This window comes from Trichogramma pretiosum, unplaced genomic scaffold (assembly GCF_000599845.2).
Source record: "Trichogramma pretiosum strain Unisexual culture from Peru unplaced genomic scaffold, Tpre_2.0 scaffold52, whole genome shotgun sequence".
NCBI classification, from domain to species: Eukaryota; Metazoa; Arthropoda; class Insecta; order Hymenoptera; family Trichogrammatidae; genus Trichogramma; species Trichogramma pretiosum.
In genome coordinates this window covers 56,285-306,025 of record NW_019641695.1, presented here as the reverse complement: position 1 = coordinate 306,025, position 249,741 = coordinate 56,285, and the positions used below count along the sequence as shown (strand labels likewise).

Genomic DNA, 249,741 nt, shown 5'->3' with positions numbered 1-249,741 from the left:
CAAGTTAATTTACAGAAACGTTTGAAATAAGTCGATGTGCTGTACCCGCTTTTGGTATGCGAGCTGTAAATCACGCCGTTGGCATTGATTTCGCTCCTTTGCTTAGCTAAATGAGACTTGGCACGTAAACGAGAGCCAAAATTGACTTGCCTTAAAGTTTTGATCGGTCCTTGAATAAAAATATCATAACAGTGAACATAACGGTGTGAACCAGCATTATACTGATTCACTGACAGTTTTGATGGACACTTTGCTAACATTAGGAAAAGGAAAAAGAATCGAAAGTAGCAATAATAGCCGATCGAAGAGTCACTATCATAATTTTTATCGTGAGCATAAGCTGGTGTGGGTAAGATGACACCCAATTATTTCAAATAAAATGGTCATTGGTCAAGCAATAATTTTCAATTAATCGCTCAAGCCATGAGTAAGACATGTTGTTCTATTATTGGTGCGAGCGCGGTTCCATTTATCCGTCAAAAAACTTCAAATCTTGAAAAATTACTCCGAGACGTTTTCGCGTTCGCAATATACCAGGACTGAGATCAACGCAGTACTCGTTTTTCAGGTCTCTCTCTTTCTCTACCTCTCTCTACTGTGCGTGTGTATGACATTTATAATCAAACGCAATATGTTAATAAGACATAAGCATCGTGCATCAGCGGTAGCACCAGCCACTGCTGCAGTAACAATAAATTAGATGTATTCATTATTGTAAATCACGCAAAGATCCAGCCAAACCAACTTCTCGAGAAAGGTAGCCATATCTTTGGGCATATAGCATCAGGCTACTACTAGACAACCAGAATTAATAATCAAAATAGTTTCTCTTTCGAAAAGAAAGAAGAAACTCGTCCCTATAAGTGACTATATAGGCATATTACCAAGCACATCCTTTTCGTTTTTTTTCCTTCGTAAGGCTGTGTGTACGAGTATTTATACACGCTCTGAGTATTTTACACGCGCAGCTTTGAGATTTTTTTTAGAGAGGGTCAAGTTCTTTTCAAAATAGGCGTGGAAAAAACAGAAGAACAAAGCAGCAGCCGCGTGTTTAAAAATAAATTGCACCCTGCGAGTTTTGAAGCAATTGATAATATTTGCAATGATTCGATAAATTATTTTTGCTTCAGCAAATACAGTGACTGCTTGAAAAGAGAAATCAGAATTTCTAGTAATTCGAGAACTGGTGCACGTGAGACTTGAGCTATTAGAAATAAACATCGGTCGAAATTCATGTATTACAAAAGATATCTCGACATTTTGTTGTCCTTGATTCTCTTGACAATATATAGGCAGACCAAGGATATCGTTTCATCCAAAATCAAGATTCTCACAATTTATTTCTTTAACGAACTTTGACACACTGTTTTGATCTTGATTTAGCTACATACATTTTTTATTTTAATTAATTTAGCACGGAAGTGAGCTCTGCTTCTCACTATGCTTCTTTTGAGATTCGCTTCTGCCCTAGGCTCTATGTCACATTGAAGTACGTTGTTTGCTTTTGTCGTACTTGCGCTGGGGGTCAGTAATTTCGAGGCATCAGTGAGAAAGCAGAACAAATTTGGTCAAGATTCGCTAGCAAAAATTCTCGAGCCTAGTAGCAACCCCAAAGCAACGTTAGACACATGCATAATCGAGCTCCAATTATAACTTTTTTCATTGTACAAGTCTCTTGAAAAGGTTAATCCGCGTGATTATAGCTGTGGCAATTCGCTTGATTTCTGACGTCGTTTTTTGCATCAACAATATTTGCTCAAGCGCACTTTTTGCCTCGACGAAATTACACACAGGTTACGGAAAGAAAAAGTGAGCGAGAGAAAAATAGTTATAAGTTGTGCGCAATTTAGCTTGTATATGCGCGCAGCTCGTGTGTGGTGTACATACCTCATAATGCACATTTTGTAACGCTGTACACGCAGCCTATATCGCATAATCGATGGTTGTCTTGCAATATATTATTTTATCCTTTTTTGTTTACAATGCAGTCGTAATTCATAATTGTACAAAGGTTTGCATTTTTCAAAACTGTTTCTTGATAATTATCATGTTTCTTTACTTAACGTGCCTTCTCTTTCCGATCAACCCTTGCGAGAGAGTGAAAAATTGATCGGTACGTTCATACATGTCTTTACTCTTTTATGCATGGAGCAGAATCTATATTTACATTGGGGAGAGAGAGAGAGAGAGGAAGATCAACAGATTCGAATAATAAATTCATGTATCTACCTGTGTTCACAATGTATAATAATAAATTTTATCTCAATGACTTTTTTTCTTGTGTTTGCTATCGGGTTGAAAAGAAAATTTGAATGATTCTCTGTGAAAAAGTAGCACAGTACCGAGGGTAGATGAATTAATTTTTTCGTACTATTTAGACATTGACGATCATGAATTCTATCACTTAGATAAAATAACCTACCAAGTAAAAAATGTAGATACAACGTTCATCTTTTTATATTAATTTTTACGAATCACTATATGTTCTGATGATTTGAAGAGGTGAAAGTTGCTGTATTCGAGTAATGCATAAATTCATAAACTTGAGTGATCAAAGAAGTTAATGTAGATTTATTCGAGCAAAAATTATTTTTAAATGTGTATTTCTTAATTTTTTATAAACACGTTAAAAGTGCTCATCTGCCTCGCTAGCATTAATAAATAATTCTTGAAATATCGATACAACGCCATTCAAGCCTAATCCAAATGTTTATATCGACAATTAAAATACGCATTATTGAAAAATAACGAGCTTGATATTGCAATGTTATTGCATGCGAGGAATGACCATATCGTGACAAGAAATGGTCTCATTAGCGAGCAAATCTCGAAAGTTGACAAAAGTTAAAAAAAAAAGCAAAAAGGAAAATTGCGCCTTATCAGAGCCAAAAAACCTTTCAGGCTCCTAGAACGTTAAAAAGTCTTGAAATAATCCGGTATGAATCGATCGATAAGAACAAGAAAGAAGATTCGAGCAAAGACATGGTGAATTGGTAACAAAGTCTCTACCACCGTTAAACATACGCACACGTACACATGCTCGCATACATACACGTAAAAGCGATAAGCCGAGCGCGAAAGTCAAAAGAAGCACGAGAGCACCTTTCCATATTATAAAGAGCCATTTTGATCAGTACGAGAAGGATATCGCACGATGGCATCATGCTTGCGGCATAATATTCTATAATATAGTATAAGAAAGCGAGCGAGAGAGAAAGAGAGAAAGAGCGGCGATAGGAGGAGGGATATCTTCGGGGGCCATTCTGACACATGCGATTTATTTGGCTAGACCCTTTTTTTGCGGAGCTTCGACCATGTCTTTTTCGCCAAATTGAGGGTATATTTATTTAGATAAAATAAAAGTAAAAAGAGAAGAGACCGCGCACGCTTGCGAGTGTCTTCGATGTTATGTATGTGCGAGAGTTGAACGCTCAGTATATACGTGCCACATGAGAAATGCCAACGTTGTTGTATCACATTCTACCGAGTGAGTGAGAGAGAGAGAGAGAGAGAGAGAGAGAGAGAGAGAGAGAGAGAGACAGAGAAAGAGCGAGAGAGAGACTATAAGTATACGTGCGTGGTTGGAAAAAGGAGGATCGCATGAGATATGTTTAGCCGAGGTATGTGCCGGAATAGCGAATTAGCCAGCCACTGATGGTGTGTGAATGAGAATTGGGAATGAGCCATCCACTGTATTATTGGATGATCGTTTTCAAAGAAACATGGTACCTAATTCTTTTCCCTTTTTTAACGTGCAACTTTTTTCCTACTCTTTACATTGTTGATCGTTCCATGTTTCTCAAGTCCCGCTTAAAATTATTTTATTCGTTATTATTGTGTCATTATAGTAATTGATGAACAATTTTCGTACTTTTTTTAATAGTTTCCTCGGCATTGACAGTCTTAGGTCGCTCCGAGACGAAATTAATCGATTAACCCCTCTGTATAAGTAGTTTCTTTACGAATACGCACTACGATTCTACAAAAGTAATGCATTTTTCGAGTTACATTAATTGAAAGCAGATTAAGGTTTAGTGCGTCAAATCGTTACCATATAAGGCTGGTATAAAAGGCTATACGAACTGCAAATGTTCTAAACGGTGCTCAAGACATAAATTCATTTGTTTAATGAAAAAAAGTTTCGGATTTAGCTGATGAGTAGTTCCCTACTTAATTTGTTGGAATAGAAAAACAACCCTGAAATGTGTTATTTATCTTCTTTAAGTCTTATATTGAAGCGTGCCATCTGGTTTTTATAAGACGAATATTTGGCACACAAATCTAGAACATTTACAGCAATTTAGAATTATGTAAATTAATTATACCCTGCAAACCAAAGTATGAAAATGAATTTTCTTCATTCAAAATGAACTATTATTACTTTAGAACTGAAAATAAATATCATTGCCATTGGAGCAGGTAAATTCAGGCGAATAAACGAATATGCAAACAAAACACGTAACGAATTCATTCAAGAAATGATGAATACCTAATCGCAAACGTGACTTGAATGTACCTTCCCAAACAATTAGTTTTTTATTATTGAAAAGAGTCACTGGTGTTTACTTAATCTACAGAACGTTAACGATGTGATTCGAAAGAATATGTATATAAAGTGGGTAAAAGACTCGAAAAACAAATGCATGCGTGTGTAGGATTTCAAACTCGACACCAGGGGTCAGAGGTATAATAAAAATATTTAAAAGAGAGAAAATCGGGGACAATGAGCAGCTCTACTTGCTCTCAGACTCCCCCTCCTCTCTACCGTCCAAATATAGCTTCATTTTTCACTGCTAAGAAAGCCTTTCACTGGACACAAAAATTTGATTCGATTTTCGGACACATGCAGTGTTTCAAGTGAAACGAAGCCAACCGTTTCTAAACTAGCTCTACAATAAGTTGAGCTACAGGCCGAGAAGTGTAAACATAAAAAAGTGTCGCGTTGCTAAATTTAAATAACAAATTTGCAAACCGGGTCCATTAAAATTGCAGTGTATACGTATGACGTGTGTGCGTAAAAGTGCGTAAATAATTAAGAGTAACTTTTCTCCATTCAAATATGAATGAAGTATTAGAAAACTAAGTTTTGATACATTTTATGAATTAAATTTTTTTAAATAATTTTACATTGCGTTGAAATGTTTAATTAATTCATTTTAAATTGTTAAAATCTTCTATTTCAATGTAAAGAATTTTGGAAAAAAGTTGAAATGGACTTTCATACACAAATATTTAAAAACACGTGACTAAGATTGGTAGCAGTAGTATAGGCCGGGTTGAGCCATCCGTCGGACAGAAAAATGAAATGTAAAGCTAACTTGAAGTGTACTCGTACATCGCGTGGATTTCAATCACAAATTCTTCGCTACTTTTCTATTAATTATTCCTCAGCTCAGCATTGTGGTAAATAGTAATTACATCGTAGATCGTATTGTATGAGTAAGGTTTCTTACAGCGTGGAAAATATTACTTTGGCTTTCGCGCATATAGCAGCTAGGACTTATCCACAAACGCCATCGCTCGGTGTAATAGCATACGGTAACGACTAGGCAATGCCCGTGTGTAGATTTTTTTGATAAAAATATACGTATATATGTGAAAAAGTATATTGGAGCACGTGAAAATGGCCATTATGCAGTTTTATGATGCAACGAGGCGGCAGCTGTCAGTTTCAAAGAAATGCTGGATTATTGAAAAGAACCTTGAGGCAGTAAATGTAGCACTTGACTGAAATTCTTCAACTCAGGGTTCAGTTGTGTTAATCGTTCTGCAGCAATAGATCCTTTTGAATGTTTTGTAAAATACTTTCGTTAAAATAATGCTGCATCTTCGTACAAATAGTTTTTAAAATTTTTTCATCTACACATTTATTATACCATTACTTGCGCGAAAAAGAATATTTTTATAATAATTGGTGCTTAATTTTCATTGCACCTGCTGCGAAAAATAAGCCTTACACGTGCCTGGTGTTACACGACAGTACGCAAACATGACGGGCCCATTTCAATAAAATATAAATCACATTGTGAATCGATCATATGTGTCGACGACACGTATCAGAATATCGAAATATTTGCTCGTTTGATTCGCCTTTGCAATATAACTGGCTACTTGGATATCTTCGAACTCGCTGCGAACGCGTCTCGCATATTCCGACGGTAGATGTTCGTACACCTGTGAATTATTTTCGGTTAAATTTGTTTTTCGATGTTCATTTGAATTAAAAAAATCCAAACAAATTTTTGTTTTATAATGAATTGTTACCTACAATTTTGTTCCGTGATAATGAAAATATTTACTGTAATTCAGAATTATATTTTAACATCAGAAAATATCTATTATTCAATATTTCCCATCAAGTTCTTTGAAGAATTATCAATTTTTAATGAAATTATGGCATTTGATAAGAATAAATTTTTTGGTTATGGCTCGAACTCACACGTTTACTTTTATTCACATAAAAAATGGAGTGAAAAAATGAAAGGCGAAAAATCGTTAAAAGAGCGAGAAATAGCCATGCGAAGCGACGCACGTAAAGCTAAAATTTGTGTAAAAATACGAATAAACTTCAATTAACGATCGTTATCAACGTCTCGCGTAAGAGATTCATTGCTCATTACTCAGCTACTTGCGCGTTCGAGCAAGCCATTCTGCAATTCAAATGTCGCACTACATATTATCGGTACTTTTTCTTGTTAACAGCGGCATTGTGATGACTTTTTGAAATTAGCTACCTTTTACAGTCCCTCGTTACAAATATTTTTTAATTTATTACTTATGCGCATTATGGCATTGTTGGGATCGAAGCAGGCACACAGGGCCATCCACTAATCAGTTTTATCACGAGAAATGGTGACGGCTTTCCATTGCGGAAAGCCCATTGAGTGAAGCCTACAGGCATGTACGTGCAAGTGCTGGGTATTGGCGTGATTCGACAGAGACGTACACAAACACAGACGCGATTGTTTCTGGACACATGTACGAGCGCTCTTGCATATACAGACGCGCGACCACGGAGGGAGAAAAGGCAGAAAAAACAAGGAAGAAGCAAACGAGGGAGAGTATGGCGTATTGATCTTTCTCGCATCCGACGTTGAGTTTGTATATTCGCCGTCGCTTCAATCGCGCGCATATACGCGCTCGTGAGTATACACTGTATATAGCAGGAGCCACAACGAGAATACCGAGAGCTATATTTCCCCGGGGATGGATACATACGGGCTTTTGCTATTTCCTATAAACACAATTTTTCGACTACTTTTGTATTGTTTGCGATTCGCTCCTGCTCTTGGCGGTGTCGTTAGTGACTCGTTCGATGATGCATTGAAATAACGAAATGGAACGGAGATGACGAGAAGCGCCACTGAGGCCGTTTTCTAGATAATATTCCAACATTTATACGGCTCTAATATATAATACGCACTTGGAATTGCGCACACGCTTTTTATTTATGATGATTCCGATAGAAAATTAAGTCGTGCGGTGCGTCACAAGTTTGAAGCTTGTATTGCTAAACTTGTCAGTTTGGAAAGTTTGCTATATTTTCACGAGATATGATATGTTTTCTCGATTTGAAACTGCACATTCGAATAAAAAAAACACGTCGTTACTCGAATGTTCTAAGCCGTGTAATTACAAATTGGCTCTACTTTTACAGCTGCGTAATCGGCCGTTCATGATCAAGAGCCTGTCTTATATTATAAAGCGCAATACACTGTTCAGGCGCTCGACTACTTCATACTCATACATCGGATTGTAATACAGCACATGAAATACATATTTGCTGCAATAACGAAACGAAATTACTACAGCAGAGCGTCGATAACTTAACAGTCGACTCGTTATCCATTCAACTCTCCATAACAATTTCTCTTACAAAATCTCTTGGCGGAGCAGAACACGTCGCCGCCTTGCATTAAGATATTATATACTCGACTTAATGCATTGGTATACTCATGCATATTCACACACGTATACACTGACACAAACTCGTGCATACTCATACGGCGAAGAGAAGCATATAACACATGCACTCATATACAAGAATATTTGCTTCATTTCGCTCTACTATATTTTTTGGCTTTACAACTTTCAAAAGTGTGAGCTTATACTGACTGATTTTATTACAATAAAATAATTGATGCGTAATCCTAGATTATCTTGAACGAACGATTTATATTTTTATACGAAAATTATTTGAAATTTGGGATTGATTAATCAAAAAGTGCAAGCATAAACATACATCAAACTTTCTTAATGAGTTTTATTCGGACATAAAGCTCAATACATTGATATTATAAATCCTAATGCTCCTGAAAACTCAGCAACTCCTGCGCTCGATGCACCAGAGTTTGAAGTTCGGAAAAAGCACGTGCAAACGAAAAAGACGAAAAAAATCGAGTGATAGTGGCACAAACAGTCTCGTGGAGAGAACACGAGCGCTCCAGAGAACGCCACGGCAAAGCGAGCGAGAAAGAGAGAGACGGACCGACTCACGGACGAAAAGTCACTGGCGCTTGTGTGCGTGTGCGCGAGCTAGTGGAAAGTAGGGAGCTTATACACTCGCAAGATACGGAGAAGAGGGGCTTGCGCGGGTTAGCGCCGCCTTCTTGAGGCCACGATGGGCGGGAATCTCCAAGGATTTACGAGTTGGCGCTGCTAGCGACATCTGCCGGCTACAGATCGGAGGCCATTACGAGCCCGCTATTGGCCGATTCTGCTGTGGATAGCGCACGGCTGTCACGTACACGCACTCACACACACGTACACGCATGTATGCGTTATGTACATACTGTTCTGATCAGACACGAGACTCGAATTATTGACGTTTCTTCTATATACTGCTGCGTTCATGATCTTCATGCGATGATATTATTTTGACAATTTTTACTTAAAATCAGCTAGTTATTATGACATAAACTCTCATGCACGGTAGCTGTATGATTGTTCTCGAGAAAGTTAGTGTGTATAGAAAAGCTCCAAATTAATTTAGGGTTTATGAAACATGCATTACATTTATTTAGTTTACAAATCTATTAATAGATTAATTGTAATGTGGCTTGAGTTATTCAAGTAATTTTAATAAAAAGTTTTTGAATAATTTTTCTAATAATTACAAAAATAAATGGAAGCAAAAGTCAGATAAACTGAAATGTAATGGTAAAAAATTTATTGGAGTATCAATTTAAAATTTTCTAAATTAACCAAGTATTTATTATGGTTTTTTAACAGTTAATATTTCTCATGTATGCATTTCAATATAAATGTTAATTTTCAAATTTAAGCTCATTATTCAATAAAATAATTAGTACTTGATTATCGAACTATGAATATGTAAAAATACGATATTGTTATTTTACAACTACTAAAAAAAATGTAACTGTTTTGCATTCGTCTTGGAATAGGCACACATAGGAAAAAAAGTCGTAGCACTCTTACGGCTGCTTCTTAAACTAGATCATTGTCTGTACTCGACTGAGTCACGATGGTAAGAGACGTAATTATCAACAGTAGGAAAGTAGGAATTAATTAAAAGTTTTTATCATGTTTTTTCGAATGATGATACAAAATGAATGTATTTTCTGTTGTATTTGTTGTCGAACGATTTTGGTAATTTTGTTGAGAATATGCTCTTTACAATCTATTTATAAAGATAATTAATTAGAACGCTTTTTTATTTGTGTACGCAATACTCTTATATTAAATTTTACAGTCAACACACAAAATGAATGGCCCGCAGAGCATAGCTATGACTCGAAATATAATATGCGAAATTTCACACCTATACCAAAGGATAATAAAAATCGTTCCTACTCGAAGTTCGAGAGCGATTCTGGGTCGAACAGGTTTCACTTTAATCGTTTGTTATTTTCGCGGTTCTTCTTGTGGTGAGCATATATTTACACGGGAGAGTCGCAGAGAGCCACGTGGGCCAACGTCGCGTGGTGCTTCTTATGAAGGCACTTTTACGGCCAATTTTAACGAGCGCTGTGTTGCGCTCTCGCACACGCGACTCCGCGCTATAAAGCGCTTTAGCAACACAGAGACCAATACGGAACAGTGCGCGCAGTAGGGCAGAGCAGCAAGGAGCACACACACATACACACTTACGAACGTACGTACGTACACACACACAAAACTCCGAAGCCGACTGCAGGGCCGACTTTCCCGTGCGACGTGCAAGACTAGTTTAACGGCTTTACGACTAAATTTATTATCTGTTACCCTCTTCGGTATCATAAGAGTACGGTAATAACAATAATTGTCAGGTTTAATTTGCTCGTAAATCCGCGCCGAATGCGTCCGCAAATGAAATAAAAAGTCCACGTTGTCGGGCCATCTGTCGACGCTAAAACGAATTGTGTGGTACAAGCGTGTTGCTGCTGTTCATGCCTGCTGTATGGTGCATTATGACCATTCAAATGTTGCACTAGATTATTTAGAGTGGATAAAAAGGGAGGAGTGAACATACATTACCAGCCGAGTAAAAGAACCGATGCGTACAAAGGTTTCGCTCTAGGTCCTGTAGATGGGGCTGGAGTTTAGTCACTCCTTCTTTGACCCCTGCTACAATCCTACAATTTCTAGTCCCTAGTGATTTTTGAATTGCCTTTTCGACATACTTTCGACTAAAGCATGTTTTTAGGACGTGTAGTAATCTACGGATAGATGATCAGATGACAATCAGTCGTTCGAGGTTAAATAAAATAACTCTTGAAATCAAAATCATAATCACAATTTCCAAAACAATTTTTTCGAACAGTCATATAGTTTATTATTCTTGAGCTTACTATTTAACATAGCATAATATAAGTTAGATAAGTATTGTGAAGTATTATGTTGGGAGTATAGTTATTATTATTTTTTTTTAATTTGTTAAAACTTAATGATAGTTGAATACAATTTATTAGTACTGCACTGTACGAATTTAGTCCTTAATTAATATTTTTAAGACACTTGAGAACGATATGCAGAATCTGTGAACGGAAACAAATGAATTCAAAAAAATTGAACTTTCATCCATTAAATTAAATGGTCAAAATCAACGACTATAGTCATAACTAAATTCGGTCAGTCTTCAAAAATATTTCTGTAGATCGAGTTAAAATTTAACGTAACTTTTCTTTAAAACCGTTAAAATCTATTATTTCTTGCATTAGTGTTCGTCCGCGTAGCTCATAATCCAAAATTTTCGTTTTTTCCTAATTTTACTGATGCCGAATACTAATTTTTATATGCATTGACACTATTGCTTCCAAACTTTTACATTTCATATATTTATCTAAATAGTTATTCATCTTACGCTGTGTTCTTTAATTTGTTTAGTAAAAACTGTTATGAAGTTCAAAAATATGCAAGATTCTACATGTAACCTCGATTATTAAGTTTATAGCGGTTAAAATTTTTTATAAATTGTGTTTTGAATTCAATAATTACATGCAGTTATTCTTGACATTGAACGGTAAAGATGGGTTTCAACTGAGATTTCATATTTTCAATACATTTTCATTAGCAAAGATAATTTATGTGAATATATTGTAAATTAAATGTATTTAAGTAAATGTAATTATAAATATTCATTTGCATCAAATTGAGTTAGAGCCTCGTCTAGGAGGTTTAAAGTTTATAAACCGACCATAGGTTATTCCAAAACTGTATTTACTATCCCTTAAATAGAGCATGATATATTACGTACTACAAGGCTGAATGAAATTGACGATATGCCCAAAAAAAACGTATAGCATTATATTTTCCATAAAACTTTTGAATTTGTTGAAGATATTTTACATGTAATAATGTAAATATCCCTATCGATTTTTTAATATTTTATCATAATAATCAGTAAAAGTTGATAATTTTGTAAAAACAGTTTCACTAATGTGAATAACGTTATCTTTTATTATTTAGTAGTATATATAGTATAGAAATTCTTTTGAATTTGTTTGCAAAAACAAAAAAAATTACCATTCATAGATAAAATCGTCTGTAAATAACTTAAGCGATAAGAATCTATAATCGGTACATACAAGTGTCCAATGTGCTCACCTTACCTTCTCAGTCAGACTTCTTGTACTAGTTTGTCCGATGGGTACTAGGGCGCGTTAGTGTAGTAACAAATAAAAACCTCTAAAAGTGTCATTAAATTACAAATCAAACCTCTTTTTATAGCCGTTATTACGAGCTCCATAAATTACTTGAAATGGACTTAATAAGCGAAAATAAATGTATTATCGAATACGTCAATCGTGATCTGTTGTACAACTAAACATATGAATCATAAAAATAGCTCTAAAAAAGTTTATGTCTCATTCGCTTGTCTTGTTTATGGGACGCATAACAATTCTATTTTCGTGAAGCAGTCGAAATTCTTGCAATACGTATGATGAACATTTATGACTCGTTGAAACGTGATGTCCGTTCGGTAGCAGCTCGTATTCTAGAAAAAAAAACCGAACGGACTCCGACAACTGTAAATATTAGCTCAAGTATTCGCGCGTTTTTGGCGCAGTGAGGGTACTGGTGTACGAGTGAAATCTATGCAAAGGGGGCAAAATGACATATTACGTTTACGCATGCTGCACTGTCGAAGGTACTTCATATGGGTATATCTGACAGTGACATCGGTTACATTTACGAGATCGTCAAGTATAGCGCGAGGCAACTGCGAACCCTCGAGGTTACATCATTGTCACTTTAAATCTCGTAACAAAGCTCGTAAAAGTCTTTGACGACTTTGTCTGGTTAGTTTGAGTACATAGGTACGCGCAGCAGCCCTCTGCGCCTTACTTTCTTTTGCAGTACATGCTGTATATATACGTAGGGTAGTATAAATGTTTTATACACGCACCTTGGTTATGCCTATAATGTTATAGCTCTTAAAACTAATCTCGCGACATTCATTCACGGTATTTTAAGATCATGTCTCACGATGCGATATGATGGTCATTGGCACAGTTATAAATTAGTCAAGGATTCGTGCCGAAAACGATAAAGACAGCGTATATTGTCACGTCAAGCTGTTACGAGGTGATTCGATGTTTTATAGGAAACATTTATGAACTGTTCTACGATCGTCTGATAATTGTAATGATAAAATCATTTAACATTTACAGCCATACGGCCATTTGAGGTTTCATACTCTTGTTCAATCAAATTTTACTGTTTATTAAGTGATCGTAAACTTGTCGTGAGGACATCATTGGAATTGAATATATGAATTTTCCGCTGCTGGTTTACGTTGTATTAAGTCATCGTTAAAATTCTGTGTATGATTGAATTAAAAAAAAATGAAGATATTTATTTGTAAAATTTAACTTTCTGGCTACCTCTGACTTTCCAATTCTGAAAATCAAAATGTGATTTGCATGCTAATTCGAAAGCGTTTGTTTAGTTTCTAACTAACTTTATAATGTCGGTCTACATAGACAAAGGCAAGATGGCTTAAGGTCCTTTCATTGCGTATAATTCGAGTTGAAGAAGGTGGAAGCGCGTGCCACTATATGTCTGCAAACGCGTGACTCGAATGGCATTTTTTCCCATAAATGCCCGAAAAAAAAAGAAATACAAAGGAGGTGACTTGAATAAAAAAGCTGAAAAAAATTCCATCTTGTGAGTTTTCGAAGTCGGCAATGGTAACCGGTTTTTGAGATTTAAAATTCCTCTTCGTTTATGCGTGTGATCAGTATCCAATTAAAACTCATGACGTGCCTGGAACCGTCGTTTTGTATATTTTTTGCTTTTATTGCTCCTATTCTGCCTACGCTCTTCTTTATTCAAGTGGTAAAGTATCGTAAAAATCGCAATTGAAATTGAATTATGGCATTATTAGCTTGATGCTCATTAACGCATAATTTAATGAGAAATAAAAAGGTCCGTCATTTCATTACAGGAATTAACAGTTTTTTACTAACTAAAAGATACATCAAAACTTTCTGACAAAAAAATCAAATAAGACTTCTTTTGTAAACAATACCTTAACATTTGGATTGTAAAAATGTTTTTTCTGTAATTATAGAAATACTAGTAAGATTATGGTGTTTTACTTTAGTGTTTACTGGCTAATATTTTTATATTACTGTATACAAAAGCTCAAGTCAGCTTAAGAAGCTTTCTAAAAAAAGTAATAGCCCTAAATTATAAACATTAGTTCTCGAATTTAAGAAGAGGGAAAATAAGCATAGTGTGTTTTGTCTGCAATCCATTTGCAAATAATATTATGATCAGGCAGCCCTCGAAGAATCGTAGCCCATTGGTTTTTCGTTTGTCGTACATCGTGGCATCGTTGCGCTACTGTTCAGTCGTATGTCTTTATGTACACCTACGACAGATATTACATCGGCTACAATAGCTATGGTCGCATTAGTCGCAGCTTAGAGTTATGGCTAGTTCGTTTCCCACAATGGCCCCACTAGAGACAGTAAGAGCTCGGGTGCGTGTATCAACATCAATAGTCTAACTCACGGATGAGTTGTCGAACGTAAATCGTCTTACTCGAGATCCAGTCGCATGTATGTACCGACCCAAGACAAGCTTTAAGGGTGTGTCTTGTAGACCCTTGTATATTTGTGCCCGCGCATAAAGTTCGTACTCGCGAGTGTAAAAGATAAGTTTAGACCGTTATTTTACTTCGGTTAACGGACAATGACGAGTAATTTATTTTTTTCCCGTCTATCCGTGCGTGTTAAAGTTTGCAGTACATGTCACATATTTAAATCAACTGTTATTCCAACAAATATTTTTTGCGTTTATCTTTTATCATACTATTTTCATTACTTGAAATGAATGCGAAATAAAAAATTTGTGACTCTTAGTTTTTTAAATATTTTAATCGCTGTATTATTAATTTTAATTTGTTACTTCGCTTTTTTATATTTGTCGAAATGCCACACTAAATTTAGATGTAAATCATGAATTGAATTGTTCACCTCGAATAATTCAAGGGCCTAGTCGTAGTTCAACGTGGTTGTAGGTGAGATATAACGCGTTGAATAAAAGAAAAAGAAAATTTGATTCGATGGATGTGAAAAAATACGAAAAAGCGAAGATGAACTTGGCGAAGTGGAAAGAAGAAAAATAGAAAGAAAAAAAAGAAAGAAAGAAAGAAAGAAAGAAATCCAAAGTAGCGAAGCGAAGCGAGCTACTGCTGTTCGTTCAAAAGAAGAGGCAACGAGGTATGGAGTTGGGCTGCTCTTGGGATACTATGTGTAAGGAATATAAAAGGGAAAAGTAAGAAAAATGTGTCTAACGTGGTAGCTTGGCGAAAAAAGAGCAAAAAGCAGAGGCGAGCTAAGCAATTCTTCAAGCGGAGTTGCCGCCTTAACTGTCGGACCCTGGCTGCGATTGGTTCTCCCGCGTACACCGCGGAAAAGATGGCTGACATTTTCCTCCAAGCAACAAGCCAGGGAAATGTTCGTTGCCTCCGTTACCCCCGCCTTTAAAGCTCCTCTTGTTGCAGCGCACAAGCCTTTCTAACTACGTTCTCTCCCTCTGCAGCGAAGAAAGAGGCTTCTTCCTTTCCTTGCGTCTTCCTCTCTCTCTCTTTCTTCCTGCGTTCGCTCGCACTGTGTGTATAGGACGGAGGAGTCTGCTCGCGCGCAAGGACCTCACCTCGCCTATCTTCCCTCGTTCTTCTCTTTCCCTCGCATTTCGCTAGGGACTCTTATTCTTATTAACTGTTTAATCTTTCTAGCGGCGATGTACGATCACCATTATACCCCGAGGCTTGTTTATTTCGTCTGACTGCTTCTATTTCTGCTGTATACTGATACGTCCAACTGCGCCACATTACCAGGACTGCAAAATTCTCTTCTTTATCTATAAGTATATGCGTAGCGATAATGAGATGTTTGCATCTTTCTGATAAATTTGATCCCTGCATCAGTGATGCAAGGTTATCTTTATACGAGTAAATGGTGCAAATAGCTGAGATAGAGGGGCTAAGGAAATATTAGATGATATTTTGAGTATATGTTGAAGTGAAGAACTAATATGAACGGACAACTCGTTATCTGAGACTATAATTTTTTTTATAGATTGAGGGTTTGATGGGTGAGATTGTGAATGATTAAAATGACCATATTTACAAAGCCAAATAATATTGATACTAATTTTTATTGGTAAAAAAAACTACGAATTAAAAGTCATAAATTAGTATTGATTGACAACATTTCTGATCCAATCAACGAACGAGTAGACTTTGGTGTAAACATCCGGGACACCGCGAGCGCAAGGTACGACCCAAGACGTGATACCGAAAACTTGACCATCAACTACCAAAGGGCCGCCACTGTCACCCTGGAAATAAAAAATTATTAAAATATTATGGTTTAAATAATACTTCGCAAATAATAGAACAATGTACGTACAGAGCAGACACCAACTCCGTATTTGTTGAGAGCACAAACTTGAATGTTTCTCACTTCAGGTAAGGCCGAATTACATTCGGATGCGGGCAAAGTGGCCATGTAGGCCCTTTTTAAAATTGGTGATACATCGTTTGATGGATAGTGCTGAATTCCCCATCCAGTAGTCGTTGCTATTTCACCATATCGAACATCGCGGGTAGGCAATTGAATTGGTTGTTGGTAGGCGTTAAATTGTATCTCATCGGCAAGCTGAAAATTGTTAACGGCACAATTAATGAATTTTTATTTTAAGTTTTGATTTTTTGATTTAAATTAATGAATCATGATAAAAAATCGCACCATCATTATACCGATGTCGTAGGCAAAAGCAGAATCTTGGTCACCGCGGAAATATGGGTGAACCCATGTGTTTACGACTCGGTGCGACTGTCCAGTGTAACCATAAGATTGGCTAGTACCCGTGAATACAGTTATGTCATTGTATGGGTACTGGGCCAGCCCAGATATGCAATGGGCAGCAGTGAGAATGTGACGTTTGGAAATGATTGAACCTCCGCAGTAGTGTTCCCCGTACTTACGAAGCGACACTTGGTAAGGGTAGTCGACAATGTCAACGTATTCTCCACCAACGACACGATCCCCCACGTTTTTTTTGTTTTCTGTCTCCTCTGCCGCCGATGCTAGACCTTTAAGAAAAATACTTTTTAGTAAAATCGATAATCTTGCACTTTAACTTCTAATGTAACTCACAAGCTAGCACGACTATAAAAAACAAACTTAGTACTTTAGAAATCATATTGGATTACTGCATAATTATCATTGAGATCTACCGCATTTATATACCAACGTTTTCTCTTCAAATCCCACCTGTACTTTTGTTTGCTCATAATTAGAGCGTCTATTGAAACGTCTATCGATAACGTGCGAAATTTGCACCGCCAAGTAAACATATTTTGCCGCACATGGAGAGTTTTGCAATTCAGTGAAACTTGAGTAATTACTCTGATTTGATGTTGTTTTTTTGTGTAACCGATCATTTAAAATTCAAACATTTTTTCTAGAATCTTACTTTCGGTCTAGAATAATCGTTACTAATGCAACACTGTACATTTTTTTAAATATCGTCTGAGTTGACTAATTAATTTAAAAATTTGTTATTTTTTCAAGCAATTGTTTCATACACATCATTATCAAATCTTTATCTTTTTAAATGTATTTATATCTGTAATAAATCATTGTTTACCAACATTAGCATATCTATTACGTAGTATCGCCCCACGTGTCGAATTTATTGTACTCAACTAAAAACAAAAGGTGATAAAAATGTTTGTAAATTGTGCAAGGCGCGTGTTTGATCCGTTCATTCAAAACAGTACGTTCAAATTTTAAAATTTTGAGTCGATTGTTACGCAACTCTGTTGGTCATTTACCAGTTTATACATTTCTGTTTATTATTATAGTTTTTGAATATTTATAAATAAATGCATATACATTTATGAATTTTTAATAATTTTTACCAATGAAGCAGTGATTAATTTTAAAATTTTTGCATTTTCAGGTAAGTTCCCTAATTGTGTACCTTCAAAATAAAGTAAGTTTTAACTTGAGTACATTTATGCCACAAACTCGATGACAATAATTAAAATTTAATCATATTGTCTTTTTTGGTTTATATGGTTTTTATATAATATTGGCTTTGAATATGTTTGTAATTTATTTCATTCGCAATGTTATGTAGTTTTTTTAAAATTACTATTGAAAATAATTGTTTCAACATGTAATTCATGTAGATTTCAAAACGTCAACTCACTTCTTCGTGAAAATTAAGACACAGATATTCAGCTTCAATTGATGAAAGTAGAAGACGATCAACCTCACAACGGAAATCCTTTATCGGACGTTGAAGTCATAGCGACGACAGAAACACACCGATGGTGCGCTTCCTTCCATGAACGAGATCGTAACGACGATCATCAATACGCTATTCTTAGGTGTCACTGCTTAACCAGCGTAGATCTCGATAGTGTGTACTCAAAGAAAATTCGAGCTCATAAAAAATTCCAGCTCAACAGCCTTGACGACGATCGTCTCTCGTATCTCTAGCTCAAGCGATAGAAGTTCCCTTGATCGCCAATAGACATAAAGAGTCTGACGGTCGTTAAGATCGTTGTCTTTTTTCTTCTCTCCTTTCTTCTTTTCTTTTTCTATTCTAGTATACAGGTTGTACAAAAGTTGACTTTGGCTAAGGTGTTTGTTTAATTTTTTTCGACATTGATTATAAACAACATTAATTTTTAAGAAAATTTGCAGATTAAACAAGAGAATAGACTAATTTTTTATTCTTACTTTTATTTAATCATTAATATTGGAAAAAGCTAATTTTTGAACAGTACAGAAGAGTAGAAACCGCCTGAAATAGGTTTTAATACAACTAGTCAATCGTGGAGCATACATGTCTTAAAAAATGATGTGTTAATCCACTGATTCCCTGAACTAGAAATTAAGAAATTAACGATATCGGCCGAGATCAAAAAATCGAAGAGTAAGAAAATTAGCAATTCTTTGATAACATAAATAAACGAATTTCTCATGTTCTTTGTCATAATAAATCGTCCTTTATTCGCCAAGCGGTGAAATTCTTTGAAGCTGAAGTTCGATGGTTCACAATCAATGCTACCGCACTATTTATTCATTAAAACTTATTTAGTTATTCCAATTTATTTATCGTGGGCAGAAATTTATCTGACAACATAACTTGGAGATTGGATTTAATAAACGAGCAAAAATTTTCGAATTTTATCGATAAAATTTAATTAAAATAAAAGATACTTTATAATAACAAAAACAAAAGAAGTTAGCTCATACAGACAAAAATTACTATTGGTCAATCATGATGTCTAAAAAAATAGATTAAATTTATAACACTTGATTGCAGTTGTAGGAGATATGTATTTACATTGTCTTTCTGGACGATATTATTTTCTTCTTTTAATTCATTCGCATTTACATTTTTTTCAGATATTAGTTGGAGAACCATCAATAACAAATATAAACAATAAAAATGTTGAAGATTGTACTAATTTGTACCAAATATATTTGCTACCACTTTTTTATATAGCTATAAATTACAAATACATAATTCAAATTGATCGATATTAGTTTTAAAGTGAGAAGGGTAACGTAGTGTTTAAATATTTATTCAATTTTTTAATTTTTATCCGGAAATAACACTTAAAATTGTATTATAAATAATTATGTTTTAATATTTTTGTGAGATTGTATTCGATTGTACGAAAAATTTTAAAACAAAGGTATCGAGTCTCAAAAAATGTTCTGTTTTACCCTGACTTTGGCACTTTTTCATAAACACGCCATTTCATAGAAAATAGAATATTATCCTAATTCCTTTTTTATATAGTTTTACTAATTATATGCTCTCGTTTTATCAAAGAAAGCTTGAACAAACAAAACGTCAAAAACTGTGCCCTCGCTACCTTGCGGTGGAAGTAAACCGTGGTAGGGTCGAGGAAAACATACTATTTTGAGTCAGGAATTTGCGTTTCCCGGATTAGGAAGGTATGTTTACCCATGGTTTTTTTCATGTATTGGTTGATACACTCGGCCAAAATATTCTCACGTTTCCATTGGCTAATTCACAAGTTTGCCTTTTCGCAGGCGGCCCTGTCTCAAAAAGATAAATGTATTACATTTCTGGTCCTCGCGTGAATGCGCGCGTGTATACGTTTCCGCACGGTACACTCATCGCAACGTTGACGAAAGTCTCCGCGTCGCTTCGTCGTTCAATAACTCAAATCGGGCTCAATTTTCCGAGAAGAAAGTTCGCCCGTGTCCGGAGAGGTCGTCGGGCGGCAGAGCTATAGGGGGTTGCTACTATCATCGTTGTTGTTGCACGACGCCCATAAAGTATACACGTGCAGACAGAAGCAGTGGGCCGCTGACGTCGCCATTGCTTCTACATTATGATAGCAATTCCAAGTATGAAAGTGCGCGCTTTATTAAGCCCATGCTTTAAGCTCGATTGGATCGCTGAATGTGCGCGAGCGACGCGCCGCTTTGTTTTCGAGGGGATGTTTGTGTATTCGCTGGAGTTACTCTGAAATATTTGTTGGTTTCATGCCGACGCGTAATTGATGATTCACGCAGCGTCTTGTACGGAAACGGCTGATATTTTTCATTATTTTCGTATTCAAAGAATGAGATAGTGCCAAAACATCTGAACAATGATTCTCTCAAGGTTTTCGATTGATAATTCGTATTCCGAGCATGTTGTGAGGTGCGTGAAGGGTGACTTGAATTAATTGACCAGGCTGCTGTAAAAAATGTCACGACCTCGATATGAATGAAATTCCAAATCAGAAATTGTTTTAAATTACGCTACAAAAATGAAAGCCCTCTTTCTTTGTTTTGAAGTAAGAAAAAACTTCTCCACCCAGAGTCGAGGTGCGTTGAAAGAAAAAAAGGGTGGCTTATGCATATAAGAATAAAATATCATGCGAGAGGGTCGGGATGCTGCGTGGAAATTGCCTTCCAAGCGCGTATTAAAATTTCCGGATTTATCGTTAAGATAAACCGAGAGAAAAAAGAAACAGTTGAAGAAAGGGAGGTAGCAAGAAGGAGGGCTAAAAAACTGCAGTCTTTGCCGTTATTGCGAGGCTGAGTAAACTTGGTGGTATTGTTATTAGTCAATTCATTTATATAAAAAATTATGTTTGTACAAGATTGTATTACTATTACTTATTCGTGAATTGTTATACAATTTTGGCAAAATTATTGACATTGTTCATTGAACGATTGAAAAAAAGTTGTTTGGTTTAAAAAATAAAAAATGATTATTGGACTTAATTAAAAAATAGATAATGAACTAGATGTAAAAATATAATTCTAATATCTTTTATGTTACATATAAAAATCAGTTTCGACTTGAAAGCATGAGCTCCTACGGGGAGACAACCCGGCAGACACACGTGCGTGTAAGGTTGTCGTATATGCCGGGTCGTTATAAGGGTCCCCCCCTCTTTCCTTGAATGGATCACATTAATGGTCGATTCTCGTCTTTCTCCATAGACTCCCGCATTCGTCGGCGTTTTTTACTCTCTCTCTTTTCTCTCTCGCAAATACTGGGGTCGATTCTTTTCGATTACATTCACGTGACAATAATCTACTGGCAAGCCACCCCCGTGTATCTATGCGGCGCACGATACCTTATCCGTCGACTATGCTTGGATATACAAGCGAGTTGTTCTACTTTTACATGGATAAAATGGCATATAACTTTGGCCGTGGAGAGCAGCGTCGAGTCTCCTCCTACTGTAGGCCGCCGACCGCGTTATACTACTTCGCTACTATACAACACCATCATCAGACACTCAAATGCTCGTAGGAGCGCGCGTGCGCTTTTATGCCATCGTAAAAGAGCAGTAACAATTAATAAGTATCTCGTAAAAGCGATTGCTTGTCGACACCTCTTGTATACATGTATATACGCTCTCTGTATTATAGCAAGTGCGAGCTTTTGACTGATGTATTTTCACACGCCTTCCCATTCAAAAAGGACCTGCTTAAAGAAAATACCACAGCCTTAATGCAAAGAACGGAAGCAAATTTTATAAAAATTAGAGGCAAGGTTGACCGTAAATGCTGTTTACATCCCCGTTGAACGTTACTTTTAATCTCGAGCAAATTCGTCGTTACTTAGAGTGGACGGCGACTCGTAAATCATCGTCAACAGTTTTTTTTTATTATCACTGCAGCAATCGGTGCAAAATTTCAGCTGTACACCAGACTTTCGCGAGGATGTTGCGCAATAAAGGAACTGGCGATAATCTCGAGAGCTGAGTTTTAGAGTGCTACTTTTGTGAGTAGGCGGCTCTGATGTTTGAACGCGGTGGATTTGATACTCGCACAAGGTCACCGATTTTATTAATTCCGTGGCCGACCAAAGCCAAAGAGTTTCGTACCGTCACTCGTAGATTCACTCTGGTCAGCAGCCTTATTTTATCTTACGGGATATCGTTTTCAATGTCGTGCGCGCTCTCGTGAGAATATATATTTTACAATTCATCCATTTCTACGTGACGCTTTAAATTCGTTTTAAATAAATCCATGGTCTCCTCGGATACGTGAAAGTTACATCTCGTGAAATTTCACAACTCTGAAAAAATATAAGCCATTGACCGTTATTTTTCATCAATAATTATTATTTTAAAGCTCTCATACTGCTTAGCGAGGCTTATTAAGATTGTGTATCTTGTCGCAAAGTTCGTTGCTGCTCTCAGGATGTAGCGTAACGAGGATACAGCTCCCGCGCACGCACCATTTCGCATGCAAAAGCCAAAGCTATTGCGGCTCGGGTATTTACGGCGTCGCGAACAGCAGCCCTTGGAGCAAACACAGCGACTAGATAATATTGCTCGCGAGGAGCTATTATAGAAACGAGCTTTGGACCGCAAAGTCGTGGTTTTGGCTGCTGCACGCGTTGTTGCCTCTTAATTAAGTTATACACGCCCAACAACGCGCCCCCCTGCTCTATACGCATACCCATTTTGAGCTGCACGACTGCCGCATTGCCAAGAAAGTTATATTAATTACTTTTAATATCCTCATTGGACGAGGACTTGAACCGAGTGCACGATTGTCGTGGCAAATGCATAATATGTGAATCATACTACAGTGTAGCCTTTTGAAACGAACTCACATTGTGAAATAAATAAAAACGAAATGATTCAGTGATACTTTACAGAAAAAAACTCAGCCGTGCGCGTGTCGGCACCGAACAAAGTAACTAACGGAGTCATAGACATAACTATGATCGGTATATTTCGAGCCACCCCAGTACGTACTCATCTCTTCATGAATTTTTCCACGCTAATTCAAAAGATATACGGATACTCACAATACATACATTGCCGCTCGTGGAACAAGTATAAATGCAATATCGTATTTCTTTGTTATAAAACCCGCACTTGCTGTGCTATAGGGTGAAAAACGTCGCTTCACTGTTTCGACAATGTACCTACGATTGTGCTTTACTTATACATGAGCTCGCACTCGGTATTGTAATTTTATTGAGAAATTGTCTTTTTTCAAATTCGTATGGAAATTTCAAGTCTCGTGCAGAATATTTCTGCATACATTCCAACTTCATACGCGGCCGTTATCGTTGATCATACGAATTGACCGAAAAAGTGCGATTAAAAAAATATATGTATTAAGAGCTAAATAAATTGGGTGTTACCGTAGCCATTTAGGGGGTTCATTTCGTGATTAAGCCTATAGGATTAAGGCTTGTGTTTTTTTTTTTTTTTTTTCGTAAAAATAACTTCATGCGGGTACCGTCAACAGTGCTGCAGAAGGGAATACGGTCTCGAGGTTCGGAGGGTAGAATAAGGTGGAAAAGTAGGAGGGCGAGTCGCAATAGCTTTTACGACTGAGTCATAGTATCGAACGATCTATCCAGCCATTAAGATAGTCTCGGAACGATTCGGTAACCTTTCGGGCCTCCGAAAACGATACATATACGATCTATGCTATAGACTGTAGTCCTGGCATTTTCGTGTACAATACTTTTCTCTCTATCTCATTTTTTTTTGCTCTCAGTCTCTTTTCTCTCTCCCAACAAACGCACCAACACACACACACACACACACACACACACACACATACACAGGATCGTTATACGTAACCTTTTTCCGAGCGATGCCGTTGTATTTCTTTCTTCCTCTTCTTCTTTTGCTTTTTCTTCCAAGGCAATCTTGCGGAGCTGCCTTTCAGCTAGTATGCTACTGCTACTTTTTTCCATTTTCTCATTGGGGGCTTCTTTTGATTCTTTTTTTCCCATTATCGTTAAAGTTTATTTCAAATGAGTTTTTGGACAGTTATGAGAAGGTTAAAATAATGATTTTTCTAGCGATAATTAAATGCAAGTTTTACCTCGGGCTTTTCGAGTAATTTAATGTGACTTTTAGCAATTGCAATGAAATAGTTGCTTTATAATTGCATTACAAATAAGTATTTCAGAAATTTGGCCAGTTCATACGTACTTTTTACGCCGTATTGTTGAAATCGATTTTATTGCTATCAAACTAATAACGAAGAAAATGGTAATGATGTTTAAAACGAGTTTACAGGGCTTGAACTCAGGTTGCCAAGGCGATTTACCGTTCTTCCTTATACTCGTCCTTCCTCGCCAACAACCCTTTGGAACTCAATCGAAAAGTTGAGCGACTCCCCAAGGAAATACTCCGACGCGAGGATATAGATATCGCGCGTGCAAAATGTAAAAACGACAATAGCGTATGGCGGTGGTGCTGCTCTGCGCGTGTATCGTATTCACATGCTCCGAGGCAAGGGTTGCCGCCCCGTGGATGAATACACGCATAATAAAACAAGTCAAGGAACAATTGCTCGCGCCGAATGAGAAAAACACATACACGCGCCCCGAGGAGACTGCAGTATTATGCAAGATACGAAGGAAGAGGAGAGAGACGCGGGAGGCGCGAAGAGAAACAAAAGAGGGCCGGCTGGAAAACAGCAGCGGCGGCAGCGGCGTATTTTCCGTCGACTAGGTATTTTTGCTTTTCACCCAGCTGCAAGCTTGCCTGGCGTTAGCTCGATGCGATGGTATACGCTGCTGCGGAGGTGGAGCTTTCTCTCTCACTTTCTCTCTTTCTCTCTATTCTAGAATGGGTGGGAATAGAGTTGCTGCCGCTGGAACGCGCGCGAGAAAGAGAACAAGCAGGAGGGGATGCGGAGATTGATAACGCAATTCCAAGACTGCCATTACCCCGACTACCATCCCCCTGAGAGAGTAGTGCGAGCGCGCGAGCTACTATCTTTTTGCTCCCGGCAGCAACTCGCTCTCGCTCTCTCTCTCTCTCTCTCTCTCGCTATCGTTTTCTCTCACTCGCTCCTTCCTTTTGCTGCTGCTCTACGGAGCTTGACTGGTATATATAGAGTCCAAGCGAGTTTCAGAAATGTTAACTCCATAAATGCCAAGCCAAGCAGTTAGGGGTGCAGTTAAAAAATGCGAGGACTAGCTACTATATACCAGAAAAGAGAGAGAGAGAGAAAGAGAGCGAGGCTGAGCCGCTGAGGCGGTAGAAATTAATGGCAAGGGTTGAGCGATAAAGAAATTCGAGGAAAGTTGGGAAAAGTATGGTAATGGTGCGAGCTGAGGCTTTTTCAGTCTAAGCAATTATAGAATGATTGGAATGTGTTGTGCGCAATTTAGGTGATTGCGCTTGCAAGAGCGTACGGAGAGCTCTTTCAATTTTTCAACAAAATTCAACTTTTTATTTACTGTATATCTTATTCTGATTTGAATGATCTCAATGGTATTTTTGAACCATTTAAAACTGAAAATGAATTGGAGAATGAAACAATTTTCATCTAAAATAGTTGTGAAAAACTTTTATAATAAATTTTTTTCCAAAGCTACGGAGGGATAGTTAAATCAATAAGATTTAGAAAAAATGCTTTTACGCGTAAGTCAGCCGCACCGTAATCGTCGTAAAGTATCAGGTCCCTCCAAACGTTCTCTCTCCCTGTTTTTTTTCGCTTCTATTTTTAGAAGCCATCGTTTTTCGTATTATTTCACGAGAAAAGCTCGCACGACGTACATATATACACGCGCACTTTTTTTTCCAAATCTTTAGGTAAAGAAAAGTTCCCTCAAAGCGGTGTTTGCGAAATATACGGTTATAACGATAATTGTATGTGCCGAGTGCTACCGATACTTTGCAAAAATCTTGTTTATTGTCTGCACGAGTTTTTCTACGCCGTAAGTGCGTATCTAAAGTACATTCTATGGCTTTGAAATAATGTGTGCATGGAAGTTTGGGCCATATAAAAATCTTTAATGGTATTTTGGCTATTATGATTGAATCTTTTTGTTTAATAATTTTATATAAAAAATTGACTTGATTTTATATTCACATTTTCATAAGGCTCTGAAGTCAAATTCGAACGATGAGTTGAGAAACTTTGCCTACTTACTCGTTAAAATGTTAAGAGATAGGAAAGTGTTAATCCTGGCCAGCAACTTTGCATCTACATACGCACATTGGCTCGGGCTATGCCCAGAGGATTTTCATCCGATAAATTCGGAGCTTTGTTTAAGCTTTCCACGCTCGAGTTTAAATCCTTGTACTGCAGAAGCAAGAGACTAGATTTTACGCACGTATAGGCGGGCTCGCGAGTACCTCTGATAGTCTGTCCAATGGATTTTGCGCGTAAATGCTCACAAAATAAAACCAACCACTTTTCACTGTCCTTTGTTCGGTGAAACCCTCCTAATTATTTGGACTCATTATTGACCTCATTTTCGTTGGCGCCTATAAGCTGACATTATTATTGCTTCTATAAAATTAAAAACATGGCTCGTGATATTTTTTTTTGCGTTGCGTTGGAAGGATTTTTGCGAGCGAGAAAAAATTCAACTTGAAAAATGCGAGAGCGTGTAATGGAGTTTGAAAGCGAGAGAAAAAAAAATAAATTCTCCAGGGATGGTGAGATATTGGTTTTCATCCGGGTCGTTTCAGAGGTCGTAACGTTTGATAAAAATGCACGTGTTATGCGTTCCGGACCCAACTCGCTTTGGCTCGTTTCAAAAGAGCACCCAGGGAGTCGTACAGGCGGGCTCAGAGATCATGAGACTTTTCCTTCCGTGAAACTCACTCCCACAGTGTATACATTCGCTGAGTATATGACTTTTGGCAAATAAATAATCATGGTAAAAAATGCGTTTTACTTTTGTTATTTAAAATATTTTTCATTTAAGTTTTATTCATACCCAATGCTAATATAACTAAAAATGTAAAATAACTCATATCTAAAATAGAGTTTTTCTTTGCATATGTATTGTAAAGAAGTCACTTGCTCTAGGTATAAGGCCGTTAATGACTCATTTATCACACGGATTAACATTTGAATGACCATAGGGTATTAAACGGTGGCATTCGCACTGAATCAGAGGAATAATCAGAAGCTTCAAGAGCTTCAAGCGAACTGCAGGATTACGAGCGTATTATATCTGCAACGCCCTAGGCTCTGGAATCGACAATAATAAAGGAACACGGAGGGTCTCCGATAAACAGCACATCGCAGCTATTCAGCTCCAAGTCCGGCTTTGTGCTAGAAATCTATCGTATATACTCGTACGGGCATGTTATTCAAGACCATAGATAACTCAAAAAGCTCAAATGCACATTTCGAAACTAATCGAGCGTGGATCAAGCGATAATCGAGAAAGATCGATCTTTAGCCGCTGCCAAGGATCGAAAAAGAAGATTTGTAATATAACGAGTGATCTGCACGTTACGAAATTACACGAGTAATATCGGTAGCCGACGGGGTCGCGATGCAGCGAGTTCAACCCGAACCAGTGGGCTGTACTGTGTACATATTTAACGCACAATATTCGCCCAGTGATAACGAAGTCTCGCTCTCGCACACGTATAGGCTGGCGCACACGCGCCCATACGGAATCATCCGGTTAGTGCTCGTGCACCCTCCGCTGCTATACTCGGCCAATAATTCTTCTCATATTGGTCGTTGCATATATTTCGCCGGATTGTCGCGCACTTGCAGCATTACACGGCGGGCTTTTCGCTCGAATATATAGCCTCCGGCGCTGCTGCTGCCGCCGCGCATGGTGTGCGTCGGGCGAGCTATCGCTTCGTAATCAAACGGCCCATTTTAGCCTTTATAATACCCCCGTATACAGCAGCCATCCGAGCCGCCATTTTCGCCCACAGATAGAAAATCTCGCCGCTGGGCTTTTGCGAGAGAGAGAGAGAGAGAGCGATAGCAATACTGGTACATGTAAGCGATCGTCTGCTTGTACAAGGTGTGCACGTTTTGTCTCGAGGTTACCTAGCTTCGCGTAGGTATTAGATAAGCTGACTACTGCCTGATTCTACCTCGCGACGGTCCAATTAACAGCTTTGCCGAGTTGCAAGAGAGACCGAGGGATATTTTTCGCGGTCGAATTGCGATTGTGCGCGATGATAAGGAAAAAGGCCAATGTTATCTTTCCGGTATATCGCGCGCGAAGATTCCCTGCGCGCATGTAACGAGAAGGACGTTTTATCTTTCTCGAAAGATTTCGAGTATTTCTTGAAAATCCCTTGACATATTTTATATATGTTTAAATGAGTTATAGCACAGATATAGAATTGCTGAAAAATACAATTATTTACAAATAATTTCTGAAATCAATAAGTATTTAAATACATAGGCCTTTAATTAGATAATGAATGGATATATACAAAAAATTTAACTGAAATAATGAAAGCATTTTTAAAAACAGGACAAAATAATAATTTTTAAACAAGTTTTTTTTTATTTTTACTTTTTTTTAAAAGCTTATTAATTCTTTCATTTTGGTTATATTAAGTGCAAATTTATAAAAAAATGTGTTGGAAAATGATAATTTTAGACTGGCTTTGATATTTCTTTAGTATGCCAAAAAAATGATATTAAGGCCAATTGACTTTCGATTGTGAATTAGCTAATCATGAGCCATTAGAGCGTAACAAGTAAATAATGGAAAACCTTATCTCAAGTACCGAGTCGTTTCAAACTCAATTTCAACTTTCGTAACTTGGAAATTATTCATACCTCGCTAGATTGCGATACCAAAGTCTCTTTTTACTTCGGTCCGAAGTCAAAGTTACGTGCGTGGAATATGACTGTTAGCGTTTCTTGCGTACCTACACACGAAGGACAAGAAGTAGATGTACCGCAGCAAAGTTGAGGTCGACTGCAACAGCGACGAGCGCAGCATAAGGTGGAAGCAGCAGCACAGCTTCAGCATCTGCTACCAGCTCTTATATGTTCCGTAGAGGCAAGTAACATCCAAGGGTTCGCGTACAGGGGACAACTTCTGCAAGATTAGTGGAGAGCGGAACACGTGTTCGAGTGTCTCCTTATACGCGCGTTACTCGAATCTAAGATATCATACACACACGCGCGCGCAGCACAGCGCAAAAGAAAAATAGCGCGAGCTAAGACGTCGTTGCGAGCATCTGGTGCTTGGACCTCTACGCTTCGAATTTAAACTTCTCGACGTGATTTTTGTATTCGGCTCCCCCACGGCTATTGTTCCTTGATTTTTTCTTCACGTCGTAATACAATCCAATGCTAAGCGAAAAAAATCTCATTTTAAATAATCCTGCGGGATGACTGCGCGATGTTATATTAAAAACGGGCAGCAGCAGCCGCGGTATCCAACACGTGACGCAGTTTTGCGCAGTCGATTGGCAGACGACCAAATCGAAAAGATCGGTTTTTCCTGCAGCATCAGCCTATTACCACAAAATTTTTACCTCTCTTTTTTTTGCTCGCTTACAGAGGTTTTCTGAACGCACTCGAGCTTGATACTCGTATTTAATGTATTTACACAAAAAATCGCGATTGTATATTATATTTAATATGGTATCTTTGCTTTTTTTCTATAGTATGCTTGATAAGGTTTATCCAATCAGGTGACTGTAGTTTTCTGAAACTTGCACCTGAATTTTTCGTCCGCAAGCTGTGCAAAGTGTACAGGAGAAGGGGTGTGCGCGTGGCATGGAAGCCGAACGACAAAAGTACAAGAAATCATTTCCAAAAGAACGACTCGTTTCTGGCAGTTTTCCAAATTGAAAAGCACATTCGCGATGTTTTCTTTGCTCTTTCCCTCTCGCTCTAGCGAGTACATTATATATCTAGCGGCAAACGCGCTACGGACGCAAAAGCTCGCAAGGGATGGTAACGTTGTAGAAACGATGTAATGAATCGTGGAGAATTGAGCTTGGAACTTGGGGCTGCTGCTGCTTCTCTTTCCTTATACGACGTGCTGGCGCGCGGCCGGGGGTAAGATACCATCCAATAGCGCCAGGATGGCTGGATTTATAATGAAAGTGAGCCTTAGGCAAAATTTCCTATACTTCCGAGAGGATAATACTCTACCGTGCCGCCGCCTGCCTCTATTCTTGAGGATAATCACTCCACAGAGAGAAATCCAATCTTCGCGCGTGATCTGTTAAATGGCTCGGCGAGAGCTGCGCTGTAGACACATTCGCCTCTACTCCGCTGATGGATCAAGTCGAAAATTTTCTTTTTCGCCTCCACGCACTTTGTAATTGAAAATGCCACGCTATCGTGCCGCGATCGAATTAGGATGTAGATTATTATTTTGCGTTATGCATCCATATTGGTGCGCTCCTGAGCAACGGCTACTCGATATGTCCGCCGAGAAGCGGACGTAAGGCTAATTTGGCCTCGTTTCTTTCCTGAAATTCTTTTTTTTTCTCCTTCTCCTCGGTGCGCATGAAATTCTCTCGTTGTATGGATTATCAACTTTTATGTTTATAGGGTCCTCGCTTCAATTATAGACTTAATGACAGAACAAAACAAGCGTAATTATAGGTCAGTCTCGGCGTTCGACAGGCTAGAGCGCGTAGCTTCTTAGTTTGTTCACACTTGTACGCTCACTCATTGTGCCTAGGCGCTATATCGTTTAGTCGACTATGTACACAGATGCTGTACGGCTGCAATTGAATTAGCTATTTTTTATTCGTCTACCAACTGTCAGCGGCTAATTAGGTTGTCACAGGGAAAACTTTAAGACTTATTTGTTTCGAGAGGTAAATTGTAATTGCAGGAAAGATATTAAATTCACGAAGAAGATTAATTGAGTTTCATCGAAACTTTCAAAAAGTCAATAATGAATCTATCGTTTTTAAACTTTTCAATTACACGAATGCAAAAACAATTCAAAATTTCAATTAATTCATGATAGTTCATCAGCTTTGCATAATTATAATTTTTACAATATAATTACGGTTGTTTAGTCGATTAGACATGGTTTTTAAACAAATGTAAATAAGCTTGTAATGACTTATTGTAGCATGGAAAAATGATTAAATATCTTAATAAGCTAATAGTATAAAAAATTAAATGATTCACGAGCTGAAGAGTGTAAAGCAGCAGCAGCAGTAGCGGCGGCAGCAATTTCCCCCATACGTATGATAATGGCTGAAGCGAGCGTAGGCTTCAACAAGCGCGTCACCGGTCTTATTATCAGCCATAGAAAGACAGTCGTTAATGATGGGACGAAAGTACAATTATGACCAGCTTCGCTCTAGTATGTTTCGCGCGCGAGACAGTCCCTCAGTGGCTCGTTAAGACATTTGCATTTAATTTCGCTGAGCTGTAGCTGCCTGCCTCTCTTCATATATAACGACGATGTACAATAGTTGTCTCCACCTCTCGTTCTTAACCGCCTGTATAAATATCAATGCAACATCCTCCGCGCCTGCATGTTGCTGCTGCCGCCGTCGCTTTTTGCCATTACGGCGCGCAGTGGCAGTAGCAAAGCCGCGCCCTCTCGGAACCACTTTGAATGCTGATGTGATGCTCCAAATGGCCAACACGCGCATCCAGCCAGCCGGAGATTCGATTCGACGTCCAACGTCCTATATACTTGTTTCTGCCTCGACTCGCTTTATCTAACTCTCGGTTTGCTTTGTTAAGAAATGCGATTTATGAATATTGTCCTAACTATATGCTCAGGAATATTCGAGCTCGAAGGATAGTTCGTTACTGCACTGTGTGTAGAATTCAATTCACTAACGTGTTGGCCTCTTGATGCTGATCTACTCAAGATTTTGCTATTTCGCCAATTCGATTCTATATACAAGATTTTTGCATAAGGCGCATAAGATAGATGAATACAAAAAATAGAGTTAAATTAGATTTGAAAATGTTGCATAACACATCCCGAATCAATCGAAACATTTTTCTAAGACACTAATCTCGGAAATTGTAATTAGCTCGAAGCGTGAAAAAATTATTAAAATCACTACTGGAAACGTAATCTTGAATTATAGGGCTTTGACAAGTTCTCAAGAGCGCCATAAGAATGGATTAAAGTCTAATAAGGATTTGTGTGAATGAAAGGAAACGACTGTTTGGCAGTTGTAGGAAAGTTATCTAAAGTTTCGTGCTCGGCACTGGGTTCTGAAGGTGCGCACGCACCTTATAACGAGACAAAGAAAGGGCCTCGAGACAAAACTCGAGAGAATTTCTAGATTTTACAAAGCTTAAGACTGCAAAGGGAAAATAAGTGTACAGCGCGCGCGTCGCATATCGAGCTGGCACAAGCGTGGGCGAAGCCTTTGCGAAGACAGTATGCTGCGTAGGACTGCCGGGAGAAAAGTGGCGCTACGTGTGAGAGATAAAAAGAAGTAAAAAAGCACACAAGACAGCGACGACGGTATTACCAACATGATTGCCTCTATGGCACATCTAAGGCAATCCCCGTGGCTACGTGCTCGACATACATTCAATGCCCAAATGCTTAAGCTGTTCCTCTTCTTATTCTCTCTCTCTTCCTCTTTGCCTCGCACTCGCTTATATATCTCGACTTCTTTCTTATACAACATTTATTGTAGACAGTTTCCCCATTGCCTAGGAACTTTGTAATTGAAGTTACAGAAATTCAGCTAATTTGAAGATCTTGCGAAATTCAACGAGTTATTTCTCGATCGTGCAAACGGACTGAAACCTTTAATATTAATCTCAACTCTTTGTAGTTTAAACAAGTAAAGAACGCATGTAGATAATTTTTTAAAACGTGTTGAACGAGTCTAATTAGAAAGTTTCACAGGAGCGTACTCAATAAAGTATTTCTTCGTGTGCCATACGTGTAATTACAGGGATCGATGCAATGAATCGAAAAAAATGTCAATTAATGTCATCATGATTTCTATTTACATTTAGGGTTCTTTAGCAAAAATAATCTATTGGGTTTTCAAGTATTACTAAAACTCAATTTACTTTGGTAACAACTGATTTAATTTATTCAAAGCAATTCAAAGCTGCCCAATACATGTTAATTTCTTACGATCGCGTATTAAATCGAACTAATTTACGAGTTTCCACATTTATTTATGGGTGTTGTCGCAGACGCGACTCCCTTTTCTTTTTAAAACTCGCCTTAATAAATAAATATACAAAAAAAATCGTAGAAGAATGAGCGAATTTTCTCACTCGATCGGAAATAAGGAAAGTTACTAGAAAACCATTAGACTGATATCCCTATTTTCTGGCATGAAGCAAAGACGCAGTAAAGGAAGGCCTCGTCTTGGAATTTTCGCAAAGTACGTTGGAAACTTGACTGCTGGGTTGTAGTTTATAAACGTAAGGAAAATACCCCTAAGCTATTTTAACGAAGATACGATTACGGGCATTACACATAGTTGATATGCGGCTGCTCTTAAATTGGTATATTAGCTACAGATTCGTAGTTACGACCTTTTTCACCAATACTTTACCCTCGACGTGTACGCGTACGCATAGCACCTGTGTTCTTGCCTATTGCGCGACAGAACAACGCATGGCTCCGCAGCATATTCTCCCCTACGGCCTTTAATGAAGACGTAGTCCCCAAGGTTTTCAGTACGCGTGTATCTCAAGAAAAGCTTTTATGCTTCGACGCAAAGTTATTGCTGATTTTCTGACGATAAAGACTCATTTTTAAGCAGATTATCAAACTACTGGCGGGTGTTGAACTTTTAACAGGTAAGAAAAAAGCAATTGCTACTGACAATTTTGTAATTGGAATTGGCAACAAGTACTGCAGCGATAAATTTGAATCGAAAAAAAAAACTTACGCTATTCGTGCAGCGGAAAAATGTAATCTATTTAGAGTAGAATTGATTCGGATCGTGACAAATGACTCTCGAGCAGGTCATTAAAGATAATGGAAAATGCAAATGGAAGAACAGCCGAGCGCACGGGCTGATGGAATGTTCTCGAGCTCGCGTTATATCGGAAAGAAAAGGCAAACAACAAAAAGTACGCGTGCCTACGCTCGTGCGTGGTGTACGTGTGTGCGTGCGTGCGTGCAGCGTCGAAATTGCATTTTTCTCGCTACCCAGCAGCAACGAGCTGTGCGCGGATGCATCGATTAGCATCTTGGCGCTATACGCGCGTGCTACTTTAGTCGGCCGTATGCGATAAATCTCTCGACGGTGTGTATAATGTGCAACGAGTCGATCCATTCATCTTGCCGATGTGCAATATGTATGTATGCTTGCTCGATATGCGTGATCAAATCCAGTTGCATGACGGGCTAACGCGTTCGTGTGTGTGTGTGTGTGTGTGTGTGTGTGTGTTTGTGTGTGTATATAGACGAACACGCCTACCCCGCTCACTCGCCAGACTGAGTGAGACTCCGATCGAATTACACAGGTTGCAGGCATCTCGTCGACCGACACACTATACGCGCCTATTACGCGCTTCATCTCGTTATACGTGCCAGTACGTGGCTGCATGTGTATAAATGCACGACCAGCAGAAAGGACATTATATATCAGCGCGAGCGAGTGAAGTATGACCCTTCGGTACTGCTCGGTGCCTATGAATTTTTTTTTGTTTTTATAATTGCTACTGGACCACTGTTTTCTTAGCGGAAAATGATGAATTCTTTGATTCATCCTCTCAGCCTCGGTTTAAGAAAATCTGCTTATTAATTTTCAAAGAATATAAAACTTCTACACTTGCCCCCAGGATTTATACAAATAAAATTTTTTTCTTCGCGCCGAGTAATTCATGTATATACCGAAAGCTCGTAAAGAAGGCCTGTGCGCAGCAGTGCGCGCACAGCTCGAAGTAAATCACGTCTGTCGGCATAATGAACGACTATCATAACTGCGAGCTTGTGCTCGCGCGCGCACGTCGACTCGACATTCGAAAGCGTGACAAAGCACAGTAGTATCTTTCGCTCTTGGAGCATATTACGCCTCGCGTCCCGGTGCGGGCCTGCATATTTATATACGTTCCTTACGTAAGATGCGAATGTGCGCGTGTGCGCCTTCAGCGAGCGAAAGAAAATTCATATGATATTCAAAATGGCCCTCGGCGCGCAACTTCGTATGTGCCGCCCGCGTGCCAGCGAGTCGCGATTTTCTTGGCCCTTCTTCGGCATTGCTGGTGCTGGCGCAGACGTTGAGGCACGCAGCAACGGTAGCTCACCAGGCGTTTTCATTAACGGAAGAGACTCCCGCGGGGTTGGCACGGCTTTATATGTACGTATTTGTGTGCTTCCAACGCGAGCAGCACAAGTGGAACGTAATATGAGCTTCGTGCCTCGGATGCGCGGCCGCCTTATTACTATGTGACGTCCGTTCCGCCTACAATGCACACATACTCTGCAACTAATTCATATACATACCTTGAAAATATGAAAATGATGATTTTTATAGCACAAAAAAATAATTAGATGGAATACGCTGCCGAAAAGACTTTATTTGCTTAAAATTTTAATGGCTACCTTAAACTAATTTCAAATGTTTCGAAGAGTTTGTTGAAATGCATACCATGATCGTGTAGCAGGCTATCGAGTTTCTAACTTCTTCCTTTGCCAAAAATAAAATCTTATTTCAATCATCTTTAATACTAATAATCCTATAGTCATGTTTAAATATAAAGTTAATGCGTCAAACACAAGGTAAAGATATCATAAATATGCATTTTATGTTTATTTTGAAATTTTGAATAAGAAGAATAGATGTTATAAGAACATTTCAGAGTCGAATATTTTTAAATCATCATTAAATGGAAGATAAAGTAAACTTTTCAAAATACCCTTCAGTTCTGTAGGCTTAGTTTGAACAATTTTGAACTACATTAATTGGGTGACAATGTATCTATTTTGTAATTTAAAAAATTTTAAAAATTTAAAAATTAAAAAATTTTTTTTAACTCAATCACTTCATTCTATACGCACGATATTCAGCAATCCCGTAAATTTATTTCGTACTCGTATCATGAAAGCTGTAGCCAATAAACAAATACGCTTTCTTCTTAACAAGCGCATCTCGTAACTTTTTTGCGTTTGCGAAATCGAATCTCCTTTCTATCAAAGAGTCTCGACGGCCCTTATACGCACGTTTGGTGTGCGCACCCACGCCACTAGCTTTGCGCCCACCGCTTCTTTGCCATTTATGGCAGAAACAGGTTCGTTAACGTCGTTCTTTGTTGCCGAATGACCGTAATAATTCGCGCTTGCGCCCAAGGTTTGCTACATTTGCTATTATCTCTAAAGATAAACGAGTTCGCAAATGCAGCACATAAATATGTACGCGGAAAAAAGGCAACCGCGAGTCCGTCCCTGTTTACGTTTTTTCTCTGAAAAATATATTCTTTTACAGATACGCATATGTGCAATAATTGCTTAGAAAAATGTAGCAACGCTTGTGCGATCCTCTTAAGCGAGAGGATCGAAAATTTAACGCAACCATTACGCAGAACGAGCTGCGCATTCGATTGTGCCGCCGCTTCTAGCGCTACCGGTGCTTGGCCAGGCTCGATCCCAATTCCCAGGGATGGGCTTCGCTATTACCCCTGCCCCGGTTAACAGCAAAGCCAAACAAACCTTATTTATGTCTCAATTAAAGGTTTTGGAATAGAATGCACCCTCGATGGAGCGGCTCCGGGCAATAAAGCAGTCGAATAGCTTTTGGCTAGCGAGCGCGAGAGCAATACGAAAAGAGTAGAAAGAGGAGAGAGTGAGCAAGCGAGCGAGTGAGTGAGCCAAGTCTACTTGGTTGAATATACAGCAGCATTTGAAGGGGCTCGTAGCCAGCGAGCAAAAGAGAAAGCGATAGGCGCGATAAAGGGATGAAGATAGAAAATGTTGGGCCATTGAACGTCGACCTCTGCCTACCGCCGCGCGCGTTCTCGTTCTATCTCTATCTTGACCGTTGCTGCGCGGCGTTATCCCTTTTCTCTCTGCCCGATTCGATGCGCACAAGCTTTCAGCCAACCCTCTCCTACCCTCCTAAATTTCTATCCGGTCTCGCTGGCTACGTTCGTGCGTCTGTGTACATAGCCGAGTTATTTGAAACCGAACCAAATACAAAGAGCAAGCGGGAGAGAGAGAGAACGAGAAATAAAGAGAATGAGAAAAAGCAGCAGGGGAGCGAGGACTTTGCGAGAGAGAGAGAGAGAGAGAGAGAGAGAGAGAGAGAGAGAGAAAGAGAGAGGAGATAACGAGCGAACTCGCGAAACAACCATAGATCAAGCGGCTTAATTATCTCGCTCGCACTGTCCCGTGTCTCTATATCTATATGCGAATGGTCTCTCCATTAGATGCCTCCGGAGCGAGACTCGCAGATAGCTAAGCTGATTCGGCCGTTCGTTAAGCCTTTAGCCCCAAAGGATTCCTTTTGCATTCTGTACGCGCGATGGCTGTAGCTCTGCATACACTATATATGCCAAGTGTGTTGACTCCCATGCGCTTCGCCATTCTACTTTTGGCCAGGGTCCTTTTTTTAACTTTTTTTTAATCCGATCTTCGCTTGACATATCCCAAGAGAGATTATTGTGCGTGTATATGCGTGAATATAAAGAAGCGAGGGTTTGTTCTAGTAGGTGATAAATATCTTGGGCAAATAAAATGCTTGCATTGGAAGTGTGTGTATAGAGGGTGTTGCCTCGCCAAAATTGCAAATTACAATTTTGGTAATTCACCGTATCTCTCTTTCTCTTTCTCTCTCTTTCTCCCGCTTGGTCCAATGATGATTATGAAGAAGAGCTGATGAATCATATTTAGCGTGTTTCATGGGAATCAACAATTTTTCGATGATAAAGCCAGTAAAATAAATCTGTTTAATGACTGAGCTATGCAAATGAGATGATCAGTTTCGTTGGGTTAATAAAGTTGTTAAGCTCGGCATTTTGTTTTTTAAATCACTTTTAGCCGATTCCTCCAATAAAAATCATACAAATTTTTATTCGATACTAATCCTGATTTCGATTGCAGCAGTGATCTAAGGTAGCCACAGAGAAAAAAAAGTGCTCGGCTCGTTTTTTGCCCGTACGAAATACACTTTTTATATTTTTATTCGCCAAGCATATAATATTACGCGCCATACGTAAGCAAAGCATAACACAAATAGCTAGTGCGCACGGGTAAAGAAAAACCTCGTCGTATAACGCGCAGCTTTCTTCTTTTTGCTCGAATCTCTTTCCTCCTCATCAAGTCCTCTCTTCCAGCGGAGCAAGGTAGCCTCGTTTCTTTTTATCTCCGCTGAGTTTCCACCCCATCAGTCTCACCCTATATAGCCTAGCCTGGCATACACTCGCGCTCTCGCTCGCACACGCTGGCACACGTACGCGCTCAACCCCGGCGCTGACTCGTCGGAGCTCCAAGTGCCCCTACTACCATCGCCCGACTATCATGGCGGCAGTTACGAAATCAATAAAAGTCGTGCTCATGCGCTTTAACTGCCGTTGCGTAGTCGTGGCGCGCTCCATCCCACCACCGTCGTCGCCTCCGCTGCTGCCGCCGCTGCAGTCCCCCTGTCGTAGGTGTATGTGTATTCGTGCGCTCGCAGCGACGAGCCAAGGCATCCACATATAGGTGTATGCGCAGGTCGACTTAAGGGAGAATCTGAATTCTGACGCGATGCACGCCGTGCTTTCCCCACCGCCGGAGCGCCGCAGTGGAGCCTTGGCGTTGGCAAGTACGCGTTGAATGGCGCAAAGCGCGCTCCCGACTTCTTTCCCCTTGGAACGTATAAGCGTCCACGAAACTACACCCTAAAACTATACAAGAGCCATAGCGCTGTATCGAGTACTCAACGGTGTACACCTACGCATGCGTTTGGCTTGCATGTCTGTCTCCGTGTGTACTTGAACGTGCATAAAAACGGCTTGTGTGCCCTGTACGAAAGATTCTTTAGATGAACTTTTTTGCTTTTTCTCTCTCTCTCTCTCTTCCTTCAAACGCTCAATGAGTTCTTATGTACTTTTTTAAATGGCACTCAAGTTTGCTAAAGTGTTTTTTATCGCTTCTCAAATAGTTTTTACTATACGAGACTTTTTATAAACGATAGTATTTGAGAAAAGTTCCGGAAGTCATAGAGATTTGTTTAAAATAGCTTTATCAAGTGCCCGAGTCATAGCGCGCTCGCTAAATCCTTGAACTCTCTTTGAGGAAAATTTAAATCATACTTATCACAAGAAATCTTTATCACACAACATGCTTATTTTATAAATCGAACATTATCGAGTATATCCGCATCAAACACTGGAGCTCGTTATGACTGTTCTATGCTAATTGGTACATACAATACGCTTGATTGGAAGTACGTGCTAAAAACATAAACTTGTTGGTATTTGGTCGATCGAGCATATCCATACTAATATCTAATTTCATCGCAATCCTCGCTCGGTCATTTGGCTAGTACACGTTAGGAGTAGTGTGCCGGCGGCAAGGGCAATTTGATCGAGGTCGCTGGGCATCGCTAATTTCTCACGGATATCTAATTAATGAAGCCTCGCACAGCACCGGTTACACAATAACAGTATTCCCATATGTGCATATGTATACTACATGTTGCGGTCATTAACCTACAGTGGGTATGCGCGAAGGCAATGCATGTAGGGCTATTCATCATCTACGTTGGTTTGGAACGTGCTGCTCGTGCACTTCCATAACAGTAGCTAACCAACATCAGCTCTTGATGGTAAACAAACCCAAGTTTTCTGTGGGATGTGTACTGATAGTACTATTACAACTAGTCTTTTGGTCAAGGGTGTGGGGTTGGCAGGTAATGCACGCATAATGTCTCGCATAAACTGCAGCTACTTGAGCGTGGCCAACCGAATACATACATTCGCTTGTCTATGAACACAGTGGCATAGAGAAATAGTCTGAATTTTCAGGTTTAATGTATAAAGGTCTCTCTTTATAAATTTTATAAAAATAATATCGCCGCTGCTGCAACCTGTTCAGAAAATTTGTATATTTTTCTTTTGTTTTTTTATTTTTATTTGATTTTCTGATGTTAATTTATTTTCCTGATGTTCTTTTGTTTTAAAAAATATTGAAGGATATTATTTTCAAATTTTTTTCATTTTTTATTGAAAAAAAATCAAGGTATATGTGGGGCTTCATTTTCCAAGGGTGAGGATGAATTTCCCGAATTTTCCAAGTTTTCTCAGGAAATTCGCTGGGAAAACTATTTTTAATAATTCTGTAAATAGTCTATATCGAAGAATCAGGAAATTTTTTAGCTTAAAATTCAATAATTCTGTCAGTTTGTTTTTTTGATAAATGGAGTGACCCGAATAAAAAATATCGAAAAAATGCATTTTTTCAATGAAATCGTACTCGTAGGTCAAAACTGACTACATAATACGATTCTACACACAAAATTACGTAAAAAACGTACTTTTAATGTAGATTTTACCCTCAGAACAAAGTTAGCAATCTATATATGATTGCAATTTTGGGAGCCATTTTGCTAAATTTTTGAAGCACGTTTTTAAACTTTAAGAGCCTATCGACACCGGTTTCCATCACTTTTTGGACTTCTGGAGCACGGATTTTTTCACCTCAAATCTTGAACTTTCAGATTAGCTATGAGCCCAGGCGATACAAAACATTGTTACAAAAATGGCCCGGTCTAGTCAGTATGTACTTTTGAAGAGTACATTGAAATACAAAATTGTCCAAAATTTTACAGGGGCTCAACAAAGTCAGAATCTTAAAAACTCAATATTTAAATCGAAGTTTGAAGTGACGCTGGAAAAAAGAAAGTTGGGTCTTTGATGTCTTTTTCGATGAGGAATTCAAATTTGTGACTAGGAAAAGTGACCATACCCTCTATACCCCTTAAAAATGAAGAAATAGCTTACAATTTCAAAAACATAGTTGTTCGTCTCCTTCGACTAGGTCAGTATTGTAGTATGTGTTGAAAATCATAAATGTTTGTGACTCTCTTATTTTAGTATGTGCTATGCTTGTGTGTGTGTGCGAAGTGTGATTCGTATGGTATACGCGCGCTCACGCGAGACGCTGGCCCAAGAGTGGGGATAGCAGTCCCTTCGTGCCTGTGCGCTCGGCGCTCGGCAGATTACGTCCGACCACGGCCGCGACAACACATACTCTTTTTTATTTTTTCTGTCTTATATTTATAATAATAAATCTGTTAAATATAAACATTTATATTATATTTATTTCACGACCTCCCAATAGTATGTTTTTTCAAAGAGCAAAATACAACTTCTATTAAATTTTGATGATAGTTGGACTTACAAACCTAAAGACAAAAGCTAATAGACAATAACTTAATTTCAAATTATAGTACAATTAAAAAGGGACTTATCTACAGCGTTTCAGCACGTCAAGAGCTAAAATCATTCTCTCGAAATGGAAAAATAATCAAAAAAAGAGAAACGGGTCCAGGATGTAAAAGTGATTGCCGCTTTCAATGCAATACCAAAATTATAACTAAAGAACGACAAAATGCATTCGCCTTATTTTGGGGTTAAGGTGATCGAGCAAAACAGTGGAGAACTATCAACAATTGAACTAATCCAAATAAAAAAGACAAAATCGATAAATCTAATGATAAGACAAAATCTGTTGGACACTATTTCACTTTGCCTGGGAAAGAGGAAGGGTCTTATGTGCCGGTGGGCCAAACCATGTTTTTGAATACACTTGGTACGTTGTTTGAATACAACGAAAAAATTAATTTCCGCTGGAAAGTAATAAAAAATAGTACAAAAAAATTAAGTCTCGGTCTAATGTAGATATGACGTTCTTATGCACGTGATAACTACACTTACTCCGAGAGTTTTACTATTCTTCAGAGCGCTGGGACATTTTAAGATTCTTGCCATACATCATTATTACAATTTGGGCAACTGAATAAAATTTTCTTGTTTAATTATTTACAGATATAAGTAATCAAATGATAAGAACGGCAGATTTAAAAAAAAAAGATAAAAATGAGCTTTTTAAAAGTCCAAGCTGTAGAATGGGGAAGCACAAAAATCGACCACACAAAATTTGTAACGAGAACTTAGAAGAAGTGCGTAAACATATAAAATCCTTCCCACCACTGGATTCGCACCATTGCCGCGCCACTAGTACGAAGCAGTACTTGGATGAGAATTTGAGAATTGCCAAAATGTACGAATTATACAAAACAGAGATGGCTCGGATGATGGCTTGATTATATTCAAGAAGACTGTCAATATGTATAAAAAGTGATGCATTATCCATTAACTGATAACTGGCCAGCTACACAACAGCGGGTACGCCAAATACAAGTTACATTGTGTTTCACTATTGCTTAGTAGAATATTTAAACACTTCAAATTTGATAAACTCAAATCGGAGGGTCCAAAAATGTACAGTTTCCTGGTATAGGATATTTTTAACAGTATCTGCCTTGTCGTTTTTGGACAACCTAACTGTAATTATATTTGACCAACGTTGTTGTCACTTGTTATACGCTATGCTAGCGCGTTTAAAATGTTCTCGCTCAGGCTCTCTGCTGGACTAGCATCCATATCGAGAGTTCCATCCTTCAAAACAGCCTCACCGGTAAGAGCCAGTGTCACCTGTTTGGTGACAATTGATTTTATTGTTTTTGTTGTAGTTTTTATTACTAAGTTACAGATACTAACACTTAATAACAGATACGAGAAAACCACGAGATAGAGCCCTGGTGTATCGTTCTTGGTTTGGCTAAGAGTTAGGTTAGGGGCCAACACGGGATATTAACCACATAGCTTTTTTAAGTTCTCGTTCACACGGTGTATAATTAAACATACATTTGTCGAGAGACAATTATATAAAAGTACGTCTTTTGTAGCTCGTTTCCCGTGAATAACTCCTGGATCGAGACCTTGACTTCTTTGACGAGTATGACATGACCAGTGCGACAAAGACGCACTTCTCCTGGGTGATGATGATCGCCTTCGACCCTCTTTTTGGTTTTCTTTATTATCTTTTTCGGGACTGGTACACAAAAAGGGAATGAGTCGTGAACGGTGCGCTCAGCCGGTCGAAGACGGTGACGCCCGAGGATTTTTTCTTTAAAGTTGTGGTGACTCTAGCGGCAATAGGAAAGAATACCATTTGATCTCTGATTAAAGAGGAAAGAAATATAATTTTTAGTTTTTTTAATAATAATCAGTATAAATTTTTCATGTAAAAATGATTATTAATAAACATTTTTGATAAACAATTTTCAATTAACATTGATTATTTTCAAAAGCAACACAAGCTCAATCCATTCAATACTTTTCTAAATAAGATTTTTACATTTTATAAAACATTTAATTCAATCATTCTTACCGTGTTCTACCAATAATATGACATGCCTTTTTTTGCAATAAAACCACCCACGCCTTATTTTTGGAATATGACCTATATTTATGAACATAAAGATTACATAAATAGAAATACATATATTCGCTTACAATTAAAACGTCATATCTCCGTTTTCAACAAATATAATAGATTTCAATTTTTCTAGAATTAAGGGTCCCAATCGTTCATGCTTTGCTATCGCTGTATCAGTGAAAGAATAATTTTTATCTAAATAGCCAGCTTTTAATGTTGTTGCAATCATATCTGCTACAATTTTATTCCAAGAAGATTTTACCCAACGGCAAACTTCTTTCAGATCGGGCTTAACCAAATTTCTGCGTTTTTTTCATGCTATTTTCTATATAAATAGTTATTTCTTTTCGTAATTGATCTTTGAAAGGCTTGTTGATTACAAGATCCAGTGAAAATACGACGTTGTACCAGCAGGTATTATAATTTAATCTAATTGATTACGCGCGAGAAAATCATTTATAGATATTATTTTATAGTATAAAATAAAAAAAAAGGTTTCTTACTTGATAATTACAAATAAAAAAAAAATACTGAAAAACTATAAATTATTAAAGATAGAGCAATAATTAATTTTTATAAAGATATTGATCTAATACAGCTGGCTTTTAATATTTTTTATAGAATAAATCTAACTTATAACCATTTATAACAATTAAACCATTTTTGTTATTTCTTATATTAAATTTTTCTGTTATCATCGCGAACAGAATGTCATTTTGATACAATATATGACATGTTAGCCTTCTTTATCTTATTGGCAGTCAATAGTACCCCTGGCTTAAATTTCACAGCTTATAACTGCCAACTGTTCTTATAATACAGTGCAGACTCTTATGACGAAACGTGACTCTATGCACACAATAGACGAAAGGCAGCATCACGTGGAATGCATTGAGCGCTTAGGGCCCGAGCTAAGTCTTATCCTACTCTCAGAAAGCGTATCTATACTTGTATATACAAGAATATGTCTCTCACACACGTATTATAGCTGCATTTTACACACATAACACTGGTGGAATCTTTTCTATGCGCATACCTATACTCAGCATACAAGCAAGTATATGATACATACGGAAAGACACGGGCGCTGCTGAACCGTAAGTGTAGGTGAAATAAAGTACGATCTCTCATACGAGCACCCGGAATGGCTCGTCCTCTTTTTCTAGAGAGCAAAATAGGCTATAGCGTGAATCAGGCAATAGCCGATGCAGTTGTCGTATAGGATATCGGTCTTGCAAAGCTTTCAAACATAACCGAGAGAGCTTCCACTTTTTTCTCTTTCGCGTTCTATAGAGATATTTTTATACTTTTTTATATCACTTGATTTTTCTCTAAGCCTTGGCTGTGCTGTCATAAAAACATATAAAAAAGGACTTGACTAGCGTCAGACACGCGGCGTCCGCGTATCTATAGGCTCTTTTTTTTCGTATCTATCTTGACTTGACAACAACTTTTTAACAGTTTATTAAGCAATTTAGAATGCTAGTCATGAGCATTTTATAAAAAAGGCTATTGTCTTGCAAAACAATTCCAGCCTTTCTTTATATAATTTCATAATAAGAAGATCTCTTTAATTTAACTTTTAAGTTTTAATAAAAATTTTTACCATAATTTTTAATACATTTTCATTGCTTTAACAGCAAGTGAGCTGTTGCACGAAAAAGCAAAATAAAATAGAGTCTGCCCGGCTTCGTTGCTCCGTTGGTACTACGTATAACTATACATCCCAACACTTTTTCCATCTAAGCGCAGGCATGTACATATACATTGCTCTTCTCTCCCTCTCGGTGTCTCTCTCTCTCTCTCTCTTCCTCTGCTTCTATCTTGCTCTAGCTTTCGGCGTACCACGGCGTAGCTAGAGAGCGAGAGAGTCGGGAAATAGACAGCGAGATATAGGGCTCGGGAATATTACAACGCGTGCGGGGGCGCTAACGTTTCTCGTTATTCACGATTCTCATTTACAAGATTGCCTATACATCTCGGACATGGCTCTCTACACTCACTATATGCGAGCAACCTGGTATGTGCATGTATAGGCAAGCCAGCCCGCGCCAAGCGTTTTTGCCCATGTCTGTTTGCCTGCATGCACGTATTTATGTACTTGGCTGTTCCCTGATATAACTATATTATTTTTAAAAACTTATTTATTTTTAAAATTGAGTTCTTTTTCTTAGTATAATTTAACACATTTTCACATTTAAAATGAGGCTTTCCGGATCACGCAATTTAATTATTCCTACAATACGCCTCGAGCAAAATTTGATGTGCTCGCAGCCATCATTAAAACGAAAAGACATACATTTATTCCGATACAACAAATTTTGATTATATAATAGAAACAATGTGATTTTCACGCTCAAGTACGCGTCGACGCCCTGTACAAATGAGACAGGTACTCAAATTATAAAATATTTAAAATTAGTTTGAGATGTTAAGAAACTTTCACATCACTAAATTGCATATTTTTTATAATTCTTCACTAAAAAATTTAATTTACAGTAGGTAATTTTTTTCTTTTTTGAGAAAAATATTGAAATGAACATTTGAGAGTAGAAGAAAGGTCAAAACAGCATCAACAACATCAGGGAACAATACCATAACGGTATCGAATAATCATTCCTAAAAATGCCGTTATACTTCGATATTAGTTTATGTTTACGCCGATGTCTTTTAAGAGTGTATTTGCAGGGTCATTCTCTTCCGTAAAGATATTTTCAAAAAAATATTCTTTTTTTATCTAGTATATATTTACAATTCAAGCACGCCTGTACTGGCGACAAGAAACCTGCAGAGCTAGAAATTTCAAATGTATGGAGTATCTTTTTTTGCGAAAACTCTATACACAATACAACAGAGTTTTTAATCAAAATCTAGTCAAGAGATAAGTATACATTTTGGATTTTTGAAGTATAAAACAGAAGTTGAGCGCGTGACTAAAATTTGTATAAGAAGATAATCGGACTAGTTGCTATAGATTTTACCAGATATATACGGTATATAATCAAATGCGACATTAAACCATTTTTAAGTAAAAATTAAATGAATTTTGATTGGCATGTTTTGATAATAATCCCATAGGCCTCGATGCGGCATGCTGTAAAATCTCTGCCTGACTCGATTCAATAATACGGCGACAACTCGACTATAACAAGACTAATGATACGATAAGTTTATAAGCGTACAGGTGCTCGATGCTCTCGTGAGCGTGCCCTATGAAAGATATCGCGTTTGTGCGAAATGGTGTTGCAATACTCACATTGTTCAAGTATGGCTGCAACTTCAATCACGCACGCAGTACGGAAATACGCGAGCCAAGGCACGAATCGAGGCACGTACTAAAATGCAGTTAGATTAGAGTGTCGCTACATTACTATATGCAATAGTACATGTACATCTGCTCTATAAACAGAATTTCGTTTTCCACTATATCTCCTAATGAATAATTACAGTTCCATATTTGATTCGTTACTCGACCGTGTTTTGATATTTTGGTTTTTAACTTGACACTTGCAGCTTACAAAGAGTTTCTCTTAGTGTACAAAACATACTTGTAACCTGAGAGAAAAAACACGTTTATTTCGATATAATATTCAAGGCATTACTTTTTACGAGTAGAAACTATAGCCCTACTTTTAGTGCACATCATTAAAAACTACATTGAACTAAAATATTTATTGCATAACTAATACAAAATCTGTAGGGTGTTAGTGATATTTGATTGGTCTTATGCAGTGGTAATTCAGCTTTTTTCAAATCAGATTTTCATCAAAATATTTGATTGTACTGTAAACATTTATAAATCTATTTTTTTTTATTTAATATATTGTTTTCATTTTATAATTTATAGTCTGAAATTTCGATAAACCCATTTAAAAAGTGTTGAATCACAGCACAGTCTGTCATTACCATCTTCACTTCGAGGGCAATATAAATTATTCCATTTCATGCTGCTGATAGTTTTTGTTATACATTTTTTAACAATGAAAATATACTTGAAATGCATTTCTCATTCAAGAAATAATTGAAGATTTCTGTAAGATTTAAAAAAGTCGAGAATGTGATTTTTTCACGTTTTTCTAAGCAATTGTTAAAACATGTTCAGAAAATATTCATTACTTTCCTTATATGCGTGAAATTTTCTTGACTATTTAAGGTTGTAACAGATTCATTCTATGCATAATAATTATTTGCTCGTGAAAAATGTAGAATTAATGTTACGAACATTGGAGACAAGTAAATGAATCTCATGCAGTTGTGTACATAGTATCACAATGAAACTGAGTAGTGTGCAACAACCGTGTTTGTCAGTATCCTTGCTTTCCACCTCATTTCTTCGTAACGACATCAATTTCTTTCATCTTTTTTTACTTAACCCCCTATCAGTCCCTGCAGTACTGCTACCACCGGACGTAGTCGAATATAACGTACGTCTTTCTCGAGTGACATATACTGTATACACATTTATTCCGTTGAATTTCGCATAAGAGCATTTTTATCCAGAGATGTTGTGAGATTTCTTCTTTTAGTTTACCACGAAAATTTTCTAAATTTTCCATTTTTTCTACTCAGTTATATTTCTCTCTACACAATCGTACGAGTAAAAGAGACAAAGAAACTGAATTCTTTGTCGTTACTCTGTCAAATAGCCACCACCCACTTGTCTATAGTTATATGTTTTATAAAATTGCGCATAAAAGTTCTCTTTTTCTCTATTCGCATACACAAACAAATGTGTGTGCACAAATGTATACTGGCGCATGCGAGCCCGTTGTGGCCAAAGATTCAGAGGGAAAAAGAAAGAGAACCGCTTTTACATTGATTGCGCGTTGCATGTTTTCTCGCGATATATGATACTGCTATTTGTGGGAGAGTGAGAAAATAAAATGAAGACAATGGCTACAGGGAGATTTTCGAGCGAATGCTTTCGCCCAAAATAAAATAGATATATATATTCAATGGCTTTTATAAGCCTGGAAAACATATACACTAAAAACTACAGTTACTTGAAATATATACCGTTTCGGTACTTATTTTTTTTCAAAGTTCACGATGAATAAGTTTACATATAACAATAAAATTATTTTAACAACCTATCGAAATTGAAATTGAATTGATAATTTGACGAAAAAGATACTCGCTTATAACATGAAAAGTCATTTGACGTACTTACTATTTGGCGTATTAATGAGCTCATGTACCTCAAAAAATATTCAAGCATATACTTTTTCATTTTTCGCTTATTCCCAAATGATTATTATTTTCCACGCCATGCATGAATATTAGATGTAAACGCGCCTTCAATAAACTGAATTATGTACACCAACAGTTGATGCGTAATTTAAATGCATAAAATTTGCATAGCAAAATTATTGAATTTTTAAGTAAAATCTTCACAAGCAGAAGAAAGTAAAATAAGCAAATAAATTAGATACAGGAGGGGAAAAGCCAATCAAGTATTTACCACAATGTCGCTATGTTTACTTTAAAAAAACACGCTAGAACAATATTTGCAATAGAAATTCCGTTATATAAAATTGATTGACAAAGTATTATTTTTATACAATCATAAATAGTCCGTTAAATAATTGAGTTTTCTATTTTCATTGAAGGGCTTGAATACTCATAGTAACAAATGTAGTACTGTAAATTTCTCATATGTATAAATTCTTGCTTTATTGAAGCGTTACAAAAGCTACTTTCTCTTGATTTTCAAGAGTACCCTTATACTTAACGATTTGAATCTAAAAATCTCGAAGAAAATGACGCAAATTTTTTCAAATAGAGTAAAATACTTTCTCTTAAAATTTTGTTTAAAAATTCTAAAACGTAAGATATTGCCGTTTGTTATATTGATACAGTTGTACATTAGCGTACACGCAGAATATATGGGAAAATTCCTTAGATAACTTTTACCAACAAACTGTACATTGAATAACTTCCATATTACTCTTATTGTTGTGAATTTCTATCAAAGATATTTCTTCTACTTTTTGAAAACAAGCCCTTGACTTTTGATTGTTAATGATTCAATATAGTAGTGTTGTTCATGTTTTGTTTTATGAAAAGTACAGAAGTCATAACATCGTAACACTAATCATTTCTTCAAATAAAAAAAAAGTTTTAATCCATGTCATCCACACGTACGGTCAACATTATGCGGCATCGTAAAATTACGAATAATGGAAGCATAACTTTTACATAACCTAATTCAATGTTCAATCAATGAATTCAAATGTATGTTATAATCACATTTAGTGATATTTATTTTTAAATATAATACCAACCAACATTTGTAAAAAGGGGCCTATTTTATTATACATGTATTTGCATAAATCATGTATAAGCGGTAGAAGCGATAATATCATTCACACTGAAAGCCATTTCATTTCTAAAAATGTCTATATCGAATAGGCCAATTTAACTAACGATCAATTAAAGCCAGTTGTTTTGGATGTATATAAAAGCATTTCTTGATTCGAGTATCTCTGACGGCCTCTTTCGTGTATCGTCGTGCATCCCTTCTTTATTGTGTCCGCCGCCGTGCGCATTGCTTGGGACCCACGATTTTCAACGTATGATCGCGCAGCCAAGTCCCCTCCACTCTCTACGCTCGGGCCCACAAGGCGCGCTCTTGGCCTTGAACGTGGTCCGTTCCCCTATTCGCTGGCTCCTATCCCGGCGGCAGGTATATTCGCTTCCTTTTTCTCTTACTTGTCGTGGCGGCACACACGCGTTCGCGCTCACAAATGCCAGGAGCGTTATGGCTGTGAAGGCTATTCTCGCTTCTTTTATTTCATCATTTACACCCGTTCTTTTATTTTTTTGATTTTCAATGGGCCATCTCAGGAAATTAAGTATTTCAATGGTCGTTTGGGGAATCTTTGCAGTTGTCGTTGATGTTGCCCTCTTCGTTGTCATTAGAAATTATTCCGACGGTTCACGTACGCGCACGAGTTCTGTGAAATGCGCGCGCATCCTTACCGCTCCGAAAGAGAGATAGAGAGAGAAAAAGAACTTTTATTGTGCTCTATGAATACAGAAATCCATAGGATACCATTAAAGAAATTTACGTGGCCGCTCATGGCGATTCTCATATTACCTATATTTAGCCAAAGACGCGGCTGAGTTATGTCTATATCAGGCATGCTAACCAAGCTCTTGCTTGGGACGACTTTCTTTAGTGGGAGGGGCATGCATCAATACTATAAATTCGACTTTGCACACACTGCGCGACTACGAATTTCGGGACTTGGTGCGTCGCGTTCGGCGAAATAAATAAGCGACGCGACGTTTTTACGAAGTGGAAATGGCCATCAAAGCGGGATGCTAAATTTCCAAAACAACTCCTTATTCTCGTGTTATGGCTATTCTTATCTTCTCTTTTGTATGTGAGTATGTGTTGAGTGTGCACAAACTTAAATTATTAAGGAAGCCGAAGCACTGCGAAAGCTGCAAATTACAGTCACTATATAGCTACGCGCGGGAAAATATTTCTCAACGCATACACTAGTATTATGGAAAAACATAACAATTCTCTACTCTAACTCTATAGCGCCGTATAACCACAAACGCTTGTCTTTAAGTGAGTATAATTATGTAGACGCGCGTAATCATGATGATGCGCTCATTTTTCACATTTGCCTCAGAAACATTTAATCTGAAATCGTCGTTCAAATGCTTGAGATAGAATTACATAATTGCTAATATTTTTTATATCCAATCTTGCTCACCTGAGTGAGGGTATAAGCGATCCGACGGTAGCACACAATCTTCGGATACTCTTCCAGCAACAAGAGCTACCCTGTTTTTATTTTCACGCTCGAGTTCATTGTTGATCAATAATTGGTTTTTGTATAATTATTCTTATTATTGAATTATTTATTAATAAGCAGACGAGTACTATACGACATTATAGACACAGAAAGCATCATGTTTTTGAAAGCATTTATGAAAGCCTTTATACGATTTTCGAATATTGATGGGATTTGATGTACATTTGTTAAATTCTCGGATTATTTATTACTGACGTATTCGAGTTTACATTACTGCTCTCAGGCGACGATGATCCATAATGTGGTTTTAAGTGCGTGCAATGAAAAATCTTTCAAAAGTCTATTTTAAGCACGATATTTACACGTCAAAATTATAGAAAATTGCTAGAAACTTAATGCATACGCATATAATTTTCAAGTTATAAACATAGTTTTGAGTTTTAATATAATTTTAGAATTATCACGTTTTTCAATATAAGGAATATATAGGTAAAAGCCTTTCACGCAATACAGCTCAGCAGGTAATTTACTTTTATGATCCTATCTCGCAGTACATTGTTGGTAGAAAATTACTTTTTGGAAAAGAAAAAAAATACGCCTCACACACAAGTTGAAAAGTTTCAAAGTTGCTACAGAATTCATACTCGAAAAATTTTGCGAGAGAATAAATACTAGTTTAGCGAGTTTACCGTTATAATTACGAATAAAAAAATAATTACCATTTTAAATGAAAACAGTTCGAAAATGTACATTATTAAAATGCAAGCTCAGAACGCGAGTCGAGTACTGCAATTTAGCATCTTTCAAATTCATTACATTTAATTCGTCCAAATTACGGAGATTTGGCTTGCCATTCACGACGAGTACGGAGAAAAGATTACAGGTTCCTCCGAATCACGGGGGACACAAGCTGAGATACCGAACTTTGCTTGGAATGAATAATTATGCCCCGTTCGAGATTCTTTTACAGTGGAGGTAGAAAAACGCGCCAATGCGAACCCTTCTGTGGTGCGTGCATTGTCATTCCGAGAGATTCGAAGGGAATTCATAAATGCACGTGTGTTAATGCATCCTCTTATTTATAACTAAATAATCCAGCGAGTCGGGCTTAACTAGCTCGCGGCTACTTTCCATCTTACGCTATGCATCGAGTCAAGTCGGCGACTCCTAGCAATCTCGTGCACGCATCTAAAAGGCGATATTTTCGCTCGGTCTCGGGCTGCACGTCCGCGCTATTACGCGAAGAGTGGGCAATTTGTGGATTGGCCTCGATCGGTGAATTAATCAATGACGTATCATCATTGCAGCCGCCGCCGCTGCAGGTGGACGCTCTCATCTTGAAAAACCAGAACGAAAGTGGAGAAAAAAAATGTACCGATTCACGGCGCAAAATTACATCGAGCACGAGTGGCCGTTAGTGTGTGCGCAAAAAGGGTGTATACACGAATAAAAAGTGCGAGATCGAGTGCAACACACCCTGCGCAAAATACTCGAGTTGAATCAAAAAAATATATACGTCGGCGTATCGGTCGTTGATGATGTATTCCCCTTTGATCCGCTACTCCGAAATTCGCAATATACAATAACGTGAAGTATAAAATGCCCCTGGAATGGACTCGAAGATCGCGCGAGGGAACGAGAGAGTGAAAGCCCTGAAAGCTGATTTGACTTAACGCGAGCGAGTTCGGAGCGTATACAGCACTGACGTCACGCGCGCACGGCATATCACCGCGAGCGCGTGAAGCACAATCAAGGTAAGGCAGACGCTCCATAAACATGCAGATGACGGAAGATAATCTGAATCTACGATACGACTGCATTGCGTTGCCGAGCCAAGCCGCTGCACATCAGGATTACGTTCGAGCTCGCTCGCGTGCCTCCGCTTCTCTGTGTACCCAAGCTCATAGATCTCACTGGCATGTACACCGTGCCGTATCATAATGCCTAACTTTGTTGCACTGATACGGGCACACCATCATTCTTTTCTTGAAAGTCACTTTTTCATTGTTGGAACAGAAATATCCGTAAGAACCGAGGCAAATAGCGCTGTAGGTTGGTAAATTCTGCGATTGTAAAATTCGCTGCGCGGCTGTGAGAGCTTTTTCAGAGAATTCATGCTAGTATCCGATATTTGGGACGCGTTTCCGACTCGATATTGTTTACGAAGAAAGAGTTGCGTGGTAAACCGTATAATATATCGAGATATAGCAGTAATGTAACGACCCATTTGTACTCCATTCGATCAAGTGAAGTACTAGTTTTCAATTTTATAAGATCTATAAAGTCTCTTATATAGCGCGTAATAGATATATTTTGCTGATGTTCGCATCGCAGTGGAGTAAAAAGCGATCAATGATGAAAATGGCTCATTTATACCGTGTCACACTAAAAAAACATCGTCGCGCTCGAGTATCCATTAAAATTTTTCTATACGCGAAACCATAACTCTCGACGTACATGATCCCTCCATCATTGAAAAAAACCATGGCTGCTGTGCGCACTATAAGCTCGAGAGAGAGTCAAGAGACTGTAGGGAGAGAGGATATCCCGTTTGACTGTAATCTCAGCTGAAAACCCCTGCGTATGCGCGCAGCTTGCGTGTTTATATGAATTATAAATACATTATATATGGAGAAAGAGAAAGAGAGTCGGATCACAAAAAGTCAGCGCAAAGGGCATTGTGCAGGCTTTATTTTTTCGTATAAAAGTGGATTTGAAAAGCAGCACAGAGGCTGTGTAGACGCGAGCACAAAAACGTGGAGGAAAAAAAGGGCGCGCACAAAGCGATGCGCGGAGAGGGACTCGCTCTTTCTATCTATCTATCTCTCTCGTGCTCTTTTCCCCCCTTCGCAAAGCGAGAGAGACTCGAGCAGATTTAAAGTAAAGGCGCGATGAGAGAAAGAGAATAAGAGGAAAAAAGCAAAGACGGCAGAGACGACGACGATGCGGCGTGGCTGCAGTAGCGCGAGAGACGCTGGAGCGAGCTCAGGGCCTGGGAGGACGGCGCACTCGAGATAAGCTCGCGCGAGCAAGGGAGAAGGCACACAAGATGAATATCCTTGGTACGAGCTCAGCCACGACAGCGACGGCGGCAGCGGCGGCGGCGGCCATAATGCTACGAATGCACCATCCGCATCAGGGCGCACCCCTTTTCGAGTACAACTACGAGTACGCATTCGCGCACACGCGTGCGCGTGCTCTCGCACACCTACGCAGGCACACAGACGCGAGCGACTCGAGTCGCTGCCAGCAGTTCATGCATAATACACGTCTTACGCGTTTTCTTAAAGTACGCAGCACTTCCAATTTAAGTCTTAATAAGCCACGGCGCTTCATTCTAATCCTCGGAACGACGCCCTTATTATCATAATGGCTCGCTCGACGAGTAAAGCGTGCGCAAAACGTACGATACTGCCTTCAAATAAGTGTGGAACGTTGTCGTACATTCACTTGCGCGCACGCACACCGTAGCGAAAGCTTTTTCGCGCGCAAAATAAAGTCCGCGCGTATGAAAATTATTCCTTTATTTCGCCGAAGAAATGCAACTTTCTCCATGGTAATCCGTTTTTTACTCATACGCTAACTTTATTAGTACTTACAATGAAAATAATCTACTCGGCTTTTAAAAACATCTTTTACGTGTCGATTTGATGCACTTTTTAGAATTTTCGTACAAATTAATATGCTAACGCAACAGCTGATCGCTGTGTACTTTTTGGGACGAAAGAAATCTATTTCACTATTCGTTTGTTCAAATTATACGGATTTGGCAAACAAATGGCATCAACGAGATTATTGAGCAAGAGAATGCTACTCTACGACAGGATTATCACCTTTTTCTCACTGTCAAAAATAAATAAAACGTCGTCTCTACAATGAGAGGTGAGATTCAAATAGCAATAGACGCGGATCGTTACTTATAAATCCATAAAAACCGACTGCTTACACGCCCCAAATTTTGTCATTGAACTTTGACGCAGGAGTCGTAAACCTTCGCATAAAAACGTTCTGAGTCTCTGCTCTGATCGATGATTCTTTCTATTTTACCGATAAAAATCCAAAATGCACGTTCGGAATTACACAAAAGTCGCGCCGAACAGGCGAATAAAGCGAGTTTCATTGAAAATGACGGAATTGACCTTTGCAGTCACTCGAAGTGGAAACGTCATGCCCCGCGCCATGCATAACTGCGTACACGCGCAAAGTTTATATATCAAATTTGTTCGCGCCTTCAAATTTTACGACCGTACAGACCATTATGCCAAGTGGTAGCAACTTCGCACGTTCGAGTCCAATGACTGACGCGCGCGAACTCGTCGTGTGTTTTTGCGATTGTACGCGTGTTTACGTATACGTGAGTGTGCTGTATGTGTGTAGATGTTGCGGGTTGCGGATTAGCTACTGCCGGGACGACGATACCGAACGACGTCGGTTTTATTGCCTCGTAAAACGGGCCCCTGCAAGCGAGAAGTGGCGCTCTCAAGAGGATAACGTCAAAGTCTGGTGAGCATCTGTGCGCCTAGGTTTTGCTTTCGGGACGCGGCGTGAGAGTCCAACGGAGCACACGCAAAAGGATCGCAAAAGCGCGCCCTGCCGAGATGCGGAAGATGCCGTGCACGCTGCTGCTCGCTCCTTGTCTCTTTGCTCCGAGCCGGACAAAAAAATTGATCTCCAAGATTTTTATCCTGTTTATACGTAGAAGCTCGTATAAAATATTCTCGAGCAAAAATAATGTGGAATAAAATTTAAATCATATGCATTTTGTGTAGAAATCAAAATCAACGCTAGAGACGGCTGCCGATTCAGCGAGCAGCTCGTACGTACGATGAAACAGTTTTCTTATTTTTTCTCATTTGTTTTTTTTCCATAGAAGCAAGAAAAAAAGCAAAAACTCCTGTACCATAATGTCTAGTAAAATTTATGAGCCATAATTCGCGAGGACTTCGCGTGTAAAATACGTTAGTTGCTTCATTATGATCAAGGAATGTCTTTTGATCCATCACCTGAATACACTCATACTTCTTGGAAAACATTTTTACGAGAATCTTCGCTCGCGAGAATATTACGCGGTCGAATTGAATATTATAGCGTAACGTTAACGTAGCACTGATACGATCAATCAATCGATATTTTATGAACGACGACGACGACAAAGTACCTCATAAAAAACATGGCTCATTAATTATAGAATCCGTTGCTTCCACAAGAAAACCAGAAAAGTACGAAAAACAGCAAATCCCCAAAAGATCAACTTTCCCGGTGTTGTTGCGTTGTGCGTGCGAAAAATCATAGGCCGAACTAGAACATTGAGAAGAACGGATGCGAGCTCGCAAGGTTCCATTAAGGCACAGGGCTTGAGATTTATATGTTTGAGCTTGGAGAGAAACACAAGCTTAACCAACGCCTCAAATTCAAATCTAAAGCCGTCTCGACGGATATTTCACAAGAAAGTCCCTGCGAACTGTGTATGGTATCGCGTTAAAATTTACACTCTGCGCTCTATACTTGCAGCTCCGATTTCCACGATTTTACTGGCGCGCGCAATTACCAGCGTCTCGAAGAGGTATACAACCGAACTGGAAAGTGATATCTGCACTTCAGCGAAGTAACATAAACCCACGCGGGAGCGAATGCAAGATACATCAGTGGCTCGCGGGCCAGTGGCTCTCTTTGCAGGAACGAGAGCTCTCGCTTTTTCCGTTAGCGCGGCTCTTTCCTCTTCGCGTTTATCTCTCTCTGATCCTTTTTCTTTGGCTCCTCCCTCTATTCACTTTCTTGAGATGCTCACCTTTACCAGCTTTCAAAGAATTTCAGTGCAAGCTGAATCTAGATAATGTTTCAGAAATCCTTTCGAGAGAATTATTTAATTGATCTTTAAAATTTTTTCCGCATAAATGTTAACAGAAAAATTAAGCTATTATTATTAGGGTTTTATTTTTATTTATAGAAAGCTCTGAGTTGCTTTCAACCTTTAGAGGGCCGAGATTTCAGAGGTCTTATTATCAACAGAAAACTGGCATAAAAGGTATCTTAAATCATTGATCGATCATGGGCAAAGGGTCGATTAGGGGGTGCGCCAATATATTGGTTTTCCGGTACTCTAGAGGTTAACACCGATTTTTGGAACCAAATATCGCAGGAAAATTTCAATAACATATGTAGAAAATAGAGTAAAAATTTGAAGAATTTGCAAATGTGCACATGCGTGCAAAACACGTTCTTGAGATTGGTGCGATTTACCTTTATCGTACAAGTTACATTTTTTGTTTATTTTAATAAGGATAAGGTTTTAAAAAGTTATTTAGTAAATCACGTGTAACTTAATTAGTTTTTTCATAAGATTTTCAGAAAAATTCCATGATATTTGATTTTCATCAGGGCAAGTATTTTATTCAAATACCTACGAAAAAATAATAAAAGATGAAAGTTTCCATTTAAAAAATTTTGATTTCACTCAAAAAAATATCTAAATCTCTGATTATGAAGATCCAATATAAAAAAAATTAACTGAACAGTTGATTTTTAATTTTTTAAATTTTCGTACAATCTATTATCTCGATAAAATCAAATAAAATTGAATCCGATGTCGCACATTTGTATAAAAGAAATAGATCTATAGGATATTTATACCAGTGATTGACCGCTTTCGACCAGTAAATGACCACTTTTGGATGTGATATAATTATCGTTTTTCCTTGTTAAATTATGATCGAACATAGAAAACAAGATGCATCATTCACTAAAGAATTGAATAACGTCTATACAAATGTATTTTTAATTGTTTTTCATATGATATATCCCAAAATGGTCATTCACTGGTACCCGGTCTTTGATTGGCGTGACTACCCTATAAGATAGCGTTATGATAAAACAAAATGCATTTATGTAGATCCAGATAAATTTATTTTTGAACTATAATCATACGGAAACTTTTCTACAATTTATTTTTTGAAAATTTTATTAAACCAAAAAAAATTATATTTTAATGAATCTAATTTATTTTTTCAGGAAAACTCATTTTCTAAAATTCACACTTGAGATATTTTTGAAAGCCTTGAGATGTTCATATTTACAAATTCATACGAAGAACGCAAAATTTTATGGTGAGTTTAGCCAGCTATTATTTTTTTAATTCAACTTCCTTAGTAATTTTTTGACAATCAGAGTTAAATTAGCATAATTATTACAAATGGATTTGCACTGCATTTAAAACCGTGCATATTTCTATGATATATAGATGAAAAATATACAGTATCGTAATTTTACATTCTATCACTCCTAGTCCAGTATTTGTTATTATTAGTATAGTCTTGCAACAAACTCAGAAACTTTCAAAATAATATTCCTTCATCTTTTACCATATCCTAAAGTTATAATTTTTGTTTCATTTCCTTCTCTTTCTCTTTGAGTCTCAGTCTTTCGTTCCTTGCTTGCATAACTTTTGAAGTCTACAAAAAGCATCTCGCTACATTAAACGATTCTTGCAAAGATACACTCATGACAACAATACTTTTGTCTTCGTCACAAGTCGTGAAAACAGGCAAAGAACAAAAAAATTGCAAGCTTGTCGGCAAAGATCAGACCATGTACAAGCCTATGTGTCGTACTAAAGATTGTCCTATTTTTGTTTTGTTTTCGTTTTCATATTCTATAGAATAATCGCAATAAAAGTAACGTAAAGTTTCAGCATGATTAAAAAATGACACAAATATTTTTATTTTAAGTAAGTGTTGTTTCTTTCATATATTGAAGAAAAATTAATTCTCTATGATAGATAAATAGCTTCAATTAAGATATCATTGCTGATTTCAATTTTCACTATGTACCTAATGAGCCGTGCATTTTTGTCTCAAAAACATTGCATTATCAATTTTCATACTTATACGTAATTCAATTTTTTCAATTAATTCAAATTAAAATGCATCATCCCTTCCAAAATTGCTACTATTTAGTCTGATTCAAGTAAAAAAATTTTATTTTTATTAATCGTGATATTTTTCATTTTGCTTGTAATTTCATGTCAATTATATGAAATTTAATCATGGTCATAAGGAATATACAACGAAAAATTAAAATTTTAAATTAAAAAAAACTGTAAACAATTACATGCCTCAACCAGCTCCTTCATACGCAGCGAATTGCTTTTAAAACTTATTTTATCCAATTTATCGTGCAATATTTCAACCGTTTTCATCTTTTTGATCGAGAGCGATAATCCTTTCCGTGAATACTAACATCCTGCACATTAAAGCTCCTGACGACGTCGATGATGTCGGCGACTGGGATCATCATCGTCGCCATTCACGGCTATTAAAGACGCGCATGTCTCGTTCAAAGAAAGTGAACGTTCTGTTCATACATAAGTGTTTACGTGCATGTGAAATCATCAATTGAAATTAGAGTAAATTACGACAAGTCTCGTTGCGATCATCCTCGATGTTCCGTCTTATCGAATATTAAAGAGGAGCAAAAGGTGAGTCTAATAAGAAGCGAGTTAATTTAACAGTTAATGGTGAGTATGTGTTCAGTTTTTTAGAAGAACGTATCCACTCATTTAAGACTTTAATTTTTTACCTGTACATTGTCTGTTTTAAATGTTTTTTATAATTTATTGTAAACCAATTTAAATCTCAAACTGAAAAAAATAAATTAATATAATTCATGGTTTATAATGCACATTTCAAGAAGTAACTATTGGTTTCAGCACTTCAAATATTTTTCCATTCTAAAACAGCGAAAACTGCAAGTAAATTTTATATGCATTTTCTCAGCACGTGCCATAAAAAGATTTTCTTGGAATATATCAACAATTGTATTTTCTGGAAAATCATTTCACATGGTCTAAAAACGTACAAGACCACCTACGAATTTTACGACTTCATTTATTATTGGATGCAACATTTAACAGAAGCATTTTTTTACCCAAAATGAGAAATATGGATTTTGCAATATCCATATTCGTGGTAATGGGAGAAAAATTGGTGATTTACGCAATCATGCGAGAAAAGCAAAGAAAAACCTCATCGATAACGCGAATTTCATAGCCATAATGTAGCTTGTTTGAGTTGCGATAATGAACGTTAAATAATGTAGGTGGAAGCTCGTATTGCTCATAACATAATATATCGAGATACGTATTTTGTCGGCTTGAGCAAGGGAAAAAAACTTGCTCCTTGTACTTTTTACTGTCCCCTTGGTAAAATTCGATCTATTATGCCTCTGTGGAGTAAGTTGCGCAGTTGGCTTCTGAGAAAGCGAGGATGCCAGGCTCGTGTGCTAGGATCAATTCCTGGATGTGAGCTAAATCAAAATGTCGCAGCTTTCGGGGAAATGGCTATTGCAGTCCAAAGGGCTTTACCTCCTCGATCGTCACCCCATTATACGCGCGCGTGTGTGAGTCTGTGCGCGCATAGTTCAAGAAGGAAACCTGGACGTGTTTGTTGTGCTGGAAGAGACACATAGCTCGTGGAAGGAACACTGTATTAGTTTCTTGCTCTCGATGTCTCGATTTTTCCTCACCTCGCGATAGAGAGGGGGAGTAAAAGAGACAGATTCTGCTATTGTAACTCGCTTTGTCTTTTCTTCAGAGCTATGCTTTGGATTGAGTACAGACATTTTCTGCGAGCTTAATCAGGAAGTAATGAATCTTTTGCTTTGCCGATAGAACCCTATGCGGCTATCAATATATTTACAGAATTATAGCGCCCTATCGATATTGTAGCCTTGGAAGGCTTTGTCTTAAATTAGATTTTTGAAAAGCGTTTTGTTGCTACCACTACATTCAAGAGAGGTCAATCGAAAGTCACAGCAGCAGCTCTGCGCGTCCTCGGACTACGTGCAGTGACTCGCCACAAATTTTCGAGATTTTCCAATAGCCGCAGCTGCAGTAGCGTGTCGAGGGTGGTCGTGCATGTAGCCGAGCTTTCGTGCGTTACAATACGTTCCAGCAAAGAGCATACAGCAGCGCCGCTGCGCCAGCAGCATACTCCTACACCACGCAAGCCGTCAATCAGAATTCCGCGAATTAGCGTTAATGGGCCGTTATTGCTGCGTCCATTTGGCTGCTGCTTCTACAGCAACGTATAGAGCCCATAGATTCACTATATACACAGCGTCACAGCCGAGAGAGAGAGAGAGAGCGAGCGAGTGGAATCCGGTTAGTTACAACCCGTCGTTATGGATCCAAAAGCTCCGCCCTCGCAGCTCTCACCCTTTCACGCTTTCCGTACTACGTGTGCTGCACTGCAACTTTGTACACCTATACGCGCTCTCTCTCTCTTTTGCTCTCTTGTGTACACATATATACATACGCTTGTATTGATTTACGCGAGAGCAAAAACATACGAGGCTGTTAGGAGGAGACTAACATTGCGACCTTTGCGTTATTTGCTCCGAGCGGGCTAATTAACGTCCTCTCTCGCTTCGTGCCATCCTCTAAATGGAAAAGCTCCGCGTAAATACACACGGACAATAATATATTACACGTGCGAGAGCAAAAGAGCATGTTAAATCGCACGTAATGTTGCCCCGAATAAACGTGCGCGAATACTTGCTAACTAATTTTACAAGAATGAAGTACGCATGCGCGCGGCTGCAGTATTGTTTAGTCATTATGAATGAGGAATACGGAGGTACGTTGCAAAACTTGCACTTTGTCGCTTTAGTTTACGAATTAAGGAAATTATTCGTTTTCACCGACGAATAGGAATTACGGCTAACCACATTTTTAACCAATTTTTATTTTGAACTTTCAAAACACTATGAAAAAAAAAAAAAAAAAATAGAATTGACTGACATAATTCATCGTATTAGATAAGTATAGTGAAGCAAAGGGCTCTCTCGAAAAGTTTACGAGTCGAGTAGCAGCGGCGGCAGCGTCGGCGGCAATTAATAATGCAATAAAACTTATGCAGCAGCCTCGTGCTGCACTCGCAAAACAGTTCTCGAAATGCAACTTTTAACCTCGTTTCCTGTGCGCGCGATTCATCATGACTTACGTAGGAATATACGAGAGTGGAGCGCGCACGTGCATAATAATTCGTGCCCCGGCTACTCGCATGAATCTACATCTCGCGGGAATCATGATTTCTCAATGTGTGCTGCAGCACACGGCTGCAGTGAACGGGAAAAATACATCCCACTATCTGCGCATGTACATACGTATACACAGTGTACACACATTCGCGTTTAGCCGCCGAAAAAAGTAAACTCGTTGCCGCGCCGCAAATAATCTCCGGAGAATCTCGCTCAAGTTAACTGCTATAAAGTTTTATCGCAGTTATCAATCAGTTTCTTATCTAGATTAGCCGTGCTTGCATGTGTGATTCGTCTTTTTTTCTCCGACGCCGAGCTTGCACAAAATTATAATTATTACGCGCGCGCTCGAGTCGCAGTAAATCGAATGAATTAACCGAATAGCCTAATCAGGCCGGATCGATGAGAAAATTAAATTATAAAACCTGCACGTACAACCATCTGCGCCATAAATTCAGCGCCATTCTGGTCGAACAGTTGAACACGCAAATCGAAGAAGAGTAACTTTGTAGACCATATCGTATATCTCAAAAGCCGTCTATCCTTTTTTAATTATTTTCAATGGCTTACATAGTTTCTTGAATTATGGTAACCTTTTTGTTCCTTGATAAACTGTTCAATTAACGAAAAAAGCTATAAATTACTTTTGCACTCGAATAACATGACAAAGGACAGGAGCTATGCAAGCAAAGAACCATTATCTAGTCGGCGTAGGCGAATGCAAAAATGCAGCGCGAAAAGGCGTTGCAAACGGGCTGAATCGTTGTACTCGAACGAATCCTCGTCGTTTGTATTTGACGCGTGCACGAAAAAGTGCCCTGTACGGGGCGCGATGAGGTCTCGCGATAAAACTTAGACGCTCGAACTTTTATCTAGCTCGTAAATACGAGTACACGCGAGGCTCGTGTGCGAGAGTGCACACACGCGATGGGAATAATTAAATTCATCACTTGGCTCCGCTGTATTCATACATATAGTCACTCTTCGAGCCGAGCCTTTTGCGCACACTCGACGCAAATTTTACACGCACACACACACATGTGCATAATTTAGCAGCGCCATGTGAGATTATTCTTACCAGCTAGTTGATATACCTCCCACTCTCGATCTCTCGGCTGAAAAAGCAGTTATTTTCGCGCGATTTTTCCGACCCGTAAAAATGTCCCTTTTTTATCTCGCGCGCGCGACTCGCCTCTTGTATACGTATATACAAATACAAGTTATGCCATTATATGGATTTATAATGCCTCGTGGCGTAGGTATACACAACAGCAGATTCGCTGCTGCTTGTGCTGATTTGCGGTAATGTCTCAGCCGAGCGAGTAAGCGAGAGCACGACGCATTTTCAGAAGACACAGGATTGCCTCGCGCTCGAGCGAGAGAGCAGCGATGTGTCTCGGGATGAAGCGATTATGCGAGAAGCGAGGACGAGAAAAAAAAAAATACCCCCAACTGCATTATAGCTGCCTTGAGCGACTGCAATCATAACTGATGGTTATTATTCTTTTCTCTCGCCGTCCTATGTGCCTTTACGCGCCCTCGTGCTCGTACATAGTCAAAATATCGTATTCGGATCGCTTTGATCTGCGCCAAACGCACATGTGTGTTTATATGCATTTTGCCTGCCGTTTCTTTTTTTTATCGGCTCGAGCATTGGCCAAGTGCCTTGATACACGCTTGCTCCTCTATGCGTGACTAAACGAGGCAGTTATATCTTGGCGTTATAGCGATGTTTTTGTGGAGTACACTCAACTCTTTAGAGGGTTAATTAAAACTGAATTAAGAGAGAGAGAGACAGAGCGACAGAGAGGAGAGCACGAGTAGCAAATTATACATTCAACACGCGGAAAGTGTCGCTATTAAGTAGACAGTAAAAGAGCACCTGCAACTATTAAAGCCTCATATTAAACCCATCACACGGTAGTTTGTGTTAGTCTCATCATGCACCAGCTAGTATCACTTGGATTGAATAAATGAATACATTTGAATCGAACCTCAAGACAATGTTCGTCATTCATGCGATTGTCTAATTTGCAATAACGTATATATTAAAACATGTTTTGAGCGATTTTAATGACTTTTGCTGCAAACATTGTATTATTTTTTGCCTACATTATGTATTTTTTATAAAATGTTGACTATTCGATACATTACTTAAAAAGTAAATCGGGACTCAACATTTTATCTTTGACGTTCAGTACACTGCATACTTCAATGAGACTTTCCAAAAATATTTGAGCTCGTGCACGTTTTCTACTCCAACTCATTTCCATTACTATGTGACGCTCTCTTTTCTCTCTTGACGCCTGTTAAAAATCAGTGCCAAGCTCACAAGTGTCGGTGTCTGCACTGCTGTGAGTGACGTGTACGCGCACGGACATCGTATCTCCGCTGACAAGGCGATCATTACACTTTCATTAAGGAAATCTAAAAATCTCGAACTAGAGATTCTTCGAAAATTTGAATATTCGTACAGTTTTAGAGACTACCAGCTGGGTCGAATCCGATACTTCCTGCAGGTCAAGTTGAAATGTGGTTCGACCTTTAACAGCAAAATCCAAGGGTTAAGGGAAAATACTGCAATGTGCACACATGTGTTATTGAAACCGCCATCAGGACTTACGGCCAAATATTCACCGCAGCCTCGCAGCAGGAGAAACGAGCAATGTGTAATTGTAGCTTATACGAGAAGAGCCGATGGGTCTTGAATCGTCAATGCTGAGCGTATACAGCGGGACTTTTTTTTATGGACGCTATTTCTCCGAGCTATTAGATTTTATTGTTTTTTTATTGACTAGTTTTTGAAGGCCGTTGTAGGATGAATTTACTTCACGTGGCCAGATCAAGCTCGACTACTCTCGTGTGACAGCATTCACTCAGTTGATTTCGACATTTCGTCAAGCCAACATCTACTGATTTTTCTCCGCTGCGACAAAAAAAGTGCTGTATCAAAGATAAAACAATTTTTTTTTTCAATCGTGTTTACCAAGTAAGCGCCTTTGCTCACTCGGAACGAATTCGGTGCTTGCCGTCGGATCAAGGTTTGCCTGGCTGTACTACTCGTAGCGTGTTTGCCGGCAAAACTGCGTCCGTCGGATCGCTTTCGCGTACAGTGTAATTGTTGTTCTACAAATTTTCAACGAAAATCTGTGATTTTACTGTGCGTTAAAATTTGTGAATGTGAATAATAAGTTCTTTTAGTTTTTTTTTACAAAAGTGTAAGAACTATTTAAAAAACAACCACTATTTTTACTTTTTGCAAGTGATTTTCATATTCATAAATTGTAGAGTATTGTTTAAAGTTAATGAACATTTTAATGTTGCCTAATTGTCGTATATTATAATATATATTTGTGTGTAAATTGATGAAGCTTTTATTATACTAAATTTTTTTCAACAAGCTTACTATTGATGAAAATTGAGAGTATAAAAGCTGTGTGAACTCGCATACGTATTTGCTTGGATTTACAGACAAAAATTGATTTAAAAAATAAATAGATAATGAAACTATCTTGAGATAAACTTTCAGCCCGAGTAAAAATAATAATAATAAAGTGTTTTCTTGAATGTTCTCAGACAGTCTATTTCAAAGGTATAGTGGTGAAATCAAAAAAATATATTTTTAGCGTCCACGTAGATTCTTTTAAACAAAAATCAATATAAAATTATCAAGAATGTTTTTGAATATTTCTATTACACTGCAAGTTAAACTTCTTTAAGTAAATAATTGATTACATAATAAAACTTATTAAATTAGTATTTTTCTATAGTTTTACTTTTACTTGAATTTCAAGTAAAATATTCTTTTGTTTTTTACAAATTTATTTAAAATTTTTTCGATAACAGAGAATGAAGTTACTATTCAAAGGAAATTTATATACAAAATTGTTCCTTTTTGGTATACGAAAAAGATAATTTTTTTACGTAAAACTCGAACTCATTTTAGAATTTCATTTATATCAATTTCACCTTAATACAATTGAATGAGACTTTTATATAAAATTAGAAGCTTTTTATGTATCTATATTCATTATTGTTTTTCTAGAAGCTCGCATTATAAATCTCTTGTTTTTCTAAAATTGAACGATGATAACAATTTAACAAATTAGTATTATGCGCACTTGAAACTGTTGGTTTTTGTGCGCAACAAAATGATAGCCCAACAGACATTCAATCTCGCAGAGCACATAACTATCCATCTCGAGGAAAATCGAAAGATGCTCGCTCGTCCGGGTGCAATGAGCATCGGCAGTTATCGACTATATGCTTGTTACATTTCTGCCGCGCGGCTGCAGCGGCAGCGATCTGTGCTAAAAGAAAACTAAGTGCAAAGTCGAATTTAATAAAGACCGTACAATAATCTCGAACGAGAGAATCGTCAGGATAATCGCAATGAAGTCGCAGAGCGGCAGTTGGCGTATGCGCGGGCGGGCAGCTATAATATGGCCGCTAGAAGAGAGATTTCGACGAGAGCGAAACTGAGAGCTCGTTGCCATATCAATATACCTAAGTGAAATGATACGAGTCGCCCGTAAAGCTCGACAGTAATGACGCATTAGGGGCGCAACTACGGCCCGATTTAGCTGAGAGTTCGCCTATATACCGCGCGCTGCAGTAGCTGCGAGCACGATCAGCTGAGCCATCAAACAAAGGCAACTTTTATTAGATAGCCCGCCAACATGTATAAAAGAAATAGAGAGAGAGAGAGAGAGAAGCCGAGAGCGAGATTGAAGCTAGTACATAGCACTTGACGAGAGAACGAGAGAGAAAGAAAAAAAGTCGAAGGTGTCTGAGGCTAATGTAGCCGAGGCGGCGGCGTTCAACCCTCGATGCAGAGAAGCGACGGCGGCAACATGTAGTGGCCGCTGTAGCCGGGCGTTTTATGCGTTTTATATAGGTGTGAGATACGCGTTCCGAATGCCAAGCTCACTCGCACACGTACAGAAAGTCAAGAGCTCGCGAGTAGTATCTATTTGCCGCGCGTCTGCGAGCTGCTCGCGTCCCTCTGCAGCAGCCTCGCAACGTACATATACACGTGCACGCATTATATATTTATGTGTATACGCGCGCGAATATACGCTGGCTTTTGCCCGTGCAGAGTCGACCCTTTATGTGCGCGTTGCCGCAATACTGCTAGATGATGCTGCCGCCGCCGCCGTCGCTGCTGCTTTTTCGCTCGCGCGTTTATTTATATGAATGGTGATATTGTGTGCTTGCGTATTGCTCTTTGATGAGATGTGGCCTTTTTACCAGCTAAGAGGGAGCTTTTTATGCTTTATCGCCCTTGCCTACGTGTGTAAGTGTGCGAGTGCGTATAGAGTGTCAGAATGGCAAGTTCGCGTCTTCTGCTATTTATTATGTATTATCCGACCGTGGTGTATATTGCGCATAACTCTGCAGCCTCGTGACTGATACGCGATGCTAATTGTATAAGGTGCTGATATTTGTTTGAGGCATAGTTACTTTTATTTCGTGCACGCTTGGAATGCAAGCTACCCTTTTGTATAGGTGACGATTTCACAATTTTCATCGATAAAATTCATTTTATTGCAAAGAATTGTGTAGTTTTATTCAAACAGCACAATTTCGCTATTTCATTGAATGAAAATATATCCCATCTAGCGAAGCTCGTTTCAGTAACACGAAGAGCTACGGTTAGCCGTCGGCAAAACTCTCGACGCTCCAATGCTCAATGCGCGAGTATAGTATTGCACGAGAAAATCCAATAGGCTCTTCTAAGCGTGGCCTGCGCATGCAGCCTCTTCGCTCGCAAGACAATAGAACGAGTTGCGTAAAAGCAGCTCGTAAAGTGCCTCGCGGTGTTGAAACATTTTTGCTCCTGTTTTGCGAAAATATTATTATACATTCATCGCGGCGAACAATATCTCCGCGCGGCTAAAAAGTATCCCTCTCGGCCTCGCACGCGCGCACGAGATTCCACATTTTATTCCCGGCTTCGCCGCAGGCCACATAACGATGCATACACGTATACGTACGCGCAAGCACACACACACACACACACACACACTGCAACATATTGTATGCCCGCTTCTTTTTTTCCGCTTTATTCGCTGCTTTTTGTCGTGGTTTCTTTGCGCACAGATAGCTCGCGACGATAATGCGCCAGTAAAGTACTACCACCCGAGCAATGAAACCGGTTGAGACGCGCGCTATTCCTTTGATTCTCCCTGGTTGCGAGTGTGGATTCGTTGCAGAAGCGGGCAACGAATTTCTCCGAGGATATTGGGAAAAAATTAATCAAGCAATGTAGGCGCATATTATTGCAATTCTGTCGCTGGTGGCGGTATTATTATTGCCCAGTGGCCGATTAGCGTCGACGACGAAAAATAAATTGAGATGACCTTGCCCGAGACCGAGAGCTGCTGCTGCGCACGCGTTTTTACGACTGTTTAAGAGTGTGCTTACATTTACTTGATGTCTAAATCGCCACGTTATTTTCGGCTTATGAGTTTACATCGTATAACGCGTAGCATACGAGTGTGTCTCGCTTCTGGCTCCTCTGCATGTTGTCCGCCACTGCTGGAATAGACGCTTTTGAGCCCTTCTCACATGGGAGCTTCGTCGACTGATGCAGCTTATCGCGAGTCGTTATCGCGACTCTACTATCGGAACGAGATATTCATGTGACGTATTGAATCGCCTCTTACTTCTCTTTCTTAAGGATTGCAGATAAAAAGAGCGATATATACTGTACATCTCGATAGCGCAAATCATCGAAATAGTTTGCTTTAGTCCGCAAAAGTTTCGTTACTCGTACCAAGTTTACGGTCGATACGGAAAACTAAATATATATATTTCCTTCGGTCGCGTCGAGAGCGAGCGCGATATTCAACAACGGGCTCGTAAATTATCGACTGCAGTTCGTTCGGATCGAACCATAAAAATCACATTTCGAGCATCACGCGCGAAATATCATGGCGGTGTCCGACGCTCCGAATTCGACAGATTTATGCTGTACACTGCACGCCGCACCGGAGCGCCCAATGTATTGTTTATTAATCGCACGAAACGTACATCAAATTAGCCCGAAGTTCGGACTTACTCGTGTATACGGTGGAGTGCAGTGCAGTTACACGTATACATATATGCACGATATACAGGCTCTTGATTCATGCGCAAAGTTCGCCTGTCCTGTTTGCGACGGTATAAATCGGACATGTCGCGTGCTTGTACGCCGCGTCCGCATATATACGTCGAGGCTAGTTTCTATCGCGCTTGATACTTGTTTAACTGTAACGAACAGCATATTGCTCGTGGCACATGTTCCAGCGGTGTTTTCATTTTTAATTGTACAATACATTGTACGACATTCCCAGTAAAAAATGTTTTTTCTCTCTGATTGAATTTGATTGTGTTCCGAGGATAAACGTACTCCCTAACACTTGGATTTATATCTTTGTTTGGTTAACAATAAATTTGTTTTCGTCAGTAGAAGCAATTTTATTGCATCGACTATATCAGTTAGAATTTTAAAAAGTTTCAAAAGTCCGTGAAAAGTAATTTATTTTATAAGAATAGTATATTTCTCAACGGGTACACATATGGTTTTTTAGCAAAACGAGGGATTATAGCACGAGCCGAAGGCGAGTGCTGTAACGAGTTTTGTTAAAAAACCATATCTGTACGAGTTGAAGATACTATTTTTTCCTACGAGAGCCTAAAATTAGCGGCAAAGTTGCGTATTTTAGGTTAGAGTGGGAAAAAAATATTATTTAAAAATTAAATCAATGTAAAGTATAAAAGTTCTAAAGATAATCGCTCAATTCAATTTTTAAATAATATTTTAAACTTTGTTTTGTAGATCATAATATTTGCTATCTGAATCTATTACAAATCAAAGCATAAAAAATTATTTATTGATAAATCATCAACTGTAAGCTTGTCGACCAGCAAATTTATTTCGAAGAAAATGTATTCAAACTTGTAAATAAATATTAATTACTGCCGAAGTTCTGCGATAGTAAGATCCGGAGTTGATTGGAAATATCCTAATTATAATAGTGTAAACAACGATAAAAAGCACCATTCATCGATTACTTCTCACTGGCTTGGAGTCTCAGTGCTGTATAGCGTACTCGGGGGGCTCGTTGGAGAGGGGGTAAAGAAGGGAGCAGCGTACGCCTGCCCGCGAGCCCAGGTAGCGCGTCGCTGCGGCCTGAGCGAGGCGCGCAAGCGCAAGATGGCCGCTTCTCCGCCCTTTCTCTCGAGCCCGAGACTGCCCCTCGCCACATAATCCACGCGCGCAGCTCACGAATACTCTCGGCTCCGGCGACGCCGCTGGAGAGCAGGGCTGCCGTATACCATACGCATACATGCATACACAGATACACACCGATACTCGCGTACAGCACGCACACAGTCGCGCAATCGCACACCAACTTTGAGTCACGCGCACACGCACACACACACAGACAAGCCGTTTGCACTTACCGATGAGTATTTTTAGCCTTTCTCGGCTAAGATAAGAGCACTGAGCAAGAGAAAACGAGCGAGCAACTCGACTGGAAGGAAGTCCCAGCACCTAACAGTTTGACTTTTCAAACAACTCGAGAGAGGCCCAGCGGAGAGGATTTTTCCTAATTCGAGGAGACGAGTCTGACGGATGCGCGTAGGCTTTGCCGCTGGATGCTTAAGCGTACTGCTGCGATGCCGTCTGCCTATGCGTTATGGCCGGCTTCGCAGGCTGTTTAACTTTCGGCTCTGCCTAAGGAGGGGAAATTGGACCAGGGGTGTATATACCTACAAGGAGAAACGACCCAAGGAATAGGGTCCTGATGCAAATTTCAGCAAGAATTATCAACTCGTCTAATTTTTTAATGCTTGGAATAAAATAATTTTTAGAGTTACTTCGAGTTGCCTAATCATAAATGATAACGCCCCGAACACGATGTACGAAGTTATAATACAGTCGAGGCCAAAAATAATTTTTTCATCCAAGAAATTCAATAAATACGGACTATCGCTGCTTAGTGTGCTTGCCGTGACAGTTATGCAACATTAAGGAGTCGTAAATTCTCGCAAATAGATAATAATATTCGCTCGTGAGTAGCTTGGGTTATAAACTCGACAACACGTCTGAGAGTTTTGTTTGTTTTCTTGTATTCGCGCGAATGCGGTTCGAGTTTTATTGGCCATTTCTGGACATAAAAATTATTTATGATGTAAACAAATGCAGCTGAGGCAAGTAAGAGACAGAATCGAAAGCTCGTCGATGGATTGTCTTTACATCAAACGCTGCCCCATTAATAGCGAATGCATAAATTGATAAAAAAGTTGCTGGCGCTCGCATGTGTATAAAGCACCAAATTTTATGAGCTTCACATACGACTTTATAGCTGTAGGTCAGTGACACAACCGGAAAAACGTTTTGGTATTGATTTCTTGGTTTGCGCGCCCGTAGACTCACTGTGTATAATATGTGCCATGTGCGGGGCTTCATAACTCCCTCTACAGACACTTCATTCTAGAAACTGAAATCCTTGTCTCCTCCTAAATCTGACTCTAGCGTCCAATTTATGGCCTCGAACTCGTCTGAAATATGTTTTTTCTTTTAATTTATATTTTTTTTACCTATTGAATGTAAGCGTGTATACTGAGAAAAAAAATCTAGCTTTTAATTTTTTGTTCACATTGTGCGATTGCGTAAACTTTTTAAAAATAATTAATGTGATTATTCTTCTGGCAGTATTTTTACTTTTAAGCAACCCATGCTTACCTCGATCGTATGTGCTTATATTTATTTATCAATTACCATATAAAAAATTATTCAAATCTGAGTAATCAAATAAAATGTGATTATTCATCGTATGATTGGTTATCGACTCCGACTGATTTGCCCAGAACAAAAAACAAGCGAGTATCCGTTGATACATTAAAAAGACCAAAAAATGTGTAGGCGCACGAAATAGGCATGGACCGCATCAGGGCAAGACGACGAAGGGAACAAGGATTTTTAGCTTCTACACGGATACGCGCACACAATGAAAAATGTGCACTAGTGTGCGCTTATATCCTTGTGTAGCAAGATGGCCGTTGTTGCGCGTCTCGAGCGTTCGCACAGGCTGTGGTCGCCACGCCGCGTAGCTAACCTAACTTGTCCGCGCGAAACAGAGAGAGAAAGTGTGCGAAAAGCAACGCGATCGACGCGAGTGATAACGAGCAGCAGAGATAAAAATCTTTGGATCCTCGTCGATCGTCGTCTTGGTCGTTGTTGCCGTGCTGCCTGCAGCCTCGAGCGACGATGCAGCAAAAGGACACGAAAAAAGCCACGCCGAGCCGAGAGCATCGACGCAACGAGAGAGGCGACACGCCCAGGTGAGACATACATCGTTGCCTGCAAAACATAGCCATTTTCACGACGTACTCGTTTTGCATGCATTTTCACGCCGATTTGCAATTATTTTAAGCGTGAATTATTCCAAAGATGTGTGTGTGTGCGTGTATGTGTGAGTGTATGCGTGAGCGCCCAAGTACGTGTGTGCAAGTGAGCGAGTACGCCGACGCTCGCTTAATCACGACGGCGGCGACGACGACGCCGGATGGAGTGACGATAAGGCGCTTTATGTGCGATACCATAATGCTGGATATGGCTGAGCATAGCTCCGAGGCAAACGTTCCTATGAAGATCGTCGATTACGATTTGACAATAATATTTCTTTTTTAGTACTGAGCAGCTCTTTTTCTACTAGAAATATTGGCTTCGGCTAAAAATCTCTTCGATGTGCTCTATAGTAGGGTTAACTATTGCACGCCGAGTTGTACACGTAGCGATGAGATAGTCGCTGACTCGGTAGGAGAATGAAATTATTTTTCAATGCAAAAAGTCGAGAGAAAATCATAAAGGAGAAGATGAAAAGAGGCAAGAAAGAAATGAGCAATTTAATAAGAATGTCTTTTCAGAAGCTTTGAAAATTCCTCGCACTTGTTTACAAGCTCGTTATGATCTCATAATGCATTCACGCGCGCATAAGAAAAAAGCCGGATTATATTGACCACCCCGTTGATATCGCTGCTGCTGCTGCGCTAAAAGAATCATAAACATTCAACTTTAAGTGGTGCTAAAACGATTTTACAGGATTTGTTGGCTCTTCGATTGCACATCAGCAGCCCCCGTACGCCATTGTTGAATTTTTTAACACGCTTGCGCGTGCACTCCTCGCGGCCGCTCTCGCCAAGAGAAAAAACCGGTTTGAAAGGTTTCGATTATAAATCTTATACCCGGCCATGTTATTCCCTTCCACATATCCTCAGAAATATTTTGTCCCCGCCTATGGCACTTGGAAGTCGCCACGAAAATTCACGACTTTTTTCAATCGACTTACAAACACATCCCGAATATCTAATGATGAAATACATAATAAATGACTCGGCTTTCAGATGTCTTTTTCCTGGGTACTTCCTCACTTCCATCATAAAGTAGTTGAAATTTCATGTATATAGCTTTAAAGAAAAGTTGCACAACTCAATGACACATAATGTATTTATGGAAAATCACATTAATCCGTTTTACACATACTTGATACAATTTATTTATACTCTGCCCGATTGCTGACTGAAATATCTCCTACATAAGTATATAACTATACTATTTGAGTATACATGTGAGAGAAAGATAGGTCTGAAATGAAGAGAAAGTAAGTAAGTACACCGATAAATAGTGGTTTTGGTAAATAATTGTACAAGATAATTGCATTTTTTAAATCAAAATAAATTAAAAAATAAATAAATGCAGTTAAGGCGTCTTTAATCGTAGGTTAATCAATTAATTTTTCTATCCACAAAATATTTGAACCGAAAAAGTTAGACGCTAGTTTAAATGAATCCTTTAATGTTTTATTTCTCATTAGTTTGCACTTCACAGCCATTTTGCTTCCTCTTGGAGGTGGCTTTTTTCTTTTTTATAGAATTATTTACTTGTAATTGCAAAAGTTAAAAGTGTATTTTGAGCGCTCTTTTCATGGATAACTGACACAGTGTTTGATAATTATTTAATTAGAAATGTTAACAAATCAATAAAAGTCAAAAGATATATGCTTCCTTAAACATTTAAAGCAGTAAAGAAGCTTCATACCGGCCAGTGTACATAAAACGATATCGCGTGAGAAGCATCTTCAATGGTTCGTGACTAACATTTTCTTTCCATTCAAACTTAAATCAATAAACCTCGCGATCTTTCTTCTTTCTCGATCTGAACGCGAATACGGAGAGTAAAGTTACTTATTGGCGTATCGCAATTGTCTTTAACGCGCGAGAGCCGCACGTCGGCCAACGAATGACCATGAGAGACAAGCTCTCGAGTGGATTAAATTAGTGGAAAAAAAATTGAGCTTCGTCCGAATATTCCGCATGCCGTTACCCCCTTGGAACGCGTATAAAAAAATGCAGATAAAATACTTGCAAAGTCAAGAGTAAAAAAAAAAAGAGCCAGGACGACGGTGAAAGGCTTGTGTGCGACAAAAGCGCGTCTCGAATTGCTTCATTCGCAAACAAGAACTATCTCGGCTGGAGAATCTGGATATTAATCAGCGAACTGCGCGCTCGGCTGCGTATATATAAAAATACGAGGCCAAACGTGTCCGAGTAAAGAAAAGCAGCGAGGCTTGCACACATGCGTGCACTGCCGCGCATACATACACGGAGGAAGAAATAAATGGAAGAGAGAGAGAGAGAGAAGAGATAAAGGAGAGTGGGTTGCAGGAGAGAAAGAGAGAGAGAAGAAACGTGTTTTTACAAGAGGCTTGTCCACGCAAAGCTACATAATATAGCACTTCTCCGAGCCGACGGACGCGTGTTCGGCTTACATTCCCCGAGACTCGTGTTACTCCGGCGATGAGGCCGCTTGATGAAACGTTTCGCACTGCCCACACGATATTCGCTCTCCGCGAGGCCCGAGAGAGTGTAACCAACCCGATTCGTGCCTCCACCCGGAGCCACGGTGCGCTCGTGAGCCGCGAGTCTATTGAACTCTCAGCCGTGCGCAGCGATTGTTGAAAGTATTATCGACGCCCGTGGGCCTTCCTTCTTCTCGTGCTTGCTCGCTTGCTTTTATATATACTTGCATTGCTTTTGTACATTGAAAGCCTCAACCGGGATCATTTGAATTTTATTTTCAAGTGCGTCGAGAGGTTATAAAAAACGCGCAATAGTTGTTGTTGACTCTTGCTCGTCGGCTAATTTACCCAAGGAGAAATTCAGCTCGCGCGAGAGCTTGAAATAGGGTCAGATTTGTCGTGAAGAAAATGGCAATATATTTGCCTGCCGGTGAAGTAATTCTCGACCATTATGAATTATTGCAGTGACGCGCGCGTATATTTTTCAAGAATCCCATGAACGCGCTTATACGCGTTATGTATACTCGTCGTATATAATATCTCAGGGCTGAATGCGCGAAGAAGCGGTGAATCCCTCTCGCAAGCCACTACAAGGAAACGTCGCTTCAATTATATTTTAAAGCTCTCGCGCGCCGAAGCTCGCTCATTCGCTCGCGCTTGTAACTCATCTGCCTTTTTCGCTGGAGACCCCTGCCTCCGCACACGTATATATTCGAGCGTGTGTCACCCGAAAAATTATAAGCAGCACGCGCATTCCAGTCTCGTAAATTTCATGGGCTTTTATTCGACGTTTAGCCTAAATATAAACCAGTCGACGTTCCGACGCTTAATTTTACTTCTCGTCATCGAGCGAACGGCGCCAACTCCCGCGTCTCTGGCTCTGCCTACGCGTTTGTAGGTTACACGCGCAAAAGATACCACCAGAGCTTCCGTGAAAGAGCTTAGTACGCGAGCGGCGTATCGCGCACGGACAAAAATGAAAAATTCGAATACTTTTTGCCTTCCTCTAGTAAATGAAAAAAGGCGTAGTGCTGCGGTGCGGTGCGGTGCGCGCGCGCGACACACAATTCGTTATGCTCTGATTACATCGGCGGCGATTTATGAGTATTAGAAGCGCGCGAGCGACTGGGACTTTCGACGTTATTTATTAAGCTCTACATGCGCCGCCGCCACGGGCTGCAGTGCGGGGCTCTTGTGCACGAGCCGGAGAGCACTGTTGTTGGCGCTGGCGCACTTCCACCACGCACTGCAGCTTGCGCATATAAAGCACCGAAGAGGAGCTTTTGAACTTGATATTATGCATAAAGCGAGAAATAAATCATAGCTTTTCTCGCTATACAGTCGCGTCGGTCGTTCACGTATTATATGCGCTTTGCTGGCGCTCCATTCTTACCTTTTTATTTCGTTAACGTGTGAACTTGAGCGTTGATGGAGTCGCGCTTTGAAGACTCCTGAGAATCTCTCTGAAGAAGTATATTTAAACATGACTTCATTTGTTAATCTCGCGCGTTTCTTGGGAAATTCGTTAAAATTCATCGCGATGAAAAGTGAATCAACACGCCCCTGCGAGAACGTGTAGATCATCCGAGTAACGAGATATTTTTTATCGCTTGCGCCGCGTAAAGTTAATTTTATCATCGTGTACGTTTTTCATTATCTGAATTTGCATAGCGTAAATCAGCATTTTGCAATTCTCGTGCTGAAAACGATCTCGTGCATTTAAATAAATCCGCAAAAAGTTACGTAACTTTATGGACATTATAAATTGCGCGCATAGATCATAATCATAAGCGCACATGATTTACCTGCATGAATTGTATTACCCAGTGTACACGAATCTATTTACATATCGCTTTAATCTAACCAATGCAACGTTCTGCACTATGTATGCATGTACGCGTGTGTATACGTATGTGTTTTCAGTGCAAAAATATTTCAAGCTTTGCTTTGTCCTATCGATAGTTTCATCTCTGCAGCTGAACGTGTTGCGTTGAGAAAAAAAAATAGGAATGCACATAAAGGAATGGAATAATGGATTATAATTTTTATTTTAGCCTTAAAAACTCGAAGAAATAGTTTTGAAATTGAAATGGTTTGAATCAAACTGTGACGAGCTGCGTGTAATGTGGCTTTCATTCGTCACTCGTCATTGGGCCCGACAACTCAGCGGGATGCATTGTAAAGTGAACATCTTTCGGAAATTTATCGCGGTATATTTTTGTTCAAGCACTGATACAGTTCAGGAAATAAACTACTGACTGAAGCGTAATGATATTTTGCCTATACATCGTAATCTTATGAATTATCCAAATCGTCCTATATCGAAAAAATGAAACGTCCGGCGACGTTTTTGTAATATTGCCGCTTCTCTCTGTAATCGTGGATTTCTTCGGGCCTCTCGACTTGCCTCGCTCGCTCGCGTTCGTGCACGCACACGGCGCGGCCTATATAATTTAGCGCTCGCGATCTAGAGCCAAGTTTCGGCTTTTCACTTGTTACGTATAGCCAGGGTTCGTACGTGCACGCCTTGTATATAATAGAGGGTAAGAGAAATACGCGCGAGGTTATCGTACCGACGCTGCTGCTGTTGCTTTGGTGCAGTGTGTGTGTCGTTAATGCGCGCCACGTATCTGCATTAAGTAAGTGTATGCGCGAGCCGACGCAAACGAGGGAGAATAATTACGCGTCTTATACCAGAACATGTACCTTATACCGGCCGACGTATATAGTTAGTTATATACCTTGCGAGTACTGCCTCGCAAACTCTGTAGTCAGAGCCGTCCGCGTGGTGTATCTTGCTCAGCTCCTTCTTTACTTTTTGTCAAAAGTTTTTTTTTGTTGCTTCTCTGTATACTTTCGTTTGTGCGCTCGTTTCTGTAAGTATATTTTACAGACTGGCCAGTAAATACTGCTGCTACGGAAAAATTTGATTTTTCTGGTATTTCATTCGCTCGCACGACGCGTGCTTGTATTGAAAAATCATCGTCTTAGGTAGCTCACTCAGTGCTGAAGCACAAATAATGATAATTACGTAAATTAGCTTAAAACGATTTACGACCTTGCATACTATTATATTCTCTGAGCGTACTATTAAACTAATTGAAGCTATTATGTCAAACTGTCTGGACTTTTTTGGAGGCGTTGTACGTATAAAATGAAAACAACAAGTGCCGAGGAATACGTTAATTGTCCTCACATGTCACGTTGTCGCGCGCTCGACTCTACTCACTTGTCTATCTCCGTGTCTTTGCTAGCTTTCTGTGCGACCAAGTGAACGCAATGAGAGAGCGGACACGATGATGGCCCTTTCTACGCTTCTGTCTCATTTATTCATGAGTCCAAATTTGGAAAATTAAATCCTGGACTTCTACTGTAGTCACTTGGCAAGCGTCGCTGACAACGTCCCGTTCGCGTGCGCGCACGGTTGAATGTAATTTAACTAGAAATGGCTGTATGAGATATTTATGTACTTACCTGCCCATGTATTAATCAAGAAAGTGACTCGAATCAACGTGACGTAGTTGCGTGACGTAATTGCTATTTTCATGAAAATATTATTTCGCTTATTAGCCTTTATAGTTTTACCCTGTATGATCACTTAAGCGTTGATAATATTATTTCCTATATCGAAGAGACTACTCAGGGGAAATTCGTGCATGCAGTTTTTGATTTTCATATACGAAAATGACAATTTTTCAGGTAAAACTAGGGTTATCTCGGGTTGTTTATAGTTTCGTTTACCAATTTTAGAATTTCGTGCACAACAATCAAAAATTTCTTATACGAATTTCCTCTGAATATTCAGATCCTTCCTAAATACGCTTTCGATTAGACTCTCGCTATCAGAATATGAATGGTATTTTTTGACAAATCTTTTGTTTATTTCTCGTGGGTCAGTGAACCGTTTCGTAAACGCCTACAAGTTAATATGACTGTACTCCGATGAAGTCAAAGCTAACAAAAATTATCAAGAGTTCCCAGTCACCTTAAACATCAACTTTGTCAAAGTTATAATATCTGTAAAATAAGTTTTAACATATAAAAAGACTCGAAAAAAGTTTCTTCAGTACATTTCAATTTAATGAAATTCATTGATGAGTTTACTTTGTAAATATTTTTAACGGAGTGGATTATCAGTTAAAAATATAATCATAATCTTGATAAAATACAAAATCAGGATCAGTATAGATCATGTGATTTGTGTGGAGAAGACAATATTTTCGTTTTCTAGTTACTGAGAAAGTAGTGTGTGAAAACATTTAGAACGTAACTCTACATAATAAATGACCAAATAATTCAACCGAGTCATTCAGGTATGAAATAAACTCCGCCCACCTTTAATGCGGAACGAATAAGAAAGTGGCAATGGACAATCTGTGGTCAAGTTATGATTGTAATGTGAAAAATAATGAAATTGAAATCAACAATTAAATAAAATAATTCAATTATTCAACTCGACATCTTGAATTTTTTATTATGAAGAATATTAAATAATTATTTATATATAAGTTTTAATCATAAGTATAAAGTAAACATTATAATTTAAAAATTTAACTTGAGTTTTTAATTATTCAAACTTCCATACCTTACTTGAAAAATGTTTATAATCAAATGTTTAACACGAACTATATTTTGATATAGTTAGTACGTTTTTCATGTAGCATAATAATATTATCAAACCAATGCTTTTAAACTTTTTATCAATTTTCCTCCTTCTTTTAAACTTTTTTTCATCAATATCATTATTCACATGCCTTATATTTTACCGACTAAAAGAAAAAAGACAGCCGATAAGCAACAAATTATTTGCTTAAGCTTACTACTACTCCAACTACAGCGATTTATTCGCGGCTGAATTTATGATCATTGATCCCGTGTATCGTATTGAAAGGAACAAATTTGCTGTGCAGATATTCTCAAGGTGTTAGAGAAAAAGAGAAAGAGAGAGCTCGAGACATTTATTATATATGCAATGTCTTTTGGCAAAAGTGGTGTATTGTTCGCGCAATAAATTAGAAATACGAGTATTTTCTATCTGCGCTACACTATCTCAATGCATAAACGAATATAAATCGTAATTATGGTGGTTTTGCTAAATCCATTCGTTTTCGTTTTTCCAGTCGTTGTTGCTGTTACTGAGATTATTTACGATCATGAGAAAATATTTTACCCACTCACATTACAGCCATTTTCAACAATATTCATACACCGAGAGATCGAACGAATGTAAGAAAAATCAAATACTTGTTCGTTTGCGAGTACAAGTATGTATTTAGAACTACGGCTTTTTTACGCGTTCTTATAAATTCGTAGGATATTCGTTGATTTTAAACCACTCGATTGCCTTTTTCCTCGATTTCAATGTATTTTACGCCAAGGTGATTTCATGTTTAAGGTGAATGTGGTTTAGTCATGACCCGATATTACTGAGCTGAATAATCGAGGCAAAAGAAACACATAATGGCGTTTCGTTCAGGCTCGGGACTCTATATAGATATACTGATGCCAAGGCAATTTTCGTTGCTGCTCCTGTGATCAGGCAAATCGCTAAGCATCGCTGGCGAAATCTCACACGAATGCGTACTCGCCGGCTGAAGTGCATCTCTCGTCTGCGAGTGCATCCATTATTAATCGTCGATATATTTTTACTCTCTTTGACACAATTTGTTATCCATCGGCTTGATAATAAATGCTGATTTTTATTAACGAGATCGCTGATACTCATTCATTCTCTCGTGCGATGATGATCGTTTTTATCGTCGTTGGGGAAGTAGCAAATTGTTATTTTATCTTTTTCTTCGTTCACTAATACATGGCTACTTTCTTTTCGCCATAAACACGTATTTGAGGCAGATTGTTTAGTGATTGGTCGGTGATTTTCTCAATCGTTTTTACGATCTGATCATTACTTTTTCTACGTAATAGAGCGAAAGCAATATTGATTCTTTTGATTGAAACAAAGGTAATTTTAACGCTAGATTAAATGTTTTTAGTGCAAAATATTATCTACACGAGATAAAATGAATTTCGAAACTAAAAGAGTCCGTTTCAAGATTTACGCCGCATAAAACGTGAGCCGAGAGAGATAGACTTTGGCATCGAAGAGGTCGGATGTTTCGCACATTCTCATACGCCTGATTTTTTCTTATTTTATTTCGCCTTAATAAGACTTGCATGCTTTGATACATATATGGCATGCATTTAAAACGAAAAAATCACGCCGCGCAGTCGAGTTACTTTCGGTCATGAGCTCGCACGAAGACACAAATAAAAAATAAAAAATTGAGCCCGGCTTGAATTTACGTATATGAGCTGCGTCTGGTCGGGACTTTTCTCAGTATTATTGTCATGTACAAATCCCTGTCGCTCGATGACTGAATAAAAAAATCTCCGGCAAGGGTAGCGTTGAAAAATATTCGGAAACAAGCGTAACCGCCTGTTGCCGCGCTGGTCGTTGCAAGGGGTGTCGCGCTTGTAATTCACCTACTCGAAGAAGAGGTCACTCCTTCTTTTTTTTTCTGGTTTCCTCGTGCCGGGCGTCATCAGGTAGAAATGCCGTGCGTATATATACGCGCGAGGCACAGATAGAGCACATAAATAAATTCCATATCTCAAGTCATCTCGCTCGTTGCTCGAGCGAAGAATAAAAAATGTGCCTCGTGCAACCACCGTGAAAAAAGAAACGATGATGGCGGTTGTACGCGTTACTGCTTAGCACGCAACGCCACGCTGGGAACACCATTATGTACACACAGCAGAGAGCCATGGCGAGCGAGAGAGAAGAGCAAAAATTCGTCTCGGGTCCTTGTCTAATAGAGACATTCTTCATTCGCATTGTGCACATTATATGTGTGAGTGCGTGTGTCTGTGCACGATCAGGGTTGAAAGGCGAGAAGTCAAAGAAAAGAAGACAGTCTTTGAAATTGACTCTGCAGCTCATTCGTTCGTTCGTGGATGTATTATTATTTTCTGGCGCCCCTTTTTGCATCGCAAGAGATACTACTTGCTCATCACGAGGAAGAGGAGTCCATATCTAGTTTTCCGTCTCTTTTTCCCTCGTGGAATTCCGTGAGTTACGACGACCGTGCGGCTACGCTGCGCAGCTGGTCCGTAGCAGCTCTTTCACCAGATGGAACAAATGTTCTAATTACTCGAGGCTTTATATACGTATACGATATGAACTACGACTTACTGTACTGCGCACGGAACATTTGTTAGTATGGATTGCGCTTGCACGCAAAGTCTTCGTGTTGGACTGCCTATGTAGGTTCATCCTTTTATTTCAAAATGATATAAGAGTCTCATTGGAATCAGGCGAGGGAAACAGCCGCTCGCGGCAATAGGCCAGAGCTTTTACATTACATTAGCGAGAGAGATTATTGCCTCGTGCGCACCTTATACTCCACGTGAGAATTACGAGCTTTTGAATTTTTCTCTCCAGCCGGGGACAATGATGTACTCCACAGACGGTGAGCGAGGTGTGTGTCGAGGAAACCGAGTGATACGTATAACGGCTGTTTCATGATATTTGTTTGGCATTTTTATGAGAAAATGTGGCCTTTATACAGCAAATTATTTGAGCTATACTCATGAAAAATAAGCTTCTAATTGATGTAGGGATACGATTCCGTACAACAATTGTATTGTCCCTTGCCATTTCATATTCTAATACTCGCTTTTACTGTGAATATACAAAAATATTTCTATTGCTTTCAGAGAAACAGCTACGTAAATGAGAATTATTTGCATACTTTTTTGTTTTTTCAAGCTTGCGAATTGATTGCGAAATGAATATTCACCAAACGCTTTGATATTTGCAAATGGACGAATTATTCAAAAGTTTACTCGTTTTCATGGCACTTACTACACCACATTACGATATTTAATATTTTATAAATAATAAGTATTATAAATATATTGAAAATAATTCATTCCATTCTACAAAATTCTGTGCGACAAAAAATGAAAATACAAATTTTACTCATTTTAACAGTGCTCACTGCAGTCATCAAGTGTACAAATTTAAAAAAATAAATTTTATCTGAGTTATGTTCTCTGAGTAACAAAATAGCGTTGATTCCGCACTTCCATTTATCAAGCTAACCGTTTAAAAAATATATCTGTGTGTTGTATTGAACTCAATAGTGTATACAAGCAATAATGAATCTCGTTTTTCTTTCGATTTGCTGGCCATATCGAAACTTGTTAGGTTATAAAGATTAATGATTATACTGGCGTTCCACAAAGAGGCACGTTGTCCATTTTGCTCGAACAGAAAATGCACTGTAAGCGCCGCTCGGGCTCGATGAATCTCTCGCTTCATGAATACAATTTTTTTCAGATTATATGAATACAGAAGTCAGGCTAAAAGTCACCGTTATGTTATGCGTTCGTACAAATCATCGATAATGAACAGCCAGCGGGAAAGTTGATGCGCGATAAATTTTGCGTAATGACCCTGGCGTGTATCGACGCGCAAATTTGCCCGCGCTTCTGATGCTGCTTTCGGCGTTCTCGGCACTTGTCTTCCTCGAGCCACGAACTACTAGCTTATTTGCGCCTACCCGTCAGATAAATACTTTATAAATAATTTTTTATTAGGTATTTACTTGAAAAATAAATATTGAAATTTATTTAACTTACTTGATTAAAATATTACACTTGATATATAAGTCCTTTTTTAACAATAAAAATTTTAAGTTTTTATTTGTTCATTGTTTCAGATTTCGAAAAGACTATCCAGCTGGTTGGAGAAACCTCCAAAAAACAATGGGGGTATACCACTACAGAAAGGTAATTTTTTCTTGTCATACCTATAACTTTTGCAATTTTGTTTATTTGATTTAAATCTATATGGCTTATTGAAATTTAATTTGATGCACATATTTACATGACACATTTTCTACGGGGTGACAGTTTGTGGGAAATAAAAATTACCCCTGTGTTAATAAATTGATGTAATACGTCAATACATTTCAAATTTTTATGATATTAATATTAATTATATCCTAAAAAAAATTCAACAAATTTTTTTCAGTGTTTTATAAGGTAAGGTACCTATATATATTTAATTTGACTATATTTGATTTTACATCACGATGAAAAAAAAACTTTTATCTACTCAATTGTTTTTAACGGATTTTTCTTGAAAGATACTTTGACTGTTTTAGGATTGATGGAATTTTTTGTATTTTTGTTTGTTTGGCATAATTCATAGAGAATATATAATATCTTTGACATAACTGATCATTGAAGGCCATAACTTGATTATAAAATAAAATTGAAATCTTGCTTGTCCTTGATATATTTTTTGTATTAAGCTATTTGAGTTTAATATTTGACATAACATTGAACGCGATTGAAATACTCTTGAAGAAATACTGGAGCCAAGGTTGAAATTAAAATTTTCGAACGTGTTATACGAGATTTCTACTAGGTATTTTTCGAAAAAACTATTTCAATTTATAGAACCACCAAAATTAAACCATTTACGTAGTTTTTTACGAAAAATATTCTGTGGAAATCCCGAAAAACGGGTTTGAAAATTTTTATTTCAACTTTAGTTTTGTATCACATTAAAATATGTTTTATATTAAAAAAATTATTTCGAACTATTAGTATATTCATGCATTTTTTATTGACTAGAATAGGACATTTTATCTGTAAATATTAAATTCTTAATTTTTGAAAAATAATGTTTCCAAAAAAAATTGAGATAATCTCCTCAAGATGATTAACTCTCGATCAAAGATAATCTGTCTAGCAATAAGAGAGGCATAACAATTTTTTTGTACGATTGTGGTTTCACCATAAATATAAGCGTACTTGCTAGCCAGTTCGATCGGTAAAACAGGTCTCTACACTGATCAATAAAATCCCCCGATTGCAATACGTGTACTTTCGAATTATAATTTCTTTAGCTCCTTTCAATACAAAGCGGTTCACGTTCAGATTCCTGCGGTGTTAAATTTAGTGTGGTCGGATGCTCTTTGGTCGTGCAACGCGCTGAAGTATTACACGCGTACACCTTAAGCCACTCGTTAATAAAACTCTGTAGTTCTTACATTATGTGTACATGTTCGCTTATATATCATACAAATATAAATTTACAACATGAAAATATGAACAAGCGTGAGAGATAACTTTTTCTTTTCTTGTCTAATTAATTTATACACTTTGTAAGTCTTTGAGCCGTAGAGAAAATTCTTTGAGTTTGAACTCATCTTTGTTTTTTGAAGTTTCTCTTTGCATGATGTTGCTCGGTCAAACAAGGACCTGATTACGAAGTGCGATTAGCTTTATCTGTAGAAGAATTGCGAATTTTCAGTCTTATACGTCGATTGTACGGCATGGTATCACAGTATCGACAGTGAAAACTGCAATTATTGCTATACCGTCCGTAAGATAAACCGAGTTCAAGGTGACTCCAACAGATGGCATCTAAAACAACAGCCGAGTGGTTGGGATAATGTTGTTTGAAGCATAGCTCTGTCTCATCGTTTTTACTTTTAGGCTCTAAGAAAATAAAAAATCTATTGTTACATTTTTTATATATCGTTCTAAAAATTGAAATTATACTGTTCAGCATAAAGTATAAAAAGCAAATACTCTTTACGAGCAAATGTTCGCTTACAAATTTTGGTATAGATTTCCAGCCTTCAATTAATACCTCAACATAATTATTTATCACAAGTGTACATTACAATAAATATTATCAAATTGAACTTGTCTGTTGTCAGCCACTAAATATTATTAACAATACTCTAGTTATATTTTATCATGACAGTTTTGCCTCAACTGCGTCTCAAACATTTTTATGTATCTAAGAGATTAATTGCACAACTTTTATCTATTAACTCTGAAATAATAGCAATTTAAAAATTATTACAGCAATAGAACAATTTTTATTGATAAGATTGAAAAGTGTACTTGCTGTAATCATTAGGCGAAAATAAAAAAAAACTCTGTCCAGCGAATAAAAAGTATTCCTTGAAATATTTTTTATCCACGAGTACCGCCATCACCAAAGAAAGATGATTGCTGGTTTGTGGAGTGCATTGGCCTTTTTGACTTTCACATATTTGCCTTTTGGTGGCTACGTATGCGCAGCCTCAAGGGATCTCTCTCGAAGCCCCGCTTCATTTCTCGATACCGCAGTGAGTCCTCTTTTTGCCCCTTTCGTTTTGGTCTTGTTTGAAACAAACCAAGGAGACGTCCGCCATCCATCTCTTGCTCGTCGAAGCTTTTTATGCTCTTTTTCTCCCATATGCTCTTATAACTATGGCGAATACATGTACAAGTCGATGCTACTTGTCAATACGAGCTTTTTTTCATCCATGCTCGTGCTCGTGTAACCTTGGTGGTTCTCGATCGACCACATCCAATTCTGGTCATTGGCTTGAATCATCGTGCTGAAAAAAAACATTTAATTAACGTTAATTTCTCGGTAACATGTCATACCGAGTAAAAGAACTATTCTATGTTTCGTCAGAATTAAACTATAAAAACACACTCGTTATTATTGACTTATGCCGGGGAGAAAAAAAACCCGTGCAACGCGAGTCAACGCAATGAAAGGGCGATTTGGCGACAGGCATGTTGGTGTAAATTATGAAATTGCTAACGCGTTTGAAATTATGAAAGTTATAGTTGTAGGTAGATTTAGTACGGCGTATCTATGAAAATCCATGGCATTGGAAATTCATTACGGAGCTCGCACAAACCGATTGAAATGTTCCGCAACAACTTTTTGAAATCCAGATACAATCGAGGGACGTCGCAAAGTTGCCGTACCGAGAGGTACGGCTCTCCGAACGTTTTCTTTACGGTGCATTAACTTTAACGATCTAGATATCGAGCAATCGCGAAGCGAGCCCACTGCTTTCTTTGGCACACATCTCGAAAAGTTATTTCGTAGTTTCGGCTTGGTTCAGCTTTGAGTCTGAGAAAAAGAAAACAATTTGATAAAAATTTGTCTACCAATATCGAGCTGCGAAATTACGAACAAAAGTTTTCAATTTGTGGAGTTTGCACTGCGATCCCTCGCAGTCGTGAAAACGGATGTGTGAAAGTACGTATAACAAACGAGACGCTTCGTTGGGAAGATAAATTCAATTCTTTTAAAGAAGCAAGGTAATACGCGTATACTTATAACGAACTCGAAACCATATCGTAATCATCTTAATCGCTGTAAGTAATAGAGCCGTAATAAGTGGCTCTTTCGTCTGGAGAATCAAAATCTTAATTTTCAACAGGTAAATAACACGGAGTCACGCGCTACCGTATATTCAAGGGAGCAAAGACAAGGAGGAGGGATAGAAGCGTTACCCGGGGATAGGTGTGCGTCGACTACACGAGCATAAGTCGTTTTGTGGTTAGAGACTATCATCACCAAATTGGATTGGTGCATAAAAGGCTCTTGCGCGCTTATCCCGAGTAGCCCGAGAAACGTTGCAGCACTGCTCCTTCTCTTTTTTTCTCTCTCTCTCCCGCAAGGCCGAAGCCTTTTGGGTGCACTTATTACTTATCCGTCTTCTTTGCAGCCTATCACGCCTCGGCTAGTAGATGGCTGCCTGTCGCCACCACCACCCGTACGGACTTTTATGATTCCGGCTGAAGTGCTCGTAAAACTTGGCTTTACGGCCGTCATGATTTTCAACAAACGGTCCCTGCCACCTGTCGGAGTTGCTAGCCCCACTCAATAGGATTCAGCGCAATAGCGTATATAGCTGCAATGACTACCTACTTATTGTCTGACTCCTACCCTCACGTACTACTGTACATACTCTCAACTGCTCGAGAGAGCGACATCAAACAGTTCGGCGATCTCCTACGTGTGACATACGAAACTTTGATATTGATTGGTTTGAAAGAGTTTCAAAACTTCATTTTGTTCAGCCATCAATCATCGAATATTTTTCGACGCATAATGACTTTAATCTTTTTGATGATGTCATGATTCATATACCACACTCGTATGGGAGTGGTCTGCCACATCCTCCATGTATAACGATGCAAGACTGGTCAACTGTCAAAAATGTCATTAATCACTCGAATTCGAGCACGAGTCGAATAGAGCCTTGGAGGTGTGAAAATTAGAAAGCCATCATAATTGCGGTCATCATACAGAAAATCTAATCGCGAATTAATTAAAGAGTTATAGAGTATTAAGTTTATAGCAGAGCATAAATGTCATCGATAGAGCTGGATGGGCTCATAAAATGGAAATCTGCAGTCATAAAAAATGAAAATATATCTCGTTAAATCGATTAGCATGAATGTGTCAATAAAAAGCGATAATGGCCTCTTAATGTTATTAATAAAGTGTAAAACTTGTAATGGACAAGATTATTGAGAGATAAAATGAATCTCTTTCTCTCGAGCAGCGCAAAAGTAGAAGCGTATCGGTCGGAAGAATTTTTATCGATCGTTTCATTGAAAAATCATGTGTGCGTAAACAAATGTGGCACGCGCCAAAGCAATAATCGTTCTCAGGTATATATAATAAAAGAACACGACTTTAATCTCGAAGGCGCTCTCCGTCGGCTTTAACCGCGACGACGACGACTCTTTATATATAGAAGCACCATAAAAAAATCGTAAAATCTCCTTTCTCTCGTTGAGCACATTATGTACACATGCGCGTGTAGCTGCTGCTATGTATGTATGTGTGTTTATACGTAAAGGCTGCAGATTGTGGCTACTCGAAATCGATCTAACTATGTGTATGCTCGTGTCACTTTACTGCCACTTTATAAAAAGTCAATGAGCCATCATCCGTTGAACGTCGAGTGCCACTGAATAGAGAGCGGGGCGATCGTTAAACATTCTGAAGCAACGATTAAGAGAAAGAGAGATAGGTAGCGAGTATACTACTGCCTGCCTATGCGCCCATCCGTGTGTGCGTGTCTGTTTACGAGCGTCAAGAGTTTAGCAAAACATACACATATACAAACGGTGAAGCGCCTCTTTCACGAGGTTGAAACGCTGGGTATTACTCGGCACGTTATTGTGGAATAATTTATGAGGTGAGAAATCGCGCAAGGGCGATAATCTCGCGCAGTGACATTTATATGCCAATAAACGCCAGCCGTACATATTACGAGTGAGAGAGAAAAAGAAAGGGCAATGAGCTTTTGCGCATTCGAAGCGCGATCGCATTCATCTTATTTTAATTGTGTTATGCATTGGCAAAGGTCACATGTTTATACAAGCGCAAACGTTCAGACGGCATGCGATATGTACGTGCATCGACGACGACGACGACGACGACGACGACGAGACGTTTGCGCAAGAGAAGCGACAGATATCGGCTCCGATGCTGCCTTGTGCACTTTCCTCGCGACACAAATATCGACAACTAGGAGACTCGGACTGAAAGTTTATTTTCGCAGTTTTATATTGCACGAATGAACTTTGACTCAGTGCATCGAGCGATTACATGCGCTACTTGTGTGTGCGTGCACGAGAGAGGTCTCGTTGATTTACGACTGTTCGATGTGAGAACTCGCGTGATAATTGATTTCATTGAGCGCTCGTGAAAAAGTGCAGTACTGGCGCTTCTGATAGCGATAATTATTTTAGCTTAATGATTTGTTTTCACTGCGGCCAACCAAAGTCAATTATTCATTCGCTTCTTCCTCGCACACTCGACACGATACACTTTTCTGTTATTCTTTGGCGCTTGCCACTTACTTTTCACACAATTAATTGTCCGATAATAATGTAGAGCACTATTACTCACCGCATTTATTTGTATGCATTGCATCGGATATTTAATAATTCGTTCGGTAAAAAATTTTTAGAATGCAGTCAGTATACTAAATTACTTATTGCTACAGTTGATCTATGATATTTACAATATTTAACAATGAGCGATTATTACATTGAACATAATGTAAACGACAAAAAACATACAATAATATTGATAAATTTTTAGTATTCAGTACACATGAGCATGGCATACCAAAGTCTCGTAGCTATTCAGTTTTTTCAAATTCGAATATTCTAGTGACAAAAAACCCTAGATCAGCTGAGCCGTACAATCTCCCGAAATATAGGCTTTAGACTTTTTCGAAATGAGAACCGCTGTGACAGAGTTTTGAAAGATTTTAACGCGAGTGTTGAGCGTTTAGCCGAGAGGTGTCGCTGCTCTCCAGTAAGAAGGAAATGAAGCGCGAGCCCGATCCGTGCGCGTTGCTCGGCGAGCTCCGCCCTCGCCTCGGCGGGTGGGGATGGACGGAGTCGCGAGGCGCAGTAGGGATAGCGCGTAATTGCCAAGCGCTCGTGACGAATTCAATTCCAATTGGTTCTCGAGCATGACCTCCCCCTTAGCGTCGCGAACGTCGCTCTCCCTACCCTGACTTATCGGAGCATTCGTCCTTTTCTCGCTCGTGGGCGCATACGTATAGGCGCGCATACACATACACACTCTATTATGCGTCTTATCGCCCGGCGGATTTAATACAGTGAGTGTTGCAACGCGTCGAGTTGGCCGAGTTCTCTGCAGGGGGCTCTACTTGCCGAACTTTTGGCGATTATACACAATGCTCACGTGCACGCGAGCAAAAGAGAGAGAGAGAGAAATAGGACGAGGCGAATGCAAAGGCTCGACACAGCACAGAGAATAGAGAGAATAGCAAGCAGATTGGGCGCTAAAGATCGAAGTTGCAGACTTCTGTAGTACCGCAGATCGAGTGCGCAAGCGTTATCGAGGCTTTATTCGCTCGCCAGGGGCATTGTGTGTGCATTCGTAGCAAGTGCAAAGAGCGAGAGAGAGAGAAAAAGACAAATGTATAGAGCGGTAGAGAGGGGTTGCATTTTCGGAATAAGCGAGAGAGCCGGCATAGAGCAAGTTGTGCAGGACAAACGCAGACTCGGCAAAGCGTGCAAGTTTGGAGCAAAGCTGCGCATCTACATAGGAGTATAAGCGAGCCGGGCGCACTGATAGGAAAGTATCAGCACGTATAGAGGACGACGGACGTACGGTGCAGTCGGGCTGGCGTGCGAATCGCGACTGGCAATGCTCGGCAGCTCCGCTTTTGCTGCGCGCTGATATTCTCTCCTACCTCGAGCCGCCCCGCGCGCGCGCTTCAGTCGACGCACGGCGATTGAGGCCGGTGGTGTGTGCTCGCCTGCCTCTGCTGCCTGCTTCGCCTCTCTCTACTACGTCGCCCGCGATCATTCCGTACGTAAACCATTACCGAGAGCACACACGCCTCTCGAGAGCTCGCTCGCTCGCTCGCGCGTTCGCTCACTTTTCGCCGCAGCCTAGCTAGAGCCTGTCTCTCTCTTACTCGCTACTCGCGATATTGTGTGTATCCATTAATACACATCGTCATACGTATATACGACATATACCTCTACTACTACGACTACGTTTTACTATAAACGCATCCGCGTATACGTACTTACGCGCGCACATACGACGACAGTCTGTGAAAAACTCGCGCGCATTTAACACGCGATATCTCGCGCGCTCGAGTATTACTGCTTAGCCTACACACCGCTACTTGCCACTGCCACTATTATCGCTGCTACTGCTATTTCTACTAATTCTGACACTGCTGCCGTTGTTGTTGACAGTACTTGCTACTTCTGCTGCTGCTGCTGCTCGTACTACTTAATAACGACCTTTTATTGAATTCGTTTCTTCCGACCTTCGACGATTATTACCAACGATTAATGCAGCAATTATTAATCTTCTGATCTCGCATTCGTTGACTCTCTGACTACCAGCCGAGCGAGCTTCCTCGTTATTGTTATTGTCGCTCTCAGTCCTGCTCGCTCTCGCTTTTCACCTAATCTCTCTGACAACAGACTTGTGACAGCGAGTGTGGTCTCGACGTTCTTGGAAACGGTAGCGCCTCGCAGTTTGACATTTGCATTGGGAGGTGATTTCTTCGGTATTGCCGAGAGTGACCGTAGCAGAAGTAACGTGATCCGGTGATAATCTGTGGCATCGAAATACAGTGTGACTTCATTAAAGAATTAATTGGAAAAAGTCAAGGCGGCTCATTGCTACAAGATGTTGAGCAAGAAGTGTATCCTCGCAATAGTAGGTGGCATACATTAGCGCGATTGAAATACCGAAGGGACAGCGCAACAATTAGTTTGCAGTGTTTACATAGCTACTAGCGCCGATGCCGCTACTAGTCTGCCGCACAAAGCTGCAGTCGTCTCGTCAGTGCATGTCCGAGTAATCGCGGGTGCCAAGTGTTCTTTGAGAAATTACCCGCATCAATTTTTGTGTAAGTGTGCAAAACTTGGTAAACGTCGGACGAATTATAAACAGGTCGGGTGACTCGTAACATCGGCCAGTAAACAAAAGATAAGAAACAGCCACGAGAATAGAAATTTGTTGTTAGTGACGGAAAAAATAGTGCGCGATTCGGAAGTGCGTATAAACGCGTATAGTCGCGCGTAGTGGTGAGCAGTTGGGTTGATAATTTTTCGTCCATTGACAGTCGTTACTAAAAACCGCCAAAATAGCCGGCCTGACGATGAACTCGTACTTCGAGCAGAGTAGTGGCTTCTACGGGAGCCATCATCACCAGAGCAGTGCCGCGGCCGCGGCTCAGCACCACGACCCGGCGGCGGCCGCGGCCTATCGCAGCTTCCCGCTGGGTCTGGGCATGTCGCCGTACGCCTCGTCGCAGCACCATCACCACAGCTCGGCGGCCGCGTCGAGCCTCGGGATCGGCCACCCGGGCAGCGGGACGAACACGCGACCGCCCCAGGACTCGCCGTACGACGCCAGTGTGGCCACGGCCTGCAAGCTCTACTCGTCGACGCCCGAGGCCACGGCCCACAACACCACCAGCTCATACACCAGCACGGCCAGCAAGGACTGCAAGCAGCAGGAGCAGGCCGTGGCCGCGGCGGCGGCGGCCCACCAGAACGGCTACGCGGCGGTCATGGCCGCGGCGGCCGTCAAGGATGTCTGGCAGAGCGCCTCGGCCGTGGCCGCGAGTTCACAGAGTTCGGCCAATAACTCGGTCGTGCGTCCGTCGGCCTGCACGCCCGAAGGCTCGCGCGTTGGCAGCTATTCCGGCCTCGTAAGCGGCGACGCGGCCTCAAGTCCCGGTAACAACGGCTCGAGTCGCTCCCTCACGTCGTCCTGGAACACATGCGGTCTTAACAGTTCAGCGGCTAGTCAGCCCGTGGCGACGCAACTGCATCAACAGTCAAGCGCCAACCACACCTTCTATCCCTGGATGGCCATAGCAGGTAAGCTTTTTTTCCTCCTCTCTCTCCTCGTCTTATCGTCATAGACTATCGTCCGGTGCCTCGATATCAACGAATGCCGTAGGTTATATTCGCTGACGACGTTAATAACCGCATTGACATTAGTCGCCGCATACGCACGTACTCGTCTGGTCTTGCGGTTACAACTAAAGCCAAGAACACGTGGCCTCCGCTTTTCTCTCTCTTTCTCTTGTGCATTCGCTGGCGTGCGCGCGTTTGTGTGTGTGTCTGTGCTGCTTGTCCTCGTTCGTTTACATATACATATACGCACAATGTACACGCGCTGCTGGGCCTCGCGTGCAGTCCGATGTTCCGCTCATTGTGTCTTCGAGTAGCGAATATAATACCCAACAAGGGTCACGCTGTGTCTCTGTGTGTCTATGTGTGTATTGCATTTCGTAATGAGTTTTTTAGTACCGATGATAGGGAGGCGAGGACGAATGTTTGCGGATGCCGAATTGTTTATCCGAGGGGTGACACGATGAAGTGTTAAATCGAGAGGCGGCCACGACCATTTTTACCCACACACACGCGTACAGTAGCTCTTCTTTTTTGGCCTGCGCTGCAGAAGGGATAACAATCGTGCGAAAAAAAGAGACGGAGAGAACGTCGGGATTGCCTCGTTTGCCCTTTTAATTGACGGCTTGCGGTTATTGCTAATAAAACGTTTGACTCTGCTTGCTCAACAGCGAGATTTGATTCATAGCGCAGGACCTTCGCCCAGAGTCTGATTACTTGAATCGTCTTCGGATTTTACCGTTTTAAAAATTTATTTCTTACGCTTCTCATAGCGATTCATTATTTATAGTCTTCCTGTATAGGAACAGCTAGCAACATTTTCCTATCAATCGGTAGGCCTTTGAGTCGTGGACAAAACATTGCTTGCAAAAATACAGGACCCTCCGCGTTGAGGGTTGTACGTAGGCAAATACACACTGACTCGAACAATGATAAATTACATTATTTCTGGACGCAACACAATAATAGCTCCCAACGAGTCTATAGGCCGCTCGCCATCGTAATACAAACATCAGTCTAGGCGCTTTTGCGCGCACCGCCCCGTGATTTTACACGAAGCCTCGTATGCATGTGATACACTCACACATATATACGAAATATACACTCACGCACGCACACACACATAGAGACTCGGTCGGTCGCACGTATACATTTATGCTCGCACCGGCTCCGCAGAGTTACATTCGCGCCTGCCAACGCACGGATTGCAGTTCGATTGAAATACGCACCCGGACGCGCGCTACGTACACACGAGCTCATATAGCAGGCTAAATTTTCGCTTCGTCTCTTTCGCGCGCGTCGAAATTTAACGTAGATTTATCGCCGTCCCGAAAGTAAACGTATAAAGCCAGCTCCCGCACTTTTCGAATGAATGTAGATTGTGGAGAGAGACCAATAAAGTATTGAAATCCTCTTGAAAAGTGCGTTGCTTTCGTTTGTTTCGTCGTCGTTGCTGCTGCTGCTGCTGCTGCTGCTGCTGCTACTGCCGCTGTTGTTGCTGGTACTGTGGTTTTTGTCCAACGCCTGCATATACATTATACGCATGTAGCATGCGCTGCTCGTGCGAGTCTTGTTAATGGCAAACGGTGGGTACACGTCGTCGTAGTCGCACCGATAAAGCCAAGCGTGCGCAAAAGTCGAGAATACCCACTTCCTCGCGGCGAGTCGTCAGAAGCGGCATAAAGGTCGATATAGCACCTCCACTGCCTCGCTATACAGCCAAGTCAGCCTGCGAAAAAGAAAAAAGATAATGTTACAAAAAGTTAAGTAGCTATATCGCTCGAGCTTTTTGCTTCGAGCCGTGGCCTCTGCGGCAGTTTTTACTTTCTAATGATATTCTTTGAAAGTGAAAAACTTGGTGGCTCAATTTGAGGTTGATTAGCCAATTCTTTTATGAGATTAAAAATTGAGAGCCGCATAACTTTGTTTGCTACGACCAAAAAAGAAGTGACTTTTTTTTCTGGTCGCGTAGAGACTATCGAATAGCAGACGTTCGCAAAGAAGGAAAAATCATTTCTAATGTGCCAGCTCATCGTGGTTAGATCTTTCGAGATGTACATCGCGAATCACAACATGTAGCGCACGAACGAATAAGCGAACACGCGAAAATTGGGCCCTAAGCTGCAGCCCGCACGATCGAGGAAAAAAAATTAGAAATGCGAGCAGAGAAAGAGACTGTATTGGTGGATCGCGCACGAGACGTCGAGATTTATTCGTTCATACCCGCGCACACACACATACACGCACACATTCGCGCGTGCTCGCTCAATATGAATAGAATGGCGAATCGAAAGCGTATATATATATAGGTACACGCACACACGAGTAGGCTCGCGCGCGCGAGACACATGGAAATCGCTAGGCAGCCGTGTATAGGATTTATTAGCGTTCTACATATCTCGCTCTCTTTTGCTAGCGTGCGCAGCACACACAGCGCACAGAGAGAGAGAGAGAGAGACTAAGAAAGAGAGAGAGAGAGAGAGAGAGAGAGAGAAAGAGAGTCTTTATCTGCGGGAAAATCAGAGCCTGTACTGTATTATGGAGAGTCCGGCCTTTCGTCTCGCAGTAACGCCTTCGCGCCTTGCGGGACCAATCAAGCCCGCATCAAGAGAATGAACCTTTTTTTCAGAGTTCGCGTTGAATGGGTTAAGTATGCGCTTGAATACATATTCATTGCTCCGAGAGCGTGACTGCAAAATTCAATTTACAACTCGCTAGCTCCTCTTTCTTCCCTTTACCTTTTTAATTTACGATGAATGCAATCTATCATCTTTACTACTCGGAGCGCGAGCTGCCTGGAAATTGTTTCAGCTTCGGTATGTGCGTGTACCGCTTGCATCTGACCTTTGTTGCTTCAATAATGCTCTCTCTCTCTCTCTCCTCGAACTCCTCTCCTCTTACGTAACTTTTCAATAACGCATCGATATCTCATTCTTTTATAATGTCTCAATGATCGTTAATAGCTTCAATCGATCGACAAATCCTCGCCCGGCAAAGTCATTCCCATGCAATAAAGCTGCACAATGAGGCTGTTATAAATGTCACCCATAAACAGCCTCCGAAATTCATACAGGCGCGAAAAAGGAGGAGCTGTATTTTATGTATTATATATTACATAAGAGAAGAGAAGTTGAGGGATAGAGAGAAGGAGAGAGAGAATGACGTACAGGAATAGAGTCAAGTGCGTGTAAAATCATTGCGCACAGTGAGCCAACGCACCAGTGAAAGAGAGAGAGAGAGAGAGAGAAGGAGAAAGAGAAGAGGATTTGCACGATTAGGGTTCAAGTGGTTCTCTTTCTCGCATTCGTTCCCTTTGACATACATTGAGTTTAATAATACACACGCACGTGTATGCAGAGAGAGAGAGAGAGAGAGAGAGAGAGAGAGAGAGAGAGAGAGAAACACACAGAACGAGTGGATCACCCCTCCGGAACCCAAATTCCATTTCTAAACTGTACAAGTCAGCTGTTCTCGTCTTCGGCTTATAGTATACGAATTTTGTTGCTGTGTGTATTACCCACATGAATCAACGGTTCATTCGTTTCATGCCTACTCTATATACACGTAAACTTTTGACTCTCGGCCTGTGTTACGTTCGAACGCTACATACACGTACTCGAGCACGAGCACGTCTGTGTGGAATATACGCGTACATATATATGCAAGCGATAAACGCTCTCTGGTCACCGAGACGACGGCCTGTATACTTGTAGGGCCTTCACGCCCACATTTATAAACGCGTAGTTTAAGTCTTTATCTCCTCGAACACGCGTTTAACTTACGGACTTTTCCTCCTACATGCTCAACCTGTTACGAGTTGCGTACAACTAATTCTTGTAGCGTTTGTGCGATATTTTTGTTGTTGTTTTTTTTTCTTTGTTTTTGCGTCTCTCGAATAATTGACGCGAGCAAGTGCGTATATAGCGCGGTTACGAATGAATAACAGCTCGAGAGCACCGGCTGCAGTCCTGCTATTTTCAATTAAACTCGTATTAAAATGCCATAATGTAGTGCATTTGCGTACGCTTATATGTTATTTCAATATTTACGATTCCTCGGAGTAAATAATATCGGTAGAGTAGCAGCAACATTCCGATACAGCAAACTTCTTCTACTTCTTCTTCTCTTTCGTTGCTGGCTGTAGCGGCGGTAGCAACAGCAGCAGCGGCGCGTCGCAATAAATCCAATTTATATCCATTAGAACCGAAATTTATGCGCACCTAGCAGCAGAAGCTACAGAAATTCTATTCTTATTTGGACTTATTGCGATTATGTTGCGCGCGCGCGCAAGCCTCAACATCACACAGGTGCGATAAGGACTAATTACTCTTTACCGCGTATACTTGCTCGGCAGTCGTGCGCGCGCGCGAGTAAAAAAAAGAGAGGGTGAAATTAATAAATCAAGCGGTTAAATCGGTGCGCGCTGCGGCTGCTGCGCTCTGCGAATGCTCGGCAAGCGTCGAACGAAAAATAATATTCATATACACGTGGACGCTAATATAGACAGAAAGACTGAATTATCGATCTGCGGAGCCTCGGAGTGCCGTTCCGCGGAACCTGTTCGCTCGCCAGTCCTTGCGGCTGTGCCTCGATGCGTCTCTCTGTGTGTGCATAGTTCCGAGTCATTGACCGAGCGCTTATGAATTCGCGCGATGCGTCCTTTTGTCCCAACGATTCTCGCGCGATAAAGTTAACGAGCTGCCTGCGTGTGTGTGTGTGTGGGTGTGTGTGTGTGTGTGTGTGTGTGTGTGTGTGTGTGTGTGTGTGTGTGTGTCTATAAATATACAGATCGACAGGCGCAACCGATATAGGCGAAAAATCCGGGGGAAAAATGGTTGTTCCAGGGCTGCCATGGCAGCTAGCTATAGCTAGCTAGCGCAGAATCGTGTAGAGTCGTAGTGTGCGCGGGTGTGATGTATATAAGATGAATGGCGAATGCTCGCATTACGCGTGCGCTTTCGAGTAGCTCGGGCTCTCGGGATATACACGGGGGCTATGGAAGTGCTGCTGCTGCTATATCTATCGTGCAACGCGCGCCCGAGGCCAGAGGAACTGGCAACGACGACGCGGATCGATATACTTTCTTATACTGCCGACTCCACTGCAGCGCCACGCTATACAACGCACATAAAAGTCCCGAGCGACGGATCGACTGAGTCATTATATACGACGTTCGCGCGTAGCCAAACTCTTTATGGTTTGTTTGGCTATTAAATCTCAAGCAGCTCTCCCTCACTTGCCCCGATCCCAGTGCAGGCTAGTCTGATGATGATAACGGAAGCTCGGCGCAGAGATTCGTGAATTCGCATGTCTCTGCTAATGAGTCACGGAAGCTATTTCACTTTTTTTCTTGCTGTTGCTAACATTTTTTCTGCGATTATGTCATATAACTATGCATTTTTTAATTTATCACTTTTCTTCCATAATAATTTAACTTTTAAAAAATATTCATTCAAATAAACTTGTACATTACTTGTAGATTTATCGTACTTGATGGAGAAACGATAGAACGTATCGATGAATCTATTCCTATCGCTTGATGATGGTGCTCTATTGTCCGTATTGTTATCGAGTCTAAATTATGAACACTGACCCTTCCTACGAATAAACAATATGTTTTATATGTTAAATAAAATTCATTTTCTTTCTCTGGTTTTTACATCAACATGCGTTGTAATTTGTATTTGTTTTCATCTACATTTTTTCAGTCATTATCCAAAACAGATTGTTACCATTGAATATGAAAAATAAATTAAATTCATTGGTTTTTTCGGGTCAATATACATTACTCTCTCTTTATTAAGAGACCAGCTCTTTAGGCCATCATAAGCGAGATATTTACGATAGTTCGCGCGCAAGCATCGAGCGAGAGTGGAGGAAGCGGCGGGGGTAATTACCCCGGGCGTGCGAGATTCCCCGTGCTTTATACTCCACGCTCTTATGGGTGTGCAATCTGTACATGCATTAAGTGCGTAACTGTATAACTAGGTGACTTTGGCGTATACGAAAAGAGAGTACACGATTGTGCAAAAGAGTACTTTTTCCCGCGCTAAAAGGCCACGTGTTTTGAAGGGAAAAGGAGCAGTGCTAGCGCGCGCGTGTGCGTGTGTGTGTCCATACGTGTATCTGCGGCTTATATGCACGTGCTACAGGCGCGTTATAGCAAATGTTACGTACCTTAGGGAGTAACTCGGCTCAATATTAAGTCAGCTATACCGTGTGCCATAGCATGTATGAAACGGCACCTTGTAACAGTAACGCTGACGTTTACGACGATGAAATCGCAGCTTGCTGCTCGTTTCGCTGTATCGTTGCCGCTCCCCTCCTCTCTTTTTCTCTGCTTCTCTCTGTCCCGGCTTCTCCTCTCTTTCCCTCGTCCTCGTGCGTATATTACCAGAGCCCCTGGCTTCCTCACGGCGCCCGCCCGAGATACTATAGCAGGTGTATCCCGTCGGCCGATAATGCAGAGAGCCTCGTGAAGCAGCATCTTCCCTGCTAAATTTTACGGACTTTTTTTTTAATACACTCAAACTCTGCTCTTCTCTTTTTTCCGTAGACACTTTCTTACTTACAGCTTTTGATATACATTTCTACTACCTTTTAGCTGCAAAAGACTTCTTTTTTCGTCTCCATGTGCAATCCATGAAGTATATGTCTTCTGGGCAGTTTGCGTCGATTTAAATCGCTGAACTGTAGAGCTGTAACGCTGAACCGATGATCTGTAAATTAAATAATAAAATATTTGAAGTGTGTTGAGTGAAAATTTCGACATTTCACTATTTAATTCGTTCAAAATCGAATTGGAAAATGATGAAATCGAAATTTTATTAGAAAATTCAGGTTGAGTAACAACAATCATCGGCATTGCTTTTCTATACTAATCGCAACTAACTTTCAATTGATTTATACATCATGATTTTGCGCAGGTACATGAGAACATCGATTTTTACTGTACATTTCAATCGTAGTAATTGAAAGTGACTTTTTGGGAGAGTTGGAACACAAACCATTTTTAGAATCGACAGCCTTGCATGTGAAACTGCAATTTTGCTGCAATATTAAAGTTGCCTTTTCTACTGTAATCAGTATAACAATAGCACGGGTGAGGTGCATTAGTGTATTATGCATATTTTGTATCCTTGTTGCGCAATACTCGCACGCGTTTTGGACGGTCTCGTGATATGCGTGCACTCATACACACACCTGGCCATCGACTAATTGGCTGCACAACCATTCGATACCCTCACCTCGACGTGCGCATACTTTCCTTATTGATAATTCAAGACGATTACATTTCGTGCAAAAATATTTACGTTGTTATGCAGATGAATTTTGATCTTTTCAAAGATTTTGAAGTATGAAAAATTAAAAAAAGTTGAAAATGTTTGTAATTTTGATTATAATTAGAAATTTTTTTACTTGATCCTATATTTTTAATTACTTAATAATTGTAGCGTTCAAAATATTCATATAATATAAAACGATTTTTTGAAATATCAAACTATTCATAGTATACTTTTGCTTTTAGTAGTTATTTTTTATTATTTTTGAGTTAACTGTGTATTGCAAAATTAATTTATCAATGCCGTTAATAATATACAAAAACTCAAGTTTTTTTTTTTTAAAATTTTTCATATTTATGTTTGTAAACTATTATTCTGTAATTGAGATTTTATGTATAAAAAGTTTAAATAAAAAAAGTTATCCTCCATAACAAATAATGTTTTATGTGTTTACGTTTTTGCAGTAGCTCTTGATCTTCGCATACACCCGTACGCTTCTTGCTTGCTTGTAATATCGGGTGTGCAATATAGGCGTACGTGTGGCACGCCCGCGCATGTGCGTGTTATTTTTTTTTTTTTTTTTTTTTTTTTTTTTTTTTTTGCAAAGTGTAGAAACTTAGCTGGCAAATATTTATGCTGCTACTTGTATGCACGCAGTCCACACGCTTTTGATACTTACTACAGGCTATTTTGGCCACCTACTGACCGTCCAAAAAACATGACCGGCTTCCACATATACTACGTGTTGGGAGATATGAAAGAGAGGGAAAAAGTATATGATATCTTGGCCCTCCGGGTAAGAGCTCCTCAGGTCCTTCTTAGAACATATTTCAGCGGGCATTCTATTACTTAAACTCGATATTAGAATTATCTCTTTTTTCGATCTAAGAAATTCCCTGAGAGAACTGCTGCTAGTTAATAAAAAATGTTCAATTTTCCATAGTTTTTGTATTCCTTTCATTACATTTTTGAACCACACTGGAAAAAATAATCAAAATAATTTAAATTTTGAGTTTCACGTGACAATTTCGTTTAATGAGTTACAAGAAACATATTTATTGGGTACGAAAATTGATAATGGGCAGCAACAAAGTAAAGTGATTTTTTTTCAATTCTTTCTTGTGATGCGCAACACATAATACGACGTCAATGCTCTCGATGAGAGGAGATCGCGGTGAAATCGGTGTGGGATACTGCGTTTTTGATATGCAGTGCGAGGTAGAACGTGTTTTTCTGCTTCAAGGCGTAATTACCTTTGAATTACAAGCATTTTCTTATAACCAACGAATGAGAACTTGAATTTTGACTGGTAAAAAGTTAATTTGACCAATCGCTTCCTTGAATTACTTTTTGTAGGAAAGTTTTACGCAGGCGGTAAAGAAAAAGAAACAATTCAACCAGTGTTGAATTTTGAGTTCATGGTTTTTATGGATAAAATATGCACTTCGGCTTATTAAATCTTTAGTATTGTCATCAAATACTCATTACCAAGCATTTCAACCAAGCAAATAATACCCTAATTAAAAGTATAAAGTATTATACCTTCTTTTTCGTATGCCTCTACATACACACCCGTGTAAATGAAAAATTTGCATAAAGCAATAAACGTTTACATGTTTCAAAAAACAAACGAACACGGCTCGAGGGAAAAAAGTAACAGCAGCAGGAAAGCTCGCTGAAACAACGAATAAAAGTCACCATGCGTAATTTTTTACCCGTTTCAACGAGTGCCCTCTCAGTCTCACATACCTTGTTTTATGGCAGCAGAACAAACATATACATGATTATGAAATAAAGAGTATCTGGCGAAAATGAAAGAAAAAATTTGAATCCTTGAAAATTCTTTATTTACATCTCCAACCCCATGCGTCTCATGATATTTATGAATCTAAAAACTCGTTTCATATCTTTCAGTCTTGTTTACCATCCAAACTATACCTAAATTTTTCTTTTTAATTATTAGAAAATGAAATCCATTCTTAATTTGTTTTGAATTATATATTTTTAATATATGAATATAGAAGGTTTAGCTTCTTATACTCTTTTGAGACATAAATTATCTTAGATTTTCCTACGTTAGATCTTATAGAATTCCCTATGTTAATTTAAATTTTTTTACAAATTATGCAATCTGTTTTTATGCGTAACACTTTCCAAGTATCGATGCGATGTGCGATAGCAGTATTCCACTCGTTATCGTTGACAAAATGTACACACTTTGTGTACGTTAAATGCGTATTATTTTTGTAGTGCTTCTTCGTGGCAATAAATTTTTGTGGCACTCTGAATGCACTCTTATATGATTGATTCGAGGATCTTTAGGTCAATTTTTGTAGGTAAGATAAAAACAACTTTGCTTGCCACTTAATTTAATTAATAAAATATTGCGTTTTTAGAGAAAATAAATCAAACTTTAATTGAGTAGGGAATAAAATTAAAAATAAATTCTGCAGTTTTTAGTAAACAATTTGATTGCAAATAAAAACGAGATCCGATAAGAAAATTCGGAAGGTTTTCCATTAAAAGCGTGTAATTTAATTAGGAGATCCATCTATTAATTTTTTGCATTAAATTATAATATTCGGTGCAACACGAACGCTCAAACTCACAAAGTCAAGTCAACAGTTTACATTTATACTCAGTCATAAGATAGAGGCAGCCATTACCCGCTATAGCACCTGCCTCAACAACTACTCGGACTAGCTGTCGGAGTGCGCGCGTGCGACCTCACCGCATATAATGTACATTCGTCTTCCTTGTTCTTTGCCTGCCTCGATGCATATTCGCTTTCTTTCTCTTTCTTATTACAAGCCAGTTCGTCCGTTGCAAAGCGAAGCGACTCATCTTTGCACTCCATTTTTTCTGCGTGCCTTTCTCTGTCTTGCTCGCACGCTCGCTCCTCTCTCTCCCTTCCCCTATCCCTTGTCAGTCGTAATGAGGCCCAGCAGCAGCAAGCCGAGTGCAGAAGCAACCCAGACCCTCGTAATAATGAAACACTCTATAATGCATGGGATACACGGTATATAATACGAAATTTCTTTTTCTGCCTTTTGGTCTATTATAATGTCGTAAAGTTGCGCGTAATTTATGAAGAGTTAAAGTGTGCGTCGACTCGTGCTTGCGATTTGGCAAGAAATCAAGATTAAAGATGTGAAAAGTGAATTTTTTAAATTATTTTTATTATTTTTATAAGAAATGATTCATAAGATTTAATTTTTTTTATTTACTATTGAATTAATAATTTTAATAATATTTTAAATTCTAAAAAATCTAGTAGCTTTATTAGCATTGTATCTAAAAGACACAACAATCAGAAACGATTCGATGTAAAACGTTAAAATGCATTTGAATAAAAACAATGGCAGAAAAAGTCTAGTTCGATGACGAAAGTCTCTTTATACGTACGCAAGTACATCGCAGTGACTAGCGTTCGCTGCTGGACAACGGCAGCAGAACTAGTGGCAACAGCTTTAAATTACAACTGGCACTGTTAATGATACAGGATGGACGAGCGTACGAGTTGTCTGTCCGTCTTTCTCTCTCTCTCTCCCTCTCGCTCGTCAGTTGGCCGGTCTAATATCGTTGGAGCGCTGGGATATGCTCGTGTGCGCGCGCGAGCTTTGCGATAATAAATACGTCGGCGCATCATTGTACGCGGACGTTCCGGCGTTGTTAGAGTCGTAACTTTTGCAATCCGTATAACTTAACGCCTGGCCGCCTGAGTTACGCAGCAGCTCTCCCGAGCTTTAATCGCGATACAATGCGCCTGCCCATGGTCTCGCGCATATTGATAAAACGCCGTGGAGCTTGGCGCCATAGTTTACCACTATATCATGCGCAATGTTGTGAGTGCATGGCAAAGTTTGACGCCAACTTTGACGAATATTAATGCGGACGAAACAGAAGCGACCATTAGATCAGCTAATAAACGATTGACTATCGATTCGCAGATTGACTTATCGTATACATCGCTAGGCAAATAGTTGATTTTTTTTCTAATTAATTCAAATTTAAAATAAAATAGTACGCGCGATATCGTGCACTTTATTGCTATAGTTGCGAAATAATATCACGAATTTTTTTCCGCAACTTGATTTTTTACATTGCGAATTAGCATTTTTGAATAATTAAGAAGTTTTGCGTCTAAACTGATTTATGACGATCGAAGTAATATATCACGCGAGCGCACGCATCTCCTGCGTTTGTGTATATCTATATATATATGAGCGCACGTAGAGACACGATAAAACCCATAAAAAACCGAATGATATATTCGATGAATAAAATAATACTCTAAAGTAGAACGCGAAAATAATAAGAAGTCTCTGGAGGGACGTGCGGAAAGAAGAAAGTGAGTGAGAGAGGCGAGCGAGTGCGAGAGAGAACAAAAATGCTGACAGCCGAATTACAGGCAATTGCAAAGCCCACGATACCTCCGCGGCCTTTGCCAGGGCGAAAGAGGCCGGAAATTTCTCAGATTTGTAATCGACCCATCGTTGATGCTGCCGCTGCCGCTGCTGCTGCGGATATTTCTGTGGGTTGTATTTTATAAAGCGCCGAATCCTCGTGTATTATGAGCTCTCGCACTTGCCATTTCGTGGAACATCTTAATTTTCCATTAATGTATTATCGATTTCAATGTATTATCACGAAACTCGCGTTAAATCTATCTAAAATCGAGCGATAAACAATTAGAAAAATATACTTGATTGACTTAAAAAATTGAGACCTTGAACTTGATCGAGATCATATGATCAATAAGATAGTAACTCTTATACGACAATGAAAATGTCATTTCTTACAATCACATCTGTAAGATCCATCGTGAGATGAAACAAAGTAATCTCAAGTAGCTCCACATTACTCGCGTCAGTGTGATTCGTGCAGATTCGCTCGGTCCCTCTCTCTCTCTCTCTCTCTCCACCTTGATTCCTTGCAACGATACGAGGCTGCGGTTTCGCATACAGACACACACTCGCACACACGCACGTACGCGCGCGAGAGTATGGTAGTGGGAGGAGGCATGAGAAGCAAGAGAGAAATTTGTTTGGAGAAGAGGAACGAGGGTCAAATTTTATTGCTATCAAGCTCGAGTCATTTTTCGTTGCAAGATATGCGAGTACCGTTAAAACGTTTACGTGCCAAAATCCGATTACCCCATCCCCTCATTGTAATCATTATTTTATTCAATTAGATGTGGCATTATTATGTAAAAGAAAAGATTGCAGCGATTAACCGAGTCATTTTCTTTTGTTTGTTACAGGTACTGTTCAACTATTCGCACCAACTAGTCCTTGTTCGTCATTTTTGGTAAAATTAATAGTAATACCGATCCTGCATACGTTGCGGCACATAAATTTTGCATGTTGATAACATATTGCCTTTATTGCAAGCGAATTAACCTGTAAGTACAACAAAAGCCAACACGTGTCTATCAGTTTGAGTCATACATAAACATTCGTCGACATGAGCTCCTGTATGGTACGCGTATCTATATGGAGGTGGAAAGCAAATGCTACATTGGTATTCCGAGCATTCGTTAATCGTCGATGCGTACCGCTGTATATCGTGTATATGTTTGGCTATTCTCTTTATTTTACAGTATAAAGAGATAAATTAGCATAAATCGCGGTGCATGCGAATCTATCATTGGTCATGCGCTCAATCGCATACGCAAATACCTTCATTAGATGCACATATAAACGTAGTAAATACACGATAGATGTATATACTACTCGAGCACATGCATTGTTGTACCCTGGCACGCACTGCATCGATCAGGTTCTCTCTCTCTATTCTAGGAATACTCGCGCGCTGCACACGTCGAGTGCCAGACCAGTGTTGTTTGTTCGATCGACGATTTACCTTCCATTCTTTGGACTATTATACTGCTTATAAACGGAAGCTGGAATGTCTCTTGACTGTCCATTGCGTAGGTGAAAATAGATCCAGAGTAGCCAGCATAGTCAAAGACGTGCCCAAGTGGGACTTCGGACTCTTCGTATTAGCGAGCGAGTCATTACGGCAAAGCACGTGCGCCTGGTACCACGAGCTTGTACGGCAGTTGTGCTGAGCCCGCTGCACACTTTGCCTTCTTCAATGAGAGCGCGCGGTAATTTCATAAATTATGTATGCGAAAAACATGAGCGCTCTTCTGCCTTGTCCGTCTACTGTGTCTGCGTTGCATGTATATGGATTGGAATTGTATTTATTTGAAATTGCAATTTAATTGTGAGCGAAGCGTATGACGTAAAACTGCTTAAATATGTGCACACACTTTCAAGTGCGCCACATGTCTCTTAAATGTGAAAGAGTCGTATTAAAAACAAACGTGCGGGTAATTTGAAGATGCACTTACACATCCAAACTTCATTACATAAGCATAAGTAGGTAAATGTAATTTACCTACGCTGCTTTCGCTGACGATCGTTCACCTCTTATATATTAGCATAGGTATTTTGATTTAAACTATAATTAGTAGTTTATCTATTTAAAGGAGGCATATTTGTTTTTATTTAGAAAGATTAGGTGCTCGCTTAAATTAAAGAAAATCTGTAGTGAAATTTCGTGACCATAATTACACAAAAAGCTTTGATTTCAATTTTAAACTAGATTTGACTAGAATGAAAAGTTTCTGAAATCCAACTAACAAAATTCTTGATACAAATAGCTATGCAGCGGAAGGTCAATACGATGTAAACAGACTACTCCTACAGTAAATAAAGCGATTTCACTAAGAAAAAAGAGGTGGGTCTAAAAAATCTGAGCTCGATGCTGGCTATATTATTTCTCTTAGTTAGTTCAGAGACCAGTTCTTTCGCGACTGTCGCAGCGAGACTATGTTTCAAATAAGATTCTAGAGTGCAGCCTATATATAATATATCAAATCTTCAAAATCCTTGTAGCAACTCGTCGATTTGTTATTTCATCAACACTGACGACCGACACAGTTCGTAGTTATCCTCGTTTTTCTGTTATATAGAGCATTTTGTGATTGGTCATCAGTTTGTATTCACATACAATATTCGCGTTCAATTACTGCGTTGTAGTGTTAGAGATTTTTCAATGAGACTGCTAGAGCTAGATCAGAAAAAGAATTTATGTACGGTTAGCTCCGCACTTGTATAATGAATTGAAAACATTTTATATTGGCAATATTTTTAAAGAATCAAAATTAAAAAATCATTTTCATCTCTGGTAAAAATACTTAACATTATCTGGCTATTTTTTGGTTAAGGAAATAGATTCTTGGTCACAAAAGAGTTATTACAACTGGGCATATACTAACTAAAAGGGTAACCGGGCATAGCTATTTATACTTACTTTTTACTTTTATAGAGTTTATTTATTTGGATTTTTGGAGGTACAAGCAGAGCGCGTGCGCAGTACGGTAATTCTGCAGTAGTATATACAGTTTTGATGGCTTGTTTTAGGCGCCTATGTTTCCACTAGCCTTATACATTTTGTTCAATTACACGCTGCCTTATCCGGCAATTTTAAACATTGTTTAATTGTTAAACAATAATTATGTTGGATTTGAATGATGGAAAAATTTAAGCAAAAAACCATACATGTTTTTTAAACTTTAAAACTAATAACAACTTAAAACTAGAAAACATATTTACACTCTACAATCATACTTAGTTTTAATTTCTAATTTAAATCTAGAGTTTTTGTTGATTTTCTATGCAAAACTTTTTATTTATTCAATGTAATAAAATGTGATGTGGTAGTTTGTGTTTAATTTTAAAAGGTGCATTTTTGCTGTTATATTTACCCGAGGTTTCTAAAATTTTAATATTTTGTGTTTGGTTTTCAAAAAAGTTTTTAGTTAATGAATAAATATGTGTTTTGACTAATTCTATTTTATATTGATTTTGTATATTTCTGTTCCTTGTTCTAGGCTTTGCATTTAAAATCATTCTAAGTAATTTATTTTGATAGATTTGAATTTTTTGTATGTTTGTTTTGCATGTAGAGCTTCAAACGGAAGCGGCGTACATAATCATAGGTCTGATTATTGCCTTATATAACGTAATTTTGTTTACTATACAAAAAATTACCACTTCGCTTTTTATATCAAGAATTTTTTCTACTTATAAAATCATTTTTACTTTGCCACTTGCAGATTTACAGATTGAAGTATTCGCCATCTAGCGATTTATAGTAGTACTATGATATTCAAAAAAGTTGAAAACGGATTTAATTTTTTTTTCCAACAGTTGAATAGTCATTGTTAGGTACTTCAAAATTTTCTCGATATTCATGACACAATTGTAATAAAAATATTTGATCATTGGGCTATTATTTATGTTGAGTATCTAATCTAATTAATATAAGAGCCATTGCGATTATAGATCGAATTGAACCCTCTTAGAGCCAACTTCATGTGAGTACAAGAAATATTTTAGTGTCATCTATATACGCCCTCTGTAGTTAATAATATCTTGATTGATTATTATTTTCAAAATTCATATATTAAATTACATACTAAGAGTTCCATGCGCGCGTAGCGCGCACATAGATTTCTAGTTTCTACTAAAGATGTTGAGGTGCAATTTTTTAAATAAATGTTACTGGTGACTACTCAGCCATTAATTATTGATCTTTGGTGTATATGAAATATTAAAAAAAAAATCGAGTAAAAAAAGTGAGAGAATGTAATAGAAAAAAAATTTCGATTATACGTGTGAAGCACGTCGACGAAATGCAAAAACCTGCCGTTGCGTATGTATATCAATACATTTATAATACGTGTGTTGAGCAGCTCTGCAGCCACGAAAGATTTATAACGCGTGGGGGTTTTCACGAGTGGCGCGCGGCAAGTCGGGCTCGCGCGCGATCGCAGCGACGAAAGAAACGGGTTTTGAATCGATTTAGGGTCCTCTAGGATAATCTCTCAACATCGCAGAACCCTTCGGGTTAAATTTATTTTTAGATTAATAAACCCGTACATGCTCTTGTTTACATCTGAACTTGAAGTTTGTCGTGCAAATTTAGTTTTTGACGTTTTTTGAGGTTTGAGTGACTGATCATTGTAGTGATTAATTTATTGATTTCGAATAAAATATTCATTTCCAGGACCTTTAAATATATCATTATTTTCATTCCAATTAATATTTTGTGTATTTATTTTGAGTTAATTGGAAAAATAAACATTTGAATGTAGAAAATAATAGATAATAAATAAAAAGTCAATAATTTATATTGAATTGTTAGCGCTACTTTGTAAATATAGACATATGTTGTATGATGTCGTGATAAAAATGTGCCCTTGATTTAATCAGTTGCATTTGATATCGTACGAAGCATTTTAAAAATTAATTATTCTGCATAATCCTCCGATCCATTTTACAGGGCCTATGGAGTGGCGTGAAAAGACTCGTGTTCTCAAGCCAGACAATCCTCTCTCGTTCTGGTTCGGAGCGCGCGCGCAGTTCAGTTCATCATTTGCTTCTATCGCGTACTCTCCTTCGCGCGCTTATTTCTTGTGTGCGGCTATTCTGCTTCTGCCAACGAGAGCGAAGGTGGGCAGCGCTATGTAACGGGCTGGGTGGTCCAATAAAGGCAGCTACTGCTGCTGCAGCGCAACACCTTCGACCAACGCCATTAACGCGTTGTATTTCACGTGTGGAGCTGGACTTTTCTTCCTGACACCGATGACGACCAACGGAAATTGATTTTAGTAAAATTTTCGCCCGCCGTAAATTGCTTTTGGCCGCGTGCGTGTGCGCGTTGCACTGCGGTGTACGCGGTAGTCAGTTGTAAAGATGATACATGAGCTGCAGGCGGCAATCGAGTTCGGCGATATTAATCAAAATTCGAATCGACTGATTTGAAACATTGTATATACACGCGCCAATGCTGTAATACATACGCAGTCTCGTAAATCTCCTCGACTAACTGCTGTATTACTTTTTTCATGCGCACATTGAGGAATATTTTTTTTTCTTTCCTACAAGCGAAATTAAAATTAACCCGCATTATTTGTCGAGTAATAATTGTTTTTTGCTGCATCATTTTATTTTTTGCAATTTATGAGTTTTTAAGGAGTAAAAATAAAAAAGACCGTTACCCTCTTCATATTGTATACGTAACAGTCGGAGCTGAAGTAGCGAAATTTCGGAAAAATATTTGCCGCGCATAGTTGGCAGTTGCAGGGCCGATGCGCGCGCGCGCACGCCATAAATCGTCGGTTCTCGATCTCTCAGCGCGAGCCCCTCTTAATCCCCTCGCGCATAATATAAAGCCCCGTAAACGGGCACATCTGCATCTCCGCGGGCGCCCACGTCGCGCGAAATCGCGCGCAATATTACTCATTATACCGAGTATGTGTGTGTGCACCTCTTGGATTTTTCTGTGCGCGCAAATCGTGAGGCGACTCGAGTCTCACGCTTCTATTCGTATAGGCTAATACGCCGACGAACTATGGACGCGCGACCGTAAGACTAAACGCCAAAGCACGTAAAGCCCAAAATAAAGAGAGAAAGAAAGAAAGAGAGCAACAGACTTGCTTTACTTTTTCCCTTCTTTAATTTGTACGGGTTTCTCGTATAACCAGTAATTTGCGAGCAAGTGGCTTTAAAACTGGGGCTAGACGCTCTGTTTCGTATATAATATACACGATAGCCTCGTGGATTTTGGCCGGAATGAAATGAATGAAAAAAAGACTCGCTGAACGGCGCGAGCCTATAGCGTGGCTTTAGTAATTTCACCTTGCACTGATGAAAATTGAATTTAAATGCACATAGTAAGTGGAGTTAAAAAAAAAAAACTAACGTTATTGCGTTCGCAACGAAATTAATGTGCTTTGTATAGCGTAATTTGTTATCAATTACTTACGATTTCTTTTTTATAAAAATACATTTGATTTTAAGTAACATCTGCTAGGAAAAGCAAATTGACATATGAAGGATACAATTTCCATCTATTCTGTATTTATATTTTTCTTCACACACCCCCGTTTAACGCCTCGTTTCAGCCTATTAGTGCAATCTCTTCCTTTACTTTTTAGCTGTTCTCAGCTCCCTAAAGCGTATCCCGCGCAATAGACAATGATGCAAATCAAAGTCGAAATTGCTCTAAAACGCGTTTAGCCCATATACACAAACACACTTTTATGGAGTCGATCTGTCTTGCGGCAGTAAAACGAGTTCGTGACTCGACATAATACGAGCCTGACCCTTTTATACGCCGCAGAAGAAGTTCAAGCCTCCGCTACTGCTGCTACAGGGTAATAAAGGCGCGTGAACAAACCCCATGCAATGCCGACGCGTATTAAAAATGAAAAGAATAACGCCTAGTGTGGTGTAAAAGTTTTTTAAGCGATTCAAATGTGTCTACCTTTCTACGAGTAATGATAATAAGTACAGTCAATATATATCTCTAGAAGATCTCGAGTAGACTAGTGTGAGAAGTTCAAACAAATATTGCCTTCCTATGTATCTAGTGAACCATTAAAGCGAGGGTTGTTTCACTGGGACGTGATATAGTTATACAGCGAGTTTACTCAGACTCATTATACGATATTGATAGGACTTGCGTGTGATACACGGTAGACAATTTAAATTTAACTTTTTCTAGTATTTTGATTATTAATTTTCAAATATAATATAGTAAAAAATTTAAGTTGTAAAAAATAATTTCCATGATTAATATTTATAACTAATCAATTAGATCAATTTATTTGAATAGAAGAACATTTTGTAGCAGATTAATTCTATTTAAAAAATAATACCAACTTTTTTAAAAAAATAATATTATAATACAACGCAAAAACATAAAAAATAATATCGCTACTTGATTTACCTTTGTCTCTGCAAGTCTTGTGAATCGCATATTTAACTCGAGTATGCTCTCCTGAAGAAGTGCTAGTAATGAACTGTACGCGTGTTATTCGGCATTTGTGAACCGTGTGCCGTGCGTTAATCGTGCGTACAACTATAGCGCTGACACGCAGTTTGCGCGTGCGCTGCGTTTGTAATCGCCTCCTCGATGTTTTGCAGTTGTGGCGTTGCGAGTCTTTCGCAGTCTTGCAAAATAATTACATTGACCATGAAGATTTCTTCAATGGAAAGTTTTCCCGACAAACAATTTTCTTTGTTCAAATTAAATTGTAATTTGCTTAAAAAAGTATTACTGAAATTACATTATTAAAAAGTAAAATATTTTAAAACAATTGAAGCAATACCTCTCACGTTTTTTTCTAAAAGATTAATCCTGAAATCCACCATTTTCTTGTATCCTTTATTCTCTTCCTTCTATTCGTCCCCAATTATGAGTTAATATATTATAACCAACGCTTGGAACTCTCAGATTTTAGAACGAGAAGGTCATTTTCAAGGCCATACCGGTGATTTAGCCTCTGCATGGCGTTGACTCGATTCATCGGTATTCATTGGGCCCTTGCTTCGATAACGTCGATCAATAAATTCTGCATAACGTATACAGCTGGAGAACGTTGCTCGTGATCTTCCTAGAATGATATCAGTTAATGCCAATTACTTCCTCCTACATTAAGCAATTAGTCTCGAGGTAATAAAAGTATGGAAAATCCATTACTTGGTTGAAAAATTTTAGCAATCACTTTTACTTTCATTAGTTATCATCCCAAAGTAAACGTAGCATGATAAAATATATTAGTTAAAGAGTATAAAAGTAGTTCTTTTTATGTTCACAAGCATGCGATAGAAATAAATGATATCACTTGTCGTAATGTTCATCCAACACGTAATGCGCGATAAATTCAAAAGTTTTTCTCTCGCTCTCTCTAGCTCTAGCAAGCGCTCGACGTAACAAGCGTATCAGTTTCAATTTTACCAAACTCGTCAGAAAACTCATCCATCTATTTAGGTTGAAACACACGCACACACACACACACACATGCTCGCTGCAGTTATGCAGCCACAAACGTACCAGCATCGGCAAACAAGTCCCGGCCTTTGCTGCATCATATACGCGGGAAGCGAATCCAATTTTTGAAACAACTGTTTTCTGCCTCGTGTGGCTACGATCGCACACATGCCATGCGAACACGACTTCTCGTGTTCTTTTGTACCTATATGTATGTATGTATACATGCACGCGCCGAGCGTGGAATAACATGCTGCGCATTTTCCGCTGTTGAACCTCGCAATTCCTAGTTCGTTAAACTTTATAGAAAATTTCACGTTTCAAAGTACATCATTTTTTTCGCCAAAAGCGACAAAAACTTCATCTGTAACAAAAGATTATTGAACAACAATAACCTTCTGTATTCGTATACTACTCATCGAAGAAATTGCTGCGTCAATTAAAGAAAGATTACGTATTACGTTTATTCTATCTATGTGCACATTTGAGCTGCTAGTTGAGCTAGCACTAGAAAATGAAAATTTTTCTTGTATTTTATAAAAATTACACATGAGTATGAGCAAAGGCAGCTCTCGCAATCCATGACTATGTACATGAACAACGAGGCGAGCGACGCGCAATGAAATAATTTCCTCGTTTATCAGGACGCGTCCGCACTGACAGATCTCGTTCTACGTATTATCTAATTGCTGTATTTCTTTTACTGTAATGTCTGCGCGAATAAGAAAATCATACAGTACAGCTGGTTAGCTCACATAATGTTTGTATAAGAAACATTATGAAAGTCAGCGAGCTGTGGAAAATTGCTGTGTCCGAGCATAACTGGTCATGCCATGTGCCAACGACTCTCAATCTAACTTTTAGTTTTTCCGCTTTACTTATTGTAATACAGTGTCGTTGACTGCATTCGATATACGCAGGTGTATCAATAGATTGCACCCCGTGGCAGATTCTCATACAATCTTGATCATTTCCGATTATAGAATATGGTGTCGATTTTCTATGTATATAATGTTAGAGCGCGGCTGCGTGTGCGAGCGTAAAAATGAGCTAAAAAGACTCTCGCGTCGCTCCTCGAAAAATATAAAATTGAAAACATGCACGATGGGCGCGCGCATCCGATTATCTTGCGTGCACATCATATTTCTCGGCGCAAAAGAGGCGGTGGCAGTAGCAGCGCGCGCAGCAGCAGCAACTAATCGCGATCGGACAGGATAAGAAAAGTATAGCAGTATTATCCGCGTGCACATTCGCATACGCACACACATAAGCAGACACAGCTGTGAGGTTACCTTATAACTCATATCCTTCAATCCGGCGAGGAAGTGCCTTAGCATAATTGCGAGCAGCAGCAGTAGCTATGCGTGTGCATCGACTCATCAAGACTATGTTTTACTTCTTTGCGTGCGCGTACACTCTCTGATCTCCGCATTATACTTCAACCTTCTCAAAATGAAGTGTGTCATTGGTCGTTTTGTAGTTTTTGGACTGCCCTTCGCGATTGCTTCGTAGAATTTTCAAACCTGACAATTTATGCCTACATTATCCTTGCAAGTACTCGCCGACGAGATTTTAAGAATCTTCGATGTATCATTAAAAGAAAATCGAGCGATTAAAACTTTTTTTTTATTTGAATTACAAAATCTAGCAGTTACAATTGAAGTTTTATGAGCCTGAAAAACTTGCATTTATTTGTCTGCATTCGAAGTGAGGAGTGGATCGAGGTGTTATTATGAAATATTAACAAGACTGAAGTTCGTTTTTGAGGACCGGGGGCTCTCTGGCAAATATGTACAAATAAGAACAGGGCTGCCTGGTAATTCACGGGTTCGAGGCCCTTGAGCTCCACGCCGTAGTTTCATCGCAATACGCGAGTAAAAAAAAAGTAGTTTGAGTATTGTGTTAAGAAATAGCAGTTCTAAATACGAACTAATAAGTAAACACCTCGGAAATAAATATAATATTTGCATGTATCAAGAAAAAAATCTGGATTTCGCTAAATATTGAATAAAAAATGTAAAAATTATTAATTCACTTACGTGGTTGAATCTAATATACATACCACGAAAAAAATAGTTACTTATTAATTTACGCGTGTATTTTCTCCAAGTTTGCACTACTGATACGGTTGATTCGCAGCTGCTTCAAGAAATCAACCTATCGTATACAATGTCATTGTTAAACTTTATACTAGTTTTTCATAGGTATAAATCAATCCGTGCGCCGCAAGCGATGTGATGTCTGCACCGGAATGAATACAACTCAATCGAGCGATTGTTTAATCGATGTATTACGTAGCTTTATATAGCAACATGAGCATTGAAGAAAATCTATAGCTACTCGCGAGATTTACGAGGTGCAATAAAATTCTCATTACAACGCGGCGCTTTAACCCTTCGATAAAGAGACAACTTAAGTATAAGGAAAATTGATTTTCGTCATTTGTTGAGCTATAACGGAGTGACTCAAGTCCCATTTATCTGCGCCATAAAGAAGGCGCGCGCGGTGTGTATTTACGCGCGGAGCGAGGAAAGGGGCATTTTACCTTGAAGCACGTATATGCGAGTCGAAAAAGGTATTAAATTCAATAGACGCGCATAATAGGTAAAAGGGGGCAAGTGCATATAAAACAGGATGAAGAAGGATGGAGAGCGGGAGAAAAAAACTCGTTGCTTTACTCTGTTTCGGCCACGATACCCCGAGTGCGTCTCGAACCCCCTCTCCTAGTGCTGCAGTGCGCGGCGCTGGTGCGCGCGTGTGTGTGTGTGTGCGTGCGAGGCCGCATTTGTGTTCGTGAAGAGATTTAAGTGATGTACACTCGGAACGGTTGGGAAAAACGGATTTATATCGTACACGAGCATTCGGCAGTCAGGCCAGTCAGGCGCAAGAGAGGAGGGAGTCACCTCTTCCGAAATTCGTTTCGCAGTCGATATAGACTTTATTAGGACGAAGGTGGCGCGCTGCGTACTAGCGAAAACTTCAATCGGGCCTTTCTTGCCCTCGCACGATTTATGCCGCGGGAAGTTGTTATTGGCTCACGCGTTATAGTAAATTTTTCGCGCTCGCCCGCTATATCCAGCTCCTGCCGATTGCTTTGGCGTTCGTAAATAAATACACGCTCGCAGCTCAGCACAATTCCTCAATGAGAACCGCTAGCGCTCGCGCGCGCGCATACAAACGCCAATGAGTTTACGACCTGCTTCTACTTTATTGCCAAAGTAACTTGGCAATTGATGAGCTTTTTAGGCGCATTCTATAATTTATGTGTCGCGCAGGGCTTATTGCTTCTCCCTTTGGCTTCGAGCGCTCCGAGAGAAGATTACGAAACTTTGAGTTCACGCACTTCTATTATGAAAAATTTGTTTTTTTTCCATCGTACAGCGAGCGAACGTCCAAAACCGTTTGATGTTTCTCAACGTGAGACATTATCTAATGATGGACCGCCGATTTTTGTATCGGATGTCGTGATCTCGTCCAAGGTACGGAACATTAGGGCACATATTAACTACGATAACATTACGTGTGGACGATGATTTTTCATGCTCGTTTCACTCCACACGTGTGTTGTATACATGCATCCGAGAGAAAAGAGACTGTGTACGAGAAAAAGAGTCCAAAAGGGTCCTGGATAACAATAATTTTTGCGGTTAAACGTTTAAATTGCCGCGATCCCGGCGGCTTTCTCGTCTTCTCTTGCCTGCGAGATGCATACAGCGTCTCGCATCTTCGAGTAAAGTGCATCTAAAGAGCAGAAAAAATTAACCTCTTTCTCTTTCGCGCTCATCTCTCTCTCTCTCTCACTCTCCACGTTAGCGACGAGCATGTTAAAGCGGCAGCAGAGCAACGACTCGTGCCCAGAATTTTCTTGGTTTCACAATGCATTTTTTTTTGAGCGAAGAGAGCTCCTAATAGCGTGAGATCGTATCCTAGACCAAGGTTTGCAGCTCACGTGCTCCGAGGCGATCGCACGCGGCGCGCGATGCTGCCATATTCCTTCGAAACACCTTTAAACGTATACAATTTGCAGAATATTTTTTAACTTTCATAATATGTGTTTTGCAAATGTTCATTACCCTCGCATAATATCCCGTCATTATGCGACGTTTTAGCGTTATTCGATGACGATGATAAGGAGGAATAAAATTATTCTCGCGCGGCGCAAAGGTGTGCATGCGATAGTGCAAATAACAATATGAGCAGAAAGTTTTTGTCGCATCGAGCGCAAACGCTTCGCACGAGTCCGAGTTAGGGCTCGAGCCTGACGTATCTGTGGCACTCGTATTTCATCAACTCAGCCAAGGTACATTATCATTAGGGGCTTGAGTGTTAAAGAGAAAACATTAAGAAAAAATTTTTTCGCAGGGAACAATATAATGCCGTGACGAATGACTCGTTGTGTGTTATAGAATATTGCGGAAAGCTCGAAGAATGCGAGCGCCACGTCCAACCGCAAGAGAAAGAGCGCGGCCTTTTATTCGCAAAAAACCATTCGCAAATTATGGTCCCAGCCGCATGTTTCAGAAGCGATTATGCGCCACTTTTTTCAGTCTTCCTCCTCCCCCCTCTTCCCCCACCGGAGCTGTGGCAGGCGCGCTGGGCTCCGGGTAATTCACTGCTAGCTGGCTTTTCGGCAACATTATAAAGATAGGAGTAATGGGTGCCGCGTTGAACGAATGGCTTAAATATTCGATGCGCAAAGCTGCAGTGCAGCATTAGTCGTGTTTTCTAGTTTTTCGTGCAGCTCCGAATGCGTGCGCGAGCCCGCTGACATATAGGCAACGGCGGTGGTGGCAGCGCACGCGGTGCGAGGTCACGTCCGTTCGTCGATCATATCTCCTGAGTGCGAGCGCGAGCCTCGCGAGATTATGGATAATTTAATTCAGTCAGTCATCATTAATGATTATAGAGTGCGTGTGTATGTGCGTGTGAGGTGCGCAGTGTACGTGTGTGTGTGGGTATACATGTGGCACGTCATCACAGTGCGCGCGGGGCAGTACATAACGACCACTTTTAGCGCTGTATGTAAAGCAGCCACTGTGAAAGCAAAATAAAATCGACTCAGCCCGAGCTTTTCTTCCTTGGATTTTTTTTTCTCTTTATTATTTTATAAAAGAAAAATAAAAGGTATAGTCGAGAGAGCAGCAACGTGGATAAGAAAACAATTAGGAAAGCAGATGTATAATAAGGGTTAATTTGAAATTCATGAAATGGTGCTGTTGCTGCTGCGGGATGAATGATAGGTATTATTCACTATAGGCGTTCGAGTTCATGCCGACATACACTCTGCAATTTCGTAGTCCTGTACTTTCTACCATCCTGTTTTAATGACGGCGACAAGTGCGCGCGGCGACGACGGCTCTGTTTCTGGACAAAGCAGCTTTTCATTGAAAATTCCATCGATCCTTTATAGTGCAGTTCATTTCAACTCTCTTTGGCTCCTCAATTGAACCGGACAAATTTAAATTAGATTGAATAAGTGTGTTCGATGGGTTACTTCCTCGCTTATGATTTTGGAAAAGCGCAATGGACATCCTTTATTCCGTACATATATAATCTTCGATCTCGAGGTCGTATCTTATAAATTTGCGGCGTCGTATCGTCTGGGCGCTGACTCGTCCGTGTCTGGAAAATTCATTGACTACATCGTTCGGCCATTTGGGCAACGCGCCACCTACCTGCATTTTAACGATTTATTACGAGGGACATTAATGTTCTGCTTTTATTTCGGGAGCTCCACCACCTACGAGACCCTTACAATCTACCCAGGCTGGTGCTTGTTTTGGGGTACGTCTGTTTTTTAAAGGAAGCTTTTTGTGCGTCTACGATTCTGTTTTTTGTGCCAGAACTTGATAAAGAATTCCTAGCTATATAGGAATACAATTTTTTGTTCTTGCATTTATTTTTCCCGATTTAACAAGATAGAAAAAGGAGAGCTAAAGCAATCATAAACTTAAAAAGTTTGCAAGAGGCAAAGGTGAGACCCAGCATCCGCAGCGGTGGTCTTTGCTCCTTCTCTTTTTCTTCCTTCGTTCGTGCTTGGTTCTTTTTATTTCTCTAAAAATGATGCATGGCCTGTGCGCACTAACACAAGGGTATATGACTTCCTCGCTTCTTCTTTCTCTTGGCGATATTGCGACTGATCGAGCCAAGCGTAGTAACGAGAGAAATAAATAATCATACCTGCGGAGTCTATTCATTTTCTGGAATAAACTGTAGCTGAATTGATAGTGAATACCTGTCACAATACTTGTACACTGCGTACTTTATGAATATCAAATTATTCGAGATGAATCATTAGTTAATTCATAAACTGTTTTTCTTTTAAAATTCTTCTAGATTATTTTTCGATGGGAAAAATAGCTATGTTAAGAATTTTTGATGTTCGTTATCCTCGAAGAGGGAAAAGCGGACATTGCGACGATTGGTTTTCGCCATTATAAGCGATACACGCGTGGCCTGCAATAAAGATGAGTCCGATATTATACAGGAGCTAGAACATAGCCAGTACTGTGGCAGCGACAGCAGCGGTGTCAACCCCCCCAAGAAAAGCTTGGAGCTAGCCCAAAACTCGGCGCTTGGATCGATTCCAAAAAACGCCTAATTAATTGCTTATCCGTGCAAGGAAACAAGCCAAGCTAGTCATTTCTCTCTCGATATTCGCTCGGTTCTCGTATTCATACGTTTAGCAATCTTACAATTTCTCGTCTGACCATTTTTTTTCCTCACCAACTCGGCTGAGAGATGTAGAATTAAGTCATTTGCTCGTTAATGTTCACTTCTGCAAAGACAAAGTTTCAGGCTAAACGCCGCTGATAGGTTTACACGTTTTTCTCGCGGGCAAATGAATTTTTCCAATAAGTCAGGATCGGAAAAGTGGAGCGATTCTCGGAAATGTAACGGCATCTGGAACGGCTGCACTGCGATGGTCGCGCGAGGACAGCAAATCTACTGCTCTTACCATAAATCCACGCCAGGCCTTTGCACGTGATAAATCCCCCCCGACGCGGTGTTGCTGCGATCGCGGCGGCGTTTCTGCGTCTCGTACCGCATGCACACAGTCGCGGCAGCGGCGACCCGCGCGCTGTCCCTTTACGGGGCGTTTTGTTGTTGCACTTGCAGTACGCGCGCACCGACTTTCTCGTCCTCGTCGCCGTCGGTCTCGTATTATTTATAACTCGCGACTCTACACGATCACGACAATACTCGCTCGCCGCTGCCGCTGCTGCCGCTGCAAAAGTAAAGATTCTTCGTGATAGCCGCGGATATACATATACTGCGGCACACACGGTGCGTGTGTGAGTGGGTTTAATATACATAGACTTGCTTGCTTGGGTGGTGTATATAAAGCGCGTACATTTCCAATGTAAAACTTGCAAGGCTGCCCCTTCGTATTCTCTCTTTCTCTTCTTTCTCTCTCTCTCTTTCTCGCTCTCGCGTGTGCACTTAGTAATTTCAGTCATTTGAATACGACACTTACATATACGTGTATAATACGCGCGTGGCATTATAAGCTCTGTTGCGCGCGCAAACTCGCCACGACCGACTCGAGTATCGCGTACGAGTTTATTTATAATTATACATCGATATGTGCCTAGAATACACGACCCCAAACGTATTCGCACTCTTTCGTATTTTTAGAGCTATATTGCTATCGAGATATTTAGGTCCAAGAGAGATTGTCTATTGATTATCATTGATTGCATCAAGTGCAATCGCATTCTTAAGAAAAAAAAATATTGCATATTTCAACGCGAGTCGTCATTTTGCCATGCGTGCTCGACACGGTGAAAAATACACGTTTTTAGCTCTGTAATTTGTGTCGATGAGAACTGCCTGCCCTCGAATTATACGATTCTTCTAACACGAACAGCCGCTGCAAAAAGCTCATTATGTATACTTTCTCACTTATTATTCCGTCGATGAGTTGTTTTATTTAGTTTACGTGTGTGGCTGGTTCATTACAGCGTAGATCGGTTGTGAACGCATTAAATTTATTACGTTGCGATTATGGGTATAAGTGTGTAGTTTGTATTATGCTGTCCCTGATAAAATTATTAGTTGAGTGGAAGAAAATTACGTGTGAATTCAAGTATTCATTTGTGAATAATTTGTAGTTTTTCATTCTTAAGAAGAAACATATAAAAGGCTTGGTATTAACCTAAAATTAACAGTTTTTCGATAAGTACATATTATAGTCAAGTGTCGTCAAGCAATACATACAATCGATCTAATGTCTACTAGCTTAAATAAATTGATAACCAAACTTTTCGACGTCGATATCACAGCAATTCATCGGCTTGCTCTGGGTCTGCAGACTGCATTATAAATGCGCGCGAGGCACATACACATAAGCGTTCGTGCGCATAAAGCCGAGAATATGCAGCTCATGGATGCTGCGGCTGCTGCTGCGTGCAGCTCTTTTTCCCTTTTGTCTTCTTATATACATATAATATAAATTATTGCTCTCTGCAACGTCTTTTTTGGTATTCTCTATCTCTTTCTCTGTATTTGTGTGTGTGTGTGTGTGTGTGTTGCGGGTGCGCGACGACGTGCTTTATGGGTTCGCATCTTTGTTGTGTATTCTGATGGCACTGCGCGACATCAAAGGCATTTGTGTGTATTTGAGCATGCATATACGACCAAAGTTGACTTTCTATACAGGCCCTATTTTGCTTGAAAACCATCTTCGCTCTCGCTATCCATATCCTCACGCATATATGGAACGCGTGCTATAGCCCATGCATGCGAAACCAAGGTGGAGTGGCGTTGGGTTAAAGTGCGTACATATGCTCTGACGACTCACGTTGCTAATACATAGCCTCCCTCTGACCTTTCAAGCTAACAACGGGGCTAATTTACATCCTCGCTTCTGCTGCTGCTGCTGCAACTCGAGTAATTATTCTTCTTTCTCACTGGCTGGTTATAGAACGCGCTTGCGCTGGCGTCTGTGTGTTCTTGCCTTATACTTTTATTTCGTGTGCAGTGGCTTGTCTCTCTCTCACTCTCTCTCTCCCTCTCTCTCTTCCTCCTACTTTTTCGCAACTCCGCTGCACCAAACCCTCGACGAATTATATAATACATATATCGTGCGTGGTGCGGTGTGCAAGGGGGCGAGGTTGCATGAATTTTTCTGCTCTCTCTCTCTCTCTCTCTCTCTCTCTCTCTCTTTAGCTCGCTCTCTTTCTCTGGCACACGGCAGAGTAATGGTCTAAGCAAAAAATTATTCATAACGCTGAGTAAGGACCTTTTTGTGTTTGCGCGCCCGGGATATTGTTCTTCTGTGCAAAATTTTCCGACGCGTGCACGAGAGAAGAAAATTTATCGTTAAGTATGCACGAACGGCGCTGCGTGCTGATACATTGCCGGCTGCGTGCCACAATTTTTGTCATTTCTCGCATACTTATATCACCAAACAAATGCGCTCTGATGCGATAAAAATGAGGCGACGATTCGTTTCGGCAGCGGTATCGATTCGATATCCTTCAAGTACGGTGAGACTGCATGAATTATTTATGGCAATCAAATGAAACTCCCATACATACGTGGCCATGGTCAGGTATAGGAGTGTATACGTACAACACAAGGGGTGACGGCGTGTAATTGCCCGCGCACGCCTGAGAGAGAGAGAGAGAGTACAGCCTAGCATCGAAATGATTTGCGGCTCGCGACTCCTGCGGATCACAATGAGAAAGAGGCTTACTCTTCATTTTCTCTACTCAGGTATCGAGGCCTACGTAGGCTTACACAAATAGAGAAAGAGGCTTAATGACGAGTTATTATATTCGAGTATATCTCGCTGCATTTGCGAGCTTAGAAACTTGTTGAGATGCCCTCGAGGGGGTCAGGTTATACTCCTCTCTCTATATACCATTGCTATTACTACTGTCCGTGTTGGTGTGGATGCGATCCATGACTCTCTCTCTCCTCTGTGCGCGTTCACTTTTAGCCGACATGCAGCGCGCACTAGCTGCACAGAGCTCGACACATCCTTGCAGGAAGTTCGCGCGCGCGTGTTAGTTTGCTCTACACCGCTGGATATATACTGCTCGCGCAATGAATCACTCTCAGCTGAAGTATTTTCTCGGCAAAAATAGTATAAGCCAAGGCTTTCCTTGGCAATTTCGACCATTTTGTTTCTCTATCTTGCTAAATTTTCAAATTAATTCGCAAACTTACGATTCGAACTTTTATTCTTTTTTCCTGCATCAAATTCTTGTAAAAATTCGTAAAAATAACCACGTTGAAATTTTGTTTTTTAGCGAGCTTGTAATGAAAATTCTAAAAGACGCATATATAGCTTGTGCGCTGCACAGTAGAGAACATTTGAATTATAACGAGACTAGACGAGAGAAAATAAATGAAACTCAAGCAAACGTGTTAGCGTCGAGCAAATTATAAGTCAGAGATGAAGAGTTTGCGAGAAAAGATAAAAGCAATACAGCAAAACTCGGAGAGCATGTGCAGACTTTAATAAAATAAAGGACAAGTTATCCAAGTTTTGTTGCTGTTAACAAAAAAAGGAATATTAACCAATATTTTTATAGTAAAAACTTAACGCGTACGATTATGAACATAAAGTGCATAAAAATTAAGCGTTCTTTTTGCTCAATTGCCAAGCGGAGAAACTCACCCAACTCAAAGTGCTTTTAATATTTTGCAATGACAAACGTTGAATATATACTCGTTTCATTGTGCTTGTTTAAATGCGTCACCTTCGAATCCAATAATTTGTTGCAATACGAGATCTGTTTTCTTCTAATAAAATAGATCGATCGTTATAATTTCTTGCAAACATCAGAACATATTATTCTGCCCACATTCGTATCAAAAAGAAATGCCACACATAATAGAGTCTAATTAGAGTATCGCTTACTGGTCATGAATAAAATGTAAATAAGACATCAGTCACGGCGTTTGATAATACAAAGTCTCCAGTTCAATATTGAATGTTACAAAATCAAAAAAAAAAAAAAAAAAAAAAGATGTAATATTTACATGATTGGTGCAAAATGTATTGACTATTTATGTGCATCAGGAAGGTGTGGTATTACTATCAGTAATCTTCAAATAACGCATCTGACATTAGTTAATACAGTATTTCTTGGCGAACTATCTTAATTAAGTAGCTACACGTAAATACTACAACTTATATGACACAGAAACAAATGCTGCTTGTATACATGTGTACTTCGGCTCGAATGCAGGCCATGGTATCGACTTTGACCCTCCGGGCCTTATGGAAGTCATTAGATTAAACGACCGGAAGACATTGCGAGTAGAATCTCGCAAACTGCTATAATCTGCGATCGCGCACTCGGCCTTATTAGAGTCACGGGGACGAAGAAGCTCAGAGCGGCACACGCGTACAGAGAGAGAGAGAACAGCAAACGAACAGCAGGGGCGAATGCGTTACGGGTGTGCGTTCCAAAGGGCGGGATACAAAGAAGCGGTGGCCCGGCAGACTGAAAGCAGCAGAAGCTTCTTTTTTCCCGTCGTGCTTTTATACGTGTGTAAGTGTGCGGGTGTGTTTGTATAAAGGCATATTAACGCCCATTCGTGAATGACCGAATGGCCCAATAACGCGGGCGGTTCTTGGCGACACGGCACGCTTATGCATGCACACACTCACACACATACGTATACACACAGAGGCACGCAGACAATAATGATACGTTCAAGTACGGCAAACTGGAATGTTACCGAAAGATAAGCAGCGATTATATAGCAGCAGTAGCAGTGGCAGAAGAGAGGAAAACATTATGTAAAACGATGCATTCACCCTATGTGTTTGCTGAGTAGTTTCATTCTCTTCGAGTGATATTAATAAAGCGATGATAGCGCACTCGTATCTCAGCGTTGCGACAGATTCTCGCTGAGCTCTTTTATATATGTGTGTGTGCTGCTGCTCGAGTGCATAGGCAAGTCCGTATACAAGTCTGTGTAGTCTTGTCAACGGCCTCTGTGTATAACAATTTTGTACTTCCAAGCATGTAGGACAGCCGATCGTACGGACAGTCTCGCGCTGAAAAATGAATGAATTATTCATCATTTATGCACTCGAATGATGTAATGCACTTATTTTTATTATTCTTTAAATCATATGATTTAATCATCGAGAGATAATACGTTTTTTATGAAGATAATTGAAGACACTTTTTTGGCCTTTTTTCAAATAAAAATGATATAAGTTAAAATTGTTCGATTACAAACGAATTATATTTCCCAGATTCGTACTTGAAAAGTGACTCGAGAATTGCATTCACAAACTCGAAATTTCGAATAAGAATCTATCTGCACATCTCACCTATGAATTGCTTCACCGCTACATAAAAGCGCTTATATATACGTCAGAAGCTTTAATACACGATCCGTACACAAGAAACACGTGCTTCTCTACCCGCCTTAGTGTAAAACAGTCTCGGGTGTGGCCAGACTACTCGAGCGCCACCTAACCAAATAGCTCGGAAACAGGCTTACCGTTGGACGGCCGGTAAGGTAATTCACGCTCGATCGAAGGACACCTTAGCGGAGGGCGCGACCTGCGCACGACTCCATATGAGTATTCACGAATGAAACGCGTAAATAAACTAAAATAAACGAACGGCTACCCGGGCCACTACTCGAGTTAGTTATTTGCTGTTTAACAGGTTTACCCGTGAAACAGGTGAATGAATTTTTCTGTGATTTTGCTTTACGAGAATTGTAAATTAGCTGACTCGTCCAGCAGCTTATCCGCAAATATATTATGACGATTATTATGTCTTTTTAAAAATCATTTTCATTCACTTAATCATGTCTTTTACCATCTATTTTATGTAATTTGATCTAGTTTAAATTAAGTTAATATAAAATCATTAAAAAATAAAAATGAAATATTCAATTTATGATAACTTAGTATTAGTTTTTTTATTAACTATCAATTTAGTACTTTAAAATATTAATTTGTAATGCTTACAATGAGAATTTATATTGTGAACATAACTAATGACTTAATTTTTGTAATTAAAAATTCTTGAAATAACAACTCCTAGCGCAATTAGGTCAGTTCATTTTCTACTACAGAAACACCTTGAGACAGATTTAACGGTGGGGAGAGTGAATTATGTGGGGCCTTTTGGGATCCCGACTCGTACTCATTATATCCGTAGAGAAAGTTCAAGGGGCTGGTCTAAGCATCCTAGGGTCCACCCTTCGGGCATTATGGCTGGCTCTCTTGAAAATAAAGACTCGCTTCCTGCTCGAAGAATAAAGAATCCCAGGTACAGATGGTGTAATTGTACTGAAAAATTTCGTCGGTTACAATTTAATTTTTCTACCTGGATATTTCAGTCTTCGTTCGCCCTTAAACCGAAACACTGTGTTGAGTGATTTGCTTAGATTTTTTTATCGAACCTCCATGCGTAAATTAATGCATCGTATCAAAAGTGAAACTGTGTGATTTTTCGTTGTTAATGTTCAGTTTCTCGTTGAAGTCGAGCAACATGTACGAAATGAGTAAAGTAAACGAAGTAAATAAACTAGGTGTCTTATCGGCGCGCGCGATTGCCAACTACCACATAATCAAAGGGAAAAAAGAATTCAAAAATCGCTGAATTTCCTAATTACTATAAATTAATGCTACCGCAGCAATGGTTTGGTAAATCAGAAGCGCGACTGCGCGACAAGTTTCCTAGCCGAGGACACGCAGGCCGCAGAGAACCGCATTACACAGTCAAGAGCTAAACAAACACCTAATCCAATCAGGCTCTGTATACACCCGGGCATAGAAGCAGGTCTGGCGAAGCGATAGGCCATGCTGCTGGCAGCGACATCAGCAGCAGCAACAGCAGCGGTAGCAGCTCGTGCTGCATATATGCACGGGGGCTGCTCGCATACACGCAGACCGAACGGGTAAGGAAAAAAACGTCAGAGAAATCGACATTTCGATCGGGCGTTATCAGTAGTGGGCTCCGAGGCGATCGCTCGCTTGGGAGGTCCGTTATCTAACCCCCGCTAACTATTGCCCGCATATACATATAGAGTGAGTGAAAGAGAGAGAGAGAGGACCAAACACGCGGTGGTGGACTCGGCACCGCGAAACAACAACAGCAGCAGCACGCCAACTAACTAACTGGCATTTACATTGCTAATTGCCATCCCAGTTTGCGTGTGTATGTGTGTGTGTGTGTGTGTGTGTGTGTGTGTGTGTGTGTGTGTGTGTGTGTGTGTGTGTGTGTATAAGTGTATATATACATGTGTGCACTTGCCCAGGCAGCTATACAAGCCGCTCTCTCAGGCCATAATACCGAGAGCAGTAAGGCAGAGCCTCGTTGTTGTTTTCTCTCGCGCGTTAAATGTATATTGTGTGTTGCTATATAGCTGGCGTTTCTAGCTGCTACCGACTAATCCATAGACGAACATTTTACTGAAATTAGATGCAAAGATAATGCTAAAAAATGCAACGAACAATTTAATGTCCGTTGAGCAAATTTTATTTCAACATTTTCTCGCGTGAATTCATCACATTTTATGCTTTATTGGCTGAAAAAGAAAAACAACGTTTCACGCTTAGAAAGCGTAATGAAGAGAGCAAGCACCGAATACTCAAATTGAGTGCGAGAAACAAGCGTTGATTTTTCACCATATATTTTCATGTCTCATAATTGCGCCATCAGTAACGGATAAAGACTCGATGCTGCGACGACGACGACGCCCCTCAAGAATTCGAAAAGCGACGCTCCGGTGCAGGCTGCTACGAGGAACGACCTTAGAGGCGCGTCGCGCGCGCACTAGTCCCGCAGAAGGCACATTTTACGACGAGGCGCGCGTAAATAACTTGCTGCGTATTGTGTTCTTACGCGTGTACGTGTACCTTTGATACAGGCACAAGCAACGTAGGTGTGTGCGTGTGTGTGCGCGCACGCGTTGTGTACAAAATCGAGTGTAGTTTTACCGTGAGCCCTTCCGTGTTGCAACCCTTTTCAAGACAAAACACGCAAAAGGAATAACAACATTGTGCGCGCGCGCGCGAGCAATGAAAAGGGGACACTTAATTGGATTTCTTAGAAATTTTAGCTGCTCTTCTAAGTTAATTGAGGTGCTTTGTCTCAGGCTGGTGTCAGCTTTATCAAACGAACAATCGAAGGTAAAATAGCCCGCGCTCTCTTTTTCCCTTCTCGTGTGCTCGAGTCTAGGCTCGGGCAAAGCTCCGGTATACGAAAGTAGCTTAGGCATCCGCGTTTTTCCACTCCTTTTCTCTTTTCCCTTGCCATGAGCTGCCTATATATTTTCGGGATAAAAAATTATGCGAAATTCAACGAAAAATAGCTCAGCAAAGCCGCGTAACGTTTGTCTGTCGATTTAAGGGCGATCAATTTCGATTGCAAATGAAGACTTTAAAATTCCGGGCTCAAAGTTGGAAAAGAAAGAGAGAGAGAAAGAGAAAGAGCGAGGTACGCAGCAGCTTTACGAGAACGCGTAAATAAAGCAGCCGCGACCGACAAACTCTCTTAGACAAACCCTTCGCACGCGCGCAAGAAACGTCGCGAGGGGGGTGAAAAAGACAGAAAGAGCAAAAGAGAGAAAGAGAGAGAGACGGTTCGCTTGAAGTATGGAGGACGTATATATAAAGAAAACGAAAGAGGAAGAAGAAAAAGGGTGGTTTGTGGGCGCGTCTCCCTTTCTTACCCTCAGGGCGATGTCACTAGCGCGAATAAGAGATGGAAAAAGAATTTCTCTTGCGTTTTTTTTTCGTCGATTCCACCGACGCTGTACGCTACATCCAGCCATGTGGGAAGAAATAAAACACTGCAAAGTTGGACCGGTAAGATGCTTGCTCACGTCTTAATATATAGAGATAGATATATTCGACTTTTTGCCGCTTTTGTCGTACCCAAGAAGGATATATGGCGCCAGGACATTAATGCGCTTACGGATTCAACGACTATTTTCGGTCTCTGCTCGCTCGCGGGGCTACACGATAAATTACGTATACATATTTTTGAATAAGTTGCGAAAAGATAAAGCAAAAGAAAAAAAAGACGTGACAAATTTTTCTATTGAAACAAACATTTGTGCTCGGAGTCGTTGAGGCTTGAGGCCGCCTACGTATCGAGTTCGTATATTTCAGCATGCAGTCAACAAAGCAGAACTCGCGAGTAAACAATTTTCAATGGTCTCGAAATAGCGAATGCGCCACGTCGCCAAAGTCCGCAAAGTGTCGTTGTGCCGTCGAGAGAAAGTTTTGAATCGCAATAGTAAAAGCGACATTATCGGGTTCGAAGTACATAATGCCGCGTGCGTGTACATACACAGACCCTGTACTGCCACGACTCATCGAACGACTTTTCCGAGTCAACTCGCTCGTCGTCACACTCGGCGTATGTATACTCGTACTTGTATACAGGCACCGATACATAAGTCTCTTGGATAAGCGTGTATACAAGTATGTTTATACGGAAGGCCAACTGGCGCGTGTACAGTAGCATCGGACTTTTATATTTGCTGTGCACTCGTATAGCGCAGAAGCAGCAACAGACGAGCTTTTTGTATGTGCGGCGAGTTGCCAAAAATCCTATCGATTCCACGTATATGCATATAATATACACACACCGGCAAAGCTTTTGACATATAACGTCTGCCCTCTTCGTTTCTTTTCTCCCTCTCTCTCTCTCTCTCTCTCTCTTTTATATTATAATAGATATATACTCGAGCTGGCCTGTGTATGCGGAGGAGAGTATAGTATTATCGAGAATGAAACAAGCTCTATTCAGTCTGGAGGGAGAGAGAGAGAAGAATTTAGAACAGGAGCTGCTGCCGCTGCCCAGACATTCACGACGACTTAATGCCGCACTTTTGCCAGATATATTACCCAAAGAGGCAGAAAGCCCTTTTGTGCGCGTCGTTCTGCTGCTGCTGCTGCTGCTGCCTCATGCTGTTGCTATATACGCGCCACGAGCTCGTATCGAGCCTCGAGTCTGCAAGGATTTTTGCGTTTCACAAATTTATATATGCTTTGCTTCTTCGCGCTGACCATATATTTTATGCGGTCAAGTGTGTAATATATCGTATTTGATATTCATGTTCGCTTCGCCCGATTTACCATAAAATACAAGATTAAATTCGATTTTTCCAGCTTTTGGCAATTTTCACACGGCTCTATTTGCTGAAAATAAGTTTTTGCTTTGCAATCGATCCGCATGATTTGCTCAAACGTAGTTTTGCCTAAACGACGCTCTTTGATTACTTTTCCGATTGACCTCGACTCGCGTACGCGATCCTTGTCAACTGATCTTGAAATAGATACCGAAACGGCATTGCGTATGCGCAATTAAACTCGGAGAAAAATAGATTCCGTGTGACCAAGTGCGCCAATTCATCTGTTTTTGCGGTGCTTACGCGCTGCTGCTGCTTAATGCATCGATATACAATAACTCGCGAAGTAAAACACGCGCCGTATACATATACATTTAAATCGCGAGCGATACGTGACCGGCGGCCAAAACACGTCCTAGCCATTTTCACAGCGTCACAACGGCCAGTTTGGATTTTCGTCAGCTAACTATTTTCGAATGCGGTAGGTAAAATGGAGTAAAACAACGCTGCAAGAACGTGACAATTCGCGCGACCGGAAATCGAGAGGAAAACAAAATTTTCGTTCTTCCGCGTCGAGGCGCAATTGCGGTAGAGCGGTTAAATATAATACGAAAAATTTTCCGGCAAATATTATGTAACGCGGATAGTTTAGATGCTGGAAATTTTGTAAAACATTCGTGACTTGCAGGATTGTTTGACCAATCTAAAATTAAGATTTAATGTATTGGGTTCGAATTCGCGAGTTTAGCTGCACTATACGAGTAGAGAATTAGAGAATTCGACATGTATAATGACAAGGCGCGAGATAAGAATTATTATTCAGGCGACATTATTGCCATTAAAGCAACATTTCCTTCGATTTTATGCTCCCTCTCACTTAACTCGGAAAAAGTAGCCTGATGTAAGACGTATAACGAGAAACGAAAGGGGGAACCGACAGCAGCCATCGCCGTCGACGATCTGCTTGGTCGTGGAAATTGTGCCTCTCTGTCTCTTTCTCTCGCGTCGTGGGCTTCTCTCAGGGGGTAGGTGGAGCATTAGGTTATATATAGTGTCAAGAAGGAAAATAAGAAGAAGCCGAGCGTCTGATTAAGGAGCTTCACACAGCAAGAATATTGCAACATCGCTCCTTCCTTATACATATACAAGATGTGTAAGGCGCGCGCGCCATTTATCCTTAAGGGTGCTGCTTCAGCAATTATAGCACCGAATTAAGGGCGAGGAAAATTTGGTAATTAGGAGGGGGATTCAAAATGGATAAAGTATAATACATTATGATGCCCTGCTTTTTTCCCCCGACCAATCCCTACACCCACCCAACCTTGTGGCGTACTTGAGATATAATGCATATTTATTGATACAAGTTGCCCAGGCTGAGTTACGAGCAAACTACAGATCCATACGAAACTTTATAACCGCTATTTGTCTTTTTTTTTTTACAAGTTAGATAACTTTTATCTGTAACAACTGTTATGCTAATCATAAAAATAATGCCTCGATTTATTTATTCTCGTTTGAAGGCTCCAGCTTCTGACGAAACTTTTAAAGTCAGCCACATAAGTAAAACAATGTTTTATGCATCGTAGCGCGTTTCGCTTGGCTAGCAAAATCAAGTGGCTTTAACGAAGCACCCAATCGAAGCAGTGCCAACTCTAAATCTCTCTTCCCTCTTTTACGAAAGTAAAAAAAAATAGAAGAAAAAAAAAACATCGCAACTGCTGCCACTCGCGCACTACTGACAAAATTGGTTGCTGCGCTGCATCGATCCCGTTTCTCTACCTTCAAGTCCCACACTCTCTCGTTCTCTCTCTCTCTCTCTCTCTCGCTCGCATGTATGTGCCATTTTTTCCGACGCGTCGTGCACCGTTTCACGCTGTCGATTGATCGTGTCGTCGCACCGACTGCGCCAGACTCACCCTCGTGCTGCAGCACCACACACAGCTTACATGGGGCATAAATATATTCCACCGTTACTGCGCTGCACGCCACAAGCTGAGCCCGTGTGACGAGACTAGAGGTGTCCGTCACTGTGTTTATGTGTATACGCAGCTTTTCCTCTGCGCTCGAGCGAAATCCAGGCTTGTTTTGTGCAGGTTGTACATCTCCGTTTGGATTACGAGTGCTGTTACCATTCGAGCGTACAACTCGGAATAGATGAAGCAAACGTTCAAGTGAATATTCAAGAGAGCTAATAATTTCAAATGACATCGGCTCTTGAAACTCGCAATTGTCGCAGTATCTCATGACATGTAGTGTAATTTGCAGTAATGAGTTGTAATAAATAAATAATTTATACCTCTATTACTAAAAAAACTTATATCAAAATCAAGTGAAATAAAAGGAACTTTCATGTTAGGACCATGAGCGATGAGCCAAAATTGTGCTCTCTTTGCGTGCATTAAATGTCGTAATGTATAGGGCATTATCGAGCATCGTCAGACTTTTTTCGCTCGAAACTCATGGGAGCAAAATAAATCCCGAGAACGAGAGTTGCGCCTCGCAGCGTGGAGACTGCGTTGGGTACGTGTAGCACAAGAAGAGCGGCCATCTAAAGGCAATCTTCTTCTAGGCGAAAACCTCTATCGAGGCTGCATGAGTACGGTCGTTCTCGGGTTTTGCTGCTGCTTCTCGCCCTGTCGGTATAATTTCGATTTTCCCAGAGGAATTCGATTCTCATTGCTTATGGTCCCTCTGTCTCTCTTTGGAACTGTCACAGCGAGAGAATTACTGTAAGCTACGCAGTGCAGTACAGCAAAGCTAGAAAGAGAGAGAGAGAGAGAGACAGAGAGGGGGTCGAACCTGACACTATGTAGTGCCATGGCATTGCTATCCGTCAGAGCGAGTAAACCAATAGCATAAATCGTTGGACAGGAGCAGTAGCAACAGCTCCGGTGAGCTATATTCCCCCGTTCGTTGGCTTCTCTTTGAGTAAGAAAAGTTTATGGGATCAGCCCGCTGAATTTTCCCATTAAATAAACAAGCTCTTCTTTCTGAATAGCTCCCTCTCAGTGAGCTCGCGCGTCTCTCTCGGTCGCGTGGGTTCATTATAGCTGCTGTGTCGTTGTTGCGCCACCGATGCTGCTCGCTGTTTTATGTCGTACAACAGCCACTGCACTGTCTCGATCGCGTAGGTGTACACGACATCGCAAAGCTCCTTCAGCTCTTGCTTCCCTGCAGAGGGATCCCCCAGCAAAATTTACCTCGCCAACGCTGTGTTGGTCGCTGCATGTGTATGCGTGCGCATTAAGTCGCTACATACATGTATACAGAGTAGCAGCGTCGAGCAATTGGGTGGGCTCGGTGTATAAGGGAGGCGCGTAATCGTCGTCGCTGACTCTTGCGCCTATCTCTCTCTCTGGGTGTACGGTGGCGCGGGCACTGTGCCGTGCGCGATACGTGCATGCGAAATTAAACATCATTGCCGCGTGCGTGGAGGCTCCGAGTCTGCTCCAACGGCCATGTGTAATGCGTATATGAGTGTGTACATACGCGAGGGTGCGCTGGCACTCGAACACACACACACACATGCACACATGCACACATGCCCAGGCCTGCCACTGGTCTAGCGCGAGCTGCTTCATTTGCGATACGTCACGCAGGGTTTCGCCGTGTTGCATCGCGCGCTTGCTCGGTTTATGCACGAAACACTTGAATCGGTTTCTCTTTTATTTTTGCGTTTACTCCCTGTTCTCAAAGCACTGTATACGTTGCACCTACTCAGCATTTTTCTAAACAATCAAAAAAGTTTAACTGTAGATTTTATATATTAATGCGACGCAACGTGCTGCGAAAAATTTAATTATAAAAAATATCCAATTAGAAGGGCATTGCATTAAACGCGATGGTAAGAAATAACATACTTGGGTCATTGAATTGATCGATTGAATGAAAAATCAGTATTGCAGGGTAGAGGAAAAGCACAGGGTTGCGGCTTAGTAGAAGCTCGATGGCGCTGTTGTTGTTGTTGAGCCGATAGCGCATGTGAGCTGGCAATGCATCGCTATTGTATACACATAGAAAGAGGAGCAAGAGGAGGAGGAGAGAGAGGGAGAGAGAGAGCGCAAAGCGCGTTCGGCCGCGGGCCGGCAAATGATGCAGAACACCGGTGGGAATTGCTTCAAAGCTCTCGGTGTCTATGTGTGTGCATGTGCACGCCTGAGTATACACACACACACACACAACGGGAGAAAGCTGGCTGGCTGACTATATGTACGAGCTGCGAAGCTTGCAAGCTCTGCAATCGCTCGAGCCAGCAGCAGCAGCAGCAGCAGCAGTAGTAGTAGCAGTAGTGGTAGTAGTAGTGGGTACCGAGGGTCGCACAGCCATAACTAACCCGACTGATGTACGGCCTGTTTAGTAGTTCTATATCAGCGCTCCCAGCTCGCTATGCTCTAATACACGCGCACGAGCTCAACCCTCTCTGCTCTGATCCTCTCTCTCTCTTTCTCTTTCCCTCCTCCCTCTCTCTGTATGTTTGTGTACGTTTGTATGTGTACCTTCCTCCCACTACTATCACTGTGTACGCTTACCTCTAAACCTACCCACGATTGTTTACTGTCTGTGCTCGATGTAGCGCGCGCACGCGTGCCTGTGGGCGGATTTTAAGACAAATAGTCCTAGCTCGACTCGCTCTCTCTGCATGCTTTGCCTTGGATGTACTTTCTATCTTGCTCTTTTGTTTAAATACTACGTTTCGTTGCTCTTTGCCAACTTTAAAAACATTTTAAAATTGCGATTGATTTTTTAAATTAAAAAAAAAAAAAAATGATTAAAGTAATTTACTGGAGAAAAATTCCTACGCGTACCTGTTCTGGAATCTAGTTTTACTTTCATCCTGAAACGCGAATACATGTAATACTTATAATTCTCATTTCTCGCTTGTATTTGGCCGGTTGTGCGCACACCTCTCCGCGGCATTGCGCGTCCTGCAGTTAGTTCTTTGTGCATGCGCCGAGATAACATCGAGAACATGCATAAGTAGATGTACCTGCGCAAGAGGAAAGAACGAGAGCCTATGGGAAATGTATATTTATACTCACACTTGCGCACACAGATATACACGCTTACACGTACCGAGTGCATTTTATACTCGTACCAGCATGTACGCACGAGGCTCTAATGTGAGGCTCAAAACCCCGAGAACGTAGTCCGCGCGATTATGACCCTAGAGCGTAATTCTGTCAAGAGGCCGAGGCTGTTCCTTCGTGTCGACATCTGTGTAAAGCGAGTTCCCACTAGAAAGTCCGAATATTCTCGATAATAGTGGCCGTTCGCGCGCATGATCTACCTGCATTTGCACGTACATGTTTGTGTGTATGCGTATGTATATGCACAGCTCGCGTACGCGTGTAGCAGCGAGCAATCAGATAAATACTCCTCATTTTATCGCGTGGCGCTAACGCATTTTACTGCCAGTTTCATTATACGCGCTGCAGCGCACTCGCTGCGTATACGCGTTAGCTGCACTCACACACGAGTGTTGCTTTTTTAACGCGCGTATGTGCATACAGCTCGATCGTACCGACCTTAAATACACATAAATGCTCTACTCGGCGCTCTCTTATCTGCCATCGTGTAAATCTTGTATTATTGTGTATCTAGCCGAGAGAAGCGAATAAATTTCCCAGCTAAATTAAAATGTCCACGTGCGTAGGATAGCGTCGACAAAAATCTATTATTGTCGCAATTTTGAGCGTACATCACGCGTTGCGCATCGTACGCGTCGATAATTTCGATATTAAAATGCGACGTCACAAGGACCGCATCATTCTTCAATAGACCACTGTTATAGCGACACGTCGAGTGCAGTCTGCTCGCGAAAACTATCGAAATCGCGGACAAAATTAACATAAACGAGCGAGTATCGAGGATTCACGCTTTCGTCTATGTAAATACATCAAATTCTCTTTCCCTCCCTTGGTCGGCCATAAATCAAGGGGGGCGCGCGCGCGCGCGCGTTGGTTTTCGCATTACACATACAGATTTCAAATGCACGACTATATAATACGCGGAAATCAACGTCGCGTAAAATCTGCAGCATCACGATGTGCGGATCGGCCGTCTGATCGATGATACGAGAGCGATGTTATACGAGGCTGTATTCGATGTCGTCGGATGACTGCGGTTATTAGATTATGGGCCTGATCTACGGCATATCGATATCAGGCTGCAGCGCGAGAGCATAATGTACGGCGGGAGCTGGCGAGTAGTAGGTATAGCACACTGCATGCGCGGAGTGAAATTTTGCCACCGAGCTAGAGAGGGTGTCTACACGCTAGCAGTAGCGCACCGGCATAATGCAGCTGTATTAGTAGAAAATGTGTACACCCAGCTGCACCCACGCTCGAGCACGAGAGCAGACACGTATATAGCTCGCAGAGACGTGCAGTAAGAGTGATAACGATAATGTACGATCGGCATTAGACTGCTGCTGCTGGTGGTGCGCGGCGCACACTGCGTCTGATGGATGCACTAATTATCAGCCAAGCAGGAGTTATAACCCACCGATGCAGTGCCGTAAGCTCGAGCTTTTCTCGCGCGCATTATCTCGCTTAACGTGAATATAAAGACGAGCTTTATCGGCGCCGGCCTCGCTTATGTAATAAGAGCCTCGTGCCCATTTTCGAGCCTCGACGCCAAAGACTTCATTATACGTACGCGTAGCTTGTAGCTCGTAAGAGCGATATAATAACGAATGCATCACGCAAATTATTTACCGGGTCAAAAAAAAGGAGACTTTAGCTGCTTCAAGCGATGTGTACCGGCGACGTTTTTGTACGCACATATAGTGCGTTTATCATGTATATTAACAGAAAAAGCTAACGAGCGAAACGTTTTATGTTGATGAATTCACGGAAAGCGCTAATTGCCCAGCGATATCGTGTGCTCTTTTTTCTCTCTCTCTCTCTCCCTCTTTGCAGAGTCCTGTGATCGCATTGTTTTCCGCTAGTCTCGGCTTGGAAAAACTTTCTCCTTTTTTCCCTTGCTCATTAAATTTACTCGAAGAAAAAAAAAGAGAATTACGATGGTTGTTCTATGCGTATGTAATTATCTTTTTGAACGTATCAGGAATTATGGACGGCACACGAATTGTGTATCGATGAACAGCGATTTTGATAACAACGTCATTTTTAAGATTGCAGCTACCCCCTGTAATGACCGAGAGCCAATCTCGAGGGACTATGGTAGTTTATGCCTACATGTATGTATGCATGTATGCACGCAGAGAGAAAGAGAGAGAGAGAGAGAGAGAGAGAGCGAGAGAAGAGATTAAACATTCAACGATGGCGCTCGACTCGGTACCGGGGGCGATTTCCAATATTTCGCGCTGCCGGCGTACTCTAGCTTTACCTCACAAGCTTTGATCTATGCGATGCTGTGCATAGAGTAGAGAGCGGCGATTTAACGCGCAATAAAAATCACAAGTTCCAGTTCTCTCTCCCTCTCTCTCTCTCTTTCTCTTTTGCTCGCTCCTTCCTCTCTAATAAAAAACAAATATTTGCGACCACTCGTAAATCTGGAATTAAATATCGTTCAATACGCAGCACGTGCGCGCGCGCGCGCCGTGGCTGCAATTTTTTGCTACTCCGTATACCGTGCTATCGCCCGTGCTGATCAGAAATCGTTGAATTATCGAGTATAAATGTTTCTGGTATCGATATTTCCTTCGCCGGCGCTTGTTCATATCCTTTAATTTCGTTTCGTAAAAATTGCTCAATTCGCAAATGTATACTCATGAATTTCTTGTTTGTTGCAGGTAAGGAAGATATGGCTAAGCCGCATTGGACCTGGTTGCAAGGTGAGTTTCGCTTATTTTTTTTTTGTTTAACCTGCAAACACACAGACACCAAAAGTATATGTTATATAGTACCCCAAGTCCGTTCCATCATTTTTCTCTTGGCCCGTAGTCCTTTACAAAAATCCTCTTGCGTCATATACGGCAAAAGCTGTCCAGCGCGAGCACGAAACTTTATCTTTTTCGAAACGCGCTTAATGTTACTTTAATCTCTAGCCCGAGGCAAATGAAAATTTATCGGTTTTTTCTTTGCTACTGTTACTAGGTACACGTATATATATATGCGTACACCGTACTGCGCCGGAGTAGTGGCATTGTAGTTCTCGTTTTTATATAATACAATATTATATTATTCTTTTGACTTGCCGGCAATAATTCCTTGGAAAAAGAAAAACTTACTTTTCTCTTTTTCTCTTTCTCTCCCTTCAATGCTATACTTTTGCAAATCGACGAAAAAATGAAAGCTCGGAATAATGTATACGCCGCTCGCGCCACCGAAGACGATGGAAAAATTCTTTCTTTTCGTAAAGGGAGATTCTATATACATTTCTTTCCATCCCTTACTCTCCAGAGCTTCCAGTTAGAAAAAACAAAGCTTTGTTACGTGGCAGAACAGCTGCTGTCACAGCACAAGCCATGATTTTTCGCGTCAGCTATTATACTCCTCTTTTTTTGCCGTTCATATGTAGAGTTAGATCGCGCGACGCGGCGTCAGTAGCAGAAGTGGCGATCGTCCGTATTTGCCTTTAGGGTCTGATCAATAAACATTGGTTCTTCAACGGGGGGTAGGGTACGGTTCTTTGTATATGTGTGTGTGTGTGTGTATGTGTTCATACGTGCGTGAGAGAAGAGGGTAGGTGAAGTATCGCATGACTAGCTTGCGAGAGGACAGTATATGTGTTGTGGTTGCCGCCCTGTTCGAACCTGCCGCCTCTGCACAGACAGTGTATATAAATGCGAGTGCACACATGTTTCAAATAACAAATTGTTCTTTTCATACTGAACTAATGTGTCGCTGCTCTATGTGACGCGAAAATTCCAAGTTACTCGAATATTACCGCTAAATAGATGGAAAGATAAGCGAATTATGGTACTCAGTACATTGTGTCGCATGGACAGATGAACTTTAAGGGCTGTTTAAATTTTTCACTAGTTCATTATGGACAAAATTTTTTTATTCACAACGAATATAACTGAAGCGAGTATTGAAAAGTTACTTTCAGTTGCCACTATGTAGAAAGGGAAAAATGTCAGCATCGCTGGAAGAGAGAGAGAGAGAGAGTTGCGCCTCTTGGAGCGTGAAATGACCGAGCTAAGCATCTGCACAACGAAGCCTGTGTGTATAGAATAGAATAGCAGCAGTAGCAGCAGCAGGCAGCCTTGAAGAGCAAGCGTTGATCCGTGTAAACGGTCTACCAAAAATCGTTTATTTCCCCTTAACGTGTCCCTCGGTCTCGTGCGCTCTATAAGCTCGCAAGCTCTCTGTGGATGTGCTCTCCGCGCTCCGTGCTTTCTCTCTCTCTCTCTCTCTCTCTTGAACCGGGCAGCAACGTATACGCGCGGCGCGAGCGAAATAAAGGGATTATCTGTGCGCTGCCGGGGAGCTTATGCTATCTACTGCTGCGCTTTGACTCAAGCTGCAGCCGTCGACTGAGTTTTTTAAAACACATCCTAAATCGAACCGACGCCGGATAAATAAATCCTCCCTCTCGTGTCTTTATTTTCAATTCATCGTCCACGAGAGACGTTGGGGAAAAAGATCGAGCTTTGTCGGAAAAAATTTCTCCTTGCCAATGTGTGCACGCCTGCAGTTGTATCGCGCATACGTCCTCGCTCGCTTTCAAACACTTAACGCTCGTCTCGAGCTTGCAAGCCTGTGTATATGGGTATACGTCGAGGCGCGGTTAGAGCTGCGAGAAAGGGAGAACGGGAATTCGGTTAGAATTCGAACGAGGCGCTTTTCCTTGCAGCGGGGCCGCGTATATACGAGTCGCTCGCGCGTATACACCTACGAGAAAACAGAGTATATGCAAGTAGGAAGATGCCTCTCGAAGCGTGAAATGGCCGCGTTAACCACTTGCTTGTTTATTCGCGCGAGATGGAAAGAGCCTGGATGCTGCCGCCGCCGCCGCCGACGCTACATCTCGCTACACCGAGAAAGGGGCGTACTCTGCGTATACCTTCCCTTGCGTACACACACACACCACGAGTGCAATATATGTATATACGTACGAATGTTTCGAGCGAGCGAGCGAGAAAGAGAGAAGAGCCGTATACATACTTTGTAGTAATATCGTCCTCGATCTTTTCTCTCTCCCTTTTGAGCGCGCGCATACGAACGCACGTATATACGCGCGCTCGCGCAGCACGAGTATCGCAGCAAAGAGAAAGAGAGGGAACATCTCGTGAGGTAAGAGATAAAAGTTATGCGCTACGTAGGCCAGGCGCGAGGGAGTCATACATCAGCCGATGAACGTCTGCGGGGACGTACGTGTACTCTCGCGCGCCAGCCTCCTCTCTCTCTCTTCTCTCTTCTCTTCTCTCTCTCTTTATTTTTTATATCTATATAATGTCCGACGCAAACTTAGCTATACCCGAGACAATTATCAAAAAATGCATATTTCGTGTCCCAGCTTACACAGGTCGTTGACAGTTGAATTAGATCTTTTCAGCTTGCTGCTTTCATTTATTCATTCTTAGAATCGTTCAAATATACTTGAAAATTCTGAAACTTGTAAATGGTAAAAAATAAATCGATTTTTCATCCCTATTGCTTGTTATTTTAAAGAAAATGTTAAAATTGTTTAGATAATTTTACCAGCGATCATCCATGTAAATCAAGTCATAAAATACGTATTTTTTAAAATTATTGCACATATATTGTTTGTATACGTAGAGTCTCTGCTGCGAATGTTTCGCGACTCTCCTCGAGTTTCTTCACCTACAAGGCACAAAAACAGCCGTGGAAGTTCTCCCTAGCTGAAAAAACAGCATAATTTCGACAAGGGGGTGCGGTAGAGCACATATATATATATATATTTCTCCCATGAATCATCGAGCATCGCGAGTTTCAAAGATATGAACTCGTTTTATTGTGGATTCTAACGACGTGTATGCGAGTTGACGCACAGACCGTACCTACGATATTTCGCTAATTTGTTGGTACGTGTGAGAATGCATCAATGTAAATCTTGCTGGTGCAGGCAAAAATCCGCATCGCGGATGTAAAGAAAACTTTCCATTCATCGGTAATATCTTCGACACGATCTTTTGACGCGCCCGGCGTAATAATAGGACAATAACAGGGTGTGGCGTCATGCCGAAGGACATTGTTATTATCCTTATAGTTATTACGTAATTTTTGTGGCGTATGCAGCATCGCGTGTGTACGTGTACAAATGTCGCGCACGCACTGCTGGACCGACATGAAAAACAATGAGATAGACAAGCGACTAGCGCCCGCCGTGACTGCCGTTGCGATAGTTAATCGTTGGTACGAGCTTTGTAAAAAAAAAGATTGAAAAAAATCCTTGAACAATTAGCCATTAATCATATTCGAAAATCTCGACGTATTCGGTACAATTCGAAAGCAGCAAAAAGCTTGCTTTTCAGACGAAAATACGTGTTTTGCAAGGCTCCTACGCGCAGTTTCTCCTCTTGCTGCGCGCGAAGTCGCATATCAGGGATTTTTTTTTGCTCTCCTCCGATATTACGCTCGCGCGCAGAAACGAGCGCCGCGAGACAGTCGAGGATCGATGACGAAATTCAAACTTTGCTCGATAAATCAGACCACCGACGCTTGCTCGGGCTTTGCTCGAGCTTGGGCGCGCGCGAGCGAGGAGAAACTTCTAAAGCGTTTAAGCGGAATCGATCCTAAAAGTCCTCGGATATGGAAATGATGACGACTCGGCTGCTGCTGCTGCTGCTCGGCAAAGCTCGACTATATAGCGACCTCGTACCTACAAGCTGCTCGAGGGAAAATTCGTCAAGCAACGTACTTGCGTACTTATACATGCGCACCATTCGGCGCTCCGACTCCCAGAACTAGTCTACCTCTCTCTCTTTCTAGCTCTCTTCGTTTCTCTCATTCTGCAGCGCACACGTATACACACTCGTGCGTGCGATCCTCGCCATGTACCCGCCTTTTTCTCTCTTTCTCTCTCTTCGTCTTTTATCTCAGAGGTCTCGGAAAAGTGCTGAATTTCCAACTCTGAAGGGCTATAAATCTAACGGAGATTACGCGAGGATTTACAATCCAGTGTAGAATTGCTACTGCTGCCGCTGCCGCTGCTGCTGTGCTCCTCTTTGCAGGCGCACAGGGCAATACACACACAGATACACACTTATAGCACATACATACACTCGCGTACAGTCTCTCCGTGCGCGCACAGGATCGCAGTCCAGCCAATAAAAATACATCACGGATTATTGCGACGATCCAGCGTGATGGCGCTACAGAGGACTGCTCTCATATTTCCGCAAGCTGCTGCCGCCGCCACCGCCGCATTCTAATCTTTCATTTTTTCGGCCACCACCACCAGCCAGCCCGGTTTGAAACGTGCTAGAAAAATGACTTTCTTTCTGAGCGCGGGTTTGCGTGGTAGTTGCTCTGATTCGCTTTTGAAGCAAATATACGCTCTGCTGTATACACTCACCAGGGTGGCTGGAGAGCAATTAATCGGCATGAGAGATGAGCTTATATTGGCTTCGCCCGCTCTCTCTCTTTCGGGCTGCAGCAACAGTAGCAGCAGCAGAAGGGGTTGTAGGATAACCCCCAGATGTATTATAAATGCGGGCATAAACATGCCTTGGCGTTATCAGTTTGGCGGACGCCGGGGCGCCGGATATTGTCACATCCTCCGTTTCTGTCTCTTTCTCTCTGTCGCGCATTGCCTCGCTTTCTCCGACTTTCGCTCGGGCGAGTTTCCATGTTTGCATTTGCCACCGACTTAATACTCGTATATTATATGCAATTAATGCATTGGACTGACAGTTGGAAAATTTTTTCTAATTCTCTGAGACGTCCTTTTAAAATTTTTAAAAAACTATCCATTTACTTTCGATACCAATTTGACATTGAAAATATGAAAAAGTGTACAGAGTTTTTTTTTTGAATTTTTTTACATTCTTCAAAGTTATAAAAAATGCATATAGTTTTTTAAGATCGCTGCTTTTTTCTGTCGCTGCACAGTCATACATGAGTCGCTCGAAGAAAATGAAAAAGATGTTCAGATTATTCCAAGTGTCATTGGCTGAATTGTTTCGTGGTAGGAGGGGCCGCTACTGTACGTTCTCAAACATTGCAGTAAAAAGACTCAACTTCCACTGGGTATGGCACCCCGTTTATCTCGATCGAATCAAATTGCAAAGCTACTACCGAATGAATTTTATTTGCCTATATTAGAATCATATACACTTTCGTATGCAGTGAATAGGGTGTTTATTTTTATCTATTTTTATTTTGTCTTTCTCTCGAAATTTAGCCCAGCGATTGCATACACGTGACCTCTGATTTTTTTTTCGGCTACTTTGGTGACGACACGAGACGATATCGATCTTCATCACTCTTCTTACTCACTCTGTGACTTGCTTGTAAACAGATCCGTAACATGTGTACGTAGTGTCTAAAGATACTAGCAATTACTCTTAAATCTGAAATAAACGTTTCTGCTCGTAAATCTTGGAGCCTCGTTGCATTTCACATTTGTAGCTCGATCAAGTACAACATATGGATTAACGACGAAATGTACTTCCGATAAACATACATTACGATTCTATGCATTTCATGTGATGAGCAATTTCATCGCATCGAATTCTTGATGTACGTAGTGACGTTACGCACTTGTGCAAGGCAAATCAACGCATCGATGCTGGGAAAAATTAGTAGTAGGCTCGTATATCCGGAGCTATTGACATGTATACACAGGCGCCACGCGTCGTCTCGTGTCAAATCTCAGCAATCAAACGCTCGGCGGTAGGTCGCAGCTTTCAGTAATTCCAATACACGGGAAGACGCCTTTTTTGCTTTCGTTGTTATGCGTAAAAAGAATGTAATATAAGGAAAATGTAAGAGAAATGGCCATGTTAAATCACATGAATAATAAATGCGCGTTAATTTGAGGTTGATAGAGCAAAGGCCGAGAGCTGTTCACTACCGTGCATTACGATCCAGTCGTATAGAAAAAGTAAAATTAGAAAGTCAAACGACTGTTTTCTCACTTAAGCGCGTCGTTCTTTCTCTCATTACGGGTATTAAACGGGAGTACGTGATATTATCGTTAAATGGTGGCATTTTTTCGGAAAAATTACTGCGAGTACAGTTTAAACCGTGTTACACCGATGTAGTACAGCAGTCGACTAGAATCCAAAGATGAGACAACACGCATTGTCTCTTGCTCGCCATTTGAGCAAAGTCACATGTTGCTGCGCTTTTAGCAAAGGGAATGTGTCACGATGTATGCAAAAAAGTGTGAACACGCTTAGCAGTGCTAATAGTGCGCGCCTGTGTTAAAGTGTTATAGTGCCCGCAATGACTTATATACTCTGCAAACTATTAACATGTGTTTTTAATCACACAATTTGCTAGTAATTTGTGCCAAAAATAGTTCAAAAAATGAACGACGATTCATCACGACGTTTGAGTTTCTGCTCGTCGTGCTATTCGCCCACGGTAATAACTTATCTATACGAGCAAAAAAATATTTGTGAGAAATCTTTGAGCTACGTATAATTTAGTTACGCCGCTACAATAATTCTTGTGAAAAGTCGCGTAGACGCATTGCTAGTACATATACAGAGAAAATATCCAACTTGTATTATTTACGCAGAGGAAGGCCATTTTCGCAGCCATTTTTTGTTGCTTTATTCCGCACGCAATTCCCAAGAGTGCACGCGCTCGCGATGTACATCTACTTTCTTGTCCATTGGGTGGTTGGGTAACATACACACAGTACACACACACACACACATACACAACAAGACTGGCTGACGGAACGAGCGCTCGGGGCCTCTGAGCCGATAGCGTAAATCATGCCTGCGCCCCTGCGCCTAGAATCGCGCTCGAGTAGAATGACCAAGTTTTTCGCGTGCGCTGATCTCGCCCGCCAATCTGCATTCGTATAAAACTCGATGGGCTACGATGAATCTCTCACTTGAGATTTTTTTTCCCCGCGCCTAGGTGTACCGCCGCCACCGATGCATTCCATCAGCTTCGATCGATGCGCGCCGTTGTCACGCGACGCGCGCAATACAACGCGCAGCGAATATCGCCCAACGGCACGCAATACGCCCGCGAATATCTTATTCTTCCTCCATGACGCTCAACGAAGGGTAGTATTTTTGAAAATATAAAGCCACGCTTGCTAGAGGTACTGATAAGAATCAGAATTTCTCTTCGTATTCTTTTTATTCGCTTGTAATACGTACTTTGGTAAATAATATCACTGGGAGATTCTTTGTCATCTTTTGACTCGTCGTTAAAAAATGCACGAGCGCAGTGCAAGATAATTGAGACCTTGGAGGAAGATTGGAGCGCTTACCCGCTGCGGGGCGCAACCACAAATTGACGCGGCTAAAAAGTCTCCGAAATAATCTCATTCATCTGACGGCGAATTCCTGCTGGCAGCGCGCGCGCGGCGTCCGAAGAGAACCCGTTATCAGTACGAACGGCAGCATAACTTCGTAACACGTCGTTTCATCACCCGAATCTTACGTGTACATGCAGTCGTGTAAGAAAAATAAAACGCAGTGGAGGAGGAGGAGGAGGAGGACAAGGAGGTGAGCAATATCGAGTGGTTGAGTCTTAATACACGCTGGATTGCCTCGATGTAACACGCAGGGGCTATTGGATTTCCATACGAGGAATCCGACGGCGGCGGCGGTGGAGGCATCGGGACGTTTTCTTTCTCTCTCTCTCTCTCTCTCTCTCTTTGGTTATCTTGGGCCGATCGTAATTAGAGTCCGTGCGCAGCAAAGTCTACTTTCGCGAATCACCGGCGGCAGCAGTGGTGGTGAACTCGTTCGAGCGGCAATATTACCGTCGACTGCGAAAGATATTGCGGAGCGCGAGGCGGGGCAAAAGCAAGCAAGAGGTTGAAAGGAGCTATAGAGCATACAAGCGCGCACCTCGAAAGAGTTAAAGCTTTATATAACGCGCCCGCGCGCCGCTATGTGTATAGCAGCTCGTACGAAAGGGGTGCACTGCTGCTGCTGCTGCTGCTGCTGCTGCTGCTGCTACCACTGCTGCTGCTATGAGCAGTGAGCGCGCACGACGAGCAAATAATCGAGTTTAATTGCAAAACCGTTGGCATGATTTAATTACGCGCTGCTGCTGTTGCAGCTTCGTATGTATAAATTGTGCTATAGCCGAACAGCTGAGTAAGTACTGCGCCGCCAACGTCGCGCAAACTCTGCCGTGTGCGGCAGAGAGAGAGAAAAAAATCCTGGCGTTAATTTGTTTTCTTCCTTCGTTATTTTTTCTTTTTGCTGTTTTTACAACGCCACTTTCGATACACCCTGAGCGCGCGCGAGTGCGTGCTCGCCTCTGCCTTCGATACACGTGTGTTTTATGTTTTCGAAGCCAAGTAAGTTCGCCACTCTGTGACTGGTGTAGCACTGCTTTATTAGCTTTGTATCGCCGGCCTACGTCGCATCTTTTGATAAATATATCAGAGAAATCGGCAGGACTAGTGTATTTACGCCATAAAATAATTTTTTAATTATTTTCAATTTTGGGTTTATTGTTTGAACTGTGTAAAGAGCTTGAATTCTATGTGCGAGCATCGCTCATTATTTTATGAATAAAAAAATTTTCATTTATCAGCTGAGTACAGAAAACCAAACTCTCGAACTAATTTCTATCGACTAGATTGGCAAGCCAGTGGAAAATTTCTGCCGACTAATCATTAATCTTAATTACAATCTTTTAATTATATACCGCCTCCCGTCGGTGAACCGAGTGAGGTCGTGCTGCGACAAAAGAATAGACTCAAAAAAATCGTTACGCCCGAATGTAGCTATCGTTAAAAGTGAGTACCATAGTATTTACATTGCTTTAAAAACAATAAAGAGCAATAAATAACAATGAGCATAAGATCACTGTTGAATTGGATTACACAACTATGTGCACTGCGGAGCAGCAAATAATTACAGCCGATAAAATTTTCTTCCAACTCAGTAAGAAACATTTTTTTATGCTTCTTTTTTCTCTCCTTCTTCTTCTTCTTCCTCCTCCTCTTCTTCTTCTCGTTCTTTGCAAAAGTGGTTTAATATGAAAGTCGGAGCTCGTTCATCTATGTGCGCGTGCGAATCAGTTAGTTTTCTCGCAAGAACGCGCACCCCCTATTCCACTCTATCTTATCTACTGGACGTTATATTTCTCTTACTCTATTCTCTCTCTCGGTCTATGAGAGAGCTTTTTGCGCTGCTACTTCGCTCAGCGAAACTATAGGTTTTTGTACAACTCGAGGCGACAGAGATTCTTTGCCGCTGATAACCTGCGGCCCCGACTATATGCACTTGGCGCGCGCGACGCGCTCGCACGATTCGATATTACACGCCGCGTAATGTATCGCGTGATATTATTACATAATGAATAATGACTCGGCTGCAACACCGCCGGTGAATCCGAGCGCACCTAAAAATCAAGGCTCACTTTTTCAAGCCTATACGCCGGAGCGCTGGTGGGAGTCGAAGTTTACGTATTACGTGCTCGTGATATTGCCTAAGCAAGGTGTTGATGTGCACTGGACGGACACTTATAACGTGGGAATCTTGCGTTTGAAAAATTGTTTTAATCGCTTTCTTCCGCTGCTCATTCGCTCTGCGGAATATTAACGCGATTGGCATGCCGAGTGCGGATACCTTTCATAAGAATTTTGGTCACGCTTTGTGATACCGCATCGAGGTGTGCTGCCGTAGAACGAAAAATTTTTTTCGTTTGTTTATCGTGTGAGCTACGCAATAATGTTGGATGAAATCCAAGGCGCGTTGACGCGAAAAGTAAAATAAAAAAGAAAAAGCTGGTTTGATAGTATAGAAAGAGAGAGAGAGAGAGAGAGAGAGAGAGAGAGGAGCAAGAAAGGCCGATATAAGCGTCGTCCGCCGCCGCTTGCTTGCGACTCGCTGCGAGTCGTTTTATTTTCGCACTTAATAATTTCTGCCGCTGCTCCGAACTGGCAATTTTATTCGAAAATAAACCACGCATAAATATGCATAGGAAAAAAAATTTACATCATCTACGGGAAATAAATTTATTTGAGAAAAATCTGAAGCGAGCCAGTAGTATTACAGAGCGTAGAGCGTTCGGTGGTAAAGTAGCGGGAGGTCAACGTCTCGTGACGCACATGGCGGCTGCGCGAGCGTGGCTTCTGCTACAAGCTGAAATATGGCGTGCAAAGGACATTCTTGCGCTTCTATTTTCTCTCTCTCACACACACACACACACAGACTCGCGCTCCATAAGGCATAATATTATTCCCGTCGCAAGGGACATAAATCGTAACTACGCAATCGTAAATCGGCTCTCGCGGGCGCTTGCGCCCGAGCCGGTGCGAATCCGCGTATTTATTGATGCTCTCTGTGCTCTGCTTTGGTCTGCGCTGGTGGTGTGCTACGTTCGTTGCTACGCGAACTTTGATAGCGCATCCATGCATACGTATATAATACACGTACACGCGGGAGCAGGCAGACACGAGCACGCACACACACTTACACAAATACAGAGGTATTGTGTATAGGGAGAGAGAGAGAAAGCTTCGGGGGTAAGAGAGAGAGAGAGGGGCGCCTGCACCTCATAAACTTGAACCCCCCCTAATTAACCCGACGCGCGCTACGCTACTGTTGCTTTGCGTGCTGCTGCTGCTGCTGCTGCTGCTGCTGCTATTGTAAATATATGCGCGCCAAGCTCTCGCTTTCTCTCTCTCTCTCTCTCTCTCTCTCTCTCTCTCTCTCTACAGTTCTCTAATACAAGCTGCAGCGCCGCCTGCGAGTATATCTGTGTTGCTCTGGCGCGCGCGCGTATGCTTTCGGCCGTAATATACTCCGAGAGCGCGTGCTTTGTTGTTTGTTGTTGTTATTGCCGCCGCCGCCGCCACCGCCGACGCTACACTACCACCGGCATAGCTGCAGCTTCTTACTTTATTTCCCCGGCCAAAGTGCGATATCTCACTCTCTCTCTCTCTCTCTAGGGCTTGGCATTTGGCTTATTACCGAATCGAGAGCTATACGAGCTCGTGAAACGCTCCCGTTTGAGTTTCCGATAAACGGGAAGAGCATAAAAATTCGCAACGCAAATCATCCACTGCTTTGCCGAGTAAATTTCTCCGGCAAAAGTCCGCAACAGCTTCCCTTCTTTTCACGTGCTATACGTATATACGTAGGTACGGTATATAGTACTATACGTAGGTAGCGCAGCAAGACATAGAGCACGAGTACAGCTCGCTCGGGCTAATTAAGTATACACTGGATGAAGGAGAATCGCCCGTGGGTACAATAGGGCAAAATCTTCGGTACAAGCTACTCTCTTCGCAACAATATATACGTGCCCGTATACATAGGTAGACGCGTACACGTAGAGAGCTCTGTGCTCTCTCGGTCTCTGGCTGGCTCGGGCGCGCTGTTCTGCCACGGCTCCTTATATTTATCGTTGGACTTGGCGTAAATTAACCTGCACCGCGAAACTATCCTGGTGTGCGTGTGCTGCGGCTTTCGTTCGGCCCAAGAGACACGACACTCCGTGCCTGCAAGTACCACTACTACTAGTGCCGCTACTGTACCGCCGCCGACGCTGCCAGCAGCACCACACCCCCTCTTTTGCAGTTTTGCCAGGGCCAAAATACATACGCTCTCATGCTGCTGCTGCTGCTCTTATGCGAGCGCGCGGAACTAAAGCCCACCCCGCTCTCCGTGTCGCGTGGGATTACGAAAGTTGATTGCGCGACTCTCTCGCGCGCTCGCTGTTATACGTACATACACCTCTATACCTTCTATCGTGTACTAGCTGCTGCAGCATGTATATAATACACCCACACTGGCGCACACATTTGAAAGAAAGAGGGAACGAGAGAGAGAGAGAGAGAACGCAAGTACACACGCAGCAGCAAGTTGGATCGCTACAGGGCTTAATGTCGCGCATACTGTCGCTAATCTCGTAAGCTCCGTGACTTTTGCGCGCGAGCCCATACCAACTCGAGAGAGCACAGCAGCAGCATCTCCCTCTCGTTCCAGCTCTAGCTACCCCGACTCTCTCTCTCTCGCTCTCTCGCTCTTTCTCCCCCGTGGCTTTAAAGGAGTGCAAAGAGAGTCTGAATGACCGCTTTCTCTGCTTGTCAGATACTCTGCAGAGATTACCCGAGATTACATACGCACTTATGACCGCGTTCGTTCAGTTTTATTTTTCATTTTCTTCATCTTCGCACTCGACACATTGATCACATCAACGGATGCTTACGATTTTTGGGCTTAACCGAGCTTTTCTCTGCCTCGGCACGAGATTGATTTATGCGACGTTTGGCTGCGCCGAGAAACAATAATTCCTGAAATGCAAGCTGGATATTTCGTACATGTTTCGAGAATAAGTAATCAACTTTTTTTTAGTCGACATCGGCGCACGTAAAAAGATAATTCATCTTGCAATCGGGATTTTTTTTTGCTTCTCGGCATTGATGCGCGCGCATGCTACGTGCAATAAATCTCTGCCAAATTAAAAATTATACCCCTCTGCGGAGGAATCTAACATGATCTATTACGGGGCCGAAAAAAAATCATCAATTCAGACATCACGTAAGCAAGAAGCGTTTCACCCTTCCTTTCGACGCGAGTATTTTTCTGCCTCAAACTCTTCAGAAACGCTCGAAATATTTCCAAAGGTTCTGCCTTAGCGATCTTTATCCGCAGCGCAACGCCGAGCCAACGGGCGTATAGCAGCAAAGAGGTATACACGAGCGAGCAAGGCAGATGCCACGAAAGCAGGACATTATTCGGGTATGGACTCGCTGCTCGAGCGCTTGCGAAGTGATTTATCGAGCCTCGAATCTTCGTTTGTATTGCTTTGCAGTCGTAGTCGTTGTCCTCGCGTGTCTCGCAAGTGTCACACTCTTTCGCTTCTCTCTCTCTCTCTCTCTTTCTCTCAGGCTGCAAGCTTGTATTCGCACATACACACACAGTGCAGAGACAGCCAGAGGTGCACACACACACCTTCGTTGAAAAGGCTCAAGAAACAAGCAGACATCTTCTGTGTCTACAGCCTACAGTAGTGGTAGTAGGTAGTAGGTAGTTGTCCCGGCTGGTAGTAGTATAGCAGTGGCACACACGAGCGAGTCTCGGGCACGAGCGGAATATTTATGGGCGCAGAACTGCGGGCTCTCGGAGTCGCAGCATTATGCACACACACACATACACATAGGCACACGCACACGCACACACACACGAGCCACATGGGCACACCACGAGTTCACGAGACGATCGATTCTCGGGAAGATCTTACGCGATACTATACTGTATAACGCTGCCTCGAGTCTGCGATCGTGTGCGCGCACCGACACCAGCGAGCCCTCCCTTCGCACACGCGCGTATCTCTACCTGTAACGCGAGTCGCGAAAATGAAAAATTTTATGCTGGAAAAATAAAACGAGAGCCCCCTGCTCCTCGAGCTCTCTCTCGAGTTTTCGATCGACTTTTAGGTGCTTGGTAAGTGCCTCCGCGATCGTCTCTCGAAGAGGAATAATATTTTCAAGTATTTCGGTAGCGCGAGGTATGCGTGAGAGAATAAAGAAAAAAGGGAGGAGGCCTAGGATACACTTGCATCTCTGGCTGGTGAGCTCTCGCGACCTTCTGGTGTTGCGATTATACTCGTGCCCGCGTCTAATATCAACGAAAATGCTTTTAGCATTTATCTCGAGGCCCCATTAAATCGTCTTGTCCGCACAGCCGTTAATCTTCGGGCTCATGTGACGACGAGTCCAAGAGTATATTTATAATGCTCGCCAAAGGCCTGTGCCTTGCGTTTCCTTATTATCTACCAAGCGTTTCCGACCTCTTCAATGACTTTTTTTCTCCAGCTCTCGCGCTGCCTTTTTTATTTAGTCTTTTCAAGAGCTCGAGCTCCTCTCGTGGACGGCACTCGCTCGCCGTAATGATTTCATACACGGATTTGGCGTACTCACGAGCGATGAGCCTTTTACCGTGATTGTGCCCGAATTCAAAAATGGCTCGCCTACCTCGACTCATGGCGGTGGCGGCGATGATGTATTATATCTGTCACGTTTGTAATTAATATTTATGCCATGAGAATTGTCTCTCAATTTGATTTATTCGCACGAGCAGAATACTTTTTTAGATTGTCTTGTTAAGATTTTACCGATTGCGCCAAATTTTCAAAAAAAAAAATTTACCGTGCAACTGAATTATTTTTAAAATTTCAACTTCGTACCGTTTATATTGAAATAATCTTTAATACTGTATTTTACATACCCTTTGAATAAGAATATTTGAACGTTTTAAAAACGAAATTGTGACAAAGAATACATAATTCATTTTCGAGTATTATGTTTTCTCATTATTTTTTTTGCCCTGTATATTTGCGCGGATACGCATTTAGACACATTCGTTGCTTATGTAAAAATATTCGCAAGCACTTGGCAATAAAAGAAAAAGAGAAAATGAAAAAAAAATTGTGAGAGATGTACTGAACGGTCAGAAAGAGACATCGGCATCGCAAGATTCTCAGGAAGATGGCGAAAAAAAAAGTGAAAGAAAAAGTCACCGATAAAGAAAAAGAAAACAATCGAGGCAGATGTCGTTTAGAGCGCGTCGCCTGCGTGTATGCCCACACGTGTGTGAGTGCAGGTGCATCCGATCGCAAAAAAAGTCCAAGACAGATCAGCGAACTCGAAGCGCATACGTACTGCAGTGAATGCGCATACAAGATCTCGAGTTCTCTTCGCGAGGAGTGTTGCATTATTTTGAACGTTTGCCATTAAATTTTTGCTGGATTTATGTGTGCACGCGTACATACTCGCACACAAACACACCATATGATACACGTATAGGTATATATGTAGTGGCAAAAACACAAGCGACGCGCGCACATGCCGTCCCCGCCATGACTATAGCTCGTGCTCGCGCAATGCATATCGTTTATTTCATCTTTGACGCGAATTCGATCGAATCACTCTCTAATTACTAGCACACTTTTGATTAGAAACATTCTTACCTATGCATATGACCAAGACGAATGGAGGAAGTCATCGGAGCATCCGAGAAAAAGTCGTTCGATTAGGTAAACTTGGCGTGCGCAATAGTAGGCGGGCCGGTACAGCAACACACACTGCGTTGTAGCATACAATATGGCGTGGCCCTGCGCGCACGATGCCAACAAGGACGGAGCATATATACACGGACAGGAGAAAGAGAGAGAGAGAGAGAGAGAGCCGAGAGAGAAAGGCGCGCTTCGAAAAGGAGCAAAACCGGTCGATGAAGTCGGCGCAGGCGCAGAGCCGGCACAAGCCGAGCGGGGCGGCGGGTCTGCTGACGGCGGCTGTGGCGGCGGCGGCGTTAGCGTCGTGAGGCAATATGGCTGCCGGTGCTTCGGTTCGAGCGCGACTTTCCGCGTGATTTTTTGTACTTTTCCATCGAGTTCGGGCGGTAAATTCTTTCGAGGATGAGCGAAAAACGCAGCTTCGCTCGAGGCCACGAGCTTCCTCGAGCGGGCGAGCTCGACGCGACGAGGGAAGGCCCGCTGACGACGACGCCGTCGATGATGCTGTGGCTGCGCCAACCTCCGTGTACGTGTGTGAATTATCAACTGTGTGTTTTCTTTCTGTCTCGCTCGCCTCACTAGGCCTAGATGTACCTGGTTGTTGCTCGCCTTGTTTTATTTGTTTACTCAAAGATTATGTCTTGTTTGTGTTCACATTAATTTATGAATTTTCTATCGAATTGTCAAAAAATAAGGCGAGATAATCCCTAGCGCGTAGCTGTGTCTGTGCGTATGTGTTTTTGCAGGGAGTAAACAATTATTTTGCAAATTTTTTTCCTTATTGTATTCGGATTTTCTTCAAGATCCGAATGTTCGTACGAATGTGAATAATTTCTTATTTTTTATTGCTCACGTTTCTAAGCATATTTATTTGTATAGTTGACCATTTTTCTCTCATAAATATACGTAGAATATTTATATCAGCACCAAATAAATGTTCTTAGTTTGCAGTATTTTTTGAACGATTAATTTTGATTGATAGTTAAAAGCATGCTTGAAATTCTTCAGTATTAAAAGCGAATTGAATCAGCTGGCTGTGTGTATGTGTATGTACGCTGAGCGCGGCTAACTATAGCAGCAGCGCACACAGATGCGTATTATACACACACACACACATACGTTACGTTGTTAATGGTCTGTTACGAGGCAGTAGATAAGCCACTAGCTCACTTACGAAACGAGTTTTTACAACGACGTCAACGTACATAATTATGCGTGCACGTCTGTTAAAACTTATTGCTATTGTCACTGTCAAAGCCAATTGCTCATTAAGCCGTGTCGTTTTAATTTACATCGAGACTTTTTGGGCCTTGCGATTATTACTTTGCAACGTCACTTTTGCTTAGAGGCATATTGGCTCTCGCATACATTTTATAGAGACGTTGGATTGAAAATAAAAAATGAAATGTGCTGTACGACGCGCGCTGCAGTAGGACAAAAAAATGTAATACGGAAATCGCAGTGCTTCATTGCTCAACTCATTTGTTCTGTCAATAAGGTGATTAAAATTGAATACTTTGGTCGCAAATAAAGCACGCAACACAATAGGTTGCTTTGCAAAAAATTCCTCTCGCGCCGATCAACTGTTTTCTCGCTCGGCTTTCTACGAAGCGAATCGCGAACGAGCGCGCGGCGATTTTTCCTAGGCATGCGCATCCGGCGTCTGCGCGTCCGTATATATATATGTATCCTTTACTCGGCGTCCTCGCGTTTCGAAAAGTTCGCCCATTGTTTTAATTGCTATCGCATATAAATATCCGCGCGTGCGTTTGTGCAATTGCACAAGCCGTCTGCGATCGCAGAGAGTCGCGTGCCGCAGCGCTGAGTAAGACTCGGCAGCTGACATGTTTATCGAGCCAATGCACGCGTACGGACGCATGAGATGTGGAGCTCCTCCGTATTATCCATGTATAGTGCGCATTGTCGCGCGATAGGGAATAACTGTTCAGGAATCTATAAGCGTAACAATTGCCTCGAGTCTGCACTTATCGACATTGATACGTTCGTTATGCGAGACTCGCGGCTTTCTGAGCTGCGCCTGACTCGTAAATAGCCGGCCTCTGCTGCGACAGCGCGGGAGTAGATGATTGCTCTATTTTATAAAACATTCGAATAATACGTGACTTTTTACCTCGACTCGTTGCGAACAGCACCGACCTCCGAGATTAACGCAGTCGGTCGACTTGTCTATTCCAAGCAATATTGTTAATAGCAGTCCTCGATTAATCCACGTAATAATACCTCAGTAATTATGTATTGACTATAATAACTTATACTTTAACGACGCGTTTCCTCCAAGTAAGCTTGTTGTTAAAAATTTTTAATACTTTTTGTAAAAAAGGTTATTTCATTTATAAGCTGATCGATAAAAAGCTTGATAATTTTGAATCCTCATTTCATTCTGCGCCCGCTCCTTTCGGCTATCCGACGGATGCTACACTGATAGACGTTGCGATTTGCGTATAAGCAGACGGTGACTATATTTACTTTAGAATATTTTACTGATTTAAACAGACTAATTTCTAATTTGTTTACATTTATTTTTTCAAGTATATTGTTGATCATTTCAATAATTGATTTTTTTTATAATTATCGAATAATTATGAGTTGGAGTAGGCTAAAATCGAAAAAAATTTTATTCAACTTTGAAAAATTATTTGTCTCCCCTTCTCATTACAGCTTTTAAAATTAAACAATTTTTTTTCTTCAACACACAGCCGTTTCTGTAAGCTTTTTTCTCTTACTCCGCGAGTAAACATTTTTTTTGCATTTTTTGGTAATTCATGTTTTCAAAAATTCATCTCACCTACAGAAACAGTAAAGATGATTTATTTTTTAATTTTGCGTTGTTTTATTTTTTTTTCATTATAAAAGTAGTAATTGAAGGTGACCTTTTAACTCTATAACCTTGTTAAAGCTTACGGCCGTGGTCATTGATGTTCTAAAGAAGTATACACTACCAATTTAATTTAAAAAATGTATGAATAAATTTAGTATGTTATGTTAAGTATAAGAAAAAGACCTACAGAAACGGCTGTATTTTAGTGGAACATGAATGAAAAATTCTTTTTGATAATTGAATAAATGTTTTTTTCAATTTCAAACCTTCTTCAAGCCCTTAAAGGAAATATTTTAAAACTACTTCACGCTAATAGAGATATTAAAACTGTAGATCAACCGAAAATGTAGTTTTTTACCCACTATTCTGGAGGCTGCTACTATTATTTCAACAGCGTTGGTTAAGTTATTAAGAATTAATGAAAGGGTTCGGGCTCTTTTCCCACAGCAGTTATTATACCTCCCCGCTCGTATCCATTTTCAAATCATAAGTATTTTAAAAATAAACTATTGAATTGGTTGTACCAATATAATCTATTCAAGGGAGAAATCTGGAACAAACATTCGAAAAAAATATTTAAAAAAGAATTGTTAACTTATTTATTGCGTCAACTTCGTATCCGAGCAGCAGAAAAAATTTATAGGGCATTAAAGTATAAGCTTAACACCTAGGCACGCGAGGCCCTTTTCGCAGGCCCTTGCAATCGAGATTCATACTGCCACACCATGTTGTGTATATAATTAAACTCTAGATAATGAACTCTTCGCTGTTGTATTGCGCTTTATTTTATACTGTAACGTGCATGTGTGTGGCTCAGTGCAGTCGGAGGCACCATTATCGCAAGCAGTCGCGCATGATGCGCCGCGCACTGAACTTGCTTGTAAAAATATAATTTTAATAAACCTTTTTATTTTCGATCAGTGCAAAAAATGGATTGAAGTGCCCAAGTCGCGCTGGTCTTTTGGCTAAAAAAATGTTGACACAATGTAAAATTGTTTTCTACATGAGCGGAATACAAGACGTCAGGGTATAGATAATTGAAAGCGGATGAAATTGATAGAGCTGCTACTATGTTTAAAAAAATGTATTCATTTTATTATTCATGTGCATATAAACATTGGGGGCTGTAATAGCAAGCCGCTCATTGCCGTATTCCCTCATTAATTCTAATGATGAAAATCCTACCACGTGCACAGGTTAAAACAAATAAATTGCAGATTCTCAGGTTCGTTTAATGAATAATATGTGTTGCTGCGCGGAACGTCGAAGAGGCGCGATTACCTAATAACGATTACTCGCGAGCTCTCGGCGTTCTGCAAACACATATCACACACACACACACACATATATATATATACGTTAGAAAGAAAAGCAAAAAGTAAAAAAGCAAGGCGAATCGACTCGGCGCGCATTATACGTAGGAACGAGTCTTTTTACACGAGCAGAAATCCTTCACGGATTTTGTATAAAGAACCTCCCGTATCCTCGATATATAATTCAACGCGACCAAGCGGGAATCACACAGACGCGCATGCGCGCTCGCCGTTGGCTATACGTACACATACGCAATATGATGCACGAGTTGTTCTTTTTTTTAGCGTGGGCGCCTTATAAATACTATTCTCTTCTCAACTCACTCGTCTGTGTGTGTGTGTGTGTGTGTGTGTGTATGTGTGTATACGTATAAACACACACACACAGACACACGAAAAGAGAGAACAATGTCTCCCTCTCACACTGGCAAGTCTGCTCGTGACAAGGATAGAGAGATCATGCCAGGATGGTTGTACGGATGTGTGTGCATCTCTTACAAGTACGGACGAGCAGCACAGAAAAACAGAGAGAGAGAGAGAGAGAAAGATGCATCCGCGAAAAAACCTCGCACCCGACGACTGCTCAGCCGAGGGGAGGGGTATATTATACAGGAGAGCGTACATGCCTGCAAGGCCTCTCGCCGTTCGCTCTTCCTCCGCCTTCTCTCGCGACTCGCTCTTTCTCGCTCTCTCTCTCTTCGCTGCATTGAGTTGTAAAAGCCGAGCCAAGACTTCTTCGGGTATATTTACAGTGTACCTGTATGTGTGCGCACGCAAACACGATCCGCACACACACACACACAAACACACAAAATTGCAAGCACGCAGCGTGCCGCGTGATGAAAAGATCCTGCGCTCCCTATGTGTCTTGCCCTGATCTTTCCTCTCTCTCTCTTTCTCTCTTATACTCTCTCTGTCTCTCTCTCTCTCTCTCTTTCTCTCTTATACTCTCTCTGTCTCTCTCTCTCTCTCTCTCTTTCTCTCTCTTTCTCTAGTTTGTTGATCGAGGTCTGCGTGCGCGTGTACGTGTGCAGGCACACATGCATCTTGCATCTCTGACTTTCTTTGGCTCTCTTGATTCGCTGCTACTTTTTTTCTTTGTCCTCGCGACAGCGACAACGCCAGCAGCAACGACAGTTGCTCCGCGAATGAGGAATGCGAGCGTCCGGTTTTTAGATTGCGCGCGCGGCTTCATGATTCAGGGAATCATCGGGCCGGCTCGCCTCGTCTTCGTGCTCTTTTTTTTTTTTGTTTTACCTCGAGAGACTCAGGACTGCAGCACCGTCCATGCGGAGAAGAGAAAGAGAGAGAGAGAGAGAGAGAGAGAGAGAGAGAGAGAGATACGCATGTGTACGTGCATAAGGACAGAGGGCGAGAGACGCAACGAGAGGGGATAAGAGCTCTTCTTTTTCCATCGTCGCGTGTTTTTCCAGTGGCGTCACACGTGCTTACCGTTTTCATCGCAGCAAGAATGTCGTCGTCTTCACGGTTTACACCGTGCGGCTTTTTACAGCTCTCGGCAGCAGAACTACCTGCGTCGTCTCGCGCGCCTCTACACACAATGCGTGTGTAAGGGATTCGCCGAGTCGGAGGCTTTTTTCTGCGAATAGCCGTCGTCGATGTCGACCGGCGAATTCTCCCCAGAGAGCATATCGAGCGACGTGGCCGAACTCGATCTCGAGTATTATTTATCTATCTATACCTTGACGGAGAGCAAAAAAAGGCCAAGAATGAGATGCGTATTGAAAATTAAGCTATTGTAGCTCGATAGCCGTGTTAACTCGCCAATAATTCCTCCATGAATTTGAGAATTCTTGTGAATTTAAAAAGACATTCACGCGCGGCCAGTGCTTTTGCTATAACATCACTTTGCGTTTAAAGGCATGACGTGGCGTGATTTATCGACTTCCTTCGAGAGCCTTTAAATAGATCGCGATCCGCTGTATTGATTCCATCGGAAGAGTTGCAGCAGAAATAGGTGTAATCGAAGTAGCAGGTTGAGAGTCCCGTCCTGTGGCGGCCAGTACTGATCGCCACCGCGCATCGCATCTACGTTTCTCTCTTTGAAACTCATGCATGTATTATAGTCGTGCACACTGGCAGTCCTCCAATAATTATGCGGCCGCTGCAGGTAATTACGAAAAGAAACTCGATATCTCTTCGGAATGACTCTTGAAGAGCGCGCGCTTACCTCGTGTTCACACAGGCCTGCTTCAATTTAATGCGTATTAAGTGTCCGCGAGAGAATATCCATAAAATTCATCGTTGGCGGCGCGCATGTGGCTTTTTATTTTCGTGTACCCACGTACGTCTGCGAACTCGAGCGATTAATTATTCCATCGTGTGTAGCAACACTAGAGCAGCGAGCATCTTTATCTCTGGAAACGTGTTCATCAAGCGCGACTAAACGCGTTGAAACATCGGCCTCTGCACCAAGTTCGTTTTTCCGTGAGGAAAACTTAAGGACTCGGGCTCGCGACTCCCGACCGCGCGAGTATTACGTTACATCTTTATTTTGCAACAGACACCGAGAGCCCGAGTTAATTCAATGGTTTTGGTATACCCAAAGTTATTTATACAGAGATAGCGATGTCGCATACTGATCTCTCATTTGTATATAGCGATCAAGGGGATGATCGATCTCGAATGGGAAAAATCCCATAAAAATCCAAATGAATATGTATGTAGTTGCGCGCGCCTTCTCGTGTCTACGCGCTTAGAAGCGCGGGTAGATAAGCTTTCGTAATGCAAATACCCTCGCACGGATCAATTATGCAAAGTGTATAGTTTCTTTGCCTGGCTCCTACAGAGGTTCGTGTCTTCTCGAGTAGCTTCAACGGCACAAACGTATCACTTCTCTCCACTGCCATTACAGCTGCGTCTGCATATAGTTGATGACCCATTAAAAACGCGTAAATGCATTCGAGATAGCAGTTTAATCAAAATAAGCCATGCTACTCTCCATGCTCTAATGATCGATTCTCAGCTTTGCAATACACACACACATACACACTATGCCTCGTGCTTCCAACTCCGAAAGCTTAAATAATAGCTTGGCACATGCAAAAAAACATTTCAGCGCTACATAGGACCGACTCGCATCCTGGCGTCACGCAAGCGTGCTACACTTGCGTATATATCTCGGAGCTGCAATGCAGTGCGCAGCCCGAGTTTTATTGCCTGGGATAAAAGTAAACGTAGTGCTGCACGTGTCTGCTCGATCGTGTGTGCGAACAACGCTGCAACCTGCCTCCGATGTATACCTCTCTCTTTCTCTCGCTTCGATATCGTATTTATAAGGTGAAATTGCGAAAAATTAACGAGATCGCGTTGCGCCAACCCGCAATAGGCATGGAAAAATATCTTGCACTTTTATGCACGCTTATGCGCGCGCTCATATTCGTGCGCATACTGTGTGTGTGTGTGTGTGTTTGTGCGTGTGTGTGTGTGTGTGTGCGCGCAGTATTTGGTGCAAAGAAGCGAGTAATGAAGAACCGGTTATGGGCGAGGCCCTTTTGCTGCTTGCTTTTTTTCATCTTTCTTATTATATATACACTCGGGCCGAGAGAAGCAGGAGAAAAAAGAACGAGGTGCTGTATACGGGGAAAAAGGGAGAAAGAGAACTTGACTTCTGCAGCCGAGCCAAGTATGGTGGCAAAAGAGGACGATGATGAGATATATGCTCAAAGTCTCGGAGTAGTCGGCGAACGCGGCGACGAGAGAGTGGGGGAAAACAAGAGGCTGCGTGCTTCAAAAAAGAGAGCCAGGCCAAGCATGTATCGAGAAGATTGCAGAAAAACCACACTCGAGGACTGCGCGAAGCCGAGAAAAAAAAAGAGGACAACGAGAGGAATTCATCCCGTTGCTCGCGATGTCTTTATACGTCGGAGGGTTTCTCGATCCGTCGGTCCATCTGTTGTCGCGTATACACGAAACCTGCTACTAATAATCGCGACTCGAGTGAAAAAAATCACCTGAAAATGGCCCCTGCGTGTGCGCGCGCGCCTTTTTCTACCTACTTCAGAACGAGGCAAAAATCTATCTCTGTACGTACGGTGCAATTTATATGCAAGTACAATCGTCTTTCTTTCGTGCAGAGAAAGCTACAAGTGCTGAGGCCACCGCTACCGTATCGTAAAAATATATTCCCCGCGGGAGTGCTCTCTAGCGGTGGCGGTGGTGGTGGCGGCGGCGGCGGCTAACCCCCTTCAGTCCGCGTAATGAAGAGATCGAGATTAATATAAAGCCACGAGTCTTCGTGTACGTATGTATGTATTATATCTTGTAGCGCGCGGTATAGAAAGAAACTTGTTTCGCCAACTCTACATACTTTACGACCTGTGCAAAATCCACTACACACGTACATAACGTGTAGTCGTTCGTATATATACGAATATACAGGTATATGTATATGCGCGCGATGCTAGTCACGAGAAAGAAAAAGAGATCGCGCTATGGTAATACCGCATCGAATAAATAATATTGTCGCGCTTGGATTTTCAATGAATCTCCGCGTAGACGAAAAACCCGTATACACGATGAAAACGTACGATTAAAAACTTGGAGATTCTATTGCTCGCCGCCAACTTCTCACGTTATTTTATTTGCTATTACGCGATCCATAGAAATTTTGGTCAAATTAAGGTTGCTGCGGCCTCTGCGACATTTTATACACAAAACGCTTACTTTTTTCAAGTTAATCTCATGACCGCATTATTCATATACTCGACTGAAATTTTTAATTATTCCAAATTTGAGAAAATTCAATTCTGTGATGATAAAATATGTTAATACAACTTCCAAAATAAAAGTATGGGCGTTGCTTTACTTCTGCGTTCCTTTCGCGCAATTCTCGTCCCAGCAATTAAAAATTAATCTGTATACTTTCATTCTCAAACATATTAGATTTTCATAATATAATACAGTTTACTTCAACATAAAAAAAAACGTCGAATCATCGAATTTTAGAATTTACTTTTACGATGGAGTTTCCGTTGGACTCGAACGCTCGATGGAATTATATTCGCGATAATACAAACGTCTGCAGCATAAATCAATAACGCCGTACATCGGACCTTTTTTCTATGTTTTGCAGCTGGTACGTACCATTGGTTCTTTGTATGGAATTCCGTTCGGTCTCTCACCCGAAAAAGAAAGAAAACGTCACAACGAGCGCGGCAAAGATATTCGTTAACGATTTCGCGTGTTTTCGCGCAAAAAACTCGCTTTGTCCTGCTGCTGCTGCTGCTCTTTTGCTCTGTCTCTTTCTTTAAAGCTGAGAATCGCCATTGCTGCTGCTGCTGCTGCTGGCTGGCTGGCCGGCTACCTTATCGTGTCTTTGCGAGCTTTCCGGGTTCGATGCTACAGTAACGATATATGTTGGCTGCGAAAGAGTGAGAGAGAAAGAGAGAGAGAGAGAGACTACTAGTAGGGAGTCGTCGAGGCAATTATCTCGAGGGAGAGAGAGAGAGAGAGAGACATACACAAACGGCGAGTCCCTCTCTTTGCTTGGAGCAGGATGTGAGGAGGGAACAAGCAGCAACAGGAGCAGCAATGCACCTTTTAACGAGCTCGCTTGGTTTTGCACTGAAAGCAGGCCATGCACATGCAGCAACAGCAGCAGCAGCAGCTCCCGAGAAAGAGCTACATGCGAGCGCTCTGTGTAGACTTTGTGTTTTTTTTTATCTTTCTTTCTCTTTACTCGGTACGGTACGTGTATGTATGTAAGGAAACTGACGTCGCGCTACTACTACTTCTAGTCAAGCAGCGCGACACGAGGTGCTCGTTTAAAATGGCGATTCGCACAGCAGTCGCCGCTACTTTGCCTAGCTATTACTTTAACCGACTGGCAATTTGACCCTAGACAGGGTCACCTTCGAGTCAGATTGCGTCAAACTCGCGATCGTACTCGCACTTAATTATCGATAAATAAGCATTTTTCCACCGATCTAATTTGAGCGGGGGCTTTTTTTTATGGCGTCATACGCGTTGGCTAGCGTTTACGCGCGGATTTACGCATTCGATCTTTATTCGCCATCTTATCGGATCACATATTTAACTTTATCCGCGCACCATGGCAACTATTCGCGCGCGAACCCGAGTGAATTATTAATTTTCACAAACGACTTGTTCAAGCGTGATAAATCAATGCGGCTACGCAGCCTCGCTGCAAAAAAAAACTTCCATCCCGCAGCAGCCCTCGTATTCACAATGTTTATATATCTATATAAGCTCTCAATAAACAGCGGTATATTTGTTGATGTAATTTCGAGATACAGCTTATATGAAAGCATAAATCCAGCCCTATAATCATTTCTCTCTCTCTCGCGCGCGCACGCTCACTCTTTCTCTTTATATACATGCACACACGTAGGTTTGCTTGCAGTCGCACATTATTAAGTTGGCAGCCACACGATGCCGTTATGAATGTACCACTCGCGCTCCTCTAAAGGCCCGAAAAGGGCTTGAAAATTTCGTGTTTCCGTGGCCTAATCGGTGCCGCGAGTACCGCTAACCGCGGCTGCCCGATGTGTAATTCGTAATAAGCCGCCCGTCATTAGTCAGCAGCTCCGGTAAAACGAAAGAGCGCCTGTGCCCTGCAAAACTGCCCACGTAGCGATTCATCGGAGGTTTGTAAAAGGGCCGAGGGCTCGGGAGAGCGTGAGAAAATGTTTACATAGTCGCGACACCCAACTAATATTACGTATATACGTATGTAGGTACGGGTGGCTGATTCGTGATGTCGCGCGCCACCGGAATAGCGGGTAGTACGCTCGGGAGATCGGGAGATCGGCTCTCCATACATGGCTACTAGCCTCGATGTACTCTCGCTTCGCTTCTTGCTCGACGCGCACTCGCGACTTCGGACTAGTTAGAGAGACCGAGAAAGAGCAAAAGACAAGCATCAGTGGAGTCGCTTATACACCGCTGCGATCCTTGGCTATACTGCCTTCTGCATTGGCTCGCTAATGAGATGGAATTGGAGAAGCGACGTAGGCTGCTACTAGCGAGGATTTTTCTAGAGGAGCTTGCAACTCCTTGCACGGCCTAGGTCTGTGTGTGTATGTGTGCTGCTGCTGCAACAAGCAACGCCACATTCCCGCGCGGCGATTCCCTTTGATTCGAATCATTTAATTGCGTCCCATTAGCCATCCCTCGCTGGCGTGGCTCGCTACCACTATACTGTCTGACTCGTCTTTCCTTCCCTCTCTCTCTCTCTCTCTCGTTCACTATCTTCCTCTTTGCCGATCTCTCCTCGGCACGAAAAAGGTCCCTCGTGTATGCGACAGAAGCTCGACTGAACTTTTTCTGTGGACTCGGCGTCGCGTCGTCGTGAACGGCTTTTTTCGCTCCTTTTGTTGCTCTCGTTTCGGCCGCGACGTATTGCATACACGTGACGAGCGTCCCAATGGCCGAGTATAAATATTTTTCTTCCCAAAAAGTTAAGCCAATACCGAGGAGGAGCTACCTTGATTGGCAACGAGGCAAGGCCTTTTTACTTTATAATGGTCCCCGTTGCTCGTTCTTTGTTTCTTCTGCAACGCAGCAGCAGCTGGATTGACGAGATCGCAAATAAACTCGGTCTTCGTATTCGTCGTCGTTGTCTTCGTCTTCGTCGAATGGCGGCTCGGTCGAGCTATTTCTTTTGGATGCTTCGCGCGACCGAGAAGAAAAGACGAACGGCCACCAATTCGCAACACGTAGCTCGTCTTTTCTTGCGCGTCCTTGTGTCTCTTGGCCCTTTTTCTATAACACACATGTCGCGAGGCCGAGAAAAAAAGTATTACGTGCCGCGGCGACGCTCAAATTGTACGAAAAGGAATTTCGAGGTACGATGCAGCAGTAGTAGTAGCCCCCGACCAAGCCGAAATGTACGGGGTGCGGCCGACGAAAGATGAGGACTGCTCGTTTAAACTTTTTTCCGCGCGCGAGCCGACTCCGCTCTCTATCTCTCTCGCTGGCCTTTCTTTTGGCTTCGAATTCTTTTGGTTACTTTCGACCACTTGACGGGAATGTTTATTGGATGCTTATGCGTATGGTTATTGCTACCGTTTATTCTTTTATTTTTCTATACCTAGACGCTTGTATACATAAAACGTAGATTGATTTGAGGAGGTAAACACTTCTTCACGTCTTGCATACACGCATCAAGTATACTGCTTAGGCTGACCAGCTTGATTAATTGTACGTAATAACTATTCTCGCTTGATTATAATTAAGTGTAAATTTGACAAGATGAAATGTCCGAGCGATTGTCGTTATTCTTTTGAACGCATTAAATTAGTGCATTATTGCTTTTACTGACGTTTATAGTGCGCCATTATTATTTTATCATTACTATATTATTTACTTTAGATCACGTACAAATCCCCACTTTTATAAGCTTTTAGGATTCTCTTTTATTTTATTTTTGCTATTATACGCTTATATCGTAAATAATAAATCATTGCATGAAGTTGTATGTCGCAAGCCCGACTAACGCACTCGTTTTGTTCTCTGTTTCAGGTAAGAACATTTTTACATCTTCAAAGTTTAACGTTACACATTGCGAGGTAATCGATTCCAACGTGGGAGTAAGTAATCCTGATGTGTGCTATTGTTTTTATTATGAACTACTTCGTTTTTGAAAACAAAAGGGCTTTTCGCTCTTGTTGTCGCGACTATTGTTGTCTCATATAAATAAATTCTGCTCAGCTCAGCTTAATTACTCGGAGAACATTCTTATAGTTGCATTGCTTTATACGTGAAGAAAGAAAAAAAAATTAAACGAGCCTCGAAGCCGAATAGGTACAATACGTCGTCCATGGCGTACCGAGGCAAGACGTTGTTGCGTATCTCCAATTACGCGAGCAATTTTTATCCCGAATTAACGAAGTCTCGCGGAAAACAAATGGTGACCCCGTATCCAGCGCGCGGTTATACAGTCGCGTATAGTTGCCTCGGTGACGCATGATGAATTGCAAATCTCGCGAACGAAATGAATCAAAGCGCGCGCGCACTCGCAGAAAGAGTTAACGAGTGTCTTTGGCCATATAAACTCACGTCCACCCCATTAAAATCGCTCGGCGTTCCGTCTGCTTTCTCGAATATTCCGCTCGTAGAGAGAGGCGCGTGCACCGAATACACCGTTGATTTACCCTCGACGTCGTTTTACGAATCGATCATTAAGAGACCCTCGTAAATCGCCGTCCGTCCGCTGCTGCACTGCTCCCGCAGTCAGTCGTCCAATCTCAATGTAAATCTATCAACGGAGCCTCGACGTTGGGACGACGTACTTTAAGGGTCTTGTGCACCAACGTCGCGCACAGCGAGACTGAAAATCTATAGTGTAGATTTATACACCTGGTGAGCTGCTAGTAGCTCTGCGCCAGCTAGCGGTCTTGTTTAATAGTAATGGCAAGGGAATAAGCGCGCAAAAAATGAGACAAGTAAGCATGCGCCGCAGTATCAGCAGATATCTACCGCCAGATACTCCATTTCTTTTAGCGTATTAAAGCAGCCGTTGCGAGCAAAAGATATATAATGAAATCTAAAAGGAAAATGTAATCGTGCCGCATGAAGTTTCGTGACGCGATCGTTTTCTCTCAAACTTGGCGATACACAGACTTAGACCTAGTCTTGTGTTTGTGCCCTCAGATGCTTGTTATACGTAATGCCAGCTCGTGAGGATTTTTTTTACCTTTTGATTCCGAGACTCAAACGACAATTGATTGGCCTTAAACGGCCTGACAACTCTTTATCAGTAGTAATAATTGTATTTCCGAAAATAATTGGTTCAATATTCACTATCAATAAACAACTAAAGTATCGAAAACTACAATTTACATTTTTTATAATATATATGATTAATCATTTATTAAATAATTTAATTGTTGTAGAGGTACATAAATATACGGTCCCATGTATATATTTACATAACCATACATAATTTGTATCAAAAGACCATGTATACTTACCACAGGGAAATGGCAACCTTAGCTTGTATAATTTACTGTCTCATGCGATCATTTCTCATACATCGTCAATATAGATCTCAAACGCGTTGATCACATCGCATATACGGGATTTTTCCATTTTTGCTCGTGCGCCTGCGTGCAGTGTGGGGTAGTAAAACTCGTTTTCGAACTTTACTCGCGCGGCTCTAAGATTCGCCGCTCGCAGCGCATATCCGTCCGCGCGCTCAAGTGATCACGCGAATATTGCATATGCTTGTTGCGCGCACGCAAAAGGAAGAGGTGTGCGTAGAGGAGAGACTGGAAGAAACTTTAATAAAGTCATTTTGAATGTGCGAGAGTTTCGAGGCTCTCACACGCCTGACCTACCCCTCGGACTTTCTAATTATAAGCTCGAGTCCCAGCCTCGGTCGACGCATTCGCGCGCGCATTAATAATAATAATAATAATTTCGATTTGGAAAAAAATCAGATCTCGGAACATCCCTCGGTCGGTGCAGCGCGGTTGTCCTGATGATTATCTCATCGTAAATCCTGGTATAAAGATATCGCGCTAGCAAATTGCCAACGAGTGTCCAGGCGCTGTTCTTCCTCTTTCTCGCTCGTCCGCCAAGGGCCTAGCATCATTTTCGTTCCGTTGCGCATACACACTCTCGTGCAATGGAACGAAAATAATACAAGCCGAATTGCCAGAGAAAATACTTGTGTGTAAGCAAGGGCGCGCGGGGCGGCAACAGACCAATCACGCACCGGCTACTAATTTGCCCGACTCCGAAACAGCTGCCGTTTCGTGCACTGCGCCGCGCGCGCTATGCTGTATGACCGAAACTTATATACTTCTTCTCCCTTTTGCGCTGCGAATGCTGCACTCCTACAAAGTGTGTGTGTGCACGCATAAATGCGCGCCCTCTACGACCACAGATTTTTTCTCTCTCCCGATTCGCTCGCCCGCTCGCTCGCACGCGTGTGTGCCCGTGGTGCCTCCTCTTTCCTACCGAGATTCTCATTTTCGAATACTTGACTCGGGACTTGGACCGTATCGGTACCTTTTTCCTTTTTATTGGCTTGCATCGCGATGCACTGCAAAGCGAGCCCACGTATCGGTCACATATAATCACACATCGGCGGACAAAACATTTTTTAATTGGCTTTCTCGAGACCAACCGATGTGTCGGCTACCTTCTTTCTCCGCTGTACCGTCGCTTCCTTTCTTTTCTTTTTGCTTTCTCGACTTGGATTCTTTTTTCTCGAGCACAGCAGAGGATCCAGTCGAAAAGGCCAAAAACCGGTACAGAAACGCCTCGCGCGCTCAAACGACGATTCGGTCAAAAATTCTCAAGTGCTAATGAGAGACAGAGATGGGCGTAGCGAATGTGCGACTCTGTGTCCATATACTCCACTCTCGCGACTGTCAGACAAATGAGCTGACGAACACGCGTATATACGCTATAAAAGCTATTCGTGCGGGAAATAATCATTTGTTGAAACATAACGTTAATTGCCGAAAGAGCTTCTACTCTTTCGCATGCAAATTTCCTGCCGGCGTTTATTTTCGCATAATCATAAAATACCAAGCGCATATAGCCACTGCTTCTCTGGCTCGCGCGCGCTGGTCCAACGAAGAGAGCGAGAGGGAGAGAGAGAATCGCCGCTCAAAGTTTATGATACCGATTGCATCGACGACGAGCGCGTGTCGTCGGAATCTTTTGAGATTTTTTAATGGCTGCTGACTTTGCCGCTGCCGTTGTTCTTCGAGGACAATGATTTCACACTCCGAGACAATAACGGATTATTTTTTAGAAAGCCATATTTTTCGGAAGCTGTGTGGACCTTTCACCTAAACCTAATTATATTGGCTTTTTCGTGGCCACATATAATGGTGACACTTTTCTTTGTGCTCGGTGAACGTTTTCTTTTGCCTATAAGATTGCCATTTAGATCGGTCGTTGGCATTTTTCGGTAATTACTTCGGCGAACGGAGCTTGATAAAAATACATATTCACGAAGCAGTCGTGATACAACGCATAAATATACATAGCTAATAGACAGGGTCGAGATTTAGCATGGTTCTCGCTCGTCGAGCTCGTAGCTCATTTTCTCACGATGAAATAATTTGTGGGTGCAATCGACCATTGAGTTTTTCCTCCCGTGAAAATTATCATGGGCCACTCGCGCGGGGACATACGCGCTATCGATTCTTCATGAGAAATTCAATATCGCACCTCGCTGCGGAATGTCAATAGCTCATTGTCCCTCGCGCGCATGGGCTCATATAGGTATCCGAAATAGCTCTGCGCGCGTTATGTACACAGCGTAGCTTGACTCGGTGTATTTCAGCGTCCGAGCTCGTAAAACTTGACGCAAATAATCAATTTATTGCGTTTCCGTACGCGTGCGTATGTGCATGTAGCGAGCCGCGCTCTTTCTCTCTCTCTCTGCCTCTCTTTCTCTCTAATGACTCTCGCTCCGTACTATACTCTATACTGGGCTGGGGCGAGCGGTCGAGCGGGTCACTGGCCAGTCCAATAATTACTATTGCCAGGCGTTCTTGCTGCCGGTTTCAACTCGAGCTATACTTCATTCGGATGCAGCTCGGCTGCGGTCTTACTCGCTCCTCATTTCAATATATTACAATATCTACGTGCCTCTGCGTTCTTCTACTTCTTCTTCTTCTTCGCTTTCTCTCCTTGAGAGCTGCGTGCCGAGGAACCCCCGCAACGAATGCGCGTGCGAAAAGATTCCGAGATACCAGAGATCTTCGGGCATGGTCACAATAACAGCTTAGAAGGAACATCGGAGAAATTAACAGTTTGCTCTGCACTCCGCTGCTGCTGCTGCTACATCGTCTGTATTATGTATAGGGTGACTTTGTGAGCACCAGAGGGGACGATTCTTATAATTATCACTCCGGCGCGGCCAATGTATATATATTTGCCTTGGGCCAAGCCATTACGTAAACCTCACTGCGCGAGCTGCTGCTTAATTTTGATTCTAATTTATTCAGACGATATTTAAGCAGAGTAAAATCATTAAACGTAGACGCGTGCGTGCTGCTGCTGCATTTCTCACCTACCCCTGTTGCGACTTGTTTTGGAACTCCGCAGACAAGATGATACTCATTTTCGAGGTACGAATGCTTGGCTAATCGTCAATAAACACCCTGGCAATGCATCTCTCTTATCCTACATTCTCAGTTCCACTGAAAGCATTAAACATCAATTTCTGATGAATAGCCGATAAAATGGCACGTCCCTGCAAGAATCGAATCGCAGGCTTTGGACTTTCGCTTCGGCAAACGTATAATGCGTGCGTGAACGATGTTTTTGGCTCGTTTTACTTAAAGCATCGTCCTATTACTTTTATTTTTCCTCTAAAATATGGCCAATTTCGAAAATCCTCGGTGTACACAGTAGTAGTGGCAGCAGCAGCACTGATTTTAAACCCCCTTCTCTCTTATTCGCTTTTTGCCATACGCGAAAGGAGAGAAAGAGCGCGCGAATCGATGCCTCTGCCTCGCAATCGTAATGCGCGCTATGCAAATCAATCGGCATGAGTAGAGCAGTGCACGCATTTACTTTAGCCGAGCCGAATGATTTATCCCTCGGGCGCAATTCGTTTAAGTGTATTTCGCTCTCGATTTAACAACGGTAGCAGCCACTTAGCCAAGATACGTAAATGCATGTGCACGCGGAATAGGTATTAACTCGATTCGAAGCAAGTAGTGTATAGGCAAGGAGAAGAGCTGCGAGAGAGAGAAAAAAAATAAGAAGAAGAAGAAAAGTAGCAGCGCGCGCGGAGAAACAGAGAAAGAAAGGAGCGGAGCGGAGCAGAAGCAGAAACAGTGGCGTACCTTTGTGCCGTATACTGCACGTGTATACGCCTCTTTCGGTGCGAATTTAAATATACAAGTAAAAGTTCTATGTTTGCGCAAAACGTGCAAACACACGCACGAACTGAAGGCGCTCCACACTTTCTCGCTCGTCCCTCTCTCTATGTATGTATGAATGCGCACCGAGAGTATAGACTGCGGAGCGAAACGCTATTTGCCTTGCATGAAGCTTAGTATGCCGAACCAACCCCTTTTTCTTCTTCCCTTGCACTCTTGGAACAGCTTGTGTATGTATATGCCGACAAAATATATACGTTTTTTGCTCTCTTTCGTTTTGTTGTGCGCGCCTCTGTTGTATGTGTGTGTGTCTATAATATATACTTGCCTTTCTGCCTATGCGGACTTTCTTTCTCGAGCAAGCGCGCCCGACGCCGGCGACGCTAGTTCCGTTTCGTGGGTGCCTTTAGGCGTCGCGACGCCTTCGTCAGCCACATTCTCTCCCTCTCTCGCTCTCTCCACTTCTGCTACTGCTTTATCGGCTTTTTTAAATTCTTTTTCCTTGCGCTCCTTAGATTAACGGAGCGCTCGTAATTTTCTCCACGACTTGCAGCGCCGCGCAGAGCGCCAAAGCACCGTATAGATTTATTTTCAGCCTGATAAACCTCGAAATTAAGCTTTTCTCGGCTTTATCGAAAAGTTAGGATTTATCGCGACTTGTATCGCCGTAGTATCGATCCCGTAGCGGAAAAACCTTGATGAAAGATCATTTCGGTCTGATGTCGGCGCAACCCCTATCCCCTCCTCCTCCTCCTCCTCCTCCCTTTCTTTCGTACTCGCATTGTATAAAAGCCAATTTTAACACGTGTATATTACCAGTGCAATTTTTCATAATTGCTGCGGTAATACGCCTGCACACACGAGCCGGTGAGCAATTATATATAATAGTTGTATAAATACAAAAGCATTATCGGTTGTAATTACCCAACATAATACGCTGGTACAGGCTTTTATCGTTGAATTTTCTTCTCTTGCATAAATACATATGTATTTCTCGCTTGTAATGGCAAAAAATTATTCTGTCGCAGTAATGAATATATTTTGAAAGAGAGAGTATATATACAAGAGAGCATAAACAAGTCTTTTGGCTTTCATCATTATCGTCATCATCATTATCATGATCGACGTTCGTCTACCTCGATCGATTCGTGATCGGGGCTGTTTCGTGAAAATGTCCTCTATTACCGATCGATAATCTTCCGATTATCGAGCTCATTATTTGCCGTATTAAATTTTCAACGCTCAATTTATACTTATAATAATAATTCAGAGTACATGCGCCACAATTTATCGAGCCGATGGCAAATTCTCAAATGTTCATGTCTTTCACAGAGTCAAGTCCACGTGACGAGATACAGTGTAAAATGCACAATTATTTTACTTAATATAATTCTAATCTAAAATATCTTTTCGTACTTTTAAAGCAACATTTCAAGAATTTTTATCGTTGCTAAGAACATACTGTGTAATTATTATCAAGTCAATAATGTACATCTGTAAATAACAATTCCATAAATAGCAATACCAACTCGAAAACTTGGTTTACCGGCGACATTTTTTATGTTCCTTCTTGTTGATTTGTCCAACAAGATATCCACTCGTTCTTTCGTATTTTTGCGTATTTATTCACCGCTGCATGATGAATCGTCAAGTGAGTTTCGCGCACAAACCGCAGCAAAGTTTTCCAGTGCTCGACGCCAGTTGGCGAAGCCCGTAAAACCCGCATGAATGCGAGGTGCTGAAAAGTCGTGTGTTGGTTCGCATGCAGTCCACGATATTCTAAATCAAACGTCACGGCGCGCGCGACGCGACGCGGCACAAAAGGAGGGAAACGAGTCAGTCACTCGTCGGCCGACACTCGTATACATTATGTGCTTATATTTATAATGCACGTGCTACTACTGTACACACGTAACGTCGATCTCGAGCGAGAGATAATGCGCGGTTGGAAGCAGCAGTTGAATGTTTACAAATGTTATGTGTCCTTTGTACAGCTTTGTGGTGAGAAACGAGTTACATTTTTATTAAGCCGTTTTATATGTGCGGTAAACCGCCTCGGCTCGAGTGTTTCTTTGCAATAACAAATGCGCCTTTACCCGCAATATGATAGCCTAACACCAATTTTTACTTTGTGATCCGTACTCTGTAGATGCAATTCTATTTTTGTTTCAAACACTTTATACGGAGACAAATAAAGTTGAAACGATTGATTTGCCCCTAATTCAAGGGTCCGAGCACTTTTCCAAACTAGCAGCGCTTCCTTTCACGTACAACTCGGTCCTCGTACGCAGGCCGGGCGCGCGAAAGGCACTTCATCAAATTCACCCGAACTCGGTACACCAACTTTGACCATAAACTTCCCCCTTTTCATCGATATCTCGTTCTTGACTGTCCTAGCAGAAAAAAAAGAAAGAACTTCCAATTTCATTGGACGAGTATACTATATCGCGATATCTATAGCATATAGAGAGCCGGACATTCCTGGGCGCGAGGTGCATGCACGCACACGGTCACTGTATACACGCGCGCGCAGTCGACTCCATCCTATTTCAAAAATGTCTGCCTCGACATATGGCGCTGCTATATATTTATCTGCATGCAGGCGTGCACGGCCGACGAGACAATCGATCCTTTAGTCCTGCGGAGTGGAGTATAATTGGAAAGAAGTCGTCGTGCTGGGCTCTCTCTCTCTCTCGCTGTTGTAATATCGTGGAAAAATACATAAAAAGTACGGCCCTCGAAATTTGATGCAGATCGCGCGCAGATGCACAAGTTGTCTATACGCCGCGATGACCGCACGAGAACATTTATTATCAACGATTTAACTACCTCGGCGCAGACGCTGCATAGGTCGTAAATACTCCGAATGAATGTAAGAGAAAGAGAGAAAGGAGTATAAAGGGGAGGGCTAAAGTGCTACTGTGTATATTCGTATCTCGTGTACATTGTCGAGCAAATGCACGCGGTGGGGACGAACGATCGTTGCCACCGATATACAAGTAAAGAGGGATGCACTCTGCACCGATGTATATACCAATGCAATGGCCTGACTACTTCGGTTGGTCTATATTTGACTATAGAATACCTCATTTGCGTGCAGATCGGAATGGTCGAGAGTATCAATTGTTCGAAGTATCAATTTTACTTTGTTTTTTAACGACGGTCCGATCGATCATGGGACGCACTAATAAGTGTAATAAGCATTCGGCTAGACTTTGGGCGATATAACCGGCTGGACAGAGGGTCGAGGATGGCTCGAAGTCGGGTGTGGTTCTAAGCCTTTTGCGCCTTCGGAACCACGGAGCGAGCATCAGAAGAGGATCAGTGGCAAAGTTCCCGGCCATGGCTTAAAGGATTGGCGGTTGCACGGCGCAACTTTTCCTCGCAACTTTACTCTTCCTCTCTCTTCCTCTCTCTCTCTCTCTCTTTCTCTCTTCTCGCTCCCTTCGCTCTCTGAGGCTCGTTTTAATGCTTTTTCTCGCTATGCCTCGCTTACAGTTGGCAGCGTCTGTGTTGTCGCTAAGACGTCGTGCATGCACGTGTGCACCGAGACAAGCTACGTTTGCATTCGCTTCTTTTGCGCACGAGACAGACCTGTACTCGCTACTCGAGCATTTTATCATCGGCGAGAATCGTACAAACGTACATTCGTATAAAGTACGCGCGAAGAAAGAAAGACAAAGAGAGACAGAGAGAACGCAACTGACGTGTCCCGTCGTATATTCGCGCGACGATAGAATCAAGCGTAGAGAGTCATACCAATTAAGAGATCCGAGAAGTGCTGCCGCTGCTGTTGCTACTTGCTTCGATATTCTTTCTTTCCTGCGTGAGAGAGAGAAAAGATCTTGCTCGATTCGTTCTCGCTCTTTTTTCGTTCGTCCCGTCTGGTCGTCGACACCTTCAACCTGTGTGGATGCTTCAGCTCGGCGAAAAACGCACATGCATACGCAGTATATATTCCGCAAGCTGTTCAATTCGAATCGAGAGATGAATTATTGCGCTTAAAAAGCTAAAAGTTCGTGTTTACATTTTAGCGTGTGGACGTGAATGTATGCTCATTTTGAGAAAAGCTCTTAACGCCATTAGACGCAACAAATATATGCCGCTTGTATATAGGCTCGGCAACGGAGTAATTTTAACCAAAAATCGCGAAACCCTTCGTCATACGAGCTGTCAGCGTCGGCTACGAATGTGTGTAAGAGCCAACGCGCGTGCATACGTTGGAGGTTCACACCGGAAAAGTGTAAAGTATGACTCGCGGGGGCCGTTGGCGCAGCGACGAATCAGACATTTTAATTTGCATCCTATATACATATGCGCCGCAGCTCTAAGTATAGCATCACGATGGCAATGGCGTGAATTATGCATCGCGAATCCGGTTCGGAATATTTTATTCGCACTCGGCAATAGAATTCGCTTGCGCGCGAGCGCCGAGAAAAGTCGATGCTGCGCGGCGATACCGCGAGCTGCGCTCGAGATAGAATCGCAGCAGCTCGGCGTTGATGAAGCGATATCTCGACTCGCGCAGAGAGTCGACTTGCACCCACGCTACACCCGTTCGACGGGTCGAGAAGTCGTGAGCCAGCCGAGCCACGACTCCTCGGGCAAGAAGTTGGAGCCGATCGAGCCTACGACTACCCTCTCGACTAAGCAGACGTTGCAACTACTGCTCGGGCTTGATTTTTTGCCTCGTATCATATATATAAACTCCGATCTTGGCGTTTACCGATGCGGTTCACTGCACTTTTTGATTTAAAGTGGTCTTCGGTTTATTATAAAATACACGCAAAAGCTTTTAACTTTGTGCGTGACTGAACGAGAAAATAAAATATGTTCTTATTTCTTGGACGTTGTCTCGAGTCGATAAAAGGAGTCGAAAATTCCGCGCTCCGACGCTTTGTATATAATGTAAAAAGAAAATGGAGCAGTCTCATTGTAATAAAGACATTAATATAAGCGTCGGACGTCGGCTGCATGTTGCATATCTAGATTTGCGTTGCTGCTCGACCGACTGGCTGCGGCTCTCCGCATGTTGTATTGCGGTAGTATTCCATACAACTGCAGTAGTAGGCAGCATTTAAAAAGCGCAACGCTCGATACACACGTGAGCCGTGCAGCCAGAGACAGAGCGAAGCAGCTCGCCGGACTGCGGCTCGACTGCACGCGAGTGCTATACGAGCCACAAGATGCAAAGAGGAAAGAGGTACGTACGGATTATATACAACGAGTAGTGCATCGTGTTCTACTCCGTGCAGAGAGAGAGAGAGAGAGAGAGAGAGAGAAGGAGAGACGAGAAATAGAGGGAGAAATCACGTTCGGGTATAGATTAGACCGTCACGACTATATAAAAAAAAAAGACTCGGAGCTTGCAGTGCGCGCACAGTACAAGCCGCTTGAAAATCATCAATATTTATATACGCGATGCATGTAAGCCCATAGCGCTACACGGCGCTGCTAGCAGCGCAGAGTGCGAGCCCAGTGACTTTTATAATGAGCCTTGATGTATTCATTTAGATAGCCATCGTATTACTCGCGAGGCTTTGTATGCGCGCGTGTTTTCTCTCTTTCTCTCTCTTTTTGTATTATATATTGTGAGCGGCAGCGAGTTTCTTTCTATACCTCCAGTAGTTCTCTGTCACGCTCGCTGATTTTTCTCCGCCGTGCTGATTTACCTTTCGTTTTCTTCCTCTATAGCCTGTGCGCCTCGCTCCCATTCAAAGTGCAAAGCTATATGAAAACGTCGATAATACTTGCGCGGTCGAATTTAAAAAATTGAAAATTATTTAACAAATTCGTAATTATGGGGATATGCGCGCGTGCTCCAACTCCAATTCTAACTTTACATCATCTCATTTTCAATTTACTGCTGCTGAGCGCGGCAGAAAAATCCGCCGAGTCAACGATTCGTAGCGCGCGCGTGTATCACGTTGTTTCGATCGAGTCTGCTTTATACATCCCGTCGCATTAGGACGCAATAACTCAATCTTCTTGCGCCTCCCTCGCATCCACATAGGCGTCTTTCTCTTTCTAATTATGGCCAGCACGCGACTAGCTTCTCTACTTTTATTGGATCTATACGTGCTCTATTTACGCTTTGCCGAGCCTTTTGCACGTTCGCATCTCCCCTAAAAAGTCGGCAAGCAGTCGCAAGTCGCGCGTATAAGCTGCGAGTACGCAGCTTCTGGGCACTATCCTCTTTTTCGGAAAGCAGATGTTGCTCCGCAACGAATCCCCTCGACAGTGTCCGAAAAAAATTGAGACATAGCTGCGGAATATCGAGTTACGTGTAGTAGTAAGCATTATGGATGACGATTTTCCATCCTTGCCTGTAATTTGAATCGGCTGCTCCCTCTCCATACGTATTTCTATATATTACACATATACATACCTAAGCATACGTGCTTTGGGCTTTCGTCCGCGTAGCCCAACGAGTTACGAGGAGTTGGTTCAATTTGGCCAAAAAGTCGTAAAGCATACGAGTCCGTCGTCGGCGCGCGCTCCCATAGTATATGGGGTGGATCCGCGCGTATAATACACTTTCATATCGGCCATATGCGTGCATTCGCTGATGCACTTTCATCCCTCTCGCATCCACACACGTACACTCGTGTACACCAGGCACGAGTCGTGTATACTAATGGCGGCTGCGGCGGCGGCGGCTGTGCGTGCCGTGGCTCATGCGCTCTTTTGTCATCGGTCGTCTATTCATGCGCTTCGCTGGCCTGTCTATACGCGCGCGCGCTTGCGGCACGATTGCAATTCCGTAACCAAATTAATCTGTTCCTAGGTCATCAATAATCTCGAGTTAATTTGCTGCGGCTGGGCGCAAACTCGCTCCGTTTCTCTTTCTCTCTCTCTCTTGCTCGCTCGCGCCAAAGCGTAGGAGGGCTGTTCGCTGATTACCAGCTCGTGTACGCTGCATACAACAGCCGAGAGGTACGCGTTAATTTTTCAAAGCCAAACACGAGTGATTCGTTCGTCAGCTTTTTCCACGAGGGAAAAACTTTTTGTTGAAATCTTAACGAGTGTGATGCTATGATTTTCGACTCATTCTCTCTCCCCGTATGTGTGTGTACTTCAGGTGTACATGCATGCGGGAATACACGTTTGTACGTGTATGTACGTAGCACGGAGGAACATGAATTATCGTTTTAGCTTAGCTTGCAGGCGTATAGAAACCTTTTAATTGCATAAAGCTAATTATCATCAATCTTTGACGCTCTTCGTTATAGAGATTATTACCAATTGTAAATGTTATTACGCATCTTGTCCGAAATAACGACGCTCGAGTTCGAGATTTATTCGATTCCGTATGAAAACAAATGAAAACACCGGTAATTGGTCATAATTCTTCCGAATCATTGAATTTTTCATCGGATTTTTTTTGTCACACCACCTATATCGAGTCAGACAAGAATTATAATTTGAAAAACAAATAAAATCGACGCAGGCAATTTTGCTGAAGTCGGAAAATTCATGGCAAAGACAACATGGACCCATTTTATTTTTCGATGCCTAAAAAAGGCTAGCATTACAAGTGCGGGCGGAGGTTGGGTGCCAATTCGTGACCAATGAAACAAGCTTTGGGATGTTTGGCCAGGCGATGACGCTCGTGTAGGCTGCATCGGCTTGATTATACGTCTCGAAGCTCGTCGTACAATTACACATCATCGATCCTCCGCAGTCCGCGTACAGAGTCAGGCATTGGGCGAGCGGGCTCGGCTGCTCGTAAAGCCTCTCTGGGGCGCGCGTGTGCCTTATCTCTCTGTCGCACACTCGGCTGCTGCTGTTGCTGCTGCTGCTGCTGTTGCTGCTGCTGCTGCGCGCGAATCCCGAGTCGAATATTCGCACAGCACTTACGGCTAAAATTAATATCTGTTAGTTCCCAATATCGCATTTTCGCCTCGGCGTTCGTCTTTCTATCGTGCGACAAATGGGCAGACAGAGGGGCCACACGCATATATATACTGCAGAGGCGGTAGTAGTAGTAGCAGCAGCAGCCGCAAAGGAGCTTTTCTTCCTCGCGAGATGCGTATACTGCTGCGTAAGGAACAAATTACTCTCGTGTATACGTCGGCGGTTTATGTACACGCCTCATGCGCCAAGGCTGCGCGCCTCGAGCTTTATTAGACGACGTGACTGGAATTCATACTCTTATTCTCTCTCTCTCTTTCTCTCTGTTTCTCTCTCTCGCTATACAACACTATGTGTGACTTAGACGACGAGTACATATACACGCGTATATTCGCTCATATACAGCAGCGCACACATGCACAAATACAGATATGTGCGAGTATACGTAAGCGTGACTTTATTCTGCTTATACTTTGCGTGCACGCGTCCTATCTCCCGAGCGCCATCGGCGACGTGTAAGATTGCCGCGATATTCGGAATCTTTTCGTTATGTATAAAGGGTCGGCAATTTATGGCTTTATGCACGGTATAATCTCAGCTTTATTGCGTGCGCGCGCGAGTGACAAAAGTAGACAATGCGCTATTTGAGGTCAGCTACGACTGAAAGAAATATCGCCTCTGATAAAAAACCTTCTCCTCCTCCTCCTCCTCCTCCTCCTCCTCCTCCTAGTCTCTTGCTTCTCTGTAACGTATATCTACGACTTATTGAAAATAAGATATTGGATTTTGGATAACGCAAAGAAAGCCAATTCCACTGTGAAGGCAATGCAGTTCACTCAATGGCAATCTTACCGTGCATGCGTTTATTTATCCATTGCCCATCCGTACGAGTCCATCCACTCCCTTTGACAAGCATCCGCAGCTGAAACGCGAGCCACTTACGTCGCTCGTTTGCCTTCCGTTGCGCGTACGGCCATTTACTAATTTGTAAACTCTTAGAGGACTCGAGCATCGATTAAATTTGCCCGCACGGTTAAGGTCTCCTCGCTATGGCCCCGTATACATAATGGCCAGCTCGTTTATTTGTGAATTTACAAGCGATATACACACGTACTGCGGAGACGAGCTGCGGAGTAATCATTTTTTAACGAACTGCGCAAGGAGCAGCATCGACTTTGCAATTCATCGGTTCGTTTCAAAGTATAAATGTTACTCCTTGACAGCTTTTCCACGCGGCAACTGCGGCAGCAAATGGTGAACGCTGACGATCCGCCATTTCAGTTGCTACTTGGGAGGTCCGCTCTTTATATTCCTCTTCTGCCCTCCCGTCATATATACGTATTTATATGTGTGTGTGTGTGTAAGTATTTTCTCTCTCCTCTTTCTCTTTCATCATCCGCTCTTGCTATTCTTCTTATACCGACGCGAGGACGCATACTCGACTATGGATACGCTTCATATAGGTATATCTATATAAATATTCTACACGAGAGGGACAGAAGAACAGTCGGACTGAGAAAAAGAGACCAACCCTCTCTGTATCTTGCGTCCTATATCTGAACTTACTTTTCGCAATCCATCTCGGTAGGTTGTGTCTTTATTCGTCCCTTATCTCTTTCATAAGCATATATGTACTTCTATGCTCATTCGAAAACAACCCATAGCCGTTCTCGTGGGAGTTACGAAGTTTCGGAATCTTATTTGTTCGTTTTTTTCAGCCTATATAAATTATTTATCATGTATTTTTATCTATCGATGTATGCCCGATTATCTGTGAAGTAGAATGTTCGAAAAAATTTTTTCTGATAGTATTAAAAATTTGGTATTTTTCATACATCATACATGTTACCAAATTTAATTGGAATTTTTGGAACTGTCTATAACCCTTTTTAAAAGACTTGAAGTTGGTGTTTTTCCGAAATCCATGTTTATTGTGAATATTTCGAAACTATCTAGCTCAACAGAGTGGTTTTAGGAAAAAAGTGTTTCAGAGCTTCTTAATTGAAAATTCTGTAAACTTTTCAAAGAAAAGATTGCGAAAAAGTCTGAATACGGTATAAACTTGCTATATAGAGAAAAACATAAAAATTAAAATAAAATCAAGATCGATTCTTGAAGTATTAATGAGATCAATAAGTTGAGTCAAACAATTATTTACTCGTACAATTTTTTACAATCGAAAAGTACTTACAATCGAAGTTAGATTATTGTCTTAATACATGAATTGCACCTACACGACACATCGTAAAGTAGTTTGGCGTGAAAATGAAATAATCATTACGGCAAATTATACCTCCGATTGATCGGCAAAAATGTACGTTAGTAAGCGATTTTTTCAGTTCAAAACGTGAGTTTCAACGGCGAAATTCCGTATAAAACTCAAAATGTACGTCTGAGGCTGTGCACGATAGCGAGGAAATTTATTCGCTATTACGAATCGATCATCGTCGATGCTCACGAGTATAGCATTATCTCTCTGATGTGATGCACATGAAGGCTGTAGTAGTAGCAGCAGCAGCAGTAGTGCATCAGCGTTGCCAAGCTATAAGCCACAATATGCGCACAAGCGAGTGAGAGAGAGAGAGAGAGAGGCAAGGGCGGGTCAAGCGGTCGCCCTGTGCATCGATAAACGTGCACATTCGCGTAATAACCGACAATTTGCGAGGTGGACTTTTAGTTAGGCTTCGCCTCCCGATTGCCCGCGCGGATATTGGACGTCTCTCGGGCGCGAGCGAGCGAACGAGCGAGCGAGCGAGCTCGTAATTGCGCCAGAAGGAGAAAAATGACTTTCTCGATAGCCGACACACAGAAGTTAAAAAGTTGCGGGCATGTAACACAAAATTACAGAAGTATAATTATTTTGCGGGACACGAAGAAAAAATTAATCGTTGTCCGAGCTCGAGCCGCTCCGTACGATATACTCTAGGGCGATATAAGATCACACGCGGTGATTGGTCGTTAGCAGTGTATAAAATTCTTCGCGCTTGTTCGTTTCTAATGAGCAATAGATAGTAGAGAGAGAGAAAGAGAGGTGCAACTTCTTGTCGACCGGCATTGAGTCGCGAAAATTACGCGTTCGATCGAATTTGGAAGTTTGTTTTTACAGCGATCCCAACGCGTTTGGTGTGACCTGATTATCGCAACTTCTCGACGATATTGCGCTTGAGCAAGGAAAGAGTTTTTAAATTAACTGTGATATAAAGCGTGCGAATTTTCGTGATAAATTAGTCGGTCGACTTTTTTTTTGCAAAACGTTCATGTCAAAAGAATTGCTCAAGGTGTTGAAAATAAAACTTGCGTGAGTCACCGCTTCGCACAATCGAGTCCATATATATTTTCGCTTCACTTCACCGCTATACAGCTAAAACCTCAAAAAAGTCAACTTTGCGCATGCTTGAAAATATTTTCTTTTGAAATGCATAAAACTAAGCCTTCGTTAAATTATTTTCTGCGCAGAGTACGTGAGAGAGTCTCGAAGCTGACTGGCACTCGTTATTGTTGAGGGACCAGATAAAAAAGCAACAATAACAATCAAGCGCGCTATAAATAGAGAGTTGCAGGCGCCACGATCTCGTGAAGCGTACAGCCGCGAGTCGTCGTTAAATGTACCCTTTCGCGCTGCGCACACCTTGCGCCACGCCGCCGTCGTCGTCGTACACCCTATTATATAACAATAATAAGAGAGCGTATTAAGCATCGAAGCGAAAAGCCAAGAGCACGCGCGGCTCGAGCAAAAAATGTTCTCTCGCTCGCTCGGTGCGCACATGTGCTCGCGCGCGCGCATACCTCGCGTACTTTTGATATCAAAATGTATAAAGACAAAGTATAAAGTCTATACTGCCGCTGCCGCCACTACCGCGGGAAGAAAACGGAAGGTAAAGAAGTTAGCGATGGCGACGTCATGGCGTCGTTGATAATGAGCGGCGCGGACGGGAGATTGCACACGCACTCGCACACGTACGCGCGCAACGACGACGACGACAACAACAACAAAAAAACAAGCAGCAAGATACACCGCTTGCTACGCACTTCTCAGAGATCAAAGTATATAATATAACGACGGGAAAAGAGCGGAGCGAGTCGAGCGCTCGGCTGTATAATGCGAACTCCGGAATTTGTGCGTAATGAATTATTGATTCATGTACGCTCAGCCGTTGCTTCTGCTACTGCTGCTGCTTGCGCGCGCACATGCATCAGAGCTAGTATTTGCATTGCTTCATTAAAATCCCGCATCGAGCTTTCTTTTAAATCGCGTAGATTTTGTTATTGCCTTTGACTTTAATGAATTGCGTTTGTAAAATTTGCGATTTAAAGACTCGTACGGTACACGCTCCCGATAAACTTGTACCGATGCCCGTGCGATTCGTTGGCAGCAGAGAGTAAATGAGTCGTCGGAACTGCGCAAGTTATTTATCACACACGTATATATACGACGCTGTAATGAAACAATTAAAAAATGTATCTCTTCGATCGTAGTAGCATGAAATATCTTTATAAGGTGCAGCGCTAAATGTACTGGGCGTGGATAATATAATAACTACCTATCAAACGAGCATCCTTGAGCTTTATATATTATATTGCTTTACAAGCACTGCTGCTCATCCTTCCACATTTTTCGTTTGCTTTACGTAGCGCGTATCATACAGAATGTCTTAATTTTTATTTAAAAAAACTGTTTCGTCACTGAAATGTCATACAGATTTTCCTGCAGTGATCCGGCGCACAAAATCGTTAGTTTGAAACGTTTGTCCTGTATCTTTCTCCCTTTTTCATTGATTATTCCTCGATAACGAGCAGTACATTTTTTTTACCAATAAGTGTGCATTATTTTTCAAGACGCACTGCTTGCGAGCTGCACACACAAAGAAAGTTTATACAACTAGAGAAAAACTGGAGTCTCGTGGTACACTTATAACGCGCAGAGTTTCGCCTCGCGACTGAACTAATGAAGTATCATTAAAAATATAGAACGTGCGCAGGGTCGTTAAAGAATTCTTCGAACGCCTTTAACGTTGGCGTATTTCAAAATGGCGTCTTGAACGATCAATGAGCAAAAAATAGATGCGAGATGCTGAGAGGGGCCACATATAAAATACATCGCGAGAGATAACAAGAGAGACGAGAGAGAGACGAGAGTGAAAGCAAAAGAGAGAAGCTCGTCACGCAAAGGTAGCACTGCTATCGACTAGCTCTACAGGGAATACTTTTTCGCTCTCTTTCTCTTTCTCTCTCTCTCTCTCGTATCCTCTCGTTTCGACCGAGTCCAAGTGAGCACACGAGTATGTGTGTAAGTGCTCTCGACACGGCGACGTCGTCGTCCACCTATTTCTCATAAATTTGAATGAATTTACATGAATTTGAATTTAATTCACCGGCTTCGTGCTTTATCGACGCAATTAAGCTTTTAAGCTCGCATTTGCATTAATCCAATGTTTACAATTATAGCACGAGCAGGAACTGTACCTGGAGTAGCTGATTTTCTCGTAACGTGCTTCCTTTTTTATATTCTCTGCTTCTGGCGCACTTGCATCGAAATCGATCGTAAATCATTTTAAAAATAATCCATAGAACTCGAAGCGTATGCTCTATGAATAAGTCAAAGCTCTGTCTGTCACGAATCAAGAGCTGTATCTGCAATACAAACGCGAATTCGCTGAAGAGTGCATGAAACCTAGTCTTTCGCAGTGCAGTTGCTGTCAAAAAAGAAGATGTGGGCACGCGTTTGAAACAAAATGCATATAGGAAGATTGAGGTAAAAGGCAGATATTATATAGCTGCACATCGTACAGGTTATATAAAATAAAAGCTTCGGCGGAGCGCGGGCAAGGCACGAGTTCGTGCACGCTGGTAAAAATAATAAGGTGCTTGCGTACATGTACACACACTTCGGTGTGCACAAGAAAAGCAGAGAAAGAGAGGAAAAACAAGAGGGTATCTATGCCACGATCATCGAAGGTCAGCGTCTTCCACGGGGTCAAGAAAAAGAACAAAAAGGGTCCAGCGAGAAAAAGTCCATTCGACTGTGTGTGTGTGTGTATGCTACGTATGTGTGTGTATGCACGTGTATACGGCTACGTAATGTATCGGCTTAATTAAACTTCACTCGATCTTCCAAGCGTAATTGGCCGATGTATGCGTGCTGGATAGTAGAAGCTCTCATGGGTCGTCGATGCGCCGTGGTCGCGATCGCTCACTCGGACGCAATAAAGATAAAACTTGAGAACTGCGCGTCGTCGCTGCCGTATAGCTGCCGACGACTCTCGGGCGCATCTCTCGACTGCGCCGAAGGGCTGTGGAGACTCGATAAGACGGTAAAAAGAGGGAGGACCTACCTATGTGCATTCGCTGTCTCGAGCGCCGAGTAACAAGTAGACGCGCACGTACTACCCATTAGCGAAGCGCCTATCACTTGTCTATAAGCCGAGAAATAGAAATGTTAAGCCTGATTTATCGACGACACCTATATCGTATTCGACGAGCAGACGTTTATAATGTACACTGCAACTGCTAAGATTTTCCATCATTGGCATCGCAGTCGTCGAGACAAACTTCGTTTGAGCGTGTCCCGATGCCGCATCGGCAAGACAGAGAAAAGAGAGAGATAGAGAGAGAGAGAGAGAGAGAGGAAACATCGTAAGCACGTGTTGCCCGCGGTGCAATATTATCTGTATAGGTATATGCATTTATATTGCACACATACGGAACACACTTACACGGAAGATTGAGGTTGAGCGATGTACAAAAGCAATGAAGTCTGGTGGGTGGTCGCGAACATCGAGCGTATTATATTGCGCGCGCTATCACATATGTATAAGTCTGAGTTAACCGTTTCAATATTATAATATCCTCGCTTATTGATCATTCAGAAGCTAATTTTTTTATTCATCATCGAGTCTGGTGTAATCGAAGGGATAAAAAATAATGATTTTAAAATTTTTCATACTCTGTTTCATATCAATGCGCTGAAAAAAAATTAGACATTTGTATGGCGATTTTAAATTTCTGGAAATTTATTAGCTACAATATTTAAAATTGTTTGAATACTGTTCCAAGAGTCAATTTAGAGAACAAACAATACCATCATAGAATAACCACTATAACTTAGTATGTGTAAACAATGTACAAACCATAATATGTACTGAAATATCATAATATCGGTGTATACTTAGATTTGGATTCTAAGGCTAAATTCAGTACGCGGACATCTGCCCATAGGAAACTACGACTATACTCGAGTGAGTGTTTTTTCACGGTTCGATTTTCTGAAAATTTCAAATTATTTGTATGTTTTCAACATTGTCAAACGATATCGTGAAAAACTCCTACTTTTTACAGCATTCATCATGGAGGATATTATGCAGGATTGTAACGATGTGTCAGAGATGGTGATTAATTATCTGCACTGTGAAGCAAGAAGTGTAACCAAATTAGTGTGCACTTGCGTTTGCGAAATCTGCTGTTTAGGATTTCCTGGAAGAGTCCAATTAATACAACACATAAGATATGAACATGGAAACGAAAATGTTCTATTATGCAGCGTTTGCGCGAGAGAATTTACCGACGGTAATTCGTTGAGGAATCACTATACAAGACGTCAACGTCGGTCAAAATACGAATGCGTATGCAGTGCAGTGTTATATTCAAAAAAAGCTGTGATAACACATGTGAGAAGAACACGATGTCCGTTGTACCACATGGCAATGGAAATCGCTGGCTTTCATGATTATGTTTGTGAAATCTGCGATAAAGAGTTTTTATCTGAACGAGGTTTAACATTGCATTATGATAATAAAAGATGTAGACAAGAAAAAGAATGGGAGGATGAAATTATATCGTCGGTAGATGTCTCTACCGAAAAAAAAGTTGAGAAAGTTGAAGAACGATCTGAAGCTCCAGGTTTTAACTTTTCCCGAGAAAAAAGTAACATTATGGTTCAGCCCAACACAAGTCAAAGTATTCTTCGCAATTATTTACAAGAAAAAAAGTCTGAGGAAATTGGTAAAAAATCTACTTATCCAGTGACCCAGGATTTTATTTTTCTATCAGAAGAAAATAATATGGTCGACGAACAGGATGAGAGTCTAGATTTTTTTCCTTCTTCTCTCAAAGAAGAGTTTAATATTGTAAATAAACAAGAAGATGGAAACGATCGATCGAAAAGTCAGAAAAGTACTCTTTTTTTTCCCAGAAAAGAAAATAAGAACATGGACGAAAAATCTGCTGCTGAGAAGACTCCTCCTAAATTCCCTAAAGTTGAAACTCAGTTTGACTTACTTTTTAGTGATGTTTTCCTTTTCTCTCCTAAGAAAGAAAAGAAACAAGTAATTGAACATTTTCAAAGTCAGGATTTTCCTTATCTTCCTAATTACGAAAATGAGGTTACCGCAGAAATTGTAGATGGTCCATTTCCTTTTGAAGTATTGGATGATCGTATGATTTTTGATGAAAAGAGTCCAGATGATACTTCTAGTAAAAAAAGAACTAGGAAGGACAGTTCTCCTGAAAGAGAATGTAAAAAGGTCAAGAACGACCTTTAAAGCTAAATTATTATTGCCGCTTTTTAAATTGTAACTTGTAAAAAAATATAGGCAACATTTTTAATAAAAGATTAGGTTTTTTTGTTTACTTCTTTTCGTCCACATGATAAATTAATCTACAAGATTGCACGACTGGTAAATTGTCATTGGCATTTGATTGCTTATTATATTTAAAATTTTCTGATCAAGTTTGATACATTGACTCATATAATTTGATTATAATAATAACAAGTAACTGTCAATTATAGTCGTGAGTTAAAATTAATCATAATTTTTTTTGTAGCTTCCATTTTAAATATTTTAAACTTCTTATGTATTTGTTATTGCTCAATAGGAAATGTATGTCACGAAAAGTTTTTCTGTGCTATTATTTCCGTTCTTTCTCGAACGCAAAAGAGCTTTTTGTTCAACTTTATCGGCATTGAACTGAACACTTACATCAAACTCACTCCTTTGGTCACTTGGATCTCGCACCTAAGCTCCTTTCGCATTGTCGGATCATGATTTATGCTGATTAAGTTTTGACTCTCTCTTAGCATGCTTAGAGAACACATATATATATTCTCATACACATCTAGATGGGTTTGTACGTGCATGTGTGCGAATGCAGTTTATCGTAGACTGACCAGAGTCAAGCAGTCAGACTTTCCATACTACTGGCACTAATACCAGCGCCACTGAAGCAGTTGGAAAAGCACCTAATTTAATACCAGTCGGACACTAGCTCCGATCGCCCATCATTGTAGGCTCTGATCTTGGGAGAGTTTGGTCCTATTCAGAGTAGATGATTCAGTGGTCGGAGCTGCTGCTGCAGCAGTAGCAGCGTCGGCAGTGGTGGCAGTGGAAGCAGCAACGGCCGCTCTGGATAAGATCTCGTGGTTGGAGGATACCAGTACGTGAATGTACGCGTGCATGTGTGCGCGAGCGCGGCTGTATGTATGCGGCTCGTTCGTCTTGTCCCTTCCTCGCTCTGTGGAGAGAAACACGCAAGTGTGTGTTTCTTGCGTTTGTATAAACTTCTCTTTTGCTTGCTCTCTCTCTAGGCATGCGCTTGGCTGCCTCTCTCAGCCTGTGCATTGGCAAGAAAGAAAAAGAGCAGCAATCTGGTTCGTTCTTCGATGCGTATACACGCAGATGCACCGGCTCATTCTTGTTTTCTCTTCTTGGCTTTACTTTGCCTCTCGTTTGGTACACATACACATATTTATATATGTATTATGTGTGCGCGTGTAAACTCTGTGTGTGTATATGCAATATTCGAACGGTCGAGAGTCGCGCGAGTATTTTCTGTTTTGCAGGCTGTTTACCTCGACAAACTATTCGATCGAAGCATGTGTTTAATTTAAATAGAGTTCAAAGGCGGCGCGGCGCACGCTTACTCGCTCCGCTGCTTGGATTGTTCCCGAGATCCCTATAAGAGCCAGCGCTTAAATAAATGCGCTGTATACTTTACACTTGATCCACTTTGATGTTCGAGAGCCCGTTGATGAATGCAGCGAGCTTTCAAACGAGATAGAAGTCAGCCAATGCGCATGGATTTCGTTTGGAGTGGAAATAAATTTAAAATTACGTATCAGCTGATACGTATGCAGGCTCCGGAAGCTAATTTATCTAGCCCTAAGGTCAATGTAACTAAGTCGCATTAATTAATGCAATCAACGTATTATGCGCTTTAAATTAATCGAATAAATTTAATCTACTCGGAAGAAAGCATTTAATTTTCCTTACGAATCATTCGTAATAGCAGCAGCGCGCGTGGAAGACAAAAGCCCCGAAATGAAATTCGTCGTGCGGACTCATATCTTTGAAATTTTATTTACGCGAGCGCGAGCTGCACGGAGAGTCGCGCGAGAAAAGTTACCGGTGCGCTAGTCGCGCGCACGGAACATTTTTAGCCGCGTATGCAGTGCGCGCCGAGTTCAGTTCGAGGCAGATAGCTCGGAATCGTGCAGCTGTGTGTGTGAACCAAGGGAACTGTGCGCACTCGCACACAGAGAGAAAGAGCAACCACCGCCACGCGCTGCTCACTTTAGCCGCACATAACTTTTCTGATTTATGCGAGTTCATTATTATTTTCGCGCTTTCGTGGAATAATCGTTCTCGGCAAAAGCTCGCACAGCGCCATGGCTTGAATAATGCAGAGTCAATTCTAATTTCTTCGAGAAATACAATGGGACGAAGAAGAGACGACCCACAGAAAAATACGCTCGTTTTTCCTTTTTTTTCTCTCTCTTTTCAATCGGCCACGCGATCCAGTGCCCTTTGGGAAACTGATAATCCTGGTTTCTCGCGCTTTCCGGCACTTCCATTGATTTTGCTCGTTTCTTAATATCAAATTTATTGAGTGTCGAGTAAAATATGCTGGAAAGATTTATACGAGGCATCCCGAATTCCGAGGATCATCGTCTTTCCAAAAATATCTTGATCCCAATCTCGTGGTTATTTATACGAGGCAAAGTCTTGATTCTTCGCCACGATCCCGAAACACCGAAACACCCAATATAATTTACATCCCTTCAATTATACCGTCAAAATCTGGGCGAACGTTTCAATCGAGAAAGCCTACGCTCTCCCTCCGTTTGTCCGTTCGTTTTTTTGCTCATCGGATTTTCGGACAGTCCGACTTGCAATAATCGACCATCATTATGGGCAATTCCGAGTAAAGAGTGCATCGAGCGCGCTCGGTATCGAGCCGGCTAAAAATTGTTTACGCAAAAACACGGCGCATGGACGCGCGAGCACGCCGCATACGGCGCATAATCACATATAGTTTTCAGCGTTACTATACGAGCACGCGGCGTCGTGCGTGATGGCGTCGTTGCTCGTACCACTATATATAATAAAACCGGCTCACCCCACCAGGACTACTTTTTTCTCTCTCGCCTCTTGTGTTGTGGTCTGTATACGTATGTGTGCGCGCCTACGTGTGAGCGTAAACGTGCAAGAGATGATCGAGACACGATATGTCTATACGCGAGGAGGCCCCCCTGGGGCCCGCTCGTCCTTATACGCTCGCGAGGGCCTCACGCAAACTCCATCTTTCCTCGTTTTTGCGCGTTCGGCTCGTTCGAGTCCCTCCGACTCGAGACTAGGTCTTTACTCTCTCTCTCTCTCTCTCTCTCTCTCTCCCTCTCGATACGTATGGGCCGCGTTGCGCCGCGGTACTCATTACTCTTTGCTCTTCTTAATATCTTTCTCCTGCCCGTCTTGGATGCCGCCCTCTCTCGCCCCTCGTGCTCCTCGCGATCCTCCTCCGATCTCTCAATTGCGCCGATTGACATCTATCTATCGATAAATCCTACAGCTCCAAACTTGGGGTATTCCAGCTTTTAAAGCGATTGTTTTGACGTTTTCACGTGCCACATACAGGTTAGAAGTGTGCTGGAATAAAAGTTTATTTCCTCGAGCAACACATTTCAAACGCGCTCCCGTATTCTCTTCTTTAAACTCGCGAACGCAAATACGCGAGAGCACGCGCGCCTACATTATTGCTCTTACGGTGAGTTTATTATAGCAACTCTTTGCAAGCGCCAATATAGCGATTTCTCTCTTTCTCTCTCTCTCTCACCAGTGCATATTTATACGGTAAAAGTCTATATCTCTATGGGTCGTGTTCAATCATGAGGTCGTATAGAACATGCAAGTATATACAAGAGACTGAGCTTCGTTTGATCGGCCGCTTTTGCTCTTTATATAGTTATAAAACATATCGAGCCGTGGCAAGACTCCCTAACAGGCCGCTCGTTCCTCCGCCCTCGCAGACCTTTTCTCTCTCTCTCTCTCTCTCTCTCTCTCTCTCTCCTTCTCTGTCGTGTATTATCGAATCATCTATTTATGCATAAAGAATCAACGTGATAGAGAGATACTTGTTATACGTGCATTATACACGTAACGGGTTCAAGTTGAGTCATAATGCAAAAATCTGAACGTTCAGCCCTTTTCATGCGCTCTACGATGTTGCTGTCGAGTCTTTGTCTCTTATCGTAGAAATCGAGCGCCTATCCGATTCGCGCGATAATTGTTATCTATAGCCTAGGCTGCAATAGATCTGCGCGTGAAAATGTCAGATCGACGATGCGCTCGAACGATTGTCAAGTTTCGAATGCAAAAGCAAGCCCCGAAAGCAAAAATCATCATTGACAATGCATAAATAAAGTTGGCGAGAGCCCAGCACGCGTTCCTCCTGCTTTCGCCTGCATTACATGAGTCAGACTATGTTTATTCGCGCGGCCGGCCGAACGAGAGGGAACAAGTCGCTGCCAAGAATTTACGAGCCCGCTATACATATATAGGCGTTATTTCCCATGGTGTAAATTGCCGTAGCTGTATATATATATATGCAGCCATATACTCACTCTTGTAACGCATGTGAGTCTGCCTACTCACCGATGTAATTATAATTCTGTGTCAAGCCGATACAGACGTCATCTTGAATTTTAATACCAATTACTTTTTGATTAAACTCGGCTATTTTTGCCAAATTAATCCTACGAAAATTTCAATCGGCCCATTCGTTGACTTTTTTCGTCGAAAAAAAAAACAAAAAACGATTGATAACGTGAATATTTCACTCGGAATGTCGACCGTGCGTAATCCTTGACGCCTATAGACGAACGGTTTAGAAAATCTAACGCCGAAAATAAAACTACGCATTGCGAAATCATAAAACAGAGCATGTAAAAAAACATTCATCCTCTAGCTGGAATCTCCATTTCGCAATAAAACACGCGCCAAAAAGTTTTATGTATAAGTGAACCGAGAAAATTTACCGACCGCGTGGCATTAATCCTCGTGCCTTTGTTTGGTTTTTTTTCCAAGTCCCTTTTTCTGTTAAGGATTATTTGGCTGGATCTCGATGATACAGGTCCCAAAATGATACCCACGTGGATTTTGATAAATGCAAGAAAATCGTTAAAAATGAGCGTCCAAACGCACACGTGTCATAGAAATTAAAAGCCAATGGCGAGGCTTGCTTTTCGAAACAAGTGACACGGACCGCGCGTGTATCCCTGCGTGGGGTAGGCGCGATTCGCAATACCTTGCGGGATAGCATGCTGGAATCTTCTTCGTTGTCTCTGCACAAGTTTCGTATTATGGCGAGCACAGCTACGGCCTGTTGGTCGTCGTTGTACCCCGTTCTCCATCTTCGGCGCTGTAGCTCTCTGTTCGTGCAACCAAACGCGTATGTGCCTCAACGTAAAAAGATATAACAGAAAGTGGAGAGTGTGATTTACGAGGTAAAAGATACCAGCGGCGTGATTATTATTATTCTCTTTTCCACTCGTTTTTCAATGTCATAAAATTAGCGGCTATCCACGAAAGACTAATTTATGGTCTTCTTATAGAGATTCGTTCAAAATAATTTAAAACATTGCCTGGATTAGCGTTTGTTGTTCAAAATTGTTTGACTTTGATGAGTTTGTTTTTGTTATTTATTAGTCTCCTAGCCACGCGACTAGACGATCGATGTTTCCCTGGCTAAACATGTACGATTTTCCATGCCCACACATCAAGATATTCTAGACAAAATTTTGACAGTATTCTAAATATAACCCTGCGTTCTATTTGATGGAGCAAAAAAAACACTAGTTGCTTGTTGACACAAAAGTTACATCCTCGCGTGTATACCATGAGATGAAAATAAGGCGGTCGTAAAGCATATATAAAATATATTCTGGAATTCCTTTTAGGACGCAGATTTATAGCATATACTCGAGTCTTTTTTTCACTTCTACCTTCATAGCGTCGTTGTGCATCGTTGTCGTCGTCGTCGTCGTCGAGGCAACTACTACACCCTCTGACAGGCAGCAGCTATCCTTGCGAGTATGTATTTTCGAATATGTACACGCGTACTTTCTCGCGTACAAAAGACTAACGATCTCCCGGATATATCTCTCCTCGTATATATTTGCGCGAGTTTTTCATCCCACCTGCATCACGGAATGCGCCGTACACATACTTTGCATCGTCTTCGTCTCGTTCGCGGCTTTTTTTTTCCGAACTTCGCGCGCGCTCCGCACCTTTTTTCCTTCGCTACATATATACACACATACACATACATTTTAAAACTGAGACTCTGGATCTTCTGCTGTATACACTGTTTTTGGGCATTGAACTCGTGGGCACACGCGCTCAATTTATTTTTCGAGAGAAAGCCGCTTCAAGTGCTCGAATTTCTGTAAAAAAATATTTTTTAAGTTGTTTGTTGTTCTGGCTAGTACGCATTCGTTCTTGTCTATATCACCAACTTTTTTTCAATTTTTAATAAAGTTTGCTTCGTAAAAAGTTTACTAACAGCTAAACATTTGATTTAAAATTTTCATAATACCTTCATTCCATGTAAAAAATATAGTAAAAGTACCGCAAGTATGGCGCAAAATCTACGGCGATAGCTTGGTGGTCAAATTTGCATTCTTGTCAAAGATTTTTGCCATACTTTTGCAGCACTTTTGTCGTATTTTTTACACATGGGATTTCATTAGAAAACGTATTTAAATTTTTTTTTGAATAAAGTTACTATTGAATACGTAATTTTGTATGTATAAATTGTATTTTTATATAAACTATACGTAATAATTAAGTATAGTTTTACGAATCTAAAAATATATTGAGCACACTTATTTTTTGATGTATTTTAAGATTCCAAATGGTTGGAAATATTATGTAGGCCCAGAGAAAGATCGTATTATATACAAATACTTATGCGGAATACTGCTGTGCGTATGTGACGAATTTATAGCCGTAGTTAGCTTCCGACGTTATTGGACATTGCTTAAATTATTGCATGGTGATTCACTTTAAGAATTTGAAGATTATTTTTTTAATCTATTTCTCGTTATTAACTTTCGTTCGATTTATAAAAATGAAATACGGCCTGCAACGAGTATCGAATTTTCAATATACAGTGGACGTGTGCGCGAAGTACAATGAGATCTACAGGAGAAGTGCAATTTACATTGGAAACGGTGTGAAACGCAAAGTACCTTTATATATAAAACGTAACCACATTCGAACAACCTGTTTTCGACATTTCCTTCTATCTCTCTCTCGTTCTCTCTTTCTCTTTTGCTTGCTCGCCTTACATGATGAAAGAAAGATGCGGAAGGAACCCGATACAAAATACGAGCTGTTCGTGATCCCCCTTTTGCGAATTGTTCGTGGCTGCGAGAACAGTATTTTGAGCCACTTTTTTTTGAACGAAGAAAAGGACGCGGCTTCGGTCTGAGGAACAAATGAAAATTTTGCAACAGGAAAGTGGTGCTTAAGCAGAGTGCGTTACTTTTCCGACGAAAGTTCACTAGGATGTGAATGAAACTAAAAGAAAATCGAGAGTTTTATAGAAGAGAGCAGCAAGTGCGAGCAGAACATAGATGAAAAGCGAAAGCACATGGGCAAGACGCCATCGAGGAAAAGAGATGGCCGTATTGCTTGTATTTATACTTAGATGAAGAAGGGAGAGAAGGTAAAAGAGAAAAAAGATAATGTAACGAAAGAGAGGAAAGAAGGAGGGAACGAGGTGTCGCCTTACAACCGGCTCTCTCTCTCTCTCTCTCTCTCTTTCTTTCTCTCTCAGCTCTCTTTCTCTTTCTCATATTATAAAGCGAGGAGTTCGGGCTCTTTTGCATGCCAACTTCTTCGGCATCTAGCCTTTACGTTATTTTTTTCTTTTTTTACTCTTGTGTGTAGTGCTGTTTTCATTCTTTTTTTTTGCTTCCTCTGCCTGCTGCTATATAAAAACGTTCGGTCCATCTACCTTTCATTCTTTTTTCTTCGTGCTTCTTCGATTTATCTGGTCCTTTGGGAATGGTGCTCGAAATGAACCATTAAGACGAATTTACAAACACTTATCATTCGCGCGACTGCCGAGATCGATCATAAATAATATTTTATTTTTATTTTTTAATTATTTTACTACTCTCGTGAGCTGCTTCTTGCGTGCATTGGCTCAATGGTAACCTAAAAGTACAACATTTATGCGAAGTTTATATATTTTTTATTTGTGTAACGACTCGAAGCGCCATTGCGGAACAAAGTGACGTGCTTGGAGGCAAAACTTTTTCTAGTTGCCCAGACTTTCTGAAATTTACGGCGCCCTCTGGGGAAATTTCCTTCTTGGATATGTGTGTACACGTCGTATACAGAGTTGCGTCAAGGGTGAAAAATACGAGGAAGCGAGTCGACTACATCACATCGATGTTAATTCATATGTCTATTTGAACCAGAGACGCAAACATGAAAATTCAAATATTAAGAAAAACGTCTCTTCGTTCTTACAGGCAAAATATAATTTTGTATAAGGATATCAATAATCGCTCGGTACGAGTGGAGCAGAAGCATAATTTTCGCACAGGCACACTTGGTATGCTAGTTCAGGGCAATAAGTGTCTTTGGTCAATAAACAAACGGTCTTTCTTTCTCATCCGTTTGTGCGTTACGATGAGGTGGCGCGAATAACCGGTTCGAAATGCATCGGCAACAGTAGTGCGCGTTGTCCAGTAGCGCGCGGCAAAGCACAAGATTACGAGGCGCGCGGCCAATGAGCGAAATATAACGACGACCAAGACTGTGTAAGCAGTGTATATACGATTCAACTTCTTTCACTCTCTCTTTTTCTGTTTTTTTTTTTTTTTTTACTTTTTTTGCTTCCTCCCCCACTTTTATAAATGCATTATATTATATACTTGAACAAACGGAGAGCAGCTCGAGTCATGCACGTATATATGCGAACCTCGCCGATTTTACCCTTGCTAAAATGTGTACAAAGAGTCTCTTGCACTCCTTAGAGCGGCAGATATCTTATTCAGCCAAAGCTCCATTCGTTTTTCTTTCTATACATTATGCTTCGAGAGAGAGAAAGAGAGAAAGAAAAGAGCGAATGAAAGAGAGGAGGCTACGTTCTGGGATTTACATTCTTCTGGACCGTCGTATACGCGCATAATTTTTCGCGATGCTTCCGATGAATATTATATACTATCTGCGAGCCTCTGTAGCTTATATTCGATTTTATACATCCAAGAGCGGGGGGAAGGAGAAAAAGTTCCTCGTTCCGTAGACGCTGAAAAAAATTTTCGCTCGCTCTTCCGAACTTTATTATCAGTTCCTTCGTGGTAAGAGCTGGGAGAGAGATGACGAATGGGCTTTTCGTTGTTCTTCCGCAGTTAATTGCAAAGAAAATCTCCTTCTATCGCAACGATACTTATCCTGTTTCGAAAAGCTGAAGGCTTTATCGATGAATCACTATTGATTTAATTTTCTGTTCAATTTAAACTCTCTTGCTCTCTTGTTCTTTGGTTAACAAGCCCCTATGTTGCTTCGCTCTCTCTCTCTCTCTTTCTCTGGTTGCGTACGTTCACTCGCTGTTGCGCGGCTCGCACGCGATGTGCTGCAGCGCGCGCACAGAAAAGCGATCTTACATTCGGATCTCCCGGGCGCGAAAGAAATTCACGATCCAGAATATAAATATAATAGGTGTTACACCGGGCCTTTCTTGTGTCTTATATTCCAGCCCTCGGTGTATTTTATGGCGCTACCGCGCTCCGAAGCTACCCGCTTTGTTATTGTTGCCGTTTGGCTTTTCTCTCTGTCTCTCTCTCTCTTTCTCTCTACCTTGGCTACGTTCACGCAATATTACACACACAATACCCAACTGTATGACAAAGCATCTGCTCTCGCAGATGCTTAGTATCGATAGTTCGACGTTGCTGCTGCTGCACACGGGCGCGGGAACATCGTTTAATCGCGCGCGCTTACTTGGACATTATTTTTTTTCCTCGGTTCGAGAGAGATCTAAAGATCCGCGAGCGTTGCCGCGCGATAAAATGAGGCATGCGTCGAGGTCTACCCGAGGTTTGCCCCTCGGTCCACATTCTTCATCTTTGCCATTGCGCAGTGCAAATGAATTTTCTCGTTTAATAAGGATACGAGCAATGTATCGCGCGCCCCGAGGAGCTCCCGGGAGATTTTCGTCGTCGAGCGAAATTACTTCGTCAACGCAATTACTCGCGTGTTATACGTTGTGTATCTTGCACACAAAGTCCGCCGTATACGCACACGTCTGGACGAGAGAGAAGTAGAGAGAGAGAGAGAGAGCCATGCGCACGGCTAAGTAACTCGATAATAATTCATCTCAACATCCTGGGCCAAGAGTCTCTTGCGCATGCATAAAGAGCTTAGCCCACCGTGTGGCGCTGCTACAACAGAGAGCTGCTCATAGCTCGACGAGAGCGCTCCTTACAAGATATGCTCCGCTACGAGGACACGCATTGCAAGACGAAACTCGTTCGCCTCGTACGTCCTCGTCCTCGACGTCGTCGTCGTCGTCGTCGTCTTCGTTGTCGTGTCCGGAGAACACACTCTTCTTCTTCTCTCTCTTGCGCGCCTGTCCCTATATAGCTACAAAGTCTTGTTTGTTCAAGAAGGTAGGAGCTCGCAGTAGTCGTTGTCGGTATGAGAAACGCGTATAGCGAGCTACATAGCTCGTGAACCCGTAGCTCACAACGCGACTTCCCCTCTTCCGTCTTTCTTCTGCTTCTTTCCCCTTCCTCCTTCCCCACGGCTTCTTGCTATGCCTCTTGCTCCTTGGATCTTTCTCGTTCTCTCTCTCTTTCTCTCTCTCTCCTACTCCACCTTTTAGCGCTGCTGCTGCTTCTTCTTCGTCTCGTGGACTAGCTGTGCTAGGTAATCCTCTCGGGGGCGTGAGTTATGACTCTAGCGTTTCTACATTCTTCCTATACTGTTTTCCCCTCTACCATAGCCAATTTCTATCTATAGATATATTCATCAATATATATGTATATATATATGTACACGTACACACTACTCGTACACCCATATATAATATATACAACTCGAGCTAGTTTTTCACTCGGATAGTTGTTTTTTTTCGATGTACTTCATTCAAATTTTCCGATGCAAATAATTTTGTTTAAAAATATTCTATGAAACAATATACCAAAAATATTAGGCTTTAGGACATGTAAGCTGGTAGTATAATATAATAATCAGTGATCAATAGCAAGTTTACCTTTTTCTGTACTATAAACGCGTACGTTAATATTGGGAAAATGAAGCTTCAGAGAAGTTTGCTGACATCCTTCAGGCTTGTGAAACCAAAAATAAGCGCGTCTAAATTTGACCTATTGTATTAAGGTAGACGTAAAATTTACGGGTTAAGAAAAAAAAAAGGAAATTTTCATTCCACTAAATTTGATACTTTTTAAATAGATTGTTATTTTTCGCGCGACAGTTTCTTCAAATCGGATTATAGAAGTAGTAATTTATGTTCGGCGAATCGAATCGATCGTCATTTGCCACGCTTAATCTCTTTAACGCTCGTATACGCCGTTCTGCAAAATTATTTAAATATTGATACTGGAGCAGCCATTAATCACGAGCAGTAACCTCCACCTGCTATTCGGCGTCTGCTCTATCAGAGGACATTACGCAGTAATGTAATTGCCAATGTAAACCGATCAATTTTCCATGCGCCAGTGAAAATACACGCAACACTGCCACCACCGCGCCGCACACGCTACGTTATATGTCTTACATAATGAAAACCGACGCTGCTCGACGATGTATATGCGCATCGTCGGAGCTTGCTTACAGCAACATCCTCGTCCCTGAGCTTGTCTTAATTCAAAGCCATGGAAAGAGGCAGCAGCCGCATAAGAGAGGGCTAAGACATTAGCCTAGGACGAGCTCGGTGAGCTTGGTCGATCACTCGATTTATAGGACCTTGAGCAAAAAGCAAGCAAATCCCTCGTGTACATGTACAGCGCTAGCCCCAGGCCAATTCACTTACTTTGATTTGATTGGTTCTTACGCCGCCGTAGACTTGCAATACTCCGACAACTACTCTCTACCGTACTGCCTATGATCCGCCTTATTCCGAAAAATTTTCCCTCGGGATCACTGCCGAATGCGATAAGAATGGAAACTTGGCATTTATGTGCGGCTGTTTTCGTCTCGATGCTTACTTTATTTGGTCGCACATTTTCTAAATCTAAGGCTTGCGGCTGGCTCTATGTATTAGTACAGCTAACGTCTCCCATAAGCAATCAACCTATTGGTTTGCGTTCATTAGACTCGGCCTATGAATTTGCCGGGGGTTATTTGCAGGGTTAGGGATTAGTTTCCCTTCCTCTTCTCTGAATAAGCTTGGCAGGCGTGAGGTTTCTAGTTTTTACATTTAATGTTATTTTCATTGAAGGGGTCTCAGTAATAAATGTAGTTTTAAACGATCCACGTAGGAAAACAGTGTTATAAGTCAAATTTGCCGTATAATTGATCAATCTTCAAACTTTTCGTAAGAAAATTCTGAATAATAACAGCTACATCTATGTAACTATACTAAAAATGCAAATTCAAGTTCGTGATAAAGCGATACAACAGTTGCGCAGCGCTTTATCAATTCGCATGCAATAAATTAAAAATTGAACGCTTACTCATTGACTCGTAGCTTACACACACCAACCCATTCACTCACACGTGCAGTTATCTATTCCGGTAATCGTTCGCGCAATATCAACCCCTACTCATGGTACGCAAGCATTTTCAGTGGTAAACGACCAATCGTAAAACTACATCGGAGGATGCCTCGCATTCAGGAGGCATAATGTATTTCTCCCAAACGCGTCTACGACTTTCTCTTTCTATTCAAACACGTTGCTCTAAATAAAAAAATAGTAGTAATGTGCAAAAAATGTTGCGCAGAGTCATTTTCTATCGCTATCGAACTTACTTTACGCCTCCATTTTAGACTATCGAGTCAAATTTGACTTTATCCACCCTCTCATTTAAAGCAGCTCTCTAATCAGTACCTTGAAAATGTGTACGCGTCTGCGTCTGTAAAAAATAAATATATCGATGGTTTATCGTGAGGTATTCTCTGGTATATAGAAATGAATGAGTGATACATCATAGGGGGTGCATGCGCATGCGAGTCGACGCGTTCGACGGAATTGAGTTTTTATGCTGATACGGTGAGCTGTCACATTTTCTGCTCGTTCGAAAATCTACGAGGGCTTGGCTTAATTAGGGGAAGAGAAAAACAGTCCCTCGATTATTTATAAGTTTCGTGCGATATATATAGCTCATATTCATTTCTTTTTTTTTCGTAATCGTAGGTTTGGTGACTACACGCCCCATCTAGAGTACCACTCTAAAATACACTTTTACAGATATGTCTTCGGAGTTTCATAATCTTTTGAATGTTAATTTACTTTTTTAATTTCCGTCAATAGAAGGATTAGTTTTCTTTACTAATATACATTGAAGAAATCTGATTAGTCTGTGCAATGACTAATTGATTTATTTCGAAAAATTAATACATTCCATGATTTATATAGTGAAACTCTAGTGCTATATTTTTGCGATAAAATTTTTACAAAAAATTCAAATCATTTTAAATGTTAAAAAAAAAAATAAAATAAAACCTGAAAAAAATATCATTAGAGCATTGAAGTAAAAATTCAATTTGCGATGCTCGCTCAGAAAGTACAAGCCAAAAGCCGTAGCTCAATCTCATTCTTTCTCTCTGCTTCTCGTACTCTCATTCTGGTGTGTGGGTATATATATATCTATACATACGCGTATACGTTCATCGAGTCCAGCAGTTGAATCCTTCTGTGCCGTTCAGTGCGAAAACGAAAGAGAGGCGAAACGAGGCGCTTTACGAGGCAGTAACGGCCGATAAGGTGAGCTCCATAAGCACCGGCTTATTCCGTTATACTACTGCACCCAAGTGGCTGCTCGAAATGTTAGCAGACGTACGTACTCTCGCACACTCACATCTCATTCGAGAACTACATACGTACGTACATACATACGGCCGTGTATCGAGTCTTTTTCGCACTTTTAAAACTACTGCGGCGAGCTTTTTTTATTTTCCAGCCACTTACTGCTTTGCCTTTGGTGCATGCAATACTTCAATGTTTTACACTTTATTTAACAGTTAATGGCGCTTTGCGCGAGAATGAAACAAGTCGGAATCGCCATTTTACGGTAATAGACACTCGAAAATTAAACATAATTTTGTCAAAACTACACTAAATTATAATTTTTCATGTTTTGATCACTTATGTTAAAAACGCCATTAAGAATTCAATGGGTCACTGATTTTCGTAATGGCTCGGATTAGAAAGCATATGATTTCGTTCATTTTTGAAATATGTGACAGATGACCGCGTGATTTCGGGACCCGAGAGTGGGAGTGCGCAACTACGCCACGCCCTATAAACCATAATGTCTTGAAATGATTAATTACAAAAGTGAAAGAACAACGAAATCAAGTTTGAATGAAATGATCAATGTGGACAATTTGAGGATAGCTACCGTTCCTAATAATGTAGGCACTACGCGACCTCACGGCTATAATAAATTCAATGTCTGACTCATTAACCTTGGACATTTTTATTCTATAATCGAGCACACGTGCGCACATCTACTCTCGTCGGTTGGAATCGACTAACCTGCCAAAATTTTAATTAAATGGAAAAACCTTTGATGGTTGTCAAGTCAAATTATAATTTAATCTAATCGAAATATTTTTGCTTTATGATTTTCAGGAGCGAACGGACTTCGCAGAAGAGGTCGACAGACGTATACCCGTTATCAGACGCTCGAGCTGGAGAAGGAATTTCACACGAATCATTACCTAACAAGGCGGAGGCGAATCGAAATGGCGCACTCCCTGTGCCTGACAGAGCGACAGATAAAAATCTGGTTTCAAAATCGACGGATGAAGTTAAAGAAGGAAATACAGGCAATTAAAGAGCTGAACGAGCAGGAGAAGCAGGCACAAGCGCAAAAAGCCGCAGCCGCGGCGGCGGCTGCAGTGGCGCATCAAGGCCAGGGGGGACCCGACGGGCCCAACTAGGGGTACGCCCTGCACTCGCGGAGCCCCCCCGAGCCTCATCACACGGCCAATCCGCATCACTCTCTGCTCGCTGCCCAGTGTACGCAGCTGTATTAAGGTACGTCACACACCTGTCCATCGTACCAATTCATTTATTCATAACTGTCTGTCCGTCACTCTTTTTGATTCGATTAAAAACGAGAGCAAAGAACCCGTATCGCGACAAAAAGCTTGGAGAAGCCACTGGAGGGTGAAAAATTAATCAAGTCTTGGTATTATTGTTGGCCATAAGTACGAGCGTTGCGTGATAAAGCTCGCTCTTATCTCTCTAAGGACACGCTGGCCGCGCGGAAAAATAAAAGAGGGCTGAAGGTTATAGCAATAATAGCGCTTACACGGTACAACGACTTGAAGCTCGCAGAAGTAGCCGCGTTTTCTCTCTCCTTCGTGCATCGTGAACGATTGTTATTATAAGGTCTGAGCGTGCGTTAACAAAGTACTAACTTCGACGCCCCGCGCGCGATGAAAAGAGGAAACGAAACTTCGTCACGGCTTCGATTTTTTCCTTCTCTCTCTTTCGCACTGAGTTCGTCCAAAGAAAAGGGGAGTACCACTGTGCGTGCATCAAGTGGAATATATCTTATATCGAAAAAACATATGCGGCTGCGTGAGAATGATCCAATATTAAGCGTTTATAATGCAGGCTACAATGTGAATAACATACATAATACAGAACGGAAACGAAGAAAACGCAAGGAACTCGTAGCTATACATAAAACATATCTCGCTCTCCTCTTCTGTTGTTCAACAATATAACCAGCTGAACAGAATCTTCTTTTTTTGCGCGCGCCGAATAGCTCATCGGAGTATGAGCGAAGCGAATTATGTCTACTCGCCGCTGTCGACTTTTTGTTTTCTTCTTCTAAACGTGCCTGCGCAGCGGCGCTTTAACAACGTGCTTTTAAATGAACTAGGCACTTATTTATAAACTCCAGTAGTTTTTTTCCATGTACTGGCCGTAATTAAGTATGATAAGTCGTCTTTTATTTCAAGCTTTTTTACTTTTTTCTGCGCAAAACAATAAGTTTTGATTTTATTTAAAAAGAATTCCTTATCGCAGATATTTATTTATCTACAACAAACTAGCAGCACACGAAAAAAAATTAATTCTCACTTCGGTATTACGTCAGTTATGTAATAATAAAAAATTCAACTCCTTGCGTTTTCTGTACCAAAGAAAGTTATTTTGAATTATTCCAAGCAAGATGAAAGTTTGGAATGATGCGATTGCGTGAAAAATAATATGCCCTATCTGGCGCTCTTACAAATTAACGATAAAAGTCCGTGAGCGCGGATGAAATTTCTACGTGCCAGTTGAGAATATCGCGAGTTGTTCGTTAACAATGATCGTTGGAAATAAAAGCCTGCCACTATAGCCGCGGGCGCTTTTCACTCGTAAATTTTTCGGCCGCGCGCGCGTGGGCAAACTTTGCGCACGCTCGAAACTTATGTATGGCTTTACGCTGAATATCTAATGAAGTCTAACCGCGAGCTTGCACGCGTGTGTTTTTTGTAATTTGCCAAATTATTCCAATCTCGTTTTGCGCGTTAAAACAAACAAGTTTAACGCTTTAGCTTCGTCGAGGGGAAAAATAACCATTCTCCTATTTTCGCTCGCGAATCTATCCTACTTATTCTCTTTTGCTGGCGCGCGAGTCCTTGGAGAAAAATTGAAAAGAATTCAAGATTCATTCATTCGATTCTTCGATCTTTTGGGGATTACGTTTTGCCTTCGTGAAAAGTGTCCGCCTCGCGCGAGACAGCGTAATGTAGAAAGTTTTTTGATTACATGCTTTTGCTGCTTCATCTTGTGGTTTACCTCATTGTAATGGCCTCAATGTATACATAAAACGTGTCATTGACTGTAGACTAAGTAATTCACGTCACACTTGCTACTCATTCGCCGCATTCATTAAAAAAATGTCGAGTATTTGAAAAAACCTCAGCAGAGCTGGTTGATAGTTAAATTTGATGGGTCGAGCATTGAGATTTTTTTCTTCGACTCTACGTGCTTTTCGAGAAAATTTCATCTTTTAACAGAGCTGTATTAAGGTATATCGCCTTGAAATAATAGGAAGATTATCATCCCAAAGTACGTGGGAGAGGCGATCCCGCAGAAAACGAACACCGCTCGATATTTTCCTTTGCGCAATAAAGCTTTCGACTCGAGCATTAATATTATCATCTTGTAGCATTTATACATACATACACGCATCGACATCGACACATGCACGAACACAAAAAGGGAATACATACATACGTGTACGTAAGAAAGTTGTTCAACTGGCCGATAAACATGCGAGAATAATCGATCTTTATTAAAAATAGCTGGTAGTCATAAAGTTGGCTTGGATATTTTTAATATTTGCACATGCGAACGTTTAATAACGCAATAAACATATCGTCACCTTTCATATATACCCGAGAGGCTCGTGACTGTGTGCACCGTGGCATACGTACACGTCTTGGAAAAAATCAAGTTGTAGTTATTGCGCTTATTCATACAGCAGGCAGGGGGAGAGAGAGAGAGAGAGAAAGAGCACAACTGGACAAAATATTACTCGCTCGTATCGCTTCGTTAAAATACGATATCCAAGAGGGTTTAATTAGGTTGTAAAATGAGTGACGATAATTCCGCTTATATCTCAAGCCAATGTTTGCCGCACATACAAGAGAGACTTCGTATGAACACGAGCGCATGCACATACACACACACACATAACAGCAACTTTATTGCGCGATGATGTGCTCAGCGCTGCGCTCCGAGACTTTTGAGTCCTTGAATCCCCGTCGGAAGTTCAATACTGCTAACAGATGTTTTTTTTCTGGAATCACGTGAATAACGTTGATGATAGTTTTATACCAAAGTGAGATGTAGAAAAAATTTGACGTCGCGCATCTCGCTGTTGTACCACCTGAAACATCAAAGCTTGTATGAGTTGCACAGTTGACGAAATTCTGCATGCTGCAGCGTTACTGCAATAATTTATTTTCAGAAATATAGCGGAAATCGCGATTTTTATGTATCCTGAGAAGTAGAACACATGCCGGTTTGCTGCTTTTGTCGAAAATTTACAATTTTTATTTAATATAAATTAAAGTTACTTTTTCAATATTAAAATTTTGCAAGAAAAAATTGTTATTTCACTCATTAAATAGCATTGATACTCTTGATTTACTAACAAGTTTTTCGAGAGTTGCATTTATTCTATTGTTTTTAGTGACTTTTCTTAGTATTAAAATTTTCATTGAACTTTATTTTCTTTAAAACTTGATATTTCGTTGTAAAATTAAAGTATCATCTGAAATTTGAGAAAGCTTCGAGTTAGTAATGTATCGTCGCAGATATGATTCATGGAATGCTTTTAGTGTCAACTTTGAATAACGATTCGAGATTATTTTAAACTTATAAATGTCTCTTTCAACAAAACCAATTTAATCAAAAATCGAAAAACCATTTATATGACTTCCCTGATATTTATAACTTTATAAAATGATACATTGAAAAACATTTTAAAATGATGAATTGTAAACTTAAAATTAACGACCAATTAAACCAGTCATATGTTTATTAATGGTAGTAATATATGTTAAAAATATTGTTTTTATCGAAAAGTACATACATTTTTCATTGAAAAGAATTTTGCTCAAAAAAACGATTCAGCAAAGTTAAATTACATATTGATGGCGATCATCGAGCGACGGACGAAGAGGTGGGCTGGCTCAGCAGCCGTCGCTTCTTGATCTATATGGCCGCTCTCACCGACTAGTATTTATTATGTAGCAGTACCGTACACTATTTTTCAAGGCATTAAGACTCGTTGTTTTTTTTAAATTTTTTATACTTTAAATTTAGATAATAATTTATGTTTTTCTATTTTTCAATGAAATTAGTGGTAATGACAAATTTTCAAATTATATTTCAAATTCTGATGTTAATTTCTTTATATTATTAATGAATTTGAATTCGATTAAAGTTCAATCATTTTTAAAAATTTTATGGTGTGAATAATAAAAAATTAATTCAGTTCACTTTTCATATGTAAATGGACTGTTTATTCATTATGGCACTATAATATTATGCAAAAAGATACTTCCACATGATTTAATAGTTAGTAGGAAGAAAAATAAGATTGTATCTGCATTGAAAGTGCGGATGTCTTTTATGTCTCGACTTTACGGGTGTCTTTTTCACGCACTTGCCGTCTCAACTTCATTGAATTCAACTGCAGTTTTAAAATAATTACGCGATGAAAAACATGCTGATATGAGCGCTTATGTAGCGCAATTAAGTACCTGTTTAAAATGAGCAATGACTATTTCCTGGATCGAACGTTTATTAAAATTTGTTTTCCAAAACACAAAGAATAAGTAAACAAACACACGTAATATTTCAATATGCAGACTTTTATAAATTCACTTTTTTCGAAGATTATCCATGTAAAAACAATAAAGCACCATTTGTCGCAGGAATTAGTAAAAAATAAATGGACAGTAAGATGGCTGTTAAGCAGATCATATTATCAGAGCTGCGGCGTTGAAATCGCGGCTCAATCCGCAGCTTAAGTATCATTTTTCAAAATTATCGTGTACTCAAACAAACGACAGGTACATAAAAGTCATCGTAAAACGCATCACACACACACATGTACACACTCACAGAAAGGCTACTATGGCTTATGCTTTAGCACGTGCTCGCTTGACTTCATAGCCGATTCCGGCCGGCAGTAAACACTTATGTTCTCGCAGTGCCGTGGATGCGTGCGAGTGTGTGTGAGAGAGAGAGAGAGAGAGAACCTCTCGCATATCCATACGTTATGCCCAATGCTTTTTTTCGCCATTCGCGTTATTAACGAGCCAATTTCACGGTCGGAAGACTGCCGTGCGCGTATTAAGCTTGGCCCTTATATTATTCTCTCTTTTTCTCTTCTTTTGCGCGGGTATAATTGATTCGTACAGGTCCGATGTATCAATTAACTTGGTCGCCCGGAACCTCCAGCACCTATAGTCGTAGCATTTTATAACGTGTAGCCAAGCCGCACGAGCGTACACAAGCACTATTGCCGCTGTCGTACGTGCATACGGGCTCTTAACTAAATCAGTCGACACACCATAAAAGTCGCGCCCGTGAAGATTTGCTGCTCGAGGCCGCTTTACGTTTTACGACGACGACGACGACGACGGCGACGACGGCAGCGATGACGTCGCGGCGATGACGATGAGTAGGTGGTATAGCATACACAGTATGTAGATATAGGTGCGCTGCACAGGCCATTGCTCATTGTTGGCACGCAACGCGACATCTAGCGGAGCATTAATGTATACCGGCTAGCTTAGTTATGGCTGACGCTCTCTCCCCTTCGGTAGGCGTGGCTTTTACGATCCGATGCCCGACGAGACGCGCAGTGGGGTGGGCGGGTACTATATAATCTCTCTCTCTCTCTTTCTCTCTCCCTCTCTCTCTCTCTCTATTACGTTTATATACACGTATAGCTCACTTTGACACCGTTTGCTTCGCGGCTCGTTTCTGTCGCGAGTCTGCTGCTGCTGCTTCTGCTGCTCCATAAGAGAGCTCGCGAACGACAAATATTTAGCCTCATTATCGCGTGATTCTCGAGATCGTCGTCTCTCGTTTATATATACGGGTATACACATATTCTTTCTTCTCTGGCCTGCTCCGATTCGGAGACTTCTTTTTCCTGTTTTTGCCGAGTCTCGGCCGTGGCAGGCGCGGAAAAATGCACGCCTCGGTACTCTCGTGTGTGTGTGTGCGTACTCGCGCGCGCGCGCACGATCCCACGATATACTATTTGCGAAACTTCAAAAGTTTGCCGCCGCCGCAGCGACCACTGAACTCGCCTGCTCCGGCCGCCGCCAAGCCGTGACCAGAATGTGCCTCGGCGCAAAAAGCCCGTGGACGAGGGAAATGAGACATGCATTGCTCGTCGCGTGCCCCTGCAGCAGCTCTCTCGTCCCACCGTCTTAATTGGCCTTGGCGTTCTGCCAGCAGATGGCGGCTGTTACTTATCTCCCATTCCACGGTCGGTATATATAGCTATACTGAGCAGGCTAGTTATCTACCTTGCCGACTCCGAGTATCGGTAAATCGCCGGCTCCCCGCCACCACCGCTGCAGCAGTCACGGTAGTTTTGTGTCTCCTCGCCGCGTACCCACCAAGCGCTTGACTTATGAGATGGCCGTTTCCCACTCGTAGTAGTTCGATGATTGTCCGCTTAATGCGCTTTATGGTTTGTTTTTATCGACTCTCTCGCGCGTTTACACGATGCCCTGTGTGCGCGCGCGCGCGCCTTTATATGTACGGCCGCACTTCCCCTTATTCCGCTCCGTCGCTCCGCGTCCCGTTCGCTTCTTTATACCTACTCGCTGCTCTTCGTATTTTTCCAACTTGTCCTCCGAGGATTCCCGCTTTTTTTCCTAGCTCCGTCTTTGTGCGTGCTAGACTGATTTTTTTTTTCACGAAATCCTCACTGGCATTGCTGACTCAAGCGAATATTTTCGTACTTCCCCATCGAAGTATAGCTCGGTCGTATTCTGCGTTGTATTTACTTGACTCACTGAATAATTTTATGAACTTTGTAGCGGGCTCATGGACTCGCTTCTCCATTCGCCCGTGCGCGCGGCAGAGGCTTTTTGTGCCCGAAAAAACATCTCTGGTCAACGATTATTCACTCGCGCGCTCTCGCTGTGTGCAATGAAATCGCGCGCTGCTCGCTCTCTTTGAATTTATACGCTCTCAAACCTTGCGCAAAGGCCATAGGTGAATGCCACCGGAGCAGCAGCAATTGAATTATGTCCAGGCAAAATTGGGATACGCGACTCGGTCGCAGCCGCGCGCGCCGATTGCTTCCGAGTTATTTATCGCTCATAGACGCGCATGCAGTCATTCGCTAATGGTGTGCGCTGCAAGCTTTTCTCTCGCTCTCTCGCTTTCCCTACCCCACTCTTTGCATTTTGTCCTGGACACCGCGTGAAAAGCAAAACTACGCGTGATTTGTTCGCTACGCAGCAACGAATAATCTTTTCTGAACTTCAATTATCCGTAATTCTTGATTTAATTTATTTAACTCTTCCACGCTAGTGAAATTCACAACGAGCCCGACTGCGCGCTAGCTACGGCAATAAATTTTAACTGTAATTCCAAACCATTGAGAACAAAGCATCTAAAATTTGGAAATATTTTTGAAAATGTTATCTTAATTCATTAAACAATTTATTGTTACTCTGAATCGCTTTAAATTCATAACTTGAAGGTTAAGTCCTCGAAAGCTCATTGTTCCGGTTTTATCACTGTCGGAAAGCAGAGCTTTTGCTTCACCGACTCGACATCCGATAGAGAATGCCTTTGAAAATATAAAATGACCATTAATACGCGTGAACTCATGGACTCGCTCATCGAGAAATATATATTTGTTGGTAATCGCGGCAGCTGATCTTTATCGGCTGTAAAGGAAGACATTTACGATCTATAAAGACGTTGCTTACGGCCCGGCCCGGGTGCGATCCTCTCCTTGCATGAGTATGTGTGCGCGAGCGAATAACCGTATGGAAGTCATTCGCTCTCTCTCTCTCTCTCTCTCTCGCTCTCTCTTACTTCGCACACTCCTACGACCCATTACCCTTTCCTATATACCGGGGCGTAAGCGACTTTCAAGGGCGACTACTACTACTACTACTACAACTGGCACGCGTCTGTTGCACATGTAATAGCAGCAGCAGCAGCAGAAGCAGCGGTGGCGGCAAGAAGAGAGAGAGAGAGAAAGAGAAAAGGACTTGCTGCTGCTATATACACTATATAGTAGGAGATTTACAGGTTACGCTCTCGGTAACACCTCGTAAACTTGGCTTAACGACTCTAACCGGGCCTAACTGCTTCCTTCCTGCTGCAATCAGAACCCCGCCGTTTGCCCTATATGAATCTTGCGTACTCCCTTTCTCTTTCTCTCGATCGCTTCGTTCTTAATGCCCTTCTTGCGCACAATCCTGTTACCTGCCGCCGAAAAATCATTTGCTCCGCGGTGGGTTCCGAGCTCGATGATCGTTGACCGTCGACCCGGGCCACCGTCGCGACACGTCTCGCTTCTTACGAATTTTAATCTTTCCGAGACTCGAGCGAGCACTTTAGAAACTTTCAGACATACCGATGTATCCGGGTTTATTCTTCCAATTCATTCACAACAACGGACGTTTATATTTTTAGAATGTCAGAGCTTATAAAGTTGCCGCATGTGTTGCAGCAAGGCATTGGCTCTCTGCTGACATTCGTAAATTCGTTCATAGCTCTGACGCATTAATGGCGTGAGGATTTATAGATCACCTTGGTAAAACGACCTTTTTTTTGTCCAGAATTTTAATTCAGCTGTCAAATTTATCTTTAAATTCGATTGTTTTTAAATACACACCTCATCGCTGTTTTCATTTTTGCATTAGAGTAAGCAGAAATTTCCTTAAATGCTAAACCCATTTTGTAAAAAAAAAGTCTCTTCTTCATAACGTGTAATGTACGAAAAAAAAAAAGAAAATGAAAATGTCATAAAGAATAAAGATCGTCTATACGCACTCAATAAATCGTTCAAAGCGGAATGCGCAGGCGTCCCGAAGCACTGGTTGTGTGCGCGAACGTATACATGCATACACTACTACATCAACACAGTGATACTAGTGCTGCTGCTCGCAAAAATGTTTGTGAACGCGCTTATAGTACATCGACCGCTTTATGATTTGTTTTGATTACACTTCATTACCATTTCACGGGCTTTTGCTGCAAAAGAGAGAGGAAGAGAGAGAGAGAGAGAGAGAGAGAGAGAGAGAGAGAGGACATTAACGACTCTGACAGTAAATTTGTGCAGCGTCGGCGTGTTGATTTTATCGTTGACGTTTATGAGCGTCATTATCGGGCGTGATACAACCGGCAGCAGCGTCGTAGTGTGCTACACAGCACATAATATGTTAAGGCCTACGCCTTTGCGTACACATTCTCTCATACGACTGGAGCACATGTACACAAAAGCGTAGCTTATGGAGGCGGGCTAAGATACCTTGCCGAGAGCGAGCGAACGAGCGGAAGAAAGAGAGACCGAGAGATGCTTCTGTAAGAGGTGGGGAAGTCGGAGCTGATGAGCTTGAGCGATTGACCGACAGATCGCGCTCTAATGAATGTCTCGCTCGTTTTATTTAGATCGCATTCAAGGACCTCGCAATCGGATTAACGATACGATTTAAATTATCCACTAGAAATATTAATCGTCGTTTAATTATTTTTTGAATATTTTATTCATACGAAATTGCAATATCGAGGTTCGAACGCGACTGGTGGGTTAAAACAGTTATTTATAGCCGAAAAATAGTAAAAGTGATTGCGCAGCAAGAGTCATCGCGCGGAGAAAAAAATATCTCCATAAAAAATCTGGAAAATCGCGCTAGCCTCATATTTTTCCATGCAACATCCCCTCGACAGAGAAAGAGCCGAGAGAAAACGAACAGAATTCATTCAACTTCCGTATACACATCGAACGTGCGCTCGGATCGTTCGTTTTCGCAAACTCGCTTCAGAAAGTTCATCCCGCGCGTAAAATTGTTCGCTCTATAGTCGGCCTAGATCGAGCCGCATGCACAATGTAGAGGCTATACTAAATTCCTCCTGAAATTTGGTTTTCGCGTGTATACTCTTCGCCCGTATTAGCATTTAAAAGCGCGCGCCATTGGTCTACATTTACACAACAATGAGCCGAGCTGCTGCTTCTGCTGCTACTACTATTGCCGGAGTTTCTAAAAACTCCCAGAATCCCTTGGCGAGCAACTGCTGCTGCTGCTTCTGCTGCTCTTGCTGCTCTTGCTACTGCAGAGAAAGAAAGACAAGAAGGAAAAAACGACTGCAGCTCACGACGCATGTAAAATGCATAGAAAGGAGTAAAAAACGGGAAAAAATAGAGAAACTACAAGTCACGAGGACAAGATGAAGAAACAAATCTTTCTATATAAATGGCATAGCTGGAATTCCGCTTTATTTAGCTTGTTTAGCACAGTGTTAAGATTTTTGATCAGGGAAGCCTGCGATGGCCTTTTCTCTCTCTCTCTCTCTCTCTCTCTCTCTCTCTCTCTCTCTCTCTCTCTCTCTCTCTCTTTTGCTCTCGCAAATTCATCCACGGGGAATTTTGAGATTTTTGATTCGTTATTCGAAATAGGTCGTGCTTGCGTGCGTGTGCGTGTACACGCGAGAATAAGCCCTCGTTTATATTTTTAAAATATAGCCCGACCCTCATTCAAACAATCCGCTGCCGTCGGAGCAACGGTCTTTCTTCTGCGAGCTATACAGCACTCCGCTATATACACGGCGCGGAGGAAAGAAAGATGAAGAAGAGAGCCCGTGTCTCACTCCCGACTGTATGTATATGTGCTTGTGTACATGTAAGCCACATAGCGAGATTCCGAGAAGAAAAAAATGTCGGTTCTTGCTCTGCGGCGTTGCCAAATTATCTCGCTCGTTTATAAGCACTTTATATTCGCTCGCCAAGCAATGAACCTACATATATGTATTTTTTTTTTTATGCTGTAAAAATGTATACATGTGTGATCGGCTCGATCTATCGCACTCAATTCGATGCGATTGCGAGGCTCTTTCCTCATCTGGATTCAAGCGAGACGTCGTGATAATTCTGACCTTGTTCTAATGTACATAAACGAGAGTACCGAGAGCCACACGATCAAATGTAGTTTCCATGAATTCTAATGTCGCAAGGCTTCCTTGAAGAGCTACTTGACAATCTTATAATACATCGACGTGAATTTTGCGATGGATTTATCGCCTCGCCTTTCTATTATTTCCATAAGTCATCGTTCGGCGCGAGTCGAAAAATTTACATATTCACAAGGAAAAAAGTCGCGTTCGCAATATTTTTCGTGAACTTCATTTACACTTCCTACGCAATAAATGTGCATATTAGTGCTGAAGCTTTCTCGAGCCGCGGCAAGGTCAATTTTTCATTCGTTCGAACAAGCAAACGAGAGGTCCATAGATCAGTTAAAGTCTCGTACGCGTACAGGTAGAGAAACATGCCTCGGCGCTTCTTATCAAATTGCAATCTTCTACGATTATATTCGCATAGCTCGAGAGAAAGAGAAAGACAAAGCTCGCGCGTACATACGTTTGTAGGTGTATAGGAACGAGACGTTTCTCGCTATATTCCGGCTGGACCACCCGTAGTCGAGAGCCCGTATGATACGCAGAGCACTAGCTCGTGCTTAGGCTTAAGCGACGCGAGCTTAATGCTTCTCTCTCTCTCTCTTCCTCGTGGGCCTCGCGCACTCGATAAATATAAATTCGTTTTGAATTTATTGCCCAGAAGCTACTATGTTACTCGCGCGACACGCAATTAACACGCGTTCAACCTCATCCGAATCTCTTCTCTCGTTTTTCTCGCTATACCGCGCATACGTACGCTATAATACTCGCTCCGCGCATATCGCACTTCATTCATATACATATAGGCCGGATCTTTCTCGACTTTTGCTTTCGGACAACTCGAGCTGAATTTACTGCCTGCCTGCTTACCCGATGGCCAAATAATTGCCCTACGATTTCGTTATACGATATGCAATTGCGAGAGAGAAAGAGAGAAAGCTCCGCGGCCGCTCGTGCGAGTATTCCTTTATTTTTCCCTCGGCGAATAAACGCAAGATTTCAGGCCGTGTGTTTAAAATCGTGTTTAATGTCGACTTGATTTAGTCCGTATTAGGTGCATGTAGAATAGTTGCGCGTACTATATCACCCCGAGATAAGGTGTGTGTAGCTCGCAAGCAGAAACGCCACTGCAGTCGGCGTGTAGGTATATACATAGCGTGCTGTATACAGTGTAGGCATGGCGAAGCAGGCAGGCGCACGAGAACGCCTAATTGTGATACACTCGTTGGGGAGTTGGACCGGACATTAACACATAGCCGATGTAAATGTAGAATATAGCATAATATAGCAACCCTCGAGTGACTTACTCGAGCCTCTGCTACTCTTACAGCCACCACCACCACCGCTGCGCGCCTGTATTAAACCAAGGAGTTAGTTCAAGATACACACTACAAAAACTCTGCCCTTAGATATATATGTACACTTGAGCGCGCACAAAGCCGAGTCGAGAGGGAAAAACTCTGGATTGCTGCAGTATGATTTTTTCATTTTCTTTATATCACCCTTGGCGATCGTAAAGGCATTAAGCATGACCAAGGAGACGACTGATGAAAATAAAGAAAAGTCATTTTCTAGATTCCGCCGTAGCTCCGGTCGTTGCTGGTGTCGATCGTTCGATACATCTCTTTTTCTCCTGGCGCAAACAATCGGGAAAATTCAACTGTCGGTTCGCGCGATTCGCCTCTGTATCAAACTCGCTCGCTGTCGGCTCTGCTTATCTATAAATAATAATGCCACGGGCGAATGAGGGGTAGCGTATTACGCGATAACAACGGGCGCGACACAATCTGAGCCGTACACGTAACTTATTTTTGGTGGCTCGTGTCATTTGCATATTAATTGCTTACTCCCTCGGCTTCTCTTTTCATATAGACTAGTTCTGTAGTCTGCAAGCTGCACATGTGTTGCATGTACACACATGGGGTTACCACGCACCATCTCTCTCTCTCTCTCTCTCTCTCTCTTTCTTTCTCTCTCTCAGTCTCTTTTTCCCAATCTCTTTTTGTTGTTTTTTTTCCTCTACATTCTGCACTCCACCAAAATGAAGTCGCTAGCGGATGTTCCACGTAACTTCACCATTGCTCCTACGGGAGCAATAAAGTTTTCTTTTAATCTCTCGCGATTCTTTTGCGTCTCTTGCACTAATACTATGATCCGCTCTGCGCCGCCAGACCAATCAGAAACGTTAGCCAAAGAGCCCAGATCTTTCTGTTCTTTCTTTCTCTTTCTCCCGCTTGTTTTCTCCGACGACGCAGTAATTTACTTTCCTGACGAATTGCCGACACCTACTTCCCACTTTTTCTCTCCTTTTTGCTACTGCATTTTTTCTTTTCGCCTTTTCGAACGCTCCTGCTCATTTATAATCATCCTTTTTTTTCGATAAAGAAAAATGTCACGTTTCATTAAAAACTTATGCTCGCCCGAACAATGTATGTGTATGCACCAGACGCAAACTCACGCACACAAACAGAAAGTCGCATTCGCGAACTATTACTAAGCCAGCGGTGAGCAAGCTTCTGGCACCTATAATTTATTAGGCTCGGTCGAAAAAAATCTTCCTAAAGTAGAACACGGTGCAATGCTCTAGCCGTGTGGCTGCTCGCTGTATAGCTTGCGAAAAACAGCCAGTGTTGTGAACACGCGTGGAGCAGGGCGTTATAGTGAGACGCCGGGCTTCCATGTGCGTGTGAGTGCCTGCATTCTTATATGTGTATGTGTTTTGGTATGTGTTCGCGCGTGTGTGTGTGCGGGTGTCGGTAAGTTAGTGTGAGTTTCAAGCGCGAGGGAACGATCCGTCTCCCTTGGAGATTTATTGAGTAAACAGAGGTGCGCTCAAGTCCATTGCCGAAAATATATTTGCCTAGAGATTTTCGAAAAATATAGAAATACACACAAACATATACATAGAGATAGTTTATCAAGCTAAGCCTCTTGATGATTCCTTTGACTTCCGACTTATTACGAGGAGACGAACTCAATTAGAAAATGGGTTATGTTTAGTTTGGCATTGCATTAAAAAGCATCTGAATCCAACAGAAAAACATCGGTTATATTTAACTCTATACCTCGTGGAGACTTGAACATTTATATTTTACAATAGAAAAAAAGGTATGATTTTCTCATTTAATGCAAAAAAGCTGTTTTAAGAAAAATAGTGATAGCCATAAAAAAGTTCTAGAATTGAAAAAAAATTCTATACAAGCTTGCTTCTTACTTATTTCTTTATTGTCTGTTTTTTCGAGCTCCTTTCCTGTTAAAATATTTTGATACAATTTTTTCGGGTCAAGTTTTATGTCGTAGATACGAGAGTTAGTTGCAGCTTCAAATATTTTTATATATAATGAATTTATGAATGATTTTGCAAGTTCAAATAGAAACAAACCATAAAATTTCGAGCTTATGAATCATCGAGCGCACCGAGCTTATTTCATTATTTTTTTGAAAAATAAAAGTTGAAATAATTATTCAAACGAGTAAAAGCTCTCGCATCTACGCGATCTTCAAGACATAAATTCTGCAGGGTTATTCGTCTCGTTCTCTCTCTCTCTCTATCTTTCTGTCCCTCTCTCTCTCCGCTTCTCTGGGTTTTCTATTTTCTTTTTTTGTACGAAACTCGGTTGAAACAGCCTCTAGAGAATTTTCCACGAAGAATATTCTGGGCTTTTCCGGAGGTGGAGTGCGTCGAGCCGCCGTTGCTGCTGTTCTACTGCTGTTGCTGCTGCTGCTGCTGCTGCAACGTGTGCAAGCGGCGCCCGATCCGTAAAACAGATAAGTCAGCAGCAGACTCGGTCTAGCGCGTTTCGCTTTCGAGAGTAGAAGACGTGCAACGTGCCTGCGCGCACCCAGCACTTCTGCAGGCCATTCGTCTTTTTGCCTACTCTTATTGCGTCTCTCTCTCTCTCTCTCTCCCTCTTTTTCTCTCTCTTTTTCTGTATGTATGTGTGTGTGTGTGTGTGTGTCGTTTTCAAGCTTATATCGCTTCCTTCTTCTTTCGCGTTTATAACAACAGTCGTCTTCTAGCAGCTAGCTCCCCCTGTTCACGTATATACACACTCACAGCCACAGACACACGCACATACACGCGCAGCTCGTATATATATATGCGTATTTTTATTCGAACATGCGCTATCTGCACGCTCTTCTCTATTTTGCCTTTTTTCCTTTTATCTCAAGGGGGAAGAGCTTTGAGACGAGGTAGAAGCGATTTATCATTTCGAGCGCGCGCTCTTTCTCCGTTGTACTCGCGCGCCCGAGCTACGTTGCTCTTTTCTTCCTTCGTAGCTTCGAATTTTTCTTGGATCCGCCCGCGCTGCGAGCGCGAGGTGACGTTTCGCGAGCAAACCGAAAAACGTGAATAATCGTCGACGCTTCCGAAATAAAAGAAAAATAATATCGTTGAAAAATGTAACAACTTGGCAAAAAATTGACTCTCTCGCAATGTCATACGAGCACTGAATTATGATAGATAAATAAAACAAAGCAGTCGCACACCTATGTCAGGGTGGAAACGTAAAAAAAAAACTTGGGCAGCGCGCGAGCGCACACTTCTTCGCGAGCAATGCAAGCGAATGTATATTTTATTCTCCTACAAGGTGAATACGTATACTTCGAATGCAAGTGTCAGTCGCTCAACGGGGCGTCGTCGTCGTCGTCGTTTGCACGCGGACACATCAGCCCGATGCGTAAACAACAAGCGCACTCGCGCTCGTACATGGTACACACACACACGTACACACACGCGTATGCCTAGACTAGCTCAGCAGTAGGTGAAAAGCACGCGCGATAAGGCGGCAGCTGAAAACTCGCGTGTGCATGTATTTATGCATATCTCGGGCAATACATCACTCGGTCGCGCTTTGCTGAGGAATTGAACCCCCCAACTGGGAGGCGATAGCGTGAAAGGCGTCGCGCGCTTTACTCTCGTCGTGCTATACGCGTGCGATATCGCCCTCGAGCGAGCTTCAAGTGCGTCGTTATAACGAGACAATCAGTGCGAAACTTCATATCGGAATGTCTGACGGTGTGTTGGAGGGAGTGTGTGCGTGTGTTTGTGTATGTGTTTATGATTACATGCATGCGGCCGCGCGGCTTATGTTCGTGTATACGATGATGAAAAACTTCATAGATCGCGATAGTTGGCGAGTATTATATGGCTCAAGGTGCGTTCCGATGTTGTACACTTATCGAAACGATAAGCACGGGGCTCATATCTCGAGCGAGAAACGGATCGGCCGCGTTCGCGTTCGTGCACGGCGAAAATATAAGCAAACGGAGCCGGAGAGTCGTCGGAAAAACTTGGACATGTCTTTACTCGTCGTGTCTGTGCAATTATAATTTGCATATCCGCATTTCAGTGTCATTTATCCGGCCACGCGCGATAGGTGGACGGACGAAAAATGGATAGGTGTAAAGTCGCACACACGCGCGCGCACGTAGACGAGGCACGGGCCTCGCGTGCGACTGGGCGCACGATAATGAAGTATAGCAGAATAGTAGGAAAAAAAATGGCCCGAGTAATAAACGCGCGTCGCGAGCGCCCGGGTGTATATAATACGTGCCGGGCTGCGCCGCTGTATAGATGCTACCTCGTGCGAGAGAGGCTCACCGGACTATAATCAATTAGAGCGAATTGCATTCCTGCAGCAGCAGTTAGTCCACGCGACGGCAATGCATCACGATCGCGCGCCGCCTGCAAAAAGGAGCATCGCATATACACACGCTCGCTCGGCAGTCGCACATGCACGCAGCAGCAGCAGCAGCAGCAGAGACATGCACTGCGCGCACTCACACCGTCTCAATTCAGAAAAGCGTCTCATTCGCGCACGATCGATTTATATATCTGCGCTACTGCTGAAATACTCGCTCGTTCGCTCGCACACAATTTCGCTCGGAGATGCAGCCGTTGTTGTTATCTTTTTTTTGTTGTTCTCTTTCGCTCTCTCTCTTTCTCTCTTTTTTGCGTTGCCGCGTAGTATGCCTTGTGCAGCACGGCAAGCGCAAGCATTCCGGTAATTCGGTCATGGATCGACTCTCCAGCGGTGGAAAGACAGAGATAGAGTAATGCTAGCAGAGAGACGTATATACAGAGCCATGCTATATAACTAGAAAGAAGCGGGGGGGACGAAGGGGGGCGCAGAAGTTTGCGGGGCTGGGTGGCAAGGGAAAAGCGAGCGGCTGACGGGGCGTGTACCCCGCTATATAGCAACTATACAGAGAGAAAGAGCGAGAGAGAATAGTGTGCGCGGCTGGCATGGGGTAGCTCGAGCAGCGACCCACGCGCCAGCAGTAACAGCGCCATCTATACATCCTTGCTGGATTTATGAGCTGTGCACAACTGCGTTACACAGACGTGCTCTCACGTACACACATAGCTACACCACTCACACGAGCGAACCGTGGACACATACATCGCAACACCAGTGCGCTCGGCATCATCCCCCTCCGAGGAAGCAAACGAGAGAAAGAGAGAGAAAGAGAGTTTATTCGCAATTCCAGCTCGGCTGCACGCGATTCCAGTTCGAGCTGTATGTATATAAATGCAGCCGAGTAGTAAAATAAAACAAAACATGGTAAAAACATCGCGTTGCGTGAAAATAAAGTTTGATCGTCGCTGTAGTAGTAGTCGTCGTCCTTGCGGCGTATACGGCCGAGCGTTGCGCGTTCGTTACTCCTTTTCCCTTTAGCGGCGGTGCTGCTGGACCGAGGCGACGGATGGTGGATATTACGGCACGAGGAAATTCCTCCCGGAGCTCCGAGCGTACTTAAGCGCGTATAATATACTTGTATGAATTTCGAATATTTCGCGGATGAACGTGAGAATCGGATGCACGTCGAATGATGAATTATCGCGCTCGCGACTTTTTTCTGTTTTGTAACGCGTTATTTATGTGCTTTCGACCAGCTCGTGCGCTCGCACGTACACACCACATACACTTATACTCCACATATAGCACGCGCTTACGTATATATACGCAAAGTCGCGCGCATGTGTGCAGTACATCGGGGAGGGGGTTTTTGATGGGTTAATTTATGAGCAGTATGGCCCGGCAGTGCTTGTTTCTCTCCTCATCTCGTACTCGCACTCTCTCGTCTTGCTTTTTCCGCCTTTTTTTTCTGTTCGCCGTATACACGATGGCGCATATTATAATGTCGACGCGAACGTGTCTTTATTAGAATATAATAAACACCCGCGTTTCGATCCGAGAAAAATTTTTCGACTCCGATTTTAATATCTGGAACATGCTCCAGATTTTGAAAAAAGGCGTTCGTCATTTATTCGGATGAACGCAAAAATTCGTGAGAAGCTATTTTTGATATTCAAAATTCATCCAATTGATTTATCGCTGAAATGTATAATAATTTCTGAAAATTATAGTTCATTATAATGGGGCGTTGTATGATTCAAGTCTATTTGCGAAAATAACAATCTGTACATGCATACATCAATATACTTCCTTACAATTAGATCAAAATTCAACTTTCTCCACTTCTATTGGCCAGCAATTATTCGCTGTATAACTTTGAGCGGTAAATCCTGCATCCTCGTGCAGGGAAAAAAATGATGCGTTCGATCTCTTTGCGTTAAAAACGTCATAAAACAATAAAAAGTCGGCCGAGCGTCCCCGCGACGGCACTTAAAAAGCAGCAGCAGCAGCAGCAGAAAAGAGATTTGCACATCCATCGAAATCTGCCTCTCTCCCTCTCTTCGGCTTGTACATATGATCTACTCTATGCAAGCGAGAGGATTTGCCCCGCTCGCGTGTACACACGTATAGATATATATATATATATATGGGGCGAACGGCCCCCTCGACGCAGCCGTCCATTCGCACTCTGCAGCTCGTGCAAAACATATAGCTGCGCGCCCGCCGCCCGTGTGTGTACGTAGTTATAGCGCTATTCTCTCTGTACTTCGCGCGCCGTTATACGTATCCCCATCCCACCCTCTCGGCTGGAGCGCGCTTTACGAGCAACCTGTGGTAACGAGAGAGCGATAGATAATAACCGTTGGACGACTACGACGACGTCGACGACGACGACGACTACTACTACTACTGCTGCTGCTGCTGCTGCTGCTGCTACCTCTATACGACCCCCTACCCACCTACCTACCTACTCATCTCGTTCGTTCTCTCATTCACTCGTGGCCCGCGCGTCCTGCTACGTATTTCAACTGTTGCAAGCGTATAACACGCATACCTGAGCTCTCGGAGCGCGTAATGAACTGCCCCGACGCACGACACTTTCTTCCTGTACCTAACGTACTTTTTCTTTCTTTACACTCTCGATCCAGAGAGAGAGGGACAGCTGCAGACTTCGCAGTAACTTCGACGCTCGCTCTATTTTTTCCCTTTAGTATGACTTTTCGTTCTGTACTGTGCCTATGAGTACATGCGATGGTACACACAGCGTCAGAGCAGAGTACGAGCACGATGTGGAGCACCCATCACCAAATTTACAGGTTATCCACACGTCGTATTGCAGCGGAAAGCGTCGTTCGCGCTAAAGTTTTTCCTCGACGCGATGCATCGCGCTGCCCCAGTGCTGCACCGGCTGAGAGTCGTGCTTTGTTCGTGTTTTTGCAACACTGTCGCCGTACACCTCGTGTTTGTTGCTCTTTATGACTTTGTTTTGCAGTGTTGATTGTGTGTGTCTCGTTCCGGGTCGGTTTTTGCCTCTCCGATATTGTGTTCGATGCATTCAGTTACAAGTAGTCACGGTTCGTCGACTCTTTACGTTGTTTTGGTTTTATTTTTCATTTAATTTTACTTACCACCGTAAACTAAATTCGACAATAATCGCTAGATCGAAGAAATTATTATAAAAGGAGCAGATGCTATAGAAAATATTGAAAAGAGTCGTGCAGCACGAGTTCAGTGTTCGACGGGTGGCAACGATAAAAAGAGAGATATCCTCCTTCGTACATCTATATAGTGCCTCTGCAAGTTCGATCCAGACTTATTGCGGTGAAATTGAAAAACTCTTTCTTTCTCTCCGTCGACCAATGCGTCGCTGCCACCAGTTAAACATTTTTCCTTACCGAAATTCTTTCTTCCCTCCCTCTTTTTTTTCTCTACCTTGGACTACGATCTTCAAACGTCATTAAAGCCAGCCTGTTCGGTTACTCATTCTTTCTCTAACGCGAGCTTTTGCAAAATTTACGATGGCTTAAAAAAGTCTCCTCGGAGGCTCTTTTGGAAATCCTGATAAATGCCACACGTTAGAATTCGACTCTGACACGTTGATGCATGCGTTTGCGCGTCATTGCTACACTGTAAATGTTTCATAAATATCTATGCGATCGATTTTCTATGTCATGATCATTGTGAAAATTAAAAAATTTCAAACTCGTGAGGCATTAAATTTTTTCTGTATTATACAATTTTTTTGAAAATATTGATGAAAATATATTTTGTTTAACAATTTCGGCTACCATTTTTCGGAATTGAATGAAAAGTTCTCTATTCTGGGTTTTTGACGACCTCGAAACAAAAGTTTCGGCCAAAAATAACTATATAATCTGCGAGTTACTCTTCGTATTTCCATTTTTACTGCAATCCGAAAGCTATAAAACAAGTTTATGGCGCTGTTTTGAAAAAAAAACTATACTCACATGCGAAGTTAGGGAAAAGTTTGTATTCCATGCTCTGAAAAGCAACACATTGCAAAAAGAATTTCATTAGATGAAAAGCCGGTTTTCTAACTCTGCCTTTTTCACTTGCTCTCTTTTTGTATAGCAGAATCCCATTGATGTAGTCACACTGCCTTTGTGCTTGCATGCTCCGGCATAGAAGGCGAAACTTGAAATAGTGAAAAAGAAGTCGACTGCAGCACTACTGCCACGCTAGTGCACAAAAGTGTATAAAGAAGAAAAGAGCGAGCAACAGAATGAGCGCGAGAGAGATATAATAGCTATGTATGATACTAGGAGAGCTATACACACATGCATATCTAGCGCGACTGAATGTTGCGAGCTTTTCGTCGTTTCGTGAAATAAGACGAAGAAAAAGACAAGTAAATAAAGCAGTAGCAGCAGCAGCAGCATCGCGGCGCACAAGCAAAGGGGCAAAAGGGGAAAGGGAAAATCGCTTGAAGCGACGTAGAGTCATCGTAGTAGTCGTCGTCTGGCTGGAGCTTTTGCCAAGAGTTCAAAATCCCGAGGCGAAAGATGCACAGCTTGCGAGTGCACGCAGGACAAACAACTTTTTCGCTGATGCTCTCTTATGTGTATGCGTGGATGAATTATGGTGTTTCTACTTTCGCAAAAGCACGAGAGCGAGAGAAAGAATATTCGGTCGCGGTCCGTTTGCCTTGCCGTACCGTGTGAGAGAGAAAGAGAGAGAAAGACTCTGCGGGGCAGCAGCAGCAGCAGCAGCAGTAGCAAAAACCAACATGCGGAATTTCTGCGCGTATTATGAACGCAAGAAAAGTCGGCAGTTGGCTGTTAGAATGGCTGATGGAAGGTGCTGAGTGCACTTTTTTTATATTTATATTTTAAAAAATATTCTTTGCGGTTTGACTCATGCTCGGTTCTTTGAAATTAATTCATGAGCAAATATTTACTAGGGATGCACAGCTCGTCGGAAATTGGAAAACGAAATTTTTTTCCTCACACATCACGATGAGCATTCCACGCATATTTTACTTCACCCTCGCTCAAATTTTCGTGAAATATCTTTTACTTGTGGATTTGAACTCCCCTCTCTAGAGCATGCGAGCTAAAGATTCGGAACGTGCATGATACAAGAACGAGAAAAGCCAGTGGCGAGCTTAGTGGCGGTAGTAACACGTGTGTCCATCGCTATTGGTCGAACACGACTCGAGACTTTGAGGCGTGCTGTACCGTTAGCAAAAGTAACACCCGTATTTCGCCAAACTGGCGTAGACAAAGTTCATTTCCCTCCATTGAATATTATACTTTTCATAACTGTTCGTCTTTTTTTTGTATATTGTACAAATATGGAAGAATCTCATTTTATTATTTAGCATGGGTTTTTTGTTCTCGTTTATTTTTTACAAACCTTTTTTGATTCTTAATTTTGATATATTTGCTTATTACGTAGAATTAATGTGGTTAAATTTTCAATGTTGCAGGTGAGTAGCGGTAGGCATCAGCTGTTCTCTAATGCCAAATAGGTATGGATGTGCGTGGCGCAGACACACACTAACCGTCAATAATAGTGTGTCAACTTATCGGTTGCGGCGAACGAATTTATGCTGCACCCGGTGAGTGACGAAGTAACCTCGAAGAAACCCCCGTAGCTCGCAAAGCAAACACTTGGCCAATAGCTTAGTATTTTTTGAAAGAAAAAAAAACCAATTGTCCAACATCACAATCGTCAAACCAATAGTATTACCGTTTTACGTGCCAATTCGGCATTTATCTGATTTATTATTTATTTCACCGCTTGCGAATGCATAAAATGCAGCAACTATTTTATTATTAGATTTATTTTGTTGTTTTGGTTTGTAAATCACGATTAAGTTTATTTTTTACGTAGTTTTGGCAACTGCAAATTTCACTTTTTAGCGTTTCCAAAACCTACCAATCGTATTTATAGATAAATCTAATATTAATTTCGTTGGAGAATTGCGAAGCGATGAAGCTAATATTTTGGGTGAAACGGAATCCATTGTTGTGAATGATTTTGTATTGCGAAATACGGGCATTGTTCAAGTAAATAATACATCGAGATACTCGTGGAACTTGCGGTATAATTAAGGCTGATGTAATATTAATCAATTAAAAAACTATAAATTGTGAAACCTAAAATACGTAAATAGTGCTGAAATAAAAATGAATTTTACAATATAAGTTGCGCTTAGTTTAGTAAAAAAAATAATCTTATTACTATATTTATATATATGGGTCAGATTCAGAATTTTTCAAATAAACCTGCGGGCGAGGTTCACGGATTTTCCTGAAATTTTGGTATGTTATAGTACATGATAAAAAAGTGCCAAAACCAAAATTTTGGACCCCCTCCCCCCTCCTACCCCCCTCCTCCCCTATAGACGTCCATTTTCTATCTATATTTTTTCTGAAGGCCTGAAGCTATTAAAAAATCTGAAAAAATTCATGAAGGTACTTTTCAACAATCCAAACAATCTTGAATTTTTTCAGATTTTTCGAGTGCTTCAGGCCTTCAGAAAAAATCATTGAAAATTTAAATTATTTTATTTTCGGTGAAATGGTTCGATGTACCAGACCGGAGTATTTTTTTCTGAATTCTGACGTCAAAAAACGATTCCTTGAATTTTTTCAGAATTTTTCATTCATGTCCATTCAGCCTAGAGCTGAAAAACCGCTTTTTTTCACGAAAATAATTTTTTTAAGGCGCTACGGAGCCTCAAAAAATCTGGAAAAATTTTTTTCTCATTTTGTTCATCAAAATACATAATCTCAAATTTTTTCAGATTTTTTAATTGAAGGCGATAGCGTCTGGAGCCGAAAAACGTTATTTTTAACAAAAAAGGTTCCTGGAACCCGATGGTTCCGGTAAAAAAATTTGAAAAAATTTTTTTTGAATTCCTTGTCAAATTTTAATAAATTTTGACCGTCGCAAAATTTCGATTGGAGCTTCCTAGCTCATTCTAGAGCATAACAAAGATTAATGCGAAATTCTGAAGACATTCATCATATTTAAATTTTTTTCAGATGTCTTCAGAATTTCGCATTAATCTTTGTTATGCTCTAGAATGAGCTAGGAAGCTCCAATCGAAATTTTGCGACGGTCAAAATTTATTAAAATTTGACAAGGAATTCAAAAAAAATTTTTTCAAATTTTTTTACCGGAACCATCGGGTTCCAGGAACCTTTTTTGTTAAAAATAACGTTTTTCGGCTCCAGACGCTATCGCCTTCAATTAAAAAATCTGAAAAAATTTGAGATTATGTATTTTGATGAACAAAATGAGAAAAAAATTTTTCCAGATTTTTTGAGGCTCCGTAGCGCCTTAAAAAAATTATTTTCGTGAAAAAAAGCGGTTTTTCAGCTCTAGGCTGAATGGACATGAATGAAAAATTCTGAAAAAATTCAAGGAATCGTTTTTTGACGTCAGAATTCAGAAAAAAATACTCCGGTCTGGTACATCGAACCATTTCACCGAAAATAAAATAATTTAAATTTTCAATGATTTTTTCTGAAGGCCTGAAGCACTCGAAAAATCTGAAAAAATTCAAGATTGTTTGGATTGTTGAAAAGTACCTTCATGAATTTTTTCAGATTTTTTAATAGCTTCAGGCCTTCAGAAAAAATATAGATAGAAAATGGACGTCTATAGGGGAGGAGGGGGGTAGGAGGGGGGAGGGGGTCCAAAATTTTGGTTTTGGCACTTTTTTATCATGTACTATAACATACCAAAATTTCAGGAAAATCCGTGAACCTCGCCCGCAGGTTTATTTGAAAAATTCTGAATCTGACCCATATGTATACATATATATTTATACATAATCGAGGTGTAAGTTCTTAAGAGTAAGCTGAATTTTGCTTATATTCGACATCATATATTATATTATACGAAAAGCCGTGTGCGAATTTTTGTGTACAAATCTTTTTCCTTTTATAAATTTTTGTATTCGTTAATTTTTTAATACTATCGTTTCGAATATTCGATATTTTTATTATCATTATGATTAACATTAATTATTAAATTATTATTATTACTATTATTATTATTATTATTATCATTATATCTGCTATAAGAAAAGCAATTGAAAGTGCAAGTATGTATATGTTCGCAGTTATAAACGAGCGTTTTTTTAGCGATAAACGTGATGACTGCTGTTGATGTTATATTTTTGTTATTTTTATTACTATTATGCTCTTAATACGATCTTGAGTTTCAAAAATGCGCCTTCATCGCGTTACTACGAATCAATTAAATTTTTTTAGTGCTAGTGCAATGAAGACGCGTTCTTCAATCGTGATCGTTTAAAAAATATATATTATGTGGTCGACGAGAAGCTATGACGTAAAAAATATATATGTATATGAAAAATTATATACGTGTTCAAAAATTTTGTTATTATTGTATGATGTGAAATATATCGATGTAACTGCTCAGTACCTGCTATTAAGGTATAAATTATCATATACATTTCAGTTGGAATAATGCGCAGCAAAACTTAACAGAAACAATATGAAAATAATTCCTTTTTGTGACATTCTTTTGTATTTCTTAAAAAAAACGAGAGTTTACGGATTAAAGTTACAAAAATAAACAACTAACAAAATAAAGATATGTGAAATATTTAAGAAAAAAAATATGAACGAATGCTTGACTGAGTGTTGAACTTCGAAAGATCGAGTTAAAATAATTCTATTCTAGTTAGAAAATGTATACGATTAGCGATTAACTAAGATAATTAAAATCAATCGATGCGATACTAGCTGAAGATCATAATAATAATTACATTGAAAGTCGCGTCACGAGTGACTGCAGTATTTCTTAAGCTTATCATAATGTAATGATTTGTAAGCATTAAAAAAAAAATATTTTGTGGATCTCCTTACGAATTTTGTGTTAAAACGCGCTTTTCACTTTGTACTATATCGGTTAATTTATAAGTGACGACTATCTGTCGTGACGTGAAATATAATATTCCGGTGAATTAAAAAAAAGCAACTAAAACATTGCGCGTTAGTTACGCGTAAAAACTATATTGCTATGAAATAATATGTACAATATAGCCGTGTTTCTCTTCTCTTTTTCTCATATTACATAAATATAAGTAAATACTCCTTCCGTCTTTTTTATCGATTGTCTTTCGCGATCATTTAGTAGCTAATAACATTTAATAAGAATGATAATAATAATAATTATAAACTAAACGCGTGAAAAATATTATTTGCTACAAAATTTTTTTCGGTCATATGATATTGTGATTTTTTGTAAAATAGTCCGAGATTAATATATAATTAAATTATATAAGCCAAATTTTGTGTCGGTGTGAAATTCGAAGAATGTGACGTGTATTATTATGTGTATAATTTGAAATTAGAATATGCGGGGATACTATTGAACCGTAACATGAAGCTTTTTTTCGTTTCAATTCAATTACGATGAATTGAAAAGAACGTAAATTTAAAGTCAAATTTGTTCTATCGAACGAATATTATATCGTTCTGCGATTTTTGTCATTGTAAACACTATACCGATTATATGATTGCTATAAAATGATAAAAATGAATAAATACGATTCTAATACGAATCATTAGAAAAAATTCATTGGCTTCCATTTTTTGTACGTCAACAGTATCCTTATTTTCCTACCAAATTGATCCCTTAGAAATCTTTCTGCTTTCGCTTGTCATACGCAAAGATAATAATTTTTTTTTTTTAATTTGCTTTTTATAATTTATAGTATTGTGCTACGTATTACAAAAAAGTTTCATTTTTTTTACTTAAAACTTTGTTTAATTTTTTTGAAAATACAGAAAGATAACTTCTGTGGCACACAACGTGTTTTCACGTAATAATTTTCAAGCAGACACAGTTGTTCGAAGCTGTTCGGAAGCCATTACACGTTAGAAGTGCCACATGCTGCGAGTCTCGAGTAGCTTCACTTTGCTGCTGCGCGTCGAAGGTAAGCTCCGCGCTAGAAAGGCCGGCAACTTTTTGCGGCGAAACTTCTGTTTCTCATCAAAAACTTAGGAATACGGCAGTCGTGCCACACATTATTCTAATACATGCCTTGCCACTTGAAGTATTACCCGGCGCCTTGTCGAGGAAGTTCTTGATCTCTTCCTGCCGTGCTGCACCATATAACTACGGCGCGCTTTATTCTATTTCTCTCGCGTGCTGCTCGTGGGCTCGACGGAAAAAATTCCTTACGCTTAGCCAGTGATTTCGGCCATCAAGTGCGAGAGGATCGTCTTGCGGCTATCCGCACGCGTGCTACCGAATCTGTGTTTCTCGGATTCTCCGGAAAAATCATACTGTTTCAGGAAGGACATAATCAAAAGTGGTCGGATCGTTTATCTTACGAGCTGCTACTATACGTACACCCGGTAGAGGAAAAATAAAAGAAAGGTCCAAAGATATACTGGTTTGATATACAGCTGATTGAATTGTCTATACTCTTGTGAAATAGTAGAAAAAAATTTGATCAACGGCAAAACAGCAATAACCATCAATACGATGGTGCTCGACTGACCTGCCGGGTTAGTATATATATATTTTTTTTTACCGAGTAAAAAAAATACCCGACCAGATTCTTGTCTCGCTTTTATGGAGTGAGAAATCGTTCGTTTCACGCGTTATCTCTCCTAGCGGTGACGTTACGATGTCGTATTCACACATACATACACACACATACACACACATGGCGTATGTACATCTACATTACATATACAATCGTTTGACAAGGACAATACGTGCGTAGCTCTCTTTACGACTCTTAAAATCAGAACGTGCAATCGTGCGCGAATCTTGCTCTATCCGAAGGATCGATTCGCTCGGAACTACATCAACTCGACTCTCTCTCTCTCCGTATATCCCTTAACGGCCGTTACACACAGTAGCAGCGGCAGTGGCAGCAGATACATAGAAAGCGTGGTAAGCTCGCAAGCACGCGATATTAATATGTTATTGCGGAAAGACGTTCGCTCATGAAAGTCGACGAGGCAGCAGCAGTTGTATCGGCCAAAATATGTCTGTATTGACCCTTGCTCGCTAGCATAGCTTCGTGCATGTGTATACGTGACCCCTTGGAAAGAAATTTGGAGCAGCGAGCGAGAGAGGGAAGAGAGAAGGAGAGCAAGGGATGTGCTTGGCCTACGGATGCACACGATGGCCCTGTGGCAAAGGCAGCAGCAACAGCAGCTCTTCGACAACGCGACGTACGTATATTACGAAGGCGCGTCTAGGACAAGGGAGGGGATGGGCTCGGATAGGAATTCACTAGATGCCATTTGTATTAATGAAGCGTCCAGCTACAATGTTGTGCGCAGCTTGTAAATGTACCGAGATATAGATATCTATTTTTTTCTTTTTCCTCATGACAGACTATACGTGCTTTTCGATGAATCCGATGAATTATGTACCTGCGATCGAACGGAAAATCGAAATAGTCCGCGAGTGGAAAGCCCTGATCGTATAAAGAAGAAAAATACAGCCAGATTTTGTTTGCGAAGCGATCGCAACTTGCTGTGCTCTATACATATCTATGGCTTTATCCGTGGAAAATGTAAAGTTGGCGTCTGCTGCTGCTCCTGTCCCTGCTTTTTTTTGTATTTATTCTTTTGATTTGCGGCTTTTTATTGAAAGATTTTCAAATTTATCGCTTGAAGCCTTTCGATCGAAATTTAAATGGTGAGTTTTCTGATAATTCGTAGTAGCTCGTCACAAGAGCAACACTCACTGACGATATTACGTCATTTAAAATGATATGAAAACTACGAATTTGCCCCGACATAGCTTTACGACTATTATAAGCTTATTTGCGTTTAGCTCGTAAATTGCACGGTGGAAAAATTAATCTTATCGCATAAATATTCAGGTGCTCGACTGGGTTCGCGCGCGCGCCTACGCGAGAACCCTCCTTTCTTTCTTATTCTCATATTCAGGCACAAATAACGGATCATGTTGCTCGGGCAGGGAAGGGAAGGGGACAATAATTTAGATGAACGCAGTGTAAATTGCCACGCGCGCGAAGGAGGCAGCTCTAAGCTTCTTCACACAAGAGGAGGTAGATATATGTAAGCGGTGGAGCTAGCGCGATATAGGTTGGGGTGCAACTAAGAAGATGTAGCGGGCGATACATTCGTCTCTCTCTTCTCTCTCTCTCTCTCTCTCTCTTTCGTTCTCGCGGATGGCGCTTGTACGGGATAAAACGCCTGCCTGCCTTACTTTGGATTACCAAGACTGCAATTTATACGGAAGCACCTGTTCGTTTCTTGAGAAGATGGAACGCGCATTGCGGCACTTCTCTCTCTCTCTCTCTCTCTCTCTCTCTCTCTCTGTCTCTCTCTCTCTCTCTGTCTTCGCGCTTTGCCTTTACATGTAGCAGTATGTGGGTGTGTGTACGTGTCTGTGTATAACTAAGGAAAAGAGAACGCCTGTATATAGTCTAGTGGAAACTACGAGAAAGTTCAAGGAAAGCCCAGAGGTTCGAGGGGGAGAGGGATGGATTTGGCTAGAAGTACTATACGTACCGCAGACATTGTGGTAATTGAATCCCAGTATAAGTCCTGCAGTCTGCTCTCTTTGTATATGTCTATATATAGTTATACTAAGCAAGAAAGAGAACTGCTACTGCTGCTGCTGATCTCGTAAATTCAACCAGTCGCTACTTTTTCTCTCTCTCTCTCTCTCTCTCTCTTTCTCACCATTTCAAAGAACGAGAGGTCTTTGAAGTCTCGCTGTCTGACTATGCAGTACATTGAGAGCAAGAGTAGAGAAAAGTTGGGCAGTTAAAAGACCGTCTTTAATTAATTTTTTCAATTAAGTTACCCTGTAAGCAGCCCGAATGTAGAGCTATACGATTGCATGAATGCACTTTTGCAGAAAGAGAAGTTTTTTTTATCGACAAAAGGCAAAAGCACAAAAAAATTGATTATTCTGCATCCATTTGTTACTCGTTTTTCACATGTCTCGTTGGTGTAAACATTTTTTATATTTAACCGAATAATTTACTTATTTAAATGGCAATCTCAATTCTCATTTTACTTTTTGGTTACGTTATTGAAAGCCTTCATGAGAAATACATTTATCACGGGAAAACGAAAATGGTGAATAATTTTCACACTCACTCACAAAGCGTGACCCACGGGCAAGGTTCAAACGTGGACGGTCGCGCATGAGCGTGTTCCGCTCTTTGCCTTCATATAATTACATCTCGGCTCTCGAGGCGACGCCTGGCCAGCTATATTTGCCTCGGCTTACGAAAATCTTTCATATGCATGTATATTTCGTCAGCTTGTTTGCTCGTGACTACGAGTCTCGTTTCCGAAATTCTGCCCATGTTTCATTTCTTCAGCTGATCATTACACATCATTTAAATTGAGTAATATTTAGTCATTACGGCAGCATCGCGGCAGGTGTATTCGACGTAACTCATATTCGTGCGCTAAATTTATTGGCTACACTAGTGAGTCAGCTTTGGAAGCTTTGGAATTGCCATCTTTTTTTTTTCAAAATTTTCCCCGAAAACCTTTTCAGCTTTAAGCGCAGGCCTCGCGCTTAATTCGGCAAAGCCCGACGGCAGCAGCAGGATTCGGGCTTTCGTTTGTACCACATCTCTCTTCGCTCTGTAGCATCGCGTAAACCGCATCTGTATTATGCAGCAGCGTAGAAACGAACTTTTGCGTTCGTAGCCCCCAAACTTCTCTCTCTCTTCCTCGCTCGCCCTGCACCACTCATATTCGTGTGTATTATTGTTGTTACCCATTCTCGACTGGCTGCGTATTCGAAATAAGTGCGGTGTGTAATCCCACAACATAGGTGGAGCTCTAGCTCTATCTCTCCTCCCTCAGTCTCGCATACTAGCGGAGAAATAAAATTATTGCTTTCGCGCGTTTCCTAGGCAATGCGCCCACCTATGATCTACGACGCGAGAATACAATTTTCTTTGGACCTTTTCTCTTTGACTATATTTACGCCAGTAGATTTTCATCCGCTCTTTTTTCATCCAAAGCCCAAAGGAAAGATCCTGTGCTTGGAGTACTGCTGCTGCTGCTGTTTGTTTCGTTTTCTTGGCGTTATGTGCTCGCTCTGGCGAACAAACACCACGAGACGTATGTATGTGTGTGGCAATGGTCATTTATTTCCGAGCTTTTCGCACAAGCCAGACTTGGTTATTAATGAGCCACGAGTGCAAAACTAGGCTTTTTTGTTTCTACGGTTTATTCGATTTTCCCTCAAGGGGAAAAAGATGCTTTGAAAATGTAGAATTCCAAGATTTCGTTAGAAGCGAATTGAGTCGATATAATCCGACTTAATGCTACGGTAAGCTCACCTTTTGTAAAAATTAAGCGAGAAGCCCGGGAAAAATAAATACTCCCATAAAAATTCTCGAAAAGCTAGAGAATGTCACACAGCATTTGTAGTAACAGTAGTAAGGTGATTTACATTACCTTAAGGACTGTTAAATTGAAGAAACCCTTCTTTTTTTGTTTTAAATAGTAGACACAGTGAAGCATAAACCTCCTAAAGTAATTCTAGTTTTAAATTACTCGTCAAGGTAGAGGTGGGCGGGGGGATGGTTGGTACTCTTCTATATGGCAAATCTTTTAGATTTCAAGAGCATGTAAGCGAGAAAAAGAACATGAATTAGACTTTTCCTCTTAAGTCTTTGCAGGAGCTTTGAAAGCCACTGTCCCCTTCTTCTCATTCATGCACTTATTTTATTCACCAAGGAGCTAGAGTAAAAGAGAGAGAGAGAGAGAGAAAGAAATCTTCTAATTTCACGTGGGTCTATAAAAACGTCGGAGAGCTTGACACACGAGGTCCGCGTGCCGAGCGGCATTTTTCTTTTTACCGTGTGCGCGCGCATATATACATATATTTATTGTAGCTTTTTGTGTCTCCTCAAGTCACCAGCAAGAGCGCCTTGCGTTTTTGATGTACATGCCAGAAGTAGTCAAAAAACATATATGCCTGTATGTAGTTTATAAAGTTACCTGAGGGATGAGCGCGCTTTGATGTTTGTTTCTTTCCTGGCCCCTTCTGCCTTGCGTCAGTTAAGATGTCAGCTCCTCTCATAGCATATACTGGGCTTATTAAATAATCTCCAAAGAATTTTGAAGAACAGAAGAAACATTATCTGAAGCTCTCGTGTTTTTGCAAAACAAATCAAAAGATTTCGTCTAGGATTCACATATTGGCTGCTTTCCTGAAATAATTAAGTTCTCGCGGTTACAAAAAATGTCTACGAATGCAATCAACCTCACTTTTCTAATAATTTTACGGATAATATTTTACATCCGTTAAATAAACATAGGCTATGAATTATAATGTTTGATTTACTACTTCAAAAAAGTTTTCTAGTTTACCCGAAAATGACGGGCAAGTTCCTCTAAATTACTGCATTTCATAAATTAACGAATCTCTCCCTCTGCTCTAATACAAACTATTATATCGTGTAATCACTGGTAATTCATAGCTCTATTTCATTGAATATAGACAGAATATGGTCGAAAATAGGTGTACCCTATTCGGCGGATTGAAAAAATCGAGGTCCACTTAATAATCTCGGCAGTGCAATGCTGGTGACAAGGCAAAATTTTCATCGACATCCGTGAACTCTCTCTCTCTCTCTCTCTCTCTCTTTGGCAGCTGGTCCACGTCCTTGTACCTTTATTTCATACATACACGTGTGTAGCCAACGCGCACATATATACATACATACATTTATAAACGGGGGAGGATGTTCGACTGCAGAATAATACAAGCGACGAGAGAGAGTGACTAGCAGCAGCAGTATAGCAAGGAAGGCCCGCTCAACCCTCCGTACACCCTCCGCTCGCGATATGTATATATCTAAGCGTGCACAGCCGTCGCACGTAGATAAATCTTTCCGCCCTCTAATTGGCCTTCCCTCCGTTTTCTTGTCTCTCTTTCTCTTATACGATTCTCTTTAACCCCGTGCGCGGCTCGAATCCTACTTTACTGTCCGCGACCAATCGAAATCGAATGCAATTAATTTTTTTTCAATTCTTTGTCTCCAGCCTTTTCGAATGGATCGAATATGCATCATGTTCAAAGGAAATTTCAGATAGAAGTTACTGCGTTATGCATTGCTATGATAGATATAGCTAACAGATCATGCTAAACAGTAGTTTTGAAAATAGTCATCGAAAGATTTTCTCGTGTGTAAAAACGTAAACAAAAAGCATGGATAAAATTGATTGCAATTTTATTTATATTTTAAGAAATGTTTGTCAATGCTTCAAATTAAAACAGAAAAAATATATATAATAGTTTAGTTTATAGTTAAAATTCACACTAGAGCATGTAGAGAAAATCATTATAAAAGTCAAAACTGGCATTCATAAGCATTCGTGATCTCTCTTGTCTGAGGCAAACGGTACTTTTATTGCGCGAAGCAGTGGCGAGACTCTTTTCTCTGATTTTACGAATTAGGAAGTGCGCATGGAAGCGATGTCGTAAATTTCGAGGGTAAAGTCGAGGTTGCGCTAGTCGTATGAAATTTAGTTTGATTCGTATACGTCTCACTGACTCGAATTGCTCTTTTCCTTCAGAATATAAGCGGCTCGTTCCAGTGTTGTGATATTTGAATGGAAAAAAAATCTTTTCACTCAGCTAATTATTCTTCGTAAACTCAATGAACTACTGATTTGGATTCGAATATACACACATGTCTCAAAAACCAGACTACTTACGATTACACAACGTGTGGCTAGCATCGTAAAAGGATGCCTCTAAAATTTCAAACGAAATATTGAGTGTCAAACGTTTCCAATCCTATTTAAAATTTAAATGCTTCGGAGTCAGATTCTGATAGCACTTTACTTAGCTTGAACATTATTCAAATCTCACTGAATAGGCTATCACTAATCTACATAATAAATTTTTTTTCCATTCATCTACATCGTTATTCATAATCCAATTTTTTTTAATATTTAAATTCAATTATCGACTGTATTGTATTATTGTACAGCTTATTAAAGCTAAAAGCCATTCAGCGGAGACGCGCGACAAAAGTAGAATAATCGGTAACACTTTGTTGCGAGGATGAAACGTCAATCCATTCCCACTCTGACAAAATTCATCAATCACTGGCGGTGCTTGACTCGTCGGCTTGAAAAGACAAAAGCCAGTCGAGTATATCCAATCAACTTTTCCGTAGCGTTCGCGTAAGATGTATGTAACCCATCACCACTCTTCTCATTGGTTGTTACGCGCGCCACTATATTTCAGCGTGTCTAACACTTTTAGACAATGCCATATCCATTAGTAACAGGTCGGCGTTTGTCATCTTTGTTCTCGGGCCTGCTCCCGGATCTCTCGCGTAGCTCATATCGAGCCTCCGCCGCGCTCTCGTCTCTTTCGTAACGCGATACTCTCTCGAGCCTGCCCGAGCGGGGTAAAAAAGAAATGGAGTCGCTCGCGCCGCATCCGAGTTACAAGTAGTACGTATTATATACCCCCTGTGGAGCGACGAGACAGAAGGTGCAATTATATAGCTCAGCAGCAGCAACAGCAGTAGTAGCACCACCCACCGGCCTGACTCGAGTTAATAATAATGACTGCTGAAAGAAGTGCCGAGTTAATTTGTAATCGTTCCGCGTGGTTCGCGCGCCTACCATACTCGCCGTGATGTATAATACCGGTGGGCCTGAGTAGACCATCTTTTCACGCACAAGCGACATAGTTTCAATGCACGCGCCTTTCGGATAGGGGTGTGCTTCTATAGCCGGGCGCTTGTGCAGCCTTTTACATTTATCCTCGGACACCTTGGAAAGTGCTCAGGGGTTTTTATTATTCGTTAAGAGAGAAGATTTAGGAGGGCGTAATTCATCCGCGCGGCAAGTGTTACAAATGTTCTTTCGCCTCCAACAGCTCATCTGCGAGAAAGCATCACTTTCTTTTTTATTTCTCGTTAGAAAATCATAACAGCGGCGGTAGCTGCCAAGTACATAAGAGAATTCGAATGGACGTCTGTATTAGTTGTATGATTTATTACGTGGCTTTCCACACGACACATCAACGCGGATATTAATAAGCTCATTTTTCAAATCGCTTATTAAGGCGTGATAATCGCGTCATTGAACTCATTTTTATTACGGGCTCGTCGCAGCTGGAGGTCGATTTTGACAAGTGACACGCGAGCGGCTCGTGTGTTCACGTACCGCACTTGCAAAATTTTTAACACCTAACACAGTGACTTGAAACAATACAGGTTTGAAATTAGATGAAACTACAACATTTAGGATTTTTGGAGGGGGTAGTGATTGTTGTGACGTCGAAAGAAATAAAGGCTTGTAGCGACTCTATTGGCTGGAGGTATATAAAGCCGGGCAAGACGGTTTTATGCAGATCACCTAGTGAAAAGAGGCTGGCTTATGTACGTGCACTGTAGCTATATTATGTATGTATTTTGACAGAGATGTATGTAATAACTCGCTTTGTTACACGTGCGCCGCCGTATATGCGTGGGAGGGGGACGTGTACGTATACGAACTGACTAAAGTAAGGCCAAAATAAAGCATAACCTTTCTTCCAGCGTTTTGCTTACGTACATAGGTATACGTTATAAGCCGGGCGCGCACACGCTAGTGTCTTCGGAAACTGGCGAGGAAAAAATTTGCTTACTATGAAAATGGCATCTGAATTTCAAATGGATTCTAGCGCGCTCCGAGCTAGCTCGAGCAACCACCGCCGCCACTCCGCTGCGCCTCTCCGCAGTCTGGCGCTCGCTCTTACTTCTTTCGGAATTAATTCGTTGCTAGCGAGCACGCGTGCCTGCACCGACGCCGCCGCTGCCACCAGCCTAGGGTGAAATATGTACGTATAAGGGCTTAGCCGGAGGATGATCGAGCTGTTCTTTATTAGTGGCACCTTGATAACGCATAGGCATTATTTATACGCCAGCCGCCGAGGAAACTTTCGTAATTTCGGAAATTATGCTTTCTGAAAACTTGAATATCTGAATAAATATGCTCTAGAAGTCTATCATTTGAGAATCGACGTGAACCAAGTAAAAAACCCCGCGAATCGTATATTTTTTTCTTGAATAGCAGCTCGACATGTATACGATAATATTGTGCCTGCATATGGCCATCAATCGATCTTTCCCTCTTGCCTTTTTTTTTGCCGCTCAAAAGCTCGCAAGCGTACTTGCGTCGTTATACGTACACACTTATACACAGGCTGCCACAGCAAATTCAAACAGAGCAGTCGAGCTTCGAGTCAAATGCCAGAGCTTTCGGGCACATGCGATATACACAAGAAAGAGGAAAAAAACCGGCTGGGTCAGGGAGACCATTTCTACTTTTGCTTGCCGGATTAGGGCATGTTGCCAGAACTTTCTCATGCTGTAGTATGAACCATGGTAAAGGAAAAAAATTTCAAGCGTCGCCATCGCCACCACCACCACCACCGAATCTTCTTCATCGCCGTCGTCGTCGTCGTGGAACGGAAGTATAGCGCGATTCGTGTACATTATATACATATATTCGCAGATAGTAGAGCCTCGTACTCTTTTGGGAAGAAGAACTTCCTAACGAAGTGATGGATTGCGTATTATAAAGCAGTCTGGCAGTATATATACATGCAAGACGACAAGGAAAACGAGGCAGAAGGAGGACAAAAATCCTTGCTACGCGCGTTAGAAACGAGAAAAAGAGCTGACGAAGGGATCGCTGCAGTTGTGAGTACAAACGTTGCCAGAGATAAAAAATGTCAAATTGCTTTTTCCCTGTTCAACGTTGTTTTACGCACTGTTGCTGCTTTTTATTACGTCGAAAAAGAACGCGCCGGGAGTATTTCGTGATACACCGCAATCAAAATATGTTGCTCAGATGCTACAACGAAAACTCGTGTATAACCGTTTTTGTTGATTGAAAAATTCGGTTCAACTTCGAAGCTCAAATCATAGTTTAAAACTGATACAAAGTACATGTAACAAACCTCAAGCACGTGTCAGAAGAAGATGTAAATGCGCTTGCTTACATCTGCCGCGTTTGGGGCTGTGTAGGAAAGTGCTTCGCAAGCATCGCGGAAATCGGATTTTTCTTAGCTCCGTCTCTCTGTTTCCGTAACTGAAATAAAAGAGATATTACGAAAGTCCGCCGATTTAGCGATTTTGCTGGCTCGCGAGCGACCGTAGTGGAGAAACGTTGCGAGCTGCGCATATGCAACGTACGGCATTGTAATACATGTATACATGTAGGCAAGCGAGCGAAATACTATAGCACGCGCACTTGTACCAGAATAAGGACTGTCCTCGATATATCTTCGTGCTTATCTATTGTGCGAGAGTCGCGTCGAGCTATACGCGCACTGCCTGATAGACTCGACTGATAGCAGTGCCCTGCCTTCGTGCGCGCGACAACTGCGACTCCGACCTAGCCTCCGTGTACAAGCGTGCATATATACAGAAACGCCACGTCATCGGACTTGGATCTTGACTGGCGCGCGGGCCTTTATTTATTGCGCATATTGCTTGCCTATGACGGGCGTCGTGCCTCTTTTTGGCTGTCAATGTTTTCAAGACTCGCAGCTCGATCGACCAAACGTCCTAGTATATAATACGTTATAAGTCTTTCACAGAATATAATTCAACTTAATAGACATTGCAACGCCATTAAATTTCATGTTTTAGAGAGTGAGCAATGCCGCTTTTATTGCATCGCTTATCATATCTCGACGATAGAGAACTCAAAAAATTACACTGTTCGCATTATGCATTTTCCATGGTACGAGACAGAGTTAATTTTGTAAAGGTGCCTGAAACGGAAGTTTTTACAACGATTTCATTTATCGTTAATCGTGCACTGAAAGTTAATACATTAGTCTCATTTAATAAATATTTTAGATATTTCAAAAAAGCATCTTGATAAAATTTTTCAAATAATTAATGGCCAAATGATACAATCTTTTAAAATACATTAATACTAAATAGACTTCATTTTTGAAGATTTTCTGGATAAGATTATGTTACACCATTCAGCATATTTTAAATTAACTAAAAATACAATTACTATGTTTCAAAAAAGTTAGTTCTCTTTAAATACGATGATACTATACTATGGATCCGTACCACTAGATGTCGATAGTCACTTTATCTACAAATCTACAAATTGCGAAATGAAGATAATTGTATAAGTCAAAGCACTGTTTTTATATTGTATTGTCCTATGTTTCCTCCATCTGATATGTTCCTTGAACTGAACTTTAAGTTTCTTATTACATTTAACAATAATGTTATTACGTTCAAAATAATAAATAGTATATGTCTTAAAGGGTGCTCATATGGTTATTTAGCAAAACGAGGAATTATAACGCTGTGACGAGTTTTGTTAAAAACCCATATCTGCACCAGTTGATGATACAATTTTTTCCTAGGAAACCCTAAAATTAGCGGAAAACTTGTGTATTTTAGGTTAGAGTGGGCAAAATCTATTTAATTGACCGTATAAACGAGATGTAAAATGATTTGTTCCCTCACTACGATGTATTTATGTTTTTTTGCATGAACTAAAATCAATTTACACATAGTCAATGCTGAGCAAAGTGTAAGCGTCTTCCATTCAGCTGAATGTTCTATATCGTTTTTTCGTGACAAAGGTTTCCTAAAAACGATAGTCATTAAAACCGCTATTATTTCCCGCCAAATGTATTTCAAATTTTTTCTCTCCAAAATTCAAAAATTTTTTCCCGCCAAAATTTGAATTTTCTACCCGCCAAAATTTGAAATTTTCCCACCAAATTTTGAAATTTTTTTCCCGCCAAAATTCAAAAATTTTTTCCCGCCAAATTTTGAAATTTTTTTCCCGCCAAAATTCAAAAATTTCCCGCCAAATTTTGAAATTTTCCCACCAAAATTTGAATTTTTTCCCGCCAAAATTCGAAAAATTTCCCGCCAAATTTTGACATTTTCCCGACAAAATTTGAAATTTTCCCGCCAAAATTCAAAAAAAAATTTTCCCGCCAAATTTTGAAATTTTTTTCCCGCCAAAATTCAAATTTTTTTTCCCGCCAAATTTTGAAATTTTCCCGCCAAAATTCAAAAAATTTCCCGCCAAATTTTGACATTTTCCCGCCAAAATTTGAAATTTTCCCGCCAAAATTCAAAAATTTTTTTCCCGCCAAAATTCAAAAATTTTTTCCCGCCAAAATTCAAATTTTTTTTCCCGCCAAAATTTGAAATTTTTTTTTTCCCGCCAAATTTTGAAATTTTCCCGCCAAAATTCAAAAAATTTCCCGCCAAATTTTGACATTTTCCCGCCAAAATTTGAAATTTTCCCACCAAAATTCAAAAATTTTTTTCCCGCCAAAATTCAAAAAATTTCCCGCCAAATTTTGACATTTTCCCGCCAAAATTTGAAATTTTGACATTTTCCCGCCAAAATTTGAAATTTTCCCGCCAAAATTCAAAAATTTTTTTCCCGCCAAAATTTGAAATTTTTTTCCCGCCAAAATTCAAATTTTTTCCCGCCAAAATTCCAAAAAATTTTCCCGCCAAATTTTAAAATTTTTCCCGCCAAATTTCAAATTTTTTCCCGCCAAAATTCAAAAATTTTTTCCCGCCAAATTTTGAAATTTTCCCGCCAAAATTTTTTTCCCGCCAAAATTTAAATTTTGGCGGGAAAAATTTTGAATTTTGGCGGGAAAAAATTTCAAAATTTGGCGGGAAAAATTTCGAATTTTGGCGGGAAAAAATTTCAAATTTTGGCGGGAAAAAAATTTCCAATTTTGGGCGGAAAAAATTTTGAATTTTGGCGGGAAAAAATTTCAAATTTTGGCGGGAAAAAAATTTCCAATTTTGGGCGGAAAAAATTTTGAATTTTGGCGGGAAAAAATTTCAAATTTTGGCGGGAAAAAAATTTCCAATTTTGGGCGGAAAAAATTTTGAATTTTGGCGGGAAAAAATTTCAAATTTTGGCGGGAAAAAAATTTCCAATTTTGGGCGGAAAAAATTTTGAATTTTGGCGGGAAAAAATTTCAAATTTTGGCGGGAAAAAAATTTCCAATTTTGGGCGGAAAAAATTTTGAATTTTGGCGGGAAAAAATTTCAAATTTTGGCGGGAAAAAAATTTCCAATTTTGGGCGGAAAAAATTTTGAATTTTGGCGGGAAAAAATTTCAAATTTTGGCGGGAAAAAAATTTCCAATTTTGGGCGGAAAAAATTTTGAATTTTGGCGGGAAAAAATTTCAAATTTTGGCGGGAAAAAATTTGAATTTTGGCGGGAAAAAATTTCAAATTTTGGCGGGAAAAAATTTGAATTTTGGCGGGAAAAAATTTCAAATTTTGGCGGGAAAAAAATTTGAATTTTGGCGGGGAAAAATTTTGAATTTTGGCGGGAAAAAATTTCAAAATTTGGCGGGAAAAAAATTTTTGAATTTTGGCGGGAAAATTTCAAATTTTGGCGGGAAAAAAATTTGAATTTTGGCGGGAAAATTTCAAATTTTGGCGGGAAAAAATTTTTGAATTTTGGCGGGAAAAAAATTTGAATTTTGGCGGGAAAACTTCAAATTTTGGCGGGAAAAAAATTTTTGAATTTTGGCGGGAAAAAAAATTTGAATTTTGGAGGGAAAAAAATTTCAAATTTTGGCGGGAAAATTTTCAACATTTGTCGGGAAAATTTCAAGTTTTGGCGGGTAAATTTTGGAATTTTGGGCGAAAATTTAAATTTAAAATTTGGCGGGAAATTTTCGACTTTTGGACGGAAAAAAATCTCTATAACTTGGCGGGAAAAAACTTTGAACATTAGCGGGAAAAATTTTCCAAATTTTGCCTTGAAACTCAAATTTTCAAAATTCCTGCCAAAATTTTTAAATTTTTCCACTAAGAAAAATTTTCTACCAAATGTGTGCTGCTGAGAAGGGTCCTTTTTACGGACCCTCGCTTTTTTATCATTTTATGTGAGACCCACTCATAGCAGCGCCGATAATTATAAAGTTATCGGACACATTAGGCCTTACCAAAAGTATTAGCGCATTACAATACAAGGCCTATGTGACACCAAGGGAGTCAGGCTCAAAAGTAGACGCTACGCTCTGACGTATCTAGGCACAGTGTTATTGACGGCAATATAGAACACGTTGTATGAGAGGTGTTCTTTTTGGAGTCGGTTTCCGGGCAACCACTTATGTATAACGAGCGTTTATTTTTGGTTCATTCTGGCTTTGTTATAATACATTCTGAATAAAACCCTCTTTTCAATCTATATCGCCTTAAATTATTTCTATTTGTGTTATGCATATTCTGTAAATATAAACTTTCGTATAAGTGCTGAAAAATGTTTAGATTAGGACTTTGTAATGTAATGAACAATATTAAAATGTTTTTATATCATCACGAATGTTGAGTTGGTTGGAATTTCTCAGCATTTTTCAACTGGAATTGTCACTAGCATATATATGATGAAGAAAATTAAAAATAACTACTGAAGATGTGTTCCAATGGCAACAATACATAGACATAAAATATTTAAAAGCTTACAATTTCGTTTAATATAACTTATCAGAATTAGAATATCTATTGTCAAATTCAAATGAGAGTGAAAAATAGTTTCGCGGGATGCGAAAAACTCAATCGCGATGTATATGAGGAAGCGTACGCCGCAGCTCTCTCTGCCATACTTGCTAGAGGGAGCGCGAAGCGCGCTCCTCTATTAGACTTTCTATGTCCTAGAAACTTTCTCATTGGTCAAAAATTAGTCGTAGAATATTTAGCATTCTTATCAGGGTAAACACATGAACTTTTTGCATGATTATTCAGTATTTCAAATAAAATATTTTGTCATCTATGAGCGTATTTATCGCTGATTCCATAATTATTGATGTGAAACATCTATATTCGCGTTTGGTGTCAGTTACCCCTGACCAGTAAAAACTGAGCGCCCGTCCGTCCGTCCGTCCGTCCGAGCAAGCGCTACTTTGGTATTTTAAAAATATTTAGTGACCAATTGAAAAAACGTATTTGAAAATTGAAATTTTTTATTCGTCGAAGCCCTCGGAATTCTCTTCAAATAAAAAAAATGAACAAACTTATTTTCAAGTAAAGTAACCCTGTATAATATTATATATTATTTATGTCACCAAGTTAAAAAAAAATAAAAAACATGTAAGCCTCAGGTAAGTTCGAGCGGCGCCCCATGATACCGATGACGACGATACTTGGCGTGGTAAAAAGCCCCGCGGTCTGAACGCGACGAGGTGCGCGTTTCATCTTGCACTCTGCTTATACATACCTGTTGGATTTTTCCACATTGAGATGCTTGTTTTTAAGGCATACACGTACGCAGGTCAATTTCTTGTCGCCAACTATGCACGGCCGACATAACTTGGTTTTCTTGAAATTTCGTCGCGACGACTCAAATGGAAACTCGGCAAGATTTTTTTTCACCTCGATTACACGCTTATTTTTCCTTGCTGAACGCCTCGCATGTAGCCTCAGAATCATGGCAGAGTTGGTGTCGCGGTTTGCTTTGATAACGGAGTTTGTCGATGCGTCGACAAAAAGGTGTTGCAATCCTTTAATTGATATACGAGCTAAGTATTTATGATTTTTTAATGGGTTATGCACTACGTGATGTGGCTGTGAGATTACATATTTATTCTGATTGAACCTGTAGTTCTTGTTTTTTTATAACGAAAAAATGTAAAATTCACGGTAAATTTTATAAGATGAGGTTCAATTAAAGACTTATGTTAGATTACCCGATGATAAATAGAAAGACTCGATTTTCCTCCCTTTTACCGTTTTTTGAAAGACGCAAAATTTTATCTAAAAATAATGCTACACAATGCTTTTTATTTGACATATGAGACTCAAGATTTAAATCGTAATAAAATATTAAAATTGTGCGTACTTTTTAGCTGTATGATGTGAGCAAAACCTCTACGGGAATATATTTTGTGTATGCTATAGGACTGCCATTAAATAAATAATTTCCATTATTACCAAGATTAGCTTAAAAATTGAACTGTCTTCTCTGACCAGCAAAAAAGCAGCGAAACCTAGTTCACATTGTCCAATGCGTCTTATTGCTTATGAGTTTAGTCAAAAGATTTTTATTGATTCTCGGAGCAGCTGCTATTCTGTCACTAAAAATTTTTCTTGTTAATGAAATTCTAAGAGGGGAAGCAAGACATGAATGACAATGCCGTGTTTATTACTCCTAGTCTTTTATAGTTGAAGAAAAATATTTTTCTACGGTTGATTCAATCTTATACAGTTTTGTTGTTTAGTTGGTTTGGTTGGTAGAGCGAGTCGTCAGTAGTGATTCTTCCGTCAATGTCGTAACACAATTTTAATAAATGATTTTGGTTGTTATAACTTACTATTTACAAATTGTAAGTGATTTTAATCATAATTGTATCAAGCTAAAATAAATTTTTGAAGTGCTCGATAAAAATACGTTTAACAGTGATAAAGTATTTTTGTGTCGATTGAGTATGTTACTATTTTGGTTAGATTAATAGTGAGTTTCATATAAAATATAAGTGATGAATTAAAAGTGCACATGCAAAATTTTTAAATTTAATTTATTATTAAATAAAAAAAGTGATTAGGAAAAACATGCTGCAATATGTAAATAAATCAAACCACTGTGGAGAACGGAAAACAAGATTATGTTTTTTGCTCATTTTGAAAATAATAAAGTTATTGAAAATTAAAAGAAATGAAAATATTTCAACACACTACTGGAGCTTTGAATACAAGATATGATTTATGTTATGTAGTTGTGAAAATGTCGCGACTATAGATTACATCTGGGGAAGTACAGAACAGGCGCGTAAGTAATAACTTTAGATTAATAAAGGCATCATTTGGCTTTACATATACGACAGTACGCGATCGGCATCCATGCGCACGCCCGCATATACATACATGCGTAGGTATACACAAAGAGGAGCACAAGAGAGAACAATCCGATGGTTGGAAAAATGATTCACGATAGCTCGAAGGAATCGTAATATACGGCCGATGAAATATTGCAGATAGAAGGAGGGCCGGGCAGCAGCCGATCCCGCGATTTTTCATCGAAAAGCTCGAGCGCTATATACCGTCCTTCGATAAGAGCTGCCGCTCTCTCGCGTCGTTGGAATTTTCTGAGATCTGTCAGGGGGCTGAAAATGCAAATACGAGACTCAAGCTCTCGGAGCTGCTGCAAGACACCGTGCGAAGCATAGTGGCACACGCATCGATGCGTAATACACCACATCGTCGCTCGGAGGGCTGTCGGTAAGTTGCGTACGCGGCAATTATATGATGCACGGCTATTGGCTGCTGATAGCGCGAGGATTTATTAGGTGCTAGAGACGCAGCTAAGAGAGCTTCTCTGCTGGGCCTCCTTTTTTTTACTCCCTCGGCGAGCGCACGCGAGCCCGTCCTCGTTTTGCACATGCGCTACTATTTTGCGCCGAGAAAAATTACGCGGAGAAAAATATCAATCTTCGTTAGTCGCAACTTGGAAAATTTGAATTTTGGTTTGAGTTTTTTCACGAAATGGCATTCCACTGCATTGACCTGGAATTCGGCAGGCTACAGTCCTGGGGGGAGAGAATTGCCATTGAGGCGCGCGCGCAACAAGGCTTTGAACGTCATAGAAGGAGAGAGAACTCGTTGTTCGTTGGAATGCGGGATGAGTTTCCGAGTGAGTCGGGCGCGCTCCGTACTCAATCTCTTTTACGAATAAACGATACACCCGGCATGGGCGCAGCGGCCCGGTGCATAGTCGCACACATGCTGCTGCATATAGCTGCCGAGAAAAAAAGGGTAAAAAGCCAGTAGTAGAGCCTCTAGTTTACACATATACATATGCGAGTCGAGCAACTGAAATGCGTGTGTCTGTGTGTGTGTGCGTGTGTGTTTGTGCCCAGAGAGAATCGAAAACGGGGGTTGGTTGATGCTCGCACTCGGTAGATAGTGGCGCATAGAGAAGGGGAGTGAAGGGGGATGAAGGCGCGAAACACGCAGAGCAGATATATATCCCAGGGCCATGCGTTACGGGTTCAGCTAAATCCGCCATGATGAATGTGTTGGCGGGAATAAATCCGCAATGCACACCACCCACCCTTTCTCTCTCTCTCTCTCTCTCTCACCCCCCACTGTACTCTTCTCCTGAAAGAGAAAGAGAGAGAGAGAGAGAGAGAGAGAGAAAGGGTGGATGAAGAGGGTGGGGAAAGGGGGTTTCCTGTTTCACTGTCTTTTCCAACCCTATATGTATATGTAAGTAGTATATACACGTATACGCGAGGCTCGCGCTCTACCTTTCCACTGCGAGAGGAATGACTTTGCGAGAATACTTATGCGTGCCTTCCTCCGCTATATTTCTCGCTTTACTTTCTTTCTTACTTTTTCGCGAACACATGCTTCCGCACCACTGCCGGCGTTGCTGCTGCTGCTGCTGCTACTGCCTTCTCTATCTAATAAAGTTTTTCCCTGTTGTTCTCTAGACTGACTCTTCTCTATGCATGTGTAAATACTTGCTTTTTTCTCTTACTTATTTTTATTCGTCTTATATTCTTCAAAATGTAGTTTCTGCGTTTTCACGAGGACTGTAAATTGAAGGCGATTGCTTTGATACGTCAATATATATCATTTTGTACACGATACTTTGAAGACTTTTTAATACACATATGACTTCTTGACTGCACATTAGGGTGTCCGTTATTTCCCAAACGTTAAAAATCCTTGCTCCAGAAGTTTAGATCACTTCTTTGTGATATAAAAACATGATTTGTACGGTTTATAACCCATAGGCACAGGTTAAAACCGTGCCTATAAATTAAAGTCGATATTTGCATTTAACCCATTAACTCACAGAATGTAGGACTTTAAGATAGGATTTTTTCCATGTTTTAAGCTTTAGAAAAACTTTGCGAGTACATAATTTGATGTAGAATTTAATTCCCTTTCCAAATCTGGGCTCAGATTTAAAAACCAATGCGTAGTTCAAAAGTTATGATCGTTTAAACGAAAAATTCTGTGCAAAACATGACAAATTCATACGTTTTTTTATGTTCAAACGAGCATAACTTTTGAACTATGCATTGGATCTCAAATCTGAGCCCGGATTTGGAAAGGGCATTAAATTTTACTATAAAAACATTGGATCTTTTTTCGGATCGTATAAATCCTTAGGTGATAAGCTTTGAACTTATCTAAAAATTTAAGGTATCAGAGTTAAGTTTCCTAGCGCGAGGCCCGCACGGCGTTATGAGGCGAAATTGCTCAATTTCTAACTCTCTGTAACAGCACCTAAATGCACCTAAAAGAAAAAAGGTAACATATCATTTCGATGGGAAATTACCTCAGCTTTCCTATGGTAAGGTCAGATTTCCGAAAATTTTCCTCTTTCTTCGGAAAAATCGTCGGAAAACCTTCAAAGTTGAATATCTCTAAAACGGTATTTTTAAGATTTTTTCAGATAGTTTTAATTGAAAGCTGAGGAAATTTCCTATCGATATGCTAGTTTTCAGAGTGTGAAAATGATTATTATTTATTGAAATACAGCAACGAACGCGTGAAAACGTAAAATTCTGGGCTGCGCGGTACACTGCGCTACGAAGCAACTGTCGCGCATTGCTTTGAAGTAGGATTTTTACCATGTTTCGCGTTTGTGAAAAACTTCGCAAATATATAATTTGGCGTAAAATTTAATGCCCTTTCCAAATCCGGGCTCAGATTTAAGATCCAATGCATAGTACAAAAGTTATGCTCGTTTGAACATGAAAAACGTATGAATTTGTCATGTTTTGCACAGAATTTTTCGTTTAAACGATCATAACTTTTGAACTACGCATTGGTTTTTAAATCTGAGCCCGGATTTGGAAAGGGAATTAAATTCTACATCAAATTATGTACTTGCAAAGTTTTTCTAAAGTTCAAAACATGGAAAAAATCCCACCTTAAAGTCCTACATTCTGTGAGCTAATGGGTTAAATGCAAATATCGACTTTAATTTATAGGCACGGTTTTAACCTGTGCCTATGGGTTATAAACCGTACAAATCATGTTTTTATATCACAAAGAAGTGATCTAAACTTCTGGAGCAAGGATTTTTAACGTTTGGGAAATAACGGACACCCTACTGCACATTGACAAGGCCAAAATATATACATGATAACTATACGCAGCTAGTAAATCATGTGGCGCTGCATAGTCAACGAGTAAGAACTCTATTATATTGTCAATGTAGTGTGTTACGTCAAGCACCAGTAAATATATGACTTAAGTGTGCAAAGTGTTATAATAATGTTACATCAAACGTTGTGGAGCATCCAAGTAAAAATTCAAAACCACAATCGCACTTTCATACTTGTCATTTGCCAAGGTCTCAAAA

The 249,741-nt window shown here is 41.0% G+C and overlaps 2 protein-coding genes across 3 annotated transcripts; one reads left to right on the top strand and one right to left on the bottom strand.

Moving 5' to 3' along the window:
- Window positions 1-16,146: 16,146 nt before the first annotated feature.
- Window positions 16,147-17,160, bottom strand: LOC106649029 (chymotrypsin-1-like). Its single transcript, XM_014366296.1, has 4 exons — window positions 17,115-17,160; window positions 16,704-17,050; window positions 16,365-16,613; window positions 16,147-16,293 (listed from the first exon to the last, which is right to left on the bottom strand). Exons 1-4 carry the CDS (start codon window positions 17,158-17,160, stop codon window positions 16,147-16,149), a joined length of 789 nt encoding a protein of 262 aa, XP_014221782.1.
- Window positions 17,161-91,370: 74,210 nt separating this feature from the next.
- LOC106649177 (homeotic protein ultrabithorax-like) lies at window positions 91,371-225,553 on the top strand. Of its 2 annotated transcripts, XM_014366458.2 has the most exons (4): window positions 91,371-93,466; window positions 138,467-138,508; window positions 202,710-203,117; window positions 224,853-225,553. In XM_014366458.2, exons 1-3 carry the CDS (start codon window positions 92,740-92,742, stop codon window positions 203,018-203,020), a joined length of 1,080 nt encoding a protein of 359 aa, XP_014221944.1. In that variant the 5' UTR covers window positions 91,371-92,739; the 3' UTR covers window positions 203,021-203,117; window positions 224,853-225,553. The 2 variants fall into 2 exon arrangements, with proteins under 2 accessions (XP_014221944.1, XP_014221945.1); XM_014366459.2 differs by lacking the exon at window positions 138,467-138,508.
- The last annotated feature ends 24,188 nt before the right edge of the window (window positions 225,554-249,741 follow it).

What these genes read in the sequence shown, in the direction of transcription:
- LOC106649177 (XM_014366458.2), top strand. Translation starts at nt 92,740, where the DNA reads ATGAACTCGTACTTCGAGCAGAGTAGTGGCTTCTACGGGAGCCATCAT. An exon ending in TCCCTGGATGGCCATAGCAG is followed by an intron (nt 93,467 to 138,466) that starts GTAAGCTTTTTT and finishes TGTTTGTTGCAG; the next exon opens with GTAAGGAAGATATGGCTAAG. An exon ending in GCATTGGACCTGGTTGCAAG is followed by an intron (nt 138,509 to 202,709) that starts GTGAGTTTCGCT and finishes TATGATTTTCAG; the next exon opens with GAGCGAACGGACTTCGCAGA.
- LOC106649029 (XM_014366296.1), bottom strand. Translation starts at nt 17,160, where the DNA reads ATGATTTCTAAAGTACTAAGTTTGTTTTTTATAGTCGTGCTAGCTT. An exon ending in TTTTATAGTCGTGCTAGCTT is followed by an intron (nt 17,051 to 17,114) that starts GTGAGTTACATT and finishes TTTTTCTTAAAG; the next exon opens with GTCTAGCATCGGCGGCAGAG. An exon ending in ACGGAGTTGGTGTCTGCTCT is followed by an intron (nt 16,294 to 16,364) that starts GTACGTACATTG and finishes TTTTATTTCCAG; the next exon opens with GGTGACAGTGGCGGCCCTTT.